Source organism: Prosopis cineraria, unplaced genomic scaffold (assembly GCF_029017545.1).
Source record: "Prosopis cineraria cultivar Desert tree isolate PC_DT_omini unplaced genomic scaffold, ASM2901754v1 PC3, whole genome shotgun sequence".
NCBI lineage: Eukaryota > Viridiplantae > Streptophyta > Magnoliopsida > Fabales > Fabaceae > Prosopis > Prosopis cineraria.
Genome location: NW_026555334.1, coordinates 43,877,207 through 44,139,792, shown reverse-complemented (window position 1 = coordinate 44,139,792; position 262,586 = coordinate 43,877,207). Strand labels below are relative to the sequence as shown.

The following is a 262,586-nucleotide window of genomic DNA, read 5'->3' as shown; positions in this document are numbered from 1 at the left end:
GACAACAGCCGTTGGTCATGGAGATCAAATCACCGGTAATGGACAGGCTAACCGGCACTGAGATCTTACCGTTGCCTCATCAAGATTTATTCTCAGGCAAAACAGCAAGGAGGACGAACTAAATCGGAGACAGTAAAGTGGAACAATGGGCATCGCGACGGCAATCCGTGAAAGAGAAGAGAGATGTGAATTGCGATGCAGTGGAGACACGAAGACGCGTCCGCATCCGCTCATCAAGGCCAGAGCGGCCCTCTATTTCGGTCTTATTTCATGTCTGTCGTTCATTTAAATTATTTTTTAAAAAAATTAATTTTTTATTCTTTTAATTTTTAATTTATTTATAATTCAATCTCTTAATTATAACTTACTGTAACTTAATTTTTCAATTATAATTCATCTATAACTCAATTCCTCAATTTTTGAATCACTTGTAAATTAGTCCTTAAGTTTTTGTTATTTTTTTTCATGTTAACTTATATTTTACATCAATGAGCAAGAGAATGATACTTTAGAATAATATATGAGTATTTTTTTATCTCTCTTTATTTGATAAAAAATTTAAAAAATTAAAAAATAAAGATCGAATTATAGGTGAATCAAAAGTTGAGGGATTGAATCGCAGCGAATTATAGTTGAGGGATTAAGTTATAGCGAGTTATAATTGAAAAACTGAGTTATAAGTGAATTAAAAATTAAAAAATTAAAATATTAATTTTTTCTTAATTTTTAAATGTTTTTAATATTATTTTTATTAAAATAAAAATGTAAAAAAATTTAATATTAAATTTAAACTATTTTTTTGACCAAACAATTTAAACTATTTAAAAGATATTTAAATGATTAATTTATAAATTTTTTAATATTAAATTAAGTTATTTAAATTATATTTAAATTGTACAAAGCCTATTTATATAGTCAAATTATAATATTATAAATTTTTTAATATTAAATTAAATTTATACTGATTAAATTGATAATGAACAAATATGTTAAAATTTTAAATTTTTTTATATTAATAACTATAATATTAAAAATATTTAAAAAAATAATTTAAGTAAACGATAGAAATTAAATAAAGTTGAAATGAAGGGCAGCATTCGGACACGAAGGCTCAGGTTGTTGTGATTCTGATGGGTTTCGGATCTTGATTATCGGACCCAAATTTCACGTGATGCTTCTTATTGGCCAGTCAGATCTTTTTATCACTGATTCAATTCTCGAGGCAACAATCTTGGAAGGCTGCCCAGAGAAGGCACTTTTGTGGGCTGCTAATGTTGGTTTCTTGGCCCAAATCTTGCAGATCGTCCTTTGAACAATCACTAGGCTCAAAGATAACCTGTCTGTGATACCATGTTAAGAATATTGAACAAGAGAATATTAACAACAAAGATAATGAAAGCCTTGCATTAAGCTAATCAGGTGATTTTCAAACCTAACTTTGAAGCAAACAATGAGATGAAAATCTTTGTTAACCTCCCTCTTGAAGTGAAATACAACCCTCTAGCTTCTAATAGTATATGATGCCCTTTATGTAAAATTTAGGGTGATCAATAATAAGGTGACTCCTAATACAGAATGAAACAAAAACGCATTTAAAAAGCACACTGGAAGAGACAAGAAACAAAATCCAAAGGAGTAAACTAAATTCAGACGTAAACCTGCAGGTTGCAGCATCCCTGATCACGGGAAAGGTATAGTCTGAGTTGGTGGGGGCAGACCCAACACTGCTGCACTATAAATATCTCATCTCTTGATTTTTACCAGTCATTAGTCAATTCTGCAGAGATAAGGTTATGAAAGCTTCGTTTACCAGAGACACAGAAAAAAAGAAGTCATGAAAACTTCCTGTTGCAATCTATTGCTCCATCTAAACTCATAATGGAAGTCAGATGGGCCAAGAACGAGGACCCCGGCTTTCTCTTGTGGTGAACAAAACCCAAGCTCATAGAGCCGGGTCCCACAATGTCTGCTTATGGACTCACACAGAAATGATAGTGGGACACAGTCCTTTAACGTGAGAACACCCTCTGTGAACATATTTACCAGGAAGTTTCTGAATAGGAAGGGTTTTGAGGTGGTCTTGACGCGGCTGACATGTTGAATGGAAAGTGACACCGTTTGGGTTCTGCTTTACAGAGACACAGTACACGTGACCATGGACTCTCTTGGGGGTACCTTCTGGCCCTTCATCTTCTTGTTCCTATTCACTCTTCATGATTGTGGCCTCGTGTGGAAAGGCTACTTCTTTAATCACCATGAATTGCGCATGCTCTCTAGTCAATTAATGCAAGCATGCATGCAATTACAAAGTTTCAGAAGTTATGTGAATTCTAATGGCTTTGATTACTTGAAGGTTGTTGGCCAAAGAAAAAAAAATTGATTACTTGAAGATTTTTCAAACTATGTGGTACACCAAATTTCTCGTCAAATGTGTGTCCATGAACAGTCTTGAAAGGATCAACTATCAATTATCAACCCCTCGGGCTTTTTCAAGTAGGGTGCCCCTCCTGCTTTTTCACTAGCAAATACCCCCGAAAGAGCGTTAACTACGATGGAACCTGCATGATATTTCTTGGGGTCCTTTTTATAAAGCTATGTTAACTATTTTTTTATATCAGGAAAATTAATTAGAATTAGTTTAATGCTAAAGATTATTTTCAACTTTTTAAAATTATTATTAGTCAAACTAAACCTTGATTTAATTTTTGATAAAGATGTTTTTGAAAATGAGTCATAAATGTTTCATTAAATTTTACAAACGGTCTTGTATTAATAACTAATAGGTTGGTGTTATGAATAGGATTAGAGAGGGCGAAATATTTTATTATTAAAAGAGGTTGATGAGCAATTATTGTTCTAACAAGTATTAAGGATCCGGAGACGCGCACTTTGTGGGAATTGAGTGAGGTTATATCAGAAAAACGTGGGGAGAAGCGGGTAAATGTGAGGCCTGAGGCGACAAATAATAAGGATATTCACGAGATAGATGGAATCAAAACACCTTTGTTTTGTGCTCTCTTTTGAAAAAGGATTGAAACTGAAACTTTGTCTCGTATCTCATTTTGTTTAGAAAGTCATCCTGCTTTTTTAGAAATTAGGATGGGAATGAGACGAGATCAAGACATCCCAGAGTCTTGATAAATTAAACAATATGAGAAAAAAATTTAAATAATAATATTTATTAATAAATCACATAATTTAGTAAGTTTAAAATAAAAATAACACAAGTACATAAATTATAACAATATAAAATTAATATTAAATTACATCAATCATAACAATAAATCTATAACATATTATGATAATAATTATAAGTGATTTTTAAGCTATAAAAGTAATAACAACAAACAAATCAGGTACAAAATCAAGTAATTGTTTTTCTTCTTTAGTTTAGATACTCTGAGTGAATTATTCTTCTAAAAATAAAAAAATACGATGTAAACAAAAAACTATTAAAAATATGGATATAAGAATAAATTATATTAATATAATTAATAATATTACAGAGAAAGATATTATCATGTACTGCTTACTCTGTGTCATTAAAATTATCAATATAAAAAAAATTTACTTTTAAATAAGAATTGCATGTATTAAAATTATAGTTGATATAATTAATGTAAATACAAATTATATTAATATAATTAATATATTTAATATATATCTTTAAACTAAAAAATAATATATATATATATATATAATATTTAGGATGAAATGGGACATTTTGAAGGAAATTTCGTGTCTCATCCCATCAAATTTCATCTCAATTATTTTTAAATCAGGATGAGACTCATCTTTAATATAATTGAAATAAAATTGACTCAATTGAAACAAATATGAGTTAAACACCCCTAATGGTATACCTGAGTCAGCTTGTCCAAAGCGAATATTGGATGTTTGTCATTCAGGTATAAATCATAAGACGGACTCGAGCCCCACCTCCACTTCTCATTAACCTTATGTGCCCTCTCACCATTTGAGGCTATTTGTTTGTGCATGTGCCTATGATCTGCCCTATGATTTCTTCTGTTTTTTTTTTTTTTTTGGTTTGGGGGGGTTGTTGTTGGGGAAGGAGGGAGAAGACTCAATTTTTTTTGGAGATAAGGTTCTTGGAATGGAGCTTGAGAACCATTTTTGGGACTAAAAAGCTGAGACTAACTAGTATCAGAGTTTTGAACGACCTCTTTTTTCTTTTTCTTTTCTTTTGTTTTTTTGTTTTATGAACTATCAGAACGACCTCTTGGAAAGGTTGTCATGGAGATTTTTATCTGATGTTATGAAGTAACTGTTTCAAAAGCTTAGCAGCAGTCTGCACTTTGAACTTTGCAGGGCTGAGAAGGGACATAGCCACCATGTTTTGGTTGGGTTTATTACAAGCTAGGCCTCACCTTTAAGCCAAGAAACAGGGTTGTGTTGCAGACAAGGGTGTTCTCCGATAGTGTGTTGATTCAATGGAATGCTACAGAAAAAAAAGGAAGATAACATGGTTGTTCAAAGGATGCATCCCCAAAAGGGTAAGGAAGATAGTCATGGGGGACAAGGATGACCCTCAGTTAGTAAAAGTGGATGAGCAGTCTTTCTCAGATGAGTTTTAACAAAGGAGACAAGGTTAATAGGTGTCACTTTATCATCTTAGGTGGACTCTTGCCCTGTGCAAACATGGGCCATAACATGTCATCTACCACATATTGTTTCTTTCATATCTTCAACCTCTCTCTCTCTCTCTCTATATATATATATATATATATGTATATGCTTATGAGTTCAGACCATTCAGGCCACAAAGCACAGCAGCTTCAACTTCAGACCTCCTTTAACTACACTTCCAGGAAATCTTCAAGTGGCTGAGTGATCGGAGAGAAATCAAATGGCAGCGAGTGTATTCTCAGAGAGAAGTTCAAGTTCAAAGCTTCGGTCACAGTCATGGGAACGCTGTTCGAAGCACATTAGGCAGCAGAGAACTCGCCTTTACATTATCTGGAGATGTACTGTGCTGCTTCTATGCTGGCATGACTAATCTAGCCATCACACCTTCCTGCACCTTTCTTTCTGGTGATGAGTGATCGATCACTAGCCATACCCTGAAGCTTATAGGCTTTGGGCAATAGAGGGGTGAGTACAAACTGTAAATCAAGATTGAAGTAGCTATTTATCCTATATTCAGATGCAAAAATAACTAGATGAAGCAGGTGTCTGCTGCATGTGTGTAAACTGCAAATTAGTATGAAAATGGAGTTAGAAATACGGCGCCTTCTTCTACTCAGTTTCCTCAATATTACTTTTTTGAGTTTTTTTTTTAAATTTTATCTCATTAGCGCCTGCTTTTTCATAAAGTTCAATCTTTGGTTCTGCTCTATGCTAAAACTAGGCTAACATGAAGTTAAGGGACCATGCCTGAATAAGGCAGTTTTGCAGATTATTATATGATCATATGTAACTCCAGAGTTTGCCCCAAATACTTGTTGCCTTGTTCAGAAAGTTGGCCGTTATAATTTGCCGTAATAAACACTCCCAATAAAAGCAAGCAAAATGAGACCTGCAAGCATCTGATGAAAATAAATAGCCGATAATTGATATGTAACACTGCAATAACCCAATTGAAAACCTTGGGGCTGGAATCAATGGGCCGTCAACCATTATATATCACTTGAGATGAATGGATCATAGTGAATTTTTTTGGTTACTAAGTTTTGTGTCATCATGTTAAGTTGTTAGCTGAGCTTTTCATTGAGAAGGAGGTTAGCCAAGTTTCTGGGTTTGAGACATGTTCCAAAGGGGATGTAATGCCCTTATTTTGCTTTCAATGAAAGGGATGCTCAGTCACTCGGTCTTGGAATCTGATGGCATCCAGAATTGTTAAAATGCAAAAAGGGAGTTTTGTTTTTCGTCGCAAACGGACATTGTGGTTAGCTCATGTTACCGGGGCAGCCAAAAGCAGAGAGATGTGAACAACTTGGCCTCAAATAAATTTTCCCTTTTGTCTTTTCATTTTGCATCTCGTTTTCATCTATCCGGTTCTCGAAAATTGTCACGGTTTTTGATTTTAAATTTATATATTAAGATGGCATGAATCTTTGTCCAAAATATATTTTGTTTCCCTGGGCATGCCAAGCCTTTGGATGGGGATACAGAAGGAAGCAGGAAGTTGAAGATTTTACCCCTTTTTTTTTTTCGAGTTAGTATTAAGAAGGGGAGAATGTGAAGTATTTTTCGATTAAGATTCTAAAATCAGAAAATTTTAAAATGTTAAAATGCCAAAACCGTTGTCTTTTCCGAAAATTTTAGAAGAAAAATTTTGTTCCAAAAAAAAGCCTGCAGCAAAACAACGTTGTTTTCTTTTTTATATTTTAGAGTAGATGAATAAATTATTTCTTGAGTTTTAGAACCAATAATATTATAGACCTTAAATTTATTTATTATATAAATTATTTTTTTTAATTTTTTAAAACAACACAATCTGATTCTTATTTTTAATAAAAATAAACTTTGATTGTTAGTTGATAAAAAAAATCAAAAATTACAGAAAATAACTAAAAAATTACAATAAAAAAATCAAAAAAAATTTTATCAACTAATGACTAAAGTTAACTTTTGTTAAGAATAGAAGTTAAATTACACTATTTTTAAAAATTCAAGGAATAATTTATATAATAAATAATTTTAAAATTTATAATATTATTAAATTTAAAGTTTATGAATAAATTGTTCATTTTTGCCTATATCACAACTCACAAGGTTCTTTTAGCTTCTCCAAAGGCTTGTTTTATATCAACAAAATCACATTGCTGGAATCACAAATTAAGCAATGTCATTTCAATTTCCATCAGAATTCAAATGACAAAGGCAAAAAAAAAAAACAAGAAGAAGGGATCAGAAGACCACGTCGTTGCAAAGAGATGGAGCATGTAAGAACTAAAATTCAAAATTGAGCCTCTTGAGCCGAACTAATTCGGTAATTCTAATTCCAAAGGGTCCAAATTCCAAGGGAAGGTACTTCTGGCTGTTTCATCAACCACGTGGATTGATCTGATGCGTTGAATCACGATCGGTTGTAGTTGGACTAGGCAAATAGGATGTGTTTGAATTAAAAATATCAAAACCGAAATTACATAAAGAAATCTGCGATTTTTTTTTCGAAAGTAAGTCAAATGAATATATTAACTAAAAGGATAGAAATTAATCTTACAACTCAAAAGAAAGTAGATAAGGATAACCATAGAAAAAAAGATCAACATGTCATTACAACTGTTGCCTCTCGAATTAAAGCAGAATTGAAGTAACCAAGTAAATGAAGAAGTATATGATTGTAATATAATTAATGTCTGGAAACTTTTTTAAAAATTATTTAGGAAAATTTAAATTTTTTCGAATGACATAATTCAAAAGTCAATTTAAATATATAGTGACCAAAAAACAAGAATTTTATGGTATATATATTTTTGTGACTAATTTAATATTTTTAAATAAAATATAAATATTTGAATTAAAAAAATCCAAAAAAATAAGTTTCGTGCATAAAAATAATTATTTGTGAAATAAATAATTAAGTAAAAAGATTTTATGCACAATAATGCAAGACAATAAAGCCATAAAATGCTTAAAACAGTTTTTTGTGTGACAATAAAATAAATATAATAAAGGAAATTAAAAAAAAGATACCTTTTCCCATTAAAGAAGCAAGATCTATGAATTCAAGAATTAAGACACTGTTTGGTAAATTAATTTTTTACATTTTAAAAGTATTTTTTTATTTTTGAAATGTGAAAAGCCGTTTAAAATAATATTTTAAGAATAAAAAAATTTTTAAAAAGAACTTTTGAAATGAGATCAAATGTGAAAATTTTAAAGTCTTATCCAGTAAATTTTAAAAAATAAGATATTACTTGATTATAGTATTTTAAATTTAATCCCTTATTGTTTAATTTAAAAAATAATTAATTTATTAATATATATAATTCTAATTAAAATAATAATGATTACATATTAAGTTTTTAACATTATAAATTGAATAATTAATTATATTAATTTTTAGCATTAATATATAATAAAAATAAATATTTATTATATTTTTTGAAATTATAAATTGAAAAGGTACAAATAATTAGAAATCAAGTTTTTAACACTATAGATTAAATTTTATATTATTTAAAATTTTTATTATATTTTTTTAAATATTTTAAATATATTATATTTATATAATAAAAATTATAAATCATCATAAATTAATGTCATTTTTTGTAATTATATATTTAAAAGAATATTTTATTATAATAATTCAAACAACTTTCAATTTACCTAATTAATTTTTAAAAAATATATTTAAATATAAATTTTATTATAATAATTGACTTTCATTAAATTTATTTTTGTTAAATAAATTTTTAATAAATTAAAAATCAAACACTCACTAAAAGAGAGAAGTTGACAAAAACTTGAAAAGCATTAAATATTAGCTTGCATTTGAACCCAGCATTTCAAAGCTCATATTTATAACTTCACTTTGAATGAGCTTCTCTATCCAAAGCACTTCTCGCCAACTTTTTATCCAAATCCGCCGAGTAGAGTAATTGAATTTTGAACGCCTTCTGTTGGCAAGGTTTCGTGTTTATTTTGTTTGGCATACCTTCCAGCTTAGCAATTCGGTTTCAAGGGTTCTTTTGGTTGATAAAAAAGATTGGGATGGAGTGAATTGAAAATAAAAATAAAAATAAAATAATTAAAATAGATAAATGAATCATATTTATAAAGAAAAAGGATAATTAATTTATTAGATTGAGAATTATAATTCATAAAATTTTTAAAAGGTGTAATAATTACTATATTTATAATATATATTAATAAGTTTTATCATGTTCATCATAAAAGAAAAGAATAAATTATTAATGTTTATTTTGATTTTCTTAATTCATTTCATTCAATTTCTTTTAAGTAAATGAAACCTAAATCCTTCATCCAACCATCAATTTGAACGCGTAAGATTGTGTTGAGTATTTCTGGAAAATCACCGTGATTTGAACCCGCGTGAGAGGCCAACCTTCATGACTCAAGTCACAACATAATCTATGATGAAACAAACTCGTCATGCTGTTAGTGTTACGAAGAAACAGAGGTCAACCAGTCACATTCTCTTATTAGGGCAACACAGTCCATATCGTTTCTCGACAACAGAAAGTTAAGGAAAAAGAACGAAAAATTTGAGCTTGTTTGTCTTTTTTTAAATTTTTAAAAATAAAAAAAAATTGTTTGGATAAATATTTTTTATTTATTTATTTTTAAAATTATTTTCTTTTTTAAAACAAAAAAATAATTTTAAATTGTTTTATTTTGTTTTTCTTATTTTTAAAATACATTATATTTGATTATTAAAAATTATAATTACCTTAACTAATTGCTATTATTAATCATGCTCGTTAACTGTTTATAAGTTATAATCATCACTATCAATCTATTTTTTAATTGTAAAATTATTTTTTTAATTAATATAACTAAGCAATTTTATTTTGTTTTGTTTCAAAAATAATTTTAAAAATTTTATTATAAAACAACTTTTTTTTTAAATGAGAACAGAAACCAAACGCACCAAAACCATAATTTTAATTGGAAAAAAAGAAAGAAAGAAAGCCTACAGCTGTGCAGCACCAAGTCGCCCGCAGTGTTTCTGGAACTCAAGTAGTTGTAAGAAGAAAAATAAGAACTTCTTCCATGATCCGTTCTTGTTCAGCAAGATCCTCACGACTCGGTTTCTCCATTTCCAGTTTTTTTTTTTTCCTTAATCCTGATCAAAGGCTTTCCAAATTCCAAGAGTTCGGCTCCCACACTCTACCCATGAGATGATCAGTGGAGACACTGACAGTAAACAGTAATATTAATATCTCTTCAGGGTTACTGCTTGTGTACAATAAGTCGGCGATCCACATGTGCAAAAGAATGGGAATGATTTGTTACTTCCCGTATCTGCTACTATTGATATGTCGTGACAGAGAGATAATCCTGAATCGTGTCTCGGACTATTATTGATTTATTACTTCTATGAGCTCCTTTGTCTATCTTTCTTGACCTCCCGTCTCTTTGCAGCATCTTCTTTTGATTCACTGAACCATTCATTTCGAGCTTGTTGAATTTCCATTTCCCAAGAAAATAGGACATTTTCCTGAGGTCCTTGAACTTTCCATTCAAGCCTTTAAGCTTTCAATTAACCTAACATTGCTTACTGTGGTTAACATGTAAAGAAATTTTCGGAACCTCTTAATTTGATCAACCTACGGAGTTGTTTCACTTGGGGTTGTTTCGGAAGCCTAAACCCACAACAAATGCCCATCAATTCTGCTATACGAAGACTTTTTTTTTTTTGGTGGACGCATCCTTAATCTTAGAGCTTCTTTTTTAACTTCTAAAGGGCTTTTTCTCAGTAAATGTACCTGATCTTTTTTTCCCTGCATATATAATAAATATTTTCGGTTGCTCTATATATAGATTTCCCACAGCCGAAAGCCATTAGAAGTCAAAATTAGTCTCGACATCAAACTGATAAATCTTCTACACTCTTCAGAGCAGTTTGATCGTGTCTAGCCTTGATACTGGGGCGAAGTTCTTTTGATTTAGCAACACCAAAAACCTGTGCATCTCATCTAACAGCAACTCTTGCTTTTAATCTTGTCGATTGAGCCATTTGCATGTAGCTTAGTTCTGTAGATCCATGTAACTCCAATCACCCTCCTGTTCTGAATTCTTTTCACCAGCTCCCAGGCTTCAATCCTCTCAATCATGGAGAGCTCTTCTATTGTTGCAGTATATCAATATTTGAATTGGGTCTGCTCCTGCCTATATTGCTTTCTTTTTTTGGCCGAGGCCTCTGTATTGCTTTCAGGTTCAAAAACAGCAACGTCACATCTCTGTTATGTCGCTGAGAGTAGTCTGGCACGTGTTAAAAAAATATATATATATCATAGGATGTTTGGTGCCCCTAATAGTTTGCGCACCACATTGACCATCACGCTGATCAAAATGTTGCTGAACATCTATAAGTTAATCTTGCCTCTCCTCCTTCCAGTTCCATTGTTAAACCTCCAGAAAATGCACATCCCTGCTTACTAAAATTTTCCACATTGGATGAAAAAGTCTGTGAGCCTAGGAAATTAAACTAAGATGTACCCAATGAAAAGTCCTGAATTCACTGTTCGATACCGCAGGGAACGATAGGATCATTCAGAAAACGTAGATTTTTTCCTCCTTTCTTTCTTGTTTCTTTTAAAAGTTAAACTCAAAAAATCAGCATCACCTCGCCACTAAGAACACCCGCCTACCTGTGTTGAAAAATAGAAAAGAAAGTGAACCAGCCAAGTGATAACTAGAATGACAAAAGGCAAATAAATAGTGCCAGGAATTTTTAGATATCTCAATTTCAATATGGCTAATGTGAAGATAGAAACAAAAATTCTTTTCTTCTTCCAAGAGAAAATGTCCAACGCCGTAAAACATTTTCGTGAACCGAAAATGAAGAAGACATTTCTTCCCTGATGTACCATTTTGTTTTATTCCAACAACCAAAATAGGAATAAAAGAATTGACCTAGGGAAGTAGAATAGAAACATTCGCTAGAAGTTATACTTGCAATGCAAGCATTCACATGAAAACATTTTTTAACATTTTTTTCTTTCATTCTCTCACTCTCTTTAATCTCTTCCAGTTGCCAGCAAAGTACTTCAATTGGGTCACGCTACTGATTTCTGCTGAATATCGTTGGCATTTCTCTCACGCTCTTGGACAGCATGTGAATAACTGGGTAAAACTTCTGTTGCGGTTCAGGAACAAGGTAGTTGATGCAAAGTGCAAAACCCATACAGAATAATTTTGCACTTCACCTACAAAGTCATCACACAAATTGAATGAAACACGGTAGTTCGATTTTTAAGCCCTATCTCATGGAGCCGGGAAGCTTGTGACCATGTGAGTATTTAAGCAGGTTTAAGGAGGCCATATGAAATGCGAACATTAAAAAACTTCCTGGCTCTGATGCATTAACGTGAGAGAGAAAGAGACTTGAGATGGAGAGAGTGAAGGTTACAAATTTATTGACAATAGTGGGTGTGGCGTTGCTGGCATTAGTGCCGAAGATGGAGAGCCAGCACACTGGGGCACCAACAGAGCCTAGGCCACTTTGTGCATCTCAATATGCACTCGCAAACTATGCTTGTGTAAGGCTTCCTTTCACTCCAGGAACGCCTCCCTCTCCTCCCTCGCGAGACGACGACCATAGCCACCGACACCGACATGGACACGGGCACGGGCACCGACACCGACACCGACACCATCACCATCACCATCACCACCACACTAGTCAAGAAGAGAACTGTTGCAGATGGGTTAGGGAGGTGGATAGCCAGTGTGTGTGTGAGGTTCTGCTTCACTTGCCTCCTTTCCTTGTCAGGCCTCTTCATCAGTACACGGTCACCGTTGGAGATTTCTGTAATGTTACTTATTCCTGCGGAGGACCCATTTGATCACATCTTAATTGACCACCGTGAAAAGCAGTCTACTAGTCTGTGACTTTGTGTTTGATTATCAAGCTTTAATTTATGCTCATATTTCCTGATTGCTTGTATTTATTTCTGGTTGTTTAGCTGCTGTGCACTAACTTGGGTGTTTTCTGCGGTCGAGATTATGGTTTGTCTGATTATCTACTCAACTCACCAGATTTGCCTTAATTCGTCTTTAACATGAAAGACATCAACAAAAACTTGCAATTGTCCTCCCGGGGAGCGCAAGTTAAATGTCTAATCTCTGTCACATCCATCCAATGCTATAAATAAATCACTTCTAATATGTACTATTGAAAATAACAAACGTCTTAAAGTTCATTAAATCTATATAAAAATTTAATAAATTTTAAATTTTACTCCTATTATATATATACTCTGATTTAAAATATAAGCATTTTTTTCAATTAATTGTAGTTTAAAGTGTATAAGGAACCTAATACATGTAAAATAAAATAAAATTCCTATTTCACCATATCCTTATGCAAATTTATCCTTTACTCATCATGAAGTGAATTGATAATTAAGACTAAGGAGTATATTTTTATGAAAATAAGAACTTTATTAATTTAAAAAAATTTTTTCTAAAAATTACTTGACCAGAGGGAACATATATTTTAGTGACATATTTTCTCTCACTAGAAAATAAAGGACAAATTTTATAATAAGAAGTTAACATAACCTTTAATTAGGTAGGATAAAAAATCCTCATCTCCTGTACTTATAAATAAAGAAATAAGATATTAGCTTACCAAAGTGAAAATGAGACAATTTATGAGGCGATGTTAAGACTTAAGAATTCAAAACTAAAATAAATAAATAAATTCCACCATTATTATGTGAATTGGGTGTAGAGATTACGTTTGTTTATGTTAATTTCGTTTATGATAACTTGAAAGCGTACAAACATGTGATTTGCATGCAATTTAAGATGATTTATATCATTTAATATTTTTAAATAATATATTTCTTATAATTTTATATTACCCGTAAAAATATAATTCCTTCAGTTGAGAACGCCAAACAATTTTTATTTTTAATATATGAAACGAAACCAAACATGCCATTAACTCTTTTCACAATTTGAATGCTATACAAGTTTGACATCGCCATGACAAAAATTGATATATTTATGAAATTCGCAGCAAGTAACATGATTTAAATAGTTTATCTCAAAATTTTGAAAATATACGAATTTTTTTATAATTACAAATTAATTTTTACATATATGGAATGATGCAGTTGGACTACGACCCTTGTCCCCCCCCCCTTTGGTCAAAGACGACCACCGCAGTTTTGAATGGTCAAAGCGCTGGTCAACTGTTAACTTTTGGACCGATACGGGAATCCAAGCTAACAAAAATACAGAATGGGTCCAAAAATGCAATACCATGGAGATGAAATACAAAAGGCATTTATGCATTCATTAAAAGAAATTATTCTGCTTGGACCATTCACTTATTACTCATTAGTCATTTCTTAAAATAAAAAAAAATAATTAAATGTTTTTAAAATTAGATGCAGAACCGAGGTAATGGAGACGTGGTACGCGTGTGCGCGTGGTTGTTTTGTGACCAAGTTTGTACATGTCCATCCGGTGCCTCGCACCGGAAATGATGCATTTTTAACATTTTTTGTATTTAATGAATTATTTGTGAAGGATTATTAAGGAGTTAATTTTTTTATTACCAAAAAAAAAAAGGTTCAGTTGAGGAGCGAGGTGGTGCAGCCACTTCAACTTCAAGCATGGGAGGTCATCCCTCAGCTTGCAAGGGGTATGATTACGAAACAAAGTCTTGCGAACAGTATCCATTCCATCTCAAAACCGTTTTCGCTGCATCTTTTCAAGACAAAGCTTCCTGTTTTTCTTTTTTGTAAGTATAAGTAATAGGTCCTTTTGGTAGTAAAAAATATATTTCCTGAAATATTGAGAGCGATAAGTAAGCATATTCCAATTAAATTGCTATACATGTATGAAGATTGAGTTTCAAACCCCGAGTCACTTGTTTAAATAATGAAAACTTACATCATTCACCCCAACTGTAGTCGATGCACAAAGCCTCCTTTTACAATAAAAAATTTGTAAATTTCTTGAAATTTATCTTTTTAAAAAAGGGAGAATGTTTTATATTTTATAAAAATAATAAAATAAGAAAAAATACTTTGCATAAATTTATGAATACCAATTTTTGAGAATTTCGGTCTTCATGTAATACTATTATTTGCATTTGGAGGTGTTTTGTTATGTTGCATTGCTTCTTGTTGTTTCAATGCTCTTGCAATGGGTAGTTCCTAATATAAAGAAGTTTGCATCACTTTTCACTGAATTCAACTTTCACGGATAATTATAAAAAAAAAATTAATATGCAAGCCCTTCTAATTTTTCTTAATTTTAAATTAGATCTCTATAATTTATTTTGTTTCAATCAAATTCTTATATTTGATCGATTAAATATGTTAGTCCTTGAAGTTTAAAATTATAATGAATAATTAAATTTTTTGAAACAAAAAACACTTTTAAGATTTATAGAAAATTTGATTTAATGATTTTAGCTAAAAATGAAAAAAGAAATTATGAGTTAATACAATAATTATGCTCCTAATCCTACTTATGAGGCTAAGAGAGTATTTGTTTTGATCATGTTTATAGGGCACCTCAATTATTATCGTGTTTATCTTTACCCTTTTATCCCTATTAAATATTAGGAAGGTAGTTAAATGCTAGAGTATTTAACTTTAAAGTATGTATATTTAATAGTAGTAAAGTTAAAAATTTGTTAAATTTTTAGGTAGAGTTAGTGAGATTTAAAATTTTTTTTGATTCTGGTAAAAATATTGAAAGTGACTTATAAATAAAATTAGTGAGAATTTAATTTTAACAATTTTTTTATGAAAACTCTATATGTTGAGAGATTATTTAGAAGATGGGAGTTAATTATATAAAATTAAAGTTATAAAAATATGTAATTAATTCTAGAATTATATAATCTTTTAATAAAAATATAAAATTTTTAATTTTTAATTTTTAAAAGGAAAAAATTAAATAATTTTAAATTTTTAGGGACTAATATTTGATCAAACTATAAATTACAAAATTGAACAAAATAAATTACAAAGGCCTAATTTAAAATTGTGAAAAAAAACTATAAGGACTTATGTGTTAGTCCCAAAATTTAAGTTAAGGATTAATTAAATCAAGAGAGAGGTTCAATTGATTAATTAAAGTAATTAGGAGTTAATTAAGGAGTTTATATGGACTTTTAGATCTCTTGGACCCTATATGGGGCTTAGAATAGGGCTTAGGGAATTATTGGACCACTTTTGACCTAAAGTATTGGACCTAAGTTAGGATTTCTAAATTATGTCATTCATCACAGCGGACAGTCCTTTGACCATGATGGATGCATCAAAATTTCAAATATCAAAGACGCATTTCAAACAATAAAACAAGAAGGAATTTTGAGAGAAATCATGAGGAAGGCTTGAGCTCTGTTAAGGTTCGCTACTGGGGAAGCTTGGAGGTAGTTTTAGGCTATATAATCTTTATGTAAGCTTCTTCCCTCTTTCTCCTACCCTATTCATGCATTTTTCTGTCGGTTCAAGGGGTGTTGAAATCCTGCCTGAATCTTGAGTGATGTTCTATCGATTCCTCTAACACTGATAAGGGTTATTTACATTTTTAGTCATTGGTTTAGGGTAATGGTAGGGATAATGATAGGTTTAAGATTAATTCTAATGCTAAATAAGTTGGTTTAAACTAATAAAGTTAGCTAACGGTGTTTATTTAGGTCATTGGATGTTAAATAAATTGATGAGAGTGAGAAATGTGATTGATTTTAGTTAATCATTCATATTGAGGGATTAGGCATTGATCATGATTAAAGGTTAATTAATAATAATTAGTCATTAATGTTGTTTGTCGTCATTAATTATAGATTGATTGTTTTTTTAGCTTGTGATGATGGGAAGCTCCCTCAAGAAATCCAAACTATACTTTTAGGGGTGTAAACCCCAAGAGTTAAGGTAATTGAGAGTTTATTTTTAATATATAATTGTATTTGCAAACTACGAGTTGATATGTTTATGGCATGGATTATGTGCTAATGTATTGAACATGATCATCTATGAATATAAGTTATTGTCATGAGCGATGAAGTCTTGAATATGTTGGAATGATGTTATTATTGGTGATAACATGTGTTATATGATGATCTAAGTTTGAGTATGTAATAATTAGTGCAAGTTCATGTTTTTTTGTTAAGTTGAATTGAATATGTTATAACTATGTCATTGTATATGAATTGAACTTGTATAATCATAGATTAGTAAGAGTTCGCCACAGAGAGAGAAAAGAATGATATTGGAAATACACATGGTGTAGTCTCCACTGAGAGTTGGGCAAAGTAGCTAGTATATATTATTAATTATATATACTTAGTATTATCATTAACCTAGACATATGATATGAACAAGGTACGATGCTCGGTATCATCAATTCCTAAGAAGAAGGGTGTAGGTCGGGAGATTTTGACACCCCATGTTTCTAGGAGAGAAAATCCATAGTCTAATAATGAGTATGAAAACCTTTGGTCGAGTGACTTGAAAAGCAAAATTAGTTCAATCACATGGGTTAATCCTATATGATAGTAACATATGTACTTCAATCAAATGATATAAGGAGAAAAATAAGATAGTTGTATTTGATCATGTGGACAAATCTTATAAGTGCGTTGTTGTTATTATATGAAATGCTAAGTGTAAAGTTACGCTTTACTTGGTTTTGTTTGCCTCACTTAGTCACTTTAATATGCTCTAATTCATTGTTTGGTTACTAAAATTGTATAATCTCATTCTTATGTATTACTACTTTTCCAAAAGGGCAAGAATAAGGAAGAGGCATTTGACACTAGAGGCGCATAGCTTGTTTTGTGAAGTCTCTGGGGTAGCTTTGCTTTTGTGAAATTGAATATCATACTTGCCTTGTTAAACCATTTTATCACTTGCATGTAATCCTATTTGTAGACCCGGGGCATTTTTGTTTAATGGCCTCTTATGTTTTTGAGCTGAGATCAAATATGCAAGTGTATGATTAATTATGATTGTACAACTGGTGTATTTTAAGCATGCATATTGTGATTGTGGAATATGCTGCTTGGTTGTTGTGACTATTGGTAAAGTGAGTGTTTGATGGCACTAAGTTGATTGGAGAAAAGGAATAACATGTATGTTTTAGTACCAAGTGTTCGAAACACTCATATGACACCAGATTGAGGTAAGATTAGTGCCATTAAATAGTTTAATTATTTTCGCATGAGTGTTTGAATTACCTTAAATGGAGGCTGGAGTTGAAAGTTAAACATCCTAAAAATTGAAAATCAAGAGCTGTCATTACTGTCATGTCTATTATTGATAATTTTGTGGGTTGTGGTGAAATGCTTAGTTGGCTGAAGTGGGCATGGTCGTTTGAGTATGCTGCGGCAAACCGCTCTGTTTTTGCCAAAATGAGCTTTTTAACCTTATTTGACTTGTTTAAATGCTCAAACTAATTTCTATGCTTTAGTAATTATCAGTGCTCTGATTTCAAGTTTTTAAATGGCCTTAATTACTTGTTTCCAAACTTAAATTATTTTCAGATCCTATTTGCTTAAAGGTATTCTTAAATTAATATTTTAAATCTTTAAATAATCAAGGTTGATCCTTGCTTTCTTTTGATACCTTTCTTAATCTTTTGATTAGCCTAAAACATTGTGGTTAGGTGTGTATTAATGTCCTAGACATTATAGGTTACAGCTTAATTTTGCTGATAATTATTTATGAAAAAGTTTCCATTGGCAATTGTACATATTAAATATTATCGCTAGTCAAAAAAGTACAGAATAAATATTAACATGGGTGGGTGAATTGTAAATCGTAACCGCAGCAGATAGGATAAACTCAGAAGATGGAGAGACGTGGGTATCCAGCAGTCAGCACGTAGCCGTCGCACGTTGCCGTCGCCATGGCGCTTCTCAGGGCCGATGGTGAGCATAGTCTAAGGCCAGCGCCAACGTTCGCAGAGGGAAAATCGAAAAGAAACCTGGCGACCATCCTCGCACTCGGCTCTGCCACCTTTTTCTTCCACGCCTCCTCTGCTTCTTCCCCATGCTTGCAGAACACGGTTGTCGCGTTTAGCCGTTGAATTTTCCATCTCTTCACGTTGTGCAGCCTGTGAATCTTCCCCAATTGTTTACGTGCCAATTTGTACGTGTTCTTCTTCATTTCATTCACCGCTTCCTCCACTAACCTTTGCTTGATTCCTTCATCCATGATAAACGATTCCTTTCGAAAATACTGATCGAACTCAGGAACTCCAATAGCTTTTCTAATCCCTCGCGAGTAGTCGCCCTTTGGATTGAAAAGTGGTCTCAGCTCATCCACCATTCCATTCTCCAACATCTGATCAACCCGTTTGGCCACATATTGATCGAGTACGGGCATTGACACATCTACAGAGAGACAACAGAAATCATACCTAGATCGGAATTTGTAGTCATAGTCGTCGATTAGTGCCTCAATATACGAGTTGGATCCTCCTACGATGATCGGAAGCTGTCCGCAAGACGTAATTGACTCGATGGCAAGTAAAGCCGCGTCACGGAAATGGGAGGCTGTAAACTCTGAGTAGGGGCTCTCTGTTCCTAACAAATGGTGAGGCACCCCTCGCCGGTCTTCCTTGGTGATTTTGTTGGTGACTATGTCGAGGCCTTCGTAGACTTGCATTTTGTCGGAGTTGATGATCTGTGCATGAAAAACGGTGGCGAGGTCGATGGAGAGCCTGGACTTTCCGGTGCCGGTGGCTCCCATGACCACCACTACCTTCTCTTTCTGCCGTGGAAGCTTGATCGGATTCAATTTTCGACCGCTGGAAGGACTATTGATCTGGGGTTGTGTTACATTTCTGCTCATTACCCTGGGGATGTTCATGGTGATCAACCTATCTTTGATAGAGTTGGACTCTAAAGCGTGAGAAAAACCCGACGAGAAAGACCAGTAAGGATCTAATGCAATACTATAAGAATGAGATCAGACATGCATATCCTGAAAGCTCACACGAAGAAGTCAGGTAGTATTCAATTTGAGAATGAGAAGAGGCTAATGGGCAGAGTATTTATAGCAGTAGGGAGGGCGAAAGAGGTCAGAATAATCAGTTCTGATATCGGATCTGCCTATCTGCTCCAGTGTGTAAAGTAGAAAAGAAGCAAGTGGTGGTGTTGTGCAATATATTCTGAAATATTTGTCTTTTCTTCCCCTCCATTTTTTTTTTACCTTGCACTATATCATTGTAGCTAACTGGGAATTTCAATGGTCCTCATGAGGCTCGCGGAGCCCTGAAAGGTTGTTTGTGTCTCTTAAAAGCCTGTGGGCACGGCCGTTGCTGGAGCAGCAAATTGCACGGGAATATGGCTATGATAAGGCCATTCTCATTATTCCCTTTTGTTTTTTGTTGACTAACACAACTCTTTCACGCCTTTATCTGATTGACAAGAGATTGCCTCATTCTGTCCCTTGTTATCTGTAAAACTATATACATGATTCGTGTTAATAGTTACCTTGGGCAAAAGCTATCTCATTCTTAATTGGTTAAACATGAATTGGAACGGAAACTGAAACAAGGGTTGGTTAGTCAGGAGTAGATTTGTGGAGGTCATTAGAGGGAAGTGTGTGGATGAGAGTGGATACATTGAAGTGGGCATGTGAGAGAATTGATTAGTGCCCATGATCGTCCAAGCGTAGCGTGACGTAAAGGGGGAAGAGCATTTGTTCGCATGAACTGGAAGGAGGAAGGACAGTACTGAGAGATTTAACAGATTCGTCCGTGCATGGAAAAGGAAGGGTCGCGATGGCATCAACGTCCTCGACTCCTTGTCTTAAGGGATAGGACTTAGTATGAAAAGGTACTTTTCCCAAACAAATTAACACCTCCCATCTTCTTCCCCGCAGAGTGGACTACAACTTTCAATTTCTTTTTTTTTTTTTTGGCCCAGGGCCCACCATCCCCATCCTCACTTCAAGTGATTAATCTTTAAATGTTAGCAAGTAGCAATATCAAGAACTGGGTGACAGTAAGTCCCAACAGCTTCAAGATTGACATCAGTGCACTGTAATTCCAACAAAATCAGAAGCAACTATGTAGTTGCCTTGAGGTGTTGACAATCGTTGCGTCGTGCTATTTTGCTGATGACGAACTCGGATAAGAGGGGTTTAATCCGCAGGCAAAATCCTTTATCAAGAATAATGAGATTTTTTAGTCAAACGATAGTTTCCTGTTCTTCATCAATGCGCGCATTTAGATATAGATAGATGAGCGACTATGGGTGGGTGTGGGCGTAACAGGATCGGATCAGCTAGTATATAATCTACGGGAGAGTGAGAGTTGATTCTGCAATATTCCAATGTGAAAAGGTATTTGAGATTTTACTGAAGCTTGTATTACTGTTTTTAAAAACAGTTTTTAGTTGTTGAAAAGGAATGAAAAATTTGTTTCATAATGTGTTTTATATTAACTATTCTAACATAAAAAATAGTAAGAATTACATTGAACTCTTGCATAAAAAAATTAATTATTATAAGATTTATTGACAATTGTTATCAATGGTGTGAAGTTCAATTATCAATAGATCTTGTGGTAATTAATTTCTTTGTGTGGTATTTGATTGTAATTCTTCTTAAAAAATATTAAAAAATAAAAGTCAACTCTTAAATGATATTTAAAAAAATATTGTGCCTAAAAAATATGAATCAAATTTTTAAAAATTTAAAATTGTAGCCAATTCACATTGATATATAAAAGGTTTATTATTTATATACAATAAGCTTATTATTGATATATAATGAGTTTATTATTAAAAATTTAAAAATTTATTAGGATTTATCATTAGTTGTACAACAATATACCATTAATAAATATAATAAATCAATCATAAATATTAAATTATTTTGCTGATTTAATCTTATAATGTAGATTATAACGGCAAAAGCCTTAAGATTTAAATGGAGAAATAAATTAAAGCTACACGCATATGTGCGCGTGTGATGCCTTTATAACAATTATGATCACGACCTCCTTTTAACTTCCACCTGGCTCACACACATCTTGCACCGAGGCTACACTGACTGAAATTTCATGAAAATTGCGAATAATCCCTATGCCTAATTATGTGAAATTTGTCATATGTTTTTAAGTGCAATACTATCTTGAGGTGGGGAAATGACGATGATTTATCGTTATTTGTCATTTATGCAGGATTGTGTGAAGGAGTTTTAGGACCTAAGATAAAATTATTTAAGAGACCTAATATATTGTTTTTCATCTATTTTCATAATTAATTTTTCAATTTATTAAAGACAAATTCAAATTTTCTATTTAACATTTTTGCCACTTCAAATCCTATAAAAAAATTTAAAACGATCACAATTTCAAATAAAAATTAAAAGAAGAACAAACACACATGATATGATTCATACTTGAGATCATAACTGATATTTTTTGTTTTACAGCAAAACTCCTATTTTAAAATAAAATTATATAATTAACAAGGGGTAAAGGGCAAAAATGTTTTGAAGCTTTTTTCTACAAGGACATCTGATATTTTAAACTTTTTTTTGAAACATTTTTGTCTCAAAATTTTTAAAAACAGAACATTTTTACCTCACTGTTAAAAATCGTGAGCATTGATCATTAAATTGAAGTTTGATAAAGAATATTTTTTTATTTTTTCCTCTTTCCTTCAATGTTTAGTCTCCAATTTTGTTTTCCAATGAATTCTTTAATTTTTCTTCTTCACATGAATGAAAACTAAGACAAAAGGTGTAAAAATAAAGAAGGGTAAAATCATAAAATACCCTTATCAAATTTCAGTTAATAGTCAAAGTTTGCAATTTTTAACAGTGTGGTAAAAATGCTTTATTTTTTAAACTTTTGAATTAAAAATGCTCCAAAGTTTAGAATGATCCTCTAAAGAAAAAAGTCCCAAGGTATTTTTTTCATTTAACTCTAATTAACATTAATACATAAAGGGGAAAAATAATGGCCAATCATATATATAATATAGGTAAATATTTTTGGAGGCCTAAGGCAACTGCCAAATTAGCTTAACAGTTTATACAGCCTTGCATTTATATATATAGGAAAAATATATCTATAAGTCATTACAGTTTTACTTAATTTTAAATTAAATTCTTACATTTTAATTTATTTTAATCAGACCATTGTAGTTTGATTTATTATATATTTTAACCCCTAAAAATTAAAATTAATAATAAATTATTAAATTTTATAAAACAAAAATACTCTTGGAGTTTATAGAAAATTTAATTTAATACATTTAGGCAGAATAAAAAAAGAAAATTTAATTTAATATGTGATTTATATTTTATTAATTTTTATGAAATTCCATATGTATAAAAGTATTTAGAAGACAACCTAATTATATAAGTTTTTAGTTATAAAAATTATGTAATTAGTTTTAAAGTCATATAATCATTTAATAACAATATAAAAGTTCTTAATTTTTTTTAAGAATAAACTTAATGACTTTAATCTTTAGGGATTAAAAAATTTAATTGATCAAACTTTAAGGGGCCCAATTAAAAAAAATAAAATGAAGGACCCAATTTAAAATTGAATGAAACTATAAGTATTGGAAAAGATATTTAAAATACTATTTTCATCCAAATAATATGTAAATAAAATACTGTTTTAGTTTATTTATACTTCTTCCATTAAAAAATATAGGGTAAGATAGAAAATTTAGCCGCGTACTACTTTTTTGGTATCTGATAGCCTAAAATATTAGGTGGTGCAAAATAAATTCTCAACTTTTAACAACAGAGCATCCAATAACTCATCATTAACTTCTATTAATAGATGTTATGTAAGGCTCACAATAACATGTGACACTCCATGTTAGTATATGTAAAGGTGTAAATTTAAATACGAACTATTTTTTCAAGAGTACTGCATAGCCTATGCTATAAAAAAATAAATCACCGAATACCGTCCCATTAATTTTGACCAAATATCGTTTATTTTTAGACTTATGAGAATCACGTGTCAATATCTCCAATCCTCTTGCCTTCATTCTCAGTTGTAGCTCTAAAAAAAAGATTCAAAGAATTTTTATATAAAGACATTCATGAAAATAATGCCAATGAAATAGAAGCTTGATTTTATTACACATAGGAGGAGCTTGATTCTAGCTTAATTTAGCCACAAATTATTTTTTTTTTGACTTTGCTAGCGTTGTCTTTGTGAATGTCTTTAAATAATAACTCTTTGAACATTTCCCTCTCAAGCTTAAAACTAAGAATTAAGGTAAGAAGATTAAAGAGTGTAACATCCCGAAATTTTAAGACTCGAATTTAAAAAAAATAAAATAAAATATTTATAATTAAATTAAAATTTAAAATAATTTAATAGAGGCTCAGAGTTTAAATTTTACTAAGTAAAAGTTTAGTTTTATTTGATTTTTAACTATAGAAAAAATTATCAAATTTAACCCGAGCTTTGTGCAATAATAAAAAATGTTGGGCCATTTCTTGTAATTTTCCCCAAACTTTTAGATCAGCTTTTATAAGGGGAAAAGAGACGCAGAAACACAGAGAAAGGAAAGGAAAGGAAACGCACGAGAGGGAGAGAGGAAGAAGAGAAGAGAAAGGGAGAGAGTTAGGCTTGGATCTAGGAGTCTTCGCGATCGTTGCGAGCTCGGCTACACAATAGGTAAACTCCCTACTTCAATTCTCTTTTCTTTCTCTTGATTTTCTTCAATTTTTTAGAAGATAAAATTTTTAGATTTTGATCCCAAAGGCTTTATTCTTGTAAGCTTTTATTTCTTTGGATCTTAGGGAGCATGTTTTGAGTTTCTATATAGTGATCTAATGTTTTGAGTGGATAATTGGATGAAAAGAGGTGTTTTGAGCACAAAATAAACCTTGAGAAATTGGGTTTTTGCTCTTCAATGGTTTAAGCTTATTGATTTAGTTATAATTTTTCTATTTGAGCCCAATAAGATTTAAATTAAGGTTTGGTTTTCATTATAAGGGCTAATGGTGAAAGTTGGTGACACTAAGTGAAGGTTTTTAATTGATAAAAAATTATATAAATTGAAAATTAGCCTAATGATGGCTAATAAATGGTTTTGGTGGTTAAGTGATACTATGTGAATGATTGGTTAAATATATGGACCATTGGGATGGATTATGGCTCATAGACCTAAGTTGTGTGGTATGAGTTATAGTCTTCATTAATGCTATTTAACATGATAAGTGATGTGGATCATTTATATGTTGTAGGGATTGTTGGTGGAATTTGTTCGGAAGTTAAGGAACAAGCCAAGTTCTATTTTGTACAAAAGGAACCCTTTTGGTACCAAAGGGTTGAGGTAACAGAAAAAATTTATATTTTCTATTACTCTGTTTTAGCTATTTTTAAATAAATATTACTAGCTATCATGCATTACATGTTTTAAAAGATTAAATGTGCTTTATAAGGAGTTATGGGGTACTATTTTGATTATAGTGCAAATATATTTTTTTTAATTGTTTAATAATAATGTTTTTATGGAAACGAGATTTATAAATGTTATACTACTTTAGAGTGTTGAATAGTCAATACTCAGGAAAGATAGACAAGAGTAAAAGACATGATCTTGGTAGGAGTTCACTAATGAGAAAGTGTGAATTTTTGATATTTTATGGCACACTGTCAGTACTCAGTGTTGTCTTACGTATTGTGGGCTCAGTGCACTAAAGTGGTTAGCGTATTGAGTGTTCGACACCTCTCAGTGAGGGAGGGAATCTGACATATGAAGTATGAGGTTTAGTGCCTAGGCCAAGGTAACCCTCACATGGAGAGTAAGTCGTGCTGGCTCTAGGAGGGAGTTAGCTTCAACTGCTTAGGATTCAAGTCGAAGGGGCATAGGCGGTATTGTGATGATATTTTTGATTGTGATTAATCCCTAAGAGTGGGATTATGATGGTATTTTTGATTGTGATTTGTAGTGTGATTTGTATTAGCACTATTCAAGCTTGTGAAAAGTTTTAAAAGTTGGTATTGTGAAGGATAAATCTTTAATCTCTCAAAGGTTTAAGGCAACTAAAAAAAATCTAATTTATATAGTTAAATATTAATTGATTATTTATTGAGATGGTTGAATTGAGATGTGATTTATAATTCTAAATTTTGATGTAAATTTGGCGTGTTTGAAATGGTGATGAATTGACAAAATTGGTGAGAAATGATATTTAAAAATTGAGAACCTTGTATAGGTTTACATTTAGTAAGCAACTATTTTGATTAATGATTTGCCATTGTGAAATTGATGATAATATGGTATTTGGCATGTAGAGTGAGTGAGCATGTGATTATGGATATGTAAATTCCTATTTATGTTGTTGATGAATGAATTGCATGAATATGTGTTATACATGTATCGCATGATCATTGGCGGGAGTTTTCCTAGGAAGAGAAGTATAAGTTAAATCTATGTAGTACTAGCAATAACTGTTGAAATCGAGAACTCACCTTGGTATCAACTATTGAAATTGGGAGGTAGTCCTTGTCTCATGGTTGATTTAGGACTATTCTACTGGTTCTATGAGGAAATCGAACCTAACTAGTCTCCACCAGTTTATAAAAAGGCTATATTATGGGTACGACACCTTATGGTTGTTAGTATTAGAAGGAACTGGATTACACAAGTGAGTGAGTTGACCTTAGCCTGGTAACTTCTTAAAGTGGAAGGTTGAGTTAGTTCATGAAGAATGTAGCCACGTGACAGTTACCAGTTTCGTGTTAAAGGTAACAGGAGGATATAAGGTTAACATATGATCGTGTATATAAATTTGGCCACACAATTGTTAGTATTGTGGTTTGATATGAGTTAGGGACAAATGAGTGGTATTATTAAGACCCCATGTTGTGCATTGTAAATTAATATGGTTATATGTGTTTTAAGTCCAGTCATATGATTGTTAGTATTGAGAACCGTGGTCAAGTTCATCATATGTGCTGTGGTAATGTATTTTTGCCTCTTTGCATTTGTTTATAATTGATATGCAACTATGTAGATTGAATGAAACTTGGTTACTAAATGGTTGTACTCACCCTTTAATTCTTAATGTTTTTAAAAGTAGCTTATCGAATCCGAGTCGAGGAAACACATAGAGGCTTCGGATTTATAGAGTGATCCTTTTGTATGCCTCCTCGTGGTTTAATGTGTATAAATGTTGACACAATTGCTAACTAGGTTTTATATGATATTTTATACTACTTGTATTATTATAGCATGTCACTTGTGTATTTTATACCTTGGGTTAGTGAGTTTTGGTTATAAACTCATGGATAGGGCCAAAATGCTTGTGTAAGTAGGAACATGTATATTTTAAATAATTTGAATTGAAAATGATGGTTTTGTGTAAAGTTTTCCTCCCCCTTGTATTTTATGAAATTTGGGGTTGAGGGTGATTTAGAGATTTATCTATTTTTGGTTGTGTATGATGTGTTGCATGAGTTTGTTAGAGTTCACTGAGGGTGGCTAGATAGTCGGGATAGGCTTTTAACACTTGTGGTTGAGTTAGGACACTAATGTAGTGTGTTTTGTGTAGAAAAAAGTGATAAAATGGGTTTTAATTTTTGTAAAATATGAATTTAAGTGTGAAACCGGTGCTATTAATTAGAGCTAGCATTATACAAATGGGCTACAAGTCAACCTATAGGCCAACTCATATAGGTTGGCATTTTGACAAGTTGGGTTAGGCCAGCCTATCAAATAAAATGGGATGAAAAACTCAACTCAACCCGTTGACTGGCAAACTGGCCCTTAAAACACACATAAATATTTAAAAAAAATATAAAATTTATATAACATAAACTTATATACATTTAAAATTGTTCTTCTTGGACTGTAACAAGTTTTAATATCCATACATATTTACGTACTTTAATAACTCTTTCTTTTTTATTTTTTTCTTTAATTTTTATTTTTATATAAACTATAATGTGTGCACTTTGTTTTTTACTTTATTAAAATACAATAAATTTACAAGCTATCCTCAAATTACTCCCTTACTCATAGACACTTAGTCAAGTTAAAGAATAATGATATAAATGCAATTTCTCAATTCTTTCCAAAATACTTAATCTACCTCATTCTTATTATTCTAATTATTATTACAATTATTTAGACAATAATTATTCCTTGAGTCTGAATCTATACGTGTTCTCAACTAGTTAGCTAAGATTATTTTTATATTATATAAAATAAGCTCAACAATTCTTTTTTACCCCTTATTTATTAACCTTAACTAAGAGTTAGGCACTTAGCTATATCTATACACATATTTGCTTGATCTTGATTATTGTTATATTTCAAACTTAGGGTTCATACAAATCTGGAGTCAAGAAATTTAGCGGCTAGCTTTGATTCATGTTCATAATAATTAATTCAACTTATACATGGAATTGATCTAATCAGATGGTCTAAAAAAACAAAGTTAGGAAGCTTAATCCATGCTAAAGTAGTCTCATGTCTTGGCAATTTTTTTTAAAAAGTGAGCTAAACGGGCTAACCCGCTACCCACAAGTTAGCTGGTTAGCCCGTTTAGCTCGCATACTTTCATAGTTCGGGCCAACCTAACCCGTTTTCTAAAAGGGGCTCATTTTGCCAACCCAACCCATAAAAATTATAGGCTAACAAGCTGGCTCGTTGGATTAAGCACCTTTGCTAGGCTCTAAATATAGTTAAGAGAAAGCTCCGTGTAGACACCAAAACCACCCCAATCAGGCGTCGGATAGAGATTTAAAATGTGTCAAAAGTTTGCTCCCACTGTTGTGAAATGACAACAGCTGTTGCTGTCAAATTCGTATAATGCGCCTTGGAAGCATGGCACAGAGGCGAGTAAGCCGCGACACATATGCACTTAGCCGCGGTGCCTGATACATTTTTCTGCATAAACATAGTTTTGAGTTTCAAAACTCAATGTTTTAGGTCCCTAATGATTTTTAAGCTTTCTCATTGTTTTAAAACTCTGATTTGAACATAACAAGTATTTGTTAAAGGTTATTATTGTTGAAATTTTAAGACCCTATGATAAATGATTTGAGAATTGTTTTCATTTATAAAATTTTTACAAACTTAATGATCCATTGAGGGTTTAATCCCTTGATTATCTTGACATTGGAGTTAATTGTGGTTCGATAAGAAAAACCTTACAGTACTTGTGGAGTGCCATGTGGCATTGTAGGCCCCACATAATGTTCGTTGATTGAAGTTAATGTCGAGTTATTAGATGCTTTATGTTTGAAAGTTGAGAATTTATTTCCCACTACTTGATAGTTTAGACTACCAGATGCTTCAGAAAAAATAGTACATAACTAAATTTGTTATTTTACCCAAAAATATAAGGTATTCAGTGAGGGATTGGGTGTTTAAAATGTGAAGTATTTTTAATGTTTTAAGGTGTAACTAATTTGTTTTTTTAAGCGCCCATAATAAATAAGTTACTTTTTGTATTTATTTTAAAGAGAAACACCCTATTAAATAAGAATAAATATAAAAAAATGGTATTAACTTGAAAATAATTAATTACTTTACTGAGAGGTGGGTTAAAAATACTTTACATTTTTGAATGAGTGAGTATATAATTAATATATCAATCATCCAAAGACATAATTTTTACTTCTTTCAATCTTATTTTTAAGTCACTTTCAATATATCTCACTCAAATCAAAGAAAACCTTAAATTTCATTAATTTTATATTGAAATTTAATAAGTTCTCACCTTTATCCCTAAAAGAACAAAAAGATTATTTCAATAATTTTTTAGCATTTAATAAGGATAAAAAGATAAATATGAACATAAAAATATTGAAGTATTCTATAAATAGAATAAAAATTGATCTTCTCCCTAGCCCTAAAAATAGGGCAAGAGAAGCATAGTCAAAGGATTTAATCGTTCTAGCATAACACAAATACTCCCCACCTCCTACATCATAAGACAATATTAGAGGAATTTTTTATTTTAAAATATAAGATAATTTAATAAAATTAAGATTTCATTGATGATAGAGAGAATTAAAATGATATTATCGCATATTGATTAATTGTGTAGGAGCATTTTTAAAAGTTTACAGTTTTATTTTTTAAAAAATAACTAATGAGACTCACTTTTTATGAGTTAAGGTATAATTTTGTGTCTAAATTATTTTTAAAGGAGCAATATTAAATAAGGGATAATATTATTATGATAAATAATTTAAGAATAATATTTATTCTTTAAAAATAATTTAGAGACTAAATTAGATCTTTATGCCTTTTTTTTAAGCTGATTTAGGTGAACGACATCGCGTAAGATAAGGGCGCACGGGCAAGTGATCGGTAGTTTAAAAGCTTTGAACACGGAAAGAGTGGCACCAAGCAAATTATACTCATGCCTACAAATGGAGCAATCATGCTTATCATTTTGTGAGGCCCACAAAGCCATTTGCTACACTACACTTGTACCCACTAATTTGAAATCAAGGGAAATGACCTGTTGACACTGCACGTGACCTTCTCTCTGTTTCCGCACCGCCATCACATCAAACCTGAAATCTTTAAAGTGAACTTCAGAAAAAAAATCATCGACGCACTGTCTTGGGATTAGAAAATACAAATAGCAACACAAACACCAGCACGGTTCTAATTATTATAATGATTCCCGTGGTGCATCGAACATAGATCTTTACTTTTGGAGAGAAAGGCAAGGGGCGTGTTGATGATCAGCCGGAAGGCGCTAAAAGCAATGGATAGAATCTGCAAGGAAAATAACTGACGCGCCAAATGATTAGTGTTCTGTCAATCATTTGAGTGAAGCCGCTGTGGAGCAGCTAGCTAGCCCTCGTTTTATGTCATTTCCGTTGGGAGTGAAATCCAATTTCAGGCATGCGGGGGTAGATGTGACACCAGAGTCGCCATGCAGTACTGATTGAAGACGATAATGGATGATGATTATGATATCATTACCAGATTTTATTCCTCTGAATGAGACGTACAATAAATCTGGTTTTCCCTTACTCCTCCTTTTCCCCAAATTCGGGTTCTCAATCTTCCTCGCACCATTACTTATTATTGGTGCCAACTCACCTTTTGCGTTCTTGTACATCCATCCACCCCCTAGCTGCCTTAATGCTATGCTTAGCAATTGAATTAGGAAACAGGCGGACTTGGTTCATAAATTCTTAAGCTCGATTTTTTATTTTTTATCTTTTTTTAAACCTGTCTTTTATTTGAAAGATTCAAGTTTCAAGGTCAGGCCAACAAACTTTATTATAAAAAAATTAAAATTAAAATAAATTAAAATTAAGTGCTATAAATTAATTAAAATATTTTAAAATTTTAAAAAATAAAATCCTCTTAATTTTTAAAAATTAAACAACACACATTTTAAATTTTAGTAATAAAATTTAAATTTTAATTAGAAATAGTTCATTTTTTATAAATACAAAAAATAATAATTATAGAAAAAATAAAAATATTAAAAATTTTATCCTGTACACTGATATTTATTAAATTATATTAAATTAATTTAAAATTAATAATAATATAGCACATGTAGGATCAAAATTTCAAGCCAGCAAGTCCTTCTTGTTGAAATATAGCCACCCAAGTTCGAGTCCTCTTTTATAGGGCTTATCAAGGCCATGTCCTTAAGCTTGGTTATTTTAAAAAAATTTAATTTTTAAAACCCAAATTCTTATTTAAATAAGGCTTTTAGGCTCGGCCGTTCTTCCCAACTCTGCTTGGCAGGGGAGAAAAGTGAGTGGGAGGGAAAAGTAAGAAGAAAATGCATTTTTCCTTGCTTGGGTAAGGAGAGAGAAGTGGGAAGAAAATAATATGTGAGGGGAAAATCTTTCCAAACATGATAAAATTTTAGAGAGAAAATTTCATTTTTAAATTTATGTGTGAATTTTTTTTATTGCCACCTTTTGCTTTTCTTTATTTTTATCATGATATTTGCAGCGTGTTTACCTTTCGATTATGAACTTTTGTTAAAATAGCAATATATTTAATTTTTAGACTAATTAGACAAATGCTAATTTTAAATTTTTAGATTAATTTTTAATTAAATACCTTATATTTATTAAATTATAATATATTTAATAATTTAATAAACAAATTTTAAATTGAATAAAATCTTTTTTGTTAGTATTGGATAAAATAATTTTTAATTATACTTTTGTTCAGTCAATAATATATGATAAAAATTATTATATATAATATATCAAAATATTAAATTTTGTTATATAAATATTTTTACAAATAATAAGATTATTGTTGTATATATAAAATCAACAACTTTTCTTTCCTTTTTGTTTTCTCTCGCTTAACCAAGTACAATGAAAAAAATTACATTTTTCCACTATTTCTCTCCTCTCATTTTTTTCTCTTCCCATTTTCTCTTTTTTCTATTTACATTTCCCTACTCTTTCTCTCTTTTCATTTTCTTTTATTTTTATTTTTTTCTGCGAGTCAAGCACAGCGTGAACTCATTAGCCAAGCTTTTTATTTTGATCTACACAGCACTAAAGTCTGGGAAGTGAATTAAAAATAATAATCACCAGGAAAAATTCTTAACTTATGTCCACGTCACATCCGCATTACTGGGAATACTTTTTTTTTTGGGGGGGGGGGGGGAGATAATTAATATGCTTTCCCCTGGTCTGTAGCTGTCTTTCCCAGGAACATGTGCTGTTATAGGTTTGACCAGATCTTCACGAAGGACATAATTCTTAACCAAACGAAGAGCGATTTCGAAGATTTCGTAGTCCTGAGAGTGAAAGGGGGAAAATATCTGAACAGTTTGCCGACAAAGTCAAATCGAGGCATGAAAGTGAACACCGCTGAGTCGTTACCCTCCGAACCTAGCTAGTTTAGGTTAGGCTCTAGCTATTCTAGCAACCCAGTTCTAGAAGCTGGAGATGGAACCAAAACATGATATGGATGATGATAAAATACCCACGATGAGTCAGGCTCGTCATTGCGATACTTGATTTAATAAAATTTATATGGAGTTAAATTAGCCATCTATCATAAATAGTATCCTTTCATTTGATAAAATTTATATGGAGTTAAATCAGCCATCTATCATAAATAGTATCCTTTCATTTGATCTTCATGCATTTTCTCATCCTTTAAAATTCCCTTTTTACATTTTATTGGATCTTGTATGACCTTTTTTTTTATTCATTTAATATTTCTTAAAATAATTGACTTGAAAAGTCTTTTATGTAAAAATTTGATTTTTCACATTGATCTTTTTTACTTTCCCCAAATAGTTAATGTACAACAACAACAACAACAAGCCTTTATCTCATTAGGTAGGGTCGGCTACATGAATTGCAAGACGCCATTGTGTTTTATCATTTATTAAGCTTTTAGAAATATTATTAATTAAGAGATCGCGTTCAATAACTTCCAAGAGTGTTCTCTTAGGCCTTCCTCTACCTCTTTTAATCGGACTTAAAGTTATATGTTCCACTCTTCTCATTTGTGCCTCCCTTGGTCTTCTTTGTACATGCCCAAACTATCTCAACCGATTTTCTACTATTTTTTCCTCAATAGGTGCCACCCTCACTTTTTCGCGTACGTACTCATTTCGAATTTTATCTTTACGTGTATGTCCGCACATCCATCATAACATTCTCATCTCTGCTACTCCAACTTTATGCTCTTGCTATCCCGTTAGAGCCCAGCATTCACTACTATATAACATTGCCGGTCTGATAGCAATGCGATAAAACTTTCCTTTAAGTTTATTAGACACCTTACGATCTTAAATAACTCCTTTAGCTTTTCTCTAATTAAACCACCCAGCTTGAATTCTATGTGAAATATCTCCACTGATTTCGCCATCATTTTGAATAATAGCTCTCAAATATCTAAACTTTTTCACTTGAGGTATAATTTGACCTCCCAATTTCACTTCAAATTATTATTGAATAGTCCTTTACCAAATTTATAATATAAATATTCAGTCTTACTTCTACTAAGACGAAAAACTTTTGACTCTGATGTCCTCCTTCATAACTCAAGTTTGCAATTAACCTCTTCTCTTGTCTCTGCTATAAGAACTATATCATCCGCGAAGAGCATACATTTCAGAATTTTCTCTTGAATATGTTCCGTCAAAACATTTAAGATCAAGTTGAATAAATAAAGACTCAGAGATGATCCCTGATGTAGTCTAATCTTTATAGAAAAATCCTTTGTTTGACCACTAGGCGTTTTTATACTAGTTTTTACCCCCCTCATACATATCTTGCATGGCTTTAATATAAGCAATCCGTATTCCCTTTTTTTTCCAACGCTTTCCAAAGCATTTCTCTTGATTTACGGTCATAAGCTTTTTCTGAATTAATAAAAACCATGTGTAGATCTTTATCTTTACAACGATACTTTTCCATTAATCCCCTTAGTAGATAAATCGCCTCTATAGTTGATCTACCTGGCATAAAACTAAACTAATTCTTAGAAATACTTGTCTCCAATCTTAACCTGTGCTCAATTACTTTCTCCCACAATTTCATTGTGTGGTTCATGAGTTTAATCCCTCTATAGTTAGTATAATTCTGAATATCTTCTTTATTTTTATAAATAAGAATTAATGTACTTCTCCTCCACTCATCAGGCATTTTCTTGGACCGTAAAATCACATTAAATAACTTAGTTAACCATCTTACCCCTTCTTCACCTAAACATTTCCACGCTTCAATAGATATACAATCAGGTCCGTTGGTTATACCATTTGTCATTTTCTTAAGAGCTTCATTTATCTCCTTATCACGTATTATTCGATAGAATGACAAATTTTATTCTCCTTCACCAATTACTAAATCCTCCAAGTTACTAGATGAACCTTCTCCATCATTGAAAAGTTTAGAAAAGTAAGTCTCCCATCTATTTTTAATTTCATCATCTGTAACTAAAATTCTTCCCTCTTCATCCCGAATAGTTAATGTAAAAAATTCAAAATAACCTATGCAAAAAATCATTCCTACAATAGTGTCTCCATACATTTGTAATAAAATTTTTAAATGTTGGAAACATATCATTTTTTTAAAAATAATTATTATATTTATTGTGCAATCAATACAAAAAAAAAATATACCCTTCTATCTTTATATATAAAATATTTTTAATTAAATCTAGCATACTAATAAAAGTTTATTGTTTAGTTTAAAGTACATGAAACTATAATAATTTTTCAATTCTACCTCTAATAATGTCATAACTAATGTCATGATGGCAAGTAAAAATATACGATTAATATCCTCTACATTTTCAAAACAATAAGGATAAAATTATTTAATTATTTAAAAATATTATAACACTTTTTATATTTAAATACAAAATAAACTTATAGAAAACAACATATCTACAGGGATGAATGCAGTAATTAGCAAGAATAATATTAAAGAAGGCTTTCTTTTATCAATTGCCCACAACAAACCCTCCAACGGACGATGATCGAACCAAATCAATCAAACAGATGAAAACGACCAATAAAAGATTCGTTTATGCCAGTTCTTCTGGTAAAAGACCCATAAAGGATTGAGCACATCATCTTTGGTGTTTCCAACCTTATGCTTGGATTGATAGCGCATGCATGAGCCTGAGCTTGAGCCCAGGTAAGAACAAGTCAGACATAAGTCATCCTTTGAAAACAGAATTATTAAAAAATTAAATTGAATTAAATCTTGTAATTTTGAGACAAAGCATAATGAAGGAAAGTGACGGGCAATTGTCAAAGAACATGTTTTCTGGAATTTCTAGGTTTTATTAAGAATCCAGATACAAGCCCATTTATTTTCTTGGTTTTTTTTTTTTTGAATAGAAGCCAAGCCCAGAACACGAGGGAGCCTGAAGACTCCAAGCCATCTTTCCTCTCGGGCACGAATCCGGATCCGGTGCCGAACAACGAGAGACAGACCGCCGTGGAAAGCTGTGCCCCAAAAGACATGTTGTATTATTTATCAAGGGCGGCTCGGGGACGGGAGGGTGTTTTGGGGTTGATTGTCCCTTCATTCGATCATCGAAACATCTTCCTCCGTCAATGGCAAAGAAACCCGTCAAATATTCGGTGGTTTGTTTCTTACTTCACTGTGTTTTATGTGTGTTTGTCATGCATCATTGTGAATGGCTCCTCTCTGTATTGATAAATAGGTGGACGCGTTCACCGAGTCACCTTTCAAGGGAAACCCCGCAGCAGTCTGTCTACTAGAGGAAGAGAGGGATGAGAATTGGTTGCAAGCGATAGCCGCTGAGTTCAATATCTCGGAGACCTGTTACTTGACTCGAATTGCTGGGTTGGAGGGCCCCGCCCACTTGATCAATGCTAGCTCTAAACCTCGTTTCCGTCTTAGATGGTTCACTCCCGTCTGCGAGGTAAGATTTCTAAAACAATTTAATTACTGAATATATCTCTGTAAAATAGCTCTTCTTGGATTGTATATGAGGATTTGATATGGCTTTGAAGACTGGATTCAGGTAAGATTCCTAAATGGTCTTATGCGGTTAACGATTCCTCTGTCGCGTAGCAGTAATCTGAGTTTATTCGTGAGTCAATTTAGGAATGGCCTTGAAGACTGAATTTATTCATGATAATTGATGGCTTTCGATTCAACAAGTATTATGTGGCATTCTCAGAGCTACATGATTCATTTACCATGTGCTAGGGGAAAGACTGGAAGTTGACATGTAACTTGGCCAACAGTGTTTTATTCAAGTTTGTTTCTGGATTTTGTTTAAGCCAAAACCGTTAAAAAATCAAGCATGATTTGTGGCATGTCTGTCACTCATAAAGTACTTGATGAGGAGTTCAGCGTTAACAAAATTGGTGCTCTTTCGTAGGTTAAACTTTGTGGCCATGCTACATTAGCTGCTGCACACACTCTCTTTTCTTCTGGTTTAGTGGCTTCCAATATCGTTGAATTCGTGACATTATCTGGAGTATTGACTGCAAAAAAAATACCAGAGATCGGTATCACAAGTGCCTCTGTCTTGGAAAATGGTGAAAATCAAGACAGATACGACATTGAATTAAACTTTCCTGCTGACCCTCCTACAGAATTTCATTCTATTGAGACTTCACAAATTTCGGCAGTGTTAGAGGGTGCTTCCATAGTTGAAATAAAAAGGACATCCATCGGAGATGACCTATTGGTAATTTCTAAATTTGTTCTCTTCCTTTCTTTGATGGCATATTAATCATAGTTCTATCATTTTCCCATATTACAACGCCTGCTTATGACAATGGCTTAATACTACCATAACTTCAAAGTGTTGACTTTTGTTGACTGCGAAAAATACATGTCCCATGATACTCCAAGTCTAACTAGGAAACGAGTTCAATGTGTGTGAGTAGTTATTGTATATCGAACATGTCTGGTTTTAGGCTTCTCATGTCTTGTAGGTTGAAGTCACGTCTGGGAAATCTGTCATAGAACTTAAGCCGCAAGTTGATGCTATAGTAAAATGTCCTGGAAGAGGGTTGATTGTCACTTCCATTGCTCCTTCGGACTCAGGATTTGACTTCTACAGCAGATTCTTCTGCCCAGAAAACGGAATCAATGAGGTAAATAGCTGAGATATAACCATATGACTATAATGGTTCTAGTCTGTCGTGGTTTATTTTATGCTCAAATAAAGATGCATTTTTTCTGGTGCATTATTTCTCAAATCCCCCTCTCCCATTTTGATTTACCGCCTCATAGATGCTGCTCTGCTGTTTGTCACACGGCTGGCACCTTGTCTGATTTTGGCTTGTGCTAGCGTTAAACATGTTTAATTCAAATTTTGAATCAAACTATGCAATAATTTTCTACCTAATACTACAATGTCTAGTACAGTGTCTTGTGATCTCTGTAAGTTACCTCACTTAATGCGATAAAGCTGATTTTCTATTAAATAGGAAGGGTTGTTTCACAAAATATATTTCTAAATAATTGCTCCATAGATCCTATGTCTATCTATATGAAGAAGAAATTATGTAACGAGGGGATTCTTATTTGTACAAATGGTACTTGGAACTTGGAACAAGTATGAAGAAATTTCTTTATATTTTGAGTTGTTCTGCCACATTGGTTGCTCAAGACTTGATTAAAAAAAAAAAAAACAGAGAGAGATAACTTCTTATGGACTTGTTGAGCATGGTTAATCTACCAGAAGGGGAAAATACTATAGAAAGCAAAACCGAACGTCCATTAAATTTCTAGATAATAAAACAAAAGTAATGAGATAATGGTGGGTCGCTTTCATTTCCTTTCAGGATCCTGTTACTGGGAGTGTACATTGTGCTTTAGCATCTTATTGGAGCAAGAAACTTGGGAAGCTTGATTTCAATGCCTATCAGGTACTCTTTATCCGCTAGTTTGGGGTTATCTTTGTGATTGTTGTTTTGACTCTTTATATTATATGAGCAGGCATCGCCAAGGGGCGGGGTTCTCAATATTCATCTTGATGAGCAGAACCAAAGGGTGCTATTGCGGGGGAAAGCTGTTACAGTGATGGAAGGATGTATTGTAGTTTAGTCCTGCTTTGGCAAATATAATTAACATGAATAATTGTAGTGGATGACAAGACCCACTGATGCCGACAAAAATCAATAGATACTGCAACTATGTGGATCGCAATTATAACTATTGGTAAATTAAGGTTAATCTCATAGAAAAGTAACTAAAATAGCAGCTAGCAGCTAGGTGTTAAATTTTTAAATTTATTCACGTTAAGTTAATAAAAATTGAGTGATTTTAGAATAATTCAGATGAAAATATTAAAAGTTCATAGTTAAAATAACTTTCCATCTATAAGCAAGTTAAATTCAATTAAGAGAAGAGAAGAGCATTCTAGAGTTTTAATTTTTTATTTACTTTCTAACTTTCTCATTACCATATTAATTGTCTTCAAATTTGGTTTTAATAATCAAGGAATTTAAACTAATTCAAAGTATCTTCTGACTATTACGAACCCTAATTAATTCAATTAAAGTAAAACATTACTTATTAAATTGCATTAGAGACTGTAACATATAGGATTACTTAGATTCATTAGATATATTCGTGTTTTAATGGCAAAATTAGCTAAACTAATTTCAAGTTACAATTTTTGAAGATTTAATTTGAGTTTTTTCTTTCAAGGTTTAATTTAAATGTCCAAATCTCACTTAGTAGTAATCAAAAATTAAATAAGAACAAATAATTAAAACTTCACTCCTCAACAATTAAATGATAAATTAAAAGTTATTTGCACAAATAGGTTTATAGTCCTCTATAACAACAAGTATTTAGCTCCACATAGCTTACATGAAAACAATGATAGCATCAATAACTTTAGAATTCATAAGCACAAGAAAGAACAAGAAGAAGAAAAATTGATTAATCATTATTGTAGATGTATTTTCTTAACTTTCTCTTCAACCTAAAGCTTCAAAACTCTAAAGCTTGCTCTCCTAAGGTTGCCTTCAATTGTAGTAGCTGAAAGATGATTGCTGTGGTTGAGAAAAACAAATTTTGTAGGGTTTTTTCACATAGAAAATGAAATTGTGCATTTTTAGATTTTTGACTGACATCATGGCACTCCTTATGTGGTATCAGGCACCCGTGAGTAATTATGATAACAATTTTGATTGTGCAATGATACTTTTGCTGTTTGTGCCTTGGCATTCGAAACAACTTTTCTTTTATTCCTCTCAGTTTCTTACTTTAACTTTTCATACTCCACCTACCAACACTTAATAGTTATAAGTATAATATTTACTTACTTCAATATTTGTAATTTTAAATAATTTTTTAAAAAATATTACAATAAATTCATATGATATTCTTAGTCAATTTCTCTTTATAAAAGTAAGAAAATGCTTTTCTTTTTCATTGATGACTTTTAAAATATAATAAAAAATATGTCAATTATGACACAATAGCATTTATCACACATTGCAACTGAGTTTAAATTCTTAAACTCTTATGATGCTATTGAATGTTGACAAGTATGATGGACTTTCTTCACAGAATATTTCAAATAGGGGAGGACTAGTACCAGAATTGAGAAGGCTAACGGTCGAAGTGAATTTAGGAGAAGTCCTCGTAGTTCAAGTGATGGCCTTGATAATCTTGGGGATAATGGCCTGTTCCACAACTCACAAGAATAAAGTGGGTAAAGATCAAACCATTCTGGTGCATGTCCTTGTCGTCCTCATAGTGTTGCAGTTACTCATAGTAAAACTCGACTCCCCCCCTTCCAGGCTTCCACACTCCACCCCACGCCCCAACCCTGTCATGGCTAATTTTTTGTTCAACTATTCATAAATCAACCAGCATGAATTTCCACTCATCCTCCCTACACCTTAGCATCTTGTTCCAAGTACTATCATGTTTTAAATAGGATTATAGATCTCTTAAAGTTAAAGAATTTATTTATTTCTTGGGGCTTGTCTTTTTAAGGGAAAAGAAATGTAAGTTTTTATGTCTTGGGAAGAAATTAAAAAGAAAAAAATGTTCCCACTAGTTCTATTTACATAACGCCTTAAAAATATTTTAACTTTTCACACGAATTAAAAAAAACTTTAAATTTTTTTGATTCTATTTTAAATTTTAATAAATTTTTATTTTTACTTTTAACGAAAATTTTTAATAATTTTTTTTGCATTAAATAAGAATAGAAAGATAAAGATGAGTATAAAAAAAATAAAGTGTCATGCAAATATAATTCAAATTAATTTTTTATATCTTATAAATAAAATTCTTGTATATCTAAACTTTCGACCATGATGAGCTAGATTCGTCCTATGGTTTTTCTTTGGGCCCCCCCCCCCCCCCCCCCTCAAAAACAAAAAAATAATTAAGGCCCTGCTGTCTTCTGATCAGAAGAAGAAAGGCGCACGAAAGAGGCACCAGTAGAAGTTGTCTTTAATTAGCATTTGGTTTTAAGCTCTGCCTTTAATTACGGCCTATAATAAATTAGAGCGACGTCGCTTTGTGCACCTGCATCGTTTCTTTTTGGTCAAAAGCAACGTGCCATAGACTCAGTGGCCGCATAATGCTTTTTCGGCCAGCAGTGACTACACATAAACAGTGGACTATCCAAGATGAACTGCCCATATAATCAAAGAGGTTTATGCATGTATAATATGTTATAAAATCAAACTAAATAAAATAATAATTTAATATTTATTATATTTTATATTATGATCGGTTTATAAACACCTTATAATTTTTTAAATTTTTAATAATAAATTCATTATATATTAATAATAAATTTTTATATATTAATTATAAATTTTTTATATGTCAACGTAAATTGGCCATGCTTTTAAATTTTTAAAAAGTTAATCTATATTTTTTGGGTCATTCGGATCTTTTCATCTAGCTGTCCTTTTGAAAGTCGGAGGTTGGGCTTCAACGTTTTTATCCCCCAACAGATTCAACGTTTTGAATCAGATATTCCTACTTGCGTGCACAACTTACAGAAGCAGAACCTTATTATATATACACATATATTTCTTCTTTCTGGTACAAGTTTTTTTTTTTTTAAATAATAAACTCTTTCTTAATATCAGTCTTTATCGATTTCTCATTCTCTAAGCGTGTATCAAGAGAAATCTAGACAGTCCAACTTCATCTGCTAATCAACAATTCGTGCTAGTACTCTAGCTTGGTCCCGCTAGATCAACCAATTATTAGTTTAAAATGTATGTAAAATTCAATCCATTGACTATCACAAGCTGTATTTTGTTTAAATATGCACAAGAAGTGGATAAGATATGCACAAATCTTCGTTCGTGGAGGGGGCGGCCATGGCTGGCTAACTTAATTCTAGATGAAAGGCACTGTCTTCTCTCCCTTCTTGCAATCTTTGGTGATACCACTCCTGCAACCTCACAACAGCTAACACTATATATAGATTTACGCTACTTATCATGAAATATTGCCAGAGATGTATGATCTGCCCATTAACAAAAACCAAACTTTATTATCAAGTTGATTTTTGGCGGTATGTATCTATGTATGCATAACTTCAACATTTGTCCAGATGCTTTAAAACTTCACCTGGCACTTCTAAAATAGAACCTTTTACTTCTAATTTTAATTTTCTCTTGCCTTTTCTTCAACGGGATAGCAAATGTTGCATTCATAGAACAAGTTAACTGAAAAATATTACTAAATTTGAAGGAGCATTTATTTATACAAAGACAAGATATTGTTTGAATGTCAACTATCGAAATCAAATGGCGGGGGGGCCCAGTTTCTGGTCGTTACTTGCCGGATGAGTCGAGCCTGCTTTGTCTGACTGAAAAATAACATTTAGTATGATGATAAAAATTTAGATCCCTCAGCGTCTTGATCCTCGATGAGCATTGCGCGTAGCCCACGGTTTGACTAGAACGCACGTCATCGTCTGTGCACCGCATCACTTTGTCATGATATTCAAAAGAGGCGCAATTGACCATGCGGAATAAATATTATCATTATTGTTATTATTTTTATTTTTATATATTATAAATAGAGGATCCACTCCATGATCTCATTTTTCAGATCAGATGAATTAGACAATTAGCTTGCTTCCCATACTCCTAGCTGCTCCACTCCACATGGCTTCCAGGTTCCAATACCTCCTCCTTCTCCTGCTCTTCATTGCGCCTTCTTCTTTTGCTCAATCCTCTTTCAGACCCAAAGCCCTCGTAATACCTGTCACTAAAGATGCCGCCACTCTACAATACGTTACTCGAATTCACCAGAGAAACCCACTCGTCCCCGTCAACCTCGTCGTTGATCTCGGTGGCCAATTCCTCTGGGTCGACTGCGACCAACACTACACCTCCTCCACCTACCGACCTGCACGCTGCAACTCCGCCCAATGCTCCCTCGCGGACGCCTCCGGATGCGGCGAATGCTTTTCGCCTCCCAGGCCGGGTTGCAACAACAATACCTGCGGCGTGATGCCGGACAACACTATTACCGGCACCGCCACCGGCGGCGAGGTCGCCCAAGACGTCGTGTCGATCCAGTCCACTAACGGCTTCAACCAGGGTCGAAACGCCACTGTTTCCCGCTTCATATTCTCATGTGCACCCACTTTCTTATTGAATGGCCTCGCTAGCGGAGTATCGGGAATGGCCGGTCTCGGCAGAACCAAAATAGCTTGTCCTTCTCAATTCGCTTCTGCTTTTAGCTTTCACAGGAAATTCGCCGTTTGCCTTGCCTCAAGTTCAAAAGGTGTTGTTTTCTTCGGAGACGGCCCTTACGTTTTCCTTCCGAACGTGGACGCCGCTCAGTCGCTCACTTACACGCCACTCATTGTCAACCCCGTAAGCACGGCTTCCGCTTTCACACAAGGACAGCCTTCGTCTGAGTATTTCATCGGCGTCAAATCCATCAAGATCGACCAAAAAGTTGTCCCCAGTATCAACAAAACTCTGCTATCCATAAACGAGGAAGGCTTTGGTGGGACCAAAATAAGTACGGTGAACCCGTACACGGTTTTGGAGGCCTCGATCTTCAAGGCGGTGACGGAGGCATTTATCAGTGCTTCGGCTGCTAGGAACATCACCAGGGTGGGTGGCGTGGCTCCATTCGAAGTGTGTTTCAGTAAGGACAACGTGGGGAGCACGCGGTTGGGTGCGGCGGTGCCGACCATCGAGCTTGTGCTTCAGAATAATGTGAGTTGGTTCATTTTCGGAGCGAACTCGATGGTGGAAGTGAAGGACGATGTGCTGTGTCTTGGGGTAGTGAATGGAGGTGATGATCCAAGGACTTCAATAGTAATAGGTGGGTATCAGTTGGAGAACAATCTTCTGCAGTTCGATTTAGCTTCTTCTAGATTAGGATTCAGCTCTTTGCTCTTTGGAAGGATGACTACATGTGCAAACTTCAACTTCACCTCCGCCCCATGACCCGCCCTTTCCGCCCCACGATCAGGATTCGACTTTGAATAAAACGCATGCGGATTTATCTTCCCTTGTTCTGGTATTAAAATAATTAAATTTCTGTCTATCAATAAGTGTCTAGATTCTAGAACCCCCATGTTTATACACTTCTCTGATATAAGCAGCTGTTCTCTGTGCATTCGAAGTGCAGGGTTCAAGTGTGAAGGGCAAAAACGAGTAAGATGTCCTCTTCTATGATTGATTAATTAATGGAACCACTTGTATTTTATTTTACCAATATACTCCTCTCTGACTAATTCACCGGTTAGCTAAATCATTAGTATTATTTGAGAAAAATATAAACTTCTTAATTTATTTTTTAATTGCGTCATTTTTTAAAAAATATACATCTCTTTTATATGTAATCTCTTACTTTATCCATTGAAAATTATAAAAGAGTAAAATTAAAATATGTAAAATATACATCAATTTTTTCAAAGAAAGAATTGTCTTTATATACGATATAATATGAAAAGAGTGCTTGTCTAAATAGTACCAAGTTTTGTGGGATTCTGATTCGTAATTGCCTTTTTTTTTTTTTTTTGTGATTTTCCTAGTCACTTGCCTGCCAACTTCTTCATTGTGGGTACGTGTTACTTTCGACGGATCAAATACATTTTTGCATAGGAAGATAAATTTCTATTGAAAAAAAAAAAAATTTGTGGAATCATATTCATCAAAATGAGCTAGTTTCTTGTAACACAGTAAATCAAGGCATGAATAATTGCTAGAAGAGGTATACATATTTAACATTCAAATTGTCCTTATCATTTATTAAAAATAAATTATTTAAAATATCTTATGTATAAATTTGCAGCTAGTATAGTTAAAATGATTATTTACCATTGATAGGTTAAAACACACCAAACAACTTTACTTGCAACCTTTATCTCTGCAGCAATGCGTACAAGGATTGTCTTACAATTTTCATTTAATGTATCCCAAAAAAAAAAAAAAAACACACACACACACACACAGAGGAACACACACGAGAAAGACAAATAAAGTTTATAATATAAAATGTTAATGAGTAAAAATGTCGTGAAACTTTTTTTAAGAACACTTTTTTCAGATCATTTTTGCTTAGAAGTTTAAAAAAGATAGCATTTATGTCCCATTGTTAAATATTGAAAATGTTAACTATTAAATTAAAATTTGATTAAGGATATTTTTATATTTTATTCTCCTTCGTTCCACATTTAGTCTCTAATTTTATTATTCGGTGAATTTTTTAACTTTTCTTCCTCCAACAAATGAAAATAAAGGATGGCAAAATAGTAAAAATATCCTAGTCAAACTTTACCTTAACAGTCAATGTTTCCAATATTTAATGGTGGGACAAAAACACTTTCTTTTTGAAACATTTTGAAACAAAAATGTTCCAAAAAAAGTTTAGAATGCCAAGCGTCCATGGAGAAAAAGTTACATAACATTTTTTCCTTTAACCCTATATAAAAGATTTTAGGATTAAGGTGTCAAAACACTCATCAAATGATTAATTAAGAGCATCTAATAGCTTAAAGTGAGAAAAAAAGACAAAAATATCTATAATATTATCATAGTTGGTGCAAAAGTGATCAAACCATTAACTTGCCCTATTGCCATTAGTTTTTGTTGTTAAATGCTGACTGTGCTATTGGTTATGCTTGCCACATGTTAATATTTGCTAACATTGACTAAAAAATGGGCAAAAATACCCATAAAGTTATTGGCTATAAGCATTTAATAACATAAAGAGAGAAAAGGGCAAGAGCACTCATAAAATTACTTTATTAGATATAATAGTGATCAATTTGTCAAAATTTATGTCACGTAAGTTCTTTTTATAGCTACATATTCTACCCCCTCCCTCTCCCCTCGTTTTTTTTTGTTTACAAAATCTAAGATTCAATACAATGAGATGGATTGCGCACAATTAAAAATTGAGAACGAAGAAGCTGTGGCTCACTATAGAAAATACAAGCACTTCATGAAGACAGTTATCAATGCTCGTAACACCTTTGTGACTATGCACACCTCCTATACCATATAGTTTAAGAATATTGGCACAATCTTAAGTGATTTCATTCATAATGAAGCTTGAAATCCTCAAATAGTTTCATGTGCTATTGTAAAGAAGCAAGCGATTTGACTTGTTGATTAGTCAAAATTTTTTTTTTACACAATATTCATATGATAATCGATCAATCTTCATAAAATTTCACTTGAAAATGTTTTTGTTTATGTCAACGAAAAAATAATCAATTTCTATTTAGGTGTCAGCTAAACGATTAACATTTTGAGTTATTTAATGGATTGGTCACTATTGCATCTATTAAAGTAACATTATGGGTATTATCACTTTTTTCTCACTTTAACCTACTAGATGCTTCTAACTAATGATTTTTTTGGGTATTTTTTTTTCTCCTTTTTTAGTCAGTGTTAACAAATAATAACACGTGACAAGTACAGTCAATATTTAATATATGAAGCTAACAACGTCAAGGCAAGTTAACAATTTAGATATTTTTGCACTAACTTTGATAACGTTATAGATAGTTTTACTTTTTTTCTCACTTTAGGTCATTGGATACTCCTAGCTGACCGCTTGGTGTGTATTTTGCACCTTAACCTAAGATTTTATTCTCAAAGTCATTAAAGTTTTATTATAAACATTAATTCAAAAAGCTTTATTACATGGAAGAATTTCAACTAAGGATAAGAGATGTGATTTAATTACTAGTGGGTCCAAAAAAATCTAAAACTTTAGTTTAGGTCAAGAGGATTGAAGTGAAAATAATTTTAACATGAAAAGGCTAAAATACCCTTCACTTGTTAATTTTATTCAAGTTGCAAAATTATTAGTTGTTAATTTTCTTACTTCACTTGTTAATTTGTCAATATGAATTGTAAATTACATCAATTGACCTATCAATAATTATACAAGACTTGACATTAATTATTCAATCATAAACAACAACATCAATTGTTAAAATGTTAACTTTACTTGTTAATTTATTAATATCAGTTATAAATTATTGACATTGCTTGTTAATTTACTAATAACATTCCTAAAAACTTAATAATGATGGAGTATAATGATATCATATAATTTATGTAACTGACCCCACCTAGTGGGATAAAGCTTGTTATTATTGTTGTTGTTGTTGTATTGACAAGTCATGTAATTAACAACTAATATTAGTAAATTAATAAATAAAGTTAGTAAATTAATAACTGATGCTGCTATTTGTCTAACAAACTGATGTAATTTATAATTTATATTGATAAATTAACAAGTGAAATAAAAAATAATAACTAATAATTTTATATCTTAAACAAAATTAATAAATGAAGTGCATTTTAGTTTTCTTTCACAATTGAAATTATTTTCATTTTAATTTTCTTAGACTAAGTCAAACTTTTAAATTTTTTTAAAACTGACTAGTAAATAAATTACATTCTTTGTCCTTAGTTGAAATTCTCCATTATTACATCAATCATAAAAATTGATTTTTAATTAAAGATTAAATTATTAATGTACCATCTAAAAAAACCACGAAACGCTGTCGTTCGTTCCATCCCCCTTGCACCTGTCGTCGGCGAGTTGCGATCAAAAGACCGCATCTCCCGCTGCAGCGTGCTGAAGCTCATCGTCCTCGTCACAGCCACCATGAAGCTCGTCAGGTCTCACCCTCTCTTAAGTCTTCCTACATGTCTGTAACGAGTGTAATGTTTCTTTTCCATTATTCTTATTAGAAGCTGAAAGCTCTACTTGAAAATACGAGCAGGTTTTTGATGAAATTAAACAACGAAACTGTATCCATCGAGCTCAAGAACGGCACTGTTGTTCATGGAACTGTTACAGGTTTCTTCTCTTTACTCTCTCTCCCTCATCACTTTCAATTTTCCCTAATTTGACGGCTTATGATTTTACGGGAGGCCTTTTTAAACCCTAGACTTTTGTGATTCGTGTTTATTGTGATAAATACCTATATTTTGTGGTAGAGATTTTTTTCTGCGCATGGAAGCAGCATTTGTTCATAATAAAATAGTGACGATGACAAATTGCAGGATCCAGTGGCTTTGCATTCGGTCCATATATTTTAAACATTTACCGAAAGTTAAAAATCTTGAGGCTATGTTTGAGGATTGAGGGTTTATGAGAGAATGGAATGGAATGGCAAGTGAGGCACTCAAACACTGGGATTTTGGATGGTAGGGAACGGTTTAAAAGTCATCCCTTGATATTCCACTCCATTATTGGAAAAATTCCCAAACAATGATCCAATTCACTTTAACTATTACATTCCATCCCTTGCGATCTATTCAATGGCACTTCTTCTGGGAATCTCTGTAGCTCTTATCATGAGGCTAATTGTAAAGCATGGAATCCCCAATGTCGTGTCATATTCAGAACTTGGGAAGCTTCTATTTTATGAGATATCAGATGCATGCTGACGGACTTCAAAGGCACTAAATAAGTAGATGTCATTGTGTTGTAGGTGACGAGTGAAGTGCTTGACCTAGTCTCTGAATTATGGCTCCAGCTGACTAGTTGACCTCTGGATTTCTTGCTTTATGACAGGTGTGGACATCAGTATGAATACACATTTAAAAACAGTCAAATTGACATTGAAGGGGAAAAACCCTGTGACTCTGGATCATCTCAGTGTAAGGGGAAACAATATCCGTTATTACATCCTTCCTGACAGCTTGAATCTGGAGACTTTACTGGTTGAGGAGACACCCAGGGTGAAACCCAAGAAGCCAACTGCTGGTACTGTATATTATTTGATCACAACATATTTAATTGAGACACTTGCTATTGAGTAAGCTTATGGTAGCTGGTATTCAGCGAGTTATGGTTTTCAAATGTCCATTTTGTTTCCAGGGAAACCCTTGGGGCGAGGTCGTGGCCGAGGTCGTGGACGTGGTCGTGGTCGAGGCCGTTGAAAACCTATTTTGTAGTTAGAATTTGTGGTGAGTAGCAGGGATATCAAAGGAGTGTTAATGCTAATTCCTGGTGTTGAATTTGTCAATCTTGTTATTTTTAATGGTGAAAAAGGGAAGGGGGGGGGTCGTTCTGTTTTCTTTGAAGTCTTTTCTGTGTTCTAGTGGGTAATTCCTTCCCAGTGACCTGCAATTGTTGAGTAAATGGGGAAACATCTCGCAGAGTTGGGAGAGGGTTGCCCATACAACGACAGCATGACACTGAATGACTTGCCGAGAGAGTAATTGTGATGCTAACAAAACGCTAGTTAAACTGTCTGCAATTTGGAGATAACTTGTCATTGGAGACCCCATGGATTCTTTCAATTACATATTCATTCATCTCCTTACAGATTTGCATGTCGGCTCCGTAATTATTTAAATTATTCGTCTCATCATTTCCCTTTTTATCCCTGGTTGTTTTATGCGCAAAGACACCACTTAATGCTATCATTATATATGTAGGTGACACCTAGAGAGCACCCTCCGCTTTCCTACTCATGCTTTCGCACGCTGCATTTTCTCTTACATTTGACTCCGACTGTTTATCTCCCCACGCCCCCCCCCCCTTTTTTTTCCTTTTAAATATCCAACTTAAGGGCATTTGGATCCTGAACAACTTCTTAAGCGTCATCGGGAAAATGATGATTCAGCTATAATCTATTTAAAAGGATAGGTCCTTGGAGTCTAGTCTGGAACTCTTTGTGGATACGATTATATAAAGAGTGGGATTTTTGGAGCGGCATTACTGTGTTGATGACATTATGGCACCGCGTTTTGTGATGTGACGAGCGTCAAGCTATTGTTGCTCTAACTAGCTGGTCTAATGGAACATTCATGAGGCTTTGCTTCTCCCTAACGAATAATTTAATGACCCAACTCAACGATCCAGGAGATCTTGAGCTTATTTGATTGGGAACCAGCTTCAATGCTCAATTGGAATGTCCTTAAAACTGGACCGGTTTAAAGTTCGACAGTTCATGTTTAATATTATTTTATTTATATATTTTTTAAAAACTTTTCGTTTTAAATGATGTAAAGTCTAAAACAAACATAATATTGTAACTGCCACTCTATTAGATGTTTTTAAAAAATTGATCAAAAAAAATCCTAGATCTAGATGATTTATATCTCATCACAGCACTGGAACTGCGATGAATAGCCAAATCAAACCTGACTTGATTGACTGCGCGGAGTGTGAAGGAAATGTTGCTCTGAACATAATTTCAAAGTGCTTATGAATTCCATATCACTCCAGAATCTACAACCCAAAGCAAACAACAGAGGGTGCCGTACCAGTTTTATTTTCCATGTTTATACAAAACTATAAGTATATGGTGGATTATGTATTTATTTTTTTATAAAAATGATCATTGCACACCAAATATTTATATTAAATAGTCAGATCATGACTCATTGTCAATGATCTTACGTGATGGGACCATGCTGGGTGTGGGTGTTGGTAAGCAGGCCAAGTCGTGCAGGCATCATCACGACAGGAAACCTGGCCGTGCCTGACCAATGTTAATTTAAGTTTGGCGTGATAAATGAGAAATTAAACCAAGTAGAAAAAATAATTCCATACATTTAATTGATTAAAAGAATGACATTCTCCATACAAAATATATTTTCTTAAAAGTGTTATATATTAATAAAAATAACATTCTTCAAGGTTCTGTATATTCGATAATTATGTTTTTTTTTTTGCATAAAAATATATTGAAGAGGAGAATAACAATGAGATGTCGGAAATGTTTTTGGGGTGTGGGAACTCGTGAAAAGTCATGACCTCTTGTCTCTTTTGATACGTCAAGGGAGATTAATCCCAATTCCCACACCCATGGGAGATTAATGCGGATCAGCTGTCATCCTATGCGTTCCAGGAATTTTAGCCCCCTGCTTTTATGAGATGGACCATTAAATTCTGTTAATAAATCTAAACCATTTTTCAAGAATGTTCAAAAGTACTTCATCTTATCTAAATTATAAAACATTTTTTTAACTCATATTGATTTAAAATATAAAACACTTGATAGGTCTTGAATTTTTTTTTTATTTTACCGTTATATTTATTAAATTGGTTTGTTGTGCAGTACTTATTACATTTTTCTTATTATACATGATAGTTAAAATTTTATTAATCTACAAAGAGGATCACGCTTTCTCATACTATAATACTTTATTAAAAAATATTATCTCTCCCATTTAATTTATTATTGACAATTGGGGAAATGGGTAAAAAGGAAAACTTGTGATATTTTTAAATGAAAATAAGGATATAACTGAATTTTATTGATATTCAAATTATAATTAAAAATGTTTTATATTTTGGATTGGAGGGAGTATAAGATTTTTAATGTTTCAAGGTGTAATTATTATATTTTTTTAAAAAGTTTTTCTAATAAAAAAATCACTTTATATTTATTTTATAATAAGACACTTTATTAAATATGAACAATTATAAAAAAATTGTGTTAGTTTAATGATAAATAATTATTTTATTGGAGTGATATTTAGTTAAAAATGTCTTATATTTTTTAACAGAGTGTATAAATAATAAGAAATTATTTTCACTCATATTTGTTTATTTATTAAAAAAAGCTTTCAAGTTTTCTCTCTTTTGTCGTTCCCGATCTGAAGCCTTTTCACGGTAGGCAGCCGCCATTTCAATCTCCTTCGCTAACGGAAGCAGGAATGAAATTGGAGCCCCACTATTGTATTTGGTCAATGATGATCAAATGCAATGGTGATTTCTTTAGACGGCTGGATGCAATAAAATTTCAATTTGCCAACCAAACATATATATGACGCGGATCTGGCGTTTATTCCTTTCTTACAATAGTTACTGGTTTTGCCATTGATGTAACTATTTGCTAGTGCTATTGTCTGTGCTTCACCTTCGTTTCAATTTTGCATAGTATTTAAAAAAAATTAATGAATAAATAGGACTTTGAATTATTGTTTGAAAATCATTATGGACCTTAAACTTTTAAAATATGTAAAATAAATATTAAACTTTTAAATTCATAACAAAATAAACCTTGATTGTTAACTTTTTAACATCATTACTATCTATGTAGGTACTATTTAAAGTTTATTTTTCTACAAATTTAACCTTAATTGTTACAGTACTTGCGTGGACTGTAATAGTATTAAAAAAGTTAACGATTAGAGTTTATTTTGTTATAAATTTAAAAATTTAGTATTTATTTTATATATTTTAAGAGTTCAAGATTCAAGATAATTTTCAAGTAAGAATTCAAAATTTTATTTGCTCATTAATCCATTTAAAAAAAGAGAGAACATAATGATTGTAGTTTAAAGCCCTATCATTCGCAACTAGTATATGTATGTATGGTTCTTCTTTCCTTCAAACCTTCAAAATACTTACTCTCTTGATGCTGTTCATAAGATAATGGGAGAGTTTTTTTCCCCCTTATTTATTTTGACATCTCAATAAGCATTGTATCCATTCTTACCCCTTTTTTCCTTATTAAAAAAGTTATTAAATACCAAAATATTTTATTTTTAAGTTATGTATATTAGATAGCGGTAAAGTTAAAAATTTATTAAATTTTTAGACAAAGCTAATAAATTTAAGATTTTTCTTGTTTCTAATGAAAATATTAAAAATAACTTATAAATAAGATTAAAGAGAGAAAATTATTACTTAAATGAAAAAAATATTTTACTCCCTCCGTTTCTAAATATAAAATGTTTTTAGCTAAATTTTACACATTCCTAAAAATTTACTTTTTCTATTTTAAATTATAAGATATTTTTAAATAAAATTATATATATTAATAAAACTCATTAAATACACTTCATGTTCCTACCTTTTCAAGATAAAAATATAAATTCTCAAAAATACCTTTTATTTAACACTCTATTTGTGATGGAATATTAAAGAAAAAATATATGGGAAAGGTAATATTAGAAAAATATTATTAACAAAATTCTATTTTTGTCAAAATGTCATGTATTTTGGAATGTCAAATTTCTCCTAAAAATATCTTATACTTTGAGATAGAGGTGATATTATTATTTAGTTAAAAGCACATAAAATCACAAGAAGTTTTTAATTTTGTTCATAATAATGTTACAATTAGTATTTATGGAAGTGCACAGAGCATACAATTAACATATCTCCCCTCTTTCAAAACAACAAGGATAAAATTTTTCAATTATTTAAAATTATCATGACACCTTTATATTGAAGGACAAAACAAGTTCATAAAAAAAATGCCTATATACATAAAGACAGAGAATTATTTAAATTTGGGCTAAAGGACAAATATGCCTTAGAAGTTTCCTCAAAATAGCACCCAGTATTTTTATCTTTTAAAAGAAGCAATGTTGCCTTGAAAGTATTAAAAGTAGAGCAATATCATCATTTTCCTAACCTTTGACCAATGTTTGAGTAATAGTTGACCAAAAGATGGATGAAAAGACTGATGTGGCATGCCGTGTGGTAGCTTAAGGAAAAAGAATCCTAGACACAATGCTTGCCGGAATATAGAAGAACTGTTGATGAGGAAGATTGTAGAACTTTAATTTCATCCTTTTGACCCAGCCTTTCTTTCTATCTCCCTATCATATTCTTTCTCTCTGACTTTATGTTCGTTAGTCTAAATCTAGTTCTAACAAGTTTAGAAGAACAATATATAGGGAGAATGGACAGGACTAAAAGCAAATCCTTTAATGGTTATGCCTTCTATGAAGAACTCTTTCTGCTATTTGTTTATCACACTGATGGCTCCTAATTCTCTAAAATTCGAGTCCACCATGAACTCTAATATGTAATTAACTCTCTTTACTTTCACATTCAATTTCCTTGACTAGTCTTTTAGCATAGCCTCATTGCTTTTCTCTGGGGCTTTCATTTTTGCAAAATCAAACATACCAATTGGGAGGTTATCTAGTTAATAGTTGAAATCAGAGGTTAATTAGGGAACTTGGTTCACCATTGGGTCTATTAGATCTTATATGGGAGTCAATTTCAAACCCCAGATATAATTGGGCCACTTTGGGCCCATGTTAATGGGCTCAAATTTGGGCTTATAGACTATGTTATTTGTCATAATGAACATGATGAATTTTTAAATTTGAGTTATGTGATAAAAAATAGAAGCAAGGGAAAATTTAGAGAGTGAGTGAGAGAGAAAAAAAGATGCTTTATTAGGACTCAGTGTGGACGTCCATTTAAGATGTTTTGAGGCTCCCAAAACATCGCATAAACTTCCTCCTCTCTTTTACTCCCTCTTTCTGGGCGTTTTCTTCCGAGTTCTTGAGATGTGGTATTGCTATATGATTATGATAGTGTTTACCTCTAAAATTTCATGTCATGTGAGCACATTTTTTTTAGATTCTAATATATTTTAGCTCAATTGTATATATTTTGATTGCCCAAATTAAAAAAATTTGCATTTTACTTTGAGTTTGCATATTTGTTTTTAATTCAATTTTTTTGGACTAAATTTGTGTTATTTTGGTTAAAGGTTTGATTAGATGTGTTTTTGGACTTTTGTCAATACTTTTGGATAAAGAAATCAAGTGCAAAAAGGATAAATTTTATTAATTGTGAAAACAATTCATAATTGCCAAAGTTGTCACAAAGTCGCGACTTACGTCGTTGTCAGTAAAATGCTCCATTTTATTTATTTAAAAATGATTGGATAGGATGCATATATGCTAAGAGCTCGACCTAGAGTGTATTCTTCTCACTTTAAGACACATTAAGAGTTTAAGGGTGTTAGTGTTTAGGCATTAGAAGAGCTTGAAGTAAGAGATTGAAGTTTTGAAGATATTTAGAGCTCCTTTTCTTTAGTTTTTCTATTTTTCCTCCCTTTCTCTCTTGTAATTTGAAATAAGTCCAAGTATTTTGTGTATTTGTGATTTATGAAAACTTATGAGTAGCTAAACTCTTGTTATGGAGTTATTTGGAACTCTTGCATGGATTTATATTAAGTTCTTCCTCTCTTTTTGTGATTAATGATATCTATGTGTTTATTTTACTTTTTTCTTAATACTTTTAATTGTTTGGCCGTCATTTAGATATTAGGTTCATTTGATTGATACTTGAGAGGGTTAGATTGAGTGTAGAACTTGGATAAAATAATGCAAGAACTTGATAGTTGCATGTTAAATGGATAGTTTTGTTAGTAAAATAAAAAAATACTTGCTAGCCTTGCATAGCTATATTAGAGTTTGTGTTTAAAATTGAGTTTTATTAATTGTAATAAGAGATTGGGTAATTAATTTAATTAAATATTTGTTTATGACTTGAGAGTGCTTATACAAGTATTTTTAGAATCCTAAATTAACACTTATTTTTATTGAAAGCATTTATAATTGGAGGTAATTTAGTGTTATGAAATGCAATGAGGATAAATAATTCTAGGTCTCAATTTGTGTTTGAAGTGTTTGAATCAATTACTTTTCTTTATTTTCTAGTGTTAACTTACTTTTCAAATCATCTTCATCTAATCATGTTTTGGCTCAACTTGGTTAAACTCATTTAATCTTTTATTTGATCATTGATTGTAAACAAATCCTTAAGGGAATGATATTTTACTTTTGTTGTATTACTTGCTATTACCCATTTACTTGTGGAGAGTAACGAACAGTCTTGTTCACTCTAATGACTTCAATGAAGTTTGAGGGTGTTGTTTTATGCTTCTAGTCATCAAATTTTGCGTATGCTAGTGATTAAAGTTGTTAATAATGGGTTTAGGGTTAACCCTAATACTAATTAACCTAGATTAAGCAAATGGAAAGAGTTAGAAGTGTTTCTTAAGTTTAATGATGATTAAATAAGTTAAGGAGAGTTAGTTTTGTTGTTGATTTTGCTTAATCACGCCTAACAAATGTATTTGGCCTTAATTGTGATTAAGGGCTAATTAATGATAATTAGTTATTATTAATATTTAATGATTTTAATTGTAGATTTAACTACTCTCAGAGCTTGTTAATTGCTTAAGAGCTCCCTTAAAATCCAAAGTGTACTCTTATAGTGGTAACCCAACAGTAGAGGTAATTGAGAGTTAAATTCTTATAGATAATCATTATTTGCAATTACAAGTTGTATGTTATTGATTGTAATGAAATTAATAATATGAATATGTGAGCATATAGGTATTGGTTGCTAAGAGTTATGTGGTATGCCATCATAAGCTTGTTTGATGATGAAATGGGATGTTTAACTTAATTTAGGTTGTATAATTATACCTTGTTCAAAAGTGATGAGGACATGAGTTGCATGGCATGTTTTAATGAATTTTAATGTGGTTATTAAGTACAATGTGATGATGGAACTATGACCATTGTAATTTTAATAAACATGACTGTGGATATGTGAATAAATGAACATATGATTTACTTTTATTATATACTTAAGTGGATACTTAGTGCTATAACAAGTATGGGCATAAAGTTTTAGGATGAGATTAAATATTAGTTTTTTGAATTCTTGACTTGATGTCATGTTCTTGTTTATGAGATAAGTTAATCAAGTTTGCATTATGACACATCATTAAATATCATGAGTATATTGCATGACTATAGATGGTTGGGAGTTCACCTGAGTAAGTATGAATGACACAAAAATTTCATGTGATGCAGCCTCTACTAAGATTTGCACACAATAGTTGGCACATATGATTACAATGCTTTTATGCCCATTAACCCTTAGGGACGGTATATGTGAGCAAGCATACCTGAGATCACCTGTTTCTTATAAGGGATGGTGTAGGTCGTGGCAACTTTAACACTCTGATATTCAAGAAAGGGGGATTTATGATTAGAGAGTGAGAAGCAAGTACCTTGATCGGGTAACCCTTCATAATTTAAGAGTGAACCTAATTTAATCATAAAGTTAGTCCTATATGATTTGATAGCCTATGTATTTAGTTAAAAAATATAAAAAGAGGAATAAAGATAGACTGCATGTGGTCACGTATAAGTGTCATACATTGAATTATATGCTATGTTGTTATTGATTAATAGTTTTATGATGCATGTTGAGTATTGATAGTATGTAAAATGTGAATCTTTGCTTTATGTGCTCACATTTGCCACATTTTTATGTATTTGAATATGTGCCTTGGTTACTAAGGTTGTGTAATTTCATCTCCATTTGCTAATACTTTTCTAGGTGATGCTAAGTATACAGCTAAAGGGGAAGCAGTGGAGACTAGAGACACATAACTTCTTAAGTCAAGTCTCAAGGTACTTAGTGTATTTGAATACTTATTATTGTCAACATTAGAGGTTGAACTATTAGACTACATTTATCACTTGCATGTAGCCCTTATTGTTTAACTTGGACATTTTAGATGTTGGCCTCCTTTGTTTGTGGAATAAGGTTAACCATGAAAATGTGTGTTTATGGTTAACAATAATTATTATGATATTTGAATATGCTTATGTATGAATGGGTTTAATGCATGTGGAAGGTCTTTGATTAATGGCTAGCTTGAGGGAAGACACTTGGTTGTGGGATTATGAATTTAAATGCATATATTGGCACCAAGTGTTACAAGATCCTTGTTTAGTATTGGATTGAGAGAAGACCGAAGTTAATAGTTAGTGTATTTATTTATCTTGGTGTGGGTGCTTAGACCACATTAATCGAAAGTTTAAATTAAAAATTAGGTGTCTCAAAAGTTAAAATTTTATTGCCATTATAATGGTACTGTGATTGGGTGTGCACCGCAATAGATTGTCAAGTTGGCCACAATGGACATGTTGTCTTGGATTGGTCACAGTGAGTGGCCTTTATGCCACAAGCCACAACAAACAAGCTCTTGGTTGTGCTAGATGTGTTGTTTAGGAGTTGGCGGCAAATGTGCAATAGGTCGTGGTAAGTGTGATAGTTTTGCTAAAATGTTTGTTTTGTCCATGTCTGAACTAGCTTTGAATGTTTAACTTATTTCCATATTTATGCAAACTTTTATACTCTAATTTTAAGTATTTTCAAGTATTTATTCATCATTAATTGTTTTCTAATAATTTTAGGATCCCATTATTCCTAATACTTTCAAATGAATTGAGAATTAACCTTAGCTAAGGTCGATTCTTAGCTTTAATGATTGATTTAATTAATTGAATTTAAGATTGGCTAATGACAGGGGTCGTTACACAATGATAAAGATTTAACATACGATTGGAGTTCAGAAGCCCAAAATATAATTGTGATTAAAACTTTATCTGCTATCGTTTTCTAACTAGCCCAGAAGAAGGAAATCAATCAAAATTGGAAAATCTCTCAAAAAGTATCAAGATGTTGCTATTATTTCTGACATACCCAGAGAGCAAGTTTAAATCACACAAACAATCATTATATAAGGTGAAAACAAGAGTTTCTAAAACAAAAAAAACTAAAGAAGATGAAGGCAATGATAAATACTGAAAATAGGATCTTACCAAATTCTCACTCAGCTAGATTTGTTCATAGAAATACTTCATTCTTCATTACTCTTGTGCTAAGAATTCACAAAGATATTACTTGCAAAAGAAGAAGAAACAAGAAGTTAGAAGCAATCACCTAAAAGCCAAAATTGAGGGTAAAGGACAAGAGCAGGATCCAGCATCACCTTGGCACCATGACAAAGGCAAGATCAAGATGAGGACCATAGCAAGAACAAGGCACCTAAAGCTTGGAGTAACCGAGTAAGATCAAGAGGTGACAGGTGAGATCAACGGAGAGGATCGACTTGTCAAGAGGAGTTTGTGCGCATGAGTTGCCATTTGAGATTAAGAGGAGGGAGAAAAAGGACAGGAGAGCATCATGAGGGAGGGAGATCAAAAAAATGGAGTATCACCTATCAAAAATAGGTGTTGTGTTATTAAATTTAGTTAGTCAATGTCAGTCAAACATTGAAAAAGAGTGACATAGCTCTACTTTTAATACTTTTAAGGCACCATTACTTCTTTTAAAAGACAGGAGCATTGGGTGTTGTTTTGAGAAAATTATTAGAGCATTTTTAACCTCTTAAATTTCAATCCAACCTTGACTTTCTCATGTCATTTTTTTTTCTTTCTTTCTTTACTTTTTTATTTTTTTGTCGCCCCAAGGGTATGTACACTAGGAGGAGGGTCTCTCTTTTTTCCCTCCATTTCTCAAATTTTTATCATTCATTATTATTTTACTAAATAATTTTTAAAAATTATGAAATAAATGAAGGGTAAAGATCAGGAAAGCGGAGAAAAAAAAGGAGAAAGAGAAAAGGAAAAACTCCACTCCATGTACACACCCGCGTCATTTATTCCAAATCGCCGCTAGTCCCGAAAATCAAATTAAAATCTTTTTTCCTGCCACCATTATCCCACGATCAGAAGGTAGCAGAATGCTCGAACCTCCAACCTCCCTTGGTGCTTTCCTACTCTAATGGTTTTGTTCATTTAACCAGTTCTTCATTCTCAGCTAACTTCCTGCCTTTTCGTCCCCTGCTCGACGCCGAACTTCAAGCCCCTCTAGCACTGCGCCTCTCTGGCCCTGATGCCTTCTTCTTCCTGTACCTCACATCCTCTTCTTTATCCCTCTTTCCAACTCTGCTTCTGAAGCCTCCGAATCCCCCATCCTTTGCACCCTTTGCCAACCCACCCATGAATGTGAGCAAGAGCGCAACTTCGGAGGTCTCCGACGACTCTATGACCCGCATGGACTTGTTCAAGAAATTTAAGCGCTGCAACCCTCTCGAACCTTCTTTGGGCATAGTTGGCTTCTTCTTGATTGTTATTCTCTTCGTCAGCTGCTTCTTTTACCTTGACTACGGGGCTGCTATAAGGGGGTTAAGCTCTCGGGGAGTTCCTTTATTGGGATTGCATTTTTCGTCCTCATTTTCGCCTCCACCCTTGGTTGGGGATGCTCGGGTTGAATTTCTGGATAAAGAGGGTGATGGGTGTGATGTATTTGATGGGAATTGGCTCTGGGATGAGAGCTATCCACTATACCATTCCACGAATTGTTCATTCTTGGATCAAGGTTTTCGTTGCTCTGAGAATGGTAGGCCTGATAGCTTCTACACCAAGTGGCGCTGGCAGCCCAAAACTTGCAACTTGCCCAGGTTCATTTTTATTCTCACTTTCAGATTCCGAATCCGGTTAATGGGAAGATGACGAAAAACAATATTATGCAATTGTTTGTGTAAACTGAATGGTTATAGCATAGCCATTAACGAGGTTTCCGCTCATTTTTGTTGTGCCTTGAAATCAATTGTTTGTATTAACTACTCTTCTTTTCTTTGCATTATGTGATCGACCATTCGATTCTAAAGTTTAATTAAATTGATAGTAAGAAATATAGTGGGGCTATAATCCAGACCTCAAGGAATTATGCGTGTCAAATTTACACCTACACCATCAAGTAAAAGAGAGCCTTTCGTTCTTTTATTGATACTCAACCTGTCTCTGTCAACCCTCGGCTGTTTAGGCAATTTCATGTTTTCTTTAGCGGATCCTACTACCCTAGTCGACCTCAATCGTTGATTGCTCCACATTGCTTGGAGTTTGCCATATTTCCCATCTTGTCAATTCCTTCTCTGAAACGTAAGGTCTGCTTCAGTATTATGTATTTTGCTCGATTGTGTTGTAAGTACCTGCGTCATCTGCTCTAGACTTACACTTTCACACCGTTTAGCTTGTTCTATGAAAGGTCTTTCAACCCTCTCCTCATTGTTGTTTATGATTTTTATTATTATTATTATTTTTTTTTTATTTTTTATTTTTATGTCTGGTGTCTTTGAAGTGGATCCATGGGTCTTAATGAAGGTTGGTAATAGACACACGGCAATTGAGAAATCTTAGTTTGTTTGCTGTAGTTTGAATTTTAAAGCAGTTTTGAAATTTTGGTTTTCTTTTTTTTTGGATTATAATCTTAATGGGGTTTCTCTTCACTCTTGTAACAGGTTTGATGCAAGGAAGATGTTGGAAAAGCTGCGGGATAAGCGGCTTGTATTTGTTGGTGATTCAATTGGAAGGAACCAATGGGAATCACTCCTTTGTATGCTCTCTTCTGTCGTTTCTAACAAGAGCACTGTGTATGAGGTTAATGGCAGTCCAATCACAAAACACACAGGCTTCTTGGCATTCAAGTTTGAAGATTTTAATTGCACTGTGGAGTACTACAGATCTCCATTTCTAATAGTGCAGGGACGGGCTCCGAGTGGAGCTCCTAAAGAGGTCAAAATGACTTTAAGAGTTGACCTAATGGACTGGACTTCTCCCCAATGGCGAGGTGCAGATGTGTTGGTTCTTAATGCTGGACATTGGTGGAATAATGAGAAAACGATTAAAATGTAAGTACTTTCCCATCTGCTTAGATTTTGAGATGAGCTGGTTTATTAGTCTTACTAATCTAGCTAAAAGAAAAAATCGGTGGTATATTTGACATTGAAATTGGAATGGATGGAGACCTGCATGAGGAAAAAGAAGGAACCAAGCATAAGTGATATACTTATTTGAATTTAGAAATCTATGTGCAGACAATTATTGTAGTTTAATTGAGAAGTTATGTAGATGGTATTTGTCAATTCAATTATCGGGATACTTCCCCACTAGGGAAACTATGGGAAGATTAAAGGTCTTCCAAGGGCAATCGATTTATTCTCTTATGGAAGTGAAGTATCAAGGAAAAATTGTACCCATCTTCTTTTTTCTTTTTCCTTTATTTTTCCCTCTTAGTTGAATCATGAATCATTGATTATTTTTTTTAATTGATTAGTGATATGGAAAAGTTTGCAAGAATAATTTGATGCCCAAGTTGGTTGGCTGTCTAATCTTAGGATTGTTCTATGTTTCTAGGGGTTGTTACTTCCAAGTAGGGAAGGAAGTGAACATGGATATGACTGTAGAGGAGGCGTTCAGAAAATCAATGAAGACAGTATTCGATTGGATTGTCAGTGAAGTAAACAGGAACAAGACTTACGTTCTTCTCCGAACTTATGCTCCCGTGCATTTCAGGTTTGCCTGAACCTAGTTTGTTCATTTCATGCTGATTATTATATTTTTATTTGCTTGAGATTTTCTAAGCGTAGTTTTTCTATTTGGGTTCTGAGCTACAATCCCCTCTTCTCCATATTATGTGAGTTTGTAACTAAAATATCCGTGTGACATTGCCTTCAAAACGGTCAGGTAGCTTTAGCATTAACGAATAGGATATTATGAATTAGTTGGAAAAATTGAACACATATTTCTTTTAGTAGTTATTGACTGTTGCGGTTATTACTTGTTAGCCCCTAGGAAAAACATAATGAATGAGTTCTAACACATTGGAAGGATATGGCAGGGGTGGCGACTGGAATACTGGTGGCAGTTGTCGTTTGGAAACACTTCCTGATTTAGGTTTGTTGCCTCCATTATCTGACAAACATTTCAAAATTGTCATCGATGCCTTATCAGAGCACTTGAATAAGTCGGAAGTGAAGAATTTGGACTTGTTAAATGTGACACAAATGTCACTAAGCAGAAAAGATGGGCATGCATCTATTTACTATCTGGGGCCTAGTAACACTATAGCTGCTCTGCAGCGGGAAGACTGCAGCCATTGGTGCTTACCTGGCGTCCCTGATTCTTGGAATGAGATTCTTTATGCATTTTTGCTTAAGCGGGAGACATTTCGCACTCTCAATACATACACAAACAAATATTTTTGACTGGCACTGTGAAGTCAATTCATAGGATCTGTGTGGCTGATTGATCTGGGAACTTTGCTGGGACTTCCATGCGTAGCTGCACCAGAATTTTCCAAACCACATTATGATTACCTGATCCTCTTTACAGTGATCCGCCATTGCAAGTCCTTACAAATTCTGCACCAACTGATCAGCATAGCCTGGATTCCACATGCAGGGTGAATTTTGGGACTCTGGCGAACATAAATTTCGCCGCAGACAAACTTGACACTATGGATTAGAAAATGCAGCTCCGGATTTTTTAAAAATTTTTGCATTTTGTAAATTGTCAAAACCTCCGAAGGATGAAAACTGTTTCCTTCGTATTTATATTTGTATATGATATATAGAAGGAGTGCGGGTTTTTCGGCCAATTGTTTTAATTTTGATATTCGATAGAGAGAGTCCGGAGTAATTATCACGCATGGTGCTGTGTGTAGAAAATGGATACCCCTTGACTGGAAAAATCCTGCAACAATCGAGTAATGAGATTTGCCATTCGATTTTACGTGGCTTTGATATCATCGCACTTTACGTTACTTGTTTTCGGGTTTGAGTGCCCAATGGGTTTCAAGAATATTAAAACAGGGCTAAGAAGTCGGACGTCACGGGCACCATTTTATTGCATGCAGTCGATCAAATTGTGTCAGACTGGTATCATAGAAGTGCACAGCCAACCAAACCGAACAGCGCTTTCTGGTAGGAGCAGAAATCCAAATTCCGCCCAACGTCTAATCGTCAAAAGGGTATTGCTCATGCCTGATTGTACAATCATGGAGCACAGCGCGAGCCCCTCTGCGTTTCTGACATGCCCCAAACATGGCCGTCTTAGCAGCAGCGAGACATGTTCTGCAGTCAGAGGCCGTGAGATTTGGATTGCAAGCGGCATGCCCATAGGCGAAAGCATTAGGATATGGAGAAATGTTGTAGTAATCATGGTCTTGGCGTGATGGAGTAACGGTCTCCGGATCTTGAACAACGTAGGCCAAACTAATATCAAAGGGATCGCCTGACGTGAACGTCCCCTAGTTGCAGGTAGCAGTTGTGACGTTGGTGTTGGCCACACCCTCAACGATACTCCACAGGGAAACCATAGCAATCACGATTCCTGCCAATTTTGGAGGAACCACCATCTTCTTCAATTCCAGCACTCTGTTTCTGTGTCGCCGTTCGGGAGTGGGGTTTCATAGACTATAAGGAGGATATGGTTTGTCCAATTGCCCTTGCCAAGCTTTCTTTCATCTTGAATTGAACCAGATGCCGATAAATTTACAAAACAATCCCAGGGGAGAAAATGTGACCGAGTGTGATTCACACTCGTGAATCCTTATATCCCCTCCCCCCTTCCCCAATTTTCTCTCTATTTACCCTGAAGGATTTTCAACTTATTCTAGAGAATTTGGAAAATTTTGGTTCGAATACGATCCATTTCCTTTGATGAATATCCAGAGCTTGACAAGTCAATGCTGTTCAATGAAAACGTAAACTAGCTTTTTGAAAATGAAATTCTTTAATGGTGCATTTGGATTAACAAAAATTTGGATTTATATTTGATATAAATTTTTTATTTAGATATATAAAAATTTATGAATTTAAATTTAATTCAAATTTGACTCCATTTTCTGTTATAATTTTTTTTATAATTTTAAATTTTTTCTATTTCTTAATCATTTGAAATTTCACTTGCTTTAAATGTTCTGTTATCTTTGTATTTTTGCTATTGATAAATACTTCTATTATTCTAGTATATTTTCTCATTGATTTTCATTTTTCATCAATTAAAAAATAAAAATAAATTTATCATTTATAATTTTTTATTTTTATTTTGAATCTCAACTCATTTATCTTTTTCATTTAAAATTTTTTAAATTACCTAAATAAAAAAATTTAAATACATAAAATTTAAATGTGAGATTTAAAATGTAATATTTTAAATTTAAAATTTAATTTAAATTTATCGATCCAAATTTTACCTGAGGTAATTTCCGGTACAATGGGAAGAGGCCTTGGGCCAGTTGCTGTTGGTGACGACAAAGTTTTTGGGTGATAACTTGGGATAAAAGAGCCACTGTGGCCCAAAAGACTGGTTTTTAATGTATTGAGTTACAGAGTTGAGCGGCCGACACAACTGAAAGTCAAATGGCTCTTGACTCTCTGACCCTCACTCACTCCACACGACACACCACTTCTCCCAGACTCCAACATACCAGTAGATCTAGTTGGTTTGTTTTTCTTTTACTAGAAAGCAACAAATTAGTCTAATTGATATTTTTCATTCCAAGGAAATATACTTAAACTCTGAGCCTTGTGCATGTGCGCAGACCTTAAAGTGCGGTGGATTGTGTTGATGATTTGTAAATAATGTGATTCTTTAATTTCTTTATTAATTGAATACTAGTTTTTTTTTCAAATTTTATTTTTTGTAAGAAATCATTAAAGTAATGTTGATTAGTAAAAGCACACAGAGACAGAAAAATAAATATCATTTTCTTTAAACATATATTATTTAAAAATCCATGTTAGTTAATGAAAAAAAGGAAGTAATAAGAATTGAGAAATATTCTACCTCTTTTTCACGTTATCATTTTGAGTCATTTAGCAAAATCTATAAAGTAATTAATTATATTTTAGCTGGTATAACATTTTTGAAGAATGAGTAATTTTAAAAATATTACTGTAACTAGATTGACTAATAACTTTTCTTTTTAAGATATCAGTTAAAAGTAATTAATACTGCAACGCAGTGAAGGGAGAGTATAACGTGAAGAGGGATGAAAGGAAGGGAGGGGTAATTGCTCTAATTGTAGGGCAGAGTGGAAAATCAGAGGAGTAAAAAATAAACAAATAAACAATCACACTCCAAGTTCAAATAGGCGCGAGTGATGAGAATTTGTATCACTTAAACATGATTGGAAATTTAAATTTTTATAAATGTTATAATTATATGCTCTCAGGACTCGGAAGAGATAATTAATCTCCTGTTTCAATAGATTCTTCCTTGTAGTGACATAGTTTTTTCTCATTGGTGGGGAAAAGCAAGGCCTAGGATGCGGCTTGACAGCTGCCACCTAAAATTGCAATGCGCTCACTCTCAGAAACCCCACAACTACCAAATCAGCACTCGGCCTCAACTCGCGTGTCTCTGAAAATCCCCGCGAACTGTCTGGTAGACCAACCAGTCAATCGCCCCCAAGCCTGCTGCTTTCATATAACCCTATTTCTACATATCTACCAATTAACAAACCTTCTCCTCATCATCACAATCCTCAGTTTCTTGGGTGCCTCCCGCATATCCACCTCAAAGTCATACCCCTTCTTCATATATCTGCAGGTCTTCCCCTCCCCATCCGTCTGCTTTTTATATGCCCCTTCAAAAGGTTTGATTTTCAGTTCCCGACATGACTCTCCCACTCCTCTCTATTTACTTTTCATGGAATCCCACCTCTCTCTTTCCCCTTCCCTTTCCCTTCCCTGCATGATTCACCTTTCCTTATAATCTATTCGCCACCTGCCGCTCTATTGCCACCTTCCCCTCCAATGGCTGCTCCCCTCCCTACCAGGTTTCAAACCCTTCTGCAGGCCGCCGTGCAGTCAGTTCATTGGACTTATAGCCTTTTCTGGCAACTTTGTCCCCAGCAAGGGTACTTCTTCATACGCACGCACAAACATCCCTTCGTTCATCAATCGTCTCGCTTCATCACTGTTCTGCAATTATTAATTACAATATATATATAGCAGATTACCGTTGATTTCAATTGTGAGTTTATTTTTGCTGATTTGGTTGATCAAGGATTCTGGTGTGGGCCGATGGTTACTACAATGGGGCAATTAAGACTCGGAAAACAGTGCAGCCAATGGAAGTTAGTGCCGAGGAAGCTTCTCTCCAGAGAAGCCAGCAACTCAGGGAGCTCTACGAATCATTATCCGCCGGAGAGACCAACCCTCCTGCACGACGGCCTTGTGCTGCCTTGTCGCCGGAGGACCTGACCGAATCCGAATGGTTCTACTTGATGTGCGTCTCTTTCTCCTTTCCTCCTGGCATCGGGTACGTGTGTCATCAACAATTTCCCTTGCTTGCTATCAGCTATATATATCAAAATTATTATCAACGCGGTTTCTAGTATTAACTACGAGTGTTTATTTTAAAATCTAGCTCCCGATGCGAGAGAAATTTATCTGGTGAGGCAGCGGGTGTATTGAATGCAGTAATAATGTTGTCAGTAATTAATAACGGCAGCAAGAAATAATTTAAGAACACGTACGATCGACTGGAAAATTTTAAGTAGGCTGAAGGCAAACGCTCACGAAATTCCTGCAATATATTTATTAAACTTTTCTCTGGCATTTGTTATAGTGAAAGTATCCATGTCCTCCGTTGAGAAAGAAGATTTTGGTAACTCAGGAGAAAATTTTATATGACATCAATAAGAAGCTGGGCACGGTACAAGTCCAAAAAAGTTGGTCAGATAGCTAGTCTTAAATTTTCTATGCTAGTATGATAGCTGAGAGTCTTTATGTGCTGGTCGTAACTAGATTCGAGAGTTTGTAAAGATTCCACGGGAGAAAGTTGATGAAGAAAAGTATATATGTCCATGTGACGACCTTGATATAGAGAGTTTCCTAATTAGAATGTAATACGGAGGAATAAATTCGAGAAGATTGTCTCCGAAAACATCTTGCCCGACTAGTCAAGTAATACTAATTAGTTGCGCATTATATGCTTGAATAGGACTGGTGCTGTACGCGATCTGCTTCTTCGAGAAACCAGGCAAGCTAATGTGTTCATTATTCAAACTGCAAAAAAGCTGCCACTACTTTGCTACCATTCTGCATTAGGAAGTTTTCCCCATCCCAATGCTCGATCCATTTCTCCCTCACACCTTTTTAGTTTCTAGCTTTTTCGACCATATTAGGGCTCACGGTTTTGATCATATGCCCGTCAATAGTTTCCCGGTTTTTGTATTTAGATGATCAGTGATCACGTGGTTGTTACAAGTTAACCCATTGGATTTTCGATAATGCAAGAGGTAGGCTGATGGTTCAACTAACTATTGGCTAGGCATCTGTTGTGGATAGATAGTACAGTACTCCTATGCGCACGCACGCGCAATCTACTAGAAGAACATAAGAATCTGAGATTCTTTTCATACATACGAACTATTTTGGAGATCAGAGTAAAAATGTAAAGAAAACTAAGAGCACATATGTATATTGTATATATGTGTGGTTTTGGAGTCGGATTAGGAGATCAAATATCAGTAACTTAACTGTTCTTCAGGTTATAGTTTTACCACTTACTAAATATGAAACTGCAAATTGGAAGGACATGTTCGAGAGACTAACCTCTTATTTTCATCACCGCAAGCTAAACTATAAATAGTGCAGCTGCCCAAAAAAAAACAAGACTATAAATGGTGCATGCTAAAAAGAAAATCATTGAGCCATTCGCTTGAATTTAACGATGGTACACTTTTATATAGATTACCGGGAAAAGCATATGCGAGAAGGCAGCATGTATGGCTTGCCGGAGCAAACGAGGTGGACAGCAAAACGTTTTCAAGAGCTATTCTTGCCAAGGTGCCTCCACAACCATTTTAGTACTGATTATTGTAACTATGAATGCACGCATTAATTAATTTTCACCATTTCATGAAAAAGCTAGTATTTGAATTCAGTGATTATATTTAATACAAACATTAAATGTCTGTACTATCTGAACTATTAAAATTTACATTAATGATTATGAATTCATACTTCACTTAAGATTAATAAATAAGTAAATTTATCTGAATTGTTAATTTATTTTAATGGTTTAGATGATACAAGCTCTCAATGCCTTTATTAAGTATAATCATTGAATTTAAATTCAAAAAGCTAAAAGACTTCTTTGGTTTTCATTCGAACGTTTAGCACAATTAATTAATAGATGTTTTGGCCCCTATGATCCATTAACTGTTTTACTAACTACGTATGCCTGCTTATCTTGGCGATCCCCCGTCACTGCACGTCAATGATTTGAAACTTCTTTCCCTGCCAGAGTGCTCGCATACAGGTAAAAATCTAACCTTCAGTTCCTACCCCTGCAATTTCAGGCTACCTAGCTAATTAACAGACAGAATGTGACCATATTATACGTATATGTGTGCCATGCAAACTACAGACCGTGGTGTGCATTCCTCTAATGGACGGCGTGGTAGAGTTGGGCACAACAGATAAGGTAATACAAATGAGTTGCCATTTAATATTGTTGATATCAGCTGAACAAATTTATCACGTCTAGCATAATGCGTTGTGCTTTAATATATGTATGCAATATATAGGTTCAAGAAGACCTTAATTTTATCCAACATGTGAAGAGCTTCTTCATAGACCACCAGCGGCAGCACCACCCTCCTCCGCCAAAGCCCGCCCTCTCCGAGCACTCTACTTCCAACCCCACCACCTCTTCCGACCACTCCCGCTTCCATTCCGCCCCCATCCCCACTGCCATGTACTCCGCCGTGGACCCATCACCCGCCACCCCAGCTGCTCCCAACAACCACATGAATGAAGATGACGAGGAGGATGATGAAGAAGAAGCTGACTCCGATTCTGAGGCGGAAACGGCCCGCAACAGCCGCCCAACGTCTACACCGAATGCTTCAGGTGTGCCAGCAGCTACTGCAGCAGAACCGAGCGAGTTAATGCAGCTGGAGATGTCGGAGGATATCCGGGTGGGATCACCGGACGATGGCTCCAACAACCTCGACTCAGATTTCCATATGCTAGCGGTGAGCCACCCAACGGATCACGTACCGAGCCGAGTAGACTCGTACCGGGCCGAGTCGACCCGGAGATGGGTTGATCCAGTGCTTCAACTACCAGCTCCAGGTACCGTCATAGTTAGTTACTAGCATAGATGCGTGAATGAGCAACTGGCACTCAATAAGAAGAAAAAGTTAATCTAGGTTCTAGCACTGTACTCAAACTACACTAGCTATTCACACCCGCTATTGAGTAATAATGACTAATCACAGTACGTCATGCAGTTGTAGGCTCCCTCCGCAATAAATTGCGTTTCCTAAAGAGGACTTTAGGGTGGGCCCACTCCTCTCCAGAGTCATTACACCATTGGCCACCCATTTTAACTTTTAGGTCAACAGTACATGCATACGTGAAAACGAACTGATTAACTGAGCTGTACCCGAAATGAAAAGTTATTGAGTCTGTCCGTGTTGCCCCTAATGGATAGTCGTAAAGTTAGATAGACGTCTTCATTACTTTTGCGCACTGCAATGGTCAGTTTGGATATTTTGATATTCGTGCATGTAATACTACTGGAACTTTACCCAAATTTTACAGAAAACATATGCTAATTAAGAAAAAATATTGCGTGATTTTTTTGTCTGCAAATATTAAATATCTAAGCATTTCAATCATATGCTTATTCATCTTCATTTTTTATATAAAGCTGTAGTTTAAATCACAGGACCATCACCAAAATCGTTTGATATTTTAACACAATACCTTTTAAATTAAATCATTTTTATCTCTTAGAAGTTAGGTCGTTGAAGAATATTCACAACTTCTTTCTCGCTCTTTAAAATCTTTCCTTAAACCTTTGAAAGGCATCATCGAGTATTTTGGCTTCATATCAAAAGCTATCAAATTACACATACACACACTCTCTCGTTGTTATAGTTGAGAGTGTGCGTAAAAGTGTGCGTGTGTTGTGACCAGTAATAGACGGCCACCAAAATTTTGCTTGTTTTCAAGAAAGGAGGAGAGTCGAATGGCAACAAAACTATATCCGAATTGAATTATTTGCAACCAGGAAAACGCTTATCCATGGACCATGCATAGTGTGTCAACTGTTTTAAAACTCATTTTATTCCAGAAAGAAACGACGTGAGCCCTGACATTATCATGATTCGCTCATTTTCAAGCAAAAACCATAATTTGAGACGTTTTTGACAAAATTCTTAATGTGCTGATGGCATAATGCAGAAGGCGGTCAACTAGAAGACCTCACACAAGAGGACACCCACTACTCTCAAACAGTGTCTACCATTCTCCACAACCAGTCTATTCGGTGGGCCGAGTCACCCTCCGTCGAGTGCATAACTTACTCCTCTCAGTCGGCTTTTGCCAAGTGGAGTACCCGTGCCGACCACCACCACCACCACCACCTCCACGTGTCCGCCGACGGGACCTCTCAGTGGCTCCTCAAGTACATTCTGTTCACAGTTCCTTTCCTTCACGCCAAGTACCAAGACGACAACTCGCCCACGCCCCGGGATGGCAACGATCCCGTCACGCGCCTCCGTGGAAAGGGAACACCGCAGGATGAGCTAAGCGCAAACCACGTGCTGGCGGAGCGACGCCGCCGCGAGAAGCTCAACGAGAGGTTCATTATACTGAGATCGCTTGTGCCCTTCGTCACCAAAATGGACAAAGCATCGATATTAGGAGACACCATCGAGTACGTGAAGCAGCTGCGTAAAAAGATCCAGGATCTGGAGGCTCGTAACCGCCAGATGGAAGTAGAACAACAGTCAAAGGAGCAACCGAGGAGCTTGGCGAGACCGGGGCCGGACAAGAGGAAGATGAGGATCCTGGAGGGGAGCGGAGGGATGAGGAAGCCGAAGACAGTGGAGGAGTCACCGCCGTCATCGCCGTCGGGAGTGGTGACGTCAGTGCAAGTGTCGATCATAGAGAGCGACGCGCTGCTGGAGCTGGAATGCGAGAACAGGGAAGGGTTGTTGCTGGACGTGATGCAAATGCTGAGAGAGATGAGGATAGAGGTGACGACGGTGCAGTCATCACTGAACAACGGGGTGTTCATGGCGGAGCTGAGGGCGAAGGTGAAGGAAAATCCGAACGGAAAGAAGACCAGCATAGTTGAAGTGAAAAGGGCCCTCAACCAAATCATACCCCACAATGATTGACTTTGTATATTTACTGTTTAGTCTGATATATTAAATCTCACTGGATGTGCGTGTCTGGTTCAACAAATGAAATTGGCAGGCGTGAAGGTGTAGTGGCGCAGGTAAAGATGCATGAAAGAAGACCGGGTCCCTTTGTAGACGGAGCGCCAAACACGACCGTTTAGGATTGTGCCAGACGCAATGGAAGTGTGGCCATTTGATACAAATTTGATTTAGGTAGGTGTTCCATTTCCTAACAAAATGTACATCTTGACATAGCCACAGCATATTTTTAGTATTTATGTGCTCCAATCTCACATGCATGCTTCCTCACATGATTGATTCTTGATTCTTTAGCTTTCCACGCGTTCTTGATTATTAATAATTATCAGAGCCATCAGATAATTGATTGTGCTATTTGGATTAGCCTCTTTAACCCCACAGTCTTGTGGGTTAAGACAAGCATTCGCTTTAAGAACTTCTTAAATTAGGATGATATCGACCTGACATTTTTAATTTAAGGATTTGATCAACCCAAAAGATAGATGATTAAATCAATTTGTGCGCTTAGCCTGTGTAATGTGTAATCATTTCAAGGCTTATTTCAACACAGTAATTATTATAAATATTAGTGAAAATAAAACATGACCGTGAGTAATATTAGAAATTTCAACAGTATTATTTATTTATTTATGTATTAAGATGAGATCTCTACTTAAAAAAAAAAACGTTTTTGACTTCAACAGGAACAAAATTGCTTACTTTGAAAAGTATTAATTACTAATTAAAATTATATTTTAAACAATCATTTAATAAATAGCACTTCATGTTGCTCCCAAAAAAACTGTGTATTATCATCGCCCACTCAACAAAATTGACACATCCGCGAGGATCCTCAACAACTGCTTGATTTAATTAAACACTAAATATTTAATTTAAAAAAGTGTCAGCTTCAAAGCCAAAAACCCAGTGGGTTTTAAGGCTGAACGTGGTTGAGCCGCAAGATCCTATTAAAATAAGGTTTTGAATTTGAATCTTTTTAAAAATAGGAAAAACCGATCAAGTTCTAGCCACCAGTACTGGAGCCGGCCCTCTCATACGGCTCAGAGAACTCACGCAGCAGATAGTTTATTAATAAGATTTTCACATCCACAGCTGGATACGACCTTGGGTACGTGGTAACGATTTTCAATTCCAAGTTATTTTCTCAGATGGTTTTTGAGGTGTAACAAGTTGAACCTTTTGTCTCCCCCCCCCCCCCCCCCCTTTATGTCTATTCCCGCTTTGACCAATGCTATTAAGAAGCCCAATTCTGAAGTATAAAACATGGGACTGGTATGATGTTATGGGCCTTTGAAGTCCATTCTGGAGGCGTCGAGGGCCTTGTTAAGGGAAAATGGGTTGGATTTCGCATTCCGGGTTCTTCTATTCATAATTTCCTCCTCGTGTTACTTAGAAGATTAGCATGTTCCTGCGTGGAGGTTCGTATCAACTATTCTAAGAATCATAGAGACCAAATCCGGCGTCTTTGGAGGAGAGGCGTGCATTTTTTGCCGCTGGTCAGACAAATATTATCATTTACCAACGATTTGAGATTTGTCAGATTCGATCACGAGTGGAAATAGATTATGTTAGGCTAAGCTTCCACTACACTTGGAATACTTAAATAGACTAAGTATACCACACTATTTGTGGTTTATGTAATAAAAATATAATATTTAAATAACATTAAATATAAATAAATTTTAATATTAACAATAATAAAAAGAAAAAAGATAAAAAATTAAATGTAAATTTTATTATAAAAATAAAATTAATTTAAAAATATTATATACTATTTATTTAAATTATTTAAAATATTTTAATTAAATAAATTATAAATAACATGGTGCATTCAATCTATCTAAATATTTATTTCACTAAACATATAACTTCCTTACGTAAATAGACACGTTTGTAGGCTTAAGGTTGCCCTTTTTGTAAGATCAGGTTAAGTTTTTTTTAAAAAAAAAAAAACAGGCCACATGCTCCTACAAATCCATTTACTTATTTTTATATTTTAATTAAATTAAATTAAATTAAATTATATTATATTGTATGTAGATTTATATTTGTAAGAGGGAGCCAATGATATTTATTTATATTTATAATAATAGTTATTTTTGTCACAAGTTTTTATAACACTCAATTAATATAATATAAAATGAAGTTTTGCTTTATTTATTAGTTTAATTTTTAAATTATGTTAATAAAATTTTCAAATAAATTAAAAAATTCATATTAATTATATTTTTATTTATCACATCACATATATTTACCCAAATATTTATACATGGTTGTATATTTTGTAATATTTATTTGAATACGAGATCATGATATCCGTGCAAGAAAAAGTGCTTTAAGTTATGTCAAAAATCATAGTACAATTTTTGTGCTCAAAGAGTTACTTGTTAAAAATCAAATATTAAATTAAAGTTATCATTAAAGGTTTGAGTGTTTGACCGATGTTACTATTATCAAATAGTATTAAATTTAATAAAAATTAAATTTTATAATAAAACACAATGTAGGTCAGTTCTTCAAGAGTTAATAAATTAATTATTTAAATTAAGATTATAAAAGAAAAATAGTGGGAGGATTTTTATGAAAAAAAATTTAAAAAAATTAAATAATTAAAGTAAGTTTAACTGAAAAAATTACATAGGCGGTATAATCAATCACAACTCAATTATTTAAACTTAATCTTTTTTATCCATCAAAAAAATTAAATTTCTTTAACTTTATTATTCTATTTTTATTATATATATATTTTTAAAATTATCATTCAAGAATTAAACAAAAAATTAAATTATGAACTAATTGATAGTTTCTTTAAATCACAATCTAACAAATGTTTCTACATTAACTACACCAAAAAACAAAATATAAATAATAAGTCAAGCAATGTCAAATGTGTTCTTGTGATATTGTATCAATCGATTACAGTAATCAAAATCTAAAATAAAATATATAACGGTGTGTAATAAAGTTATTTTAATCAATAATAATGATTAAAGTATAAAATTTAAAGTTAAAAAGAAGAATAACAAATTAGAATAAGGTTAAAATAAAATTTTTTTTAATATTAAAAACTCTGATTATCATTTAGAGTTATAATTTTTGTTTGATCACCTCAAAAAAAAATTATTTCTTCACAACTTTAGGGGCCAAAAAAAAAAACAACAACAACAACAACACAGCATAAGAGCTTGAAAAGCCGTCGCTCAAAAACACTGGAGAAAAGAAAAGACGAACAGCCATCGTGCGTCGCCTCTGTTCCCCTCCAAATTATTTTCGAAATCCTGGGCTCTCCTCGCTGTTTCCTTCCTTCCCTCAAGTAAAAGTGATCTGTGCGTCCTTTCTTTATAAATAAAACCTACTAATGTAATAAAATGATAATATTATTTTAAATAATCCTAATTAAAAACGACATTAAAAATATCAAGATAAATATAAATAAAATTTCTGAAATTTAATTCTTATCTTTTTTTTTAAATATATCCATATTCTTCACTCCAAAATAATCTTTATTAATATTTTTTAAATTAAATTTAAAAAATATGCACAAATAAAATAAAATAAAATAAAATAGTAAGTGTGCAAAAATATTAAAAAGATCATTTATAGTTTGAAATTTAAGATTTAGGTAGTTAAAATTTTAAAGTTGAGGATTATCAAATAATATTTAATTAAATTCAATTAATTTTAAATAAATATTTAAAAATTTAAATTAAAAAAATAAAAAAGATATAAAACTATTATTTATTACCGGGCAAACCAATCTAACAATTCTCGCATCTATTAATTTCTCTAAACATGTGCTTGACCATCTAATTTTTTATAGCAAGGTCCTTGATCTTTTTGTGAAGAGGCTACTCCAAATAAGTGCGTGTTGTAATTCTGATATATACTTCTTCCATATTGTAATATAAGGCATATTTTAAAAGTTTCATTTAATATAAAATACAGAATATTAAATATAACTCTTATAATTATTTTTTTAACTATATCCTTACTTTATTTATTATTCTTTTTAAAAAATTCATACTCCTCTGATCTTTTTTATAAATCATTTTTATCAGCCTCATTAATATCAATACAAACAAAGTACAATGAATAAAAGTGTCTCGAATTATAAATGTATCTTTATATAACAAATAAAAAAAATGATGCCATGTTATTTTTTTTATAAAATATAATTTTAAAAATACTTTTCAAATATCACTTCATAACCTATAAGTGGGATCAAATAAATCTTTTAAAATATAGCTTATAAATGAGACTGGAGGAAGTATGTTAAAATTTTAATTATTATTATTAAAATATTTATATAAGGTATTTAATGATAATAAAAATAAAAAATATAAATTTTTTAAAAAATTAAAATTTTAACTAATATTTTTTGGAGTTATAAATTAATTATTAATATTTTATATTTTGGTCGGAGAAATTATTGAATACTATTGATAGACGGGGCCAAGCTTTGCGGGGGATTTATAGGGCAGGTCGTAGGCTTTTATAAGCTTCCGCATCTGTCGAAGTTTGATTGGAGAGCACACAGTTCCATCACGTATGATCCTACCCCTGCCATACATTATATTATCAAATCATCTTGGCATGCCAACAATCCTTGTCTCTTTCCGCCTCAAAAGATACTCGGGGTCATCATTTTACACCCAAAAAAGAATTATATTTAAATTGCTCACAAACTTTATAGGATTTAATTGATGATCTTATAGAGAACTTGTACGTAACTTAAAAAGGAAAAAGATGTCTGTGTGAGAAATAATTATAAAAAGTCTTATTTTATATATATATATATTATAAATATAAATGCCATGTTTTTTAAACTTTTTCGTGTTCTTTAATAATTCGGTTGTTTTGTTTAAATTAAATTTCTATGTTTTATATTTTAAATATTTGAATAAAAATATTAACTTTAAATTGTTAAAATTTTATTTAAATAATTCAAATTATATATATATACACTAAGTATTTTTAAAATGTACCAGAGATTCATTTGACTCTTTTCATTGATCACTTGCATTCTTTGCAGGCTCCGTCGCGTTTATTCCACAAAACGAAATATTTTTAATAGTCTATCGATGTTCACATTCTTCAAGAAATGCCTTGTATATTTAAGATAGAGAGGGCATTGAAATACCGAACAGTAAAGTGGTGTGAGTTTTGCGCTTTCCTGTTATGGCAGGCTGGCGGCACGATAATTTCTGTTGTGTAATTTGGTTGAAACTCAGTTATCGTGGGAGCAAATAGATGGATAGATTAATCAAGAAAATTTGTGAAATTCTTTGCACAGTTCTCCCTTCCCCTTGAATTACAAGAGAACTCTAGAAAAATTTCACTATCACAAAATATAAGACTTAAAAAAAAAATAATTTTATTAATAATATTTTTTTAATATCACCTTTCAAGTGAATAGAGAATTAACAAGATATGTAATGTAATGATTAAATATATAGAGATATTTTTAAAAATTTAAAATTTTAAAAATTTTTAGGCATGGTTCAAGTGTTCCATGTCATTTTTTACCTTTCTAATTAAAATGCTTCAAGTCACCTAACAAAATCTATTATGATATTATTTTAATTAATTTTATTCTTATACTCCTTTCGTTAAAAAATAACAGATATTTTTAATCGAATCTCACCCTCGATAAAGTAGTTGCTTATTTTTTAATTAACCTTATCTTTTCATATTTGCTCTTATTAAACATCCTATAATAAACATAGAGTTATTATCAATAAAGATACTTTTAAAAAAAACAATGATTATACCTCAAAAAATTAAAAATGACTTACATTTTAAACATTCAATTCCTCAAAAAAAGCCTTATATTTTTTAACTGAAGGAGTGACATAATGCATTTTTAATTTTTTTTGTTTTTTTCCACTATTATTAACGTCAAAATCAATTTGTATTTAATGTCATATGAATATTATATTTTTATTGAATAGACTATAAATGACATGACTGCACTTGGTCTACCTAAATATTTTCTCTTTAAGTAAGTTTGTAAAATATTATTATTATATTTTATTGGGGTGCATAATTTTATCTCAATTTACCTTATAATTTAGAAGAGAGGGAGTGACAAAATTATTGTATTTGGTTCAAAAAAAAAATTTAAGAAGAAAAGAAACACATGGAAGTGACAAGGGAGGGACCCAACTAATCCTTCGCGTTGATTTGTTATATTTTTTTGTGGGGTGGGGGATGTAATAGGAATGAAAAATAAGTTTTAAAGTGATCAATTAAATTAATTTAAATTAAGTCTTAAATGTCAAACTTTTAAAAATTTATAAATTTGATTCTCAATTTTATAATTTTATTATGATAAATTTATAACTTATGTTTTAAATTTTAATAATAAAATTATAAAATTGAGAAATAAATTTATAAAATTTTTCAATTTAACACTTGAAATTTTAATTTAAATCAATTGATCCTCTCAAGATCCATTCTCTCCATGTAACAAATGGGTGACAAATGAAAATATCCACAACTCTTAGGAGATCGACACGTGCCGGATAATTGCTGTACTGCACTAGGCTGTATCCACGCACGACCTCCAATCTACTCCAGCGCTCCCTCCTTCCCCTTCCTTTTCAAAAGCCTCTTTGTCCTTCCTTGTGTTTTTTAAAAGTTTATTCCTTTCATCTCCCATATTATTCCTATCGTCAATCTATCACCAAAAGAGAACCAACCTGACATCCCCACTCCCATATCAGCCTTTCTCTCCAAGTTGGAATCTGCAAAGACAACATCGCCACCACCCCCTCCCGCTTGCCAATAAAATTCGTGGTCGGTCACTCATCATTCATCTTATATATAATCCGTTTACTACGGTGGAATGGTCACTTATTTTATGAGCTGGGAAGGGATGGATGGATGGATGTGTGCAAGTGTTTGTATTTAATCCCTACAAAAAGGAAGCGTGGGGCTTACGTGAATATCCTGCAGCTGCATTGTGCGGACGGCGTCGTTTTCGGGTCCATCCAACGCACACGTGTGCGTAGATATGAAGGATATGAATATCCTTGCTAGATTATTTGGTGATGACAAGATTTTTTAATGGGCTCTACTCACAACATTTTATCAATGATTACATAGCTGACCATACCATGACGTTCTCATAATTAATTCTCTCCAAGTTTTATATGATAGCTATATCTATGCGCACTATGCTTCGAAACTTTTACAACCGCAAGAAGATAATTAGCAAGCGGCTTAGGCGCGCAACGCCCGCTCTCCATGAAACAAGGCTTTTGAGCAACACCGACAATGATTCATTTCACTACATTTTATCCTTCCGTCAAGGGATGCGAATTAGTGATGATATTTCATCAAAAATCCCCTTGAAAACGCGAGTTTTGTCAACCACCACCCCCACCAGCCATGGCCTTGTATGTATATTCCTCTTCTTCTCAACCATAATTACCCTCAGGGCCTATTTTTGTGGGTCTCAGTGCATGTCTTTTACGTGCAAGCCATCCCATTCATTTCCTGTCGACTCTACCCGACCACTCTTATTTCGGCCCTGAGTTTAACCTTCATGAGCTCTAGAGCCTGCGTTGTCGTGAAAGATTTGGCACGTATATCTAGTTGCTACCTAGCTACTTGAAAAACGAGGGGCGTTAATTTAATTGAGAAAGCCATCAATATATGTGCTTAAATGTGGCAAGTAACAAGAAAAAGGATAAAGACCACCCATTGCTCACAGTTATGAATGAAAACTACAAGTAGCGAACAATGGAGTTGAAAAGGTGAGAAAATACAAGACCGAGAGGGATGTGAGTGGAAGACCACGATTATATTGTGGCGAGACCGTATATGGATTTGGAAACAAGAGTAATTACGGCACATATTGTGGAGAAGTTGCTGGCCATATAGCAGATATAGGTACGCGTGTGTTCAAATGGTCCTCCATAACAAACACCATTAACTTAACACGTCATGTTTATTTGTCTTGTGCCGGTGCATGCATGTATCGACTGATGTGTATAGAGAGAGCTAGGCGTTATCTATGGATATTAAAGGATTGGACCACGCTAGATATATCAATAGATCGAGCAGCTAGCATATATAAGATCCACGTATTACTCTAGCTAGCTAGAGGGAGAAATGTCAATCTTTGTTGACTCGTCCATCTCTTCGTATATATGTGCTTTCTTTGCTGTCCACGGTTAGTGGACAACAAAGATGTGTGAGTCTTTGAGAATGACGAGGATACTGGTCACCCTTTTGTAGCGAGTAATGGCGCTCCTTGAGGATATTTACAGGAATCACCTGGATGAATATGAAATTATTAGGCCTATAGAAAATGAGTCACAGTATATCGTTACTAGCGAACTCTTCTCTTGACTTTTTTAAAACGTGGGAAATAATTTCGGTTGTCTAAGTTAAACTGGTACTTCACATCGCGCATGTTAAAAAAGAAAAATTAAAGGGAGAACAGAGATAATACAATTTGAGCTGTTAGCCATATACATGGCAAGTTGAGGGGTGCGTTGGAAGCATCCCGAATTCGTGCAACAAATTGCATACATCATTGTCAGATCATGTCACCTACCTACTGGGATGCAAAATCACCGACTGCGAGACAACAGAACACCATAGTGAAACAATGTATTTAACTACCTCCATAAGATCCTAAACACCATACTTAGACGGGAATATTTTGTTCCCCACAGATTCTGATGTTCTTGTGCCTGCTAACCTAATTTTAGTCTATATCCTAGAGATGCCAGTCTTCTCAAAAACTGACCATGACAATTCGACTGCGCATCTAAACCTTAATCTTGTATGTGTGTTTTAATCAGAGCTGACATAGACAGGATAACTTTTATCATAGATATATATATACACATACGTGCAATCGCAATGACGTTACAACCACCTTGGTAATCATCAAGTCTTGAAGTTAGTGTACGCAATGATCTTAGTTTGCGAGGAGAATAATTCATCAATTATAAAGGGGAGAAATATAGGTGCACTTTTGTGGAGGAGAGACAATGCAATTCTAAACACTTGATGCCACGGCTTGTAAAAACTAGAGTTGGTTCCTGGTCAATTAATGATGATTTAAGTGACTGGACTTGATTCCACTGTTGGTTACATCAGGTGATGTCACCTGCAATATAATCTCACCATTTTTATGCATAAAATGTTTTAAGCAAATCATTAATTATTTAATTAAAATCATAGCAATATTCTTATTTTATCTTTAATTATTATAAATAAAAATAATTTTTTTTAAAAATAAGTTAACGAGAGTACTGATTTTTTTTAATTTAATAAGGATAAAATTATTTATTCATTAAAAATATGTTAATAATATTTTATATTTAGAAATAAAAAGTTTTAAAAAATCTTTTATATATAAAGACAGAAAAACTAATTTGAATAGGAGATACAGTACAAGGACTAGGCAGAACAGATTCAAATGTACAAATGAACAAAACAAGAATTGAAACGTGGAATTGTTCCGTTTACTGGTACGATGTATGGAGTTGAGAAAGGCGCGAAAAAGGGAGGGGGGGAAGAGTGGGAAGTCAAAAAGACATCCGAAAACAGGAGCCAATGTATACAAGAACCAAACAGAAATCGAAGCCCAGATTTTTTTTTTTTTTTTTTTTGCTTTTGTACAAAATCCTAGCCTGGATTGGCAGACAAAAGCAGCTATGGCATCATCAACACCAGCATTTATAGTCGTCAAACAATGAGAATCGTATCTTCCCTTTCAGCGTCCTTCGCCGATTGGCCTGGGGACTACCACAACACCTCAAGTTGTCCTTTTATAATTTCATTGTTTAATATATACCCACCATATACAAATATTCAGAAGGCAAATAAATATAAATTTGTGCTTATTCCGCCTGGGGTATTATAAATGCAACTGGCTCTGCCTTCGGAAAAAAAACGAGCGGTAGCATCAGGACGCGATTCTTTCATTTGGCATTGAATTATATAATTATATGTCGAGAGTTTGCTTTTGATTGACTCATGTATATATGGCTCCAGATATAAACGATAATTCACGATTAAGGGTTCAAGTTTTTTAAAATATTTTTTGGGTAGAAAAGAAACAAAAGCCGTGTGGAATATAATTAATGCAATGTACTAGTAAGTAGTTTAGATTAGGTCCGAAAATTATAAAAGCTTAAAAAAATGGATTCTTGTCGTGACAGATTCGAATAAAACTTGCGTTGGTAACAACAAAAAGACCAACCCTGCATGCAACCAAAAAGCCGCAATGTTTTCTCAGTCTAACTGATCACATGACTGACTTCTCTAATCCTTTTTGAGAAATAAAAAATAAAATCGAGAAAGTGGGACCCAGTTACATGTGAGGGAAGAAAGAGAAATCAATCTCGAGTACTGCTTATCTAAATAGAAAAAAATTTCATGAAATTAATTTAGAATTTCATATATTTTACTCGATTTGGTAAGTATTACTTTGTAGTGGTTGATTGAATTAGTCTACCAGCAGTAATTAAAAAAGTTAATATAACAAATTGACAACTTTAAGGAATTTTAAAATAGTTTTATGAATGGTTTTTTTGGTTTTTAAAATTCTTGGGTAGAATTAGAAATAGCGATATTTCGCGAAAGAAATAAAGAGGGGACGATAGTCAAAGTGGGTAGGGCGACAAATCCACCTGGAGGGGAGCGGCGAGGGACACATAAGCAGGCGATGAAGGCGGGGTGAGAGTGGGTGATGGAATCACATGAAAGTGGCGCAAACACGTGATTATATGAAGAGAGGAGATAAAACAGAAGAGTGAAATCATGGTGGCCAAGTGTAGCAAGTAGGGGAAGTGAGGAGCAGGTGGTATGTGGTATATACCTCTCCGGAAGGGCACATGGCATCGGAGAGAGCAAGTGGTGCATGTGCTGGTGGAGAGAGCGCGCCCAGCCCCTACCCCTTCTTTCTCGCCTAACTTCACTCTCCACTCTTCACTCCCTCCTTCACTCACTCTATCATACCCACATGCACCCTTCTCTCCATGTTACTCTCGTGCCATGGCCTCCTCTCCTCCCATGTTCTCTCTCTTTCCCTATTCACCCTCCTCCCCTCCGGCATTTTTCTTTTTGGTTTTTTTTTGGCTTTCACACTCGATGTCTTAAAACATTTGGGTGTATTAAGTTTATTGTTTGTCCGATCCACTTTAAACTAATTAAAATTTCTGTTTAGGTGAGGCTCTCTTTGAAAGGGTTTCTTGAATATCACTGACGAAATGTGCCTTGCATGCTCAGCTGTAGTGTTACATGCTCTAAAACTTGAACACGAGATCTCAAGTTAAGCTGTTTAGGTCTCTAACCTCCAACATTTTCTTCTCTCCTTCATTTCATTTCTCTAACTCTTCACTATTCCTTCTTTCTTCACATGGATAGTACTCAGAATAAGTTTTGTGCTTATCACCTTTGGATTGTTTTGATATAATCTATACGGTTTAGATTTATATTTTTTCAATGGGTATTTTTAAATAAGATTTTTTTTTGAAAAATTGATAATCAAGGGATTGACTTTATTTTATATTCTATATCATTAAAATATTTAAAAAAAGTAAAAAAAATTATAAATTTAAGCCATCCAAATTAAATTTAAATAGTTTAAAAGCGATGAGCTCAGACAGTAATAACCTGTTGGATATTTTTTTAGTACTATTTTTTCAAATTAAGTTCTGCTGTACGCTCTCTGCCCTGCACGTCTTTCACTTATTCATTATGCACTCTCAGTATTCGCAATTCACCTCATTCTTCATAAAACCAACACCGCAACAGAAACCAATATTAGGACGTTGTCCAAAGTAACTAATAACTATATTAACTACCATAAATACAATTTCTTATCGCAAGCACTAATCTTCCTGTCCCGTGGGAGCTGGCATTCATGATTCAAAAAAAAAAAAAAACAAACAAACATAGTAGGACATCGAAAACCAAGATCATTACGACAGCAACCGCAGAAAACGTAACAACAATAATAGTCAATTCTGGGAGAAAAGTTGCGATTCATCAAGTGGCCACCCAGAACGGCTCCCAATCAAGCATTTGGTTGCTCATGTTCCCCTTTTCACTGCACCTGCTTGGCCTTGGAATCTTTCTCATTCCTGTTTCGTCCTCCTCATTCTCGTCATTCCCTTCCCAATACTCCTCCGCCTCGTCACCGTCATCTTCTTCCTCAGCTCCTCCTCCTTTTTGCTCTTCCTCTGTTTCTGCTGGTTCGTGGTCACCGTGGAGAGAATGGTTGGAGGTAGACAGAAGCTGGAGCCTGAGCCTGCCATCTCTGCGCTCCGCTTTGAAACAGGAAGGATGAGAAGGGACGGCCACTGCTTCCAGGATGAGACGGCCATCTTCACGGCGAGTCCTGACTTGAACCCCGCCCTTTTTACTCATCGAAGACAGTGGAGGTGGGAATTCAGTAATGCTGCGGTTCGATCTTTTTGAAACCCAATTTCCATCACTCTCCGGTGTAGCAAAAGAGGAAGTGTTACTCTCTGAGGAAAACAGAGCAATGTCATCACTGCTTTCGCTTCCATTGCTCCCCGTCTCGCAGCCCAAGCTCTCGGTGCACATTTCCAAGCTCTTGGCACTGAGGGAGGAAGAAGAGCGCTTGACCAGAGGGTGGATATAGGTTTTTTCGGCCTCAGACTTGTCAGTTTTGTTGCAGAGAGACTGAAGGAAAGTCCAGCCGCCCGTGTCAGCATTTGGGTTTTTGTCCTGTTTCGAGTCTTTTTGACAGGTGGTGGTGGGAGGGGTAAGTGGGTAGGTCTCGGACTGTGAAAGGGAAGGCCATTCCAAGGGTGGAACCAATTTCATCCACAGAACACGAGGTTCCGTCAGACATGATTGTAACTCTTGATACACGCTTGAGGAAGACATTTCAGCTATGTCCCAAAGCAAAACAGAGGCGAGAAGCACGACACCGTACCGACTTCTGTACCAAATTTCAGTAAGGAATGGGGGAAGCTTTTGGGATGACTCGAGAGAACAAATAACGGAAAGCTAGGAAAGCAGAGAAAGAACCAAAAGAAAAGAGGAGAGGAATAAACACGGCATGTAAAGAGAAGGAAGAAGAGACCTGAATTTATAGTTGAGGCTCGGGTTAAATTAATACAGTGCTTCTATTTGGAGCTTCATTGCAGTGCCAAATAGTGGACTTAATACAAGGAGTATATGGTAAATTCTACCATAAATTTCTCTGTCCACTACTTTATGATGACAAATAAAGCTTGATTGCATGATTACGCTCTGCTAAACCTTCTAATCTAAGTCCCTTTTCAAGTACACACACATAACATCAACTGCCTACATGGCTACATCTTCTTAATTAAAAAACTGCATTAAGTAACTCCCTTATTCGGGTCTAACTAGTTCGCTCATGTATAATAAAAAAGAGCACGAGACTTAGTTAATTTAGAACAGCATGCATAAGGAATACATAGAGCAGAGGATACCTCCGAATGAAACACAGAGATTCTCCATGACAATCTATTTTATTTGGGACTTTTGGGAATGCCGGAGATTGGTATCTGCAAGAGCTACTTAGCCTACATGCCGCCAGACAACATGAGAAGAGCGAACAGGGTTCTCCTCGGACATTGTATAGGCAACAATAACTTAACATTCTTATGTGAAACTTATGGACATGGAAATACGTTTGCTATAGGTGCTCGTTGCAGAAAAGGCGTAGAACTCTTTCGTTTGAGATAATCTAACGAAGTCAACCCACCAAACAAGAAGTGCCCGTAAGAGGACACAGAAGCCTTTAGATAATTCTCACTTTGATGTCTTATAAAACAAGAGGTCTTTTGCAGCTTTCTTCGACTGACTTCGCAAATCAATAAATTTACTGCTAACTTTAGTCCATGACAACATCTTCTTGATAACACAGTGAGGAAAAAAAACTGAATTGCAGTTTAATTTTTAAATCACACAATAGCCCATTAGAATGACATCCCAATTGCAAGATAACAATATCCCTCGTTTCACAATACAGGAAGCAAAAGGACACACACAGAATAGATGATCATACGTCCTAGGGGAAACGGATTGTCGTTCTTGCAAAAAGGGGGTTGACTTGGATTTTCTATTGACTACAACACGTATCGTTGCTACAATGAAGCAGTGCATCTCTATCGGCCAAAGAAAAGAAAAAAATAGTTCATATTTTTGACGTCCAATGCACGAGAACAGGGAATAGGAAGGAGATTGAGAAGGGAAATTAAAGAGCGGACAACAATATATGCAGCTTTCATACTTCCTCTAAATAGGTAAAAAACCTGACTATCAAATCAAATCTTGATTGAATATTAGCCGTTCGCGTTTGTGCTTGAATTAGCAAACGGATTTTAAACTTCATAATCAATGCAGAAAGTGTAAGGTACAACTTCCTGGCTGCCTAGCGTATCATCTTCTTAATCTCCGATTTGTGTTATTACAAGGAGGTTTTTTTTTTTTGGTAGGGGGTGAGGATGGTTATGGGTTCTCCTTTATGTTGAGTATGAAACGTCACCAAGGCACGCTACAGTATATGGATTGCGTCCATCATGCTCGCTCCACGCAGTGAGATTTAAAGTGAACGCGCAGACCACACAAGATTCTTCAAAACCAATATATGCTCATTTATAATACATAAATTGCAAAGGGGGAAAATCAAGGCGTACTGGTTCGGTGATTCCGTTGCACGCTTTCTGTTGATCGTGGACATCATATTTGAAGCTGGACTCCCATTTAGTTTACAAAACTCATTGCAATACCTGCAAGTCTTAATACAAGAGAAGAAACGCCATCAACTTCTCACATTTGAAATAAGGTAATCGAGAAACCATAGCGTCTATTGCTGCATTTGATGCATGCAATGCCATACGGCCAAATTTAAAACTACTAGCACTACAACAAGAAGCATTATCCCATCAGGTGTGCTTGGCTACATGAATTGTACAATATCATTATTCTTTATCATTTAACAAGTTTTTAAGAATGTTTTTAATTAAGAGGTTTTGGTCAACAACTTACATAAGTGTTTTCTTTGACATAACTCTACCCCTCTTAACAAGTCTTAAAATTATTCATTTTATTGTCTTCCTTGGTGCCTCTCGCAATTTTTTTTATATATATCCAAACCATGTCAAATAATTTTCTATCATTTTTTCTCAATAGGTAAGGGTGAGTAAAACGGAACTGAAACTAAAAATTGAATTGAAATTTTGTTATTTGATTCGGTTTGTTTAGTTTTTTGATTTGACTTGATTTTTTTTTAAAAAAATATTTTGGTTGATCAATTCAATTTGATTAATAAGATTTAAAATCGAATAAACTAAACCAACCGAATTATCGTGTATATATATAATTTATTAATTTATAAATTATATTTATTTTATTAATTACTTTACTTTATTTTATTATATTCTTTTAAATTTTATATTTTAAAAAAGTAAATGTATAATTTGATAAGTTGAAACTTTAGCCTCTCATTAAAATGGGCTACTATCACTTTACAAGCCCAATTTTATATACAAGTCTTGTCTGTTCCAATAGAAAAAAATTACAAAATTGGCCCAAGTCCTAATAGCCCAGCATGAAGCCTAAAATTGAATTAGCTGACCAAATTGAGTTGTTAAATTTCAGTTCGATCATTGTTAGGTTCGATTTGGTTCATATTTTTAGTGTTGTTTGTAATATCCTTAAATTCAAACTTTAAAATTTAAGTATTTAATAAGATAAATTGGCAAAATTAAGCGATTTATGAGTTAATGATGTCTTCAAATGATTAACGAGATTTATGGGTTATTAGACAGCCTTAAAAGAGAGTTTGATTGAAATTCATGTGGACTAAGCATCAAGTAAAGTCCAAAATTCAATCTAGCCTCACTATACCGTTCGCTGCAGTGGATGTGCAAAAATTTAATTTTATCAGACACTTGTGCGCATTTGAAATAGAGGAGGGGAAAGAATAAAGGTGATAGGTGATGGAGATTGAGCTTGTGGCTGCTTCACCCTTTAGATGCTTTTGAGGCATTTTAAGCAAGCAACACCTTGAGGCAAGCTTCTTATGCACTCTCCTCCCTCGCTATGCAAATTTTTTGTAGATTGGGTAGTGTTGGTGTTGATTTTCGTTCTCCTTTAAGTTTTGATTGAACTCATTGGCTTAATTAGGGCCTTAAGAAGTTAGATAAAGCTTTTAAACCTAGATTTGATAATTTATAGTGATTTAAAATTTTTGTTAAGGGTTTAGATGAACCCTATGTGAAAATTGGAAGATTGGGAGTAGTATAGATAAAGAATTGGTTATATCTAAGTGTTTGGATGTTACGTGAAGTTAATGAAGTGTGTTGAAAGTGTTAATTGTACTAAAGAGAAAATTTGACTATAGTAAGTACCTAAAATTAGGCTAAAAAAAGTTTAATTAGAATTATAATTAATAATTAATGTTTAATTTTGTAAATTAAATATTGATCATGTGTTGTTAAGCGAGTGGAATTTTAAGAAGTTGGTAATTGGCCACAGAAACCCTTTTGTCACAAAAAAGTTAAGGTAATCAAGTAATCGAATCCTTTCACTTATGTATTTGAATATCTGTGGTCCGTAATAGGCAAAGGAGCTTTTGGCCGAGGCTACCTCCCATAATTGGTGAGCTTGAGTTAGTCTAGTTACATGGACTTTGTCTTATTATATCTCACAGATTCAGTCAAAGAAAATAAGGAATATATAAGGTGAAAAGCGTTGATCATGCAGTGTGGTTTGATATGTGATAATCATGTTTCTATATATATCCAGTAAATGCTTTACCAACCACTTTACACACTCATATATTATTATTGTATGCTTGTGAATAGATTAAATTATTTGGTTACTAAGTACTTGACTCATTCCTGTAGTTATATTTTATATTTGAAGGCTTTGACAAGGGTAAAGGAAATAAAGGTGCAACTGAAATTTGAGAGGCTAGTGTTTGTATAGTCCTCTCTCTCTTTTTCTCAGTAGTTTGTAATGAATTATTTATATTAATATGTCAACTTAGGAACATATGTTGTTTTAATGCACTTGTATGAGAATATATGATCTTGTGGGTATCTCAACTTATGATAATGTAATTGTGATGAAATTGTTATAAGGCACTAAGATACCAGTGTAAGTGGTATTATGGTGGTGTATGTATGTGTAATGATAAATATGGTATGGTTGGATGTTGTTATTGCCACCCCTTAATATTTGTGAGTTTGGGGCTTCAATGGTCAAATTATGTTTGGAATGTAATTATTGATGTATGATTGCTTAATTAGGTACATTGTAATTCAATTGAGTTGGTTCAGGTCATCCTAAAGCTATTAGCACTTGGTTGGTAGATTTGGACACCCTTGTGTGTTTTGAAAAGAAAAAGGATAATTTTATTTTCGAGCGTCCAAACTTTTAAATGATTAAGTGTTTGGTTGTAAAATCGATGTCCATAATTAGGTAGCTTAAAAAACTACGTGGGACACTTAAATCGCTCTAAAAGTTGGTCTTAGAATATTGTCATGGCAATAGTTTGTTGTCATGACAATAAAGGTGCACTGTGGCACAATACATGATAAGGGAATTGATGCCTCCGTGCCATCCACTATGGGAAATGACACTTGTGTTGTGGCAAATGAGCCAATTTGAGAAATGACCATTTTGCTCATTTTTGATGATTGGATGTGCTCTAGTTTGTTCTCACGCTTTTGTTACTTCATTTTACTAGTTCTAAACTTTAATTTGAGCTCAAACATTATTTTAAAAAAAATTTTTGAAATATAATTTGATCTCCCAATTTCACTTCTAAATTATTATTGATTGATCTTTTATCAAAATTGCAATGCAAATATTTCATCTTATTCCTACTCAAGTGAAAACCTTTTGATTTTAATGTTCTCTTTCATAACTCAAATTTACAGTTAATCTCTTCTCTTATCTCCACAATAAAACTATATCATTCATTAAAAGTATATATTTAAGGATTTCCTCATACTCAATCAAAACATTTAAAACCAAGTCAAACAAATAAGGACTCAAATATAATCTCTAACATAATTCAATCTTTATAAAAAAATCTTTTATTTCACCACAACCACCAGACGAGCTAAAAGGAGGGGGGGTGTCTAAACTTGAACAAGGATCAGAGGAATAGAACTGTTGAATCCCACAATCCGCACTGTGCGTGCGCGTGCGCGTGTGCCCAAAATTTGAATCGTTCATGCTTTTATGTTATTAATGATACAAAAAAGGACTTAGTCGGTCTTCTCACAAAGCTTGCTCTGTAGACTGTAAGACTTGATGGTAAATGAGAGCAGAGACAGCAGACGTAATATATTTTTACCTACATCTATAATCTATTTGGCTCTGGTGCTACCATGGAAATATAAAACATCCAATGAAATAGTATTGGGATTATTGAACGACAAAAAATTTTCCACTGGCGGAAGAAGAAAAAAAGGGACGAATTCCTCTCGCATACCTACTCAACTGCAGCATTATATACAACCCAAAAAGGGAGGTCATGACACGTGAAGATTTTGAATTTCAATCTGCAGCGTTCTTATTTTCTTCTCAACATTTGATAATTCTTCTTGAATCTCTAATAGCTTGTCAAGTCTGTTCTGTGCTTGGTCCTGGTAAGGTTTGCCAAGGGCTTTAACAAAAGTATCCAAATTCCTTGTAGCTTCAACGAGATCCTTCTTCATGGCCTCTTCAAGTTCAAGGGCCAAGGTATCTGTTTTCTTTTTCACTTTATCAATCACACTCCGTCTACGGGCTGGGAAATTTGAAATAGCTAGATACCTGTCATAAAATCAGATCTCCCCTAGGCCATTAACAGAAAACTAATTGTACAGCCGATTTATTATTTTGTTAAAATCAATGTAAGAAACATGTTTCTGCCACAAATAATGTACAGCCATCAAGCTTAGTAAATTGTCATATAATAATTCACTCAAGTGAGGCATATTACCCGCCAGCAGAACAAAGGCCAAGAGCAACAAGATCTTCCAAAGTGGTTGGCAGCACAGATGTCAGAAGTGAAGCGGATAAACCAGCAACGCCTAGTCCACCGAAAGCACCTAAGAACTAATGTAAAAGGAAAACTTCTCAGATCAGATTGTTTAGAGACAGTACAATTGGGTAAAATTGACGGTATTCAATAAAATAAAGTTTCCAAATATTGGGGGGCCCCCCGGGGGGGGGGGGCGGAAGAAAGATAGAAGGAGGTTCCCCAGAATAACAGTAAATTTCATAGTTACCATCTCACGGACTTCTTGCTCGAATGACTTGGAAGCAGCACTGCTGCTGAAGTTTTCAATCACTTGACTTCCAGTCTGGTCCACTTTCTTTAACAACTCATAGGTCTCAAAATCTATCTGACTATTTGCATTTACCAATGATGGCCATTGTTTTTCAAAAGTTTGCTTGTAGAGTCTTCCTTGATCAGTATTTTTGGATTCCAACCAATCATCGTACTCTCCCAGTATTTTCTGGACGTCAAAATGAACATAAAGGAATTATTTTCAAACCACAGACAACTCCAGGGCACAATATGCTAATCATATGGTCAAACCTTAATTATAATGGATGGTATTGTGTCTGTCTCAAGCAAAAATTAAAATAAGAAAATAAACCATTTGTAATATAATCTAGATTCATAATTCTGCCTAATTCCTTGATAGGTTAAACTTTACAACCAGCTACTAACCTGAGCCGCCGCCACAGCAGGAACAATCATGTCATTCTGAATTCTTAAGGTAGCAGGCATTGCATAATTTTTTCCTTTGAATACATATGAAGCCACAGTGTCAAGATTGGATAGTTGCAAAGAATCTTCAACAAGCTCCACAATATTTGACTTCGTAGTCTCAATCTGATAGTTTGTGCCAAGTTTTATGAGAAAACACAATCCATGAGAGGAAATAAATAAACTTGTTTCACACTAAAAAAAATTAAACTTATGCTTAACAAACCAATGACGAAATTTGTCTCCTCCAAGAGATGCTCTCGCTTTCCATCCTCAGTGCAAAGTCATCTATACTATTAATAACATCATTCACTGCAGTCAAATCCTGTTTGGCCTTTCGATAGTCTTGTGTTACAAGAGTGTTACATGCTAAAATTAGTCTATCTGCAATTGCGACAGGGGTTTCAAGTTTCAGTTTCATTCTCTCCATTCCTGGTATTGTTGAACCATCCAAGAAGCTGTACAAGAACTTTTCAAATTCATCAAAGCCCCTGGCTCTATAATGAGAATCGCCATTAGAGACCAATAGTTCTCCATTATGCTTTCCAACGTCAGAGTTAGCCATAAGTTTTGTTTCAAGTGCAGATCGTGCAGACACGGGATACAATATCACATCTTCAGTATTCAGCAATTTTCGCACATTGTCCTTTATAAATGACACAACTTCCTCAAGCTGCAAAAAATGTCAATGTAATTTCAGTAAAGCATAAAGTTTACTCAGAAAGTTAAACCATAGGATAGACCTATCTGCTAATTTCACATGATAATCATTGAAGATCGTATGAAATCATCTACGACCAATATGAAGCTTGGGCCATCAATGAACCTCATGAGTACTCTGATATATGTCGGATTTATTCAAAACAAAGACGACTTTTTTTTTCCACTGCTGAGAATATCGAAGAAAAGCAACCTGAAATGCATAACCATTAAAGTAGCAACAATCAGATTGCCAAGAACATAGGATAATATAAGTTAGACCCCTGCAAGAATAATAATTACCAGTGCCAAACAAAAAACACCATATTATGCCCCTTACTCCCTTAAGCTTAGGTGAATGACCATACCTCACTTCCAGTTAAAGGACGATCAGCAGAAATAACAAACACAAGCAAATCTGCACGGGGTACAAATTCTTCTGTAAGACGTTGTTGTCTCTGGAGAATAACATTAGTTCCAGGTGTATCTACAATGATCATCTGTTTTCAAAAGAATTAGAACACCGTTCAGAATATAGCTAATTGCATGCAGAAAAGAGCAGCAAAGGTGGAACAGAAATTAAATGCATCTGCCACATATAGGGCAGTGAATTAAGAAAAATAAAAAAGTTGATTAGCTTACTTCTTTAAGAATTGGAGAAGGAAGATAGCATATATATTGACCATCTGGATGCCTTTCACAACGTTGCTCTTCCGAATCTAAGTCAGTATACCGTAAGAACATAATTTCATTGGTAGTTGGAACAACTCCTTCTTTGAGATATCTTTGCCCAAGAAGCGCATTGATGACAGTGGATTTACCAGAGTTGAATTCCCCCTGTTAATGCCAATAATTCAAAAAAGAAGGAATAATATATTAAAAACTCCTGCAGCATTCTTATGAAGTCCACAACATGAACAATGTAGTTAATCTAAATAATAATAATAATAATAATAATTGGCATCTTAACCAGCTGCCTTTTGAGTAAGAAAATATAAGAATTTTTTTTTTTAAAAAAAGACTAGGGCAAATTATGAAGTTTGGGAAACAACCAACTATTCATTTAAAGTTGGTCAATGCTTAAATCAACTGCTATGGCAAAAGTTAAGGTCCTAAAAGCAATGTCAAAACACTTAATAAGTTTCAACGAAGTTAGTACCCTATGAATGAGTTTGTGAGAAACAGGACTGATATGCGGCTCAACTAATTAAATGAGCTTCCTTGTTCAAATAACATGATATATATTACTGAGTACATGCCATTGAGCACCAGCCGCATGAAAAAGAATCTCCAGAGAGGAACAGCTTTACAAGTTTATAAAGAGAAAATAATTAACAAGTCAATATAAAGTGAACTGCGATTAAATGTGCTGGTGCAATGATTAGACTAGGAGATCATAAGACAATCAGATAAATTACAAACAAAATCCCAGCAAAGTTAGATAAAGGAGAGGTTTCTTTCTCTTTTTTTAAATAGTAATTATTAGCCAAATAATTCTTCATTAAAGCATGATAATAAGATTTTTCTCGTTTTGAAATTTAGAGCTAATACCAATGCATATTCCAGGAACCAGAATTTCTTGAGATTCAGCGCAGAATTACCACTATAACCAGTAAAAACGGCTCATTAATTTGAGAAATTGCATCATTGAGAAGTGAAATCTCCTCCATCTGCCATTTGAAATCAATACCAATTCAACACAAAGTAAAAAGATATCCAGGTCAACTTACAGAATAGTGAAAAATACAGTTACTTCAAATACATTTTATAAAATTAAAATATCACCAGTGGTGCAGCTTTGCTGATAACTTGGGCGGCTTCATTTAATGTCGATCTCTCTGTTTCTACCAATTGTTTTTCTCTGTCTTTCAGTTTGATAAATCCAGCCAAGAGCTCCTTTTCCCTCTGAAAGTCACTATCAATGTCTGATAACTTATGGTCATTGACTTTGCCAACATGATCATCTAATGTTTTCTTATCGTTTGCATAATCGCTGTCAAATAGTGAGTGCAGAAATTCATTGTCAAATGAACCAAACCTTTCCAAATTGACAACAAAACCACTTGCACCTGAAGCAAACAAGTTTGACGCCTCAGCATGGGAAATATCTTTTCCATATGAAGACCACATGATGAAAATAGGTATCTTCACTTTCTTGCATATTGAATTAACCTCCAGATTGACATGTTCCACTTTAGCACTTCCATATATAATAAAATCAGCACCTTCAGATTTAGATGCATTGACAGCATCATCTACAGTTTGCACAATTCTAGCTACTAGGGGAAGAACCACAGTTTCAGATTTGGAATCCAACATTGTATTTCTCGCAACAACAGTAGGAAGACCTGCATGAAATGAGAGAAATACATAATCTATTTTAGTTCCTGAAATATCGATGTTTAGAGGGAGGGGGGTTTGCTGTGAAAATTGCAAAATGGAAAGCATGCGAGGGACAATGCACTGCAAGAGACATATGACAAACAGTCCAGATGTTGAAAGCCTTGAAGTCAGCTTGGAGGCACCTTCGCATATCCAAATGAACATATTGCTTTTCAACAGTTGACCAGTTATTGACGTTGGCGGTTCACCATTCAATCTTCAGTAATTTATGAAGGCTGTTAATAACCACAATTATCGACAAAGTATGCTCTTTTCAAAATTAACAGTATCCAAATACATAGGCAAATGATCAAGCACACAAGCAAGGCCTTTTTTCCTCTCATGGGATGAGACAGTCTGGGTGGTCAGAAAATGCTTTTGAAGAAAAGGTTGAATAGATAGAATGAGAATGAAGCGTCTTGATCATGTTCTAGTGATAGGAATACAATAATAACCTTGATCAGAGAGCAGAACCCCGCTAGCACCAGCAGCGGCAGCAATATCAACGCGCTCAGAAACCAACAAATAGGCGCGGTCCTGAACCACCGACTTCAAGGTGCAAGCAGCCTCGTAAAGCCTACCGCCACTGGCTTCACTGCTGGTGAGCAACACAATCCCAACACATTTCGATACTGCCTTGTCGATCAAATCAAGGGTATCACCACCGCTCAAAACCTCGTCAGGGTCCAACTGGAGAACGAGACTAGGGACTTCAATCTCGGGCCTCTTGTAACCTCCAGGAAACAATGTTCTGGGCTGAGGCTGCCCATAAGGACGATTCACTTGTTGCTTATATTGTTCGAATGCGTTGGAACTATTTGAGACAGAATTACAAGTAATTGAATCATGTGGTCGCCGAAGGGGAAGGCGGGAACGAGAGAAGTGGGTGTGGCAGGGAACCAGTGAGGCCAATAGTGAAGAGGTTAGGAAGCTGCGGTGGGTGAGGAGAGGTACCATGGAATTTCGATACAACAGAAAACGCCTTAGGCTTATCGGCAAGACCGTCCGTGTAGAGCCCGTGATCTGAGTTTGTTATCTTCTTATCGGCAACAATCACAGTCAAATGAAGGAGTGAGGCATGGCGATCTGCCAAGTCTGATGACGCTAAAAATTGCCTGGTAGTCTGATGACGCTAAAAATTGCCTGGTATTTTTACATATATATCATCTCAAAAAATATAAATTAATAGGGGAAGCATATTTCTTTTAAGATCTGACCGTTAAAAAATATAATAATATTTTAAAAATATTAATAAAATTTTTTTAAATTATTTAAATGATAATTTGATCTCTCAAAATATCATAATATCAATAAAGTCTTTAAAAATTTTTCTGTCATTAAAAAATTAATATAAATAATTAAATTATCTTTAGTTCAAATATCAATTATTATTGATAAGTTTTGTTTCAATATTCACAACTTTTTTTTAAATTACAAAAATTTATAAGTTTACATTTAAAATTTTGATATTCATTAAGTATTGCAAATATCAATTATCATTCACAAGTTTTGTTTAAAAATTCACAACTTTTTTTTTAAATTAAAAAAATGCAACAACAATTCGCAAGTTCGCATTTGAAATCATGAACTAAGGGTAATTTGATCATTTATATTAATTTCTTAATCACAAAAAAAACCTTTAGAAACTTCAGTAATATTATAGTATTTTGAGAAACTAAATTATTATTTACATACTTTGAAAAAAATTTATTGTCATTTTCCCTATAATATTTTTGTATAAAAAATCTTTAGACTCAATCTTTATAAATCATTTAAAAACAAACTTTTTTTCTACTCAGTGATTAAAATTATTAAAAATTATTTAGTGAATATTGCTAACATTGCAAAATAATATGATTGGAATTATTTGATTTATTTTAATTTTCTAAGTAATATGTAAATATGACACAATTTATTAAATTGTACATTAACATAATTTAAAATTTAAATAAAAAATTGTATATTTTATTTTAAGGTTTGTATTATTTTGCTTATATTTTGCGCTTATTATTATTGTGACATTCCAATTTTTATTTTAGAATTTAAATTATATTATAAATTGATTTATTAAATAAAATGAAGGTAATAAATATTTTTTAATATTGATTTGAATTTAATAGGACTATTTTGTGATAATTAGAATTTATTAGGTAATTATTTGGAAAAAAAATTAAACAAGGATGGGTTAGATTTAAGAATATACTATCAGGCCATGATTTTTTAAAAAAATAATTAATTAACAAAGTTAAATGTGATTAACTAAAATTGTGTAAATTATTATTTTTTACTTAAGAGATGCTGATTATTTAAATATTATAAAAATTTAATTTAAAATGAATATGCGAATTAAATCTACCCATTTGAATTTTATGAGAGCTTTGAAAAACTATAGAAAATCATAAATAATGATTTGAGGATATATGATATCATGTTACAATAAATTTTTTTTTTCATATAGAACTAGGTTAGCCTAAATTGCCATTGGTGTTATTTTAGTCCTTAGCCAAAACACAAACTAATTCGAGGGGGCTTTCATTGTGCTCAAGAAACCAAGCATTGCTCTCAGGCCACCCTTAGCAAGCAAGTCTGCAGCTTAATTACCTGATCTTCTCACATGCATCAATTTCGCAACTCAGTCACGCTACAATAATGATTGTACTTCAAATATGAGACCGAAATCTTCATGTTGAGAGTTACATGTTGTTTGCACACATTTGATCGTAGCTGTTGAGTCTGATTCCAATGCCACCTTCCTAAATGCCAAATCCCATGCTAGTTTCAATCCATGCAGGAAGGCCCAAATCTCAGTCGGAAGTGCATGAAACCATGCATAAAGTCACCTCTAGCATTTCTAATCAAACCACCACAAGCTGATAAATTCAGCTTTAGTGAGTACAAGCCATCCACATTAACTTTCACCCATTTGACCTTCAAAGGAGACTAACTCATATCGGTAATATTCTAAAAACCTTGCATTTTAGCCCGAGGCTCCTTTATGCTTCAAGCCATAGCCATAGCTTTAGCAAGAATTGATTCATCACTTTGTTTTTTATTCTCAAACAGGACCTCATTTTGTCTTCGTTAGACCCACTAACACAAGATTGTAAAGGGTGCACTCTATTCCTCACCCAGTTGTGGCTATCTCCATCTGGAAATGTTCTAGGATACCTAAGCCCTTAGTTCAAGATTAAAGAAATTACTCCAGTCATTCCTCAAAAAATAAGTGATCTCCATAAAGCCATTGCTTCATGACCATCTCGCAGGACATACAACATATCTTCGATACAGGTGTTACAAATCTCACACCTATCAGTGTCGCCATATCATGTCTGCTTCTAGCTTTATGTCATAAACAATGAGGAGAACAATCACATGGGTGTGTATGGGGATAAGAATGGTCACATGGATGTGCATCATTCTAGTGATATGGGAGCCATTGTGCTACGAAGGACTAATAGAGCCTGGAAAGTCACTTGGAAGTTATGTGAAGGTAAGGATGTCTAATAATTGGGTTTGTTATGTATTGGGATGGGGACTACTAGAGGGTGTCTATGAATTTTGTTTCTTATGCTTCCTCTCTATTCTCTTCCCTCTAGTATTCCCTTTTTTTTCCATCTCAACCCTCTAAGGTTTCTTCTTCTTTTCATCCTGTGACTTTTGTTTGTTGAACAACAATCAAATATCAAGATGTACTATCAGCTTCTTTCAATTATTGTTTTCTATTTGTGACATTTTATTAGTAAGAAGGCTCCCATATGAATCTAAACATAAGAAAGTTGACATCTTTGGGCAACTTTTAGCTTTCATATATGGTCCTAAAAGCTATCTATATAAGTCTTATTCGAATAAAGGTATTCATGTGTTGATTTAATAGAAAACAAACCATTTTTCTCTCCCTTCCATTGGATCTGAGTCCTATGATTAAATAATTTGGAACCATTTCTAACTATTTCCCACGCAGCTTTTACCCTTAACCAAACATTAGAACCCCGAAACTTTGGATCAATCTTGGAAATCAAGTCATCATCATAATTATATTTATCATAAATTACATGGGTAGTTCATTCTTTTTAGTTATTAATCTCCATCCTAACTTCATAAGAAAAGCATTGTTATGATGTTTCACATGTCATAGTTTCAATCTACCTTTTACTTTTAGTCTCCCCACAACATCCCCTGCTACCAGAGCAATTTTGCATTGAGTTTTCATTCTACCCCACCAAAAAGATTGATTACTTTTTTAAGTAATTCACACATACTAGCTAGCAAGGATGCAGTCTAGATCACATGGTTTGATATAACATATGTCACCGAGGAAATTAGAGTAGTTTTGCCAATAAGAGAAAAGGAGTTAACTTTCCAATTAAAGATATTTGTCTTCACTTTGTCTATCATATCCCCATATGTGTCTTTAGTTACCCTCTTGTGGAGGAGAAGCACTCCCAAGTACTTGCCTAAATCCATAGTTAGGGAAAATCCCAAAGCATTACTAATTCCTTTCTTGCTAGTATTGTTGATATTTTTAGAGTAATAAACTATAGTTTTATTCTTGTTAACTTTTAGGCCGAAGCAGTCCTAAAATTTATTGATGCATTGATTTATAACCTCTACTTCTTAGAATGTCGTCTGTAAAAACAAGTGGGATATAGGTAGCCTTCCATTCTCTAGCTTCCATAGCCATCTGAATAATGTGTGCCAGTTTTTCTATGCAAATGACAAACAAATAAGGTGAAATCGGGTCCCCTTATCGAATGCCTTTAGTTGTGGTAAAGCTTTTAACTCTTTCTCTATTCCACAATAGTTGTATGTTAGTCATGGAGACATAATACTTGACTAGTTAATATTCCCTGGAAGATTTAATTCATATAAATAATGGATTATGAAATCCCAGTTGACCCTATCATAGGCTTTTTTCAAGTCTATTTTGATTGCCATAAATCCTTTTTTTCTTTCTTATTGTTTGCATTGAGTGGATTACTTCCTAAGCAACTATAATATTATCTGCATTGTGCCTGCCTGATACCAAACTACATCAGTTTGGGGCAATAATTTGAGGCAAGATATTTTTAATTTTATTCAAGATGATCTTTGTAATAGCCTTATAAATGACGTTACATAGGCTAATAGGACGAAGATTGTAATATCCCAAAAGGTATCCCCTTGATTAATTAAGTTAATAAAGGATAAATATGTAAATTTAAGTATAAATGAATATAAGGATAGCTAGAGATGGCCATTGGGTTTAACTTTAGCCTTTGTATTTAGTTCAAAATAGAATTAGGTAATCTAAGCTCAAATTATAGAGAACAATTAAATTTTAGCCCATTATGCATTATGATATAGCATAAAAGTTTATGCTGTAACATAATTTCAAAAACCAACTTTTTTAAAAATGCAAAAACATCCAAAATAGGGAGAAAGGAGCTTGAAATAGAGGGAGGACGATGAAGACAGTAGTTTCTCTACTAGGGCATCAACTTTTGAGCATTTTAGAGGTTATTAGAGCTTGATTTCACCTATATATGCCTTCCTTATCTCTTCTTCTTCTCTCTACACATTTCAAAAGTGAGATTTAAGGTTGGGAGATGATGATTTTTAGACCTAAGGCTATGGGTCTAAACCTATTGATCGAAATAGGACTAATAGGAGTTGTTTAAATTGTCCAAACCTAGTTTTGATGAGTTTGAGCATCTTTAAGCTTAGGCTTATTATTATGGATGAAATTATGCCTTAAAGTGCCATAAATGGTGATGATTGAGGTGGCTGGCTGCCATTGAAGTTGTTAATGTTTGTTAAAGCTAATAGTAGTTAATAAACCTAATATGATGATTAAATTCAAGAGTTGAGAGTTTTGGGTGATTAAAGTATCTAAACGTGAGAGTTGAAAGTGAGTAATTTGTAATATTGATGATGATTTTGGATTATTGGATGATATATTAATGATTATTTAAGTTATTGAGAGCTAAATAAAGTTAATTAGAGTTGAGAAACTCATTGGATGTGAGGTTGATTTTGTAGTTAAGAAATGTGGTTATTAAAGTATAAAATTAGATGTTAGAAGTGGTAATTTTAATGATTATTAGTAATGGGTATTAATATTAATTGTAGACTAACCTTGTGAAGCACCAAAAAACTTGAGTTTAGCTTGAAAACAAGTGATAATGAGGGGTAAACATTTGACCTCTCAAAGGTTTAAGAGAACCAGGAGAAATTTAGCTTGTGCATTTGCTTGATTAATTAATTATATGCGAAAATATTTATTTAAAAACCATGACATATTGTAAAACTATTGTGGCAATATGAATAAGTTTATATGATGTGATAAAATTGTTGTGAATGGCATTTGTGAAAAATATATGTTATATATAATTGTTGTTGTGAGTAGATATTAAAGTGTATAAGGATGCCTATGAAAAAGGAAAATTATGAATTGAGACTTGTGTTGAGCATAATCGTGGTTATGATATTGATAAGTATGATATGATGAGATTGATGTCAATAAAAGTTGCATGCTATTAGTAGGAATGGGCGGGTTACAGGTTGTTTACTCACCCTTATTCATTATCCCATTATTGTATAAGGACTGTCTCATTATACTTCAAGGAACTTGAACTTAATTAATCTCTATTGGTTTATAAGGAGGCTAAATTAAGGGGCACGACATCTCATAGTTGTTAGTATTAGGAGAGATCGAGTCACACAAGCAATTGTAGTAGTCTTGGCTAGGCATCTCCTCACAAGTGAAAGGCTTGGGATGTCCAAGTTCACAGACATAGCCCACTAAATAACCATTGGTTTCATATCGGAGATATCAGGAAGGTATAAGATTAGCATTGATCATGCATATTATATCGCAACCATATAGTTATTATTATTATGGTCTAGTAGAATTTGACAGGGCATATGGTTATTATTATTATGACCCCATATGTGTTTTAATGCATATTATCGTATGACCACTTGGTTATTATTTCTATGGTCTTATATTCTTACGAAAGGCATATGGTTGCTATTGTTGGGACTCTTGCATGCTAAGTAATCTAATGTTACATTATTATTAATTTTGCAATTATATGAATTGGGTGGTTTAATATGTGAATATGTCTTATTTAAATATGTTGTTTACATCACTATGATTAATTAACATACATTTGTATAGGTTAGATTAACCTTGATTACAGAGTAGTTTTACTTACCCTTCTATTTAACATTTTACAGGCACTAGTTTCAAGCAGGACATAAGGGAAAGCACTAAAGGATTAGGAACTTGGTTTCCTACTATAAGCCTCTTGTAATTTTTAATACACATGTATCATTACTTGATATTGCTAATCAAAATATTCATATTTTGTTATTACTTACAAGTATATTTTGAGCTCTAGTATGTGTGGTATCTTTTTAGTTGAAAAATATGAGCAAAGTTAAAATACTAATGCAAGTATAAATTTAACTATATGCATGTTTATATTGGCTTATATTGAATTTTGAAGTCAAAATGCCTCCCCTTGCTATTTTTAAAATCAAAGGGTTGATAATTGAAATTGTGAAATATGTGATATCTAGTTATTGTGGTATTACATAGGTTATCCTAAGTCTATTAAATATGGTCTAGGGGTGCTTGTGAGAGTATGGAATTTGGTTAGGATTTTGGACACCCTAGTTATCTTTTGAAAGCAAGAATTAAGTTTGCATTTTGATGTCTAACTTTTGATTGAGAAATTATTTGAATGTGAAACCAATGCTATTAGCTAGAGCTCAGAGAAAGCTTTTTGTAGACACTTAAATTACCTTAATTATATGTTAGATGAAGATTTAGGATGCATCGGAAGTTCGTCAAATTTTATATTGCAGCATATTATGCCAAAATCACTATTTTAGCTCTTTTGACCCCAATTTGACGTTATCTTGTCTTGTATGATGTTCATTCTTCTGTATATATGTTTTACTCTGACTTTAGTTTATGAAATAATTTTATAGCATTTTAAGTTTTAAAAACTTAGGATTTCATTTATGTAAATTTTACAAACTTAATAATCTGTTTAGGTTAGTCTCCTGATTACCTTGATTTTAGAGTTAATTATGGATTAGTAAAGGCGACCTTACAAAAGTCCTTTAAAGTCTTCAGTAGGTCTTGTTTTAGGTTGAGAACAAGCAAGGTCTAATTCATACTTTTAATAGCCTTTGGGTTAGCAAAAATGAATTTAACAAATTTAGTAAATACTTACCCACCATTTACCATTGATGTTGGTAGAAAAGTGCATGAAATTCGTCAGGTCCTAGAGCTTTCAGAGCCCCATGCTAAAAATAAAAATAGTGTCCTTTATCTCTTCATCCTATACATCTTAACCACATAGTTGAATTTCATAATAAAAAATGGACAAAAATTGGATATTGCAATCAAGGGGTTAATGTCGAGACTTTTCCTCGATAAACAAGGATGAAAAGTAGGTAGTGGCCACGTTTTTGATAGTTTCCACATCATCATGCCACAACCCATCCTCACCACAGGTAGCATCGATTTTGTTAGCTTTTCTTCTTATATTAGCACATGCATGAAACTGCCTTGTGTTCCTGTCACCATAAACCGATCACCCCATTCTCACTTTTTGTGCCTAGATAAGGGATTCTTCGATGACAACATTCTCGAGCTCCTTTCATAGCTAGAATTAAAGATTCTGAAACTTTCTAGCACCAGTGGCTTTACTAATAACTTGATCAATGCCCTTGAGATGTTGTAATATCCGAGCCTTAGTATGCCCAAGCATATTTCTATTCCAATTAACACAAATTGAGGCACAAGCTTACTATTCTAATCAAGCTATGTATGCCATTCTCCTTTCATAAACTCATTGAACTCATCATGTAACACCTAAGAGGCGATGAAATAAAATAGTCGATGTTGTGTGTTTCCTAACCTTTCATTAGATAAGCTCAGTAAAAGAGGTCTATGATCTGATCTAAAGCTAGGTAAATGCTTCACACTTGCATTAGAGAACATATTAGACTAGATCTCATTACATAAAATTTGGTCTAACCTGGCATTTGAAATCCCTTATTTCTAAGTAAATCGAGGTCCTTTGAAATAAAGATCGCCTCCTTCGAACCAAGTCACAAAGTCACTATCAACCGTGGTCTAATAAGTTGCTTTCGATCGTCTCTCCTCATGCAACAATGTGGCATTAAAATCAACGCTAATTGTAACACCCTCAAATTTACAAACCGATTTTTCACAAATTATTAATTCAACAAATCATTTTTTTTCATTGAACCCTTATCATGGTAGAAAAATTTCTACCATGATACATCCAAGACAATATACCACAGGTCTTAAAATATCTCAAAAAAAACAATTAGAACCATGAGAGACAGACAGGATTCTCATGGCATGATATTTAAATCAGGTCATGAATCAAGGGGGACAAACATAATCCTTTTGGTCATATAATTGTATTTAATAAAAAGGATTAGAGTTTACATGTTGTTAAAATAAGAAATGTCCTAGGTTGGCACAAGATTCATTGCATAATACAAAATGAGAGGCAACGTAAAAGATGGTGTCTCATACACCATAATTACACCTCTGGTGCTTTCTCGGCCGGACTCGCTCCTGTAAAAATATTAACCACGGGGAATGAGACTTAAAAGTCCCAGTAACCAAAAATTAATATGTAATGATGCATGTGGATGTAACTAATCATGCGATTGCTAAGTGGGCACACAAAACATTTAACCGAACAATATTTCCAAACAAACCGAACAAGTATTTAATTGCATGACTGCACCTTATATCCTCCTTTCACCATGCTCGGACGACAAATCACCCGGCCAAAGGTGAGTTAGACCAAGCGACACGCCACTCGTTGGGTCCAATGAGGGCTTACCACGTGGTAATAATTAATCGAACAGAAATTCCCATTAACACCATACATTAAAATACCCTGACAAGTCATGCATCATTCAAATATCCAAACAGAAATATATCCGAACAATAATATCTCATCATGATAAACAAAAATAAATTTTTAACCCACTTGACAATGATTTCACGGAAGTATATAACAGTATTTATTTTCAATAATTCATAATTTTTCCAAACAACAAAACAACACATAACCATTCACAAACACACCCATCACAACACATTAATAATGGTTACCTTGTGTCTTGAATAACAAGTTCCCCTTCACAACTCCTTTTTCACCACTATCTTTGTCAATATAATCTACATAATTATTTCACAATACTATATATTAATTTTACATTAAAATACATAACTCTAATTTAAAGAGTTAGAAAGTCTTAGATCTATAATCTATATTAACAATAATTTAAGATTTATGCCTCATTTAACTTCCCAAATTCTTTTCTAAAATTCTCGTACCCTAATAAACTATTTTTAAGCCTCAAATTACTTCTAGAATCACAATTTCATCCTTCTATATTCTAAAAATTCGCCCAAAAATAAATTAAAAATTTTAGAATTATCCTGAAGCCTCAAATCACCTTTCTATAACTTCAAAAATACCTATTCATACTTAAATAAATATTTAATAATCAGAAGTTCATCCCTACATCTCAGATTCCACATAAATTCGACCATATAGATCTAGATTTTAACTCAAAAATTCTTAAACATGAGTTTCAACCTCAAGAAAGTATTCTATAATATTTATTATATCCCTAAGAGTTTTAACCTATATTTTTAATCCATCATATCATCAGATTAACTATCCTATAGAAAAAAAATCTTAATCAGAATATTTACTCTATCCTATAAAATAATCATATCACTAGAAAGCTAATATTATTTAGAAAATAACTATAAAATTAATTTTGTAATTAAATAAATTTTTAAATGCTAATCTAAACAGGAAAGTTAGAACATACCTGAAGAAAAAGAAAATAATCCCCCCTTGCGAGAAAACGCCGAGCAACGTGAGAGGAAGAGAGAAAAATAATATAAAAATGGGATTGTGAGTCCCAAAATTATATTAAAAAAAACTATAGGTTTAAATTTAATTATTCAAACCTTTGGGCCAAAAGTTACAATTTTCTCTAAATTGCATCTTAACATCTCATGCTTCCTAATGCACACATCCCCTCCTTTTTATACATGAAGGCACCTCTTCTCTTCCCTCATCTAACCAATGTGGGACTTAGAAACAACAACCTTCCACCCCTTTTTTTTTGTTCCTTCTACCTTCTCTTTTTTTTTCAACACATACATAAAAAAAAATTATTTATGTATTATATCTTGACTAAATATTACTTATGTGGTTTTAAATTTAAATTTTTAAATTCATAATTAAATACCTAACCATAATATTATTTCTAAATAACCTCAAATAATATAAATTCCTATTATTATCATTTTTTTTCTCAAAACCTAAATTCCACAATTTCTTTATTATATAAAAAATCAGGATGTTACACTAATAGCCCAAGCTTCAGAAATAGAGTCTCTAATATGGCTAAGCTTCACTTGAAGAGATCGTTGGATAATCACATTCGAGCTTGTATAAACAATCATTAATAACCAGTGTGTATTCCTTTTTGACTCCACTCACAGGTGCTATTGGATTAGGAGGCGCAGTGAAAGATTAAAAAATTTAAATCCTAATCATGATCATAGATCGATCGAACTCATTTAAATCAAGGTGGATAGAAGAGTTATCTTTTATTTTAAACTTCTCACGTGTTGTCTTCAAGTAGTTGGATTTCAGGAGTTAACGATGTAGATCTGATCCCTTTGCCTGTATCCACACGAATAGCTTTCCAATATAAATAGTGTGTTAGCATTCTCCGTATCTAATATTTGTCGGTCTATCAATCAGAAGCTCCTTTTGTTTTTTAGGAAATTTTCATGGCTTTCAGAGGTTTTTTGCGGTCAAAAGACTCGATCAATTTTTGCTTACTTGAAACATGTCCCTTTCTCTATATTATATATAGACTATGATTTTTGTTTTCCTTTTAAATTTTGAAAATAATCATAATTATTTTGAAAGTCATATCTTGAGCCAGTAAAAATTAAATTAAATTTATCTCATAAATTTAAATTAAAAACTAAATGATATTTTCTTATGTCATGTTAGTTATTAAATTTAATTTTATCATTTAAAACTAAATTTAATAATATAATGTAATGTAATGTAATGTAATGTAATATAATATAATATAATATAATATATATATATATATATTAAATCTACATATTATATTATATATTTACACGAATATACATACATATATATGTCAAAAATATATTATATTATATTTTTAATTTTATATATTGTATAAACACACACACACACACACGAATATATATATATATATATTGAATATATATATCTATATAATTATATTTTGAATTTGATATTTCATATAAATATATATATATTTATTAAATAAATATTTAAATATATATATATATATATATATATTTTGTTCATCCTAGATAAAGCATTACATTCATTGAATCTAGAAATATTTTAGATTCAATAAATTTAGATATTATAGCTAGAGTTAGACTATTCTTATGTGCAAGTCTATAGGCTCATATGAAGTTGATAATAGGCTAATTATGCTACTAGCCCATAAGTCACAAATGACTTATAGCAAGATATTACAACTACTCAATTTATACAAGAATCGATGATCCAATGTAACTTATCATATAACCGTATCACATCCCCCGTGTCATGCAATATTGTGTTCAAGTGTGAGACATGAAATTGTCATTCTTTTTTACCTGACCATTACTTTCTCGATCTCTAAGTAGACTGATTATTACAATGGAAAAATCTTTTCCCTTATAGTATGGCCATATATTTTTTCAATCTTACTCATCAAGAGGCCCAGTAATATTTTTCAATTAATGTGAAGGACAAATTTCATCTTGATCACTTATATTTTTCTGTATGAATATCACTAAACTCAATCATAACCTTTATAATCACTCAATTAAAGGTGACTTTTGACTAAGTTAAAGTTTAATAGTCATCATATAGGAATTCATGATAGTCTCAAGTCAAAGGGCTTAGTGACATGGTTATATATGAGATAAGCTTATGACTTGTACCTTGTAGTTTTCTCATATTAGGTCGATCTAGCACCTCGAACCTTTTCAAGTGCCTACGACTTTGATTTATATCTCTATAATTAATCAAAGTCAAACTAGTAATGTTTCATCTATGCTCCCTCATAGATGACCAACTAGGGATATTTAAAATAATCACTATAGTTTATCCAAGAATATAGTTATCATAGTGAATATATAATTAATATGATAACAAAAGGAAAATTCATTAAATAATAATGTTCATAGTATAATGATTAATCCTAAGGTACAATTTCCAACAGGTGCATGTATTGGATATTGCATTCAAGAACAAATTTTTTTCTTAATATTAAAGTCCCACAAACACTATATCCTACCGCATCAACAACTTTAAAAAATTGAAAGCTGAACCTCTCAATTCTTTGTTCAGATTTCCCCTCATCACATTGTGTTTCTAGTAATTCCATAAAATTTAACTTATATTAATTTGTCAATTCATGGGGAAATTAATTCTAGCTATTGGTAGAGATTATCGTCATTTGCCACAACCATATCCTCATTCTACATATCTAATTCATTCATCTCTTACATATCTATTGCTTCCTTATGAGCACCCGATTAATTGGCAGTATTGTGTTGGGAGCCACTCGGGTCTCCTGCTTCATCATTCTTCGACCTTTCCATGATTTGCATGGTTGAATTCTCTTCCTTTAAAATTGAATATTTATTATTTAAAAACACTTGTTTTTTTGTTGGTTTCATTCCAACTTCATTTCAACACTTTGGCAGGATTAGACAGAGATTCTCCTTGCTATAATTTTTGTGCTTATATTCAGGTTTCCTTTTTTTCTTGATTAGAGCCCATTCCTACTTATTTTGGTTTAGCTCTTTGCCAAACTCTCTAATAGGTTAAGTCCCAAAGCCCATTTTAACCCACTAAACTAGCTTGCCTTCTATTCTATCCATGTGGCTCTTGCTTAGATATATCCTCTACAGATCTTAATTTACATTGATCTCAAGATTGACTCCCATTAACCCTACATAGATTCCTCGCTAATAATCCCTTAATATCCGTACCTCTTGAATGTCCACAAACATCTTGCTTCGTGAGATTCACTGGCCTTAATCTATTGCCTGAGTTCTATATACCACTATCGACGGTTGGCATTATCATATTAGCAGCCATGCTCATACCCCTGTGAGCTCCTACCTTTCCATTATCCACCTGATTATTCATCGCTTTTGTCTTACTCTTTGTCACTAAGGACCTATCCACCCTTGTATTCACCTCATTCATTGGGTAATTATCTTAGGTATGTCTAAATTTTCCACACCTAAAGCAAACTAAATGCAAACCTTCATACATAATCGGCTGATCCTTAATAAACACATTAAAATATAGGATTAATGGCTTATGCAAGTCAATTCCACACAAATTCTTGCAAAGCCCTCTTTGTCATATATCAAGGTAAATTGGTTCACTTTGATGGTTTTTCTTATCACATTGCCTATTCTTCTAAGGGATTCTATATTGTAGAATCCCATTAGAATATTTAGGATCTGAACCCACGCCACAATTCAACTTTGTAAGTCAGCCTTTCATGGATTAAAGTTGCGACGCCATCTCTACACCAAGAGGTAATGTTCATCAATCATCCACGAGCCTTCCTGAAAAGCATAGTCATAATCCACCTTGTTTGCAAAGGATACAATAAAGTATCTATTATTCAGAGGGATCACTTTAAGCAATCCTTGTGGCTTCCACATATGTGACACTTTATCTTTAGCTCCTAAAACCTTCACAACCACTGAAATCATCCATGGTAGCTTACTTATCCATAGTAAATTTCAGATTAGGATACTTTGATCCGTTGGATGCTTCTTCTTCATCATCCTTATTAGAATTTGGTTTTTCCTTCTTATTCTCTTTTTCTTCCTTAGAATTCATTTTGTGAAAGTAAGACTTTCATCCATTCACTATATCCTCCTCTTCATCATGTTGCATTAGAAAACCTACCTTATTTATTGATATTGGTTTTTCCTTATATGATGGAGGAATGATACTTTTCCTAACTATTCCAGGTTCTTTCCTTCCTTTCTAGCAAGATCACTAATTATCATATTGGATGATTTGAACACAAAGCTATAACCAACCAAGTGAGCAAGCAATCCTTCATCATGGCACTCTTTACAGTTTGGGCTTTCACAACCTTTTCCTTTACCACAACTGTTATAGTCTTCACTACTTCTAGTCCCACCATCACCGTCACTCTCTCATATCCTTTTCTTGTGCTCTCATGTTACAAAATTTTTAGATACCACGATAAGCCTATAAGTAGTAAATAAATTAAGAAATAAAAAATTTAATGAAAGAAAAATGAAAAAAAAAGATGTGTGTACTGTCCACATTATTATTAAGGGAAGATTATGTATAAGTCTTATGAAGCAAACTTATTTACTACTAAGTCCTACAAAATTTAAAAATTACAGCTAGGTCCCTTAGAACCTGAGTGTAATTTGAAATTAGGTTGTAAAGACAATAATACCCTTATTAAATATATATTACATCAATAAAATAATTAATTTACAACTACTTCATGAGTAATTTATAATTATAATTTTAACTTTTTATAACTGTAAATTTACATATTTAATAGTTAAACAATCATATGTTACTGACAAAGTTTAATATTAATTATTTACAGTTACTTTATCAGTAATTTACAACTGTAATTTTAAGTTTTTATAACTGTAACTTCACATATTCAATGATTAAATAGATTAGTTTAATTATTGAATATGTGAAGTTACAGTTATAAAAAGTTAAAGTTGTAAATTACTGATAAAATAATTATAAATTATTTAACTTATATAATTTATATATGTTTAATAGAGGCATTATTATCTTTTTATCTCAATTTCAAATTACATTTAGGTCCTAAGGGATCTAGTTATGGTTTTTAAATTTCATGTGACTTATTTGTAAATAAGTTTGTTTCATATGACCTATATGTAATTTTTTCTATTATTAAAGCCCACACTCACCCTATTTTAAATGGATTTATCTTCTGTGCTCATTACTCTAGTGCTCATCAGAGTAATGCAATCTGGATTAGTCAGATTTTTAATTTGCATGGTTCAGATTTAAAGAATTAATTTAATATTTTTATTTTATATTTTTTAAAAATTATGAAAAAGTTTTAATAAATCTTTTCATGATTAATCTAGTCTATATTTAATCTAGAAGGTCCACTTTAATATTAAAATTTTTATATTTTTTATATATTGATTATCCAGATGTATACTGTATAGTTTAAATTTTAAATTTTTAAATTGTTTTTAAAAAATACTTTTTAAAAAAGTTATAGTTAAAATATTTTATATTTTATTTTTTAATTTTGTATTTATTAAAATAAAAAATTTTAATATTAAACTTGAACTGTGTAGAGTACATCTAAATAGTCAATATATAAAAATTTTAAAATTAAATTAGATTATTTATATTAAATCTTCACTGTCATAACTCATAATTAGTGATATACTATTTGTTAAAGAAATTAATAATTTTTTATTTTAATAAATAAAAAATATAAATATAATTATAAATTAAAGGTCTGGACTGAAAGGTCTAAATCTCATCATGATGATTAGCACCCAAGACAGACCCATTTCAAATTGTACCCCTTGGCACTGTGTCTTCATCTTCTTCCCGGACCATAGTAGACTAGAGAGCCATGACCTCTATCAATGGTGGTTCCTTTGATGAGCTAAATTTCAGATCCTGGTTTCATGCTCGAAGATACTTCCCACAAAATCCTTCTCACATCCTCGAAGATACTTCCCACAAAATCCTTCTCACGTCAATTACTTTATGCAATGAGAGCTTTCTAAGAGTATGGTTATTGAGGGGAAGGGGAGCATGGTCAATTAAAAAATTACTGCTTAATTAGAGAAAGTACTGAATTTCAACAATAAAAAACCACAAAATTATTGAGGTAAGTGAATACTTGGATATAATAAGTTTAGTTTCTTGAATAAAATTAAATTTTCACCTCTAAAATTGTTGAAACAAGGGGGGCTTTTTTATTTTTGGAGTTACTTGTTGCTTGAAATTTGAAAACCTAATAACAAGCTAGATATCTATTAGAATTTGATTGAGAGATTGAATTACAAGTTTGAATAATTCTTCTAATTACGAGTGAGTTAATTTTTCACATATTTTCTGGGTGGGCAACGTGGACATTGTTTGCCTAGGCCATTAAGAACTTTAGATGATAATAACTTATTTAAATTTTCATGGTTATTAAGTTTTACTTGAATTAGTTACTTAGGATTCTTACTTTAAAAATAAGATTTTGGAATAATTGTGGAATTAATACTTGTATGTCATTTTACCCTTCTTGAAAGTGATTTGATAATGAATAAAATATTATGAGATGCTTGAAAATCTTAAAATTCACTTGGTGTGCTTAAATTAAATTTTAAAAGAATGATATGGAGTTTGATGATGAATTTAAAAAATGAGCTTGCTGTATACTGAACCTGAATCAGAGAAAATGATGATTTTGATGAAATTAGTTTGTTAATATAAAAATAAAACATCTTTATAATCAAGATAAAATAGAGGTGAAAACAATATATTTTACTCACTAAATTTTTTTAATATTAATATTTATTTTTATTTTAAAAATTAAAATATTTCCATGCACAGCACGGGATATAAATCTAGTTAGATTAGAAGGTAAATTGAGATTGAGATAAATTGAACCTAAACTGGAATTAAAGAATTGACATTGGGATGAGTGTCAAATTTTTTGGATTTTAGAGTTTATTTAATTTAATTTTTTTACCTTTATTTTAATTTAATACATGGATATAATAAAAGATGGAACTGTAATTAATCAGTTGATACACGCAAACCAACTCACCATTCCATTCGTCTTGGTCACTTGGTGAGTTCAGTTTCTTCACCTTCCCATTGACCTCTTCTACTCCCTTGTACTTTCTTTTGGCACATTTTGAATTTGAATTCTTACTTACCTGCGTAACTTCATATTTTCTTTGAATCTGTCATTTTTTATTATGATATTTTTCCTTGATATTTTTCTAAAGGTTTGAACATTGATTTTGCTCTTTGAACCAATTTACACTTCCCCATGATAAATTTCTAATATGAATTATGAGAATTTACAATTGTAAGAAATATCTGGCACTTGATTGATATTATAGTTTAACGTGGCGAGAGTAATCACATGCTTGTTAATTGGTTTATTTATTTCTCTTAATTTTCGGGGAATGGTTTTTCTTTTAATTTTAAAAAGCTGAAAGCCTAATTGTTTGTTTTTTTGGACCAAAGAGCTGAAAGCCTAATTAAAACAGCCCAATCAAAGAAGAAGAACGTTTTTATCATCAAGGCGCAGGAAATCTGGGTCCATAGTCCAGTACCCACGGGAATCGGTTTCGGTGCTCAGCACCAAAACACTGCCGTTTGGCAGTGTTTTTTTTTTTAGCTTTTTTAAATCACAAATTTATTATAATAATAATATATGAATATTATAAAATTATTATTTTAATATTTAATAAACAAATAAATATTAAGATGTCAAAATTAAATATAAACAGATTAACTCATTAAAATTTAACTTGAACAGTTTATATATAAATTTTAATCTGAACAGTTTAGAACTATATTAAAAAAATTAAAATTGTAGATATAAATTTTTCTTTACTTTATTGATTTTGTACAGTTGTTTATCTATGAGAGATGATATCATTCAAGGTATAATCAGATATTAAATATAGATACTTTTCTTAATAAAAATTCAAACATTAATTTACTACAGTGTAAGAAACTAGCTCATTTTGCCAGATTCGACTCATATTTTAAATTATTTAGATTTATTTTTTATTTTTTAATACAGTTTTCAATGTTCAAACCAAAATTTTTATTTAAACTATTCAGGTTTAATTTTAACATTTTAATATTTATAAGTTTATTAAATATTAAAATAATAATTTTATAATAATTATTTATTATTATAATAAATTTGTGGTTTAAAAAAACAAAAGAGCAAAAAAAACAACTGCCAAACGGCAGTGTTTTGGTGCTGAGCACCACGGTGCGCACCGAAACCGAGTCCGTACCCACGCGGCCACACAGACCCCTTACGTGTACCGTGTACTGGCGATTCTGCTTCTTTCCGTTTGAGCCTGCTGCTCCTCGTCACTCCGGAAAGCTTGACTCTTCCCTCTTCAGCTTCCTCCCCAGTCCTACAACACTTCCTGGGAATGGGTCGAAAACCCAACGCTCCCAAGCTACCGGCCAAGTCTTCCATGGTATCCCCACACTGGATTCTTCGCTATCCCCCCACCCCTCTTTGTTTTTTTACTATTTATCTGGTCCTCTTTATTCCTAATGTCGGACTGTTGAGCTGGTACATTATTTTATACACTCCTGTTTTAAGTTTATATGTGCCCATCTTATCTGCATTTATTCGCCATGTTACAACTATTCCTGTCTTTCATCCGTGGAAAATAGGATCACTATCATTATTCTTCGCTAATATGCGGTTTGCCAATGGACTTAGGGTTGCGCTCTGATTTGGGTCTTAGAGTTTTGGTTAATTGAATAGTTGTGTTCGTGTTTAGTTGTTTTTCTGTTGCCATTGCTTTTGGCTCCTTGTGCAAAAACTGTGTTTTCTTAGCATGGTTTCAGTTTTCTTGTTGTCTTACTTGTTTAACACGTCATAAAGGGACCATTTTGGCGATCTGCTGCCGAACATGTAATACTTTTGTTCTGTTCTTTTGGTGGAAATATGTGCATGTGGAAATGTCAGAGTCCTCATTGTAACATTGCTCCTACTTGTGATGTAAAACATAGCTTAGCAGGCCCCTTTTTTGGCCTGATGTCCCCTCTGGAGTTAGCAATTTATGTGACTGTATCATAAGAAAACCAAGCAAGCTGGTCGTCATTTGTTTTGTTTTTGCTAGCTATAATTCTTACTTTGTTCAAAGCCCGTAGGTATGAATCCTTCTCTGGGGAAGTCTGAACCAAGTTCAGCTTTAGAGGAAGAAAAGGGAAAATCTGAGCTGGAGCAGAAGTCTACTTCACGTAGGAGGAGAAAATCCGGATATTATTCTTCTAGTGTTAGGCGATCACAACGTATAACTCCTCTAACGGTTACCCCTAACCAAGATATTGAACCATATGTTGAGGACATCATTGTTAGCGAGGATGAGAATGATGAAACTGATACTCAAATGGAGAAAGTATGGTCAGAGCCGGACGCAAACCTGGATGAAAATAATTTGAAAGAAAAAGTTGACTACATGTTACAGCGATTAGAAGCTCTTGAAAAGATCATAGAATCGTTGCAAGCCAAGGTACTAAATAAATTAATACCCAAAAGCACACGTTGATGTCGCTTTTCTTGTGATTTACTGGCTTGTATCATGATCTTTTGCATTGAATATGCAAACAGCTGGATGAAAATATTGACTTAGGTAAAACCGCTCCTTCAGCATCCGCTGTATACAGGAAGTACACAGAATCCCAGAATCAGGTTATGTCTAATTTAGTATTTGACTTGATCCTTTAAGCTATTTGCGCCCCCCCCCCTCTTTTCTGGCCACTATTACATCTGTTTTGTTATTTTACTCTGGAGAACCTTTCTTGTCCATACACATGCAGCTTGAAGCGTTAAGAGAAGAAAATCAGCGACTTAGTGGAAAGCTAGAACATGCTTTAGGCAAAGTTGAAGTGGTATGTCATAAAGCTACTTTATAGTATTTAGTCGTATCAGTGCAAACCTGAATGTTAACATAAGATCACCTACTTCTTCTTGGTGGGTTCACTTAATCATGCAGTTTACTGCTTATATGATTGTTACGTCAGCCATATAGCCCCTCCCAATTTTGTGTACCTTTTCATCCCCTCATGTTCGTCACTAGATCCATCCCCACCAGTCATCCTTGTTGTTATTACAGTAACGTGCAATGGTAACCGGTAAGTGATTAGAAGTATGTTTACAATGAGTAGATGTTGACGAATCTCATTGCATTAGAATGCAATTTGACAGGGCTCTCTTAACACTAATTTCTGGTTTGCACCCTGGTTACTTTAACTGTTTCAGTTTATGATTTTGTGCAAAATGTTTACTACATCATTCAGATCTTTGATTTTTCTCGAGTATTTTTCTTATGTTTTCAAGGAGCAAGAAAGCCTTTGTTCATGATTGTTGTAACATGTTTTAATGAGGGATAATGAGGGTTCGTGTAGTTGCTGCCTGCCTGCCTGCCTGCAATGGTCAACTTCTTTTCCTATCCTACATTCCTACTCTTTCCAACAGTGGCCAAGATTAGCTGATTATCATTCATTTCCTGTCATCTGATATTGTTAAATTTCCAGCTGTCGGGAAATGTCTGTCAAAAATTAAATAATTTTAGGACTGAAAATAACAATCCGTGGTCAACGATGGCTGAAATTCATGATGAGTATTCTTATTATAGTAGCCTTTTGGGGAAGGTAACTTGAAATTGATGGTTTGTAGGCATTGAACAGGGAAAGAAAAACAAGAAATGGCACCTAATCAATTGAGCTTTTAATAAAGTGTGTTGGGGGCACTGTATTGATGTGGTTGTGACCTAACTATTGTTGATGTTCTTTTATACGCAGCTGGAGAAGCAGAGTGGCGCGTTGGTTGAACTATTGGTGAATTGGAAGGATGTTGTAATGATCTCCAATCTGTCCAAAAGTACTGAAAGAGCTGTCAATGCATCAGTACAAGCAATCCAAACTGCTTGTGCGGCTTACGGTGGCAAAAGAAAGTGACAGGCCACGAAAAGCTGAAAACAAATGATATTTGACCTCTGGTATGCTATTGTAATATAGTAATGTTGTGAACACACGTTTGTATTTTGGTAGGCTGAAACTTGTGTTGCTTACTGTGGATGTCGTTTGAACATGTTAGTAGTCTGGTAGGAATGATAATGTGTTTCGGTTCTTTCTTTTGCCTGTGTTCGGTGTGCTTTGGCCTGAATTTCTGGTGATTTACCGGGGATTTAAAGAGTCACCAGAGAAGTTCAAGTTGGCTCTTGAAATGGGATGGATATGAATTTTATCATGCAGGTCAAAATTTCAACCCAGGGATACTAGACATCAATGTGCTGCTAATATGTAGTTGAAAGTGAAACTCATCATTAGTTGGCTGTCGGGACCGAAGAATAATGGATAGGTGTGTTCTTAGAAAATAAAGTAATTGGGACAATATTTGGGGCTCCGAAGTTTCTTATGAGTTATGATTGACAATCTGTCTAAAAATGGCATTGGCACGTTGAGGATGACCTTCGGCACCGACACTCTGCCAGCTGTGTAACTTCCTCTGCGTGGTTTGTGTCCTTCGCTGCGCTTTTTTTTTTTTTTTGGAAAATTGCTGAAAAAGACTATCAGAAAATTTAATTGCTCATAAGGGCTTGAGAGAGATTTTGATTTGAGGTCTTTGGTTGGCATTAATTCAAAGCTCTAAATGACCAGATAGCCCTCATGGTTAATTAAAAAAGTAAAAGTTATGTAGGGTTCTTCACTTTTAATAATTTGTGTTACTATAGTAAACAAAGTTTTTCGGTGTCAATAGATCAAACAAAATTTTTCAGTGTCAATATGTCAAATGTAGTCCTTATAAAAACAAAGTTTTTCATGATATGCAAGTACTCTTCAAAGAAATATAATTTAGCTTTTATATATTTGAAAATCTAAGTTGTATATTTTGAAAATTATGTTTTGGTGTCATTTTTAGGATGCAGTTTTTAAGATTTGCAATTTACATAAAATAATAAATTGTGTATCTTAGAAGTTAAATTTTTGTGTCAAATTTTTACATTAAATTCAATTTAGTTTCATTCATGTGCAATTCTTCCACTATATAAGTGCAATTTTCAAGAAAATGTGAGTTAACTTTCACATATTCAAATATTACATTTGGAAACATATGCAATGTCTTTTTTTTTTTTTTTTCATAACATGTGACTGATCTTCAACGAAATACAATGTTTTTCATATATTTGAATATCACTTATGCATAATTGAATATTTCTTATGGACACCTTCAAGAGTACATGCAATGTTTTTTTCATGATATGCAACTGATTTTCAATAGAATGTAATTTTCTTTTATTTATCCGAATATTACTTATACATATTCAAATATTCATTGTTAATATCTCTTATGGACACCTTTGAAAACATATGCGATGTTTCATTCACAATATGTAATTGATTTTTAATAAAATGTAATTTTTTTTGATATATTTAAATATCATTTATATATATTCAAATATCTCTTGTTAATGTCTCTTATGGACATCTTTATAGGTATATGCAATGTTTCTTCCACAATGTGCAACTAATTTTCAATAGAATGCAATTTTCTTTCATGTATCCTAATATCACATATGCTTATTCAAATATCTCTTATGAACACCTTTGAAGACGTACATGATGTTTCTTCTGTGATATGTGACTGATCTTTAATGAAATATAATTTTTTATCTTGACTTCTTTTGATTTATAGATGTCTTGCATTTTTAATTAAAAAATACATTTTTCTTTCGTACATTCGAATATGCTCCTTGTATATTATGAAAAAAAAGTCCTCATGTTAAAATTTTTCATAAAATACACTTTATATTTGAATATATTTTTTGTATATTTTAAAAAAATATTTTGGTATTAAAATTTTACATAGAATACACCTTATATTCAAATATGCTTTTTACATATTTAATTTTAAAAAAATAATTTTGGTGTCAAAATTTTACATCAAATGTACCTTGTATTTAGATATGCATTTTACATATTTTGAAATTGTATCATTTTTTATGGAAACATTATCTCAATTTTTAGGATACCATTTTGTGATATTTTGGAAAAAAAATTTCTCATTTTTTATGAAAACCAAGTGTTAGAAAATTGTATCATTTTTCATGTAAACACCAATAAATATTTTGGAAAGGTAAATAAAAATTTTATTAGGGGGATAATCAATATGTGAAATGAAATCTTTCTAATCCAACAAGTAAACGGAAAATTGAACTAAACTTCATTTTATTAAAAATTAAAATTACAAATGGTCCGTCTTTTACAATCAAACAAGGCCTTTTTGTGTGGTTCCAATTGTGCTTTTAGTAGCATAGCTTTCAACTCCAACAATTCCCAATCGTTGCTTGAACAAATGGCTGTAAAAAAGAATTGATAATCCGGATTTATACCTCCTTCCGGCTTCCACCTAGCCTCAAAAAGAGTAGCTTCCTTTTCTTTCTTGAGTTGAGCCGCAAGTTCATCGATTAGTCTTTTTCATCCCTCTTCAAATTGTCTTTGAATCTCCACTTGAATTTCTTCAGATTTCAAGCTCTCTTCAACTTTCTTACGAATTGCATCTTCTACTCTCTTTGTAGTCTCTTCTTCTATCAACTCCAATTCTGCTTCCTGTTGCTGCCTATGGATGCATGACAAAATGTTAAGCAGGAAAGTGACCACTAAAGCAAGAAGAATGCCACATAAGCGAACCCAATGTCTCTGGTCGTGGGCAATGGGCAACATAACTTTGACAACTAAACTTGAACAACAAGATGGACCGAAAAAAACCTGGACAATAAGCGTGCTTCATTTCAACCCCTTTTCATCCTTTTCTAGCTTATTTACAGAGAACCATAATCGTTGTCAAACAAACCTTCATGATGACAAAGACACTAGAAAAATGCTTATGCTTTTAAGTCATATCTCTATTGAATCCTGATCCAAACAAATGAGAGTTAAAACCGGTGAACAATAGATAAACGAGGCAGCCAATTTGATCATCAAATATAACAAGTTGAACTATAGCAGTACTTCCTTCGGAAAAGCCTGTGGAGAAGACATTCAAGTAACCTGCTGCAGTTTTAAACTAATCATGGCAAATACTTCTTTTACTAACATCTTTGAGATGAAAGAAACTTCTTGAAATCAAGCAGGTATCGATTTCCAAAAAAAAAAAAAAAACAAATAACTGCTAAAAAAATCCCATTCATGCCTCCAATCAATCATAGCACGCCCGATCATATAGTCACATAACAAAAAAGAATGATCAACACTGCTTGGATGTGGCAAGAGACTCATAAAAAAGCATGCTTACAAGTTCAGTAGCAGATGAACAACCTTATTTTCTTCAAACGCTCAAGATCATCCCTGAACTGCATGTCCAATGCATGGGAAACAACCTGAGACTTTTGGTATGCACAAGCCAAGATTGGTTTGTTCAATTTAACTCTGTTCAATCCTGTGCTTCCTAGAATTATGCACCCAATAAACATTGCGGACTAAAAATTGAGTCATTAAAAACACTAGCATAGAGTAGACATGGAAACTCTCACGAGAAAAAACTAAAAACTAAAGTTATTCATCCAACATGTTGAAAGAGAAAGAAGAAGCAGCACAGACGGAATGAAAACCCATTCGGTGAATGTTGGAGGCCATGGAGTGTTTGGATAGCTCTAAATGTCGTAGAACCGAGGAGGTTGAGATGGAATACCTCCTTACCAATGGTGCACTATGCTTTTGATCATGTTGCTCAAATGAAGATGAGGTTAGAGACCTCCATGGGTCGAACCCACTCACATCGAATCGAGGCTTGAAATCAAAGTTAGAGGATGATCAAGTAACAGAGAAATCAAGAGAAATGAATTGAAGAACCAGAGAGGGATCAAGGATTCAAGGAACCAGGATCTCACCTTACTTCACACTGTGCCCTAAACCTTCAATGGCTTCATTAAATTTGATTCAAGTTCTTTGTTGGTGAGACATATTCAATGAGAGGTCGGTGAGTCCGAGTGATGCAAGGCAAGGACCGACAGACAAGGAGAGGAAGAGGCATTATTGATGTCAGTGTGGAGCAGGATCGACGATGAGAGAGAAGAAAGGAAGGATGAGCATTAAAGTCAATTAGCCTTTAGCAATTCAGGAGGGTGTCTCTCATTTTTCCTTTTTTTCTGCTCTCTCTGCTTCTCCAAATCCCGATCATTTATTAATTTTATAATTAAAAAATCATTTAATAAAATGATATAAATGATGAGATCGAAAGGAGCGAAGGAAAAAAATAAAACTAAAAAGAGACCCTCTCCCTAACAACTAAAGAAAGGAAGTCTCTCTCTTTTTTTTTTTCATCTCTTCTTCAACCCCTATCATTCATTAATTTTATAATTAAAAAATTATTTAATAAAATAATATAAATTGTGAGAATGGAGGAAGTAAAAGTAAAAAATAAAATAAAATAAAAAAAGACAGACCCCTTTCCCTAGCAATTCAAGGAAGGGGGGTCTTTTCTTTTTCCTTTCTTTTTTTTCTTTTTACTTTTTCAATTTTTATCATTCATTAATTTTATAATTAAAAAATTATTAAATAAAATGATATGAGTGATAAAAATGGAGGAAGTGAAGGAAAAAGAAAAAAAAAAAGGGACCCTTATCCCTAACAATTAAGGGGAGGGGGTTCTCTTCTTTTTCCTTTACTTCTCTAATTCCTATCATTCATTAGTTTTATAATTTAAAAATTATTTAATAAAATGATATAAATGATGAAGATGAAAGAAGTGGAGGAAAAAGAAGGGAAAAAAATAAACAGAAAGACCCTCTCCATAGCAATTGAAGGAAGGGGATCTTTCCTTTTTTTTTTTTCCATTTTCTTTTCACCTTTTCAATCCCTGTTCTTTATTAATTTTATGGTTAAAAAGTTATTTAATAAAATGATATGGATGGTGAGAATGAAGAAAGTGGAGAAAAATGAATGAAAAAAAAAGAGAGATAGAGAGCCCTCTCCCTGGCAATTGAGAAAAATGGATCTTTTTTTTTCTTTTTTTTTTCTCTACTTCTCCAATTCCTACCATCAAAGGATCTTAGTTAATAAATGTTTTTAAGTGCTTGTAAGCAATTCAATTTGTAGTGAAGTCTTTTCTAACAATTTTTCCTCCTCCTTTTTTCCCCCCAGAATGTCTTCTTCACTGCTACAATAAGGATTTGATTGGTATATAATTTAAAATCTAACGTTGTCGCGTGATAAATAAAAAGAACGTTGAAATTTTTTTGAAAAAATTGTCCTTTTATCCTGGATAAAAAATCAACATCATCTATCCTTTTCTTATGTGCTCCCCAGGAATTGGCAGCATCCAGCCGTTCATCTTGTTCGGACTGCGTATTTTTTGTTCTGATATTTTTAAATTTTTGTAAAACGAGGGGTTGAAATCTGATTAGTGCTTAAATTAATAACAAGGATGAATCTGTCTCCACTGCCGTTTGCATGCAATGAATTGGATGAAATTTGGTTTTTTTTTTTTTGGCAACCCTAATGCTTTAAAATAGATTCATTCCGGGTGTGCGCGTTTTCATGTATGCGTACATATTACAAATCATAAATTAAAAATATAATTCTTTTAAATAATGATTGCAACTTGGCATGTCGTGGTGTTGCTCTTCAAACAAAGAGAGGTTCAACATATAAAAAGAATTATTCTAGGGTCATTATTTGACTATATGTGACTTTGTTGAAAAGAATGGGAGTGAATTTTATATTCTATATAAAAACTAATATTACACTCTCTTCAATCTCCTCTATAAATTACATTTTAAAAAATTTATTTATTTTTATTTATAAATTACAGTATAATTTTTTAAATAATATTTAAAAAATATTTTAAAAATTATTCTTTATGAAAAAAAATAATATAACATTATTCTTTAAATTTGTTTCATAGAAGCATATTTAAAATTCTTTATACTTGTACTTTTTTATATTAATATTAATGAAGTTGATAGAAATAATTTATAAAAAAAAAGAGGAGTATTTTTACTTCATGTTTAGAAGATCCAAATTTAATTTGAAGGCGTGTTGTTTTAATCGTTACTCATTAAAAAAAATTGTTACTCATTAAGAATTTAAATTTTCTATCTTCAACCTCGTGTTATCTTTGTGAAAAAAAAAGAAAACCACGTTATCGCTAATTCAGCATTACTAAACTGGCATTATCAATAGTATTATTTATTTATGAATAATAAACATGTGTAAAAAGTAAATACTAAATATTTTTAAGAGATAAGTAAAACTTTTGTTTCAAATAATTCAATATTGAACTACTATCATTTACAATTAAATTTTTAATTTTTACAAGAGAGTTTTTAATTTTTAAAAATCACCAATGCTGAATACTCCATTTTCAAGCAAGAACAACTTTGAAATTAATTACCCCTATCATATTTTAATTCAGAGGTCATTTAATGAATGCTATAATATTTTTAGTCGTTACTGTGTCTTCTCCTTTTTTTTTTTTTTAAATTTTTGGTCAATTTTCTCTTTAAATAAAGCATTTGCTTCTCAAAACGCGAGCGCCAATAAAAGAGACACAACCCAGAGGGATGTCCGCGCTAATCATGATTTCTATTTCGCTCGATCCAGGGTTCCATCGTCGCGCCTTACCCTTATGTAGAAGCAACCACCGGCACTACGCTACAGTCTTCCCCTAACTCTGTTAGTTTCTTTCTCATCTCCATTTTTATTCCTTATCTGAATGTGGAGCTCGCCAATCTGTTTGGTTTGCCAATTTCAATGAAGATTTTACTCCCTACTTGGTTTCCTGGATCTAGATATATACATACATATATATATATATATATATATTTCTGTTGCTTGATTTGGTTTCGCGTGACTTTTTAATTCTGATTTTCTTGTTCATCATTTTCTTTGTTCCAAGATTTTCTTGTTCATTTTGCCCACAAGCTTGTATTTACTTCTTAATTATTTTTTCAATTTTTTTGGGCTGGGGAGGGTTAAGCATGCGGAGATTTCATTTATCCATCCCACGGTAATGAGTAATGTGGATTAGACACATAGCTTAATTAAGTAAATGACGGTATCTTTCCCACTAATTTGGAGATGTGGAGCTGATTCTGTGAGATATAGTCACAGTGGCGTGATTCGTATGGGTAAACTGGGTATTTAATCCTTTTCTGGAGAGAGGACTGCAACTGCGTGGTTTTCTGTCCAAAAGCTTGCAATGCCGGGGAGATATAAAATAGATTGAAATAAAGTGGACTCGAGCCCTTGAAGATGGCTCGTTTGAGGCACAAGAGCGCAAAAGGAATGATCCCTTTTTCTGTTATGTAGGTGGTGTTCAGTCAGATCTAATCAAACTTCAACACTTATTGGCTTAAACTATACTTATATGTGTAAGCTAAAGGGATTTTGTAATGGTGTTTGGGATTGGGACCAGATTGGCAGGGCGAAACTCACAATGTTAACATGTCTTCTTTTCTGGTCAATCTGATTTGTTGTTTTGAAAGGATTAAATATAGGTTCTTTCTAATCTTGCCATAATGAAAAACGGAACTTGTGTACAGAATCATGGATTCTTATGACATGTGATTAAACATCACAAGACATACTAATTTTAGACTCGATCTTCAAGCAATGATGAAAATGGTTGTTCATTGCTCTGCAGCTTACATATGGGGACGCCGGCGCTCGAAAGTGAGAACAAAATCTCTGATGTATACCGTTCACTGGGGCTTAAACAATTGGGTAAACGAGTTGTTGGCGTTCCACGGGCTTTATCACTTGTCTCTTCACTTCTTGAGAGATCAATTCAGAGAAATGAGGAGCTATTGGAGGCAAAACATATAAAAGATGTTGTTACTGTGTTCCATGGTTTCAGAGCACCGGCTCTCAGTGTTCGCAAGTACATCGATCGTATCTTCAAATACTCAGCCTGCAGCCCCTCCTGCTTTGTGGTAGCACGCATCTATGTTGATAGATACCTTCAGCGAACAGGAGTCATACTGACTTCGCTTAATGTGCATAGGCTTCTGATTACTAGCATAATGATAGCAGCAAAATTTATGGATGATGCGTAAGTGGAAGTTTGACATGGGACAAATGAATGTTTTATCTCTCTGCTGCTGTCAGTGTCTGGTGTTTCTTGTAGTGGAAAGTTTAGTGCTCAGTATAACATTACATCCTCTGTACATGGTTTTGCAGATTCTTCAACAATGCTTACTATGCAAAAGTTGGAGGAGTAAGCACGTCTGAGTTAAACAGGTTGGAGATGAACTTTCTGTTCAACGTGGATTTCAGACTTCAAGTTAATGTAGAGACATTTGGAAGATATTGTTCGCATCTGGAGAGGGAAGCTGCAGAATCTTTTGAGATTGAGCGGCCAATGCAAGCGTGTCGAATTAAAGAATGCTGATCAAGCAAAGATGATTCTGCTTGCGCTTCCCCTGTTGCGAGATGAAGATGCAGAAGCACTTCAATCTATTGCTGGAAATTCCTTGACAAACTGGAAGAGAATCAATTTTGGAGTATTCAAACAGGGAAAGATTGCTAGGAATTCAATATTTTAACGGAGTGCCAAATTGGCGTATGTTTAATTTTATTTTTGCCTTGATCAATGAGGACTGGCGAGATGATGTCTATCTTTGTTCTCTTAAAGCTTGAAGGTGTGATTTTTAAAAGTTGTCATCAAGGATGAGTATGGTGTCCATGGTGGCATCTTCTCATCTGCCAAATTTCAATCCCTTAGTTTTTGTTGGGAAGGAAAAAGTTGTGGTGATTGTCACGATTTAATGTAAGTTTTTAACTTTAATGTAATTTTCTCTTTTCTCATTCATATTTTCAAGTAAAGCTCAAAATTTCAGGGAAACGTGACTTTCTTAATTAACATGAAATTTTTTCCTAAAACAGGGAGAATACGATTTTTTCTCTGTTTTCTCATATGCTTCACTGCTTTTCCCCCCCAATGGGTTGTGTACATTCTTCGACCTCCGAGGCTTAAAAGCCAAGGAAAGAGGGTAAAAAATGGTTGAGGTCCCCCACTCTTGAAACGGAACTCGTAATTAGATTCCAAATACTATGACAGTGAAGCAATCCACATCAAATGAAGGGAAACGCATGTTGTTAATTGCAGCAGTGAACGTCGTATCGGTCAGTGTCATCATCACCCAATTAATAGCACTGAGGTAAGGGTGCCTACTTTTTATCCAGTTATGTATTGTGAATACCTTACTTTTATTTAGAATTGAAAATAAGGACCGGATTTGAAGGCCTTATTTAAGTAAGGATTTGAGTTTTAAAAATAATTTTTTTAAAAGTAATCGGACTTGAGGCCTTGACCTTGATAAGCCCTATAAAAAAGTGCTCAGGCTCGGATAGCCCTTCAAGTCCTGTTATATTATTATTTTTTTTTTGTGGAACACGTATTTGAAACTAATGACCTACTCACCTGATCCTACACATATTATGTTATTATTAATTTTAATTTATTCTAAAATTAATTTAATATAATTTAATAAATATAAGTGTATAGTATAAAATTCTTGATATTTTTTATTTTTTTATAATTATTATGTTTGTGTATTTATAAAAAAATAATTTTTTTAATCAAGATTTAAATTTTATTATTAGGCTTCTAAATGTGTGTTGTTTAATTTTTAAAAAATTATGAGGATTTTATTTTTTAATTTTAAAATATTTTAATTAATTTATAATATTTAATTTTATTTTCACTTTTTTATTTTTAAAAAAAGGTGCAGGCCTGACCCCGTGAGCCCTTCACATAAGGGTCGGGCTTGAGAAATAAAATTTAAAATAAAAAATTGAATTTTAAAATTTAAATTCTTAAAGGACGAGTCCGCTCGTATTTTCAACTCTACTTCTACCTACCTCGTAAACTGTCTCTAACTCACCAAAAAAGCATCAAGAGAGAATTAAGAGGCTAACCCGATGACACAAATTGTAACGGAGATATTATATGCCTTTTTTGTACGGTGGCATCCAACTTTTGTGCTGCGTAATCACTAAAATATGTAGCAGAAGAAGGACACCATAAAAATCAAAGAGGTGCATTACCCTATATGTCAGCGGCATAAGAGATCGAGAGGGATGAATTTCACTTGAAACATTGTTAGAAGCTTAAGTTTGAAACCAACTTGTCCTGCCAAAGTACTAAATTAATTGAAAAAATGATAGTTAAGTCTAAAAGAAAAAACTAATGATAGTTAGATCCTTGATGAATTTTAAAAAAAAATTGTAAATATCAATTCAAACAGCTATAAATTTAAAGGTTTTAATTATAAATATAATATTTAAATTTTAAATGTAAAAATTAGTTTGCTATTTACTGTTTGAATTGATATTTGTAATGTATTTTATAAAATTTTTTATCAAGAATCTCACTGTCATTAATTTTTTTTTTGGAATTTTATTATTATTTTTCCTAAATTAATTCAGCTGTAAATGCAGCTTTCCGTGCGACTATAAGTGAGCAGCTCCATATCATGACATTGACCAAACAAAATTTATCTTAGTTTAGTTCAATGTGATTCTATAAATAATCCCCAATCATATGCACGAGATGGGATTTTAATCTTTTATGATGATATGGTAATCAAGCAATCTTTTGTAAAGAATCAACAGCAGCACTTCCTAGTTTCTATTAAACGTATCATGTGACATCACAGTTTCTATTTAATGCTGGATGTAATTGAGAACCTGTTGATCTTTCTTTCGAAAAAAACATGTGAGAATAGTTTTTGGGCCCCCTGAGAAACTGCAAATATCCATTAGGTTTCCAAGCATGGACTTGGTTCACGAGGAAACTTCACGCTTAGCATACTCACCTAACTCTGTTTTACGCATTGAAACAGGGCTTAATTATTAACTTGAGCTCTTCCCTTGAGTTTTACTACCAAATTCCATGGCAGCCTAAAAAAGGATCTGGCTTGCCACTAAAGATTTCTATAAGCTCAATATAACCACCGGAATTTGGTTGCTAACCAGATCTATAATCAGCTCCTAGAGATCTAGACGAAGTTACAAGGAACGTGGGATACAAGTTATACCTAGCCTCACGCAACGCACATATTTAGAGCTTCCTCGTTGCGCAATACTAGAAGTGGAATATTTCATGCTTAGAAAATCATTGAACACGGACGGAACTCGGCCAGGTGAAGAGAAATATTTCCAATATTTTCTTATTTTTTACTGCATCCGCTGAATATTTAATACTTTCTCAATTCTTTTTGGACCGTCAAGATAGGGTCACACGCAGCGGTCAGATTGAAAGAGATGCGATGATAACTGCATGAGCCAATGACTTTGACTTCAATTTTGTTTAAAAGAGAATCTTTATCTTGATAAAAAAATGATTTGACAATTTTGAGTTTTTACTTTTTGGCTCTGACACTGTTGTGTGTATGAGTGACGTTCGTGACATGCCTGGCCCTGGCCAGTCTGCCTTTTGTCTTGTGGATAAGTGGATCTTACATTTACATGATGGGCAACAATTTTTTTTTTGGGAGATTGGTAACATACTTTTATTATAGAAGGCAAAGCTAAAAAGTTATCTCCGTTAGGCATGTGTTTGATTTTTAGTTTATATATAATAAAAATATATTTAATGAATTTAACTATTTATTAAATTTGATAAAAATATATTTTAAATATGATTTGAATATGCTTTTGAAGGTAACCCAAACTGATACTAAGGCTTGTTATTGGGATTCTCTAATAAGCTTGTGAAAAAAGAGAGAAACATTTTAGCCCATTAACAATTTTTTTAAGACAAGTATATAAGATTCTCTTCTTTGATCTCATAAGTTGTGTTAGATAAATTCGGTACACTACATTATTTATAATCTATTTAATAAAAATATGATACTTAAATAATTTTAAATATAAATTAATTTTGATATTAATAATAGTAAAAAGAAAAAAGATAAAAAATTAAATAAATATTCTGCTATAAAAATAAAATCATTAAAAATAATGATATATAATATTTTATTTTATTAAATTTATACAATTTTATTGAATGGACTGTGAATGACATGGCACACTGAGTCTATTTAAAAATTTATCATGGATAATAGCATTACAGTCTCAATTGTAACATCATCAAAATTTAAACTTGATTAATTAAGTATGATTATAGCAATTAATTTATTAGTGAAGTATGCGGTCAGAGAGATTTAACGGCCATGTTAAGTTGTAATTTTAGCCTTTAATGCGAGTTCAAAGTAGAGTTGGGTCACTTAGATATGAAAGAGAAAGAAAATTTGAAGGGTGAGGTTTTGTGCCATATGCTGTGACTTATGGATAATTCGTCATGGTGCATGTGAATTAACACGCATGGAAAAAGACTTCTCTGTACCATGCGCCGTAATGCATGACCAAATTTTTACATAAAACAGTCGCAGTTTGTTAGAGAGATCAAAGGAAAAGAAGAGGAGGAAATGAAAGGGGTGCGCTTTCTCTGCTAGGACTTGCTCTTTTGAATGTTTGAAAACATATTGGAGCTAGAAAATATTTAAGGTAAAGTTTTTAAGCTTATTTCTACCCTTCTCTTCCATTTTCTCTAATTGGGAAGTTAGAGTTTGGTTGAGAATAATGATGTTCTATCTATAATAGTTATAAGTCTGAACCGATTGACTCAAAATGGAGTAAATGAAAGTTGATTAAGTTAATGAAACTTTAAGTTTATTCAGCACTTCTAAAAAGAGAGTTCAAAGGTAAATTACTACTAAAGGATATAGTCAGACTTTTATTTATCACTGTGCATAAGCCCCACACATAAATCATGTTAGTAAAAAACAATAAAGGGGTTTGGCTTCTTGGAAAAATAGTTCAAAAATAAAATTACTTTGCTTATTAATACATAATGCTTAGGGCTTCTTGAAAACAAAAAATTCAAGAATAAATATATAACTCGATCCATATTTTAAACCAAGGCTAAATAAAACTGAAAGGGTGAACTGAAAAGTGAAACAAATACGGGTAGTTTCTGAATTGTAAGTTTAAGAAGGAGAGAATCTCGCGAATAAAACGGGCACACTCCAGAGCCTGTTTGTTACAGGTAGTGATCCGCATCAATCCTATCCTGCCAGGTGACGTGATAACCATTCCTTTTTCTCGCACGAGAAGATTTGCTGCTGCCAGCGGTTCTGCAATTTGGTTTCCGAAAAGTGAAAATTGATATTGGCAATCCATGTATGTATCCATATGAAAACCCGGTTGTTCTTGTTCCTCAGCATTGGAGCGCAGAAAATATACCTCGTCAGCCATATTAGAAGTAGAAAATCATGATAAGAGTGGAAGACACTCCACTGTGCAGTTGATGCCGTACACACTCACAGTCTTGTCTTTTAACAAACAACACAATGAGCTCTCGCAAGTGGCGTTTCCAACAATGCACTCAGTGTTTGGCCGCACTCACAGTCCGTTCATTTTTATAACAATCTTGACACCCCTACTAATTGCAGTAAGCATGCATATCTTTCAATAGCTCCAAAGGTATTAATATATATATATACAGTTTCCGGGTCCTGTATTAATTAGCCAGCCCTTGATTTACAGATTTGACATTGTTGTTGTTTGTTACTATTATTACTGCGGTTAACTGCACTGGACTGTGAGTCCAGCTGATTTTGTACATTAACAGGATGATTTTGTAACTTTCACGGATACACTATCTATCACTGATTGGGCATAGAGCTTGGTGGGGACTACACAAAATAAGCAGACACATAAGGGGGATTAAAAAAAAAAAAGGAGTAATTAATTAACAGGTTGTGATGGTCAGTTAAATCCATGATGATGCGAATTGGTGGTGAGTTAATTATTACCAGTTTCTATCAAGTGCTAGTTGACTATGACAAAAGGCGTGGTAAAAGCAAGGACGGGAACTTTGAATACAATTAACCGACACCGTGATGATCTAAAGAGAAAAAAGAAATAAAGAAAGAACTAACTGCCGCCGACAGGGTTAACGGCGGATGCGTTGGCAGCACTAGGAGGCGGGAGGTCGGTCTTTCCCGAAGCGACAAGACGCTGCACAAAGCTATCGATTCTGTGTCCGTTTGTTTCTTTCAGTAACCGCTTCCCGCCAAAGGGCAACGACTCCACACCTTTCTCCTTCAGCAACTCCTCTCCGCTCCCCAAACCCAACGCCTGCGAACCAGCATTCCAACCTCAGAAGCCAATCATCCAAATCAAAACATAATTCGTACTAACTAAGAGGGATTTCAATTCATTTATCTTGTACCTGGAGTCTTACATAGTCCGTCCGGTTCCAACAGAAGGCATTCCCCAGCATTTGGTCAATGGTTTCGGAAACACCCTCCACCACTATCTCAACCATCGACAACATCGAACACAATGTCTCCTCCTTCTCGCACGCCTTTCTTCCTGAACCTCCTATCATCGACGTCCCATTGCCTATGGAGAGGACCAAGAGATCTCCCACGCCCTTCACTGAAGGAAAATCACGCTTGTTGTGTAGCACGTGAGTGACGGCCGCGGCCGTCGGATTGTTCATCACCAGTCCACCGTCGATGGCACGGCAGGAGGTCTTTCCGTCGACGGAGATCAGCTGAAAAGGCTTGAAGAGGCTTGGCGTGGCTGAGGTGGCGCGGCATACTTTCCAGAGCTCGAAGTCGAAGCTAGGCGACTCGGACGCGTCTGCCCATGAGAACACAAACGGGGCTGCACTCTTGAGGTCAAAGCATGGTATCAGGAGGGGCTTGCACGCGTCCTTCAGAGTCAAAAATCGTCCATCCCGTCTGCTCCGGAACACTTCCTTTAGCACCTTGTCCATGCTCTTGGAAGAAAGTCTGCGATGCCAGCGGAAAACTCCGGGGAGTTTAGTTTTGAAGAGCTCGGAATTCCTCTGCGTGATAACATGAACGGCATCTCTGGCAGTATAGAGGGGCCTGCCGGAGCCGTCGTCGGCAGTGATCATGGCTGCGAGAATGGCACCAATGCCGGTTCCAGCAATGATGTCAAAGAAATCGGCGATTTGAGCCTGGGTATCGCGAGTCTGGAGACGGATCTGGTCCTCGAGGCGAACGAGAGCAGCACCGGCAACAACGGCAGTGGTTCCTCCGCCGTCAATGCTGAGAATGCGTGTTTTGGTGGTGGTTTCGCAGCGAGAGAGCCATTTCTGCTCGAGTTTGGAGAAGATCTCCAACGTCACTTTACTGAGTTCCATTGGCTCTTGTGGGCTCTCAGTGGTTGGTGTTGACACCTATGAGCTTCATTCGAGTATTCAAGTTCGGCACTCGCAGCTTGCTTCACGGGACTCGTATGTCTATCCGCTGCACACCATTTAAGAACTTACTTCCCCATGCGTCCTCACTCTTCGCTCCCCTCCGCCTATGTGGTCTTCCAAAAGTCAAACCCGCCCCGTATTACATTAATTACTGCTCACAGACACTACTCTTTTAATAACCGTGATCGTAGTGTGGTTAGATTCGTGAGTTAAGTGGAGGAATGATTCATTTTGCATCCCACCACGAGTTGCATCGAATCCCGCTGCACCATCCCCGCATGCATGCCATGTGTCTCTCTTTCAGTACATGTATGTAAGCTGGCTGCATATAATTAAGGTTTTTTCCCCTTTTGGTGTGATTTTCATCCATCGGCCTTTGTTAGAGCCTCCCACACTACATATGTATGCTGCCCTCGAGAGATGTTTGGGCCTTTGGGGCCTTCGCTTTATGTGTTGACGCTTTTATTCCGTCTTCTTTATTAGCTCTCTAAAGCTTCCAGCATCTGGATACCGCATTTGTTTTTTGAAAGGTAAAACAGCTTAGACATATGTTGACATTGATTACCGTAACCATGATGTAATATAAATAATGGAGGAAAGAGGAAAAACACAGAGAAGGTGGTGGGGGGTGTTATTAGATGGATGGAACTTAGTTTGAGGGGAATCTCTCGTGATACTGCCAACTGATACTACAAATCCCAACTAGCAACGAGGGTGGATGTGAATGTCTGGTTGGAGGGTGATGGAAGGCAACAAAATGCGGACTAGCATATTGCCAACCTCCTACAAATTCATGGATTTTAGTTTGTCTGCGTGTCAGAGATTCCCCCTAAAACGGCAACTTTCTCTTCCTTCCCTCACTTTCTTCTTTTGCTCTCACCCTACTCCCACCCCACTACACACTTGACCTCAATTATTTGCCAAAACATAATATGATACCCAGGCACGTGCCCGAGTTGTCATCCAAGGGCAATTCTTCAACCTCATTGCAGTATTTGATTTATTTAAAACACGTAATGTACATGAAGTTTATTTCCAATAGTCAATAACAAAATTATAGCCTAATCTGTCTAAATAATAATATTAATAAAAACGGGCATCGTAATTTAGCCTGTCCGCGTGAAGGATGCGCGCCGAGAAAAGGTTGCAAGCTACTTCAACCAACGGATCATCCAACGTGAAAACGTATATTTACGTATACATTAAGCTGCTGCACGTGCAAGACCCATTAAACCCCATCATCTCCGTTGACAGAATGCACTCTTTTCTACCCCTTCTTTTAAATTAATGGAACCATGTTTCACGATTGGATTTCTGAATACATGGCTCGTGAAAAGTGTAAAGCACCTTTTCTCAAGACAAAATTAAGTTGCTACGGTGAAAGAAAATCAATACCACTGCATTATCTGTCGCAATTTAGGTACGCTGATTTAAAAAAGTACTGCGCGTCCTGTCTGGGTCTAGGACAGAATGAAGGCGAGACTGAAGCATTTATAGCTCTCTCTCTCTCTCTCTCTGTGGTTTTTTTTTTTTTTTGCCCGAAGCATAACAGACGTCCACGCTGGCGGTCGCTCGCTCCGGGTCAAAAAGCCACATACTGCTTCCAGTTCTTTCGCTCATTACATTCTGACCTTTTCTTTTAAATTACTTGTGTGCTTGTACCCAAAAGTGTTGATCGTGATAAAGAGCATAATTTATGCGTCGATAAGAAATGAGTTTAATAATAACACCATCCGTAAATTATAAAACGAGATTCCTTGTTCACATATAAACCACAAAATACATGGGAAAAGATGTAATGTAATGTAGGAATAAAGAACAAGAAAGAAGACAAAGGGGCTTAGTTAGAGTGGAGAAGGCAGCGTCCATCTGTTAAAATCACAGGGAAGCATTTGATATGAGGTAGAAAATGGAGTATATAATCTGTGTGTGTGTGTGTGTGTGTAGCTGGGCGCGGAATACAGGACAGGACAAAATATGCGGTGTCTGCAATATCCCATATGTCTGTACATGGAGTCAGCATTAACATGTCCCTAACTGTCCATATACATATACAACCATAATTCAATCCCTAACGTGTGCTTCATCACTTTGTGAAATAAAAGCATTTTTTTTCCTTTTGTCTTCTTTTTTTTATTGTCCCGCCATCCTCTCAAAAATGAAAAACGACTCACATATGATTGAGAATTTTAAAATCACGTTATGTTTTTCACGAGTAAGTTGAATAATTAAATAACAAGCTAAGCAGGTGTCTTCTGTATGATAATAATAATAATATTAGTGTTACATTTATGGCTTTTTTTCTAAAATACAAGGCTACAAAAAAATCGAGCAAAGAAAAGCAAAAATTAAGTCACGTCAAATTTTATGAAGGATTTGCAGCTTGAAGGTGAACAATTAAAAATAAAAATATATAAATTATCTTGAAAAGTTTGGGAGCAATCTTTTGTGACAAAATATCTGATTCTCTCAATGGTTTTTGAGAAAAAGGATGATTATTGAGAATACTGTACTAAATAAGTTAGTAGTTGAATGGTAAAGTCCATGCTGCAGAAAAAGGGGAGGGCACATCAAGGGGAAATGCTGGGCGTGGTTGGGGTCTTTCAATGATAGCGCAGCAACAGTAAATAAGATTGTCAGGAGATGTCATGAAAGTGCGTATGCCTCTTTCAATGAACTTACCAACCCCCCCTCCCCAATGCTTCTTCAATCTTCACAGGCAAAAGCTAAAAGCTTCCCTTTCTTTTCTTTTAATTAACTAATAGCATGAACTGAGAGGGAAGAGAAGCGAGCTTTCCAGTTAACTCCCTCGCGCTGAAATGCATGCGCAGCTATCACGTTGATTAATTGATTGAATGTAGAGTTGCAATTATAATTAATATCGCAGAATATATAGCGAAGGAACTCATAAATAATTGAACATATATGGGTGTGGGTGCGTACATACGAAGCAATGAATCAAAGGCGCGCAACGCCCATTTATTAGAAGCAGGGTCTTTTTGAAGGACGGAGAGAGAGCCTAATAAATCACCTAAATTGTTTGAATTCGTAGATAATCATGAATTGATGTGCGTGTCATGTATAGATGACAGTGGGGACTGTGGAGGCCCATACGAGTGTTGCCTAGAAAGAAAGGTTAATTAAAACTGCTTTACCAAAAGTGGAAACAGACTCTCCTTGACACAAGCATCCACGAGAAGCCATTAGGTCGCAACCAAGAAGGAATCACAGAAATTTCGCAGCCTCTTTTTGAACTTTTAGTCCACTGTTCCCAAGCGTGAAAAGAAGGCGAGTTTGTTACTATTTTTTTACCGTCCCTCTCCCCCGCTCTAAACTGTTTGAAAATATTTGAGAGTGGTGAGTGATGGGGTGAGATAAGAAGATCGGAAATAAGACACGTGGGAGTACGGGGATGGAAGAGGTTGCACGAAGCGGAAATCTCGGCTTTAGAGACGCCGGGGGGCGCGTGCTTCCTGTGTTTTACTCAGACTGTGTCGTGCTCATCCACTCTACGAGCTTCATTAAAATTTCTCCCCAACAAACATGGATAACTGGATATGCAGTTATCCCAACAGAAAAACCATGGAATATGGATTCCGTGACCACCAAAGGTTGCAATTATTTTATCTACGTTACCTAAATTCCAAGACTGCGCTTTGCCTTTTTCTTGGGGTGTTAACTTTTGTTGGGACGACATGCGCAACTTAATAGGTTAGACGCGCCTGTCTCTTCCATCACACTCCCATGATGTTGGTTAACCAATGAATAGAACTGTAGAACCCGGGACGTGAAATAGACCATCCCAAGGCCCGTGCTTATTCCATAATGGATTTGATAGGCCCATAATTCTGTCTCAGTCTTCATATCGGACTTCCGTTGAGTAACCAAACAAAACCTTGATAAACACTTCTTTTCAAAGGCCCAAAATTAATGAAAAAGTGAAAAATTGAAAAAAGTAAAATTTATAGATAAAACCCAAAACAAAACATTGATTACTAATGGGCACCTGAGATTGTTTTTATTACTAAAAAACTTGTAAAAAACACAACCGACCGGATGAGTTCTAAATTTTTCACTTTTATTTACAAATATTGGGGGTGGACTTGTAAAAATCTAAAAATATTTTCAATATCTTGTAATTTAAGGTCTAAGCGGAAAAATTTTACAAATCTTCCCCTATATTTGTTATCCTGTGTGTGTGTGTGTTCGCTCAAGTTCAAAAAATACTAGGAATAAATCCATTTCAAGAATGATTAATTATTTTACTTTGAAGTTATATGTGATTTTCCTAAACAATCCTTGGAGTAAGGAGCCCCGGCGCCCGGCGCTGAAAAATGTACTGGACCCAAAGCGGGGGTAAAGATACTCAGCAATGAAAAGACGAGAAATTATTTCTTATCCACATATTATCCTTACACGAACGCGAACATTGAACTGGGTCAATCGTCCAAGCTCGCATGGCAACGTCCTTCTCCTCTGCTACCCTCGTTCGCTCCATCGTCAATCCCCAGCAAAACCCTTCTAAAACCCTCGTGCCCTTCAGAGGTGCGTGCTCTCCTTATACAATAATGGCCACTATCTTCAATTGTTAAAATGACTTGTTTTAAGAAACTCTGCAGAATCCTTTCGCGGAGTCTCGAGCTGCGTAAAGTGCTCCAGGGACTTCTCGTGGAGCTCTGCTGCAAGCTATGCGACTCTGAAGCTCGTTGCTCCCTGTAGATTTTCCAGCAGACTCGTTTTTCCGAGGAGGTCGTTGCGGAGGTGAGCTCATCGTTCTTCTCTACAGTCAGCGAGTAGTGTGATGATATTGGGGCGTGTCGTGTTAACCTATTTCTCTTGATCCTTATATATATATATATATATATATCCAGGACCGGAATTGTGAGGGCGGCGACTATTGAAGAAATAGAAGCTGAGAAGGCCTTCATCGAGAAAGATGTTGTGAGTATCTTCATGAAGATTGATTTTAAAATATACCGTGTGGTTAAATTGTTCGAATTCCATGATAAAGTTTGGTACTTCTATTGCACCGGGATGGTTACACTGACAGTGCCTCTCTGCCATTTGTCTCAGACAAGCCGGATGGAAAGGACTATTGAAACTGTTCGTTCAAATTTCAGTTCCATAAGGACAGGGAGAGCGAACCCAGCTATGCTTGACAAAATAGAGGTACGAATGTGAGAGCTGGCTTGTGGCTCTGCTTATCCTTAAGTACCATCATTTCTAGAAAATGCGTGGAAAACGTTATTAAGGACACCAATGTGGTTAAAAAAGTGTGGACTTCGTGGTTTGATTTTAATGAATCTTGCATTTGTCGATAATCGTACGTTTCTGTTTTCCGTTCTCAAGCTCTTCTGTTCAAGTCAAGCTAGGCCAATCAGAGTTCCCTTACTCTAAGATTTAGTCTTATTGGTCTTAAGCCTATTAAATCTCGCCATCGACTTCATCATCTCCTAAATCCCGTCTTATTATCCGCCTTTTCTTTTCCCACTTTTTTTATACATCAATTACTCCTTCCAGGTTTACTATTTTTTTCTTCTTCTAATTTTTCATCTTATTTTTACTTTGTTCTTTCATGCCACCAACGAAGCTATGTATCTGGCAATTGTCAAAGAAACTATCACTTGCCGTTTGAGTTACATATGCAGCTTGATTTGGCTTACAACACAGAAAACTTTAACTATGCATTGATACATAGGCGAGGCATCAGTATGTGCAATGAATATCTAGCTTTGATTTTGTTTATAGTGTGATCCTGTAAATGACTTGTTTTACTATGCGTTTGTAGGTGGAATATTATGGAACTCCAGTTAGCTTGAAGAGCATTGCTCAAATTAGCACTCCAGATGCCAGCTCTCTTTTGGTACAGCCATATGACAAATCAAGGTGAGTTACAGTTGCAAACTAGAGGAGGTGGAAGAAATTGGAATCATCAAAATGATCTTATCCATGTTTTTTGGATGCTACTTAATACGCAGCATGCTGTTGTCTTTAGCCTAATTCCTTCCATCTTTTTGTTGTGTGAGTCCCATGTATAGCATATTACTACCATTGTCTACAAATCTTTATGAGGACTTTTTCTGCCAAAAGATATAAAATACTGTGGCAGAATGTGTATATATGGTATCTTTATCTTGCAGTACATAATTTTTTTTTTGGGGAACAAAATCTCGGTTATTCATATTTCCTTTAAAATGTTTTTTCAGCTTGAAGGCTATTGAGAAAGCCATAGTCAACTCTGATGTGGGCATGACTCCAAATAATGATGGAGAATTGATAAGATTGAGTATTCCACCATTGACATCAGAAAGAAGGAAGGTATTTTCTCATTCCTTGAGTCTGTTTTATGCATAATTGATTAGCGTTTCTGATTTAGTTGGGAAAAAAATGCTATACAATCCCCTCTTAGCTAGCCAAGATACAAAAGAGTTCTCTAAGAAAAAGTTTACTTGATATTCGGTTGTTTAATTCACCTGATTATTCTGTTTACAAGATGAGTGTGTCTTCTAACTGTACTATTCTTTGCTCAGACGCCAAGTTTCTCCTGGAAGTATGAATGAATCTGTGGATATTATCTGAGGAACTTAAACTCCTATCTAATGATTGGTGGTTTACTTTCCAGGAATTATCAAAAATAGTGGCTAAACAAGCTGAAGAAGGGAAGGTACATTTGTAACAATACCTACACTTTGACTTAGTAATTTGCTCTTGTTTTTTTGGCCGATTTGGGATGAATCTTGTGACTTTTTTACGGGTTCAGAGGGAATTAACATAAGCCAAGTTTTTGAATTGGAAATATGGGGTTTTTTTTTTTAATGCAATTTCTTCTCCTATTCTTGCCGAAAATTATAGCTGGATGAATATTGGATTTGCAATCTCAAAGAACTGAATTGGAGATTTATATTGTTGTAGTGTTTTCTCTACAGTTTGTTTGCAGGACAAACGTTTTGGCTAAATTTTAGTGATACATAACTTCCATTTGAGTGATTGAGCTTGATCTTGTTTGTAGGTGGCTCTGAGGAATATAAGAAGAGATGCATTGAAAGCTTATGAAAAACTTGAGAAGGTTTAAATTTCCTCTCCTTTCTTATCACTCGTCACTAATTGTTTCCTTGCCTTTGGTTTCCTTTTTTCCAATGAGATTCTTTAACCATTTTGTCTGAATTTTTCTTACAGGAGAAAAAGCTCTCAGGAGATAATGTGAAGGACTTGACAAATGATCTGCAGGTAACCTGATCCTCTACATTGTCAAATAGGAAGGGTACTAAGTTCTAGCTTATCTAAACTTTGTATTGCCATGTCTCTTTTTACATTGGTCTGGGCATTTCTTTGCGATATAACTTGGGATAATCTCAAACCTACTTTGGGATGCAATGAACTATGCGACATAAGGAACATGCTTTGTTCCTAGAAGTGAGAGCATAGTGTAGCCAACCAACATAATTTTTTGCATTTTAGCCAAACAAATGAGAGAAAAGAACAAAATAACTATATTTTCCTTATAGATATGTCAGATCCATTTACTGAAATGTCCTTTTGCAAACTTCTTTTTATAAAAAATATGATGGTAAAAAAAAAAAAACAAAGATCTGGAGAAAATGATGTTGAAGCATTTTCAGTGTCTTGAGTTCTTGACTGCATATGGATCTAAGAAAGGGTCTTGTGTTTTGGTGTTGTGGATACTTGTGATTTTTGTTTATCTTATATCTCGAGCATGTTCTTCCCCCAATATTGATTCCATGGGGATTGGGGATTGCCCATTTCTACGTATAGTCCATCTCACTTTTTATCCATTTCTGAGAGATAAAAGCAGTAATAAGAAAAGAGAAAATTCTCTTTCAAGAAGTAAAAGCTTACTAACTTAATTACGAGTTTGTGTCACTAGTTTGATCAATATAAATACCAAATCTTGTAATTGGACTCGGTAAGCACTTGGTTGAGTAAGTTGGGTTCCTTGTATATATTTGACATTGATCATTCTAGATGATACATGGGAATTGGGAATAATAGGAGTAATTAGGGGAATTAGGAATATAAGGGTAGTTTGGGTATTTAAATATATTATCTATGAATAGGTCTCTAGGTTGTAATGGGAAATTATGAATGGAATTAATCTCTCTATTTCTCTCTGTTCTCCTTTCTCTCTCCCTCTTTCTCTTCTACCTCTATCAAAGGTATCAGAGCCTCCTCTCTGGCCATGGCTTTGCCGGAGAGCCGATCCAATGAATGCTTTGGTGTTCTCGAATATTATTTGGAGATGCAATCAGCTTGGCTTCAACGCAACCAGCAGATATTACACCAACAGACTCATGACTTCAGTGAGATCAAGCAAACCATGTCTCACATTTCTTAACAAATGCATGAAATGTTGGCTAAGCTTTCGATGCTTACCGAGCAGCGCTTGCACTCTCCTGTGGTCACTATGGGTGAATCGTTTAACACGCTGAACCATGTTTCAACTGAGCTCGAGTTCAACCACCAACAACAGAACAGTAACATAGACGCAGAAACAATGGGGGAGTTGAATGATATTGCGGAAGATGAAGAAAAACTTGAGCATGACGTCAAGATTGAAGCAAATCAAGAGCGGAGGACTACAGAAGTGACACAGAATGAAGTTGCTAGCCTGACTATAGATGAAGAGGAAGTCGATAGAATGCTCACAACCTTGAAGCTCGACAAGAACCTTGATAGTGATGACGATGGCTCACAAAATTTTCCAGACATTCCCACTTCAATAGCTTGTCCTCATGTCACTAGTACGACAGCGTTGTTAAAATCGACACGTCCATATTGGAGCCCAGCTGCTATAAGGTCAGCGATGATGTTGATCGCAACTTTACTGGATGATAGATACCGACTTGCGGTCTACAAAGGTAGTGAGAAAGCTTTCGTCTTGTATGACTTTGGTGCCGGACATCTCAACCTGGGTCAGATTATAGAGATGAATGGTTCGCAGTCGAATTGCTTGGCTCGAAAGCTATTAGTGGAGAATCTAAACTACCCATATTTTGTGGCTCTGTTCCTACGCTCATCGGAAGGGGTAACCAGAAAGACGTTCCTCAAAACAGTGAGGAACTTTGGTTCGGCAAACTTGACTTATCGAGCATAAGTGGAGTCGCGGCCGCAGGGGGTTGTGGTGAGTATGAGGCCGTCGCAGCTGATGTTTTTAGGGACAATGAGGAAGTAGAGCTATGCGGTGATGGTGATAGATGCAGTGACGGTGATAGCAGATGGCCGAAAGCTTGGGTCGAGTAGGGTTACTAAAGAAATCGGATTGAGTGAAGAGAGAGTGGGTCTCGGGTTTTTGTTGAAGTTTATTCGATTTTTTCCAGCGATCAGAATGCGTATTCGTGATTGCAAGTGTTTGCTTCACGTATTTACCCATAATTTCTAGAGGCACCACAAGCGTGAGCCACTTGTCAATCAGCTAAAACCCATTGGAAATGGATTTGATAAAAGTGTTGTTAGACCTTGCTTGCACATGTTTTGGGCTTCTCTTGTGTCCTTGGCCCAAAAGCCTTTTGAAAAGGGAATAATGCCAAATGGGTTTAATTACAATGATGTTAGACATTATGTTGATGAAGTTTGGGCTTCTCAAAAAGCTTTTGGTTGGAATTGGGTCTTGAAAATGGAGCTAAGGGATGTTCTTAAGCTTCAACAATGGGCTTATCACAAGTTTATGTGGCTTGCCATGATGGGCTTCTGGATTAACAGAGCACTACAACATGTTTGGGCTTTTGATGTCCATTAATTTTGTTCTCAAAGTATTTTAGTTTTAGCAACTTAAGGCCAACAAAATATATATATATATATATAGCTAAGTATTATTTTAGATATGTAGTTTCCTGCTTTTGTACTGATCCTTGAGGACAAGGATCTCTTGTTGGGGGGAGTATTGATACATGGGAATTGGGAATAATAGGGGTAATTAGGGGAATTAGGAATATAAGGGTAGTTTGGGTATTTAGATATATTCTCTATAAATAGGTCTCTAGGTTGTAATGGGAAATTATGAATGGAATTAATCTCTCTGTTTCTCTCTATTCTCCTCTCTCTCTCCCTCTTTCTCTTCTACCTCTATCACTAGATGTCACGAATCTTCCAAACATTTATGGGACCCAAGGACACATGTGTTGGGATCATTCAAGAGTGGTAGTGCATCTGCTGTTCTATATCATGTTGTTAGAAATACCACGAAGGTAGAACTGGAAGAGAAATATAGAAATACTCTGTCCAGAGAGGGAAGAGAATAATCACAGGGGAAGGGGAAGAAATGCATCAGAGGGAAAGAGACTCATCAAAATCATCAACACCCTACTCATTCTACTCTCCTCATATATAGCTTTGTGTTCACGTTTAGCATTCTCTTTCCTTTCTGTTATTTCTAACAGCATGATATAGAGCAGCAGATGCACCGCCACTCTTAAATGATCCCAATACACGTGTCCTTCTTGGGTCCCATAAATATTCAGAAGATTCGTGACCGGTAACAGGGAAACCCTAATTTGTTTGAAACTGTGAATATTGCCTTTCATTTGTTCTCATTTTAATTATTTTATCTCTATGTAGAAGTTGACAGATGGGTATATGAAGAAGATTGACAGTGTCTACAAACAGAAAGAAAAGGTATCATATGTTTTACACCGAACTTGTACTCAAAGCATGCACAAAGCCCCATGTCTAAAAACTATTTAATAATTGGTATCTATAAGGAAAAGCTGCAAGGATCTCAGTATACTTGAACTTGTAGATTCATTGGGTGTCCCTTGACTCTGGACAGGCTTTGTTTACCTTTCTGTAGTCATACTTGAAGAACGAGACAGCGTTGGTTTATGTTTTCTATCCTTATCAAGTGATATTTTCTTCTCGTCTTTCAGGAGTTGCTAACCGTTTGATGCTCGTAGACTTAAATGTAAATGTTTCGTCTCTAATGAAGGCCAAATTTTGTCTACTCTTTGTTCGGAGTTGGATGTTCGGGGCGTAACGCTTGTGTTACGCAAGACAGCTTTGAATGAGCATTATGCTTTTTTTATTTTCCCAAAAAAAAAAAACAGAGAGAGAAGGTGAATTCATGCGTATATCTAGGTTGCTATGCCTGTATGTACCTTGTCAATTGTTACACAGACCCTTCGTTTGTACTTGGGATTCTTTTATTCCATGGATCTACTGGAAATCTGAAGTGCTGTATAGCTAAGCATGCACATTGTACTTCTGCTTGTAGTAGCATCTTTGTTCATCCTCCTCCTTGGTTGTGGAGAATGGAGGACGAAGAAAGAAGCAAGGCCTGGTGTAAGAATGTCGCTGTAATCTTTTGCTTTTAATGAATCGCTTTTATACAAAAAGAAGAGAGAAATCTGAAGTGCGGATATAGCCATGGAGGCCATTGTAAATGTCCCGGGTGTTCCCTTGAGTAGGCAAAGAGGACACGTGTAAATAAAGTGTAGAGAATAACTACGTAATACTCTTCTCTTACTGACAAACATTAACATGTAACTGAAAGGTGTATCTATAATTACCGTCCTCAAGTAGTTACACGACGGTTATGATATTGTTGAGACCCTCATCTCATCCTCCCAATGATTGGAATAATCTCTTCCATAGGTTTGGAATTAATTCAGAAAAAAGGTATTGTATGTGTTTGCAACAGCATTTTTCAAAAGCCATAGTTAATTGAAGGGTTAAAGTTAAAAAATGTTCTTGAAGTGTACACAAAAAGTAACAAATAATTATAAAGTTAATTATAAATTATTTATATTCTTTAACCTAAAAAATTATTTACTCCGTTATCCTGTTGGTTTTTACATCCTATTATTCATTAGCAAGGCTACATAAAATTTTTAAATATCTTTTAATAATAAAATATAATAGTTGGACCTACTTCATATATTTTTACCATATTTTTTCACCTCACTCCTCTCTCTAGTCTACGATCTCCTCCCTCCCTTCACCCCTCTATCTCGTCTCCTTCTCTTTCCCCTCTCTTCCCCCGCTCTCTTCTTCATTTCTGCCACAGCTACCACTCTCTCAAGCTTCCTCAAGACCTCTTGTAGCACTTGATAACTCTGCTAAATCATCAGGCTGACCAAGAAGCTTCAAGACTGGTGACGCAAACAGAAAAAGGCAAGAGCAGAACACAACGCATGAAAAGAACAATCCATGAACGTTGAAGGTAAATCCCCATCATGTAGTACTCCTTGGCTCCAAAAGCTTGCCCACACAGTGTTTCTAAGGCGGTAGCCACACCCAACTTATCAAACACATACCATATATTTTATATTAAATTAACAACAAAGAAGCATGGAAAGTATGGAAAAAATGATGCCAGTACGTTTAAGGCTTTAAGCTTTGCCTCTCCCTCAACCGATCTATCCCTCCTCTCTCTCCCTCTCCCTGTCTCTCTCTCTCCATCCTCTCTCCCTCCCTCCCTCCTCTTTCTGCACATGAATGACAAGTCAAGAACAGTACCGGTTCTGCACATCCTTAGTTGTTGAGCTCGCATCCTTGGTGAAGATGGCTCCGAGGTAGGAAGGAGAAGACAAAATGGAGGGAATTGAGGAGGAGCATGATGACGCGGTCAGGTCCGACGCCGAGGTTGTTGAGACTGGAGGCGACTTTTCTAGAAAAAAAGTTCGACGTCGGCGTTGGTGAACATCTCGCCAGTGGTGTTGTTGATCAAACAAGGACGGTGGCTCGAATAGGCACGCACGATCGTTGCGACTGGATGAGCTCCCTATTTCGTTAAGTAACAGTCGCTCGTGCTAACATGGTTTGATCATGCCTTGAACTACACCGATGACAGAAGGCTTGTGGAAGAAGAGATTAGGATGACCCAGGTGAGGAGGCTGGTGGCAATGCATGCATGCGTGTTCAACCAGATGATGGAAGAAGAGAAGGAATTTTTATATTACAAAAAAATATTGGTGAAACCCACTATATCATATTTTATAATAAAAAATATTAAAAAATTTAAATGTGTACAGGGTAACTAAGCAAAAAAATTTTGAAATTAAAAGATAATGATTCATAGTTAATTTTAGGGTCATTTGTGACCTTTCATATATATTTTAAGAGCATTTTTGACTTTTAATCCTTCATTAAAAGAAGATAATAAATCAAGATGGAAGTATCCAGTGATCTTGGCAAGTTTAGAGATTTCAGGCATGCGTGCACATAGTTGACAATGTGGGTAAAAAATTATTTTATTTTTATTGATAAGTTGTAATTTCTTATTCAATTCTTATAATTCTTTAAATAAAAGTTGTTACTCTTTAAGTAAAAGTGTGATTGGGGTCTGTTATTTTAAAAATTTATTTTTCAATTATAAAAATTATATTTGATAAGTTTTGATTTATTGTTCAATTTTCATGATTCACAAAACAAAATTGTTATTCTTTAAGCAAAAATTATGACTAGTGTTTGTTTTTAATAACAGGAGTTACATTTGACAAGTTGTAATTTCTTATTCAATTTTTGTGATTCACAAAATAAAAGTTATTATTCCTTAAGCAAAAATTTTGAGTGAAGCTTCTTATTTTCAATAAAAGTAAAATAGCCTTTTCACTTTCAAATTTATTAATATAAAAGTTTTTAAAGACTTTAATAAAAATTATAATTATAATACTTTAAAAGATTAAATTATTATTTATATAATTAAAAAATTATTTTCATATTATTTTCTCATAAAACAAAGTCAGTATATTGTGGGATAGTCTTTCTATTGTAACGGGTCATCAAGGCAATCCTTGTAGATGAGCGCAAATGGCAGAGAGAATTACGTTGGCTCTGGCTGGTAGGATCATGTCACGAGGAGATTTTGTTTCGTTCGATCCTTAGTAATTGTGTTGACGATTAATATACCCCGCACGCACGAGTCGACAAGAGGAGGGGCGACTGGAAGAGAGATTAAAGGAGGGTTGATCGTCACGTTTCCCCGTGTAGCCCTGCATGTGCACGCTTTTTTCCTCAACTGATCTTTTAATTTTGATGATAAGGACATAGAACAGCCGTTTAATATTCTCAAAATCAATGTAAAATTGTTTACTAGTATCTTATTATACTACTCTCTCTTCTATTTTAGAAAACATTTTTAAAAATGATTTGGTTTCTCATAACATAAAATATCTTTTAAAAAGTAAAAGTTCAATTAATGATGGTCATAATGTCATATAAATATCACTCCATCATTATTTCGCTCATTAAATGTATCCTTTTCTCCCTCTTTCTTATTAGTGAAATATATTTTTAGTTCATAAAAAATTAAAATTTTAAACTGTATTTTATTCAATAGTTGGTTTAGTCTGTATCCATAATTTTACTAAAATTGTCTTATATAATGGAGCAAAGAGTGTGTTATATCACTCACTTTGTTTAAAAATATAAGATATTTTTAATCAAATTTAATCTCTTAATAAAATAATTACTTATTTTGAAACTAATGCCATCTTTAATTTTTATATTTACTTCTATTTAATAGAATATTTCATTCTAAAATAAATATTATGAGTTATTCATTAGGGGCATTTAAAAAAATAACAATAGTTACATTTTGAAATAATACAAATGTCTTAATTTTTTTAATGGGGAGAGTATTACTTTCTCTTGTTCTTATTATAAGACATGTTCTTCTAGAATAACTCTTTTATCCTTGACATAAATCACATATAGAGTTATTAGTTTATATTTTAAAATTTCACCTGGTTACAAATAACTAAAAAAGAATTTACTTTTAATTTAATATTTTCGTATGGCTCTTGCCTCTCTTTGTCCTTTACTCCAAAAATTTCATCTTCCATGAGAAAAAGAATGCAGCATATTCAATCAGTTTTTTTTTTAAAAAAAATCATATTCTTTAATAGAAATAATGCTGGAATACTTGTTAATTTTAAAACAGATTTAATAAATAAACTGTCTATAATTTTAGGTAAAGCAGTTGAACTTGAAAGTGACTTGGAAGTTGTAACGCTGAGTGAAATGAGTATCAAATTATCAATAGTAAAAGAAACCACAACCGACAAATAGATCATATATACCAGTTGACCGCTTATCACATTTCCATGTGTCATCAATAAGGGGTGAGCAGACAACTCACCCAACCCACCCGTTCTCGGATGAAATGGGCAGGCTAGAACCCTCCCGTTTGAGAGAAAAAAAGGGCTGGTTGATTTTACGAGCGATCTTGCATTCAGTTTATGCGGGCGCATGGGCGGCGTTATATATAATTTAAGGGGGGCAAATCCACCCCTTGATTTTAAAAAAAATTATAAGAAAAGGTTTTATATTTCATTATTTTTTATCTATTTATTTAAATATTTTGCATCCCTTAACATAACTTTAAAGATATTTGAAATTCAAAAAAAAAATTAATATATTCAATTGAAGCTTAAAAAAAAAATGTTGCATCCCTTAATCTAAGATCTTAACACTACCATTGCACGGACGAGATGGGCCATGAGTTATCTCTCCGGCAGCCTGTCCCGTCCGTGTATTTGATATGTGTATATATATAAAAGCAATAGCATGAAACGCCGCATATCAAAGAAAATGAAAACCCTTGTTGTCGAATCACTATCGCTCTCGCATTCTCCCATGAGCCATCATCAGTCATTGTCTCATCTCATCGTCATCGCCTACTCTCTTAGGTTTGTCCCTTGTTCCTCTCGTCTCTTCGAAGCTTCCCTCATTCGAATCGGTCTTCGTCTCTCTGATGCTTCGATTCTCTTGTCTCGTCTCCCTCATCTCTCAAACTTATGGGTCTAAACTCCGTAGTTGCTACCGGGTCTAAACTTTGAAGCTGCTCGCCTGGTGCTTCTGCTCTTTGGCTTACCTAAGCTCCCTGCTCACCTGCTCTCATTCCCTTATCAGTCTGAATTGGGATTTATTAGGATCACAGCAAAATATTAGTCTTTTTTTTTCTTGAAAAAAAAAACTAGAGATTTATGAAAACGGGATCTAGCCATTTTTAAGTTGTATGGGCTAGCGTGTCTAGTTTTGGAACAAGCCAACAAGGGCTACTCACAAGGAACAGGCTGGCCTAAGTCGTTTTGTCCAAAATAGGATGAGCTACAAGCAACATCTTGAGTTAGTCCGTTCCGCCCGTTGCTCAACCCTAGTCATCATGCATGGTTTTTTTCCAATTCAACTTTAATATTAATCAGTAATTGTTGTCACCATACTTTTTAGATTAGTCAAATATGCTCTCAATTCATTTTACTATAATTGATAAAATAAAATAAAGAAATAAATACTCCTATAGAAAGACATCAATAAATGTGGCACTTAACTTTTAAAATGAGATGTGAAGTGAAATTTAAAAAAAAAATCTCCTAAAAAATGCCTATATTTTGAAATGGAGGGGGGTATTGTGTCTATATTTTTAAATCATAGAAAGCTCGTAGAATGTTAATTATTATTCAGTTTTTCCCGGAAGAAGCCCCACGTATATATTTATTAAAAGGGATCTTAAAAATAGTAATTATTTAAAAGGATCAAATACCAGAATATAAATTTTAAAATACAAAATTTCCCCCAATCAAATCTCTTATATTTTCTCTAACCACATATCAAATTGAATTTGCTAGTTACACAGTGGTAAATAAAAAAATAAATATTTTTTAAATTGAACTGATTTAATTTTTTAAAAATATTTATTTTAAAATTATATTCAATTAATTATTCTTTAAAATATATTAATTTAATTAAATTTAATACTATATTTTCGTTTTTATTTGTGTGGAATTGAAATCTGCACAACTTTATTTTTAAAAGAAGTTTTTTGTAATTTATGCAGTACTCCACATTAATTTTAATGTACTATTAACAAGTTTTATATTAAGTTTATAATAATCAATTACACTTATCTCGGTCCTTTAGCTTAATTTTATTTTTTATGGTTTTTATAATAAATTTTAACAGTATTAGATCCCTCTCTCTAATTTTCCCTTTTTAATTTAAAAGCTAACATATATTTTTCCTATGCAATAGAAAGAAGTGGTTATAATTTAAAAGCATCGCGGATAATGCTGAAATAATATTAAAATGCTTGGAGAAATAATTATAAAAAATCCTCTTCATGGTATTAGCAACGTACATACTCTTCAGTATAGCAATATATGGTTTGACATATAGGTATGGAACTGGTCAACCGGAGAGCAAGGAAGGTGCGCCAATGATTTAAGTTATGAGAGAGAGAGAGAGAGAGAGAGAGACTCCGCGACGTGATTTGAAACGTGGGAAAACAGTGTGATGCCCTAGAAAAAACGTGGGAAAAATAGCGGTGGAAGTCAAACAAAGTGCCCAGGATGCAGAAGCATAATGGGCTTAATTATCAATAATTTAAACAAATACCCTGTGGTGTTTATAATTATATCCACATTATCATGGTTTCTCTATCGAAGTCCTTGCATCGTCCATCTGGTTCCACATTGTACACATGAAAGATTAAAGCAGGTCAGCCACAGTTAAGGTTGGAAGTAGAAGCCTATGCGGCCAAGGTTATTCTGAGCTCAACCCAATTTATTCATTGAATAAATGTAAGTCAGATTCACACTTCTGATTGTATTTATTCATAAGCCTAACAAAATCGCTGATTTATATGTTATTATTATGTAATATATTACATGTATATTAGTTTCGTCATTTAATTTTTAATCAATATATATTGTTATTTTTAATTAATTATTTTTTCATTTTTTTACTTTATTATTGTATTATATTGTAATTGATAAATTCTTTTAATTATATATATATATACACATATATATATCATAATTGATAAATCAAGTCATATATATATATATATATAGTAAAAGATAAAGATTTTAATAATTTTAAAATATATTTAAAATGTTTGAAACTAATATAATATATAAGTTTATTTCAAAAGTTTAATTGTAAATAGACTACCAGATCAACTTAAATAAATTCAAACTTGAGCCATGATAAAAAAAAAATACTTATACAATAAACTTCAGAGTCCAGACTAGACTCAAATCTTTAACCTATCATAAAAGTTTAAGCTTATCTAGTTAAAGCTTAACATGACTTAACCTATTTTGTTACTAATCCCATATTGTGTATGCGAGGTGTGCATGGGGAAGGAGGGGGAAATAATGGAACAAGAGGCTCAATGGTTGACGCTAGAAAAGCATCTATGCGGAGAGTTTGGTGAGATTCCGCCTCGGAAGCTAGCCGGCAAACTGTTTTCAAAAGTATTTGGCATGTGCATGCTTCCTTCCTTGTAGTTAAAACCCTATTTAATTATAAATACAAGATAGAGATTTAATAGTTTATTATTTTAATTTTTAAACATTTTTTATTGTGGTCATTTATTCTAATAAAAGGTAAAAATAAAAAGTTAAACATTTTTTTACAAATTTAAAAATATTAATTATCATTTTTAAGAAACGTGGAGTCAATTGGTTTTGCCATATAATTATGATGACAAAAAGTATTTCTTCCATACTGTAATATAAATTATAGTTAACCAATTTATAATTTAAGAATAATATTAGTTGAAACATTAAATTTTTAAAAATATTTATATCTTTTTATTTATATTTTCATTAAACACTATATTTTAAGAGCCTTGATAATAATCATTAAAATTTTAATGTATGATTTTTTTAAAAAAATAATAAATGAATTAAGTGTATAGTTAAAAAATAAATATAAAAAATATTCAATATCTTTTATTTTAAATTAGGTAATATTTTTAAAAAATATCTTATATTGTGACCGGAGGAAGTGCATGTATCAAGAGGATGCATTAAATGAGCAAGGGAATAGGAGAGTTTCCTCGCTGTACACATGCCTTCCTACCCTTTTGTTACAGACGAGCTTAACCAGGGGGCCTTTTTTTTTTTTGCCCAACTCCAAGCATGTTGATGTTAGAATTCTTATATTAAGTGTACTTATTAATAAAATATTTTATTAAAATAGTTTAAACTATTTAGTTAGATACTTTTTAAATTTATATATTTATGATTTGTCTTTTAATCTTTAAATATGAGACTTTTTTTTATCTTTTAATATTTTCTTTGCTACTTTTTTTTTATCTTCTCTTTTCCTTTTCATGCCTAGACTTGTATTTTTTTAAAGTCTGCCTCAGGTCGATTCAATTTCTTTTCTTTCTCTATCTCTTAATCTCTTGTTTTTTTTTTCATCTTTTATTTTTTTTCTTTTTTCTCATTTTCTTATCCTCGATCAAATGATTCATGATATCATATTAGAATTTTTATATTAAGTGTGCGTAAGGATAATATACACTATTAAAATAACTTAAGTCATTTGATTAGATACTTCCTAAGCTTATATATTTATGATTTATTTTTTAATATTTAGATGTGAGACTTTCTTTTATTTTCTAATAATTGATACGTGCTTTTGTTATTTTAAGTTTCTAAGTTTTTCTTAAAAAATTTCAAGCATATAACCTGGGTGAGGAAGGTGTTATATATAAACTTATAATTATAACACGTAACGCCGCCCCCTTCCCCTTGCTGCGCTTCTCAATCAATACATTTGATAGACACAAAGGGGGGAAACAACGTAACTCAGTTATATTTTACGATTATAAATCTATAAAAAAAATAAAAATAAAAACTCCAGATGAGATAATTTCGTAGAAAAATAATCCGTTAATTAGTAGATCGTGAATTATCTACCCACTGAATAATAATATATTTCTGTTACCATCTAAAGGCCGTCGAAATACAATGGTAAGGGTACTGTGGTGAGAATCTGGATAAAAAGTCTAGAGATTAAATCCTCGTGATTCATAAAAAAAAAAAAAAACTGTAAGAAATTTTAAATTCTCTCAAAACCATGACCATTATCTATTTCATGCATGATTGTTGTTGTGGTCCTCTTTGTCCTCTTTAAGGAATATCCAAATGCAGTTAGATGAGCCAAGAAGTTAAGAACAAAGGACTCTGATTCGAATATAATGCAGGTAATAAAAAAAATACAAATATAATTGAATAGTACAAATAATAAGCCAAGAAAACGTTTCGTCCATATCAGCACACACGTGCCATTCCCGCTCCAAATGAAAATCTCTTGACACGTACGATTGCGAGGCATGACGAGGAGCTTGTTATATTTGATTTGTATTCTGACCACTGAAAATAGTTTGAATTTTTAAAATCAATAAATATATTCTGTCTTTTTCCCCTTCTAAAACGACAAAGAATAATGAATAAATAAATTAAAATTGTTAGAATTTAACCTGAATAGTTCAAATATAGAATTTGACTTTAACAATTTATACCCAAAAAACTAGAAAAAAATGACCTGAAATGAGTAGTTTAAAACATGGATTAGATCTAGCAGAATGAGTTATTTTTTCATAACATGACGAACATGGTTTGAATCTCCAATGGTATCTTAAACAGGATTACTCCTAATAAATGGACACTTGTACACAGTCAATAAAATTAAGAAAAATATTTTATAAAATATTCTTAATTAATTATAGGTCTGGACTGTTCAAGACAAATTTTATCTATTCAGGTTAAATTTCAACAATTTAAATTTATTTATTTAATATTATAACAACGTAGTATACCGCTGAGCAGGTTGATGCACGGAAACTGAATCCGAGTTGAAGGTGTTATTTCTCTGAATTTCTTTAAGCGGATGGGTAAACCCGTTCATTTGTAGCTTCTTCGAGTTCTCTTTAATTTACTGTCAATTATTTTTCTGCTTTGATGAACTCTGAACCTAAAATAATTAATGACGAGCTATCTGGTAAAATTGCATCAATAATGATGGTGAAGAACTTAAAGTGCTTATAATGTTAATTAATTAGGTAAACATATGTTGGGATGATGGTGGAAGATAATAGAGAATCAAGGAGCCTTTGATACCCATTGTTGCGGTATTGTCTGATTTGGCAGCACCAATAATTTAATTTGAGGGGAGCTCATCCATTCAAGCAACGACATAAAGGTTTTAGTGTGACGTGCAAGCGCGGAAATAAAAGGCTACTGCAAAGCGAGGAAGAGAAATTAAAATATATAGTAGAAAACAAAGCGAGCAGAGAAGGAAAAAGTGGATAATATAATGAACAAGCTAAGGGAGGGTATTTTAGGGACGAATTGAGATGAATTAGAAGGATGCATGGATGGTGGGAGAGGAGAGAAAAAGGGCGGGTGCCACGGTGGAGAGTGGCCGCGCAAGACAAATGAAACCGTAGGGGGTTCGAACTCGGAATATCATGAGTAAAAAATTGAGTGGGGAGTGGGGATGACGTCAAGAGAAGCACCTGGAAGGGTGAAAATAGAACAGATTCTTATTAGAAATCCATTACTTGACCTACTTCATATTTAACATATGCTATTTATTAGATAAATTTAGGCTTGCAGGTTTATGTTTTTGATTGGATTTATTTAGTTTAAAATGTCAAACCTAGTTTTACGTGACCTTGATTAGGGGTTTAATTGATCGGCCCATATACATAATTACATATTATATATTATATTATACACACATCAATTTTATCATTTTAACTTTTATGTAATTTATTTTTTTATTTTTAGTTTTATCATATTAAATTTATATGTTAATTTTAATGTTATTACTTTATTATTGTATTGTTTTATAGTTGGCAAGTTTTCTTAATCATTACATATTGTAATTAATAAATCAAGTTATATATTATAGAGTTGAACAGTTATAAATCATATTTGAGACTTTTAAAATCAATATATAAACACATTTAAAATGTTTACTTTTAAATAGATTTCCATATAATACCAAACTTTAGATATAAGTTTAGGCTTAAGCAGTAAAATTTTTTTTATACAGATATCAGGTTAGATTCAGGTCATGTTTGGTTATTACAATGGAATGGAATATAGTAAAAAATTTAATATAAAAATAAATTAAATTATCATTCTTTCTCATAATAAATATGATAAAATTTATTAATATGTATTATAAATATAAAAATCATGACACCTTCCAAAAATTTTATAAATTATGATTCTTAATTTTATTAAATAAATTATTTCATTTCTTGATGAATGTAGCTTACTATTCTTCTTGAACATATTATTTTTAACTTTGTTTTTTTTCCCCCAAACATTTCATTCCACTTCTTTCTAATTTCCACAAAGACTCAAGTAAACCTTACCAAAGCTTACCCAAGGCATGGACCTGGGAAAGGGAGATCACATTCACCTCCACCTTCACATTCACATTCACATTCTGTGGCAGAGAGAGCTGGGGAGGGAAAACTTTGCTGCGATCGACGCCATGCACCAAAAATCTCTCTTCTATAAATGCCCCCTCCTTCCCACACCCCACTTCCCCGCCCTGCTCTCAGCCATGCCTTCTCTCCTCCACCTCTTTCCCCTTCCCTCCCTCTTCCTACCTCCTCCTCCAGGTATTTCTTTATTCATTCCCTCTTTCTTCCCCTCCCACATCATGCGATCCCCACTTCCTCTCTTTTTCACCATGCCTTTTTTATTTTTTAATTTCCTCTGTGTTTTTTTTTCACTTTTTTTTTTTAAATCTTGTCCCCCCGAAAAAGAAGGAACAAAAGTTAAACGGGACGATCCTTTAGAAAGCCCGGAGTTAGTCAACTAGTACGATCTATCTAACCGTTCCTTCGCCCGACAACAATGAGTGAAGACTTGTATCATCTCATGCAGGTGCCCCGCCTTCCGAGGTCAGGCACAAGGAAGCCACCTTGGATCCCCGCATCAGATGCAGCGCCGTCTCCAAACCTCCCAGTCAAGGCACTTCATATATATTCCCCTTTTCCTTTCCTTCTCTCCATTCCCCTCCAACAATCCCGTTAATTACTATACTACTCTGTGCCCATGCAGGATATACGGACCCTGTATTAGTTCAGGAGGGCCTGCCCCGGTTGAGGTGGCGCGAGATTGTCCGTGATGACATAGACGACGAACCAGCTCATGAGGTTCTTTCCTTCCAAGAACTTGACGTTAACGTTCTCTCTGCGTCCCTATCTCCTTGTTTTTGTGCTCGTGGACGCGGTCACGAATTTAGATATATTAACAGGCTCGGGTGACCGATCGCGAGATCAAGCAGCGAGCCGACGCTGTCAGATCGACGCTGCGTTCGTTGGAGGATGGCGAGATTGCCGTTTCTGCTTACGACACTGCATGGGTCGCTCTCGTGCCGGATGTTCGTGGGAGTGGTGCTCCCCAATTTCCTTCCAGTCTTGAATGGATCGCCAATAATCAGCATCCGGACGGTTCCTGGGGCGATTCTCAGACATTCTTGGCCCACGATCGAATTATCAACACCTTGGCCTGCGTTGTTGCGTTGAAATCATGGAATATCCACCCGGAAAAGTGCGAGAAAGGTTGTATTAGATATCAATTCATGATAAATAACTAAGTATAGATTGTTAATGAAGCTCTGCTGCGGTATTTTTTGGGTGATTATATAGTCTTAGTCGGCATGCAGGGATGGCATTCTTTTATGACAACCTGGACAAGCTTCAGGGAGAAAAGGCGGAGCACATGCCCATCGGCTTTGAAGTTGCATTTCCTTCGCTTCTAGATCTAGCCCGGAGGCTGAACATTGAAGTAACGTGTGATTCCCATGTCTTGAAAGAGATATTTGCCAAGAGAGACATAAAGCTCTCGAGGTATGTTGCCTAGGTACAGCGATCAGGGACAACGTTAAAGCTAAAGCTGTTAAGCATAACATGTTTTCAGGGAAAAAGTATTCGTAACTTTGCCCGAGTGATGTAAAGTTGTTTAACGCAGTTTGTGTGCCGTGCATTATTTAATTAATTTCTGAAATATATATGGTGGGTGGTGGGATTTTATAGAATACCGAGAGAGCTGATGCATAAAGTGCCCACAACGCTGCTCCATAGCCTGGAAGGGATGGCCGGGCTCGAATGGAACGACCTTCTAAAGCTTCAGTGTAAGGATGGGTCGTTCTTGTTTTCTCCGTCCTCCACTGCCTATGCTCTTGCCCACACTAGAGACCCAAATTGCCTCAATTACTTGAATAAAGCTGTCACGAAGTTCAATGGAGGAGGTACTAAAGCGCCTTTATTGGCCACTCCAAGTACTGATCACTGCTCCTTTTCCCTTTCTACATCATTTCATTTCCTTAATACTTATTCTTGCTTAAGCTTTATAACAGTTCCCAACGTATATCCCGTGGATTTGTTCGAACATATTTGGCTGGTAGATAGGCTTCAGCGTCTCGGAATTTCGAGATATTTCCAGAACGAGATCAAGGACTGTATGAGCTATGTTCGTAGGTAGGCCCACATATGGACATGATCAGTTCTCTACACACGTCAACTCTATCATTAAGCTTTTTTTATGCATGCTATTATTAGTAAGCTTTTTCAACTCATGAGAAATATTGATTCCTGCTGAATTTGAATCAGGTATTGGACCGAGAAGGGTATCTGTTGGGCAAGTAATTCCAATGTTCAAGATATTGATGACACGGCAATGGGATTCAGGTTACTGAGATTACATGGCTATGAAGTTGCACCCAGTGAGTTCCGTACACACGCATATGCTAATTGTTAATGATGGGTTAATTGATGGTTGACCTTGTTTTCATTTCTGATCGATGTATATTACATTTTTCAAACCAGGTGTGTTCAAGAACTTTGAGAGAAATGGTGAATTCTTTTGCTTTGCGGGGCAGTCAACGCAGGCGGTGACGGGAATGTTCAATCTATATAGAGCTAGTCAAGTGGCGTTTCCGGGAGAGAAGGTTCTTGAAGATGCGAGGCAGTTCTCAGTCAGGTTCTTGAGAGAGAAACAAGCGGCGAATGAGCTCCTGGATAAATGGATAATTATGAAGAACTTACCCGGAGAGGTATCACATCCTTCAATTAATGGCCGCGCCACGAGCGACCAAATTATCCACATGCAGTGCTCATTAATTAATGAAAATTATTTGAATAATGAACAATAATAGTCATATATATCCTGGAGCACTCAGGTAAATGTGCCCAGTCATGTAGCTTGGCACTAATAAACAGTGAATGTACATAATGCAGGTGGCTTACGCATTGGACATGCCCTGGCATGCAAGTTTACCCCGAGTGGAAACCAGATTTTATATGGATCATTATGGTGGTGACAGCGACGTTTGGATTGGCAAGACTCTTTATCGGTTCTCTCTTTTCTCCCTCTCTCCCTAAACCCTTGAATTTGCATCCATTAATGTGGTGCATTTCCTAAACGGGTAATTTTTTTACATCAGTTAATATTTTAGATACAATATTAAAATATTGTTGCTACATCTATACTCTATAGCACCATGAAATTATTCACAAACATTTGCAGAACAGAAATAAAATCAATTAATAGCCCACTTGAGATTAATTCATGTGCTGGCTTAAAAAGTTGAAATTTGCAATAATAATATAATTTTTAATTAAAATATTGTTAATAAGAACATTAATTTGTTCACAGAAAGAATATTTTTTATTGCCTTTTCCCAATGTTATTTATTTTGCATAAAAAATTAAAATTAATATTAGCCTCGACATTGAGAAAAGCTTTACAGTGGCAGGAGCATTTATCTGCTCTTATTTAGTTGTCATTTTAAAATCAACTGGATTAGGGGTATCCCAGCCGTGGCAGTGGCTAGTGATCATTGACTTGAGCCATGTTAGTTTAGAACTTAGAAAAAAATTAATTAAGAGTTCATCAGCTGATTTCATTTGATGACACTAAAAATAGATTATGAAATTGAAGTGACAGTCAGCGACGAGTTAAACGACCATCTGCAAAAGAAATAATTGGTATATTCGGAAATTCGGCCTTCACAAAAATGAATTGTTGTGTAAAACAGGATGCCGTATCTGAGCAATAACAATTATCTGGAGCTGGCAAAATTAGACTTCAACAATTGCCAAGCACTGCACCTACGAGAATGGGCCAGCGTTCAGAAGTAAGAGCATCAATTTTTTTTTCAAATTGCTAACGCTTCAAGAGGTTTTAGTGTTTTTATTCACCCCTTTCTCTTACACTCAACTTTGCAACCACACACACACATGCAGGTGGCACTCAGACTGTAGATTGGGAGAGTTTGGATTAAGCAGAAAAGCTCTTCTTTTTGATTTTTTTTTGGCTGCCGCCAGCATGTTTGAGCCTGAAAGATCTCAAGAGAGGCTTGCATGGGCCAAAACCTCTGCCTTGCTTCACACAATCACCTCCCATGTTAAGGACGATCCAAGGAGGAAAGCTTTTGTCAATCACTTCATCAGTTGCATCAAGGAACGAGACTACTCCACTGCCTGGTAAATTATTACAAATTAACAACTCGCGATTCTCCTTATTAATTTTCCAAATTCCTGCTCGTTATTGTTCCTTCTTCCATGTTTGTGTGCAGGAGATTAAATAGGAACAGAACAGAGGAAGGGCTCGTGGGCGCTTTGGTTGAAACGATAGATCAGCTCTCGTGGGATATACTTGTATCTCATGGCCATGAAATTGGCTTTGACATGCACCATACAGTGAGTCTTCCTATTTAATTTCCCTCCTGTTCAAAGCTTACAGTGTTCGCTTTCCCCGTAAAAGCGAATATTCGGGATTCTTCTGCCACAACAGCAACTTATTAAAACGCCGTTAGCGATGATAATTTGCAGTGGAGCTCAGTGCTGACTCTGATACTCACTTTTCACTGTTAAATTTGTCAACTAACTGACTAAGGTCACCGTTCTACTCAGCAAATGAAAGGAAAACATGAGTGGTCTATGTCAAACAATGAACAAAAAAGTACTGTTTCCAATGTTTTCATGTTTGATGCTTTCCCCTAATTTTTCTGTAACGTAACATACAGTGGAAAAAGTGGCTATCAAATTGGCAAAGTGGAGGGGACACGTGTCAAGGGCATGCAGAACTTCTGGTAAAAATAATAAACCTATGCGGTGGGAGCTGGATTTCAGAGGAGATACTGTTGAATCCTCGATACCAACAGCTCATTGAACTCACCAATAGGGTCTGCTACAGGCTTCATTGTTACCAAAAAGACAAGGTCAGCAGCAGGACAAGCACTATGTCCAGAACGAACGTTACCTCGGTGTTTAATATTTTGGCTGCACTATCTTGACTGGTCTTTTCAAATTCTCAGAAACTCTGCCCATCATCCCAAGAAATCAACTTAAATGAAAGTGTGGCGTACTCCATGATATATCTATCCATCGTTAATAGTTTCTTAATTTGTTCTTTTATACATTTTTAGGCACCTCAGAGTGGCGGCAGTGGCATGCGGACATATCGCATCACCACCTCAGAAGCAGAGTCAGAAATGCAGCAACTTGTGAAGTTGGTGCTTCAGGAATCTTCTAACGACATAGATTCCAGCATCAAGAATACTTTCCTTACAGTGGCAAAGAGCTATTATTATGCAGCCATATGTGATTCAAGCACCATCAACTTCCACATTGCCAAAGCTCTCTTCGAGAAAGTCACTTAAAATTTGTCTCTTTGTCTTCACTGGTCATGTCCACCACTGTCCATAAGTAGTCCGTAATGTATAATAATCTGTGTGACTGAATGAACGGTTTGCCTGTTAAATTTGCTGTCCAAAAAAAAAGAGTAAATCGATATCGTGTAGACAACTTAAATTCAAAAAGTAGAAGTTATGGCATGTTATATAAATATATAGATCCCCATGAGATTTACAAATACCTGATGAAAAGATACGATGCGACGAGGTCTACACTAATTTGGATAGTGGCAAATTATATGGAAAAGCATGTCAAGATAATAATTAATCCTTGTTAAGCCGGCTGGTCCCAGAGTCCTGCTAAATGGAAGCAAAGTTAAAAAAACATCGTTAGAAATGGCCGGGGCATGAATACCACGAGATAGTGGTAGACGATTGGTGGACTCAACCAAAAACAAGATCTTTTTTAAGTTTTCAACACGCATATGTTACCATGTAAACTAAATACTTTCCTTTTCTTCTCACAGTTCCTCACGTCAAACTTCTTACCTTTAATTATTTATTTATTGGCTTTCACCAGTATTCTTCTCTACTCTCAGGCATACTTCTCCCACCACACTGCACTAGTACAAAATATTAAATTTATACTCCCATATCTACGCCGATTATTGCACCAATGGTGTAGAAATTAGAGGCGGTGGCAATTTCATAAATAAAATTTTTTTCCACCAATATTTACACCGGATATACCTCTAAACCGGTGTAGATACAAACATCTACACTGGTTCCAATTACACCCGGTGTAGTTACATTAATATCTACACCAGTTCTTTATTAAACCGGTGTAGATATATTTATTTTTTTAAAATATAAATTTCTGAATCCATATCTACACTGGATTGCTCTGTTAACTGGTGTAGATATATTTAATATTTATTCACTAATTTTTTTTCTTTTTTTATTAACTTATCTACGCCGGTTTCAAAAAGAAACCAGTGTAGATGTCTTTATTTTTTTAAAAAAAATAAATTTTGAACCCATATCTACACCGGTTTGCCCTGTTAATCGGTGTAGATATTGCATTCTCCGTCTCTTCTAAACAGCACTTTCATTTGGAAATTTCATTTTTCAAAATTTTCGTCACTCGCGCCGAGAGAGTTCATCATCTTCTAACCCTTCTCGTTCAGGTTTTGTTTCCAAATCTCTATTACTCTGATCTTCTTCCCACTTATCTCGTTCCTTCGCTCTTCTTCCTTCGGCCTGTGTTGTCATTTTGCATCATTGGTGGCTGTGGGTTGATTGTAGTTAGTGGAGATCGTTCCCTGTGCCAAATTCTACGAATCCCCTTTCCCTTCTTTGCTAAAATCTCTTTTGCTGTTGAAACACTAGGGCCGAGACGTCCTTCGCCACTGGTGACTGGTTTGGTGTGCGTGGATAAAGCTTCATCCTTCCCTGTTCATGGCTTGATCGTGAAATCCTCCCTCCTTTTCATGTTGTTGTATTTCTAAGGTCAGCAGCTTTAATTTGATCCTTTCTTTATTGTTGTGGATTGAGATTAATTATTTATTGGGTGCTTGCGTTATGTCTGAAATCTTGCTTATGTTGTGTTTGAAATTTTTTCCTTCTTTTCTTTGCTAATCCGTGTATATCTTGGGGTAATGTATTGATTATTTGTTCCAATCATCTGGGGGCTTGGCCAAATTGCTATTTTTAATTTTTACTTTCATTAGAACTGAACTAGGTATTTTTACTTGATTTTAAATTTAAAGGAATTGGGTTGTGCGTATATAAATTTTATCAGGGTAATTTATTTCCTATGAATTAAATTGTTGTGGCGACATCATTATTAATTTATTTTCTGTATGCTGGTGAAGTGCTGATAGAGGCCTAAGGCCATTAGGCATTGCATGTGACTTTATTTTATTTAAATGATATTATTTTTTACTTATATTTTTAATTGTAAATTTATTGGAAAGTCTAACTTTTAGGAGAGACTTTGCCAAATATTTTTTAAAATTATTGTTTTGTCCCTCCTTCTTTATAGAAAGGGCCAAAAATACATAGTTGACTTCTTTTTGTCCCTACTTATTAGATAGGAGGGAAGTCAATTCTAAAAAATATTCTCAAAAGATTGAAAATTTCTAAATTAAATTGGAAATTATTGTGTTAGCATGCTTCTTTCTTATTTTTTTTAATATATAACTCTTTGTCTGGCCCTATCAGAATGGATTCAGTAATAATCCATGAACTTTGTCGTGTTTTAGGAAGACAAATTAAACGTGAATCGTAGTTGGATAGATGCCAAACGAAGGAGCGCAGAGTATAGTAATGGGGTTAAGGGGTTTTTGGAATTTGCTCAAAGCAATGCTGAAGATGATAGTGGGAGGTTTTATTGTCCTTGTAGGGACTGTTTGAATGAGAGGCGGCTAAGTGTAGATAAGATATATGAACATTTAATTTGTGAGGGGTTTCTCAAAAGTTATAGAGTATGGATATGGCATGGTGAAAGATTGAATATATCGATGCCGAGTACATCTCAATCGCGGCATGTTGATGTTGTTGTTGATGATGATGAGGATGATATGGTTGATCGATTAGAGGACATGATTCGTGACGTGGGTAAAGAGGCTTTTGAGCAATCCCAAGCATACAATAATATGTACAGTGATGCAGAGACACCTTTAAATCCAGGGTGCGAGGAATTTAGTTTGTTGAAAGCAGTGTTGAATTGGTGAACTTGAAAGCTAGATCTGGGTGGAGTGATAAGAGTTTCACAGAAATGCTTGAGTTATTCAAATTAATGCTTTCAAGAGAAAATGTATTGCCGGTTTGTTACTATGAGGCAAAGAAAATTTTGTGCCCACTGGGCATGGAGTTTAAGAAAATACACGCATGCCTAAATGATTGCATATTGTACAGGAGAGAGCATAAAGACGAGCAAAAGTGTCCTGTATGTGAAACACTAAGGTATAAAGAAAACAAAGCTCCTGCAAAGGTGTTATGGTATCTTCCAATCATTCTAAGATTTAAACGATTGTTTGCTAATGAAAAGGATGTAAAGAATCTAAGATGGCATGCGGATGACAGGATTTTAGATAGAAAGCTTCCACATCCAGCCGATTCAGAACAATGGAAGAAAATTGATACTTTATTTCCTGAGTTCGGCCATGATCCAAGGAACCTCAAGCTTGGACTTAGTACAGATAGCATGAATCCTACAGCAGCCTTAGCAGCATACATAGTTCATGGCCTGTTTTGTTGGTGATTTACAACTTATCTCCCATGTTATGCATGCAACACAAGTATATCATTTTGTCTATGTTTATTTCAGGACCGAAACAATCGGGAAATGACATTGATGTTTACCTAAGACCCTTGGTCGAAGACTTGAAAAAGCTATGGGAAGTAGGTGTGGATGTGTTCGGCGCGAATCGAAAGGAGGTATTCAAGTTACATGCGATGATATTTTGCACCATAAATGACTTCCCTGCATATGAAAATTTGTCAGGCTACAATGTTAAGGAGCATAAAGCATGTTCGATTTGTGAAGCGGGCACATGCTATCATCAACTTCATCATGGAAAGAAGACAGTTTAACTTGGCCATAGGAGGTTTCTTGAAAAGGACTACCATTATCGTAGAATAGGGAAAGCTTTCTATAGTGGTGAAGAGCATGGAACTGCCCTAAAGCCATTGACAAGGGAGTGAGTTTATGAATTGGTGAAAGATATCAATGTTACATTTGGCAAGACTATAAATAATAGTGAAAAAAGTATATAGAAAAAAAGATCTATCTTCTTTGACCTTCCATATTGGCGCTATCTTGATATGAGACATTGTATTCATGTCATGCATGTGGAGAAGAACGTGTGTAATAGTATTATTGGAACGCTTCTTGATATACCAGGCAAGTCTAAGGACGGTGTGAAGGCAAGATTAGATTTGGTGGACATGAAAATTAAATAAGACTTACATCTAAGGCCGGTTGGTAAGAGGACTTACTGTTCTCCGGCTGAACATACTTTGTGCAAGGATGAGAAAAGAAGCCTTTGTCAGTGCTTACACGACATGAAAGTTCCCTCAGGGTATTTTTCAAATTTTAAAAATCTCGTGTCGATGAAAGATTTAAAATTAGTGGGTCTCAAGTCTCATGATTGTCATGTTTTAATGCAACAAATATTACCAGTGGCTATTCGAGGCTTCTGGAAAGATGAATTGAGAGATGTCATAACTAGGATTTGCTTTTTCTTCAATGCTATATGCCGTAAAGTCCATGAGCCTGAAGAATTGGATGAATTAGAAAATGAAGCATATCTTATCTTATGCCAACTTGAAAAGCTCTTTCTTCCATCATTTTTTGACATTATGATACATCTAATTGTTTACCTAGTGAGGGAGATAAAGTTATGTGGCCCTGTGCATTTATGATGGATGTATCCAATTGAAAGAACAATGAAAGTTCTAAAAGGATATGTGAAGAGTCCACACCATCCTGAAGCATCTATTGTGCAAAAATATATCTCTAAAGAAGCAGTATAATTTTGCCAAGATTATTTAAACAATGTACGACCTATTGGGTTGAGATAATATGATGTCAAAGATCATAGATGTGGCATTTCTATGAAGACCGCTGATCCTCATGAATTGCAACAAGCACACTTACATATCTTGAATAATGTTGATCAAGTTCAAGACTATATAGATGTGCATAAAGAACTTGTGAGGAAGCAAAATAGTCAAATTAGGATAACTAAGCAAAGATTAATTAGAGAGCATAACAATACTTTTGCAAAGTGGTTTAAGCAGAAGGTTGAAAAGGAAGATTGTGTTTCTGATATTGTTAAGGGGCTGGCACAAGGTCCTGAGTGTGATGTTATATGCTGGACTGCATTTGATATTAATGGATATTTATTCTACACGAAGTCTCTAGACAATAGGAGTAATGTGCAGAACAGTGGTGTTACACTAGTGGCCTCAGGCATGCACTTCTCTAGCTCGAAAGACCAAAATCCTTTATTCGCATCCATGCCTATTACGGGGTTATTGAAGAGATTTGGGAGGTTGACTATATTAAATTTAAAATCCCTATTTTCAAATGCAAGTGGGTTGATGTTAAAAATGGTTTTCATCAAGATAGGATGGTATTTATATTAGTCAACTTAAATACTTTAAGTTTTGGCGATGAACCTTTTATTATGGCAGACCAAGCGAAACAAGTGTTTTATGTCACAGATCCGAGAAGTGAAACATGGTCAGTAGTTCTTGAAGGAAAAAGAGAGATTAATATTGATAAGAAGGATTGTTCAAATTTCAATATTTTTGAGACTCCTTCTTTCTCGATAGGCTTGCCTGTATTGAATGTAGAAGATGAATTGGATGACGAATATGGCACGAGAGATGATCATCGCGAAGGGATATGGGAAAATATTGCTATTTAAAAATATGTTAAAAGTTAGTTATTTATTTATAACATGTATGATTTATTAAATTGGTTATTTATTGTGTTTTATTCATATTAGAACATGTTTTATTTATTAGTTATATCACTAATGATTTTTACTTATTGTCTAAACAGGAACATGGAGGATCGGAGTGTTAATCAAGACCAGCCTGACCCTTCTACCCTGATCGTGTCTACCAGTGGTGATGACTGTGTGACTGTTAGTCCTCAAACTGCGGGTAGCAGCCAATCTACACGATCCAGGAGGCCTAAAAGTAGCACGCGATTAAGAGAGTTAGCTCTAAGTCGAAGCAGAGGCGAGAAGATTTCGATTCAGTTTGATAATAATTGGAAGCCAATCGGGCCTAATGGGGCTAAGTTTACTAGTTTTTTAGGCCTCCAAGCTCGTAGCAAGCCAAGTATATTAGCACCCACATGGGATGATGTCCTAGAACGAGTGAAGGAACAGATATGGGAAGCCATTAATGTATGATAAATGTGCTTTTATCACTTGTTATCATTATTTGTTACTGATTATTATGACTATATCACTAACTATTGCAATGACATGTATTGCAGGTCACATACGATGTCCCCACGAGTATAGACTTTAAGCATAGGTTGATGACCTGGGCATATGATCGTTGGAGGGGTTTCACATCACTAGCTAAGAGATTTGTGCATATTAAGGTGCTAGAAGGACAGCCATGGCCTAATCCTTGTACCCAATACACATTTCTCGATGCAGCTACTTTCGAAGAATTTGTTAGGCTTCGGACTACGCCAGATGCTCTAGTGAGTTAGATTATTTTAATTTATTTTTTTGTTTATTTTAGTTATATATCATTGTCCTTATTAGGTAATGAATATTTTGTAATTCTAATTCACAGAAAAAGAGGAGAAAGGCACAAGAAGTTGGAAGGAAGAACAATTGCCCCCAAACAAAGTCTCGTGGCGGTTACGTGTTGGCCGACAAGGAATTGATAGACGCCAAGAGGAGGAAGAGAGAAGAACAAGCTCAATCAGATCCTTCTATTCTACTGTCTCTACCATCTCCAATATGCTACGATGAGAGATGGATTTATGCCCACAAGAAGAAAGACGGGTCCTTTTCAAGTGAGCATGCTCGTGAGGTCGCTCAAAAAATTGTAAGTACAATTGTCATTTGTAATCTTATTTTAAATATCAAATATTACTAATTAATTATTATTTGTATGTTACAGGATGAGCTTAAACAGAAGCAATTCGAGGGATCATTCATCCCAGAGGGAAGAAATGATATCCTGGCTATTGCTACGGGAAAAGGAGAGCATCCTGGACGTGTTCAGGGATTTGGATTAGGGGTGAGTATAAGAGATGTATTTGGACCACCTCAAAAATGCCATTCTTCAAGACTTGTGACTAGAGAGGAGTTGGATGTGATGTTAGCTCAATCAAGGGCTGAGGCAAGGGCTGAGGCTGAGGCTATTCTTGAAGCTAGGCTACAAAAGATGAAGGAAAAAATGATGATGATGATGAGCTCAATCAAGGAGCCAAGTGGCCCACAGACTCACTCCCCTGCTTGTCTTCCGAGCACTAAAGGGAGCAATATCGTTCTACTTCCTTCAGAGGATGACCCTGCTCCAGAGGGTGAACTATGCTACTTGTATGTAGAGGATCCAGAAAGACGCTTAGTAGCACACGGTTACATCCACGAGGGGTCAAAATGCCACTTTCAAGAAGTTCAAGAAGATGTTGTCAAGGTCACTGTTGAAGAGGTAAGAATCGATGATGCTTCTGTCCTATTCCTCACTGATGAGATCAAGACAGTGAAAGATGCCAAGGGCACTTTTTGCTTATGGCCAAAAAGACTTGTTGGGAAGCCTCAAGATCCGTAACAAATTTTATTAATTAATTTTAATGACTTCTTTATAATTAAGAATGTGTTACTAATTTTTTTATTTAACAGGAAACCCCATCGTCCCATAAAGTAGGTCAAAAGCCACAATTGTTCGAGCCAAGTCTATGGGATCGATTTGTATTGATGGTATATAGTGGATCATTTCCACCTTGGTGTTTTAAAGCGAATCCTGATCTTGCTGGCTTAAGCAACTATGAAATCTTTGTTGAGAATGAGGACCTCCATCGGATTCTCATTGATACTGACCTAACCATGGCGAACATCCAAATCAGGATGATGTAAGTGTCTTCTTGTAAATTTAAATGAAATTAAACAATTCAGCTTTTCAAACTAACTTGTTTTAATTTTTGTAGGTTTTTGCATCAATTGCTGGTTTTCTCGAGTAAAGACAAACAATACGGATTTCTTTGCCCACGTTACACTAATGATAAAGAGACCACCAAAGAGGCAAAGGAGGCATATATGAACCAGAGGCTGAGTGAAGGCAGAAAGGAGTGTTATTTTTTCATGTTTCTCTATCTGTAAGTAAATATATTTGAATTTATTCATAATAGTATCGAATATTTACTTAAATGACTTTTTTTGCAGTATAAACTGGCAATTGATAGTATTTTCGATGAAGAGCAATTCTATAATTTTTTTATGCTCTTTGCATCGTAAACTCAATCTGGCAATGAAGAAATCTTACGAGCAGTAAGTGTGCTTAAGGAGTCTTATAATAAAATTTTTTAGTCATTAAGTTACTAACTATGTCATGTTAATAATAGGGCTATGAGGATTGGCTAGCAAGTCCGGTTGGGTAAGGCCCCACGTGATGTCAAGGATCCTCATGGATAACACCAAAGGTAACAAGTTATACATGTTTTTATTTTATGTAATTTTGATGATAGATCCTTCTTTCAATATAATTATGACAATGTTGTGTTATTCCATAGGCAACCCCCTACTAATTTGTGCGGCTTTTATATGTTAAGACATGCATACAATATCATCGCCGTTGACTTGACTGAGTTCACTGAGGAGGTAAATGTAATTTTAGATATTATTTATTTTTTCTTCTAATATAATTACTGATTTAATTCCCTTATCCCTAATCTTTTCAGATGTTCAATGATCCATCTCCATTTTCGGATTCAGAGATCCATCAAATAAGGCAACATTGGGGACTCTTCATGTTCGATCTTCATAATAATCATCCTTTAGAAGAGTAAACTGTGTAGTTGTAAACATTAGTAAATATAGTTGTGTGTATGATTAATTAGTTGACAATTTATGTTTTATGTGTTTGGAATTGTACATAATTTTAAATTCATTTGATTTGAACAATATATGATTGTCTGGCTGGCTGATTGTTATTTGGCTATTATATGTTTGATTAATGTAGGATTTAAATTGTAGCCTATAATGGTTGGGGTAAATAAAAAAATGGAAATTTTTTTACTTAGAAAGCAAATATTTACACCGGTTATTGAAATAAAAGGTGTAGATATATTATTATCTACACCGGTTCAACGAACAACCGATGTAGATAATAATATATCTACACCTGTTATGACAATAACTGATGTAGATATATTATTATCTACATCGGTTTAACGAATAATCGGTGTAGATATATAGATTATCTACACTTGTTATATTTAGAATCGGTGTAGAGAACTTTTAAGAAAATTGCATATATATTCATAATTGATGTTATCTACACCAAAATTTATAATCGGTGTAGATATATCCGTTAACTACACCAGTTAAATAACTGGTGTAGATAACTTCATGATATCTACATTGATCTTATCTACACCGGTTACTAAACCGGTGTAGATAAGCTATTTTAACTGGTGTAGATTTTCTTGTGTGTACTAGTGCTACACCCTCTCATTTTTACTCTCACACTGCTCGCTCTTTCTGTCTACACAGATCACAACACTTGACAACTTTCTTATTTCTACTCTCCCATTGCTGCCTTCTTAAGTGAGTTTGTTGTAGCTAGGATTTTCTAGGACGACCTTCTTTTCACCGCCACATGCTTATCACCAATTAACTTGCTTCTCCATAGCCATAGAGTAATCATCTTTTTATTTTATTTATTAATTAGTCGTTGACTCTTCTAGGCATTTATCGTAACCATGTTTGAAAATAAATATCCAAGAGCGAGAAGGACAAAAGCCCTCGCTACATTACTATCCTTTTCACCGGTAAGGTTTGGAATCGGGTAAAAATCACTGTTGATAGGAATGAGGTGGGACAAGACCCTGAAGACTTCTTGAAACACCAATATATATATATAGATGGCCGATCGATGAGTAATGGTACACCATAAGTCAACGTCATGAAAGATGAATAGCGGCCTTTCCACGTAATTAAGCTATAATAAATAGATAAGCAGCGCTGTTGAGGGCTAAATAGTATGGCAACTGAGAGATGAATCTTGAGTGTTTTCTGCGAAAAGAAAGACCAGGGGAAGTGGACAGATCGCTTAGTCGAGGGAACGTCAGCAAATCAGCCACTCCCAGGTCATGTCGGCCTGAAATAAACAGCATTCGTAAGAGTAGAAGAGAAGCGTCCGGGCAATGAAATTAGCATAATGAAGTTGGGGTCCATGATAATGATGATTTGAACTTTGAAGATAAGAAATGTATCCAGTAGAAGAGAGAGAAGTATTGCGTTGGGTAGCACACGTGGTGTGAGGTCCCAGTGATCCAAGGAAAAGACTATTAGCCATAATTAAATAGATGAAAAGGCGAATTAGATGAGAAACAGTAGATGAATCAGTTTCCCACTAATAAGGGATTAGTATGGAATAGTAATGACCTAGCATAGCAGTGAGGCGCATGATAGAAAGAGAGGGTTTAAATGACATGGAGTCAAGAGGCATCCGCACCTCAGATTTAAAATTATGTGAGCAATGTTAGTTTGTCAACCAAATGTTACTTGTTACATATGATTAGTATCTAAATAGTTTATGATTGCTGTGTTAGTTGTATCTGTCATTGACACACGTCAAGTTTATATGGCTTATTCAAAGAGTCCGCTTTACTATATAAGTTGTACTTCTCATCGATTTTTAATAAGATTACAAAGTTTTATTTTTAATGTACTTTTCTCTCTAATACTTTGACATGGTATTAGAGCCATGCCGTTTAGGCAAAGCTCTAAGCCAACGATAATCTCATGAAGTGACCTTGGCATTGAACTGTCTCCTATCTCAGGATTGATAGTTTAACAAAATAATGTCCTCATCTCGTGTCACATCAATCCTTTTTGAAATAAATTTTGAAACTCTATCTCACAACTTCGCTAATGAGAAGATCACCTTGAAGCTTAATTCCAGTTATCTCATATGGAAGCAATAAGTATTTTTCAAGGTCAAGAAACATCAATTGGCTTTTTTTCTTGAAAGATCTATCTATATTCCATCACATATGATTTGCAAAGGCAAAGGTCAAGAGGTCATGAATCTATCATCTTAGGTGTAAGAACAACTCAAATCTGCTTTAGCTTCGTGGTTTTTGCCATCCATCACTTCATCTATGTTACCTAAGTTAGTTGGCTTGGAATTGACGACATCAAAGATCTAGTCCAAATTAAATTGCCTATACTCAACCAAATCCAATTTGAAGATTCTGTGTTATTAGAATCTCCTCTCTAATTAAAAGAAATGAGAGCATAAGATGTGTGATTACTTAACAAATTTTAAGTCAGTTAAAGATCATCTACCCTTTCTTGGTGAATCAATATCTAAGTCAACATATATTTCCTATATCCTGAATTGCCTTTCTACTGAATATGAATTTGTTATCACCGCTATTAACTCATCAATGCCTCATTTTCATCTTGATATGATTACAATGATGCTTTTAGACTCTGAGGCTAGGCAAAAGACATTTATCAGTAATAGTAATGTTGCTTATGTTTACTATACAGATGGTTCCTCTCAACACTAGGGATATGATGAAGATCCTTATGTGTTTTACTTGCAAACTTCCTCATATGATTAAGGTAAGCCTCTACTATTCAGTGCTTCTATTTCTTTTTCAAGGAGATAAGGTCATGGTATGTTTAACACCTCTTCTAGACCAACATGTTAGATTTGTGCTAAGGCTGGTCATACAGCAGAATGATGCTATTTCAGTTTAACACCTCCTTTAATACTTCCTCTTATCAACCTCAGCCTATTACTAGTAAACCTCAAGCTCTCTACACGACTCTTACTTCTCCTTATTATGCTATGCCTGATCAGTCTAGTTGCCTAACAATTATTCTATTGTTGTTATGTCAGCTTCCATTACTACTCCATCTAATTCTCTTTCACCTCATAATATGATGCTTGTTACTAATTATTCATCCACATCCCCTATAATGCCTACTTTTATTACTTTTGCTACTACATCTGTTGATGTGCCTTCAGTATAAGTGTTTGTTCCTTCTCCTAAAGTAGTTGACAATGATGCTTGGTATTTGGATTTGAATGCTACTCAACATGTTGCCTAGTCAACTTCTCAATTTTAGAATACTCCTCATCCTCAAGGCAATAGTAATGTCATGGTGGTAGTGTGTTTCTTCTTATCTCTCATATAAGCAATGCTTATTTATCTGTACCTACATCTTACTTACACATGAATAGAGTTTTATATGTTCTATCTATGCCCAAAAAAAATCTTATATCTATTTCATAGGCATATAAAGAAATGGTATGTCTATTGAATTTTTTTCCCATGGTGTATTTATTAAGGATTTACAAACCAAGCAAATCCTCGTGCATGGACCTAAGTTAGCTAGCATATACAAGCTTGCTACTCATCTTACAATGTCCTTTCCTTATTCTTAGACTTGTCAAAGTTCCGCTGCTGTTGGTGATTTTGTTGTAAGCTCTTGTTTTTATGTTCAAGCCTTAGATTCCTTTTCTCTTTTACATTGTAGGCTTGGTCATCCACATATAGATACTATTAAAAAAGTTTTAATTTTTGCTTAGATTTCTTTTTCAAATAAATTTGTTAACTTTATATATGTTGTTTGTAAACTGGAAAAGAGTCACAAATTACCTTTCAAGGCATCTACTACTATGTAGCTCATCTTTTGCAATTAATAGAAATAGATTTGTGGGGTCTAGCACCTTTTTTGTCTACTGGTTTTGCCTTTTATATATTGTTTCTTAATGCACATATTATGTTCTCTTAGATTACATACTTCATAAAAAGCTAATGCATGATGTGTGTTCAAAGACTTTTAAGCTTTTTATTGAAAATTGATTTAGCACTAAGATTCAACAAGTGCAAAGTGATATGGGGGAAAGTTTCTGGTTTTCACTTTTTTAACCAGCTGTGATATACAACATCGATTTATATGCCCTTATACTTTTAAGTAAAATGGACTAATTAAAAGTTGTCACAGGTCTATAATCTCTTCATCCAAACTATTGGGGTAATGCTTTTTTCACTACTACTTTTCTACTTAATCAGTTGCCTTCTACTACCTTAAAAGGTCTAATAGCACAAGATATATATAACTCTACTCCAGATTACTCTATTCTCAAGGTTTTTAACCATGAGTGCTGTAACATCCTAAGTCTTCAATCTAAGGATTTTAAGTGATTACAAGGGTAGAATAGTAATCTCAAGTGAATTTTTAATTAATGACGTTTATGAAAGACTAATATAGTTTTTGAATTATTGGCTAGCATTAGAAAAGGGCTAAGTCAGAGTTTGAGTAAGCTGTAACATGAAGGGAGGTTTAAATCGTAAAGGGGACTTTCTGTGCCATGTACTACGGCAGACGCACTAATGTACCGTAAAATTCTGCACTTATTAATTCGTGAATCAAAACAAAAATCAAAAGGGGGAAAGATAGAATGTAAGAGGAGCGATTGAGGGAGCTTGTAATCTGCTAGGGCTAGATGTTTGGAGCAATTTAGAAGCATTGGGAATAATTTTTATCTTTGGGTAACTTCCTACACCTCTCGCTCTCCTTATATTCTAATTTTCTAATAATTGGGGCATGTTAAGACTTGTTTGTGATTGTTCATGTGTAATGGATGAAAGCCTCAGATAAAATTTTAGAGAGTTAAATTAAACATCTAACATTAGGTTTATGAGTTTTATAGTGATTTAGAATATTTGGCTAGGATTTGAAAAAACCTTACATGGAATTTAGTAATTTTGGGACGATGTGGATAAATGATTGGTTATATTAAAGTGTTTGAATATTACATAAGATTGTTGGAGTGTGTTGAAAGAGCTAATATTGTTAACTAAGAATTTTGGATGTAATGAGTATTGGAAATTTAGTGATTTTGGGATTTACTTAGAGTGTAATTGATAATTATTGTTTAATTATGTAGATTAAGCATTGCTTGAGCATGGTTGTGTGTGTTAAACATGTGAAATAAACATTTGACCATAGTAACCCTTTTTGTGACAAAAAAGTTGAGGTAATGAAATAATTTACACTGTTCGATTATATTACTTAACTGTTTGTAAGTAGATATGTATGTATTTTACTTGAGATTTAAAAGCATTTCATATTGTGAAATATGATTTTTTGTATGTGAAACGATTTTCAAATGATGAAGATTGTGGAAGTCTTATATGAATTTAATGAGAATTAAATATGAATATGTGTTATGTATGAGGTGTGTGAGCATGATCATGTTAGGTGTATGGGAATTCACCTGTAATAAAAAGTAGTAAAAGTCCATATGGCATGTATCTCTTTAATGCCTATTAAGGCACGATATTGGAGATTTTCTCCTTAATAACTAAGTGAGATATAGTATTGGAGGTTGATGCTCCTTAGCATCTGTTGCTCACTGCAAGTGTACGGATCGTAGCAAGTAATATAATGAAAGTAAAGTATCGTTCCCTCGAGAATTTATTCAAAAACAATGATCAATCAAAAGACTAAGTAAATTCGATCAAATTGAGCTACACAAAGTTAGGTGAAAATGATTTTGCAAATGAAATTAATTCTAGAAAATAAAAAAAAGTGAGTGATTCATAAACTTCCAACACAAATTGAGACCTAGGATTATTTGTCCCCTTTGCATTTCATAACACCAAAATTACCTCCTCTCATAAATGCTTTTAATGAAAATAAGTGCCAACCTAGAGTTCTAAAAATACTTAGACAAGCTCTCTCAAGTCATGAACAAGTGTTTAGTTAAATTAATTGCCCAATCTCTTGTTACAATTAATAAAACTCAATTTTAAACACTAACCCTAATGTGGCTATGTAAGGCTAGCAAGTATATCTCTATCTTACTAGCAAAACCATCTATTCAACATGCAAATATCAAGTTCTTACACAATTTTACCCAAGTTCTACACTCAACCTAGCCCTCTCAAGTATCAATTAAGTGAACCCAACATCTAAATGGTGGCCAATCAAGTAGAAACATTAAAGAAAGAGTAAAATAAACACATATATATCATTAATCACAAAAATAGAGGAGAAATATAATGTTAATCCATACAAGAGTTCTAAATAATCCTAGAACAAAGGGTTTAGCTACTCATAATTATCCATAAGCTATAAATATACAAAATAAGTGGACCCATTTCAGATTACAAGAGAGGAAAGGGAAGAGGAATAGAAAAACTGAAGAAAATGAGCTCCAAATATCTTCAAAGCTTCAATCTCTTGATCCCAACTCTTCCAATGCCCAAACCCTAGCAGGCAAGCTCCAAAACTGTCTAAAAGTCTAAAGAATGCATTCTGGGTCGAGCTCTTAGCTTATATGTATCCTAGCCAACTAATTTCTGATAAATAAAACGTAGCATTTTTCTGACAGTGGTGAAAGTCGCGAATGAAAGTCACAACTTTGAGACGACTTTGGTAGTTCTGCACTGTTTTTACAGCTAACAAAAATCATTCATTTTGCTCTTGATTTTTGCATCCAAAAGCCTTCCAAAAACCTCCACAAAGCTCCAAAAATGCTTTTAATCAAAACTTCAATCAAAGTAACATGAAATTAGGCTAAAAATATCAAATTAAAGCCAAGAACACAAGTCCAAAACAAAATGCACATTTTCCTAATTTGGGCAATAAAAACATATACAATTGAACCAAAATGGATTAGAATCTAAGAAAAATTTGATGAAATAACATGAACTTCTAGAGGTTAACAGTATCAGTGATGTGGTATTGGAGTAACGATACCCCGATTCATGTATGATAAGGGGAAACCATAGTTTGAAAGTAAGATAGAACACCTTTAGCTGTGTTATCCTACCACTGAAGGTAAGCTCGAGCTATTGTAAATATACACTTGGTCCAAGAGCTTATGATTTTAATCAGGGTGATATGGAGGCTTGGATGGTAGAATGATTATGCTAAAATAAAAATGAATCATGATAATTGAAAAGATTTTTGTGCTTTAAGCTTAATACTTATTTTTATGTATATTAGCTTTACTCCTTTATAGTTATGCATGTTAATTGATAGTAGTTAATTATTCTGTTAATAAGATCTTTATCTCAACCCATGGTTATATTTTATGGGCGAGCACTGGTAGAGGCAAGGGGAAGGAAGGAACAACCGAAGAGTGAAGGGCCTTGTTTATATATCTCTTTCCTTTTTTATTGGGCTTTGTGACGAATGTGTTATGATATCATGCCAACTTAGGAGCATTTCTTATTTTGGCTATCACTTGTATGAGAATTTGGGAAATGAATGTGTATCTTGGCCTAAAGTGAAAGTGTTTATGATTGAATGAGTGTAAATAGCCAAGATACTAGTTTAAGTGATATATTTGTGTTAACTATGTGTTGGAAAAACCAAAAGTATGTCAAGTGACTCAATGATACAAGACTTGACCTCAACTTGATTAAGGTGATAGATATTGGAGGTTTAAGTCTCAGAAGGTCCCCTTGTAAGGGATAACCTAAGTATCACCTTAGGAAAAAGCTAGCTTTCACTGCTGTGGGGTGGGGTGGCCCAACATCGCCAGACTAAGTGTTCGGGGTACTATTACATAAAAGGAGCCTTTTATGTAACAATAACTCAGACCCTTACTTCAACAATGCTAGGCCAAACCACCTCACGGTAGCAAAACTTAGCTTTTTCACAAGGTGGAACTTAGGTTATCCCTCACAAGGGGACCTTCTAAAACTTGAACCTCTAACCTCTACTACTTAATGAAGTTGAGACTAAGTCTTGTATCATTGAGTCAAGTTGTAATATCTCCTCTACTTATCACAATTAACCAATTAAACTCGTGGTAATCAAAGAATTAATTCATTTAGAAGATTACCAAGTTTTAGTTTCAAAATAAGGGATCCCAAATTTTCTTAAGTTAAAATATGTTCAAATCATTCATTGACTGATCATTCAGAGTAAAAATAAATTATGGAAGCATGAGATACCTCAAAAAAAAAATTAAAAAAATTGAAAATAGTTGAAAAACAACTTAATTGTTGCATAACAAGGCAATACGTCGTGGCTTATTTACACTGTGCCACAGCATGTTGCTCTCTGTGCCACGCACCATGATTCAAGTGCCAATGCATCATGGCGTGTTGCACGTTCTCTTGATAGCTGATTGTGTTGTCATTTGACAATAAAATTAGAGAACTTCTACGTGTCTCTATTCTCTGTTTGACGTGCGAATGACATGATATAGGTGTCTACAAAAAGCTTTTTCCATAAACTAACTAATGGCATAAGTTTCACTTTTAAAATAAGTCACACTAGGAAGTTGGATACTCAAACATAATTTCACCACTTTTCACAACTTTTTATAAACAAAGAGTGTCCAAAACTGAAAACAAGTGCTAAAAACCTTTTCTAACACTCGAATAATGTTCATTGGATCTAAGACTATGAATGTAACACGTCATATACACTCATTTATCAATATAATACAAAATCACTCCTCAATCCATTCATTGAACCTAGGACTATGTCGATGATACAAGTTCTTCTTTAGTAGTTGTTTACTATTTTTTTTCTTTCCAGTAAAGGGAATATTAGTTTATTAGCTAAATATTGTTATCTATTTTGATTAGTTTCTAATCAATTTCTGATTGTTAGTGTTAGTTGTATCTATCATTAACACATGTCAAGTTTATGTGATGTAGTCAGAGAGTCAGCTTTGCTTGTTTTTAATAAGATCGTAGAATTCTATTTTGAATGCACTTTTCTCTTTAATATTTTGGCAAGCGGTAGAGGCAAATATGGATGAATGACATTTCTTCCCTCTTTTCTCTCTGATATTTGTTCTTTCTACCTTCTTTTCTTGCCTCAAAAACTCGAGACATACATATGATACACATTATATATCTCTTTGCAATTTCATGAGAAAGCTAAATCATGACACAGCATACTAAATTAATACAAAAAAATTAAAGGAGAATGCATTTTGTTTTATTTTTATTTTCTAACTTTCTCTCCTAGATGGTAGGTATTCAAGCGTACTTATAGGAAAATGCTCAAAGAGAAATGGGGAAAGAACAAATGTGATAAAAAAAATTTACCATGACTCAAATTATATTAGTTTGGACTTGCTCTATATATTTATTGATTAGAAAAGAGGCTCGAAAGTAAAAGGTAAGGGCTTTTTAGGCTAAGCCTAAAAGTAAGCTTGACCATGGCAGACAAGCCTAGTACGAGCTAGTAATGGAACATCTACTCATATGTCTCCATCTGTATGCCCCTGTATTCATTCCCTTGCATTATTTTATATGCAGAAGCATCCTGATATGCATTTTGTTGCCCCTTACTTTTTCTTTGATGGAAACCAATAATACTTTTTTCATGTTGCGCGGCATTAAAGTAAGAATGAATAAAAGACAAAGCCAAAATACTTTATTATTTTGACCTCATCATGTTTAATACTTTAATCACTTCGTGCGATCAATTATTATCATTGTGATTTTCATTGGCATTGTTTTCATCCCCTTATTTTTACATCTAGCTGTTGGATTTTCATCTGCTCACTGTTTTGTTGTCGCGAGTTGCATCAAACATGTGCAATGTCTCTCCTTCTAAATTGGTTAGTCTAAAATTAACTTTCCAGTCCCAGCCTCTCTAGTGGAATCCTTTCATCCAAGCCCCGTGTTCCCTGTATTTGTAAAAACTAAATAAAGTCTTTAACTTCAAAATTCAACAACATTTTGATCAAATGAAAGAATGAAAACTAGATTTGTTACTTTTCATTAAAGTAATCAGTTAATATAATTTTGTAGAGCCATTAGGCTTGTTTGATTTTTTTAATTATTTTGAGAATTAATATTTTATAAAACCTGTTATGAGAACAAAAAGAAAAGGCAATTTTTTGCAATTTTCCTTGTTTTTTTAATTAACAATCTCAAAACACTTAAAAAAATATTTTTATTTTTCTATTTTTCAATACAAATATTTAGTTCTTTTATTCTTCAAAATAATTTTTAAAAATATATTAATAAATAATATTTTTATTTTTTTAATTCTAGATAATAGAAACTATCTCCAGTTGCCAAACAAGCCCATTATTTCTCTCGAATTTGTTCCTTTCAATATCAATTAGAATAATTAACGCAAGATGCAGAGGAAAAAAGAAGAGGGACGCGGCTTTGCTAATTTCACCGAAGAGGGCAGGAAAAGAGGTGACGTCAAGCAGATTCGTGATCCACGTGGCGAAGGCAGACAAACACTTCAATTGGGCCTCAAACTTAAAGGCATTGTTGGTTGGCTGAATCTGGCTGGGAGCCCGATGCAATATTATTATTGCTGTCACTAATATTATTATTTTGTCGGGTTAGGCGATGCCCTGTGTAAATGTTTGTGTTGCTCTTCAGTCTCCGCCACCCGCTCGAGCTATGGACGCCCTGCTCCACGCTTCATCATCAATGGCCAAGCGACCTTGTCCCTCCCAAAACCCTAGATTCCAAAACCTTCATCAAGTGGACCATCTCCTTGAAGCATTCCTCACCCTCGCTGAATTCCCCTCTTTCTCCCTCCATCTCTCCCTGGATAGGCTTCTTCACTCATTGCCCGCTGATGCCGATCAGACACTTCTCATCGATCGCGCCCTTAAAATGGGCTCCGTCCTTCTCGACGCTGCCAACCACTCCTCCAGAAAGCGTGCTTCCTCCCACAATTCCCTTGCCTGGCCTCTTCCTCCTGACCTTACCATCAAGGTCTCGCCCTATTTATAGCACTTAAATCTTTCCACATTCTTATTTTTATTATTGTTCTGTTTGATGCTCGTCTTTTTCTCCGATTTTTATTCATTCATTTATTTTGCAAATTGGCAGTTCGTTTGCTCTTATTTTGTGCTTACGTCTTATTCATCTCGTCAATCCCCTCATTCCCCTTCGACTGTGAGTCATACAACATTTCCTGGTTGCGTCTTGATGTCGTTTTTTCACGGTGATATGGATGCAACGGTAGTGTTGTATTTCTCCATTGACCTGATTACAACAATAAAAACTTCGAGTCCCGTCTGTGGCTTAATGATTTTTGCAATGCAACTATGCCGTGCTTCAGCCACTTGCGTCCGGTAAATCATGGTTTTGTGACTTCGGTGCATGATAGTCTTCATGAGGAGAATCTATTTACCTTTGGAAACTTCATTAAGAGATATACATGGTTTTGTAAGAAAGCGAGCTTTCTATTATTGATATGTTGTCATAATTTTCAGGTATTTTCAATGCTTGATACCCAGAGTCTATGCTTTGCTGCGGCAACCTGTTCATTCTTTCACAAATGCGCTAAGGACCCTTTGTGCTATTCAAATCTCGATTTGACAACAATTGTTCCGAAGATTAACAATGCAGTAGTTTCCTCAATGATTCAGCGAGCTGGAAAGGCCCTACGGTAAGAACTTTGTGCCTTGGTTATCCTTTTATGTGCTATAATTTCTGTTGTTCCCAGGTAAAATGCAAAGTGTAATTGAAAGAACAGTTGATGATAACGGGACATAATGCATACTTATATTTAACTAGTCACCTTGTGAGCTGATCATATGTATCTCATGGACTCTGCATTCGATTTTTATAGGCAAGAAAACTAATGTTTGGATGGATATGGGTTATTTGTTTTGAAGGTCTGCCTTATCGACATTGGTGTCCACAGTTTTTGAATGGCTGATCTCTTTTGATGTTTCACATGCAATTGATTTTATGGTTCTACTTCTGTGTATATTATGGTATAATTTTCATTTATCATCTTGGCCAACAAAAAAACACTAAAACGCTTTCATTTAGGGGGAGGGGAAGCATTTAACATCAATTTTTCCTTGCTAAAGTTTTGAATATGCATCACAGTGTGACTCTTTTTTTCTGTTCCCCCTAATTATCTTTCACTGTGCATCTTTTTTAATTGGTCATTAAGGTCTCTTAAGCTTGGTGTGGTCCCTGGTGCTACTGCTTTGCCTGGATCTCAGCCATTGGCTTACACCATCAGAAATACTATTGCAGACGTATCTAACTTCTCATGGAATGATAAGAGATCCCGACAGGGGAGAGAGTCATCCATTCTTACAAGATCCTGTTTGACCCCTTTAAATGGGAATAATGGTGCCCCAGGGTATGTTGTTCTTGGGTGTTTGATCATTAAAGATGGATGGTTTGTTTTTATATAAATATTCAATTTCATTTTGTAGGGCTTTTTTGAGAAAGTTGCACGTGTATAATATTGAGAGAATGGACAACGCATCCCTTGCTGGGGCATTATCAGCCTGCCCATCTCTCCTTGATCTGGAAATTGTTGGGCTGTATGTTTTTGACACCTCTTGTGTTCTCTTCTTATCATTAAAAGCATTTTATCACTGCTCTTGGACATACAAATATTTTTTATTGATTGTTGCAAACATAAGGTAAATGCATGACTTAGTTTAGGAAAGGTTTGCCATTTTTGGGGAAAAAATCTTGAATAAACTCTAGAATTCCATTTGTCATATTGCAATGGGGGATTGTCACAGACTTGCTGCTTTCTTCTTTTAAAAGTTGACTCTGCGCCCGCACAAGATTAAGATGTCTTGTTTGCAGTTATTCTTTCAACTTTTCAAGCATTTAATATGCATCAGCATCTGTCTTCCTCGCATATATCCCTTTAATTTATGTTATCTGATAGATATTTTCCAAATCATACTATTCATTGACTCTTTTTTTTCCCCCATAACTGTCAGTCATGTTGAACTGAGGCAAACATTAGTGTCAATTAGTGCAAATTGCCACTTGATTGAGCGTTTGTTTTTTGAGTCTTCAAAAACAGGTATGATTTGTTTCCGTCTACAGTGTTCCTTTTAAGGTTATCTGTATATCAGCTTATCTATTTTCGATTAGCAGGTAGGGATGACAGTTTGAAAACACCAACCTGCATGGACCTTGTAAGCAAGTGTCCTCATCTAACTTCTTTGTCACTGAGAGGGTTTAAGCTACATGACTGTAAAGTTCGCATATTGGTTAAGGTATGCGTAAAGGCTTCTGTAAATATTGGTAACCTGTGATATAAGCACAGGAACTATCATCATTTTTTTAGGCCTAAAAACTATCATCTTCAATTTACTGCCTCTGCGTTGGAGACTTTGATTTAATTTTGCTAGTCTCCAGCAGATCCTGGGTGATTTTTCTTTTGATCAAATTTATTTGTTAGAAATATATACTTTCAGTGTTTCACAATATATTGAGTTTAATTCCTCCAGTTTTCCTTGTTATTTGTCTACAAACCTTTCATGTCCATAGCGTGTAGAGTTGGGATGGGAAAACTTTACTAGTCAAGCTGTATATACTTGTGTCTTGCTAAGCTCCAATGTCATCAACTTATCCTCATCATGATTTGTTATAATGCAAAAATTTGAGTTTGGAACTATTGGTTGCATTTCATTTTTTGATAGCTTGCATGCAAATTGCATTGACTAGATAATAACTTGGCAATGTTGTCAATTTGAAAATTGAAACCTTTCTTTTTGTTTTGGACTATTAATTTGACCCAAGACGGAATTCTCCTATTTCACTTTATACCAAAAGAATGGAAGAGAAACCCTTACATGTTCCACTATAGCATCTTTATGTCTTCATACAAAAGTCTGTAATGGCATAATAGCTGTGGCTTTATCTTGTTAATATTTGTGTATTTTTATGCAGGGACTTAGGAAACTGAAATATGTTGATTTTTCAACATCTTATTTTATCACTGGAAACTTCTTGAGGTCATTTATTCCTAACAAGACTTTAAATCTTGATATCTTTTTTGCATGTTAAGCTCATCTCTTGATTCAGAGATCATTTATTTCCCCCAGAAACCTTGGAAGCAGTACTAATGGGACTTTGCTCGAAGTCTTAATTTTAAGGGATTGCATGCATCTGAAAGAGGTGAGGATTGTAATGACATGTATTTAATTGTTAGATTCTTTCCATACAACTCATTCGGAAACACCAATGGTTTGTGCAGCTAGAAGTTGCTAGGTTGTTGACAGCAATTCTTGCTGGCGATTTCAAGTCCCTTGTACATCTTGTGGGTACATAAGAAATATATGTTATGCATTTATTAAACGATAACAGCAAAAGATTTGGCAGACCATCAATTTTGCTATTAGTTCTAAGTACTATTGCTTTTATACAGGATATATCCAATAGGGAAGGCTTAGCATCTGAGGGTGACTGGTATCATAGGTGCTACAACTCTAGGTAATGATTTCTTGGTGGACGTGATATTTTAACCTTACGGATGGCTTATGTTTTGGGCTCTATTCTGCTACTGCAGCATCATGCCAATAAAGCAGGTTTTGGAAGCAAGGTCTAATATGTGTTTGCTTGCTGAATATCCGTCAGAAGGAAGGTTTGATTATTACAGTAATTACTTTGTCTTTGCTCAACCAAGCATCCTGGGAGCAATAGTGGAAATGGAAGTATTTTCCATTTCCTTTTTTAATAGCCACCATTTTTTGAACTTCTGTATTGTGTTGCAGTTATGTCGAGCCTTTTGATGCTGAATTAAATAGTGACATAAGTCTACCATCACAATTGAGTAGCCATACTTCAGATGGATCGAATTTTATGAGTACATCTGAGAGCAGCTACAATACCGATCATGGTAGTGGCAATGAGGACGGTCAAGATGCCAGCTATGTGATTTATGGTGAAAGTTCGGATGAGATAGACTATTTTACTTTGTAGGGGATGCTCAGTGTATGGAAATTACTGGACAAGGCAACTATTTTATAATTTCGGTACTCTCTCTCTCTCCCTCCCCCCACCCTCTTCGCGCGCGCGCGCGCGTGTGTGTGGAAAACGAATTCTGTAAGTTTTTTCCTTCTATTCGGTAGTAGGCCCCCTTTCTATTTATTGAAAGCATTCACAAGGATAGGTTAGCTTTGTTTCGTAGGTTGACTTGAAGGCTTATCAAGGAACAGATAGGATGTTTTGGAATGCCTTGGCTGCCATGTGACAAGTTGCATCTAGTCTTTCCATGTCCATGCTTATTCCCATAGATAAAGTGTTCGGAAGCCTTTTTTTCCCCAGGGAAACTAGTGATAATACTTTGTTTCACCTGCGTTATCAATTATCGAGAATAAATGGTACAACATAATGCTTTAAAGTCGGTTGTATTGCTTGCAGTCTGTGTTTCCTTTACAACTCATTCAATATTTGGTTAGTATGCTTTTCCCCTCCACTTGCTGCAATTCTAAATGTCTGTGCTTTATGTTTTAAGAACTAGGTGAGCTGTGGAGAACCAGGATATTGACTTGTGGACAGTGGATTTTTCTTCAACTTATGCTTTGTCTTCATTGAAGTTAACAACTGCGGGCTTTTGAATCTGCAGGAAGCTTGGAGGTTGATTTACGTTACTATAGCTGGTCTATTTTTCATGGATCATCAGAGCAACGGTCAGACCCCCTTGTGGCCTTTTAGTTGGTCTATTTTTCCATATTTGCATGAATGCAAATGTTTTGGTACTTTTGGGGCTGCCATCCTCTTCCACCGCTTCTAAAATAGGTAATAAAATCATTTTTCCTCTGGATTAGTTTATATAACCGTGGAGATCGTCAATTTGTATATCTGTGTACTTCCACCGAACTGGGAAGTGCACTAGCAGAATCAGTGGAAACAATTATCATGCTATATATTCTTAACCGGAGATATCTTCCATGCCAATAGAAAATGATGGGATTGAACAATGACGACATGCTGCCTACGATCTCTGAGCATGAAGGTTGGTTTAAGTTATGGAAGATTGTGGGCGTGAAGGCGATACGTAAAATTATGCTAGTACTTGAAGTCTAATCTGGGTTAATTTCATGCTTTTGAGATTTTAGATGTTTAAGAGAGCCATGGCGAAATACATTCTGGGCCAAACAGCCCGATAAGATCTAGAATTTAAGACCGGGCCGGGGGAACTGTATAAAGTAAAGGATTTAAACTCTCTGAACATGAATTTACATTATTTAAAAAAGAAGCCTTTTTAGTATTTTTACTCATATTATTATTTTTATAAAATATAAAATATTTTTTAAAATGCATAGAAATTCATGGATTTTCAACTCAAGGTAAGGCTATCAAATTTTATACTTTTATATAAAGCATAAAATATACACAAACTGTAAGTTTTAAATGGTGCAAGTGCGACTTAAGATTTAATTAAATATCATGTCAAGCGTGGGATTTATATTTAGTTTTTAAGTTACTATGTAGTTTTCGTTAAAAAGAATTTACTGATTTTGAAGTTGCTTTAGGTAATGTTTGGATAGGTGGATTTAGATTAAAAATTTAAAATTTCATATTTGAAATATTATATTAGAAGTTTGTAAGTTTTAAATTTTGTTTGAATGAGATGAATTTTTAATTGTAATTTTAAAGGCAACTTAATATTTAAATTTAAAAGCAACTCAATATTCAAATGATATTGACGATCCAGTTCTAGTTAAAGTTGATGGTTTGGTCCTAAATAAGGGTGGTAGTCTAGTCTCGATTGACACTGGTTGTCCAAACTTAAATGATATCAATAGTCAAATTTAATCTCAGTTGACATTGATGGTTCAATTACAATCAAAATTAATGATTTGGTCCCAATCAATATTGGCAATTCAATCTCGTATTCATCGATGGATCGATCTTAATAAGCAATGACATTGTTGTCCCTATTGACATTGACAATCTAGTCTCAATTGGCGTCGACAATTTGATCCTGTTAGTGAAGGTCCGGTCGCGTTCGACATTAATAGTTCAATCTTTGTCAATAAAGGTAGTCTGGTCATGGGAGGTGGCAACGGCATTTGGCACCAAAACAATTCCTAGTTTATAATGTCATTTAGTGCTAGACAATAAATGTGGATGCAAATGATGATCACAAATCAATCCCAAAGGGCAATAGTGGTAGACCAACTTTAGTTAAAGGTAGCAGACTGGTAATGAACTGGCACCAGATGAAGGCAATGGATCGACACCAAATGACAGTGACAACAGCAAATTGGCATCGGGTGGCAATAAGGGTGATTTAAAGGGAATTGAAATTTAAAATTTCTAATGTGTAGAAAAGATTTGTAATTACAAAAAAATTATATTTAAATATCAATTTAAATTTGAGTTAAATTCGCTATTCAGATCCATAGGTTTAGGATTTGGATTTGGTCTAAATTCAAATCAATATGTATCCAAACATAATATTAGAGTATTGAGTTTTGCTTGCTTCATTTTGAACATATGACATCAGTAACATGTAAACATGTGTAGCTTTTTAATTTACAGTTTACATTAAATAATGAGGCATGTGCTTTGTATGAAATTGAATGTGAATTATAGATTTAAAATCTTTTGAAATTGAAATTGGTGAATTTTTATGAATTTTTCATTTTAAAAAAGAGAGGAGATATTTTATATTTTATAACAGAGAATACAATGAGAGAGAATATTTTTTTAAAAAAAAACTTCACCTATATTCTCTAATCCTGACTTTAAAAGATTTAAATTCATGAATTGTGATATTAATGCGGCTTATCAACAGCTTTTGAATTTGATATACTGTATTTTATATTTTATACTGGTTTTTGTAAAATTTTGACAGGATAATACGGACTAAATATTTATAATTGATTTTAATTTATATTTAGACATTAAAGAATATTATACTTTTATAATAAATAAATTTAAGATACTCAATTTTTTTATTTGAATTTGATGAGTGAACTAAATCCACTTAATGTGTCTCACAAGACAAAATAAAAAATGAAAGATTGTCAGAAATTTTATCATATAATATTTAATAAGTATTAAATTTTAAAGTTTTAGATCATGAGAATTGTTTTAAATTTTTAAAAGATATCCTGATAATTTTTAATCATTGATAAAATTTAATAGCTGTAATTAAGATACTTATTAAGTAAATATATTAAAACTACTCATCCAATCCAAATATTCCTTTCATTAGAGGACAAAAACAATCATAAAGAGCTACGCACACAAGTTAGTGGTCTGAGACTCTTCGATCAATTGTGAGACCAAAAGTTCACCCAATCCGGATAAATCAGCTTGATCGAGTCCCTAATATACACTCCATTTTTTCTTTGTTATGGGGAACTTTTTAGAGAGATTATTTGATTCTTAATAAAATGCACATTAAAAGTTATTTATTATTATTTTTTAATTTTACTCATATTATAAATTTAATTTTATAGCCTAGTGTATACTGTATATCTCTCTTCATATTTTTAATAAGGATAATTTTAAAATATACTCTCTTCATTTTTTATTATAAAACACTTTCATTCTTTTTACGCAATTTAAAAAATTTAATTTTTTATATATCATAAAAAACTGAGATATACTTTTATTTTTACCTTTGATTTTAAATAATAATATAACTACATTAAATAACCTCATACTAATTAAAAAGGGATAAAATTAAAAAAATTATTTAATTATTGCAAGATGTCCTATATTTTAAATAAAAAATTACTTTTAAAAAGTGTCTTATAAATATGATTGGAGGGAGTATTTAATGAATTAAACATCATTTCTCAATTTTTGAAAGTGCTTTGCAATAATAGTTCTTTTTTATATTAATAACCAACTTCTTTGTGTTTTTAGTTAGGAAAATAAAAATAAAATCTCTTCAAATTATTTAAATAATAATTTAATATTTTTAAATATTATAATTTCATTAAAGTCTTTAAGAATTTCTATATTAATAAATTTTAAATTAAAAAAATTACTTTATCTTTGTTGTCATTCTTTAAATAAAAATTATTATTTTTTAAATAAAATTTACAATTAATATTTTTTATTTTAAAAATTTATTTTTTAATAATAATAATTATATTTAAAAAATTATAGTTTTTATTTAACTTTTAAGATTTACAAAATAAAAATTATGATTGAGATTTATTATTTTTATTAAAAAATTATATTTTTACTTTAAAATTTATTAATACAAGATTTTTTAAAAATTTTAATAAAATTATGATATTTTAAATAATTAAATTATTATTTATAAAATGAGGGAATTTTATTTTCGATTTTTCTTTAAGTTTTAGCCCGCATGAGTGTGAGAAAGGGGGGAGGGGGAGAGAGCCCTTCCTGGCACGAGGAAAGAATCCGCGAAAGGTCATGAAGTTGTACGATGGATTATCTCTTGCTTATCAAATTCAGTTATACAGACATGGCGTACCCTCGGGCCTCGGCACGGCTTAATATCTTGTGTGAATTGAAGGTGAAAAACTTGTAATGTACACATTCGGAGATTGAGAGTCATATTTAGCGGAAAATGAGGACACTCGCCCCATTGCAGCTTCCTCTCCTGGGCTTCCCTCAACATCTTCATTCCCCGACTCAACCTCGCGTCTCCTATCCCTCTCTCTCCCCCCATTCGTCTTCCACTCTCAGTTCCCCAAAAATCCCCAACAAAACTTTGGCCTTCCGTCTTAATTCCAATGACCCCAAGGAGTCTCTTTTCTTCGACGAAAATGGTGCCGTCGAGGATATGGAAGGCTACCTCGACCAACTCTCCCTCGAGTACGACTCTGTCTGGGATACTAAACCTTCTTGGTGAGCCTTCCCTCATGTTCCTATTTTATTTTCATTGCCCTAGATATTTTGCCTCTGTTCTTTTATCATTGGAGCTGGTGACTTTTGGTTGGTGCTTTAGGGATAGCATTCAGCGCATGAGATGAACCGCCTGTTCTCTGTTCCACTAGTTAATAGCCATTCCATTTCCACCATTGCTGAAAGCTGTTGTTTAAGCCAGCCTTCTTATTTTGACTTGGATTTGTCATCCTTGGTTTTTTAGGTGTCAGCCCTGGACAATAACCCTTACAGGAATCTTAATGATTGCCACTAGCTGGTTAATTTTGCGCTCTGTGGCTGTCACTTCGGTCATCTTGTTACTAATTTCCGCTTGGTGGTACATGTTTCTGTATTCTTATCCCAAGGTAAGGTTTTAACTCACTATCTGTGTTACTTCCTTGTTCTTTCTTTCTGAACTTACCTGCACCTGGAATCATCCCAACGTATTAATTAAAGCTCCATGTCCTGCATGAAAAAAGGATTTGGTTTTTCCTACAACCACCCCCCCCCCACCAAAAAAAATGTAGTCTTTGACATGATCACAAGTCAGTACTTTATGTTCAAAGTTAGTTCCGTAACTGATCTGATCTCTCCTTCATTCTCTGGCTTATTTACATTATATGCAAGAGGTTTTTGAGATGACATTGGATTTATATTCCCCGATTATTTCTGAAGTCTTAATACATTGATGTGGACATGTTGATGGAACCTGTGCAAGATGTCTGTAATAACATTTAAAGTGCTTGTTTTTATACGTATGTCTTCCCACAGGCGTCCAACATGTAGTATTGCCAGTGAAGCATTTTAGGAAACTTATACTTAACTGTACAATCATCTATTTCTTGTGTTTCTCCGAATCACAAAATGAAGGACAATAGTACCAAGAATATTACTGTAGACTATCCATGATGTGCGTAGGATCAGTGATTTATCTGGAAGTAGGTTCTACAGCACCTTCATTCAATTAAAAGTTAAGACGCAGCAGAAAATAGAAAAATAAGCAAAAGAGTTTATCTTAACGAAGCTATATTTATTCGTTGTCAGGCATATTCAGAAATGATTGCTGAGCGGAGAGAAAGAGTTACAAGTGGTGCTGAAGATACGTTTGGTCGTAAGAAGAAGCAGTGATTTGGATGATTCATCATTGCGCTTAATTTTTTCCCCGTCTTGTTGTCTCTGCCTCTGCCTGTATTTTCATATTCAAAAGCAACATAACAGGTGCTCAGGCATTTATGCACATATCTTAACTAATAACTCCTTTCTATATACTTTCCCTTGTCTTAACGTGCTTCGGGTGGACATGTACAGCTTCAGCGTTACTTCCAGCCCTTGCTTAGTTAAATTACCACTGAGGATCGCTCCTTGATTTGTGGATTAAGATTTGGATCCGAAGGAGAGAAGTTGGGGCGTGTATAGTCAATTTTTCACATGGAAGTGGTCGTAGTATAGGTTTGGAATTTTATCTAATAAAGAATCTTGTCAAAATTCAACAAAATCAAATCTAAAATCCAACAGTATTGATCTTCTCTGTGCATGCACGCTAGTTTCACTGTGTGAGTGTGTGTTTATCACCTTTTCTAATTTCTGGATTAAGCTAGGAAGAACCCGTGCAGTTACGTAATGTAGGGAGCCCTGGGAACCTCTCTCTTCCAACAATGTTGATAAAAAAGCTTATGATTGCTTCTTGCCCGGGCTACTCACGCTCAGTCCCACGCCAATGTTAGTGGACGACAAAACTGTATCGCTTCTATCACTTTTGTTCTTTACTCTTGCGGCAAACGCCTTTGGTCTCATTCTCACACCAAAGGGAAAAATTAGTCTGCTGTGCCATCCCTTTCTTAAGGAAGTTAGTATTACTTATCAGGAGGCAAGGGCTATTGTGAATGATCTCACTTTTCTTTTGAAGTACTAGACCACCCGATATCTTAAAGTATTTTGGGTTCATTGTTTGACTTAGACTAAATTCGGACCCCTTGTGTTGGAAACCTTATGGTGATTACGGATATTGATGGGATGACTCTTTTGAAATCATTTTAATTATTACATTCGTTATTCCTTAAGGTTCGAACCTTTACCTAAGGAATGCTAGCAGTAATTCTTACCAACTCTATTGAACGTCCATTGATAATGATCTCACTTTTCTTTTAGATATATAATTGCTCTTTGTTGACTCATACTAAAATTTTTTCAGTGCTTTCACTTGAATGAAAAGAAATCCGTTTGCCACATATTGGGCAGTGTGGACAAAGACTTAAATTTCAATCACTCTAGACTAGTCAGTGAGCACTTGAGAGCCGCAACAGCAGATCGAAGAACAGAGAATTTACGGATTGGTTTCTCTTGCCCGAGTTCATCACCAACATCATGTACACATGTAAAATGGAATTAATCAGTATAAAGCTCATGCTTAAGCAGACTATGCAATTCAAACATGAAAAATACTAGTCTATATTACTAAATTATCCTAGGAATATATGAAGGGCAGGAAAGGCATGCGATTGAAGAGAGGAATGCGAAGAAAAAGAAGAGAAGGGACGATTACGCTGTAGAAGCATCATCACGTAATGGGATCACATCATAATTGAAACCTGGGCCCGGTAAAATCAGTTTCAACACTTGAGCATGAAAATATAAAAACAAGTCTCCCTCTCTATGTGTGTGTGTGTGTGTATATATTCACTAATCATTCTTCCAAGCATACAAAATGAGAGAGAATCCAAGACCTTGCAACTGGGAATCCCTAAACTGTTGAGAGTAAGCCCATTTCAGGACAGAAGGATCCGAGACAGAGTGGGCTGGCCATAGCTTCTCAGCGGGAATGCAGCTCTGGAACATAAAAACTGCATTGCCCATGGCATTCCCAAACAGCCAGTTATGTACATCCCAGAACACTTCCACAGGAACACCATCCACCAATATGGTATGGTTTCCTCTGAACTTCCACTTCAGTCTCTCCACCTGCATCACCATCTTACTATCGATTCGTATGACCAGACGAGGATCCTTGAGCCCCACTGTGTCGCACTCTATCGTCACATCGTGCACTTGCCCTTTATCACAAAATTGAGCCTTTGCTCCGTAAAACTTCTTCCCAAAAATGTGTTCTCTCTTCGCTATGAAAACAGCGTCGGAGCGAGCGTAGTCACTCTCAATCTTCCTGTTTGCTTCCTTCTTCAGATCCCCGAGGAGTAACACCGTCTCGTGGTTGAACACGACGGCCAGGTAAAATCCCTCCAATGGCTCTGGCCCTGAACCGAATTTTGCGCAGCTCAGGTCCCAAAATATGTCGATTTTGCTGGAATCGACCTCCAGATTCTTCGACCCTTTCCTTTTAGAGAACAACCATGGCTTTATATCAACCTTACACAGGCATTGGTTGCCTAGATCGTCTATTCCAACACTCAAGCCTTGACCCATCAGGTTTTTGGTCCATGAAACCGTGATTAAGCAAGAACGGCCGCGAAATTTACACTGATAGACACAAGTCACTACATTTTGGGCTGCTCTTGAGGCGGTGCTTGACGAGGATGAATCAGCAACCTGAACACCATTCTCGCCAAAACAAGAAGGAAATTCCCTCATGATAACACGCTCAGGAAACTGGAGTGTGAACTCTAATCTAATTTCTCTCTGTGGTTTCGACGAGCGGCAACCTGGTTCTGAATGTATGAATTATGATCTTTTCTGCTGTAGAAATGAAATAGAATATATAAACAGAAGGCACTCCTACCTCTGCCGATTCGAGTTGAACTCAAGCGACCAGATCATTCTTTAGCTGGTATCTATATCTTCAGCGTGAATACGAAGGAGAGAGTAGAAAGAGAAGGCGAAAGGTAGATTTGCTCTACCTGTCAATTCTGTTTGTGTGAAGAGACTAAGCTCAATAATAACTAAAGTGAGTGAATGGAATTTTTTTTTTCCCCTAGGGAATACAGCGTAATGGGCAGTGAAAAGAAAGCGAAGGAAAGGCTACTTTAAGCACATGGGGGGATGAGAGAAGAAGCCCTGAAATGGCTGTGCATGAAGCGAATTCACAACTGGGTATTTGCTGGAAAGGCTACTATTTTATACTCTTTTCTTTATCTGTCTTTTTGTTACTTTGAATAATTAAAGGCCACCTTTTTCTTTAGAAAATGATAATTCTGTCACTGCTCTAGATAATTGTGGGAATATTATGCCAACAAAGAGTAAAATTAATTAACTGAAAATTATCACGTTCCATTAATTTTACTCCGAATCGGTTCAAATCACCGAAATATCAGGGAAAATTAGTGCCACAAAATTAACACAGCACGCATCAGAAAATTTTATGTACTTTTTTTTTTTATTTACTGAAAAAGATGAGGAACGGAATCAATATATAAACCTCATATTTAGGGTAACTGGGCGAAAACCAAAGTGAACACAAAGCAGGATGGTTTTGATGAAGCGAGCGACTCTTCAATTATTCAAAACTAGAAATTGGGAAACTAGTAAACTATTAACAATGAAAATAACTTTTAAGCATAGAATCGTTGGTTGCTTGAAGAAGAAATCACCTCATTAATTAATTATCATGCCGATCCATTCATTGCAACTGGCTGGCGGGCCCATCTCGGGTGTGTTAAACCGTCTAGTTTTGAAAACAGACTCCTGTGAGAGTTGCACAAGAAGCTGTAGTGGCAGAAGGCAGGCCATTTGACCATCATGTTCAATAATTAAAATCATGACACGATTAGATCATCTTTCTTTAACCAACCAATATTAGGTACCCCCACCTTGGGGGCAATCCCATTGCTGGATGGCCCTACTTCTTGATGCCATTCTTTGACTGTTCAACCTCTTTTCTCTTCCCTGTCTGAGAAAAGAGAAGAAACCTTTCGCTGGCATTCGTCATTTTGCAGGTACTCTCTCTGACTCCTGCATGAGAAAGTACTTCAACTATGGGGCTGCCCTGCCACACACGATGGGGATGAGTGCTCATCTCTGGGATTCCAATTTATGAACATGCTTTAAAAGTTAGTCACTTCCTCGATATATCTAGATGGATAGTTCAAGTTCAAAATTTTGTACCAGGAATTACCAGTAGTCTACTTTTCGGTTTCGTTAAAAAGGGAAAATCAGACTGCGAGAGTGGGATAAGATAACTGTGGATTGTGAAGTCAATAGTGGGAGGAAAGGTTCAATGTAATCATGATTCATGCGGTCGTTCTGGATGGATCGAAGTTTAATAATGCAAGGAGTGTATCACGGGCGAAATGAATATGTATCCCCAAAACAATGGGGTGTGAACCTGACGGGCCATGAAACACATGTCGCGGCTGGCTTCTTCATCAATATTGTTTCACATTTCTTATCACTCCAATCCCGGACAGGGATACAAAATATAAATTGAAGGAGCAATCCCTTTGCAAAAGCAAGAGCATTCATCAGAAATTGTGACTTTTGTCAGAATAATGAAAGGTGAGGACCCATTAGAATTGATGAAGTCTAGATAACTGGGTAACACACACACACACACACACAGCCATTAATTGCTATGTATACGAGGTTTGTTTAATTGGAAAACAAATACATTGACTTTAAAGATGAGGATGGCCATCTAGCGCTTAAGAGTGTCTGGGAATCCTGAAAAGGTCGTCCAAGAAAAGACAATATATTCGCAATGTAGCCGAGACTAGAAAGAAATGAAGGGTGGGAGGGGAATGATGAGAGGAGATGGAAAAGTGCGAGAGACAAAAGCGTTGCTTGAGAACGCAGCTTAATGTTAACTTTGTTAGTGGGGGGAACAGTAGTCACTGTATCCTCCGATCCGAGGTGGAGGAGAAAAAGAATAATACGAGAGAGTTAAAAGCGAGGCACGAACAGGGACCTTTCCCGACGAAACTAGACACCAAGATCTGGGATCACTCCTCCATGCTTCCACACGTCCATGTGATGAAAAGCCCAACTCATGCAATGCAAAGGTACTTGTCCACAATTAACACCACATTAACAACGACGTGTGCTGTGGGGATTCCTTCTCAGCCACCCAACTTGCATCAAATATGTTCTCCTTCTACTTCTACACACACTCGATTCAGACCCGGTGGTCCCTCACCATTTATTCCCAGTGGCATCAGTACCATATCCGCTCTTTTCCGCATTTGATTATTACCTTCGCAAGAGGCCTCCCCATTGATTTCGGACGTACCAAATAACTAAAACAAGTTCTTGAGAAAAGGGAAAGGTAAAAGTAACCGTGTTTAGTTAGTGGTTAGTCTTTAGACGAGTCAATTCATGCAACAGCCCCAGGTAAACATGATCGAGGTCCGAGAGAGAATTTAACCTAAAGGCAATGGGAAAAGAGAAAATACTAAAGTGTCACGGGATGAAGACGGCCTTGCTCTTATAGCTGTTTTCCCCCACACTGTAACTATCAAAATCATAAAGGTAGAGCCTAAATAAATGTAGTTAAGTCGGTTTGTTGGTATTTCCACATTTTCACTGATGCTGTCTCCGACTCCGAGATTTCAGGTCCAACTGCAACTGTGCTTGTCTGTGCATTTCGGTTATTCCACTCTCAAAGACATAGCCGGTGAATTTTAAGTTACCTTTCACTGTTTTGTCTGCATCATCTCTTGGTTATTATTTTCAAATTATCTTCTTTCCTGTTATGAAGCAACTGAGGAGATTATAATTAGTTTTGTTGGACTAACTTTTTTATTTTCGTTCTTTTAAGTGGAACTTTTCATTTTAGTCATTCAGTAATTTCATCTTTTTTTTTTTTGTAAAAATTGATTCATTCATTTCTTTTATAGTTTCATTCATCGATTCAAATTATGAACATAATTTCTCAACTCAGTCTTCTTAATAGGATACGAGCGATATAAAAAAATTATTTGAAAGATAATAAATTAATCATTTTTAATTACAGTAAGTGGATAATAATTTTTAAAAAAGCTAAATTATACATAAACATCTGAAATTTGGGTTGTGTGTAAATGCCTTTATGACCTTTTCTACTTTGTAACAAATCCCCTAAATTTTTATATTTACAGCAAATAACTATCATAATATTAATTCGTCCGTTATTTCACTAAAATTATATATTAAAGGCCTTATATATACATAACTCAAAATTTGAAGGAGGTTTGAAAAAAAGTTCAAAATGTATTTGGTTAAGTGAGTTAAATCCTAAAAACTCACTAGAATTATAGCAAATCTCATGATTTAAAATAGGTGCATAAAAATACTTATTGATTATCTATGAATGAAGAGAGGATTCAAATTCATTGTGGACTGATATTCTTCTTCTTCTCCGGATAGCACTGATAATCCCACATTGATAACATAAGGCCAGAATCATCGTCTTATCAAAAGTCTTGAGGTCCCCTGCTCCCGTTTCCCACCTGAGATTCATCTGCTAAACCGTAAAAACTAACCAACCAAACGTCTCCACCTTCACACTTCAATCTACCACACTAGTCAAAGAGGCCCTAACTTAGCTTATTAGAGATTTTTATTTTTTATTTTGAATTGGGAAGTTAAACATGTTACTATGGGACTAGTCTTTCAACTCACACAGTATTTAGATACTCTTCACCAAAAAATGCTAAATAAGTCTAATTTATAAATAAGAAGATGATGGAAATTTTAAGAGCAACTGGAGAATATAAAACTTGTATTACTTTGAAAACTCAAGAATGCTTATAAATGGGGAAGGTGGAGGTATTTATAAACCTTCTCTTATATCTAAAATGTTCCCATCTCCTAGGGCTGCACAAAAGACAGGACGGCACCAAACTTCACCTTAACCCGAAATCTAATCTCTTTCATGAAAAGAATTAGGTTAGGCAACCCGTAGTCTAATCTTGTCCAGTGATAACCCGAAAATTAACAGGACTGAACTTGGTCCATAGGATTAGGAGACTAGTCCTGTCAATCCAGTACTCGCTTAACTTTTTTTTTTCTCTTTTTATTCTATGAGAAGCAATAATCCATTCCAACATAATAAACTCAATTAAAATAGTAAAAACACTTATAATAATAATAAATCCATAATAATTTTTAATAATAAGAAAAAATATTTTTATTATAGTCCAAATAATTTAAATTTATAATTTTAACAAAAACAGTACTTAACAAAATTCAACAATACTATATTACAACAATAATTTAGAAACAAACTTAACAAATCTTCATACAATTATCTCCTTAGCATTAATTACACTTCAAACATTTGTCTAAAATAAATTAATTATAATTATAATAAAAAAATTAATAGGACTGGATTGGACCAAGTGGTCCGGATGCCTGGTCTCTTGTTCAGTCCAACCCGAAAAAATAGTCTGATCTTTTTAGTCATTTTGGTCCTGAAGGACCAGTATCTATATAGACCGAACAAGACTGAGACTATCTTGAGTTGGACTGGACCATACAGGACTGAAAGACTTTTGCACAGCCCTACCACCCCCCTTAATAGATAATAGAGATTAATTCAATCCCACAATTAACATTGATTTTCTAAAATTCTCTACAAAATATGTTTTGACAAATATTTATATATTTATAAAGAATTCTCTGGATTATATTTTGAGATTTTTATGCTAGAAATGTCTAGATTCTTCTAGAATTGCCTTGCACTCAAAATTAATCAAGAAGCTTCTGAATGATTCTAAAACTTTTCAAACCACTATAAACGCTTGAAAAATCACGGATTTTGATAGTGTGCTTGAAATTACATCGAACTATCGTCAGTATGGTGAAAATGAATTGAGTTCAGGCATTCAACAGGGGCTTCTGCCAACAGAACAGTTGCCTCTGCTTCCATCAGCTTATTGGTTATTAAACTTAGTTTATTAAGTTATTATCATCATACAACTTTTCCGTTTGTAGGATAGATTTATTCGTTTTCCTGGCCGTAATATCCCAAGTATTTGATTGACTTCACTGTACAAAATTGGTTTCACACAACCACAACTTTGATGAATCTTTTGATGAGTGTCATTTAAAAAATTTACAAGTTTCGGAAACTTGTTTGAGCGACTGACCATGGAGGGAAGCCTTTTGTATCACTTCCAGTAATTGGTTCAGTACAGGTAGAAGTAACACTAATGGTCAAATCTCGAACTTAAGATAGCCCTCTTCTATTTCCCGAGAGAGCAAGAGAAAGGAAAAGAAGTATCTTCCCTATTTGGTGACACTGCAGAAGGGTTCTTCCTATAATGGAAAGTATCAAAGCCTTGAGTTTGCATGGCAGGTTCTGCAGTAGTGAAGCGAAGGGGTCCCAGTTAAATAACTAGGGCTTCAACTCTTGTGCTGATTTAATTGGCTGATCTTTTAACATTGAAGCTGTCATGAGGTAAAAATAATTGGATCTGAGGCCAAAAATTAAAATGTATCATACACATAAAATTTATAATTTATAAATAATCATAATCATAATACTATCAAACTCTCCAAAAAGAAAAAACAGCGAAAGTCTTAAGCAAGAAAAATTCACAAAGCTCTATGCATGAACACGACTTGTACGTCTCTGAAGTGACCTTTTTTGGAGGAGAAGGGGGAGAAGACTCAGGAGAATTTTACGAGTTCGATCTAAAAAAAAATTAGAAAAGTGGGGTTCAAAGCTTTTAATTAATTTTCATTACTCTTTTATCTTATATCTTCTTTTTATTAAAATTTTATAACTCCACTTATTCATTTCTTTCAAATCGAACTCGTTAAAATCTCCTTCTCCATTCTCCTCCAACCAGATGGGGTAAGAAACAATTTTTTTCTCACTTCTCACTCCTGCATGCTACTTGGACAAGAATAATAACTCCTTCTTCCAATCTTAAAAATGAGAATTAATGTTCCTTCTCCGAAATCGTAATTACCCACTAAGAGCAGAGTTGTGTGTAAGCGCTGCTGTACACAGCGTAAAGAAGCTAGAATCGATGAGCAGTGTTATGTAAACTATAGTTCTGAACAAGCTTGATGACATTATAGCTCGGCAACTATTGGCAAATCCTTTTATTAATTCGTGTTAAATAAAACAGAGAGATGTTTTGGGGGAAGGGTGAGAGAAATAGACAGACTTTTGGATCCAAACAAAATACTGATCAGACTTAAAAAAGTAACGTTGTATTCATTTTCTTTAACCTCGTTTTGACTTGAAAATGGATCGATCAAGAAATGGTTAATCGCTAAAGGGGCAGCAAAACACTATACAGTCAAACTAATAAAATCCTTTGTAATCATTTGGTCTTTTAAGTTTGACAAACAACCTACTTGTGCTTCAGGACCCACTCATTCCCGTATTTCAACCTCCCCATATCGATTATACTCAGCCCATAATGAGTTTAGAAAAAAAAAAAATTAAAAAGAAGGGATCTAGAGTCTAGACACGGTAAAAGAAAAGAAAACGAAATGCATACTGGACATATGAGACCACCCCATCATGTGATTATGTGGATAAAAAGTTCTATTTTTTCAAATTGTTCAGCAGTTAAAATACAATTTAAAAACTATTAACAGAAGAAATCATAAATAAATAGTGTCATTAAATGCTTTGTTACGTTATGCTGGAGTATGTGAACCAGCTCAATGAGTGGTCCAAAGAGCAGATAATTATCCATGATTACACAATCAAGACAGAAAATTCAACAGCAACATTCAAAAGCAGGTGCACCATTGGTTTAAATTCAAGCATGCCTATATAAATTCTAAAAACCAATTCTAATAATTCTTCAACAGCCAGTTTTATTCAGCTGGTAAGTGCACATTGCACGATACTGGTCAATTTGTTTTCAGTGGGTAAATAGGCTCCCTCTCACAGAAAATAAGCTCAAATGAAGTTAGCAATCCCAGACCAGCTTACTGTTCCATACTCCAAAACTCCATATCCCACAAATTTTATCGTCTAACCCATACTCAGCTGAATAAAATGCACTGAAAGGAACTTCAAATAAAAGAATAAGAAAACAGGTAGAGCATACGTGAAATTAGGCGTCAGTGCCATCCAAGGGTTTTGCGGCAAAAGGATCATGAGTTGGACCAACATCCTGCCCAATATGGCGTTGCACAAGCCGCTGCAGATCAGCCATAACCTTATGTTCCCTCTTCGCCTTTTCTTCGTAGTTAAACATAGCCAAAGCACGCTTGTCCTCTGCACTATAAACCTGGTTTTCTTTCCGAATACGAATAGCATTCATCCTTTGATGCCTACTCCCACTCATCACATATCCAAGGCTTTCAAACTTTTGAATTTCCTCCGCAGAAAGACCCACTTCACCTCTACGAGGGATACGCTTCCCCTGCTGGACATACTGTGCAATGGCGTCACCTTCACCAGGCCTGAGCGCCCCACCATAACTAATGTGACCCTCAGCTCTCGGCAAAGGTTGTGGTCCAACAATGGGTTCATCGTCCAATGCGGGTTTCTTCTGTGACTCAAACAATTCTTTCAGCTTCAGCGCCTCAGCATTAATTTCTGGCTTCTTCACCTCGTCCACCTTGCTCCGCGCATCGGCAGCTTTGGCATCCGAACTCTCTTCAGAGTAAGAATCGTCACTTTTCGCATGAGACCGTCTCTTTCTCCGGCCACCTTTTGAACGAGACCTGGAAGATCGCTTATGCTTCTTCCTTGACCTCTCATGATCATCTGTAGATCGACTGGCATCAGACTCCTCGCTTTCACTGTCTTCGCTGAGGTCCGAATCGCTATACCTTCTCTTCCTCTTCCTACTACTCCTTTTCCGTCTACTTCTGGTTCTCCTACTCTTAACCGATTTCTTTGTCCGCCCACGAACGTCTTCAGATTCACTTCCACTTTCCTCAGATTCAGTGTCACTGTAGGACTTCCTACTCCTGCGCTTGGAACCGGAATTCCTTCTCATCTTTCGCCTTGAGCGTGAAACATCTGATTCAGAATCAGACTCAGACTCGAACGAACTCTCCGATTCACTACTGGCACATTTCTCAGACGAATATTCAGATTCCCCTTTTGATTTGGCTTCCCTATCAGCCGAAGCAGTCTTGCCTACATCATCATGTCCATCTTCGTCAGAAATTTCTTCCACTTTCTCCTCCAAATCATCGCTCTCACGTCTTGGGGGACTCGGCGTAACATTCCAAATACAGCGTTTCAACATCTTCCTCATCTTCTGCCTCTTTAACCTTCTGAACTCCTCGTAGCTCAAACCCTTGAGCTCCTCGTCTGAATCTGAATCAGAGCGCCCACCATCCTGACGATCACGGTGGAGAAACGCGTCGTTTCGGCGGCGATCTCCACGGCCGAATTGCTTTGGTAAAGTATCGCCGTTTAGAGTTCCATATTCGTATCTAGGGCTTCCGCATTCAGGTGATTCGGATCGACGGCGGTGACGATTGTTGTCAGCGTAGCGACCGTATGATTCATAACTAGGGCTACGACGGCTACGGAAATCATCAGAGACATCGGAATCAGGGGTGTAGTGGCCGTTTCCTTGGCTTGAACGGTGCCGTCTATCGGGGATTTCGATAGTGGAGGCTGGCCTGCCCATCGTGGTTTCCGGCGGGGAATGCGAGGTAACAAGAGGCGCTTAAAGATATTTTGCGTCGTCCATATTCTTTTTTTAAATTTGAATTAGGGTTATTTTCGTTGTTCTATTTTAGTCGAAAAGTCAACAGACACTCTGCTATTACAAAATAGTGTAGAAATTCTATTTCTGTTTTTCAAAGTTAAGAATTCTCTGGTTCCATGTCTCACATTGCATTTTTTTTAAAATTTATCTTATAATAAAATATTAAATTAAAAATATTTTTTAATTTTATTTTTAAGAGTATATACTTTAAACTCAAATATTTTATAATAAAAATATTAAAATTAAAAATATAATAACTAATTGTAAAAAATAGTAAAACTTTAATAGAAAAAAGAATTTTTAATGTTAAAAAATAAAATTGATCGTTATTTAATTTTTAAATATCCACCCACCTTCTTATAATAAAACAATAAGTTTAACATTTCATTTCAAGGTGCAAGGATAGGGTGGAAATTAAAGAGAATTTCAATTAAAAACTATTTATTAAAATAATTTAAAATAAAGACTATATAATTTTAAAACTACATGGTAACGCTGAAGAATAAAAATAAAACATGATTTAATGAAAAAGAAACAAAATAACATTCATTTAATTTTCAGTTGTCAAAATACCTTCAATCTTATGACATATTTTTAGGATTATTATGCGGTTATTATTTTAAATTATGTTGATACAATAATCTATAACGGAAATTCTTCTCAAGATTAAACTAAAAACAGTATACAAGCCCCATACATTCTTGAAAAGGTTTTTTTTTGTTTCTGTTAAAGGACTCTTTTACCTTCTAACTTTACCTAAAGAATTGTAAGGCATTTTTAAGTCAATTTTGTCCCTTAATATTAAAAATTTTCTCATCTATTATTTTGTTGTTTTGTCACCATGTTAATAAGCATACATTATACTTTTTTTAATATTTTTTATTATAAAATATTTTAGTTAAGGGTGCCTACTAACCCTTCAAGCAAAAATTGTTGGGCAAAAATGATCCTTAGTCCAATGAAAAATAATAAACAATATTAAAAAATGTTATGATCCACTGATGATAAACGAACTTTAGGCCTTGTTAACATCAGGCGATGAGAGAGGAGATCTTTAATCTTAAGGGATAAAATTGGTTTGTAATTAAGTTTAAAGTGCCTGGTAATCTTTCAAATAAAATTAAAAGATAAAAATAACCCTTAAATTTAGATTCAGCTCTTGAACTCAATTGCAATGCTTTTTCTCCGATGAATGCAATCCAAGACTTGGACTACAGTATCCTTCCCAACAAAATTGAGCATCGAAAAATATTACTTACTTGCCTCTGTTTTAGCCAAATTATTTTATAATTTTCTTATAATAGTTAAAAAATTATATTATATTATAATATAGGTGAAATCATGTAGTTTTAAACATTTTTGAAAAAGAAATATTCATTTAAGGGAGGTTACTTCACTTTAAATAAAACCAAAGCATTTTAAATGTGAAATTTTCAAAAGAAATGTCAATAAGACCTTTAATTGATGGAATTGAAAGGGTGAAAATAAATATGAAAATAGAATTAAAAACTTTTAATATTTGGTTATTTAAAATTAAGTTGAATTAGACTTTCACATGGAAACTATTTCCATCAAAATTGATGAAATTGGGTTTCATTAAACAAAAAACAAAAAAACAATTTCATATATCCTTTTTCATTTTTTACCTTTTCCTTTCTTGTCCCACTCAACCTTCCCTTGAATTAAGTCTGTGAATGACAACAACCTCCTTATCATCGGCGACAATGGCCTCCATCTTGTTATTTGATATGACAAAAATTGATGATGTCAATCAATTATTGGAAGTACTTTCAAGCTTGATCCTCTCTAACTTTACCTCTGGCGACCTTGTGGAGGAGCTCACCACCATGAACACACTTCATGTCCATGACAAAGAAGGTCAACTTGTTTTAGTGGATGACTTCTTTGAATTCAACAACACTGGGGTGTCAAACCAAGCACATGATGAAAATCTCCCGCTTGATTTGCTCTATCATCCCTTGCTGCTACACTTTTTTCTTCCTCGTCACTTTGATCGCAACACTCTTGCCCGTCAGCGTTCGCTTACTATGATAGACTTTCGCAAACATCCCTTTCCCTAAAAGCCTTCCCTTTCCCTTCACTTTAGAATTCATGTTGGCAACGATCGACAAGGTCATTGTGGCTTGTTCTTTAGATGGTTGACTGTGGAAATAGGGATCGAACTTTGGCTATTGTGGATCAGGTTGCCTTTGATTTCTTGATTGTTGAATTTGGATTGGATTGCCTTCGATTTTTCTAGCAATGGTTCTTGTTGCATTTTAGAGAAGGGTGGCTATGTTAGTCTAGGGATTTTTTTTTTGTTTGAGTGAGGGTATTTTAGTCTTTTAATATTATGAATGTGTATTTTTTATTAAAAAAAGTGTACCAATATTCCATGAAGATATCAGATATATTTTTAAACTTTATTTTAATATTCATATCCATTTTCATTAAAAAAAAATTCCATTATATGAAACAGGGCATAGGTTAAAAACACGTTTTCTTAGAATTCACAAATTTTAATAAACATGAAATAATGTACGTGCTTATATTTCAGCTGAAAACCTTCCGTTGAATTAAATTTGATTATTGCACCGTTTCTTCTCCAATGAAATTTGCTGTGCAATATTTTCTTAGACTCATCTAATTCTTGTATTTGTTAAGTGGATTCAGACTATCAGAGTGCTCTGTTTCTATTGTGATATTTAAACACACAACAGTGAAATTAGTCTCGCTAAAAGACAAGAAGGCAATACAGGAATCACATTAATTCCTCTTTCGATCAGACGGTCCTTTCCTTTCCATTTCTTGGTCTAATAGGGTAGTTTCTATATATTGAAGCCAATTCACGCGCCTAACATTATAACTACACTAATTTATCACATCATCATCAGTTTCTTGTTTGTTCGATCATTTGGGCATGTGATTTAAAGGATATTTCGCTATATTATCTACGTGAATAATACATCTTAAAATCCATATAAAACATGAGTTTATGTATAGTTCTACTGTAATTTTTCTCATCTCTTAAAACGCATGCCCCATTCACTATAACTACTTCATATCACTAAAACGCATATATCTAATATTTATTGCATTTATGGTATCATTGATATTATAAGCTGTGTCTTTTTTTTATTCACAAATACAAAATTACATTTCTCATTGGCAAAATCAAAATTTTCATTTACATAGAGCATTCTTTATCTCAAAAGAGCCTTGTTTTTCCTTTCCAAAATCTTGAATCTAGAAGTACCCATAAAGTTATATGTATTAGATACAATATAATAAGGTATGTCAAATATGATAATTTTTAAAAATCACAAGGTACATGCACATGGATATACATTATATTTTAATATTTTAAAGAATAAATGAAGGTGTCTTAAATTTCAAACAAGTAGTGTAATGAAGAATATGAATAAATAAGTATTTGAAGTGTAAATGAAATTCATGATAGAGTCACACCAGATTTGGGTGTAAGGTGTTCAATTATACTACTTATGTAGAGGTCAGACTACAAGAGTTTTTTTGAAAGTGCACAAAAAGATAAGGAGAGAAAACGAATGATAAGAAGAGGTATTTATTATGAGATAAATTCTCTTCAATTATTTATAATGTGAGGGGCTATTATAAAATGAGAAATTATAATCCTCATAAATTCATCTTATAATGGAACGAATTATGGTAATATAATATTCCAATTGATATTGATATTAAGATAAATTTTTTGAATTGGATTCAATCAATTCAATCAAGCCTAATTAATTCCTGACTTCCGGTCAGACTTTACGAGATTAAATATACCAAATTATTACTTATTAATTTCATATAATTACCAATTTCTATTAAAGATGGATATGTAATTCCAACATGTAAATGTTCGTGCAAAGCCAACCAAATATCAATATCTTTTTAAGTTTTCAACCTGCAAAGAAATTAATTTTGATGGACAAAATATGACAATATAGATAATAAAATATAATCAATGGGAGTTGGGTTTAACTGGAATGATCAATCTCTTATAACGTAATAAATCAATAATGAGATGATACTTACATGTAATTAAAAAAAAAAAAACATGTGATGATACATGGTAAAGTACAGATATTTACTATTTACATGCCGATCATAAAAATAATTGTTATAAATAAAAACATATTAAAAAGTATGAAAATGTTTTCGGTTTTAATTATCCATTCAATCCAATAATGAGAACTAAGTTGCTTTTTGCCCGTGGCTGGATTTTTTTCCCCCACAAACCTACTTTTCATGTATTTGAATAATTTTCATTCACCATGTAAAAAATATTGTACAAATCAAATTAAGATGTATTGTGTCATTATAAATAATCTATTTCTTATATACAGAGAAACAAATTCAATGAAATTCATAATGTAAGATTAGATTTTAATTAACAGTGGTTGGGGTAAGATTTTGCGTCTCATTATCAAAACGGTAATCCCAAAACGTTGTTAGTTTGGGACCTGGGACATGTAAATAAGTAACAAATGAAATGAGAGAAGAAAATTGGTTATATTTTTGGCTTTTTGCGCTGGAGGGAAATGAAATCACCAGGTCCACATTAAGGATAAAACTTTCCCGTCTGATGCATCGGACGTTTAATTGTTTTCTTGAAATTATTACCCTCATAAATATAGCATGTTTTATTAAAATATATAGATAGGTAAATGATTTTTTTTTTCAACAGTTAGTTGTCCTAACATCAATGTCACATCTCTCTCTTAAAAGAGATTTTAGATTTGAATTTAACATTGATATGATTGTGTAAAAGATTTTTTAATTTTATATAATATATTTATTATTTAATATATTGATTAATTGATAAGCTTGGTTGAAGGCAAGGTTGAGGCCTATTTGGTTGCAGGGAGAAATTGTCATTAAAAATGTAACAACCTTCCTCGAGATCTTACCGTCACCTGAGACGCTAGACACTCTCCCCCCAGGCCCCACAACAAGGCAACCCCACCTCTTACGGTGAGCATCAGGAGACAAAGGCTTCCCCGCAGTAGTGTGCGGATTATTTCCTTTACGGAGAGCCTCCCCAGGTTCGATCCTCCAACCTCTTCTACATAACAAAGTTGAGGCTGAACCTGATACCATTAAGTCAAATGACCAAGAGAAGAAGCGCTCATGTTTGCAAACCAGAGTTTATGTTTACATTAAATAAACATACTAGAGTTTGTTATCGAAAAAGCCTAGGAGAAAATCAAAGCTAATCCTAGCATGCATGTGCTATTCACTCCACAAAACCTCTCATTTTAAAATTTTCATGACAAGAAGATAGAGACACGTTAAAGAGTATGAGAATAGGGATGAAGCAACCAAATCCAAAGCATGTGAATCACATACCAGAGCATATAACCACAAATTAGAGATTAGAGCTTGTGAATCTAGTCTCTTTTATTGATACCTCTTAGGAAGAAAGGTTAGAGAGTGAGAAACAGGGCCACGGTTTTCCTACTGAGTAGATCCGGCAACCTTGACCATGGAAGACACCAAATGAGAATCACGAATAGCAATGGCAGTAATCTAATAGGTAGCAAGTGATGATCAACAGAGGTAAAAAGCTTCTCTAAAGACTAGCAAACTAAGGAGGAGAGCCTTGAAGAACAAACAAGCTCGTGAAGATAAGGACAGAGAAGGTTAGGTTGATAAATTTTTAATGCCCTAAACATCTTCCCCACCCAATGCTTGATGAAAAGCTCCCCAAATCAACTTCCCTTAAATTGCCCATTTACCTCTGTCATTCATTCAACCTTTTTTTTAGGAATCATAATAAGGCCCCTGAAAAGACAGATTATTACATTTTAAGCCTAAAAAATTCTCATATTACATTGCAAGCTTAAGGGCCCTTGTTGCAATTTTTTTAGACCAAAAGTATAATTTTGCTCTTATGATTTGAAAACACAACTTGCGCGACAATGTATAACACAGTGTCTACTATGCACAATACAATGTTCATATATTTTTAATTAAAAATCCATGCAATTTTAGTTTATCAGTAGGCTAGACTTAACAATATGTACAAGTTAGGCAAATAAATATCCAATACAATATCTATTATACATAACACAAGTTTCAGATATTCTCAATTGAAAGTCCATACAATTTCAATTTATCAGTGGGCTACGTTTAACAAAATGTACAAGTTAGTTAAAAATGTACAACACAATATCCACTATATACAAAATAATATTTATATATTTTCAACTAAAAGTCCATGTGTGTCCAGTATATCAATAGGTTAGGTTTGATAAAATGTAAAAATTAAGCAAATAATGTACGACACAAGATTCACTATACATAATACAATCTTCATATATTCTTAACTGAAAGTCCATGCTATATAGTTTATTAGTAAGTTAGGCTTAACAAAATATATAAGTTAGGCGGACAATGTACAACACAATATTTTCTATACACAACACAATGTTCATAAATTATCAACTGAAAGTCCATTTGTATTTAGTTGATCAGTAGATTAGACTTAACAAAATGCACAAGTTAGGCAAACAACGTACAACACAATATTCATTATGCATAACACAATCTTCATATATTTTCAACTGAAAGTCCACGTGTATCTAGTTTATCAATTGATTAGGCTTAACAAAAAGTCTATTTGTTAACAACATAATATCCATCTATTTCATATGGTCCGTGTTATTAGGTTGAACACTTGCAGAAGTTTTCTAGGTTTATGAATAACAAAAAGTTTGTATATAACATGTCAAGATCTATTTATTAATAATATAATGTCTATATATTTTATGTGGTCTGTCTGATTAAGTTAAAGATTGTCAAATAACATAACAAGTTTCACATGTTAACAACACAAGGCCTTTTTATATGGCACACATGAACATTCACACAAGGTCCTTATATATTCACAATATATTTTCATTGAATTCCATGAACAAATACATCATATATAAAGAATTTACAACTGAATATTTAATATTAACAAGATAATGTTCATGTTTTCACAATACATAATCCAATCTTTTTAACTATCAAAAGATCAGAAGTTAAAGTTCTTGAAAATGCTACTGCACAGCAAGATGTAGAAGCCATCTTTCCTATAATCCAATTTATTGAGAGCTATAATTAACTAATTCACAACAGAACATCTATTGATAATATCAAAAGGTCTATATATTTACAACATAAGGTCTGTCTATATGATATACATAAACATCTGCATAAATTAATTGTAAAGTTTGCATAACGTCCACTTCGTAAATAACAATATAAATTTCATAAATAACATCTACACCATAAGATGTATATTTGTTGCAGTCTATGTCAGAAACAACAAAACGTTCAAAAATAATAACTTGTTTTCATTAAATGAACATGAACATGTACATTATGGCTTATGACTTGATAAAACAAATATGGCTTAAGCCCTCTCTATGTCCTATTTAGACAAAATAAAGCTGTCGAGGAGTCGTGATAGGTTCGTAATATGTAATAATTGGCCAAAAAAAATAATTGTATTAGCTTTAATGTCAAAATCAACACACTTAATCCATTCTTTCCACACTATGGTGAATCTTTCTAAGACGCTAGTTAGTGTGAGAGGGATGAAGTTGGCTGAACACCTGATTATCATCTCTATAGCTATCTGAATAAAAGTGGATCATCCACTCATACTTGTTGAGTGAAATGCTTCAAATGCGAGCTTGAGAAAGAAGAGAAAGAAGGAAGAGGGGTGAAGAAGAAGAAAGAAAATAGAGAAGCATGATGAGAAGAAAGGTGAATTTGATTATTACATTGGTGTCAGAAGAGGAAGAGAGAGTAGTAAGAGGGAGGAAGAAGAAGAAAGTTGCTATTCAGTAATTGATTATTGGAAGAACAAATTAATCATTTTATCAAAAAAATAATTACAAATGAGCCTTTAAGCTTTAGAATAATTTTATATTCTATTAATCATTGTTTGCAAATTTTTTACTTTTGAGGACCTACATGCGATTCCCCTCTTTTTTCTCAAACAACGTTTCAAATGTGCTATTAACTTTTTGTGCCTTCCAAATCTAGGTTGGAAAAGTTTTCCAAACACACATTTAGTCAGATGGGCCCCACACGTTGATGCTGCATGTGCAAGAGAATGTTTGACTTTTTGTCACACAAACTTGTTCTTCTTTGTTTCACCATCCTCCTCCTTAAACCTATGCCCTTTCGTCCTCCTCCTTGCCACTCCATCATTATCTTTGTCTTCCTCCATTGTCAACGACAGAACTAGGCGACGATCTTTGGTTTGGACTATTGAATGGAGATCTGTAAAGTTGTTGATGGTGGATGATGGTTGGCAAAGAGAAGGACAGACAAGGGATGGATCGAGGGGCTTAGATCTAGAAGGACAAGGTGTCGATGGTGGTGCCACTTAAGAAGGCAAGCTCATTCCCAAACAATTCAATTGAATGAGCAGTGAACTCACCACCAGCAGCATGAGTTTTGCTGATAGAGGCCGAGCCATCTACTTTGGAGCCTGAGGTGGTAGAGAAAGCTCGAAGCCCAGTGATTGCCTTTAGATCTTATTGGTCACTTAAAGTAGGTTGAGCCACGGTCGTATACATATAGGCTAGGGTTGAAGCATCTTGAGTGTCCATTTAGCCATCAGAGCAACGCACAATAGACGACGCAGAATTACCTAGAAGATTGGATTTTAACACTAGTTGGACTAGACAAACCTCGAAGGAAGATGATGAGACGTGAAGATGAAGGTGGGTCCCACTTAAATTTATTATTGTCATTTCAATTTCCAAATAAAAAAGATCGTGCGGGGGCCCCTGTTTTATGTGGATGCTTCCTGTGTGTGCCACGCAAGCAAATGTGACTCAACTTACTGTCAACGTTTTTATCAATTAGTGACATTGTGTGATTTAAAAAAATGTTGGGTCAAAATTGCGCCTTTAAAAATGTGAAAATATCAATTGCGTATTTTTAAAAACGTCTGGGTAAATTTGTTCTTCAGACCATCAAAATATCTTCAAACTATCATTCTAACGGCAAAATCCCGACCAGTCAACCACTGATTGTTATATTTGTGGTCCTATTCCCTCCATTATTACTATTAAATATTTGCTATATCACATGATTTTTATTACTGCTATTAAATAGCATAATAATAATCATAATCATTGCTAATTTGCTATCAATCAAATACTGGTTTAAAACTCAAATAACATTATTCACAAATTATAAATAATAAAATATAATTTATTTGTCAGATTTTTTTAAAAAAAAAACACGATATCCATGTCTATTTTTTATGTCCATGTATTACTTTATTCACTACTTTTAATGCTTTATCAATCAATCATCATGAATTTTATAAATATAAAACTCGCATTCTCCATTTTAACTACCTCATGTTATCATATTGTAATATCTTTCCAATCAGTAAATAATATACTTCATCCGGTTTTTATTGTAAAATATTTCTAATTACTTTACATAAATTAAGAAAAGGTGATTAAACCTTTAACTTATTTAAAAATAAAATAAATTTTAAATTTTATCTCTATTTAAATAATTATTTTTAAAATTTATACTATATTTTTTCTCATAATTAATGTATTTAAACATAAATAATAGAGAGAATTATATATAGATCTCGTAAAAAAAATTAATTACTTTAGTATTGTCAGTGACTTTAATTCAATCATTAACGGATGTTAAAGTAATTAATTTTTTGTGTAAAATTTAAACTAATTCTTACTAAATAATATTAGATGACAGAATTAATATCCTATAAATTATTAAGAACAAAGAATCATTGGGTTTACTCTCACTCAAAGATTATGCGAGTAATTGTCAGACTCATAAACATAAATTTAATTACTTCGTTGGCAACGGGATCCTCAGTGTTTGCCTTCTTTATTAAACCCTTTCTTTTCTATCTTGTCGCTTCAAAACCTCAATTTCCAAATTCCAGCACAAATCTTCAACGGCAGGTCTCTTCTCTTCGACGGACGCATCTAATTCTTCACAAAACTTCCTACGGTTTATACAGTTTCCTGCAATTGGCGCATTGGTAAGCTACAATCCTGATATTGCCTAGATCATTCTCTTTACTACTCATCTGCTTCTCTCCACTTTTATATTTTTTAAAAAACTGTATCGTTCAGTGCCCGATTTCGATGTCTTTACGTTTGGACTTATCGGATGAGTTGCTTTGTAACAGACCCATAAGCTTCCAATTACTAATAAATATGTGTTTTTATGCACGTGGCTTTCAGTTTTACTTCTGGCGAAGCCAAAACATTATTTGTAGAAATAAGGTTCTGTTAAAAAATGAGGGAAGGGCTTAGATCTCGAAAGTGATTGGAGAAGCCAGGGAGAGACGAGGTTTCTGGAAGGGGAGTATCTCAAAAGAAAGGAATCATCATAAAATAGGATGCACCTGATTCTAGTGGTGTGGATTCTTCGCATGAGAGAGAACCTTTGGACTTGGAAGTTGTGAATGAAGAAGTGGAAAAAGTAGTAAAAGAGTGTGAACTAGACTGTGATATGGGGACCAGGACGAATGTTGTGCTAGTTGAGAATGGGAACGATAGAAGGGCTTTAAATTACGGGGATAACATTGAGAGGAGGTAAAGAGGGAAGGGGACTCATGATAAAGTGCAAATTGTTGGTCGAGTGTTGCGCTCACAGTTGAAGAGGGCCGATGGTAAGAAATCTATTAATGAAGATGACACTATTGTGGTGGCGAGGAAAAGTAGAGATTCTGATGGGTCTAAAAAGATACAGGTTAAGGCAGAAGATGTAGAGACTGAAGAATGTGCTAGTAGTGGTTACGATAAGGAGAAGAAGATTAAGGAAGGCAATGGCAAACGGAAGGTGAAACGAAAGCGTGGAAGGCCGCCTAAAATGGGGATGACAATGCAGGTTGGTGAGTTGCCACGGAAGCTAAGGAGGCCACCCAAGGCTAGGCAAAATCATGAGCTCATCAAAGTGGGATGTAGTGAAAATAGAAAGCTGGCCTTTCACGGTAAAGAAGGTTTAACTATTGGAGAGGATGCCAGTATGAGTTCAACTAAACTATACTTAAAGGAGAAATCTTTTGGGAATAAGCTAGAAGAGGGTTTTTCTACTGTGAATACTGAGATCAATGTAGGAGCTTCACCATTGAGATCAAAATCTTCAAATGTTCTTGTTGCTAAGAAAAGGCAAAAGAGTAAAGCAAAGCAGTTGGTGAGAGACCAAATACTGGAACTGCTCATGGCTGTAGGCTCGACGGTTGACTATAGACCTAGAAATGGTAGAGATTACAATGACATAGTGTATGTTAGTTTAGACAGAAAGACCCACTAGTCAATCACCTTAGCCTAGAATAGGCTGAAGAAGCATCATGAAGATGATAATAATGAAGGTAAGGTGTATGGACGAGGTTTTAAATTCACACCTATACGTGAAGAAGAATTTAAGACATTAACTAAGGTGATTATCAAGCAAAGAAAAGGGAAACGAAATCAAAAAAGAAAGGGAAAAGGGATGGACTCAATAAAAAAGCAAACAAAGAAAGATAAGGGTCCATTTCATGCCTAGGCAAGTCAATGAAGTAAAAGAAGAGGAAATGATCATTTATCGATGATGATTCTAATGTAGCATCGCCTAGCAGAATGTCAATTGTGGTTAACGATCATAAGCGACAGAAAACACGAGACAAGAAGTGATTTGTTTTGTTGGTTCGTGACATCGAGAAGGAGATAGATTCAGAAGTTGATGGCTATGTTACTTACAATGGAAAACTTACTCTACTTTCCTGGATCATTGTTATGGGAATGGTCTTGCAAAATGGAAAGGTTCATTATATGAACCATGCATAAAGGAAAAGATATGGCATTGGAGGGTAAGATAATAGGAGTTGGCATTGGCATTCACTGTGGTTGCTGTAATGAAATCATAACAATATCACAGTTTGACGCCCATGCAGGAAGCAAACTCTCAGATCTATTTAGAAATGTATATACAAAGGGAGGGAGATTCTCTCTTGCAATGCCTACTAGACTTGTGGAATAAACAAGATGAATCTGAACGTAAAGGTTTTCATTTTGCTGATGTTGCCGGTGAAGACCCTAATGATGACACTTGTGGTGTCTGTGGTGATGGTGGCGACCTGATCTGTTGTGATAGTTGCCCATCAACATTCCATTAAAGCTGCTTGTTTATAAAAGTATGTATCTTTGGTGCAAAATCATATGAACTCTGTTAATTTATATTCATATAGTAAATTATATTGTGCTACATACTTTCATCTTAGATATTATTTTGTAGGATAGGCGGTACATATTGTTATTATTGTGCATTAACCCCCAAATTTCCCTCATTATTTAGTGTCAATTGCCTTATATTTTATTTTATTAATATTTGTTAACTTAATGCAAATTTGATTGGCTTTCATTATCACCAGTACTTTTTATTTTCTTGGTTATCTTAGTTTGAATGTTTTCAAATGTTATATTTTAAATATTACATTTGAAATTCATGTATCTAAATTTTTTTATTTAAATAGTTTAAAAAATTCAAATGAAGAAGAGAGACGAATTAAAATTCAAAACAAAAATAAAAAAATAAAAAATGACAAGTTTATTTTTATGTTTTAATCGATAAAAGAGAGAAAAAAATATAAAAGTAAAAAAATGAGACGTTTAAAATTATTAAAAATTTAAATGACTAGAGTATTGAAAAAATTTAAAATAATCAGCTGCATAGGTTCATTGGGAAGCATAACTTTTATATGCTCAATGCAACTGAGAAGTATAATTCTAATGTTCTTCTGCTGTTAACGAGAAAGCGGTTATAATTGCGTACAACTTTTGATGGATATGCTCTGGCTCATTTTATGGTTATGTCTTTAATTTCAAGGCTTACCTTTGATAAAGCTGCACGCAAAAGATTGATGGCCTTCATGTTTGCACTGGTATATGGTTTATCTCGTTTTCTCCATGCAAAAATTTCCATTTGGTGATTGGCACTGCATTTATTATATTTGCAAATTTTGTGGTCTAGTTGGACGTGCTAGCAAAAGGAATGATGATGGTGATATTATTGATTCTGCATTATTTACATGCCGCTTGTGTAACAGCCCTCCTGGGTCACCACTGCCTCTCCAGGGTCTTTTTCCCAGGCGCTGGACAACACACATGTCACCACATGATTGCCGGCTTTCCCACTGGTGGTACAGTGGTTATTCCTCACCCCACCCTCACGGGGGTCTTTTGGAACCTCCCCAGACTCGAACCTCCAACCTCTACCACCTTAATGAAGTTGAGGCGAACTTGACTCAATGGTACCAGACTTCGCCTCAACTTCATTAAGGTGGTAGAGGTTGGAGGTTCGAGTCTGGGGAGGTTCCAAAAGACCCCCGTGAGGGTGGGGTGAGGAATAACCACTGTACCACCAGTGGGAAAGCCGGCAATCATGTGGTGACATGTGTGTTGTCCAGCGCCTGGGAAAAGACCCTGGAGAGGAAGTGGTGACCCAGGAGGGCTGTTACATAAAAGGCGCCTTTTATGTAACAGCCCTCCTGGGTCACCACTTCCTCTCCAGGGTCTTTTCCCAGGCGCTGGACAACACACATGTCACCACATGATTGCCGGCTTTCCCACTGGTGGTACAGTGGTTATTCCTCACCCCACCCTCACGGGGGTCTTTTGGAACCTCCCCAGACTCGAACCTCCAACCTCTACCACCTTAATGAAGTTGAGGCGAAGTCTGGTACCATTGAGTCAAGTTCGCCTCAACTTCATTAAGGTGGTAGAGGTTGGAGGTTCGAGTCTGGGGAGGTTCCAAAAGACCCCCGTGAGGGTGGGGTGAGGAATAACCACTGTACCACCAGTGGGAAAGCCGGCAATCATGTGGTGACATGTGTGTTGTCCAGCGCCTGGGAAAAGACCCTGGAGAGGCAGTGGTGACCCAGGGGGCTGTTACAGCTTGTGTGGACAAAAATGTAATTCTTTATAGACCTGCCTTTTTTTAATTAGATACTCAAGGCATGTATTTTCTCTTTTCACTAAGCACAAAGTGAACTTTTATCTTTTGTAGATCACAGATCCTGTATTGAGGTGGATTGTGCCCAGATCATTTATTCCTGTGATGCATTTTGTGGAAACAGATGTCATGAAGTATGATATGTTTTTTTCATGTTCAGATCTTGTTTATGAAGTTCAGCTGGCATATTAACTTGATCATAACTTATTCTAAGTACTACTTTGAGTTTTGTGAACTGTCTGATTGTAATACTAGCTTCAAACTAGCACGTGAAGAGTTTTGTGCCCTATCATTTAGCTCAAGGTTGAATTAGTAGTGAATTAAGCATCTTGTTTCTTTGGGTTTCATATTTTATGTCAGTCAAGATATGGCTGAAATCCTGTCTATTTCAATATTTATTGTCAAAGTTGTAAAATCTAGTGTCCATATATTGAAATGATTTACAATTTGACTTTATTTCTTATGCTGTTCTAAGTAGAATTGTGCCTTATATGAAATGAAATATTGATATAAGTTTTAGGATATTTTGAAATCTGAATTGTTATAGAAGTTATAAAACACTAAATGAAATTCTCATTTTAATTTTATATATAGTCTTTTACGTATATATAGAATAACTATTTTAGTGGCTTGAAAATATTGTTGTCATAGGATCTATTTATTTTCAACAATATAATGTTGTACATGTTCTTGAAGTATTGATATCATTTTATTTTGCTTTCACTTTATATTTAATAAAAGAAATTGTGAAAATTATTATTATTAACAAACTTTGTTAAGTATTGCAATAAAAATTTCAAGATATATTGAATGATATGTGTTTAATATTTATTATAAAATTACTTATTCAAAAGTTAAGAGGTTTGGTAAAGATGTTCTGCTAAAAAAGTTATTTTTTAAAAAAAATTAATCAAGCTATTAAAATTTATAATATGAGTAATTTTTACTCTTTTATTTAATCTCATTGACATAAAGATTTTTTGACAATTGAGTATTATTAATGTATTGATATATTTATTTACTATAATTATCAATTTAAAAAATTAAATAGTAAATTCAATAAATAAGTAATATAGCTTATTATATTGAACAGAACTTTAGATTCTAATGATGTATTTAAATCATTTAATGTTCATAAGGATGATTAATTTTTTATCAATTTAATGATAAATTCATATCGAGAAGGAAATTGTTAAAACATTTATCATAGATATAATAATTTTTATACCATAAAAAATTAATGAGCATAACTTAATATGTATATATATATATTGATTGTTATACATGTATAAAATTAAATATAAATATAAATATATATATTGAAATATTTATAGTATGTCGGTGATATATATAGCTTTTCTTTAATTATTATTATATATATTGTTATCTCAGTCTCCTTAATAAAAATTTTTGGCTCTGTCCCTACATGAATCATCATTATGCTTCTACTGGTGGTACTAAAGTGATGGTTTTATCAAACAAAGCTAGTTGATTTCTTTGATCCATTTGCAACTTTGCAACGCCAGAGTATGGATTTTTTTTTTGGTTCCCTTCAAAAAATTTGGAGGGGGTAATAGGGTTTGGTTAACATATGGCATTCGGCAATGCAATTTAGGACAGAGGTAATACAAAGTTGTTTTGTAGATAATTGTATCTTAAAATGGAGTTGTTGATATAGGAAGCTGGGCAAAGTCAACCTTACTCTAGGCATCTTTATAAGTTGAATTCAAGCATGATGATAATTCTGTTGTGAATCTAGCTAATATTCTTTTTAGGGATAAGAGTCAAAAATGTTCCTGAAGTGCACACAAAGGATCATAAATAATCTTAAATTCAATTATAAGTCATTTATATTCCTTAATCAATAAGATTTTTAAAACTTTCACCCTGCCCTTTTTATCATTAATTCCTCTATTAGTCGTCCCCACATTAAAATTTTTTAATATTTATTTATTATAAAATATTGCATTATGGGGCCTCCCAAGTTTTTTTATATTTTTTAATAATTTAAAAAATTTCTCTCCCTTCCTCCTCCCTCCCATTTCTCCCCCTCCTCTTTCTTTTTCCCTTCCTCTATATAGTTTCTCTCTCTTCTTTACAGTCTCTCTCTCCCCCATCTTAGCCACAGGTTTGGCATCACCTCATCTCTCACAGCCCCTCCTTCATTGACCTCCTCAAATGCATCTGGAACTAGTGCAACGTTGATGGCCTCGCATACTTCAACTACAAGGCCATCCTCAACGAGCCACGTCTTGTTCGTGGTTCAGACAACATCTCTCTTACTCCCTCTTCCTCTTTTTCCTCTCCCTCCCTCCCCTTTATTCAATCTCCTTCTGCACTCTCTCTCCCTTCTTCTCGTCCTCTCCCTCCTCCCTCTAGTCATCATCCTCGTTGATGCCATGATAGCTCCAATGACTATTTTGGATAGGCTAGACATGCATGCACGCTCTCTCCCCCCTTCTCTCCCTTGTGGCCTCATCTGACTCCCCTTTTGCTCCACCACCTCCCTCCAAAACCAAAACTCTCTCTGTGTGTGTCACGAGAGAGAGAGCATGCTTGCAAGGCAGAGGACTCCTAATAGGAGAGAGAAAGCTTGAGAAAGAGGTAATTATGGTAGAAATGAAGAAGAGAGTAGGGGAGGAGAGAGGGAAGAGACAGGGGGAGAGTGCAGACAGAGAGCATGCTTTGTTTTTGCTAAAGATGTGTGTGCGGAGGGGAGAGAGAATGTGGAGAAGGAGGAGGAAAAAATATAAAAAAAGTTATGTGGGACCAACAAGCAAATATTTTATAATAAAAAATAAAAAATAATATATGGGACCCACATAATAGATCTATTACGTCAATGTAAAAGAGCAGCGATTTTTTAAAGTTAAGGGTAATGTTTTTAAAACTGAACCGAATATTGAACCGAAAAAGTCAACGGTTCACGGTTCGTATGGGTCAACCGGGCCAACCGGTTATGTAATAATTAAATTTAAAAAAATTATATATGTATATAATAATTTAAATATAAAAAATACATATGAAATTGCTATTTAACTTTAAAAAATCAAATTTTTTAAATTTATCATTATTTAACAAGCCACATGATACAGCATAATATTAAATAATTAAAAAAATTAGTTATTTTTTTAAAAAATTTGATAAAAATAAAAAAATTTGAACAGTCCGGTTTTTAAAAATCGGATCCGGTTCCCAACTTGATTCTAGTTTCCGATTTAAAATGGATCAACCCAGGTCAACTCCTAAAACAGTTTTTTCTTATGAACCAGACCGGTCGACGGTCCGATCGTTCGGTCCGGTCCAGTTTTCAAAACAATGGTTAAGGGATATAAATAACACATAGTTGAATTTATGATGATTTGCAACTCTTCATATATATTTGGGGGATATTTTTAACTCTTAACCCTTCTTTTTATTATCCACCTCTTGTTTTTCTATAAAAAATAAGAATTCCCAGTATAAATGAATAAGGTGTTGGAGATCAACATCGTCCAAACTTTAAAGAGCAATTTTTATCAGATTCCTTGCCAGGGGGGCAACGCGTGATGGGCAGCTAGCCCATCTCTCTCCATGATAACCGTTGATCTTGACTCTCCATTTAAAATTAATCTTTGATCAAGTCCCTTCTTTGATGAATTCTGTTAACTTGCAAAACAAAATCAACTCCGTTTCAAACGTAATTATAATTTTTGGGGGTGATTTGTCACTTAATATTCTGTTACAACTTACAATACTAAAAGAGCATAAATTTGGATTAAATTTCTTGAGCGTTCCAACATGGCAAAATGATAATTATTTAATTAAGGCACAATGGATGTAAGTATGGCTCATTTATTCATCTTGTTAAGGGCCTTCTTTTCCCATATAACCGGCCCCTATTCCACGGCTCTCTTTTTTTTTTTTTTTTGAATTACAAGAGGTAAGCCTAAGCTTAAAAAATAATCAGACTAAAGACATGTTATAAGTATATTGCTCAGCACAGATATCATTCGACGGTTTTATTGTCGATAACTCAGCTGCTCCTGTTTGAAATTCTCTGGTTATTATGGGTTAGTAATAATGATAATAATAACGCCGACAAATTGCATCTCATAAATCAACGTTTGTTAATTCAACTCTGGGCATATATGCGAATGCGAAAAAGTCAATACACTCTAGAAAGCACAGCATGAAATATGAAAACATAAATGTAGATCGTAACTTAAATAAAAACAGAAATTTTCTTTTAATACATACAAGTCCTTAGAGCTGATTTAACTCCTTCCACATGCTGCCACTGTATTCACAGGAAATTCAAGTAACAAAGGCAATTTTCAGTGACTGAATCTTTTAGGACGGAAGAGAAAAAAGGACACACTTGACTGAATCTTGTGCATGGCTTAGACCCACTCATCCGATTATATTAAATAGAATAAAAGGAGACAAATTTGAGATTCCCCGATTCTGTCTACGTCTGCCAGTGATTATATTATTGTTCTGTATCTGGCTTTTTGCTAGCTATCCATTGTCTCGATGCAACGATTCTGAGCATTCAAAAGCAGAGTAAGTGATAGGCTTGTTCTTGTCTGTTCATAATTTCACTACCGTCTACAAACTAAATAAATAAACCCAGCCAATTAATAGAAGCCTATTCTGAAAGCTTTACATTTTTAATGAAGAATCTGAGGATTTTAATAATCACAAGTCAAGATCTTGAGAAGAAACCAGAGTCGCACCCAGAATTTCCTATCTTCAGCCATGTAGATAATAGCAACACCGATGAAAGTTTTGACATGCTCATTTTAATCAGTTCATAATTAAATCACTTATAAAACAATTCAAGCTTGCCTTTACTTTCTACGGATAAGAAGGTGAGAATTATCACAAGCGATCAACCGAGATATAGGAGTAACCCAGCCTCAAATTGAAAGCCTGACCAGAACAGAAGGAGTTTAAGAAAAAGAAAATGGAAGTGAAGGAGCACAAGAGTTTGAGATGACAACAACGGATGGATGGGGGCGAGGGGACCAATTTTGAGGTTCCCCACATGAAAAATAACGGGAAGCAGATTGGACAATCATTATCTGGCACCCACGTTCCATTTTCATTAATTTCAGTAGACATGTATGAACAATAATCTAATCTAACATCCCTCACCGCCGGCGGCCGCCTCCTGCGGCGGAAACGTGAGGGTGACAAGAAGATCTGCAAAAGCGCCCACGATGAACTTGTGGGTGGTCCGTGGATTCAGAGCGAGATAGCAAAGGAGAAGCTCCTGTAACATTTCCCATTTGGACTTGACATCCATCAGCTCGGGACGCGCCTCCACCATCTCCTGCATAGATCGTCGGAAGTCCATATAAGGGTCAGGCGAGTACGTCGGCACGGCCACGCTGTTTGTGAAGAGCTTGTTGGTATGGGGGCTTTCAGGGGCTGATGGCGATGACGGCAATTGGATGATAGAGTTGGAGCGACCAGGAGACGAGAAGAAGAATCGTTCGGAGGCAAAAGCGGTGGCCAAGTCAGCGGGTTCGGCTTCGGGCTCGTAAGGGTCAAAGGTGTGATCGTAGAGCGAATTGAAGTTCTTTACCAAAATCGAGGACGAGGACGACGAGGAGGGGTGGTCATCTGGGGATGACCCTGAGTTAAGGCTGGTGGAATTCGGAGGAGATTCAGGTGAAAATGGTCGCATCATCTTTGAGAAACACAGGTTGAGCTTACTTCCAACTATGCCTCGCATTTTGTCACTCTTTTTCTCGATGCACCCCCAAGACAACAAGGCTGTCTCTTCATATATACCCGCGATGTGGAAATAATAACTGGTTCTTAATCAAACTTCTGGCGTCGTGTTTCATTTAAGCAACGAACGAGAGATGTGAAGAGAAAAATCGGCCAGTCGTGATTTTTGTAACGTTGATCGACTAGACAATGTGTGTAACGCCCCGCGACTTTGACTGCTGTCAATTAAATACTCAACGAGAGGAGTCCCGTGGGCCCACATCTGCGACTTTGAGGTTAGAAACATAGGCAGGGTAAAAAGAGTAAAACCCTAGTAGTGGTTGGTTTCCCTGTTTCGGGTGCAAGCAAGTTGCACATGGGAACTGCGAAGGGGCATCAGACAAGAAGCAAAGCACAAAACCCTTCAGCTGCAACATTCACTGTGAATCTGAAGCAATCGATCGCTAGCCATATACACACACCAATATAAATCATCCATGAAAAGAATTTTAAAAAAAGAAAAGTAAAGAAAAGGGATTCCAAAGTACTATGAGACAATTTTACAATGGACCGGCATTGTTCATCATCGGTCCACTCCATGCATTCATACACCACACAATCTCTTTACACCGGAAAGAGATTCGTCATATGGCTGCTGTTTCATCATCATTCATACATGATATGTCTGTAAGGACTTGTCCTGTGTTGTTGGGTCCCCATTCCAGTTCTATCTTCGTAATTTTAAATTCACGCATTCATATATATTATAAGTTTAAGCAGGTGGTTTTATACACATCGCATCCCATCGTTATCTGTGACATCTATTATCTATCGTTTAAATAATTGTTAGCCCGTTCATGTTCCTGCGATTATTATTGGCTGAGCTAGCTCGAGTACTTCCCTTCAATTCCGTATCGCACAAGACTGATCTCCACCTCTGTCTTCTATTATCAACGTACTATGCACTCACCGTGTTTCCGCCGGACTCGAAACACCAAAAAACTACAGCTGCTTATTGACAAAGGAAAAGAAATTAAGGTCCAAGAAAGCACCAATTGCTTTTGTTGGTTTGATTTTTAGAACATTTGGTCCAGTCACCAGCTGAGATTTTTACTCCATGGAGTGGAGGGCCCTCGTTGTTTGACATACCCAAAATCCAAAAACAACTTGACGTGCAAAGAAAAGGATTTGGAGCACAGAAGAGAGAAGGGTACGCGGAGAAAAATATAGTAAATAAAAAGAGGACAATCGGGTGCGGTTAAGAGGTACAAGGATGGTCCAACCAACCTCGCTACCATCCCAAGCATCGACCACATGGTTTGGGTGTGCGTGTTTCGGTTCATATTTAAGGCCAATGAAATGGACGAGCCGTTTTGCTTCCCTCTGCGTCCAAAACCTTTTTCGATACATAGTTGGGTAATTACTATAAACCATCATTTCAATGCGAGCCATAAATGTAGCATATTCCGAGTTTACCAGTCTTCTTTTCTACCATATCATTTCGTGCAGGAAATCATCGAACATTCATATTTTCCGATATGTGTAGATATCCTCGATTTCTTTTGTGTGGGAGAGTTGGTGGGATGGTGTTTTCAAGAGTCAAGACAGTTGTGCATTGTCGCTGTCTATGGAGGAGAAAGATCAGATGATTGTGTGCCAAACCAGAGCATTTGACAGATCAAGAAAAGTGGGTTTGTGAGAGAGATCAACATCTGCTGAGCCACGGCATATCTTTCCATTCAAGTTTTCTGCACATCCATCTGTCATTTTACAGTGATCTGCTTCCCTGCTTTGTCAATTCTTATTTAATTTCAATATCCCTGCTACTTCTCCCCAAATATTTTCGCGCCGAGATTGCGTGTGTTTGCATCAGATTGCAATCATCTCCAGCATATTTTAACACTTCGATTAACTATATAGCAGACTCATACACTTGTAAGGGAATATGTATGTATATGAATTAAAGTTTTCTGCACATCCAGTGGCGGAGCCGCGTTGGGGTGCCTCGCTTTGGGGAAAATTGCAAGTGGACAATGTAAAATTTACAACTTTACACTTTTTATTTTAATATTTTACTATCTTTGAATTAAATAAAAAATAGTTAAATTTAAAAACTTATTAAATATATAGTATTTTAATAATTTAAATAAAATATGAAGAGTATATTTATACTAAAAAACTATATGAATTTATTCAATACAATTTTTTAAAAAAATAATAATAAATTTATTTATGTTATTATAATTTTAATTCTAATATAATTATTATTATTTTTTAAAAAGTAATACTTTTTTATTAAATTAATCCACAGTCAGATCCTGATCCCATCACTGTGCACATCCATCTGTCACATACTCTGATATTTTTCAAACATAAACAAAACAACCCAACAGGAGGTTTCACATGATATGATGATGATGTGATATGATGGAACAGATTAAGAAAGCCCGCTGATGGGATAGATGTTTATTTGGTGGGAGGTCCAGCGTGATTTGGCTTATCAGCATCATATATAATTATGGATGATGCCAATTGGTCTCCCACAAAAAACTTGCCCATTTAGTTTGGCTTCAACTCTTTGGATTTGAGCACAGCATGTTAATTTTATGCATGTGATTCCTGCACGTACGCCATAGTTGTTGGATCAACAGGCATAAACTGTGTAAACAGGGTGAGAAGGAAGCAGCATGGACACGTAACATATTTGCTGCAAACTGCCACTACCTCCAGACCTGTTTATGAGAAATGCTTGATAGTAATAATAGGTTCAGGACTAGTAATTCAGATGAGAGGCCATCGTTAACCTCCCCCATTTCTCACATGCCTCTCTATGGGACTTGCTTCCTTAAATGGCTTCAATTTAGATGATAACCACGGCACATTTGTATAAATAATCCATATATCGATATTTAAATAATTAAAAAAACAGTTTTTCGGGCTCTATTATCAGATTCGTTGGGAAGATATGGGCTCCTAAAGCCCAAAAAGAATATTGTTGAACCTGTAGAAGTTTTTGGGCCTGTAATCATGTCCAATTTAGCAAAGTACAGGGGTTTGAATTTGATAACTTTCGGCGTGCACCCTTGACCAAGCAAAACAGGAAGCCTGTCCCCCCCCCCCCCGGGGTCTTTCCCCCACTTTTTCCATGTCGCTGATTCGAAGCAAAGCATCGGTTTCACAGATTTTTTCCAAATTGAGAATGATGTATTCAAACAATTAAAAGCGTCGTCACAGAGAAGAATAAAGCACATTTAAACCTGGTTTATACATGTCATCATTATGATGGCCCCAACCCCATCCCATACCACACTCCACTTCTGTATTACGGTTTCCTTTCTTTCTTTCTTTTTTTCGGCCAAACTTTTGTATTACAGTTTCGAGTCAGCGAATGATGATGATTTTGATATTTGATCTTGAAGGCCATGATAGGGTTACAATTGTACCTTATATTAATATTAACTAAGTGTTTTATAATTATAGGGCTTAAAAAAACTTATCTTTTATACTGCACGTTACAAACAAAAGATTGCTATAAAAAAACCAGACCATCATTTATTTCAATTTCATATCTATAAGCAGCTTATAACAAATCATATAGTTTACGTATCCAACATGGCTTGTTCTTTAAATTCACATATTTTACTGATATACGCCTCTGATTTTTATTACACCAGCTTCATGTCTTATATAAATTATGGATAAACAAGCCAATATCTCAAATTTGTATTTTTTTTTCCCTCTATAAAAAGTTTCTCTAACTTATCCGTTCAATTTTTTTATAGCTAGCAATACACCCGTCCGAATGCAGGGATATTCTTGATTTCTACATGAACTAATATTAAATAAAAATTTAAATATTATGCAATATATATAATCATTAAATAGTGAATTTAGTACAAATATATTTTATGATTGGGATATTAAAACTTATTAATTGTCAATAACAGACATTGGTTCTAGTAAAATAGGTTATATTATTACTTAAGCATGGGGTCTTAAGTTTAGATTTATATGAATGCGTAAAATGTGTTTGTGAGAGTTATCCCTAATTAGTTCAACAATGAATCTAATCTAATCTAATAGTCATATAAAAAAATTGTCAACTGCATTTACCATCATATAATCTATTTATAGTACAACATATAAACACACTAAAATGTATCTCCCATTATTCCTTTTTTTTTCCTTTTTAAGTATAATACCGACTTTATTTATATAATACCTACTTGATATAAGTAGGAGTCTGGATAGTACGAAATGGGATTATAACAACCATATCCCACATCCAATCGTGAAAAAGGATAAGAACTAATTTTTTATCTCATCCCTTCCATTCAGGATCAAGACAAGATAGAAAAATCCCATAAAAAAGGTCATAGTCAAATTTAAAGATATAATAAAAACACTCTAAACATTGTTAATTTGTTTTGCAATGCATATAATTTCTGTTAACTCATCTCACAAATCAACAAGCTTTTTAATCAACTAAATTGACAATGTTCCATGTGTTTCATCATTCATGCCATCTATATATTTCAATTTAATGTCATATGGGGTACTAAAGTTTATACATCATTATTAATCAAGAGTAAGCATCCTAGTTTAGAGCTAACAATATAGGTTGAGCTCATCAACTAATCAAAAAGTGGCAGGTTTGGGTTGGGTAAATGGAGGCTCTATTAGAAGTGGGTCGTTTTCAACTTTCTACAGCTAATTTGTCAATTTGTGGGTAAGCTCGTTTTTCTTTCTTTATATTTTTTGTTTAAAATTTTAATTTACTCATTCGAGTCTTCCCTTCTCCGATCACTTCTTCCAAAATTCTTAAAATCTAATACCTTATCCCTCTCCCCTATTATAGATTTGTGTTTTATAAATAATCAGTGTTTTTTTTTAATGCAATTCATTGTTTTTTAAGTTATAAGAATTAGGAGAAAACCGTTGTTAATTAAAACTTTGAATAAAATACACATTTTATTCTTTTTTTTAATATGATATCATTTTTCAAGTCATTATCATAATAAGTCTCCTCAACATTATCTCCCCCACCCTGATTGGTAACTTTATTTAAAAATTTCACATTTTTCAAGTTAAAAATAAACAAAGTAATTTTATTAAATATAGTTAATGTAAAAGGTATTTTTTTATTTAGAAAATATTTTGTTAATATTTGCATAATTAATTTACAAATAAAAAGCAGATTCCACTCATTTAACAAAATTGGATAAAAAAAAGTAAAGAAACAAAAAAAAAAAGGGTAGCTAGAATTGGGTGAAAAATTTTCAACCCTTGACTTGTCACAAACCAATCTACAATCCATAAGTTGGTCCATTTTTTCAACTCTATCCTTTTTTCATTCAATGTTGGGATATCCCATCCCTTCCTGATTTTTACACAAATTAATATTAAATAAATATCAATATATTGTATAATATTCTAATATATGTGTAATCCTTAAATAGTAAATTTTGCACAAATATATCATACAATTAGGATGAAAATTTGGATTTTGAGGATAGTTTCCTAACACAATTTCTAATGCAAAATCAAAATTAAACACCAAGGTTAGTAGTTGAGTGGATGATAGGTGTGATAATGGGATAAATCAAAACAGCCTTATCTTATGTCCCATCACCAAAAAAAAAAGAATTTTGAATTTTCATCATATATTTTATCACTCTCATCTCAAAAAGTCATCTCATCTTTTTTGGGATTAGAACAGGAGAAGATGAGACCAAAAAATCTCATAAAAAATTATCATTGTCATTTTGAAGACATAGTGAAAATATTCAAGGTATGGTTAATTTGTTTTGTAGTGAATATGATTTTTGTTAACTCGTTTCCTATATCAAAAAAAAAATTTATTAAATGAAGTTGAAGTTTATACATCACTATTAATTAATTGAAGACTCCCTCTTTCCTATTTTTCATATAGCCCACCATTAATAAAAATTTAATTTTATTTCTATTTTCCTTGAAAAGTTGTCTTCTCTTCTTAATACTCTAAATAGTAGTAAAAATCACATCAATATTTTAAAGGGGCAAACATACATGTTTAAAAATCCCAATATATTCTATACCTCTATTTTTATACTCAACCGATGTAAAATTATATAAATTTTTATAAAATTGATATATTTTTAAAATAACTAAACATATATTTAAAATTAATTATGAATATTTGATTAAAGGGTTAATATACAATTTGGACCTTGAACTATAGGTCCAGAAGCAATTTCAATCCTAAACTTTAAAAAGTGCATTATGAACCCTTCACAATTAAAATTGAGGCAATTTCACTCATACTGTTAACTCGCAACAAATGTCTGTCAAATTTACTTAAAAAAATTATACTTTAAACCTCAATTTAATAGACGTTTGTTAAAAATTAACTATAGGGACAAAATTGTCCCAACTTTAATTGTATAGGGTTCAAAATGCACTTTTTTAAAATTTAAAATTCAAATCACTACTGGCCTACAATTCAGTATTCAAATTACATATTAACCTTTTTATATTTTAAAAATACACCATAATCAATAATCATTCAACAGTAACAGACAAAGTGTATTTTACACATTATATCAATTTTAAAAAAGATTTTGTTGAATAAGTGTGTAAGTTTTTTTTGTTTGAATTGATTGATGAAATGAACATTTACAAAACAAAACTAAATGCTTTTATAATAAATAAAGAGATAGAGAAAAAAAATGTGTGAAGATTAATCTATTCTATATTTTTTTTAATAAAGAATGGTAATATTTTTTTTACTGACATTATTATGAGATTCCATTACACCAAAGAACAAATCGAAAAAAAATATAAAAGTGTGCTTGTAATGAAAGATTATGTTATACTCCTATTGTTATCAGCCTATCAAAACCCCACCTAGCAAGCATAAAAATAGTCAACTTGATACCATCTCATTTATACCTACAATAATCTCCACCAAAAATTGATTTACTCATTATTACAATTTACAATCTACCTTTATCCTAAATTACAAGATAATTTTGGAGTAGATTTGGCATCCCAGACTATAAGGCATTTTGACAAAAATAAGATTTCATTGATTATATTTTTTTAATATTATCCTTATCATATATTCTCTCTTTAATATTCTTTAACAAAATGAGTATTAAATGACAAAAAATTTTAAAAGTTTATATTTTTATTTTGAAAAAATAATATTATAAAGTGTATTTAATAAACTTTATTAATATGTGTAATTTTATTTTAAAATATCTTATAATTTAAGATAGAGGGAGTATAATCATGGAAGGATCATAGGTCTTTTATTATCAAATATTTTTAAGTAATTATTAAAACTCGCAAAGATGTATGATTTCATACACATACTTGGAGCTATTTAACAAATGGATCAAGATAGATTAAAATTATAAACAAAAACAATATGCATTAAATAAATGAGAATAATGTTATTTCTAGCTAAAGAAACATCCATTGTTTAAAAAAGGAGCAATTGAACCATGCACAATTTTTTTAAAAAAAGCATCAACATAGATTAGTGTTCTAAAAAAAAGTGTATATATTAATGGATAAGAGCCCGTATAGAGATTGATTTGAACTTAAAATAAAATATTGCAATCAAAATTGGTTAGATTAAAACCAACCTTGCAAAATATGAAGGATGTCACTTCCTACATAATGCGAGTAATTTATAATTATAACATGATAAAGTGAATGCACAACAATATACATGCTCAGGACCTTAAGCTCCATATCACCCTCTTTTGCTATTTTCCATCTTTATCCAACTCCATAATTTCACCCGAACCATATATTTTTCTAATGACATGTGAAAATAAAACATTATGTGTTCAATCACAATACTTATAGAATCTAAGTAACTAAAAACAAAATAGCTAAAAATATGAAAGAGGAAAACTATCAAGCATTTATGGTTGGTCTTATGATCACCCACATCAGTGAGTGTAATCAAGTGGAGAGAAATCCATGAATATATGGAATAATTATAATCATGAGTGCTATCACCAATGAAAAAATACTTATTACTGTACCAGAGTTAATGTGAAATTTGCAATAACACATCTTTGTATGTTTTTTATTTAAGACACATTGATTTAGAAATTCCTCTAATTGATTTAGCAATTTTTTCAAGAATAAATATCCACATTCAAAACATAGTTGACATTGTTACAACAATGTTGATTCTTTAATTTAATGTTGACTGATTTAGGCATTGCAATTTTTTTTTGTATTTTTATTTTTCAAATTTATTTCCATCCAATTTAATTGTTGATTTTGTGTTTTTTATAGCATAAGTAATTAATTTGCTTTTATATGATTTTCTTACATGTTATTTTTGTATAATGTAATGTTTTGTTTTTAATAACACGAGTCATTAAAAAGTAAATATTTCTACATGCCCCTGAAGTCATGTGTATATTTTGTGTGAATGATTTCTTTAAAAGCTACCAAATCAATCATTTTTTTAAATGGACAACTTAATACTTGAATAAATATAATTGCATATAGTTCAATACCAATTTAAAATCTAAATATATTTTTGTATATATTATGTATACTTGTTTTGTACAAAAAGTATTAATTACATATTTAAAAACAAAGTTTCTCATATATAAAAATATATATAAAAATACATAACTTTGGTCAAAAAATGCACAAATAAAATACTTATTATTTGAAAATAAGATTTGATGGGATCAACATTTGGATGTTTAAATTTGATATTAATAACATCCCAACATAAATTATTTTTTAAATGCATGGATAATCAAATCTGATTTGATAAGGAGAGTTAAGGTAATAGATTACAATGCAAAAAAAAAAAACTTGATAAATTGTCCACATGCCATAATAGAAGTAAAATAGAGAATTGCAAGTTTGTGTAGCCCTATATGATTCGATGTCTTGTCCAACACCAAATTGAGAGTTAACATATACCTTACCTTCCTTCAATTAAGATGGACACTTTTAAAGGAAAGCTCTCTCCATGATAGCATGAATATGATCACCTTAAAATGGTCACGTATATACATTAACTAATTCTCAAAATATAACAAAAAACAAACAAAACAACAATAAGGAATGGAGAAATAGAAATAAAAAAGAAGTTGCATCAAATAATTATAATCTGAATTCTAATCCTCCAATCATTCTTAAATGAGCCATCAATTTACAATTCATAATTTCATTTTTTAAGTTTAGTAGATTATCAAAAACTATATTGAAAATAATCCCAGAGTAGTGTACAACACCAATTAGAAAAAGAATCTCACCAACAATCATATTCATTATATCCTCCACATCTAACCAATTAATTATTATTTAAACATAAACAACCACAAAGGTCAAGGCTAGGAGAACCACTACTTAGCAACGGTGAATTTAACAATCCACTGAAATGAACTAAAACGTGCAACTAGAGTTACGAGACATAAAAAAAGATGCATCATGATAATAGTAAGAAATAACTGAAATTTGGATATCTTTTCAAGAGGTGAAAACGATAGAAATCAAAGAAGAAAGATGATTATTTAGATTTATTTATCTCAAATTCACCTGGCAACACATCATTGTCAATATGCAAAACACCTAAATTCTAATTCTCTAATTTTGTTTGCATATATAAAAAAGACACAACATGATAATAGTACGAGACAGCTAAAATTAGATATATTTCTAGAATTGATAGAGATCGGATAAGAAGAGATGATTTGGATTTATCTTTCTTGAATCCATCTTGTAACCCATCATTGTCCACATGTGAACTACTCAAATTCTAATCATCTAATAAGTTTAGAATGGGTTGATAGCATTGACAACATCAAATCACGGTCATAATCTGCAGCACGTTGTAGTATGGTTAATTCTCCATAAATAATGAATTTAAATCAAAACATGAATAGAGAAGTAGAAATAAAAAAAGAAGTTGCAAGATATGAATGCACATAAGTAAGTTGAATGAGATCAAAACTGATTTAAGTTTTAATTGGTAAGATTAGGATAGTGGATAATTGACTTAAATAGAGGCTCAATGTGGATACCAACTACTGAGATGGAAGGAATTCAACACTAAAAAAATCAAAAAAATGTTGTCCATATTCAGCATTAAATTAGAGAATTAGCATTATTATACCAGGTTAGCTATGCTTTGAATATGGATACTTATTTTGAAAAAGCTACAAAATCAACCAAATTATTTTTGAGGTAATGTGAAAATTGCAATAATCCATCTTTTCATGCTACTTATTATTTAAGACATGCTAATTTAGAAATCCTATTATTAATTTGATAGTTTTTTAAGACTAAATATCCATATTTAAAACACAATTAACGTGAATGTAATAATATTAATTATCTAATTTAATGTCAATTTATTTAGATTGTGCAAATATTTTTTGTATTTTATTTTTTAAATTCATGTTTATAAGATTAACTCTTGATTTTGTGCGGTTTTTTTTTTATGACATGAGAAGTTAATTTGTTTTTATATGCTTTTTTTGCATGTTTTTTTTATATAATGTGATTTTGTGTTTCGAATACATTATACTTATTCTTTAAAAAACTATAAATTAAAGTATTCATGAGTTAATGTGAAACTTGCAATAGGGCATTTTGTATGTTGCTTATTTAAGATTCATTAATTTAAAAATTACCTGATTGATTTGATAGTTTTTTAAAAATAAATATCCACATTCAAATACAGTGGACATTACTACAATAATATTAATTTTTTATTTAATGTTGATTGATTTAGGTATTGCAAATATTAGTTTTGTGTGTTTTATTTTTAATTCATTTCTATCTAATTTAATTGCCAATTGTTTTATAACACAAGCAATTAATATTTTTTAAATGCTTGTTTAACTTTTTTTTATAGTGTAATTTTTGTGTACTGAAACATAATTCCTTTCATTCCTAAATTTCACGCAGAAAAAAAATTTCAATGGATTAATTTTGGCCAAAAAAGAAATTCAAATGGATTGATTGCACAATTTCAATTAATGAATTTATTGCATGATTTTAGTTTCCTAAAAAAAATTATATATGTCGCCAACTTATTTGCTTCAAATGTTAATAATATACTCTCTCCATTTAAAAATATAATATATTTTTGAGGAGTTAGATGTTCTAAAATGTTAGATATTTTTTAGTTTTTAAGGTGTAATCATTGTATTTTTTTTAAAATTTTTCATTAATGAATGACTTTTAATTTAGTATAGAGTATTTAATAGGGATAAATATAAAAATATAAAATTATTTTGAAACAGATCATTACTTTATTGAGGATGAGATTTAATTAAAAATGCAAATCAAAAAAATGTTGTCCAATATTTCAGCATTAAATTAGAGAATTAGCATTATTATACCAAGGTTAGCTATGCTTTGAATATGGATACTTATTTTGAAAAAGCTACAAAATCACCAAATTATTATGTTTGAGGTAATGTGAAATTTGCAATAATCCATCTTTCATGCTACTTTATTATTTAAGACATGCTAATTTAGAAATCCTATTATTGATTTGTTAGTTTTTTAAGAATATATCCATATTTAAAACACAATTAACGTGAATGTAATAATATTAATTATCTAATTTAATGTCAATTTTTTTAGATTGTGCAAATATTTTTTGTATTTTATTTTTTAAATTCATGTTCATAAAGATTAACTCTGATTTTGTGCGGTTTTTTTTTTATGACATGAGAAGTTAATTTGTTTTTATATGTTTTTTTGCATGTTTTTTTATATAATGTGATTTTGTGTTTCGAATACATATACTTATTCTTTAAAAAAACTATAAATTAAAGTATTCATGAGTTAATGTGAAACTTGCAATAGGGCATATTTGTATGTTGCTTATTTAAGATTCATTAATTTAAAAATTACTCTGATTGATTTGATAGTTTTTTAAAAATAAATATCCACATTCAAAATACAGTGGACATTACTACAATAATATTAATTTTTTAATTTAATGTTGATTGATTTAGGTATTGCAAATATTATTTTTGTGTTTTTTATTTTTAAATTCATTTCTATCTAATTTAATTGCCAATTTTTTATAACACAAGCAATTAATATTTTTTTAATGCTTGTTTAACTTTTTTTTATAGTGTAATTTTGTGTACTGAAACATAATTTCCTTTCAATTCCTAAATTTCACGCAGAGAAAAAATTTCAATGGATTAATTTTGGCCAAAAAAAGAAATTCAATGGATTGATTGATTGCACAATTTCAATTAATGAATTTATTGCATGATTTTAGTTTCCTAAAAAAAATTATATATGTCGCCAACTTATTTGCTTCAAAATGTTAATAATACTCTCTCTCCATTTAAAAATATAATATATTTTTTGAGGAGTTAGATGTTCTAAAATGTTAGATATTTTTAGTCTTTTAAGGTGTAATCATTGTTATTTTTTTAAAACTTTTTCTATTAATGAATGACTTTATATATTATAGAGTATTTAATAGGGATAAATATAAAAATATAAAATTATTTTGAAAACAGATAATTACTTTATTGAGGATGAGATTTAATTAAAAATGTCTTATATTTTTATAAACGAAGAAAATATAGTTATTTTCATAAATGAATTCATTGTATGATATCAATTTTCATAATACCATGACAAATAATCAAATCAGGAAATTAATTGATTGTATATATAAATATTTTATTTTATTGAAAAATTGTTAGCCGGATGTCCATGTCAGGAGAGAAAGGTGGAGCTAAAGTGACTTGCTAATATGCTTGAGAGTCACCACACACACACACAGCCATCCATTCACCTGTTTTTTTACATTGGCTTGTTCGGTACAACCATAATAATCCTTGAATACAAAGCAAAAAAATGAGAGTTAATTACTACAAATCAAATTTCGTAACCTTTATTTAATGAGAAGGTGAAAAAAAACCTTTTATTCAATAAAAAATTGAGTGATCCAATGAAAAATTCAATTTCAGTTCAAGAAAATAAACTGAACAATAATTTCAGGACTTCTTAACAATTCAAGAAAAATAAAAGCATCTCCAATCAAATAACAAAATATGTAAGTAGTTTAATTTAATTAAAAATATTTACCCGCCCGTTGCTGAGGACTAGGAGGAGGCCAGGAAGGAAAGGGCGGAAAATGCCATTTTTGTAAATAGAGTTAAAAAAAGGCCCACTTACCTAAAGTATGGAGGAGCACGGAGTTGCTGAGAGCAATAAAATGCTTACTGTGATAGTCCCTCAGATTCATCAAACCCTCCTTGGGATGCGTTTTCCTTTCCATGGCCGTTTGGCAAACAGATACTAATATTTATATTTGAAAAGAGAAAGTACACAGCTCCAAGCGGCAGTACTGTTCTTCGATACTTTCGTCGCTTTGTTCTACTTCAGATCTACATCTGGCTCTCCATTTTGACGGTTTCTCTACGTCCTCCGGTAATCTTTCACTCTCACTTTTCCTCCCTTCAAAAAATCTGAATGTTACCGACTGTGGAAGTTTCTCTTTTCATTTGAGTACACCCTATTTTTACTTGTTCGTTTGCGTTGATTTTGAAACCCTATTTGTGATTTTATGTCTTAACGTCTGCATTTTCTTTTCCCCAGCACGAGAGGGATTTTGTTGGCTGTTGATTTCCATTCATTTCTCGGAAGTGGGCTGATTTTGTTAATCTGAGTCGGGGAGATCGATGCTTTGGGCGATTCAATCAATGATGGAGGACCTTATGTTTGTTGGATTGTTCGATTAGATGGTCAGTTTAGATCTGCTGGGGAGGAACTCTAGGTGCTTGATTTGCAAATCGAATAGATAAAAATTTGGTTTCCTAGCTTGTTTCTGATAAGTTGGACTGAGTTGTAGTGTTGAATTGAGTAGAATACTCCTTGAATCAGACTTAATCGGCCACTGATACACAGTTGAATCACTTGTTATTGCCATGGAAACCCTTGTTTTGGCGCAGCACAGGAACCAATACTACGGCAAGCCTGAGGCTCACTGTTCCGCTCGTTTTGGGTCATCGTCTTCCAGGGACTTCAGGGGGATCGATTTAGGACTTTCCATTCTGGAACAGGTATCCTCCCAACCCCATTCAGATCTTACAGTTCACCTTTAACTGAACGGCCCCACCTCTCTTCCCCAAAAACACCGTCACAACCAGCCAATTCAAACTCCGATTGGAAAACCCACGGTAAAATTACTCCCAAAAGCGCACCGATTCCAATTAATGTCGGGGCTTGTGACAAAATGAGATCCTTCAGCGATGAAATTCCTGATGGAAATCTGTTGTTCTCAGAACTTTGGGCTGGCCCCACCTACTCAAATTCGCCTCCACCGAGTTCTTTGCCAATCCCTAAATTTTCTGTGCGACCTAAGAGGACTGTGTCTCTTGATCTACCTAGTTCCTCCCCCGAGATTAAAATGCACCCACTTGCTAAGTCTGCGCCTGCATCCCCTGCCAGAGAGCATTCCCCTTCTATGAGAGACCTGTTTGGTAATACTGATTCTGCGACTAAGACTCTATGTCGCATTCTCAATCTTAACATAAATGACGATTAAGGCACGTCGTGCGCTGGGCTTATGTAAATAAAGTCTAGTTTGCAACTCCTTTGATGTTAGATAGATGTATATATAGATCGAATAAAACTTTTAGCCTGAGTCAGTTTGAGTTCAATTGTTTAGCTTTCAGTGGTGGTGTTGGTGGTGGTGTCTTTGATAATTACGGTTGTGGTAGGTCAACAATCTCCAGAGGAATTAAATTTAGGTCGAGCTTTGGTGTGGAGAGGGTAACGGGTTGTGTAAACCAGTGATATCTCTGAAGAGAAGGGCATGCTACTGATGGTGTGGGGATGGACGGAAGGTGCAAGGAAATGATTGGGAAGCAGAGAAGTGGTACAGAGTAGTCTTGGTTGACTGTTATTTAATCCATTGGGCCTGAAAGGAAGCTACATTAAAGTTGAATCTTCCAGTTACGTAGTTTTTAGCATCGTCTCCACGTAGAATGGTTAATTTCTTTTAATCTTACTTGATGCCATGTACATGCTGTAGAATCTTGAACTTATAGAAACCCAACCCGCTCTTTAAGTCTTAGCCCTTTAGAGCTCATTTCTTTAGTATTCCTTCCCTCCCTCTTGGTTCCCGTAGTTGCCTTTATCTTACCATCATCCCTTTATCGTACTTTCATAATCTGATTCATGTATCGATCAAATTCTCTCTTCCAGATTTAAGAGTGTACAACAACGTTGCCCAACTTTCCTTGATGGTTCCTGCATGCTCTTCACTGCCTTACTGAACCTTCACCTCTCCTAGTTATATTACTTTGTTCCAGTTAAGACCTCACTTCTGATCAACCCTCTGAACTACTTTCCCTGGATGGGGAGGCATCTTAGCGATTAATTGCCCACTTTTTTTAAGCATTTGGGAGGGGCCATTTCCTTTTGAAGGTTGCAGGGTTATCGTCACCTTTTACTGTGGCTTGGTTCTTCCAAGAAAGCAACATGGATTACCAAACCCCCACCCCCAGGTGGGGTTCGCGGGTTCCCTCACTTTCTTGGAATTAGCGAAATAAACAATTGTTTGCGCTTTTCACTTTGTTATTGCTTGTACCCTTCAGCACTCCATGAGGATCATCAGTGATTGCTTGGTTTTAAAACGAATTCGGCTCTCTGTCTTCTCAGGAAAGGGGGATTAAAGGCCTGTATGTGTTATAAAACAGCTTTTGAAAACAAAAAATGAGAACAAAAATCAAACAGGTCCTTATAAAATAAACTAATCACAATTTGATCTTTTATTTTAAATGTCTTCTTATTATACACTTTATTTTAAATAAAAAATAAAATTTAAACTATAACAGTGGTAGGTTAAAATCAGTCCGAAGTATAAATTTTGCGTGAGGAAAAATAGTTATGATAGCTATTCATCTATTCTCAAAGTCACGAATAAGAGTTAGTTTTAGTAAGTTGTTCATTTAAACTCGTTATTATAAGAGTTCAAGTTTAAAAGACAGTATTTTTTTTTTATAGCAAAATTGGGTTTTGAAACTCAGCTTTGATTAATCCTGAAAAATATGCGTTGGTTTGGGAGGTTTTTTTAGGCATGTTTTATTTTTGTCCTTAAAAAATAAAATATTTTTTTATTTTTAAATTAAATATGAACTTTAAAATATATGTTTATACTTTAATATAAGAATGTTTATTATTTATTTTAAATTTTTAAATATTATAATTTGTATTTTTTTTAAATATGAATATTATAATTGAAAATTTTTAATTTTAAAAAAACTTAAAAAAAATGATAAAAATAGGTTTGCAAGCGCGACTCTAAGCCATCAAATGATGGTCGTGTTTGAAAAACTGGTGAATTTTGGAGTAATTGGGAGGGTCAAGCCTATAGGAGGCTGGTTCACATGGATCAAGTCCATCCATTTCTCATCTCTAGCTATTCTTGATTGTGTTTTAAAAATATTCATAACTTAATACTATTGAATATGAGATAATTGTATTTAAAATTAAAAAATGCAGCGGAGAATCGTTTGGTTGAGTATGCGTATTAGGCGAGTACAAGCCTTATTCAGCAATTCCGCATGATAATACATGGCTTCTGCCCCTTTGCTTCGGGCGTTTTTCTCTTTTGTTTTGAACTCAAAGCCTCCCTCCCCCCCCCCCCCAAAAAAAAAAAAAAAAAAAAAAAAGTGTTTGGATTAAATTTGAAACATACCTATTTAAAAGGATATAATGACTATAGCAAGAAATGGGGCAAATAAATGAAGCGTCAGGCCTAGTAAGAGATTGAGTAATGATAAGGCTAATTCACGTTATAATAAAATAACTTGATTAAGTTAGCTCAGGTCTTTGAATCCCTTAAAACTTAAAACCATTATTTAGATTGTTGCCTCACAAAAGATCTTCATCTCAATGAGCCCCGAATCTCACAAGATCATGACACTCATTTACGGATATTTCAAGGACATGGGTTGAGAGTTACATGCTATAAATTGAAAGAATGTGCCACACAGGAGCTAAACTTAACCTTTAAGACTCAGGATAGACATATGAAACCATCAAGAGAATATGATGTATCATGTCATGAATCTCATAGACTGTGCTATTAAATAGCTGATATTTTGCAAATAAGTTTTAGATTTTGTGGGGGTAATTGTCTTAGTTGAATCACTATAAAAGGACGAGAAGGTCACATAAAAAGGAGATTTCATCGAACAATTAATAATTGACATCCATTAATACTTTTATCATTTTTTACTCTATATTTTTAAATAATTTTTAACATCATTTTTAGCTTTATAACCTTCATGATTTTGTATCTTGCACATTCTATTAATCAAACACTTATTATTTTAATTTTTTTATATTTTTACATTCAAGTAGACTCTGGTGAAAGAACTTGGACATTCTTTTGTTTTTTTTTTTTAGATTTAGCATCCATGACACGCTTGATTCTTTTGTTGTTTTACTGCAAAAAAAAGCAAATTTTTTTTTATTTTACTATGCTGCATAATGTATCCCTGTTGATTTAAAAAATGTTTAATCACAGATATTTTCAACTTTTAAATGCCTTGCAGATATCAGAGAGATTAGTGGGAACGATCTTAAAACAAAGACCGTTGAAAATGGGGATTCTCTCTCTGTTATATACGTATCAAGTTTCTAATCCATACCTATTATTCAAATACATGGATAATGAAGTAATGGGTAAGGAAAGTGACCTAACCATTGCCTTCTTACCTGTCATTGTCTGTTTTTTCCATCATTATTCATTAACTTAGCTCGCTTTATTTATTTATCTTCCCCCTCAGCGGAGAAAAAAACAGTAAGGATTCTAATAAAATACAGCGAGGGAATCTTGACGAGGGAAATAATTAATCTGTCCCCATCTATAATAATATTCATCCTCATCATCATCATCAGCCGGGAAAAAAAAAAGGTGGAATTTTCAGTACTACATGATCCTCGTCTACTTGAGCCGAAGACAACGGGGGGAAACAAAAGGCACTGGAATCAGTCATCCCTTGGGGGAAACAAAAACAAAAAAAAAAAAACAAAAAACTCTACACATCCTCTCTTATCTCTATTTGCAGCGGAGAGGGAAAAAAGACAGAGAGGGAGAGAGAGGCCGCAATGATGCAATCATTTTTGTCCTCACTACCATGAGATGGGACTTGAGAGATGATCAAGAACGGAAGATGTTGACTTTTTATTGCCATCCCACGCAAAAATTTACAACTTTTGCGGCACCACAGCTGGGAGGGAACATCACCAATTACTGTCAAATTCTGAAACTTCTGCTCCGTCTAACACCATCTCCCTGTATCGGCATTCTCGACTGCAGAAAGCTCTCTCTCCTCTGCAAACCAGGGCACCACTAATTAATTACCTTCTTGGTCTTTTTTAAACCATTAAACTAACACAAGATCAATCGAAATTCAAGTTCATGTTGATACCTATAAATGAAGATATCCTTGGTGTGATCGAGCTGCATCTTGCAGGTATAAACACAAGCTGAGGAAATTAGTCCCTGAAGCAGAGTGAGAGTCACGCGGAGAAGAACTGAAGGAGCTGGTGTTCACGATGTAATCCTCAAATATATGGGTGGTTCTTGGATTAGGCCCGTGGGATTTCACACAAGTATACTCCTCACAGAGCTCCATCTCACTCAAACACATAACGCCAGTCTGAATTCCAGAATTCTCATACCCAGAGGAAGATGGCGCTGGAGGGGTAGGTGGGATTTTAATCCTGAGCTGTTTTCCGAACAATACATTTCCTTTAGTAGAATTTTGATCGGCGTGGCCATCCTCAGGTGCATCGAGAAGAGCAAGGCCAATGCCTTTTGAGTTTATCTTGTCCCGCTTACACAAGCTTTTCTTTGTGGTTGAGATAGCTTCATACCCGAAGGGTGATAGTGCTCTCCTGTCCAGAATTGAAGTTGGGCTTCTTAGAGCCTCTGCTCCGGAGACACACTTGCCGGTCAATTCTCTGATGAATTTGGGCGAACCGAATAAAGATGGAATTGCTTTCGCGTAATTTTGTTTTGGAGATGGCCGAGAACTGTGATCAGCCGTCAAACCTGTCTTCGTTACTGCTCTTGATCTGTTCCTCAGCAACATCCCTCCCTCTTCTCTGATCTTCGCTGAAGAAACAAAGAACTGAAATTCAAAAGTCGGAAACGACAAAGTGCTGCTAAAAAATTGTATGCTTTTCGATTAACAACTTACCCGAACTGGCTAGTATACGGAAAATTATCGCAGGGCAGATTCTCTCAGAAAATTTTGATCGACATAATTGCAACCTCCCAAAAACCTTTCAGATTGAAAGGCCAACAAGGTCCTTTACTTGATTCTATCCTCCGAGGAAAATTTCTGGGTTTCTGAATATTTAACTGCCAAGCGACACGGAATATTAATTGCGGGTGATTCTAAGAGCAGCTCAAACATTAACAAGGGGACTATTACTAGGAGGGAAAAAAAAAAGTAAAGATCATCGGGTGGCTTTTTGTTTGGTGCAAGTTGGGCCTCACCATCAACTTCCACTCAGTGGCTTGCTCTGTTTTCAGTTTGCATGCCTCAAAAGTTCTGCTACGTGATGGCGAGCCATCAGAAAGGGGAGAGAAAAAGCAGGAAGCTTGCGAGTTAGAAGAAAGGCAGGGAGAAGGAGAGAGAGGAGAGAAGTGGTGTATGGGTATATGCCTCGTAAAGGAAGAAGACACAAAACAAAGGAGTCGTGTGCATGGAAACCAATGCTTACGATTTTTTTGTGCTGTGGTTCTCTCTCTCTCTCTCTCTCTCTCTCTCAGTGAAACCTAACCGCGACATTTGAACATGCTGACTTTTGTCTTTTCTAATCATTTCAGTTTGCTTATCTTATCCCAATCCCACCCATTTTGCGGAACATAAAAGGAAAAATCACAAGTGCAGCCTCAAATAATTTTGATATTATTGTACAGGACCATTTAAATGTAATTAAAATTTATTGTGAAAAAATAAAATTAACCCTTATATATATATGTATGTATATTTGTTGTGATATGGGAGAATTAATTATTATTAAAATGAAAAATAAGATTTTTTTTATACCAAGTTAATATTTTAGAATTATTAATAAAGAAATTAATTATCATTAAAATAAAATGAGAGTTATTTTTTTTAAATATATTGTTTACCAAATCATAACATTTATTTCATTTTACTATCAAATCAATTTTTTAGACTTATTAATAAAGAAATTAATTATTATTAAATTAAAAATGAAAGTCATTTTTTTAAGTGAAAACTTGTTAAAAGAGTATGTGTATATATATAGGGGTGGTTTTGTATTTCCAAAGAAATTTTAATCATATTTAGATCATTTTAATCCTACAAAATAATATTAAAATTATTTAATCTTGTAATAAATTTTGTCTGATAGTCCTTGACTGTAATTTTTTCAAACTAAAACCGCCCACCATTCTTATGAATTGGCCAACCAACTTCCTCTCTCGGTACAAAACCACGCCTACTGCACTTATTTGCGTCGTACAAGTTCTAACTTGATTGTCAGTACACTTTGTAATTAAGAGTCGAAAATAAAGGTTATACTTAAAGAATTAAGTTTCAAGATTCGGTTTAAATAAGAATTCAACCTTTAAAAATAATTTTTTTAAATAATCAAACTTGAAGGCTTGACCCAATAGGCTTTGTAAAAAAAAGTTGAGGCTCAAGCAACCTTTCAAGACTATTATATTATTATTATTATTGTTTTCTTTGGTGAAACAAGTGTTTGAAGCTAATAACCTGCTCACTTAATTCTATATGCATTATATTATTATTAATTTTAATTTATTTTAAAATTAATTTAATATAATTTAATAAATATCAGTATATAGTATAAAATTTTTGATATTTTTTATTTTTCTATAATTGTTATGTTTGTATATTTATAAAAATGAACTGTTTTTTAAACAAGATTTAAATTTTATTACTAGATTTTAAATATTTGTTGTTTAATTTTTAAAAAATTACGAGAATTTTAATTTTTTTAATTTCAAAATATTTTAATTAATTTTAAATTTTATTTTAATTTTTTTATTTTTTAAAAAAGGGCTTGCAAGCTTGGTCCTAAACCCTTCACATAAAAGTTGGGCTTGAGAAATGGGGCTTAAAATAGAAAATTGAGCTTTAGGGTTTAGACTCTTAAGAACCAAACTCATAAGACTAGGCTCACCTGTATTCCCAATTCTATTTGCAACCCGAGTTAAATTTTCAACACATATTTTTTGTGACATAATTTGCATCTTTTCATTGCATTATAGTATGCTTTGTTCATTGAAAAATATAAAATATTTTTAATCTTTTAATATATAATTATTATTTTTTAAAAATTATTATTATTGATAAATTTATTGTAAGATATTTAATAAGGGTAAATATAAAAAGATAGGGTTAGTTAAAAGTAAGTGACTACTTTATTGAGAGGTAAAATTTAATTAAAAATGCTTTATATTTTTTAACAGAGAGAGTATCTAAATTTGATTTTTTTTTTTGGCCAAATTATATCTAAATTTGATACAATGGAGCGGAGGAAGTCACTTAAACAATAACCAATTTGTATGGAATCCATGATTAATTGATGCCCTCATCAAACTACAATAAGAAGAGATGGCAAAGTCCGAGCGAGTAATACAGGACAAGCTTGATGAATCAATTCAAGTAAACCTAAAAAAATTTTTAGGGTTAGGTTTTGATGATCTAAATTTACTTCTTTAATGTAAGCTTATTTTGGCAGCTCAAATAAAGTTATAACAAATTCGGGGCAAATTCGAAACGGAGTGGGTTGAGTTTGAAAACTGAATTCTTTTTTATTGACAAGTAGAATTAACTTTTACTTCAACGTAAATACAGGAGGTTATTTTACTTAATTTTATACCGTGTGTTGTGGTGTTATATTGGTTAAAATTTTTATTTTTTTAAATAAAAATTAAATTTCACACAAAAATAGAAAAAAAAATAAAAATTTTAATAATTCAAATATTTGGATAAACTCAAATAAATCTAAAAGACCCATGATTTAATTATATAAATTTTATATAGATATAGATATTTTAAATCTGAATTGAGGTAGAGTTGAACTATCTAGGAATAAAAATAAGTCAAGTCTTTAACAGAGACTTACAGCCTAACCTAACCTTACTTATTAAATAAGCCGTTCAGGTTTAGACCTTTAATTAAGCTTGTTTAGGTAAATAAGTTAGGCTTGTTTTTTTAAGGCCTAATCTATGAGCCCAACAGGCTGGCCTATTCATATATATATATATATATATATATGTATTATATTACAAACACATTAGTTTCACCACATAATTTTTAATCAATTTATTTTTTACTACTCTTTTTATAAACTATTTTTTAGTTATATTTTTAATCACATTTAACTTATATATTAATTTTAGTATTGTTACTTTATTGTTATATTATATTATAGTTAATAAGTCCTTTCAATTCTTATATATTATAATTTATAAATTAAGTTATATATTATATATTATAATAACTCTAAATTATATTTGAGATGTTTGAAATTAAAATGTAAGTTTATTTAAAAAATTTTACTTTTAAATAAGCTTTAAACAGGCTTGTAGGTTAGGCTAAATTTTAAGTAAGTTTAAGCCTCAGTCATAAAAAAAATTTATACAAACTTTAGGTTAGGTTAAACTTATAATTTATCGCGTAGGTTCAAATGTATTTGAACAAAACTTAGTTCGGTTTGACTTATTTTTACCCTTAGTCGTACCCGTTGGGGTTACCAGCTCCAGTAAATGATGTTGGTGGTGCTTATCAGTAATTAGCGGAAAATAAAGAGACAAAGTAAGGATTTGGAAGGTAAGTAGGACCCCGAAGGCAAGGTGGTGGTGCTGCCTGCTCTCCTCGAAACACGTCATTATTATTCATCCCAACACAGACGCCCCTCCTCATCCACGTGGGACGGGGCCCACTTCTCGCTCCACGTACTTTTAGGCCCACTGTGGGACCTACCTCAGGTGCTGTACTACCGCCCCCCGGTCTGTCCCATGCTACATGGTAATCACAGTTCCCATATGAACGTCTGAAAACAAGGCTTCACGAGTGTAAATTTTCAGCCTACTGATTGATGCAGGGGTCTGGTATATTGCATAAAATTTTGGAAACTATGTATGTTACAAATTTTAACACTTATATGAATTTGTGTTGAAGTTTACAAACAAGATGTTTGGCATGATTAGAATCGGAATGTCATTATTGGTAGATTTTGTAGTGGTTAATAACAAGCCACACGTAGCACATGGGGATGTCGATCTCATTTTATTTGTTTAGGTTTAAATATCTTGTAAAATGTGGGAACAAAATATGGAAAAAGGAGAGGGTTGAAATCACTAGGCTTCAAATAATTGGATGACAAACACGGCCTCTGCTTCATCATAACTTGCACTCAAACTCAACCCCACGATTATGAGAGGGGAAAATCAACATCATTCTTGCTGGAGCTGCGTGATGCATGTGATGGTTGCGTTCTTCACCTGATAAGCCATTGCAAGAACTTGATAGCGAAGGACAAACTATTTCTTTTATATTCCTTCGGATCATAGAATTATGAAGGGAACAAAACACAGGACATTATACATTCTACGGATCCAAATGTATCAACAGTGAACGAGGTTGCAGTTTGCAAAATGAAATGGGAAGGAGGTGCGTGGTGGTATTGACCTCAACTTCTTCCAGGGTAACAATTAATAATGACACACACCAAAATGTAAGCTCTTTACTCTTTCGCATTCGTCTTCCTTACGTCTTTCTTTATCATCTTTATCTCTTCCGCGTCTCTCTGTTCTTCATTGAAAGCTCTGCACGCTGTTCCCATACCATCCGAAGCTACTGTTGCTGACAAAGCATCCTACCGATCCGTTGATTTTATTTTAACACCACCGCCATGAATTACAGAACTAAATTTTCACAAACCCTTTCAAGAATATATTTTACACAACAAAATATCCACATGTTTTTTTTTTTTTTTGTTTTTGACCAGCAGATCCGCACGTCATTTAAAGTAGAACTTCAAATGAATTGAACCTTCAAGATTACAGGTAAAGGGATCACAATTTTTTCCCCCTCTCCTAAAGAGTCAAATGTTTTTTTTTTGGGTAAACTAGTCATGTCGTATTCAACAACACGTAAACAATTTTTTTTGGTATAAAAATTCAATAACACGATTGGTAAAGTTGGTAGGGTGAGGGTTCGAATCTTGAGAAGTGACACACGCAATAATTAACGCAACCTTAAAGAGGTTGTCCCATCAGTACCTCACTATCACTTAAGGTCTTCGCGTGAGATCCATATTAGTCTGAAGTGGACAATAAACCTAAAATACCTTTGAATACCGGATAATTTATACTAAAAAAAAACACGTAAACAATTTAAAAGTAATAGAAGCTTAATATTGGCCCAAAAAATGGTATTGCTTTTGCTTTTGGGCTGAAAAAACGCCGCCCCCGGAACCGGGAATTTCATTGAAACTAGGCCCTCCGCCGTCGTTAGTCACTATGAGGACTGTAAAATTGTGCTCTTTCAAGGTGAAATTAATTAAAGTCCAGCCTAAGATATTGACCAAGGATTGTTAATTTCATTGCACTTTGAAAAGGTGAGTGTACTTTCAAGTTTGTGTGCCCCCTCATTTCTTTTGTAAGCAATGCTTCTCTTTCCAATTTATATTTCCCTTTTTACATTTCTCGTGACGTAGGAATTCTCTCCTTTCTTCCTCCTTTAATTTCGACGAACTCTACTTCTTGTTATTTTTCTGGTGCATTCGACTTTTGATAACAGTTGACAACGACAAACTTTCGGAAGGCTCCCTCCAAACTCCAGAGTGCGCAAGGTCTTACCTTGTGTTGGTAAGAGGACATGAAAAAGGCCGTGAATTTTTACCACACATGTAGAACACTCAATTTTCATATGTAAAATGCAAGTTGTCAAATACTTTGAACATGTCAGGCAACCCAAAAAAAAAAAAAGGAACTTGAGAACCCCGAGTTAATTTGATCGCCGTATGGCCAAACCATATAAAACTTGTGGAACATGGTCAATCTGAGTATCTAAGCACGGAAAAGAGAAGTTAACAGATATTTGCCCGACTATAAAGACAGTCCTTCATCAATAAGATTATTAATTCTTTACTAGTAGTTGACCTTGAATGTTTTGATTCGACCCATGCCTCGCTCATTGATGACATAAATTTATAATCAACGCAAAACAAGGACAAAGTTTATGGCTTGCATGCAAAACAAAGAAGCCATCATGTATCTCGTTCTTTGCCTCCACTTCAAGGGATCCAAACCCTCGATAGAAGCAGAGTTACATGTAAGCGCAACAAGTGAAGGTCTAAATTCTCAGTGGTGTACAGCCAAGGATAGTACCACGACACCGTGTCATCTGAGCTGCCGGGCGCCAAGTTGGTCTCTCAGTCCCAAGCGTGAGAACATCAACATCAGATAATGGTTTGATGTCCCAGTTCCACCTGTCAGGACCGATGAATCCTCCAATCACATATAACTTGTCACCCAATCCAATCATTGCGCAACCGATTCTCCTTCGAAACTCTGATGCAGAACAAACCATCTTTCTCCCTTCTTTGTCCTGCTGAATAATAATACCATGGCTCATCACATAGAGGGATCCCCGAACAACTGCCATTGGACCCTGAAGCCAGCTCCATTCCTTGACGGTCCATGTCCATCCATGCCCTGCATTTTCCAAAACTTGAACTGTAGGCAACCCCTTGTGTAATACATGCAACTTCCCCTCAATCACTACTCCTGAACAGGCTGAATTGTGGGTACGATGAAGATCAGGCATTGGAATCCATATATCCTTCTCAGGGTCATAAATTTCTGCCTGAGATATAGATTTTCTACAGCTAGTGAAGCCCCCAGCCACAACAATCTTTCCATTCAATACACAGCATGCAAACATAGAACGGGGCACAAGCATTGATGCACATTGGGCCCACCGCCGTGCTACAGGATCATACGACCAGACTTCATTTGTTGCAAAATTCCCATCCTGATCACCAGTCAATGGATCAACTGCATCACTTCCTCCACCAATCACAAATAGCTTTCCAGCAGTGGAGACAGCACCAAAATGGGAAAGTTGCCTGATAGTTGAGGGAAGAACAGGAAGTGTAATCCACAGATCACGTAAAGGGTCATAGAGCTGCCATAAGTTTTCTGGGTCCAAAGCACAGACACACAATAGATCCTCGGATGCACAAACCTCCTGTCTAGCTTTAAATAGCTCAAGGCTATGAATGGCTTCTTGCCAAGAACGAGAGACAAGCTCTAACTTAGGATGAAGGTAGAAGGGAACTCGTGCAAGGCACCTAATTGCAACAGCGTCTGGAAGTCCTTCAATCAGTTCAGACATAATAACCATTGTTTCATCCGTGCCTGATAATTTTTAACAGCTAAATTCAAGCTATTTAATAGAAGGACCACCTACATAAAAATAAAAGAATCAGTCATGTATAATAATGTTCCATATCCAATATCTCAGTTATGAAAAGGGATGGTCATTAACATGGCATGAACACAATTTGAACAAAAAATTGTAGTCCGTTGAGCATAGAATATTGATAATTTATTTTATATATATATACAAAGAATCTTCTAATTTCATTAGATGAAGAACAACTGTCCCCTCTTTTTTCCAAAAGAAAAGAGACAAGATACAACAGCAAGTATAGCAACAAAACCAGAGCTGTTCAACTAAATATATGATGTTCTTCCCCCCTTGATGAATGATTTGTCAAGGAAATTCCTTCACATTTCGGAACTTGATGAATTATACAGGTAAGCCCAATGATAGTGCAGCAAAACGCCAAAGCAAAGTAAAAAGCTAGCAGGAAAGAAATACCAATGTCATGATTTTAAATTGGTCATAACAGTAACACAGTATATACTATAAATCAAAAACTATTTTTAACCAAGCATAAACCTGCAGCCGAACATCTCTTGACTATTTACAATACCAAATTTGTGAAGTGAATGAGTTAAATTGAACCTCTGTATGTAATATAAAAGATGCTACGAGAATTACTACTCATTGGACATTTTGTGCTCACAGGGGACATATCTAAATTAGCTTCACTATCTTCATGTACCCTCGCAGGACAAAGACAATCCAAACCAAAAGTAAGACCAAATAAAGAAAGGCTATGATCATCGTTTGGATAGTAGGCAGTTCATGGATTCAGCTACACAGCTGGGGGCACGAGATGCGAACAGAGAAAAAAAGATATTAATTGTAGAACAAGATTAGTTCCTAATTACCAAATCATGATCCAAGGTTAATGAACTAAAATATCCTAATCAAAGGAAAAACCAAAAACAAAATAAAATAAAAAGAAGTCCATAAGCGCCATCTCAAGACTTTGGGCAAAAGACAGGCCAAGTCGTAACACAAAACCAGTCCGAATTAAATTCCGCAGTTAGGAAACCACACTCCGGCATACAATAAGGATATGGACAATATAAAGTTATAACACAAAACCAGTCCGAATTCAGCAATAAAAGAAATGGCGGATTGATCACCGCCAAATGAAACCAAAACCTAAGCAATTGAGCATCCCATAGACAGGCTTAAAAGAAAGAATAAAAAATCGAGTAAGTAGCTAAACGCAGATGCTTTACCTGAAAGCGGAGATCGAGGAAATGAGGAATAGAATTTTCGAGAAAGGCAGGGATAGACGAAAGAACGGAGTTTCGCCTGAGAAGATGGCTTGCACGGCGAAGAAAAATTCTCTGCAAATTTAAAAGGGTTTTCTTTTTATTTATTTATTTATTTTTTGGCACTTCGAGTCATTTATGCAAAGGTGTGCCTCGTGTGCATATATGTGGGATTTAATTAGGTGACTGACGTAGGAGCGTCGTGAATACGGGAGTTGGCTTGCCTCCTACGGAGAGGAAGAATTACTTACTATAGATCTATACTGTTAAATTAGATTAAATAATTTTTATAAATATAGATTTAATTTAAATAATTTCAATTTACAATGAAAAAGGAAAAGGTAGTGAGAAAAAATCACCCATAAATTAATGGATAATTTTTGCTATTCTGACCCTAATTTAATATTATTTTACCTTATATAATGTCTATATTTTTTATATATATTTTGCTTTGATTTTAAAATTTTTAAAATAATTTTATAAAATTTTAAGTTTTAAATATTAAAATTTTATTTATATAAATTTTATAAATTTAGTAATTCATTTAAATTATTTTTGTGATTATTTTGAATCGTAAAGTTAATTATGAATTAATAAGAGCACCTTACAGCATCAACATAAAAGTAAAAAGAAACTAAAAGGCGCTAAGAGAAAATGTACCAGCAAACCAAGGAAAACAGGATTGGGAAATTTCAACCAGGGCACTTGCAAAAACACAAAAGCTCAGGGAGTAAATGGGAACGCTGCAGACCACGAAGATGTGGGAGTCAGAAAAAGTTGGCGTGCAGGCAACGAAAAATGGGATCGACTCACATCATTAGGGGTCTAATAGGAGGGCAATGTTGGTAATTTACTGTGCAAGCCTTGTACGAGATAACATACCAGTAAAAGAAAGGGAGCATTTCGGTAGTTCACTATTTTGGTAGTGTTTAGGACTTTTTAAAAGAGAATCTCAACTAAAGCCTTTAAAAGTAAATTAATCGCCTGCAAGTCCCAAAAATTCTAAAACATTTATGCAGGCTTAAGAGTCTCAATTGTAATTAATTTTTTTAGTTTAATTACCATGATACCCCTGACTTTTCTTACTTTTTTTAAAAAAAGTGTCTTGTCACTAGCCATCGAAACTATTGCATTAACCATCGGTGCCAAACCGTCATCGCTTACCACCGAAGCTCTAGTGTTAACACAGCAGTCAACTATTGGTCAAATATGCTAGGGGGTTAAGGGTGGATTTGAACAATTAACCCCTTAATTTCTCAAAATGATAGAAGCCATTAAGCCAACAGATACTTTAATATATATAATACAAAATTATACATCTATTATAACTTTACTTTCAAGAATTTTTATTTGTTATGACATTTTTTTTTGACTGAAATTTGTTATGACATATTTTGGATATTTTATTTTATATGTGTGTGTATAGAGTCAGGAAAACGGGCCGAGCTCGTCGAGCTAGTCCGTTTAAGTCCGTATAACAGCAGGGGCGGGCTTATAAGTAAGACTCTAAAATGACAAATCGAGCTTAAACCGGCCCGTTTAATCTAGGACTTAAAAGGGCCAGCCCTGCAGGGCTGGAGGCCAACTTGTTTAAACCCGCATTTGCAATTTTTTTAATTGATTCTCATAATTTTCACTCTTTTTAGATTTGAAAAAAAAATTAAACTAAATCTTACTCACATCACATATTAACCCATGTTTATTGAGGATGGAAGGTAAAAAAGAAAAAAAAAATAGCAATAAAGAATCACTAATCAAAAATTATATCAGCCAAGAATCACTTGTTATCAAAATTTGAGTAGATACTTATAAATTTGAATTAGCCTTTATCAATAAGTATTCATTTAGGTTTTAATAACAACTCATTTTAAATTAATAATAGTTCATTGTAGCTTATTTTTCATTTAGGTTTTGACAACAATTGATTCTTAATTGCAATAAATTTCATACTGAAATCCTTGACCGCTATTTTCTAAAAAAATACAACCTTAAATCCCCTAATTCATCTAGATCCATGATAATAATTCATTTAGTTTAACATTTACACTTCTAATTTTGATTGGATGTTTGTCGGCTTAACCAATCCATTGCTTATTGCATTGCTATTATTTTATTTATATTTTTAGTTCATTTAGATGTTATTTAGTTATTTTTTTATACCTTTCTTGATTGAGTATTATATTAGAATAAAGTAATTTTTTGTTTGATTAAAAAATTAAAAAAAATAAAAATAGTTAAAAGGGCCTAAAGCCTACAGAGCCGGCCCTAACCCGCTATATCAAGGGTCGGGCTTCGAATATTAGAGTTTAAAGGGAACTCAGATTTAAAAAGCTAGCTCTTTTAGGCTCGAGCCCTTCAAGGGCCAATCCTACAGGGTTGGGCTGGCCCTTTTTACCAGCTCTATATGTGTACGAACAATCACTTATAAATATTTGAACACCACTTGTTTATGCATAAAAAAATTATCAATTTTTAAAACTCAATTTATTCTATTTTTCACAACGTGTTCATTCATTGTTAACAAGAGATTAATATTATGCTAAATTGTGTGTGTGTGTTAGTTATAAATTTATTTTTCAAGTATTTTACGGGCTTTTGTTAATTATGGATATTTTGTAATGTATATCTCAACAATTATTTATAAATATTTGGACATGACTTATTCATACATAAAAAAATTATCATTTTATAAAAACATAATTTATTTTATTTTTCAAAATTTGTCCCTTCAATTTTAATACATTATAATATTATGCTAAATACTAAAAAACTATATATGTTATAATTTTTTTTCAAGTATTTTCATAATTTTTTGTTAATTATGAATATCTTGTTGTGTATATCAGAACAATTACATATAAATATTTAAACATGACTTGTTCATATATTAAAAAGTTATCTATTTTTTAAAAATTAATTTATTTTGTTTTTCATAACTTATTCTAATAAGTTATCATTATTATATTAAATAATTTTTTTAACATATTAGACCAAAACAATTAATTGCAATTAAGGCCCCTCGTTTTGCGCAAGTGGTTCGGAATTTGTTTGGGCCTTACATGCGATCAATTTCCTTTTGATGGCCCCGATTCTGCCTTTTTCTAAATTTTAGATACAGGATTGATGATTTTATTCTTATATGATTCATAAGCCATGTTGATAATATTCTAACATTAATGATTAAAAGAATGTGTATTTTAGCAGCATTTTTTACTAATATTAACTAACTGGCCTTTTTTTTTTCAATTTATATAAATCAGTTAGCTATCTTCTACAACTGAACAATATCACCGACGCAAATTGACAAAATTTACGGAAAATCATTATTTGTAGGTGATGAATGATCTAATTGATGTTATGGGATGGATCAACTCCAACTGTTAATAACGAATGCTGAACGAATGGCCTAGTCGTTGTGATCTTTAATTTTTTTGGCACTGATGATTATTTTATCGATAACTAAAAAATAAATTATCTTAAAAGACTAGTCTTGATGATTTAAAAAAAAAAAAACTTTTTCCACACGCGTAGGCCCACGTCTAAAAGAATCCACACACGAAACCCATGCATGCTGTCGGACAAGCTCTGCTGATCATTGTTCGATCGTAGGATCTAGTCGCCAAACCTTTGAATAATCCATTTTACAATAATCCGGCTCAAATCGTCCATTCACACGATCATCTTGCAACATTTATGCAACCATTTGCTCATGAAAAAGTACAATTTAGCGACAATTAAGACACAGGAAAAGGGGGTGACTTTGATAACTTCGACGCCGATTCCATCAGACGAGCCCCCATCTATCGATGGAACTGTTTCAAACCCATAACAAATTCAAACAAATTAAAGAACACTAACTGACTCCGAATTAACCTTTGCTCTGGGGAAACGGGTGGAGTTTGGACTTACAAGCCCCCGGGAGAGACTGCAGAAATGCAAGTGTTTGATTAGTTGGCGACGCCCAGAGAGGAACAGAGAGCAGAGGCACTGGCGAGGATTGAACTGCACTCCGAATTTGTGAACAGCTTCAAGAGCAGGGGGTTGACGAACTTCCCGTTATATATTCAGTTCATCATTTCAGGCCGTGGCTCATCGCGGTTTCCACTCCAAAGAACTTCCATCAAGACCACAACTACACCCACCAGGCCGCCACCATTCTTCTAAATGCATTGCTACTATTCATGATAGATAACGCTGTTCTTTCTTGTGAGAATTGAGACAAATTAATTGAAGGTTTGGTTGCAAAGAAAGAGCTAGGCACAAGAAATGCCTGGTCAATATGGATCGCCCACTCTATCTAATTCCCTTTTTAATACATAAAGGGAGTATTAAGACCCAACGACCTCAGCAACTGTTTGCATGTTGCACGAGTTATAATTATCTCCCTCCATATTGCCCGTAGAATTAAAGAGAAGGCCTCCCGTTCTATCCAACTATACCAAACCATTAACGAGGGTGATTTATAACAAGCAAATTCCTTTACTGTGCATTGCATGTTTAACTAGTCCCGGTGGTTGAACTGCAGAATCATATTCCAGCCTACCAGTTGTCTCCTGTGGACTAATGTTAGACCGGTGGCATATATTTATTTGATGGAGCTACAAACACCAATCGTCGTCAAATTCTTGCAGCTTTGTGTGAGCCGAGTCAGTGATGGAACAGCTCAAAGCTTTTCACATGGCTGTGATATCAGCAGTGTTGATGGTAATATTAGGAGGAAATTCAGCAGTGACGGGGCAGATTAACACCCCGTGCACGACGTCAATGATAAGCAGTTTCACCCCGTGCGCGAATTTGATTACCGGAAGCACCAACAATGGTGCAGTACCATCGAGCACGTGTTGCGAATCATTGAGATCTTTGGTGAACACTAGTGTGGATTGTGCTTGTCTGGTAATATCAGCCAGCGTTCCCTTCCAACTACCATTCAGCTCAACTCTCGCCCTCTCCCTCACCCGAGCATGTAACATGAACGCAGTGCCCGCCCAGTGCAAAGGTCCATTTAATTTGCCTGCAATTTAGTTTTCGTCACCCTGTTCTCTTTTCCCTTCATGAACATAGCACACCAGTTATAACTTGCAGTTATTAACCGTTAACTTTTTCGTGTTTATATTGCAGCCTCTGGCTCTCCCTTACCCGCTCCAGGTATATTCAATATTGTTTCATCTTTCGTTTGGTTTCATGTTTTTACAGCTAAATTATTCTGTTGGTCTAGTGTACCTATCTTAGTGAAAACAAATACTTTGGTCTGCGTGACTAAACTTTTATTAATATATCGTTTTGTCTTAATCCTGTTGGCAGAACTAACTTTTGACTATTTCAATACTCTATAAATGCATATTTTATCGCAACAAAAAAATCATTAAAAAATTTAAGAGTGCGAGCTCTAACAAATGATAGCTTTCACGTCACCAACAGTTCATGATACTCACAGCTCACGTAAATAAGTGAGACGATAAATTTGAAAAATTAACTTATTGTAGTGTGCCACGCTAAATAAGCATGACTCGAGTCGTAGAATGATTTCATGGCAGGGCCGGCGGTGATAGGAAGAAATGGGCCAAGACTTGGACCCACGGCCGCAGCATCTCCCTGGAGCCCTCAAGGTAACCGATCGATGACCCTAGCAAAGTGATGTCTATATAGTATAGACTCTATTCGCTGAGCTTTTATCCCGTGAAAATGTTTGAGAAACTAACGAGGATTCAAAATGCAGCGTCTGAGGATAAGGGGGAAGCTAAAATAAGCAGATTTGGGAGTCGGAGATTGGCACAGGCACAGGCATCATTGGCTCCAGCACCAGTTGAAATGGAAGAGCCCACGACAACTCCGGGAATTCGACCAGTCTTCACTCCACCCTCCTCCTCTTCCAATCCATTGTCCCTTTCCTTTTCCCCAGTCATGTTTTCCTTCATTTCACTGTCACTCTTGGTTGCCACCGGCTTCTAGTTATTGCTTTCTACTTCATTTCACTGTACCCCTGTCCTGTTCTGCTGTTCCTGCGTCCGCCAATAAATCAAAGGACCTCCCATGTCCATTTAATTTTCTTTTCTTTTCTTTTTTAACGGAATTACTTCTTGTTATTATTTTAAGTAAGCGGGATGGAGATGACGGTACGCGTACGACAACATACAAGCACCGCTTGCTCACCTTAGTCTTTCGTGAAAAGAGATGATGTGACAGTAAACGGTCAAATAATCAAAGTATTTTCGGATTGTCTCTGTGTCCTCTTTCTCATTATATTTTTCCATATTCAATATCATCTCCATTTTAAATTATTTATTTAGTTTAATACACTATAAGATTAAAATAAATATATCATTCATTATCATCACTTAAATGCTTTTAAAAACAAGATCTTAAAGTTTTTTATAGTAATTATTAAATGATTAATATAGTTACTTTAGTATCACAATTAGTAATATTATATCATTAAATTAAATAAATAATCAAACATACAAATGCGATTGAATGCGGAAGAAGGTATTGAGGAAATGTAGAAAGAGGATCCAAATTCATTGTCATGTATTTCCAACTATTATTCTTGTGTTGCAAAGACAGATCTCAGATTTTATTTTATTTTTTTCCAAAATAAAACCTCTCCATAATGATATTCGTTTCATTTGCATTCCCATTCTATCGTGCCAATGGAGCTCACTCATCTTTAACGATCACCATCCTTCTTTCTTTTTTATTTCTAGTCAGAGAAGAAACTATATTCATAAAGATGAATTTTTAATTATATTTTGACCAAAAAGATTAATTTATATATTTGAGGCTTATATTTTTCACCAAGTAATTACTTTATATTTATATATTTGATATTGAGAAATATATATTTGTATATTCAAGGGAAAGCCGCGAAAATGAAGAGCTAGACAAAACAAAAACTAAAAAAATAATAAAAAAGATATTAAGAAATATCTTTTTATATGATCTGGTGAGGTTTGCGTGGCTATTTCAAATTCACAGCATTATTTTTAACTTAGTTTAACTCCTTATAAAATAATATTAATATTTGTAAAATAATATTATTCTCTGAAATATAATTTAAAAATTTCAGATGACTTTCTAGTATACTCATTTGGTCTTATTTATATGTAGAAAGGAAGTATTTGCTTTCATCTTATTTATAAGACTTTTCAGTGATTATCATGTTCATATTTACTATTTTACCCCTATTGAATATTTAAAAGTTTATTAAATGCTAGAGTATTTTATTTTAAAAAAGTAATATTTAATAGGCATAAAGTTAAAAATTTATTAAATTTTTAAATAAAATTAATGAGATTTAAGGTTTTCTTAATTTTGATAAAAATGTTAAAGTGATTTATAAATAGGGTTAGAGGAAGTAGTTCTTCTCACTCTATTTATAAAACACTTTAAACCAAATCACATAGGTTAAAAAAACATGGTTGAAATTAGTTAATTGTCTTTGTTCTTTCAATTTTTTATAAAAACCCCAAAAATTACTTTTAATTAAAATTATTAAATTTATATTTAAATCTTAAAGTCAAACATGTCACCCAAATGGACCAATTGAATATGTGGGTATTTTTTAAAATAATTTGTTAACGCTTCATCACATTTTATAAGGTGTCTTGTATTTAAAACTAAACAAAACTTGTAGAAAATATCTTAATTTTATTTATAAGTTACTTTTAACATATTTTACAAAAACAAAAAAAATCTTGCAACTCATTAATTCTGTTCAAAAATTTAATAATTTCTCAATTTTATTCTAATTAAATTTAACAATATATTTTCTCTTTTTAGCATTTACTTGAGGATAAATGAAAAATTTGTAATAAAAATTTAATGAGATATTTATAAGACAAATTTCACTTCCTACCTATAAATAAGATAGGACAAGAGAAAGAATCAAACATAAGTGATTGCTAAAACCTGAATTTGGCCAAAGATATTTTTTAAAGAAAAAAATGAATCCCCTTATGGAACGGCACCATTTTGCTTGTTTAAGGCCCTATTTGGGTATTAAGGGTGTTTCCAGGCTCTATGTGGTTTGATTTTGAGCAAAAATCAAGTGAAATTAAACTAATTAATTTATTCATAATTGGGATTTGATCAGTTTTTTTGTGAAAGTCAGTTTGGTTTGATTTTATTTTTAGTTTTATTTGGTTTGAATCAAATTTTAACACATTTATTTAATTTTCCTCCTTTTTTACCACCTTTGTGATGGTGCTATGTTCATATCATCTTGGATTTCCTTTGAATTGACTTAGGAACCACAAGCAAATAAAATAGAATAATTTAGTCAATTTAAAATAAGAAATTAATTCCATAATTTGTATCCCCATTCTATATTTTCGGTAGAATTTGTATCCCTGTTCAAACTCTTCATCTTTATTCCATCCATCTGTTTTGATTTGAATTTAGGTCTAAGCTAATAGGTTTATTTATTGGATTGGGAGTAGCGACGTTGGGTTTATTTCTAAAAACTAAAACACTACTAAATTGTGTTGGGTGTTAAGATTAGTAGATATTTTATAAGATAACATTATGTTTTAATTAGGTTTGGTCAAGTTCGATTCGATTTCTAGAGCTCAAAACTGAAACATAAACCAAACTAACTGGTTTGTATGCCATAAAAATTGAAGTAGACTTAATTGATGGTTGATTTTAGTCTGTCCTTTTTGATTTGAATTGATTTGGTTTGATTCTTTTGGTTTGGCTTTGAATACCTTACTAGGTATCTCACTTCCCATATCCTAAAAGTACTTTCCTACTTTTGGGATATGAAAAATTATTTGAATGTTTTTTAATGAGAGAGAATAAACTTTCCAAATGTACATTTAAAAAGCTGTGAAAGTGAATTCTCAAACATAGGGTCTTGAAGCATCCAAAATTTTTATCACATTGTTTAAACATTTTTTAATATATTACATTTGTATAAAAAATTGTAAATCATTATATATAAATGTTCTTTTTGGTAATTGTATATTCAAAAGTATATTTCACTATATATAATTTTAAAAAAATTTATTTACCAAATTGATTTTTAAAAAAAATTATTGAAATATAAATTTTGACATAACAACTGACTTTTATTAAATTATTTTTTTTAAATAAACTTTGACTAACTAAACTTTTTATAAACTAAAAATCAAATACACGCTAACCTAACCCTGCTTTTGTCTCTACCATTGTTTGTAAAACCGAACTGAATTAGTTGGTCAAACATGCAAATCAACGAATAGGACATTTATTTAGTCTGGTTTGCTATTTTTAATGGGAACTAATTGACTCAAGTTGACCATAGTAATTCAGGAAATAATTCGAATTAACCCGCTCAACCCCGGGTTAGGCGGGGTTAAGTGAGCTAATTATTTTTGCTTTATAGAACCCCAAAATTAAAAAATTAAAAGACATTAAAGAAATTTTTGAAAAGCTGAATCGATTTCCTTTTTGATTTTTTGAGTTTGAGTTACCTTCAATTCTTCATTCTCATTACTTATGTTATCTTAACTAGTTCTACATTTTTACTTCCTTCAGTGTTCTCACCTTCAGTCTTTCTCCTTCCTTTGATGTTCTTGACATGCTCGGCGTTCTTCATTTTTCTAGTTCTTTCTCCCTCCCTACTCAATTCAGCGTAGCTTCACGTCTAAAGGTTGAAGGAGGTTAAAATTAAGCCTAAAGGTAGAAGGATTTGTCAACCCAAGATGTGAAAATGGAGGATGAAAGAGGAGTAAATTTGATGTAAAGAAAGAGGAGACAAAGAAACATGAGGGAGAGTGAATGCACAAGAAGAGAAAGAACGTGAATGTGCGCGAAGAAAGAGAAAAAGTAAATGAGAGAGAGTGGTGAGATGTGATGCAAAATCAGATTTATGCAATCACGTTCATAGACTTGAAAATAACAATATTAAGTGAGAAAAATTGGACGAAAACAAAAATTATATGAATTAATATTAACAATGAGTAAAATAGTTCTGAAAACATTAATTACATATTATATAAGATATTAAGTTTTGAATATATATAAAAATGTTTTAAAGATTAATGTATTTATATTTAAAATATATTATTTTATCATAATCGATTTGATCTTGGTTTGACCTCCGGTTTAACCCTTAACCTCTAAGCACTAATTTTAATTGGTTTAATGATAGGTCTGGTTTTTAATACCTTAGTTTCTACTGTATCCTGTACCTTCTCGAGTCATAGCTCGAGTTTCACCATGGGTTGCAGAAGCTCAAAGGCAACTTAAAGGCAATCTCTACTCGTAACTAATAGATTCAGGAACCTCAAAGTGAACTTGAATTTGATTTTAACCAAAGGTTTTGAATCTTAAGTACCCTAAATAATGTCCTTAAATTTCTGTGCGAACTGTGACAAATATGCATTCTTGCTCATTTTTACTTTTGTTTTAAGCGATTAATGTTACTTTCAGAGGTTGGATTCTTATTTAACCTTGTTTCTATTGAATGACAATCTTAGACTTATTTATTGAAATGGGTTGGAAAGTAGTAGAGAAACTCATTAGGCATTGGAAGATTCTTAGAGGGGACAATGTAAGCTAGTATTATTTCTTTCGCATCCTTGTTATGCCTTTTATTATTATTTTTTCTTATCATTTTGTTTTGAAAGGGATTTATTGTTGTCATTTTTGACAAGTAATGATTATGTGGGGTAAAGACAAGGGCAAGTCTGGGGTTATTAAGTGTGTACTTCACTCTCAGAATCGTGTTATCATTGAGGTAAAAAAATCTGGTGAGACAGAGTCTTAATTTTGCCTTTGCATGTTATAGTTTTGGTTACGTGACATAGGGAATGTGTTGAGTTGGGTTTGCTGAGCAACTTCACTCATCAGCCTGGAAATTAAAATTTTGAAATATCAAAACTTGTTGGATTTATGATATTGTTGCACTTGTTTCTGTGTAATATTGTAATGATTTTGTTTCTATGGATTTACTTGTACATTGTTTATGAAGTTATTGGAAATTTATGATGACACTAGACCTTTTATTTTGTTAATATCAGAGTTGTTATATCCTATAAGATTCGATAATTTACTTGTACTCTAACAAGCGTTTGTATATGCGCTTTTATAGTTTCATCATTGCCGTGTCTCGTGAAAATCTAAATTAAATGATGCATTGAGCAACTAGTTACTCTACGGGCATGATATATTCTCATATTAGTGCTTGCTGCTTTATTTTAGGTAAAGAGACATATTAAGCAAGGATGAGGTCATGAAAGGGGGATCTTTACTGTTGAAGCCTTAATCCATGCCCCAAATGTGCAAGTTCTTGATCTAATGACGGCGTATGCACATGTTAAAATACAGAACTGGTGATTCATGAAAAGGGGTTGGGTTTAGATGATTTAAAATAGTAAACCTTTTTTCAAGAAGCCGTGCAAAGTTGGGATTAAATATCTTGAAGATGGTACTAAAGTTAGAGTATCCAGAGGTATAGGAGCATCTGGGTCCATAATCCCTTGGCCTAAGATCTTAGAGAACTACCCTAGACCTACAGTCTATGTGCACCTAAAACCCACGCTTCCTTCTCGTTTAAGCCTTTTCATTTTCTTGTCCAAATCATACATGTACCTTTTTTCTTCACTATGTTCCCATAACCTAAGTAGAAACACTTACAACGAACCTTAAATTGTCATCATATATTTGATGAAATACTTAAATTGTTTTTTAATGCATACACAAGATAGGGATGGAAAAGAAAGCAATGGGGGTTATTAGTTGAATTTCATGTTTAAATTGTAAACTTGCTTCTAGTTCTTGTATGCAAGAAGGTTAAAGGCTATTTATTCTCGAATGTACGCAATTTTATAAGCAAATAAGCAATTATATTGTTACATGTGTTTAATGTAATGCATGCCTCATTGAACAAAATGATCTGGGTGATGGATTTGGGTACATCTAAATATTAAATCTTGAGTTTGATTCTAGATCCAACACAATGTAAAACCCTTTTTCTTATTCCAGCTTTAATTTGGGATCCTTTTCTTTATTCTAAATTTGCTTAGAATTATTGTCATTTGGTACTTTTTTCTACACCTATGTCTCTCACAGCTAATTTGCTGTCACCTTGGTTGGAGAGGATGTGAGCAAGTATGAATAGTTACTTCCTTTGGGCTCTAATATAATATTCTATCTGTTTAAAAATGTAAGGTATTTTTAATCAAATCTCACCCCCCAATAAAGTAATTATTTACTTTTTAATTAACTCTATCTTTTCATATTTATCTCTATTAAATACCCTACAATAATATAAAGTCATTATCAATAGAAACACTTTTGAAAAAGTGTAATGAATACACCTCAAAAGACAAAAAATAACTTACATTTTTAATATTAAACTCTTCAAAAAATGCCTTACATTTTTTAATAAGAAGAGTAAATCTTTTAAAAATCTCACCTAATCCAAAATATAGGACGTTAGATAACTTTTATATTCATTTTTTTAACTATATCACTACTTTATTTATTATTCTATTTGAAAAAATCATGTACTATAATTTTAATTACTATTATGAAGGTTCTTATATAGGTTATTAAATGAGAGTATAAATAGAAAGATGTCAATATTTTTAAAAATTTAAGATGTTAATTAATATTGTTCATAAACCGTCAATTAGTTAATTATAATTTTTATTGTAATCCAAAAAAAGTATGCAGTTTTAGTAAAAATTTATGCTGATTTATCTGAATTTGTTTTTAAAAAATTGCAATTACCTTGCTGAGCATCAACCTCCATTTATTTTTCATTTTGAAACTCGTCCTAAAGATCTAAGATGCATACATATTGATACATGTATCGGATATGATCCAATAATTCAATACTTTTATTTTTAAAAAATATAAGATACGGTGCATTTTTGATATGTGCATATATATATATATATATATAATAAAAAATATAATTTAAATTTAAAAAATATCCAAAAAAAATAGCATACACATATAGTGTGTAAAATAATATCAAACAAAATACAATCATTACTTGTACTTTTATTCTATATATACCTAATTATCTATTACCTAGACTCTACTGACAATTCCCCACCTAAGGTTTAAATGCCAAAAGATGATATTCCTACATTTTTATAATTAAAAAAATATAATTTTTATCTTTTTATTATATATAAAACTTATTTTTTAATGAAAATTTAATCTTTGATTTTAAAAGAATATCACAAAAATAAGTTAGAAATAAAAAATATTAATTTTGCAATATTTAACAAAATTTAATTTTTTAAAAATAATCTTAAAGTATCGACTTTAAAGTATTAACTTGTAATTTAAAAATATCGAATACGTATCAAAAATAAAAAAATTTTAAATTAAAAAATAGTGTTTTGATACTCTATGAATACATATTGAAAAAGTAATGATAAATGTCGATATCAGACAAAATATTAATATAAATATGTGAGGCAATTTAAAATATTGTTTCTTCACATCTAAAAATACTTAGATGGATCTTGTGTTGGAGAAGACTTACGACGCCGAAGCAGGGAGGGGCATGCCTAATCTTTAAAGAGGTTATGTACTTTGTTGCTCTACTCCAGGGGTTGGCAAATAGTTGAATCAATTTAAATAATGAATGATTCTAAAACTTCCGTGGAATGTATTTTTGAAGATCATTTTTTCTTGTCACCAGTTATAGTTTACTCTCTCCGGTAGTTAATAAATTTTGCAGTTATTAAGAAATGCTACACATATAACATTAAAATGGTAAAAAAAGAAGAAGAAGAAGTAACATTTCAATTTTACTCTCTTTATAATTACTGGTTGTAATAAATAATTGTTTCGAAATTCAAACAATAATAAATATATAAGGGATAAAATTGAAAATAAAGCATTAATTACTCTAACTTTCTCTTATATTTAAGAAGAAAAACTTTCAAATTTTTTCTTATATTAAGAATTAGAGTAGTACAAAATATATTCCTTGCCCTTTAATACTTTGCAATTATTTTTTTAAAAAATTCTTGAGCTGTTAATAATGAATTATAAGTCTATAATCCATCAACCAATTCCAAGGAATCTGTTAAAATGTAGAGGGTCTTAAAATTCGTCGACTGCACGTGGCTATAATGTGAAGTATAACTAAGCACAGGGTTTCTACTTTCCCCATGGAGTAATGAACTATAAATCGCACCTCACTTGTGAAATTTAAGGCTTTGCTTGTGGTGTCCCAGAAATGACTTGATGGAATAGCCTAGTATGTCGAGGGCTAAAACAATCATTTTCATGTCTCTGGAAGACATAGGCCCAGTTTCCATTTCATCTCCGTTTTTTTTTTTTTTTGTTTTTGGTAGAGTCCTCTCCTTTCAATTCAAAGAAGTGAGCTTCGGCCTAAGACCGAGCAGACAAGGAAAATGACAGGCCCAGTTTTTGCACCAAAAAGAAACCAATGTGGTGGAATTATTTAAAAAAAAAAATATAACTTTTAATCCTGTACTTTACTCATATTTTATTATAAATTTTTATATTTTTTTATATTTTAAGTTCCTACGCTTTTATTTTTAATATTTTACATTTATTTAAGTTCCCTATACTTTGATTATCTTGGTCATTTAAGAATCTAAAATATCAAAAAATAAAAATATAAGAATCTAAAATATCGAAAAAAAGTGCAGGGATCTATACAGAGATCAAAAATTATGTTTTCTCATTTTTTTAATAATCTGCTAAAAAATGCATAAACAACTTATCTATATAATGTTTGATATTTCTTTTGTCAACAACCCATTCTAGCATACTTCATTCACAATCACGCATGCTTTTAACCACTGGTGACTAAATATTTCCAAGTAACAGATAACTTTCTCCTTCAAGGATGAAAAGAGCCAAATATCTTGAACATTGCCGGCTTTGAATTTCTTAAAATATTAAAAAAAAAGAAAGTAAAATGAAAAATAACAGAAAGTTTGTATTATTATTAATCATTAATATTATTGATATAAAGGTCATAAACGAGGGAGATCGATAAAAGCCAAAAGAATAGGTGGGGGTTTGACCAGGAAGGATAGGACACTGATGAGTTATGAATGGTCGCAGGGAAAGCAGAGACACTGAGAATCGACAAATACAATAACGATAGAGAATATCCCACAGTCAGTTCCAGAACACTGCTTGATGATGATTAAAGCCGTGACGTTATTTGTCATCAGCTCAGACGAAGCCTTTGCACAGACAATAATATTACATCTCTGCAAGTAACATTGTAACAAGCACAAGCAGACCTAACACTACACTAGACAAACAACAGAGACTTGAATTGCTTCATAATGGTATTGCATTGTGCATGCCAACAACATCGAGAGCTTCTGCAAGTAAACAGTAATCCCACGCCATCCATGATATCACTCCCCCATGTACTTACTTAACTCACTGTCTCTGCCACGCTCTGTAACGTTAAATAGAAGCCAAGCGGAGTCTTAAATTTTATTTTGCCTCGTTCAAGGCCTATATTGACTCAACGCTCGTGTGTGCCTTTTAACATCTGAGTCATTAAATTGTTGGTCTGGCCCCTGACACCCTCGTCCTTATTTAACAAGCAAAAACCAGGCACAGACTTGATCAGCATCGTGACATCACCTGTTACATTAATTAAGTGGTATGATACAATTTTCTATCAGCTTATGCTCATTATGGCAATGCCATATACCTCACTTTCGTGCCTTTATGTCCAATAAT

At 33.8% G+C, this 262,586-nt stretch overlaps 24 protein-coding genes, 3 long non-coding RNA genes and 2 pseudogenes across 43 annotated transcripts; 16 read left to right on the top strand and 13 right to left on the bottom strand.

Annotated features, from left to right (window-relative positions):
* The first annotated feature begins 11,999 nt into the window (after positions 1-11,999).
* LOC129304807 (uncharacterized) lies at positions 12,000-12,689 on the top strand. The gene has a single exon (XM_054944609.1). The coding sequence runs from the start codon at positions 12,045-12,047 to the stop codon at positions 12,498-12,500; it is 456 nt and encodes a 151-aa protein (XP_054800584.1). The 5' UTR covers positions 12,000-12,044; the 3' UTR covers positions 12,501-12,689.
* A 5,631-nt stretch (positions 12,690-18,320) lies between these two features.
* On the bottom strand, positions 18,321-19,857 carry LOC129306753 (adenylate isopentenyltransferase 3, chloroplastic-like). Its single transcript, XM_054947486.1, has one exon. It carries the CDS (start codon positions 19,497-19,499, stop codon positions 18,471-18,473), a length of 1,029 nt encoding a protein of 342 aa, XP_054803461.1. The 5' UTR covers positions 19,500-19,857; the 3' UTR covers positions 18,321-18,470.
* A 15,681-nt stretch (positions 19,858-35,538) lies between these two features.
* Positions 35,539-38,250, top strand: LOC129305093 (uncharacterized). Its single transcript, XM_054945012.1, has 6 exons — positions 35,539-35,696; positions 35,777-35,998; positions 36,464-36,775; positions 37,026-37,187; positions 37,881-37,964; positions 38,035-38,250. The coding sequence occupies exons 1-6, from the start codon at positions 35,667-35,669 to the stop codon at positions 38,140-38,142; spliced, it is 918 nt and encodes a 305-aa protein (XP_054800987.1). The 5' UTR covers positions 35,539-35,666; the 3' UTR covers positions 38,143-38,250.
* Positions 38,251-42,139: 3,889 nt separating this feature from the next.
* Positions 42,140-43,789, top strand: LOC129306604 (probable aspartic proteinase GIP2). The gene has a single exon (XM_054947278.1). It carries the CDS (start codon positions 42,198-42,200, stop codon positions 43,497-43,499), a length of 1,302 nt encoding a protein of 433 aa, XP_054803253.1. The 5' UTR covers positions 42,140-42,197; the 3' UTR covers positions 43,500-43,789.
* A 3,256-nt stretch (positions 43,790-47,045) lies between these two features.
* On the top strand, positions 47,046-48,855 carry LOC129306605 (small nuclear ribonucleoprotein SmD1a-like). Its single transcript, XM_054947279.1, has 4 exons — positions 47,046-47,198; positions 47,303-47,379; positions 48,100-48,291; positions 48,406-48,855. Exons 1-4 carry the CDS (start codon positions 47,050-47,052, stop codon positions 48,465-48,467), a joined length of 480 nt encoding a protein of 159 aa, XP_054803254.1. The 5' UTR covers positions 47,046-47,049; the 3' UTR covers positions 48,468-48,855.
* Positions 48,856-58,794: 9,939 nt separating this feature from the next.
* LOC129304554 (protein trichome birefringence-like 10) lies at positions 58,795-62,547 on the top strand. The gene is made up of 4 exons (XM_054944240.1): positions 58,795-59,569; positions 60,410-60,799; positions 61,305-61,463; positions 61,789-62,547. The coding sequence occupies exons 1-4, from the start codon at positions 59,109-59,111 to the stop codon at positions 62,153-62,155; spliced, it is 1,377 nt and encodes a 458-aa protein (XP_054800215.1). The 5' UTR covers positions 58,795-59,108; the 3' UTR covers positions 62,156-62,547.
* A 357-nt stretch (positions 62,548-62,904) lies between these two features.
* LOC129305640 (antifungal protein ginkbilobin-like protein) lies at positions 62,905-63,361 on the bottom strand. The gene is made up of 2 exons (XM_054945620.1): positions 63,265-63,361; positions 62,905-63,182 (listed from the first exon to the last, which is right to left on the bottom strand). The coding sequence occupies exons 1-2, from the start codon at positions 63,359-63,361 to the stop codon at positions 62,905-62,907; spliced, it is 375 nt and encodes a 124-aa protein (XP_054801595.1).
* Positions 63,362-65,419: 2,058 nt separating this feature from the next.
* Positions 65,420-71,412, top strand: LOC129305729 (basic helix-loop-helix protein A). The gene is made up of 7 exons (XM_054945761.1): positions 65,420-65,814; positions 65,964-66,218; positions 67,654-67,750; positions 68,211-68,225; positions 68,334-68,390; positions 68,494-69,043; positions 70,160-71,412. The coding sequence occupies exons 1-7, from the start codon at positions 65,711-65,713 to the stop codon at positions 71,098-71,100; spliced, it is 2,019 nt and encodes a 672-aa protein (XP_054801736.1). The 5' UTR covers positions 65,420-65,710; the 3' UTR covers positions 71,101-71,412.
* An 11,520-nt stretch (positions 71,413-82,932) lies between these two features.
* On the bottom strand, positions 82,933-84,213 carry LOC129304355 (protein FANTASTIC FOUR 2). Its single transcript, XM_054943979.1, has one exon. The coding sequence runs from the start codon at positions 84,022-84,024 to the stop codon at positions 83,158-83,160; it is 867 nt and encodes a 288-aa protein (XP_054799954.1). The 5' UTR covers positions 84,025-84,213; the 3' UTR covers positions 82,933-83,157.
* A 4,968-nt stretch (positions 84,214-89,181) lies between these two features.
* LOC129305983 (probable transmembrane GTPase FZO-like, chloroplastic) lies at positions 89,182-95,080 on the bottom strand. 3 transcript variants are annotated; one of them, XM_054946241.1, is made up of 12 exons: positions 94,426-94,565; positions 94,114-94,187; positions 93,374-93,936; positions 93,190-93,258; positions 92,231-92,425; positions 91,957-92,088; positions 91,716-91,802; positions 91,116-91,562; positions 90,851-91,015; positions 90,402-90,632; positions 90,113-90,228; positions 89,182-89,943 (listed from the first exon to the last, which is right to left on the bottom strand). In XM_054946241.1, the coding sequence occupies exons 2-12, from the start codon at positions 94,133-94,135 to the stop codon at positions 89,661-89,663; spliced, it is 2,310 nt and encodes a 769-aa protein (XP_054802216.1). In that variant the 5' UTR covers positions 94,136-94,187; positions 94,426-94,565; the 3' UTR covers positions 89,182-89,660. The 3 variants fall into 3 exon arrangements, with proteins under 3 accessions (XP_054802216.1, XP_054802214.1, XP_054802215.1); XM_054946239.1 differs by lacking the exon at positions 94,114-94,187 and having other exon boundaries at positions 94,426-95,080; XM_054946240.1 differs by lacking the exon at positions 94,114-94,187 and having other exon boundaries at positions 89,800-89,965; positions 94,426-95,080.
* An 8,265-nt stretch (positions 95,081-103,345) lies between these two features.
* On the bottom strand, positions 103,346-105,042 carry LOC129304970 (uncharacterized). Its single transcript, XR_008591820.1, has 3 exons — positions 104,858-105,042; positions 104,127-104,192; positions 103,346-103,577 (listed from the first exon to the last, which is right to left on the bottom strand). It is a non-coding gene; the product is annotated as an uncharacterized LOC129304970 (long non-coding RNA).
* Positions 105,043-113,168: 8,126 nt separating this feature from the next.
* Positions 113,169-116,126, top strand: LOC129306898 (ribosomal RNA-processing protein 14-like). Its single transcript, XM_054947692.1, has 5 exons — positions 113,169-113,363; positions 114,042-114,410; positions 114,509-114,589; positions 114,718-114,789; positions 115,702-116,126. Exons 1-5 carry the CDS (start codon positions 113,316-113,318, stop codon positions 115,855-115,857), a joined length of 726 nt encoding a protein of 241 aa, XP_054803667.1. The 5' UTR covers positions 113,169-113,315; the 3' UTR covers positions 115,858-116,126.
* Positions 116,127-118,100: 1,974 nt separating this feature from the next.
* Positions 118,101-120,041, bottom strand: LOC129306468 (uncharacterized). Of its 2 annotated transcripts, none has more exons than XR_008592217.1 (2): positions 119,790-120,041; positions 118,101-119,688 (listed from the first exon to the last, which is right to left on the bottom strand). It is a non-coding gene; the product is annotated as an uncharacterized LOC129306468 (long non-coding RNA). The 2 variants fall into 2 exon arrangements; XR_008592218.1 differs by having other exon boundaries at positions 118,101-119,347.
* A 2,399-nt stretch (positions 120,042-122,440) lies between these two features.
* On the top strand, positions 122,441-124,707 carry LOC129306884 (cyclin-P3-1-like). Its single transcript, XM_054947663.1, has 3 exons — positions 122,441-122,574; positions 123,545-123,952; positions 124,081-124,707. The coding sequence occupies exons 2-3, from the start codon at positions 123,552-123,554 to the stop codon at positions 124,289-124,291; spliced, it is 612 nt and encodes a 203-aa protein (XP_054803638.1). The 5' UTR covers positions 122,441-122,574; positions 123,545-123,551; the 3' UTR covers positions 124,292-124,707.
* Positions 124,708-129,688: 4,981 nt separating this feature from the next.
* On the bottom strand, positions 129,689-131,505 carry LOC129306918 (probable inactive patatin-like protein 9). The gene is made up of 2 exons (XM_054947729.1): positions 130,142-131,505; positions 129,689-130,047 (listed from the first exon to the last, which is right to left on the bottom strand). The coding sequence occupies exons 1-2, from the start codon at positions 131,084-131,086 to the stop codon at positions 129,844-129,846; spliced, it is 1,149 nt and encodes a 382-aa protein (XP_054803704.1). The 5' UTR covers positions 131,087-131,505; the 3' UTR covers positions 129,689-129,843.
* Positions 131,506-135,537: 4,032 nt separating this feature from the next.
* Positions 135,538-142,343, top strand: LOC129306222 (ribosome-recycling factor, chloroplastic). 2 transcript variants are annotated; one of them, XM_054946693.1, is made up of 11 exons: positions 135,538-135,691; positions 135,766-135,907; positions 136,018-136,087; positions 136,220-136,315; positions 136,935-137,032; positions 137,353-137,464; positions 137,769-137,810; positions 138,156-138,212; positions 138,323-138,373; positions 141,722-141,775; positions 142,027-142,343. In XM_054946693.1, the coding sequence occupies exons 1-11, from the start codon at positions 135,604-135,606 to the stop codon at positions 142,042-142,044; spliced, it is 828 nt and encodes a 275-aa protein (XP_054802668.1). In that variant the 5' UTR covers positions 135,538-135,603; the 3' UTR covers positions 142,045-142,343. The 2 variants fall into 2 exon arrangements, with proteins under 2 accessions (XP_054802668.1, XP_054802667.1); XM_054946692.1 differs by having other exon boundaries at positions 141,719-141,775.
* Positions 142,344-153,407: 11,064 nt separating this feature from the next.
* LOC129306848 (ent-copalyl diphosphate synthase, chloroplastic-like) lies at positions 153,408-158,769 on the top strand. 2 transcript variants are annotated; one of them, XM_054947610.1, is made up of 15 exons: positions 153,408-153,533; positions 153,802-153,888; positions 153,979-154,073; positions 154,175-154,481; positions 154,586-154,769; positions 154,956-155,200; positions 155,279-155,399; positions 155,532-155,644; positions 155,748-155,974; positions 156,159-156,274; positions 156,959-157,057; positions 157,167-157,406; positions 157,499-157,622; positions 157,949-158,143; positions 158,351-158,769. In XM_054947610.1, exons 1-15 carry the CDS (start codon positions 153,476-153,478, stop codon positions 158,582-158,584), a joined length of 2,445 nt encoding a protein of 814 aa, XP_054803585.1. In that variant the 5' UTR covers positions 153,408-153,475; the 3' UTR covers positions 158,585-158,769. The 2 variants fall into 2 exon arrangements, with proteins under 2 accessions (XP_054803585.1, XP_054803586.1); XM_054947611.1 differs by having other exon boundaries at positions 153,409-153,533; positions 154,956-155,170.
* A 688-nt stretch (positions 158,770-159,457) lies between these two features.
* On the top strand, positions 159,458-167,223 carry LOC129304443 (uncharacterized). 2 transcript variants are annotated; one of them, XM_054944103.1, is made up of 11 exons: positions 159,458-160,066; positions 164,133-164,484; positions 164,577-164,792; positions 164,888-165,145; positions 165,221-165,754; positions 165,946-166,175; positions 166,251-166,418; positions 166,486-166,590; positions 166,665-166,742; positions 166,833-166,920; positions 167,001-167,223. In XM_054944103.1, the coding sequence occupies exons 2-9, from the start codon at positions 164,137-164,139 to the stop codon at positions 166,681-166,683; spliced, it is 1,878 nt and encodes a 625-aa protein (XP_054800078.1). In that variant the 5' UTR covers positions 159,458-160,066; positions 164,133-164,136; the 3' UTR covers positions 166,684-166,742; positions 166,833-166,920; positions 167,001-167,223. The 2 variants fall into 2 exon arrangements, with proteins under 2 accessions (XP_054800078.1, XP_054800079.1); XM_054944104.1 differs by lacking the exon at positions 166,486-166,590.
* Positions 167,224-177,613: 10,390 nt separating this feature from the next.
* LOC129305948 (F-box protein At4g02760-like) lies at positions 177,614-182,998 on the top strand. Of its 7 annotated transcripts, none has more exons than XR_008592074.1 (13): positions 177,617-178,010; positions 178,514-178,689; positions 179,206-179,400; positions 179,477-179,587; positions 180,002-180,087; positions 180,162-180,283; positions 180,960-181,024; positions 181,115-181,187; positions 181,267-181,329; positions 181,438-181,502; positions 181,579-181,653; positions 181,784-182,044; positions 182,638-182,998. XR_008592074.1 is itself a non-coding variant. In XM_054946187.1 (12 exons), exons 1-12 carry the CDS (start codon positions 177,636-177,638, stop codon positions 181,810-181,812), a joined length of 1,449 nt encoding a protein of 482 aa, XP_054802162.1. In that variant the 5' UTR covers positions 177,614-177,635; the 3' UTR covers positions 181,813-181,960. The 7 variants fall into 7 exon arrangements, 2 of the variants coding, with proteins under 2 accessions (XP_054802162.1, XP_054802161.1); XR_008592075.1 differs by having other exon boundaries at positions 182,527-182,998; XR_008592071.1 differs by having other exon boundaries at positions 181,784-182,114; positions 182,200-182,998.
* A 3,364-nt stretch (positions 182,999-186,362) lies between these two features.
* LOC129306423 (uncharacterized) lies at positions 186,363-188,217 on the top strand. 2 transcript variants are annotated; one of them, XR_008592210.1, is made up of 4 exons: positions 186,363-186,854; positions 187,096-187,237; positions 187,917-188,090; positions 188,181-188,217. XR_008592210.1 is itself a non-coding variant. In XM_054947034.1 (3 exons), the coding sequence occupies exons 1-3, from the start codon at positions 186,574-186,576 to the stop codon at positions 187,998-188,000; spliced, it is 507 nt and encodes a 168-aa protein (XP_054803009.1). In that variant the 5' UTR covers positions 186,363-186,573; the 3' UTR covers positions 188,001-188,217. The 2 variants fall into 2 exon arrangements, 1 of the variants encoding a protein (XP_054803009.1); XM_054947034.1 differs by having other exon boundaries at positions 187,917-188,217.
* Positions 188,218-189,185: 968 nt separating this feature from the next.
* LOC129306421 (uncharacterized) lies at positions 189,186-190,916 on the bottom strand. Of its 2 annotated transcripts, none has more exons than XM_054947032.1 (3): positions 190,603-190,916; positions 189,596-190,531; positions 189,186-189,460 (listed from the first exon to the last, which is right to left on the bottom strand). In XM_054947032.1, the coding sequence occupies exons 2-3, from the start codon at positions 190,452-190,454 to the stop codon at positions 189,411-189,413; spliced, it is 909 nt and encodes a 302-aa protein (XP_054803007.1). In that variant the 5' UTR covers positions 190,455-190,531; positions 190,603-190,916; the 3' UTR covers positions 189,186-189,410. The 2 variants fall into 2 exon arrangements, with proteins under 2 accessions (XP_054803007.1, XP_054803008.1); XM_054947033.1 differs by having other exon boundaries at positions 189,596-190,525.
* Positions 190,917-195,796: 4,880 nt separating this feature from the next.
* Positions 195,797-199,420, bottom strand: LOC129306563 (uncharacterized). 2 transcript variants are annotated; one of them, XM_054947231.1, is made up of 2 exons: positions 197,813-199,420; positions 195,797-196,210 (listed from the first exon to the last, which is right to left on the bottom strand). In XM_054947231.1, the coding sequence occupies exon 1, from the start codon at positions 199,355-199,357 to the stop codon at positions 197,819-197,821; it is 1,539 nt and encodes a 512-aa protein (XP_054803206.1). In that variant the 5' UTR covers positions 199,358-199,420; the 3' UTR covers positions 195,797-196,210; positions 197,813-197,818. The 2 variants fall into 2 exon arrangements, with proteins under 2 accessions (XP_054803206.1, XP_054803207.1); XM_054947232.1 differs by having other exon boundaries at positions 195,797-196,184.
* An 18,290-nt stretch (positions 199,421-217,710) lies between these two features.
* LOC129307386 (transcription repressor OFP12-like) lies at positions 217,711-219,523 on the bottom strand. Of its 2 annotated transcripts, none has more exons than XM_054948325.1 (2): positions 218,600-219,523; positions 217,711-217,739 (listed from the first exon to the last, which is right to left on the bottom strand). In XM_054948325.1, exons 1-2 carry the CDS (start codon positions 219,180-219,182, stop codon positions 217,717-217,719), a joined length of 606 nt encoding a protein of 201 aa, XP_054804300.1. In that variant the 5' UTR covers positions 219,183-219,523; the 3' UTR covers positions 217,711-217,716. The 2 variants fall into 2 exon arrangements, with proteins under 2 accessions (XP_054804300.1, XP_054804299.1); XM_054948324.1 differs by lacking the exon at positions 217,711-217,739 and adding an exon at positions 217,750-217,986.
* A 12,863-nt stretch (positions 219,524-232,386) lies between these two features.
* LOC129306236 (uncharacterized) lies at positions 232,387-233,893 on the top strand. Its single transcript, XM_054946708.1, is given in 3 exon segments — positions 232,387-232,600; positions 232,769-233,206; positions 233,209-233,893. Coding segments are annotated over 2 exon segments (618 nt in total). The 5' UTR covers positions 232,387-232,600; positions 232,769-233,097; the 3' UTR covers positions 233,718-233,893.
* A 3,137-nt stretch (positions 233,894-237,030) lies between these two features.
* LOC129304919 (FCS-Like Zinc finger 8-like) lies at positions 237,031-238,958 on the bottom strand (annotated as a pseudogene).
* A 5,343-nt stretch (positions 238,959-244,301) lies between these two features.
* On the bottom strand, positions 244,302-247,028 carry LOC129306473 (F-box/kelch-repeat protein SKIP30-like). The gene is made up of 2 exons (XM_054947086.1): positions 246,867-247,028; positions 244,302-245,672 (listed from the first exon to the last, which is right to left on the bottom strand). The coding sequence occupies exon 2, from the start codon at positions 245,608-245,610 to the stop codon at positions 244,558-244,560; it is 1,053 nt and encodes a 350-aa protein (XP_054803061.1). The 5' UTR covers positions 245,611-245,672; positions 246,867-247,028; the 3' UTR covers positions 244,302-244,557.
* Positions 247,029-250,582: 3,554 nt separating this feature from the next.
* LOC129304691 (uncharacterized) lies at positions 250,583-251,305 on the bottom strand. The gene is made up of 2 exons (XR_008591749.1): positions 250,812-251,305; positions 250,583-250,714 (listed from the first exon to the last, which is right to left on the bottom strand). It is a non-coding gene; the product is annotated as an uncharacterized LOC129304691 (long non-coding RNA).
* Positions 251,306-251,512: 207 nt separating this feature from the next.
* Positions 251,513-253,180, top strand: LOC129307196 (non-specific lipid transfer protein GPI-anchored 16-like). The gene is made up of 4 exons (XM_054948083.1): positions 251,513-251,898; positions 252,021-252,047; positions 252,437-252,508; positions 252,619-253,180. The coding sequence occupies exons 1-4, from the start codon at positions 251,556-251,558 to the stop codon at positions 252,849-252,851; spliced, it is 675 nt and encodes a 224-aa protein (XP_054804058.1). The 5' UTR covers positions 251,513-251,555; the 3' UTR covers positions 252,852-253,180.
* Positions 253,181-257,373: 4,193 nt separating this feature from the next.
* LOC129304972 (uncharacterized) lies at positions 257,374-260,421 on the top strand (annotated as a pseudogene).
* The last annotated feature ends 2,165 nt before the right edge of the window (positions 260,422-262,586 follow it).

Excerpts from the sequence above, each read along its gene's own strand:
- LOC129304807 (XM_054944609.1), top strand. The coding sequence starts at position 12,045 with ATGGAGAGAGTGAAGGTTACAAATTTATTGACAATAGTGGGTGTGGCG.
- LOC129305093 (XM_054945012.1), top strand. The coding sequence starts at position 35,667 with ATGGCAAAGAAACCCGTCAAATATTCGGTG. Across the intron at positions 36,776-37,025 it reads CCATCGGAGATGACCTATTG|GTTGAAGTCACGTCTGGGAA; the intron begins GTAATTTCTAAA and ends CATGTCTTGTAG. Across the intron at positions 37,965-38,034 it reads TTGATTTCAATGCCTATCAG|GCATCGCCAAGGGGCGGGGT; the intron begins GTACTCTTTATC and ends TTATATGAGCAG.
- LOC129306848 (XM_054947610.1), top strand. The coding sequence starts at position 153,476 with ATGCCTTCTCTCCTCCACCTCTTTCCCCTTCCCTCCCTCTTCCTACCT. Across the intron at positions 155,400-155,531 it reads TGTATGAGCTATGTTCGTAG|GTATTGGACCGAGAAGGGTA; the intron begins GTAGGCCCACAT and ends AATTTGAATCAG. Across the intron at positions 157,407-157,498 it reads CGAGACTACTCCACTGCCTG|GAGATTAAATAGGAACAGAA; the intron begins GTAAATTATTAC and ends GTTTGTGTGCAG.
- LOC129305640 (XM_054945620.1), bottom strand. The coding sequence starts at position 63,361 with ATGAAACCCCACTCCCGAACGGCGACACAGAAACAGAGTGCTGGAATT. Across the intron at positions 63,183-63,264 it reads CAGGAATCGTGATTGCTATG|GCGATCCCTTTGATATTAGT; the intron begins GTTTCCCTGTGG and ends CGTTCACGTCAG.
- LOC129305729 (XM_054945761.1), top strand. The coding sequence starts at position 65,711 with ATGGCTGCTCCCCTCCCTACCAGGTTTCAAACCCTTCTGCAGGCCGCC. Across the intron at positions 68,391-68,493 it reads AGTTGGGCACAACAGATAAG|GTTCAAGAAGACCTTAATTT; the intron begins GTAATACAAATG and ends TGCAATATATAG. Across the intron at positions 69,044-70,159 it reads GCTTCAACTACCAGCTCCAG|AAGGCGGTCAACTAGAAGAC; the intron begins GTACCGTCATAG and ends GGCATAATGCAG.
- LOC129305948 (XM_054946186.1), top strand. The coding sequence starts at position 177,636 with ATGCCCTGTGTAAATGTTTGTGTTGCTCTTCAGTCTCCGCCACCCGCT. Across the intron at positions 179,401-179,476 it reads GGGAATAATGGTGCCCCAGG|GGCTTTTTTGAGAAAGTTGC; the intron begins GTATGTTGTTCT and ends TTCATTTTGTAG. Across the intron at positions 179,588-180,001 it reads GATCTGGAAATTGTTGGGCT|TCATGTTGAACTGAGGCAAA; the intron begins GTATGTTTTTGA and ends CATAACTGTCAG.
- LOC129306753 (XM_054947486.1), bottom strand. The coding sequence starts at position 19,499 with ATGAACATCCCCAGGGTAATGAGCAGAAATGTAACACAACCCCAGATC.
- LOC129306423 (XM_054947034.1), top strand. The coding sequence starts at position 186,574 with ATGAGGACACTCGCCCCATTGCAGCTTCCTCTCCTGGGCTTCCCTCAA. Across the intron at positions 186,855-187,095 it reads TGGGATACTAAACCTTCTTG|GTGTCAGCCCTGGACAATAA; the intron begins GTGAGCCTTCCC and ends TTGGTTTTTTAG. Across the intron at positions 187,238-187,916 it reads TTCTGTATTCTTATCCCAAG|GCATATTCAGAAATGATTGC; the intron begins GTAAGGTTTTAA and ends ATTCGTTGTCAG.
- LOC129307196 (XM_054948083.1), top strand. The coding sequence starts at position 251,556 with ATGGAACAGCTCAAAGCTTTTCACATGGCTGTGATATCAGCAGTGTTG. Across the intron at positions 251,899-252,020 it reads AGTGCCCGCCCAGTGCAAAG|CCTCTGGCTCTCCCTTACCC; the intron begins GTCCATTTAATT and ends TTTATATTGCAG. Across the intron at positions 252,048-252,436 it reads CTCTCCCTTACCCGCTCCAG|GGCCGGCGGTGATAGGAAGA; the intron begins GTATATTCAATA and ends ATTTCATGGCAG.
- LOC129304443 (XM_054944103.1), top strand. The coding sequence starts at position 164,137 with ATGGAGGATCGGAGTGTTAATCAAGACCAGCCTGACCCTTCTACCCTG. Across the intron at positions 165,755-165,945 it reads TCAAGGTCACTGTTGAAGAG|GAAACCCCATCGTCCCATAA; the intron begins GTAAGAATCGAT and ends TTTATTTAACAG. Across the intron at positions 166,176-166,250 it reads AACATCCAAATCAGGATGAT|GTTTTTGCATCAATTGCTGG; the intron begins GTAAGTGTCTTC and ends TAATTTTTGTAG.
- LOC129306473 (XM_054947086.1), bottom strand. The coding sequence starts at position 245,610 with ATGGTTATTATGTCTGAACTGATTGAAGGACTTCCAGACGCTGTTGCA.
- LOC129304554 (XM_054944240.1), top strand. The coding sequence starts at position 59,109 with ATGAATGTGAGCAAGAGCGCAACTTCGGAGGTCTCCGACGACTCTATG. Across the intron at positions 59,570-60,409 it reads AAAACTTGCAACTTGCCCAG|GTTTGATGCAAGGAAGATGT; the intron begins GTTCATTTTTAT and ends CTCTTGTAACAG. Across the intron at positions 60,800-61,304 it reads AATGAGAAAACGATTAAAAT|GGGTTGTTACTTCCAAGTAG; the intron begins GTAAGTACTTTC and ends CTATGTTTCTAG.
- LOC129307386 (XM_054948324.1), bottom strand. The coding sequence starts at position 219,182 with ATGCGAGGCATAGTTGGAAGTAAGCTCAACCTGTGTTTCTCAAAGATG. Across the intron at positions 217,987-218,599 it reads GCAGGAGGCGGCCGCCGGCG|AATCGTTGCATCGAGACAAT; the intron begins GTGAGGGATGTT and ends TTGAATGCTCAG.
- LOC129304355 (XM_054943979.1), bottom strand. The coding sequence starts at position 84,024 with ATGTCTTCCTCAAGCGTGTATCAAGAGTTACAATCATGTCTGACGGAA.
- LOC129306918 (XM_054947729.1), bottom strand. The coding sequence starts at position 131,086 with ATGGAACTCAGTAAAGTGACGTTGGAGATCTTCTCCAAACTCGAGCAG. Across the intron at positions 130,048-130,141 it reads CGGACTATGTAAGACTCCAG|GCGTTGGGTTTGGGGAGCGG; the intron begins GTACAAGATAAA and ends GCTGGTTCGCAG.
- LOC129306222 (XM_054946692.1), top strand. The coding sequence starts at position 135,604 with ATGGCAACGTCCTTCTCCTCTGCTACCCTCGTTCGCTCCATCGTCAAT. Across the intron at positions 137,033-137,352 it reads CAGCCATATGACAAATCAAG|CTTGAAGGCTATTGAGAAAG; the intron begins GTGAGTTACAGT and ends ATGTTTTTTCAG. Across the intron at positions 138,213-138,322 it reads CTTATGAAAAACTTGAGAAG|GAGAAAAAGCTCTCAGGAGA; the intron begins GTTTAAATTTCC and ends TTTTTCTTACAG.
- LOC129306884 (XM_054947663.1), top strand. The coding sequence starts at position 123,552 with ATGGGGACGCCGGCGCTCGAAAGTGAGAACAAAATCTCTGATGTATAC. Across the intron at positions 123,953-124,080 it reads GCAAAATTTATGGATGATGC|ATTCTTCAACAATGCTTACT; the intron begins GTAAGTGGAAGT and ends ATGGTTTTGCAG.
- LOC129306898 (XM_054947692.1), top strand. The coding sequence starts at position 113,316 with ATGGGTCGAAAACCCAACGCTCCCAAGCTACCGGCCAAGTCTTCCATG. Across the intron at positions 113,364-114,041 it reads TACCGGCCAAGTCTTCCATG|CCCGTAGGTATGAATCCTTC; the intron begins GTATCCCCACAC and ends CTTTGTTCAAAG. Across the intron at positions 114,590-114,717 it reads ACACAGAATCCCAGAATCAG|CTTGAAGCGTTAAGAGAAGA; the intron begins GTTATGTCTAAT and ends ATACACATGCAG.
- LOC129306421 (XM_054947032.1), bottom strand. The coding sequence starts at position 190,454 with ATGAGGGAATTTCCTTCTTGTTTTGGCGAGAATGGTGTTCAGGTTGCT. Across the intron at positions 189,461-189,595 it reads TAGGGATTCCCAGTTGCAAG|GTTTCAATTATGATGTGATC; the intron begins GTCTTGGATTCT and ends TACCGGGCCCAG.
- LOC129305983 (XM_054946239.1), bottom strand. The coding sequence starts at position 94,927 with ATGGTACCTCTCCTCACCCACCGCAGCTTCCTAACCTCTTCACTATTG. Across the intron at positions 92,089-92,230 it reads CTTCTCCAATTCTTAAAGAA|ATGATCATTGTAGATACACC; the intron begins GTAAGCTAATCA and ends TTTTGAAAACAG. Across the intron at positions 89,944-90,112 it reads GGCCTTTGTTCTGCTGGCGG|GTATCTAGCTATTTCAAATT; the intron begins GTAATATGCCTC and ends ATTTTATGACAG.
- LOC129306563 (XM_054947231.1), bottom strand. The coding sequence starts at position 199,357 with ATGGGCAGGCCAGCCTCCACTATCGAAATCCCCGATAGACGGCACCGT.
- LOC129306605 (XM_054947279.1), top strand. The coding sequence starts at position 47,050 with ATGTACCATCTAAAAAAACCACGAAACGCTGTCGTTCGTTCCATCCCC. Across the intron at positions 47,199-47,302 it reads GCCACCATGAAGCTCGTCAG|GTTTTTGATGAAATTAAACA; the intron begins GTCTCACCCTCT and ends AAATACGAGCAG. Across the intron at positions 47,380-48,099 it reads TGTTCATGGAACTGTTACAG|GTGTGGACATCAGTATGAAT; the intron begins GTTTCTTCTCTT and ends GCTTTATGACAG.
- LOC129306604 (XM_054947278.1), top strand. The coding sequence starts at position 42,198 with ATGGCTTCCAGGTTCCAATACCTCCTCCTTCTCCTGCTCTTCATTGCG.